At 42.9% G+C, this 217,005-nt stretch overlaps 28 protein-coding genes and 2 long non-coding RNA genes across 56 annotated transcripts; 17 read left to right on the forward strand and 13 right to left on the reverse strand.

Moving 5' to 3' along the window:
• Positions 1 to 386: 386 nt before the first annotated feature.
• On the forward strand, positions 387 to 5,971 carry prkcsh (protein kinase C substrate 80K-H). 2 transcript variants are annotated; one of them, XM_047571471.1, is made up of 18 exons: positions 387 to 498; positions 847 to 977; positions 1,108 to 1,224; positions 1,303 to 1,398; positions 1,487 to 1,544; positions 1,659 to 1,776; positions 2,103 to 2,232; positions 2,378 to 2,462; positions 2,809 to 2,887; positions 3,010 to 3,093; positions 3,181 to 3,345; positions 3,427 to 3,523; positions 3,759 to 3,828; positions 3,946 to 4,035; positions 4,126 to 4,200; positions 4,286 to 4,385; positions 4,472 to 4,625; positions 5,771 to 5,971. In XM_047571471.1, exons 2-17 carry the CDS (start codon positions 890 to 892, stop codon positions 4,610 to 4,612), a joined length of 1,593 nt encoding a protein of 530 aa, XP_047427427.1. In that variant the 5' UTR covers positions 387 to 498; positions 847 to 889; the 3' UTR covers positions 4,613 to 4,625; positions 5,771 to 5,971. The 2 variants fall into 2 exon arrangements, with proteins under 2 accessions (XP_047427427.1, XP_047427428.1); XM_047571472.1 differs by lacking the exon at positions 387 to 498 and adding an exon at positions 533 to 758.
• Positions 5,972 to 6,276: 305 nt separating this feature from the next.
• Positions 6,277 to 24,467, reverse strand: elavl3 (ELAV like neuron-specific RNA binding protein 3). 11 transcript variants are annotated; one of them, XM_047571473.1, is made up of 8 exons: positions 23,841 to 24,467; positions 17,171 to 17,390; positions 16,966 to 17,069; positions 14,790 to 14,943; positions 13,696 to 13,924; positions 13,180 to 13,233; positions 12,692 to 12,730; positions 6,277 to 11,909 (listed from the first exon to the last, which is right to left on the reverse strand). In XM_047571473.1, the coding sequence occupies exons 1-8, from the start codon at positions 23,847 to 23,849 to the stop codon at positions 11,561 to 11,563; spliced, it is 1,158 nt and encodes a 385-aa protein (XP_047427429.1). In that variant the 5' UTR covers positions 23,850 to 24,467; the 3' UTR covers positions 6,277 to 11,560. The 11 variants fall into 11 exon arrangements, with proteins under 11 accessions (XP_047427429.1, XP_047427432.1, XP_047427430.1 ...); XM_047571476.1 differs by having other exon boundaries at positions 6,277 to 11,888; positions 23,841 to 24,464; XM_047571474.1 differs by having other exon boundaries at positions 13,696 to 13,921; positions 23,841 to 24,458.
• A 7,963-nt stretch (positions 24,468 to 32,430) lies between these two features.
• On the forward strand, positions 32,431 to 58,033 carry LOC124997707 (dedicator of cytokinesis protein 7-like). Of its 3 annotated transcripts, XM_047571639.1 has the most exons (50): positions 32,431 to 32,615; positions 34,398 to 34,485; positions 35,354 to 35,532; positions 35,744 to 35,812; positions 35,961 to 36,087; positions 36,460 to 36,672; positions 37,904 to 37,989; positions 38,111 to 38,177; positions 38,449 to 38,598; positions 38,683 to 38,763; positions 38,973 to 39,129; positions 39,215 to 39,345; positions 40,264 to 40,357; positions 40,457 to 40,619; positions 43,153 to 43,270; positions 43,918 to 43,988; positions 44,092 to 44,230; positions 44,364 to 44,465; positions 44,566 to 44,652; positions 44,841 to 45,072; positions 45,308 to 45,472; positions 45,603 to 45,775; positions 46,384 to 46,485; positions 46,876 to 46,962; positions 47,791 to 47,886; positions 48,006 to 48,146; positions 48,361 to 48,474; positions 48,597 to 48,767; positions 49,065 to 49,204; positions 49,291 to 49,460; positions 49,567 to 49,715; positions 50,025 to 50,207; positions 50,806 to 50,932; positions 51,025 to 51,109; positions 51,206 to 51,302; positions 51,419 to 51,553; positions 51,855 to 52,007; positions 52,143 to 52,301; positions 52,514 to 52,614; positions 53,259 to 53,451; positions 53,554 to 53,697; positions 53,826 to 53,957; positions 54,063 to 54,077; positions 54,556 to 54,681; positions 54,770 to 54,859; positions 54,937 to 55,173; positions 55,262 to 55,405; positions 55,560 to 55,666; positions 55,760 to 55,933; positions 56,771 to 58,033. In XM_047571639.1, exons 1-50 carry the CDS (start codon positions 32,566 to 32,568, stop codon positions 56,811 to 56,813), a joined length of 6,357 nt encoding a protein of 2,118 aa, XP_047427595.1. In that variant the 5' UTR covers positions 32,431 to 32,565; the 3' UTR covers positions 56,814 to 58,033. The 3 variants fall into 3 exon arrangements, with proteins under 3 accessions (XP_047427595.1, XP_047427596.1, XP_047427597.1); XM_047571640.1 differs by lacking the exon at positions 46,876 to 46,962; XM_047571641.1 differs by lacking the exon at positions 46,384 to 46,485.
• Positions 40,783 to 42,583, reverse strand: angptl8 (angiopoietin like 8). The gene is made up of 4 exons (XM_047571642.1): positions 42,095 to 42,583; positions 41,490 to 41,639; positions 41,235 to 41,345; positions 40,783 to 41,148 (listed from the first exon to the last, which is right to left on the reverse strand). Exons 1-4 carry the CDS (start codon positions 42,398 to 42,400, stop codon positions 41,134 to 41,136), a joined length of 582 nt encoding a protein of 193 aa, XP_047427598.1. The 5' UTR covers positions 42,401 to 42,583; the 3' UTR covers positions 40,783 to 41,133.
• Positions 58,034 to 58,941: 908 nt separating the features above from the next.
• Positions 58,942 to 73,764, forward strand: kank2 (KN motif and ankyrin repeat domains 2). The gene is made up of 13 exons (XM_047571184.1): positions 58,942 to 59,069; positions 64,690 to 64,774; positions 67,384 to 67,466; positions 67,692 to 69,050; positions 69,274 to 69,459; positions 69,550 to 69,658; positions 69,827 to 70,465; positions 70,547 to 70,634; positions 70,839 to 71,058; positions 71,436 to 71,578; positions 71,712 to 71,912; positions 71,999 to 72,097; positions 72,295 to 73,764. Exons 3-13 carry the CDS (start codon positions 67,430 to 67,432, stop codon positions 72,349 to 72,351), a joined length of 3,138 nt encoding a protein of 1,045 aa, XP_047427140.1. The 5' UTR covers positions 58,942 to 59,069; positions 64,690 to 64,774; positions 67,384 to 67,429; the 3' UTR covers positions 72,352 to 73,764.
• A 2,179-nt stretch (positions 73,765 to 75,943) lies between these two features.
• On the forward strand, positions 75,944 to 76,843 carry LOC124997470 (hemoglobin embryonic subunit alpha-like). The gene is made up of 3 exons (XM_047571185.1): positions 75,944 to 76,115; positions 76,204 to 76,411; positions 76,635 to 76,843. The coding sequence occupies exons 1-3, from the start codon at positions 76,018 to 76,020 to the stop codon at positions 76,761 to 76,763; spliced, it is 435 nt and encodes a 144-aa protein (XP_047427141.1). The 5' UTR covers positions 75,944 to 76,017; the 3' UTR covers positions 76,764 to 76,843.
• A 2,117-nt stretch (positions 76,844 to 78,960) lies between these two features.
• Positions 78,961 to 79,735, forward strand: LOC124997471 (hemoglobin embryonic subunit alpha-like). The gene is made up of 3 exons (XM_047571186.1): positions 78,961 to 79,127; positions 79,207 to 79,414; positions 79,551 to 79,735. Exons 1-3 carry the CDS (start codon positions 79,030 to 79,032, stop codon positions 79,677 to 79,679), a joined length of 435 nt encoding a protein of 144 aa, XP_047427142.1. The 5' UTR covers positions 78,961 to 79,029; the 3' UTR covers positions 79,680 to 79,735.
• Positions 79,736 to 84,843: 5,108 nt separating this feature from the next.
• LOC124998088 (hemoglobin subunit alpha-B-like) lies at positions 84,844 to 85,826 on the reverse strand. Its single transcript, XM_047572279.1, has 3 exons — positions 85,557 to 85,826; positions 85,258 to 85,465; positions 84,844 to 85,069 (listed from the first exon to the last, which is right to left on the reverse strand). Exons 1-3 carry the CDS (start codon positions 85,649 to 85,651, stop codon positions 84,941 to 84,943), a joined length of 432 nt encoding a protein of 143 aa, XP_047428235.1. The 5' UTR covers positions 85,652 to 85,826; the 3' UTR covers positions 84,844 to 84,940.
• A 614-nt stretch (positions 85,827 to 86,440) lies between these two features.
• On the forward strand, positions 86,441 to 87,433 carry LOC124998086 (hemoglobin subunit beta-A-like). Its single transcript, XM_047572277.1, has 3 exons — positions 86,441 to 86,662; positions 86,816 to 87,038; positions 87,190 to 87,433. The coding sequence occupies exons 1-3, from the start codon at positions 86,571 to 86,573 to the stop codon at positions 87,319 to 87,321; spliced, it is 447 nt and encodes a 148-aa protein (XP_047428233.1). The 5' UTR covers positions 86,441 to 86,570; the 3' UTR covers positions 87,322 to 87,433.
• Positions 87,434 to 89,443: 2,010 nt separating this feature from the next.
• LOC124998087 (hemoglobin cathodic subunit beta-like) lies at positions 89,444 to 91,565 on the forward strand. Its single transcript, XM_047572278.1, has 3 exons — positions 89,444 to 89,784; positions 90,708 to 90,930; positions 91,035 to 91,565. Exons 1-3 carry the CDS (start codon positions 89,693 to 89,695, stop codon positions 91,161 to 91,163), a joined length of 444 nt encoding a protein of 147 aa, XP_047428234.1. The 5' UTR covers positions 89,444 to 89,692; the 3' UTR covers positions 91,164 to 91,565.
• Positions 91,566 to 91,626: 61 nt separating this feature from the next.
• On the reverse strand, positions 91,627 to 94,439 carry LOC124998089. The gene is made up of 3 exons (XR_007111019.1): positions 93,118 to 94,439; positions 92,772 to 92,987; positions 91,627 to 91,890 (listed from the first exon to the last, which is right to left on the reverse strand). It is a non-coding gene; the product is annotated as an uncharacterized LOC124998089 (long non-coding RNA).
• Positions 94,440 to 97,643: 3,204 nt separating this feature from the next.
• Positions 97,644 to 110,246, reverse strand: LOC124997444 (hemoglobin subunit alpha-A). 3 transcript variants are annotated; one of them, XM_047571138.1, is made up of 3 exons: positions 98,335 to 98,504; positions 98,029 to 98,236; positions 97,644 to 97,864 (listed from the first exon to the last, which is right to left on the reverse strand). In XM_047571138.1, the coding sequence occupies exons 1-3, from the start codon at positions 98,427 to 98,429 to the stop codon at positions 97,736 to 97,738; spliced, it is 432 nt and encodes a 143-aa protein (XP_047427094.1). In that variant the 5' UTR covers positions 98,430 to 98,504; the 3' UTR covers positions 97,644 to 97,735. The 3 variants fall into 3 exon arrangements, with proteins under 3 accessions (XP_047427094.1, XP_047427095.1, XP_047427093.1); XM_047571139.1 differs by lacking the exons at positions 97,644 to 97,864; positions 98,029 to 98,236; positions 98,335 to 98,504 and adding exons at positions 102,011 to 102,253; positions 102,500 to 102,707; positions 102,806 to 102,974; XM_047571137.1 differs by lacking the exons at positions 97,644 to 97,864; positions 98,029 to 98,236; positions 98,335 to 98,504 and adding exons at positions 109,299 to 109,541; positions 109,780 to 109,987; positions 110,086 to 110,246.
• LOC124997442 (hemoglobin subunit beta-A) lies at positions 99,510 to 111,443 on the forward strand. 3 transcript variants are annotated; one of them, XM_047571135.1, is made up of 3 exons: positions 99,510 to 99,681; positions 99,773 to 99,995; positions 100,107 to 100,354. In XM_047571135.1, exons 1-3 carry the CDS (start codon positions 99,590 to 99,592, stop codon positions 100,236 to 100,238), a joined length of 447 nt encoding a protein of 148 aa, XP_047427091.1. In that variant the 5' UTR covers positions 99,510 to 99,589; the 3' UTR covers positions 100,239 to 100,354. The 3 variants fall into 3 exon arrangements, with proteins under 3 accessions (XP_047427091.1, XP_047427090.1, XP_047427089.1); XM_047571134.1 differs by lacking the exons at positions 99,773 to 99,995; positions 100,107 to 100,354 and adding exons at positions 110,883 to 111,105; positions 111,196 to 111,443 and having other exon boundaries at positions 99,530 to 99,681; XM_047571133.1 differs by lacking the exons at positions 99,510 to 99,681; positions 99,773 to 99,995; positions 100,107 to 100,354 and adding exons at positions 110,627 to 110,789; positions 110,883 to 111,105; positions 111,196 to 111,443.
• On the forward strand, positions 103,517 to 104,395 carry LOC124997443 (hemoglobin subunit beta-B-like). The gene is made up of 3 exons (XM_047571136.1): positions 103,517 to 103,677; positions 103,830 to 104,052; positions 104,148 to 104,395. Exons 1-3 carry the CDS (start codon positions 103,586 to 103,588, stop codon positions 104,277 to 104,279), a joined length of 447 nt encoding a protein of 148 aa, XP_047427092.1. The 5' UTR covers positions 103,517 to 103,585; the 3' UTR covers positions 104,280 to 104,395.
• Positions 111,444 to 113,262: 1,819 nt separating the features above from the next.
• On the reverse strand, positions 113,263 to 114,226 carry LOC124998277 (hemoglobin subunit alpha-A-like). The gene is made up of 3 exons (XM_047572552.1): positions 114,057 to 114,226; positions 113,751 to 113,958; positions 113,263 to 113,513 (listed from the first exon to the last, which is right to left on the reverse strand). Exons 1-3 carry the CDS (start codon positions 114,149 to 114,151, stop codon positions 113,385 to 113,387), a joined length of 432 nt encoding a protein of 143 aa, XP_047428508.1. The 5' UTR covers positions 114,152 to 114,226; the 3' UTR covers positions 113,263 to 113,384.
• Positions 114,227 to 114,501: 275 nt separating this feature from the next.
• Positions 114,502 to 115,324, forward strand: LOC124998276 (hemoglobin subunit beta-B-like). The gene is made up of 3 exons (XM_047572551.1): positions 114,502 to 114,662; positions 114,764 to 114,986; positions 115,077 to 115,324. Exons 1-3 carry the CDS (start codon positions 114,571 to 114,573, stop codon positions 115,206 to 115,208), a joined length of 447 nt encoding a protein of 148 aa, XP_047428507.1. The 5' UTR covers positions 114,502 to 114,570; the 3' UTR covers positions 115,209 to 115,324.
• A 1,885-nt stretch (positions 115,325 to 117,209) lies between these two features.
• LOC124998315 (hemoglobin subunit alpha-A-like) lies at positions 117,210 to 118,166 on the reverse strand. Its single transcript, XM_047572599.1, has 3 exons — positions 117,997 to 118,166; positions 117,690 to 117,897; positions 117,210 to 117,452 (listed from the first exon to the last, which is right to left on the reverse strand). The coding sequence occupies exons 1-3, from the start codon at positions 118,089 to 118,091 to the stop codon at positions 117,324 to 117,326; spliced, it is 432 nt and encodes a 143-aa protein (XP_047428555.1). The 5' UTR covers positions 118,092 to 118,166; the 3' UTR covers positions 117,210 to 117,323.
• Positions 118,167 to 118,442: 276 nt separating this feature from the next.
• LOC124998314 (hemoglobin subunit beta-B) lies at positions 118,443 to 119,271 on the forward strand. The gene is made up of 3 exons (XM_047572598.1): positions 118,443 to 118,603; positions 118,711 to 118,933; positions 119,024 to 119,271. The coding sequence occupies exons 1-3, from the start codon at positions 118,512 to 118,514 to the stop codon at positions 119,153 to 119,155; spliced, it is 447 nt and encodes a 148-aa protein (XP_047428554.1). The 5' UTR covers positions 118,443 to 118,511; the 3' UTR covers positions 119,156 to 119,271.
• Positions 119,272 to 124,741: 5,470 nt separating this feature from the next.
• LOC124997683 (hemoglobin subunit alpha-A-like) lies at positions 124,742 to 125,687 on the reverse strand. The gene is made up of 3 exons (XM_047571598.1): positions 125,527 to 125,687; positions 125,221 to 125,428; positions 124,742 to 124,984 (listed from the first exon to the last, which is right to left on the reverse strand). The coding sequence occupies exons 1-3, from the start codon at positions 125,619 to 125,621 to the stop codon at positions 124,856 to 124,858; spliced, it is 432 nt and encodes a 143-aa protein (XP_047427554.1). The 5' UTR covers positions 125,622 to 125,687; the 3' UTR covers positions 124,742 to 124,855.
• Positions 125,688 to 126,077: 390 nt separating this feature from the next.
• Positions 126,078 to 126,966, forward strand: LOC124997682 (hemoglobin subunit beta-B-like). Its single transcript, XM_047571597.1, has 3 exons — positions 126,078 to 126,239; positions 126,401 to 126,623; positions 126,719 to 126,966. The coding sequence occupies exons 1-3, from the start codon at positions 126,148 to 126,150 to the stop codon at positions 126,848 to 126,850; spliced, it is 447 nt and encodes a 148-aa protein (XP_047427553.1). The 5' UTR covers positions 126,078 to 126,147; the 3' UTR covers positions 126,851 to 126,966.
• A 2,268-nt stretch (positions 126,967 to 129,234) lies between these two features.
• On the forward strand, positions 129,235 to 140,425 carry nprl3 (NPR3-like, GATOR1 complex subunit). 3 transcript variants are annotated; one of them, XM_047571593.1, is made up of 14 exons: positions 129,235 to 129,878; positions 130,344 to 130,413; positions 132,009 to 132,047; positions 132,764 to 132,896; positions 134,032 to 134,106; positions 135,124 to 135,277; positions 135,435 to 135,516; positions 135,609 to 135,746; positions 136,542 to 136,698; positions 137,436 to 137,542; positions 137,737 to 137,866; positions 138,356 to 138,545; positions 138,637 to 138,829; positions 140,037 to 140,425. In XM_047571593.1, exons 1-14 carry the CDS (start codon positions 129,683 to 129,685, stop codon positions 140,200 to 140,202), a joined length of 1,830 nt encoding a protein of 609 aa, XP_047427549.1. In that variant the 5' UTR covers positions 129,235 to 129,682; the 3' UTR covers positions 140,203 to 140,425. The 3 variants fall into 3 exon arrangements, with proteins under 3 accessions (XP_047427549.1, XP_047427550.1, XP_047427551.1); XM_047571594.1 differs by having other exon boundaries at positions 129,238 to 129,878; positions 135,438 to 135,516; XM_047571595.1 differs by lacking the exon at positions 132,009 to 132,047 and having other exon boundaries at positions 129,239 to 129,878.
• Positions 140,426 to 140,688: 263 nt separating this feature from the next.
• mpg (N-methylpurine DNA glycosylase) lies at positions 140,689 to 142,883 on the reverse strand. Its single transcript, XM_047571596.1, has 3 exons — positions 142,482 to 142,883; positions 141,670 to 141,874; positions 140,689 to 141,420 (listed from the first exon to the last, which is right to left on the reverse strand). Exons 1-3 carry the CDS (start codon positions 142,707 to 142,709, stop codon positions 140,969 to 140,971), a joined length of 885 nt encoding a protein of 294 aa, XP_047427552.1. The 5' UTR covers positions 142,710 to 142,883; the 3' UTR covers positions 140,689 to 140,968.
• Positions 142,884 to 149,836: 6,953 nt separating this feature from the next.
• Positions 149,837 to 173,637, forward strand: rhbdf1a (rhomboid 5 homolog 1a (Drosophila)). Of its 3 annotated transcripts, none has more exons than XM_047571424.1 (19): positions 149,837 to 150,504; positions 165,850 to 165,994; positions 166,108 to 166,247; positions 166,690 to 166,794; positions 168,165 to 168,378; positions 168,502 to 168,708; positions 168,814 to 168,936; positions 169,192 to 169,355; positions 169,575 to 169,826; positions 169,925 to 170,036; positions 170,134 to 170,208; positions 170,341 to 170,502; positions 170,600 to 170,700; positions 170,792 to 170,855; positions 170,968 to 171,062; positions 171,154 to 171,229; positions 171,473 to 171,573; positions 172,386 to 172,539; positions 172,669 to 173,637. In XM_047571424.1, exons 2-19 carry the CDS (start codon positions 165,878 to 165,880, stop codon positions 173,086 to 173,088), a joined length of 2,682 nt encoding a protein of 893 aa, XP_047427380.1. In that variant the 5' UTR covers positions 149,837 to 150,504; positions 165,850 to 165,877; the 3' UTR covers positions 173,089 to 173,637. The 3 variants fall into 3 exon arrangements, with proteins under 3 accessions (XP_047427380.1, XP_047427378.1, XP_047427381.1); XM_047571422.1 differs by having other exon boundaries at positions 149,838 to 150,504; positions 166,687 to 166,794; XM_047571425.1 differs by lacking the exon at positions 166,690 to 166,794 and having other exon boundaries at positions 149,844 to 150,504; positions 172,669 to 173,636.
• A 59-nt stretch (positions 173,638 to 173,696) lies between these two features.
• Positions 173,697 to 177,428, reverse strand: aanat2 (arylalkylamine N-acetyltransferase 2). Its single transcript, XM_047571428.1, has 3 exons — positions 174,908 to 177,428; positions 174,603 to 174,757; positions 173,697 to 174,501 (listed from the first exon to the last, which is right to left on the reverse strand). Exons 1-3 carry the CDS (start codon positions 175,071 to 175,073, stop codon positions 174,196 to 174,198), a joined length of 627 nt encoding a protein of 208 aa, XP_047427384.1. The 5' UTR covers positions 175,074 to 177,428; the 3' UTR covers positions 173,697 to 174,195.
• A 135-nt stretch (positions 177,429 to 177,563) lies between these two features.
• On the reverse strand, positions 177,564 to 184,889 carry mgrn1b (mahogunin, ring finger 1b). 2 transcript variants are annotated; one of them, XM_047571427.1, is made up of 17 exons: positions 184,309 to 184,889; positions 183,488 to 183,606; positions 183,292 to 183,380; positions 183,068 to 183,214; positions 182,432 to 182,549; positions 182,280 to 182,346; positions 182,140 to 182,183; positions 182,012 to 182,059; positions 181,427 to 181,495; positions 181,174 to 181,333; positions 180,949 to 181,058; positions 180,631 to 180,845; positions 180,339 to 180,450; positions 180,211 to 180,256; positions 180,005 to 180,109; positions 179,649 to 179,694; positions 177,564 to 179,439 (listed from the first exon to the last, which is right to left on the reverse strand). In XM_047571427.1, exons 1-16 carry the CDS (start codon positions 184,394 to 184,396, stop codon positions 179,654 to 179,656), a joined length of 1,578 nt encoding a protein of 525 aa, XP_047427383.1. In that variant the 5' UTR covers positions 184,397 to 184,889; the 3' UTR covers positions 177,564 to 179,439; positions 179,649 to 179,653. The 2 variants fall into 2 exon arrangements, with proteins under 2 accessions (XP_047427383.1, XP_047427382.1); XM_047571426.1 differs by lacking the exon at positions 179,649 to 179,694.
• An 827-nt stretch (positions 184,890 to 185,716) lies between these two features.
• cdip1 (cell death-inducing p53 target 1) lies at positions 185,717 to 192,563 on the forward strand. 2 transcript variants are annotated; one of them, XM_047571429.1, is made up of 6 exons: positions 185,717 to 185,847; positions 187,018 to 187,076; positions 187,788 to 187,939; positions 188,361 to 188,510; positions 188,770 to 189,049; positions 190,875 to 192,563. In XM_047571429.1, exons 3-6 carry the CDS (start codon positions 187,864 to 187,866, stop codon positions 190,984 to 190,986), a joined length of 618 nt encoding a protein of 205 aa, XP_047427385.1. In that variant the 5' UTR covers positions 185,717 to 185,847; positions 187,018 to 187,076; positions 187,788 to 187,863; the 3' UTR covers positions 190,987 to 192,563. The 2 variants fall into 2 exon arrangements, with proteins under 2 accessions (XP_047427385.1, XP_047427386.1); XM_047571430.1 differs by having other exon boundaries at positions 185,722 to 185,847; positions 188,364 to 188,510.
• Positions 192,406 to 194,592, reverse strand: polr3k (polymerase (RNA) III (DNA directed) polypeptide K). Its single transcript, XM_047571433.1, has 3 exons — positions 194,318 to 194,592; positions 194,114 to 194,201; positions 192,406 to 192,815 (listed from the first exon to the last, which is right to left on the reverse strand). The coding sequence occupies exons 1-3, from the start codon at positions 194,426 to 194,428 to the stop codon at positions 192,688 to 192,690; spliced, it is 327 nt and encodes a 108-aa protein (XP_047427389.1). The 5' UTR covers positions 194,429 to 194,592; the 3' UTR covers positions 192,406 to 192,687.
• Positions 194,593 to 194,744: 152 nt separating this feature from the next.
• On the forward strand, positions 194,745 to 197,060 carry snrnp25 (small nuclear ribonucleoprotein 25). Of its 2 annotated transcripts, none has more exons than XM_047571432.1 (5): positions 194,745 to 195,206; positions 196,219 to 196,309; positions 196,401 to 196,506; positions 196,602 to 196,684; positions 196,768 to 197,060. In XM_047571432.1, the coding sequence occupies exons 1-4, from the start codon at positions 194,985 to 194,987 to the stop codon at positions 196,678 to 196,680; spliced, it is 498 nt and encodes a 165-aa protein (XP_047427388.1). In that variant the 5' UTR covers positions 194,745 to 194,984; the 3' UTR covers positions 196,681 to 196,684; positions 196,768 to 197,060. The 2 variants fall into 2 exon arrangements, with proteins under 2 accessions (XP_047427388.1, XP_047427387.1); XM_047571431.1 differs by having other exon boundaries at positions 194,750 to 195,206; positions 196,602 to 196,676.
• Positions 197,061 to 197,946: 886 nt separating this feature from the next.
• LOC124997607 lies at positions 197,947 to 201,153 on the forward strand. The gene is made up of 4 exons (XR_007110987.1): positions 197,947 to 198,443; positions 198,530 to 198,827; positions 199,125 to 199,272; positions 199,399 to 201,153. It is a non-coding gene; the product is annotated as an uncharacterized LOC124997607 (long non-coding RNA).
• On the reverse strand, positions 200,919 to 214,541 carry mrtfbb (myocardin related transcription factor Bb). Of its 3 annotated transcripts, none has more exons than XM_047571420.1 (14): positions 212,518 to 214,541; positions 209,365 to 209,430; positions 207,666 to 207,721; positions 207,477 to 207,552; positions 207,066 to 207,227; positions 206,766 to 206,950; positions 206,502 to 206,648; positions 205,411 to 205,658; positions 205,001 to 205,136; positions 204,017 to 204,901; positions 203,302 to 203,415; positions 203,067 to 203,198; positions 202,923 to 202,983; positions 200,919 to 202,809 (listed from the first exon to the last, which is right to left on the reverse strand). In XM_047571420.1, exons 1-14 carry the CDS (start codon positions 212,618 to 212,620, stop codon positions 202,331 to 202,333), a joined length of 2,850 nt encoding a protein of 949 aa, XP_047427376.1. In that variant the 5' UTR covers positions 212,621 to 214,541; the 3' UTR covers positions 200,919 to 202,330. The 3 variants fall into 3 exon arrangements, with proteins under 3 accessions (XP_047427376.1, XP_047427375.1, XP_047427377.1); XM_047571419.1 differs by having other exon boundaries at positions 203,067 to 203,201; positions 212,518 to 214,540; XM_047571421.1 differs by having other exon boundaries at positions 203,067 to 203,201; positions 212,533 to 214,539.
• Positions 214,542 to 217,005: the final 2,464 nt, after the last annotated feature.

Here is a 217,005-nt window from a genome sequence, read left to right on the forward strand (position 1 = left end):
AGGAGCTGGTAGTGTATTGTTATTCCTAACTGCAGAAAGATTCATTATTAACTGTATATTAGAGTAGATAAGATTAAATACTTTATTTATCCCGAGGGATAAATACTGTTATGTCACATGATTTAATTAGGCTATGTTGCAAAAATTTGCAAGGATGTTTACTTAACGGTTAAACTGTTTAACTATTATTCAGATATACTTAATTTATGATTACATTTTAAGATAACTGTAATCTATTTGGGCGTCATTTATTCGTCTGTTTACCCTTACATGAAGTGCAGTGCCAAGATGAAAACGTAAACAGTGATGAATACCTTATGTGACTCTGGCATGAGATGGCTGCGTCCTCAAATATTCCCAGAATCCTCTGCTCTCCCCACTCTCCACCAATCAGAAGCGCCCGACGGGGCAGCATCCAATCAGAGTGAAACAAGGCAGAGGGGGCGTTCTCGTGCGCTTTGTCTACACGGAAGAAGGCGGAGTATTGTCGTGACACTGGTAAGGTTCACTCTTTAGCTTGCTCAGAGAAAAAAAGGCATTAAATTAAAAAAAAAGTTGCTTGTCCTTAACCAATTTGTTAAACTGTCGCCTTGATGATATTGTGACGTTACTGTAAGAATAAACGCATGTTTGGGGGTTTACTTCCTTGTTAATGTGGTTTGCTTTAAGCTAAAGCTAATTCGCTACTAGTTAGCTTGGGCCAACTCAATCAATGGTTAAGTTCTGTCGAAGGAAATAAGAGCAACCGAAATTAAACAGTGCGTATTCTGTATTGTCGCGTTTGCAGTATGATGTTCTCATCCGTCATTTTACGGTTGTGATTACTCTCTTGCTCTTGTTTAATAGAGGGTTCCGGTGTTGCTTAACGATTCGAGTGCGAGCCATCGAGATGTCCTGTCATTATCTGCTGGTGTTGCTGCTGAGTGTGGGAGTCTCAGCGGTGGAGGTCCAACGTCCTCGCGGTGTCCCCATATCAAGTAAGTATTAGTGAGTTTCTGTACAACTACTGCACATCCATCATTATGCACTGTATGCCGTGGACCAAGTTCACAACCAGTTTCCTGTAGTCTTGGTGTTTGAGTCCTCTGTCTGTTCAACCCCCGGCAGAACGGCAGTTCTACGAAGAGGGGAAACCTTTTACCTGCCTGGACGGCTCTCGCTCCATTCCTTTTGACAGAGTGAACGATGACTACTGCGACTGCCAGGACGGCTCCGATGAGCCAGGTGTGTATCCTACATATCTGACTATCTTGCCTCTTTTGTGCAGCACTTTTGTGGGTTAAATGTCACATTTGCTTTCAGGCACTGCTGCGTGTCCCAACGGCAGCTTCCACTGCACCAATGCAGGTTTTCGGGAAGCTTTCATCCCCTCCTCCCGCATCAACGACGGAATCTGTGGTATGAGTTTTAAATGTCGCTGCTGACCATTCGTTTTTAGTTGTGTCCTGCGGCGAGGTGTTGTTTAACATCTGCGTTTCCCCTGTAGACTGCTGTGACACGACAGACGAATACAACAGCGGCGCTACGTGTCAGAACACCTGCAGGTCGGGCATGTTTTAGGGTTATATTTAACACCAGAAAACTTAGGCAAGTACTTACATGCGATACTCGCTGAGTAAAGTTTATTAATCATGTGTTCCATTTCACTTGACTTGCAGGGAGTTGGGTCGCAAAGAGCAAGAGAGCTTGCGGGAGATGGCCGAAATTGCAAAGGAGGGCTTCATGCTTAAACAGCAACTTATCCAGGAGGCCAAAAGAAGTTTGGAGGAGAAGAAGGTGTGAAAGATGGCCTTTGGACTTTTTATGTGAAATAATTAAGAGTCAGTGATACGGAGCGTTGATTATTACGGTGTCTTAGCCATTACGGTGTAAAAATAGATATTTGTCATTTAAATATAGTTTATAGTAATAAGTTTTATTTTGTTTATTTTGGTGTAGCTGAATTATGCTGCAGTCGTCCTTTATGTCACCTGTATTCATAATGGCTTCTTCTAACATTTTATTTATTTTGTTGAATAGGTGTTATTGCTTGAAAGCGTTGTTTTCATGTATTGTGAGGGTTGCGTTGGGTTAAATTTACTACTCTTAATTTGTCTCAACAGGCTAAGGTTTTAGAGATACAGAACAATAAGAAGGATCTGGAAACGAAGGTGGAGGCTCTGAGAACTGTAAAAGAGACCGCAGAGCAGCCAGAGAAAGAAGCTAAAGAGCGCCATCTGAAGGCTTGGGAAGGTAACGAAGATTTTAAAAGTATATCACCATCTACTGTTTGTAAAGAGCACCACATTGCAGACTGTATTGTGTTTTTGATTAACCCCAACTCTGTATGGAATCACTGACGACTCGTCACAAATTCACATTTTATTTTTTGTTTCAGATCAAAAAGCTGTCATTCGCATGGAGAAGGACAAGGCTAGAATGGCTGAGGTGTTTCTCGAACTGGACGATGATGCAGATGGCTTGTGAGTATTGGCACCCTCCAAAACTATTAGCAGGTGCAGTGTAGTAGGAACAGCTTTAAGAATGAATTTCAATATAATGATTGTAGGAAGAAGTGCAGGATTTGTAAATATGCAACTGTATTTATTTCTTTTAGTTGGTGATGTTGGAATTTATTCATTAAAGCCCAAAATGTTGCCATAGAGACCACTACATTTTCAGAAGAAAAAAACAAACATTGCTATTGCTTTTTACAATTGTGGATGGTCATGTCTTTAACATACAGTGTGGTTTATTGTTAGTGTGACAGTAATTGTATTTTGTCACTATTACTAAAATCTCTAAATACTGTATTTTTGCATGTCTCAGCGTCTCCGTGGCTGAGCTCCTGACCCACGCCGAGCTTGACACAGATTCAGATGGTTCATTCACAGAAGAAGAGGCTAAGGTAAAATTGCTCTTTTTGTTTTCTTTATAGAATACGTCTGTTAAAGCATACTTATCATCAAATGCAAGTATCTTAAAAGCTGTAACAAATCAAAATGGGAATGCTTTATTTGGTGTCTACAGGGGCTGCTGGGAGGAGTGGAGAAGGTGGACACGTTGGCATTTGAGTCTCTTTGGGATAACATCAAAGAAAAGTATTTGTCAGAGGTAAGAACATATGATTTAATTTATGTTTTAAGTAAATTCCAAAGAGCAGCTCCTTTACTATATGTGACTTTTTTTTTTTGGCATCAGTCCAGCGCAGACACCCAAGCGCCAGTGGAAACTCCTCAGGAGGAAATGAGGGAGCCGGCGTCTGACCATGACTCTGACCAGTACCCAGAAGATGACATCCCAGAAGAAGAAGAGGAGGAGGAGGAGGATGAAGACGATGACGATGCAGATGATGGGGACTATAAGGTACGCCTACTTCACTTCACTATCAAACCCTTGTTTTCAAGTTTTGTTCTCGCAAGTCACACCAGTCACACTCATGTGCAGGCCCCTCCTGCATCACGGACTCAAGATAAGAAGGATGACGACGACGATGAGGGGATGATGCCACCCTATGACCAAGAGACTCAAAACCTCATTGATGGTAAGTGTGTCTGTTAAACTGATTCAGCAGTTTCCTAATCGATGACTAATTGAAACTGTAAAATCACCACAGATGTGACTCTCATGCCTGTTTGTCTGTGTGCACGTGTTCTAATTTGAACCCTGTCCTCAGTCTGCCCTGAAATAAATTGCTTATTTCAATAACAAATGCTGTTATGGAAAATACGTATTGCTTTTATGTGACAAAGGTCAATTTTGTGCGTCCGATTTTGCAGCCGCTCAGAAAGCCAGGGATGAGTTCGACGCGGCCGAGAAAGCTCTCCGGGAAGTGGATGATCAAATCAGGTAAGTGCTTAGCCAGAAAACGAGGGAGCTTCTTTAATGCGGTCAGCGCAGTCAGCATGATATAAGTGCTGGACTGTGACATAAAGAAGTCACTTTTGATTTATTCTTTATTTTCAGGAACCTTGAAAAGGAAATCTCCTTTGACTTTGGACCAAGTGCTGAGTTTGCCTACCTCTACAGCCAGTGTTACGAGCTGTCAACTAGCGAGTAAGTTCACACTCTGACTTGGGGAAATGTTTAGTATTATTTGATATAAGTTCTGATTTCTGAAGGACTGCTTTAATATTTTTCTTTCAGATACATCTACAGACTCTGTCCATTCAATAGAGTATCACAGAAACCCAAGTTTGGCGGCTCTGAGACCAACTTAGGGTAAGGGAATATCTGTGTGCAGTTTGTTCAGCCTAGTTTTTGACCATTCTTCTTAACCCGTGTTTGCATAATTTGCTCTCTTTAGAGTATGGGGGAAATGGGCAGGTCCTGAGGATAACATCTATTCTGTGATGAAGTATGAACATGGAACAGGGTGCTGGCAAGGCCCGAACAGATCCACCACGGTAGGCATCAGCCGCTCAGACCTCGCTTTATCTTTTCCTACCTTAAATTTGCTTTTCTTATTTTCTATCATTATTATTTCTTTTAGGTTAAGTTAACATGTGGAAAGGAGACAGTTGTGACATCTACCTCAGAGCCAAGTCGCTGTGAGTATCTGATGGAGTTCATTAGTCCTGCTGTCTGCCAGGAGCCACCGAGCCTGGATTCAACAATACGCGACGAACTTTAAATCCTCTTCATTTGTGAGTAATTTGGATTTTTCAGTTTTTGTCGGCAGACCTTTGTTATCCATTTCAAATGACACACTTTGCGTCGTTTGATTATGTCCATATGTGTCCCCTGCTGGAACTCAAGTCATTCGGTGCGGGTTTGTTTTTCACCTTAGGTAAAAGGCCTTTGAAATGAGTACGTCACAGTGTCTTCATGGTGCCTTCTGGAAAAAAAATTAAGTGTTAAACTTAAGTGTCAATATTGAACAAAACCAAAGGTTTAACATTTCATTAGTTTTGTTTTGAATGAAAAAAAATCCTGTGCGCAGTTACATAATGACAATAATAATGATAATAATAACCCCATAATGACAATTTCATTTGAGTTCATTGTTGTGGGTAAGTAAATATTGAAAACAGCGAATGGTAAGAGTTAAATGCTTTTGTTTATGGGCAGGATGAATACATGCAGCAGTATATTGTTCCACACTATACACAGTCTACAGCATTGTGATGCATTCTCTTGCTGTACACCATCCTTTGCTGCAGACAGGTCTGCATAGTTTATGATATCTAATATTAGCGCAGGTGAACAGTTGCTGTATGAGGTGACAACTCAGACATAACCTCATTAATTCTTGAATGTGTAAAGTTCAGTCGTCTTCTTCTTGTTTAAAAAAAGGTTACTCATTAAGGTTCATATTTGGAGCTTGACTCACAGATATTGTGTAGAAATCTTGTAATATGTTGGTTTATTGGACTGAATTATATGCACTGTGGCCCTGAGGAAGTGTACGGGCTAAATGGGTATTAACTATAGCTTCTCTTAAAATACAAAATAATCAGAACAGTGTAAATAGTAAGTCATGACTGCTCAGATTTATTTCCTTGACGCGGATTATTCTCCTGTATGTGTTGTGATAATGGTAGTGTGAATGAATTTAGGGTCTGTTTGGACAGGTTTTGTTTTTGTTTTTTGAACGTGTCACGGTCCTAACTCAACACTTCTTCAAACCCAAATGTAAGTGATAATTAACACTAACATAAATGCTTAGTCCTTGGAAAATAACCCTACAGGGATCAATTTCAACTAAATTGCCCTTCCCTTTAATAACAAGAAAGACATGACTTAAGCAAACGTGCTATCGAAATGAACGTGTCCTCGCTCTCTCTTGCAGGTTGCTCCCGAAGGGACCACACGCTGCAGCATGTGAAGCCATGCCGCCAACAGCATCACCTTGGTGTCGGCTAACAACAGAGAATAAATTATGGAAGTTCATTGTAGTATCCTCTACGTGTCCTGCTACCTGTTGATTTTCATGTTTTGTGTCAAGTACGGTGTCATTCCACTGATTTTGAATAAAGTTTTACTTATCATATCTCAGCCTTGTGTCTGCATTTGCTTTCCTAGTACAACCCTTTAGTTGAAACTAATCTCTAACCTAAACACAATATGTAGTAATGTAGTAAACATGCTCTTAGACCTTAGCAAATACCTTTAATAATAGAAGAAATGTGTGGGTATCAAAAGAAGTTTGTGCTTTTCTACTACTAATGGAAAGTCAAACCAACAAACCAGCCTTGGTAAATGTCAGCACATGATGGTAAAGTCATATTCTTTTATATATTTCATCATAACATTCAACATGACTGCTTTGACAGCAAATGACAATTGGGTCACTCATATTTGTAACTTTTATTTTATTTTTTTCTGGCATGTAAAGTACAAATAATTAAACAATTCCATGAAAAAGTCTTCAAGCCTCTTCAGCTGAAATCCCAGTAATAAATATCCTAGTCTAAACTGAAAGGTTTCTTTTTTTTTCTTTGTTAAATTTCGACATTGTTCATTTGGTCGTGTCTGGAAGTATGAGATTTTGTGTTTCCTTTCCGCCGACGTTGGTGCCGCCGGCGGAACTGTTTTGATCATTTTTCACCTTTTTGATTTGTTCTACCATTCCAGGAAAATGTAAGAAAAACATCACTAAGTTACTGCGTCCCCTCTTCTAAATAAATAGACACAAAATACAGTTGGTTGAGAAACAGAAGGACCACTCGCCCCTTTACTACCACAAAGACCCCCCCAAGAAAACCTTCCTGCAGCTTTTTGAGCTAATGGCACTAAACAATGCCTTCGATTCAGTAGCACAAATTGATACGGAAAATTGATACAGTTGATCTCAGTAATGCAATGCTTATTCAGAATCGTAACCCTTAATGTTTCCTCTTTTTTTTGTGTGTGTGTCTGTGTGTGTGTGTAAATCGACCCATCAGCGTAAACAGGAAAGCATCTTGCGAGCTTATCGGACCGAGGACGTCGCTTCCGTTCCCGGCTAGTTGTTGGACCCTCGAACGGGCCGAGGCCTCGCTACGGAAGCGGCTCCATGTCTCAGGGGTTCACAGAGTGGTTTGAAAAAACAAGACTGTGATTAGATTAAATAATTAAAAGATTTTCATTTAACAAGACAAACAGAACACAGGCAGTAAAGGCATAACATCTAGCACACAGCATGTATGTTTATACACTTCAATTAGTTAAATATAGCAGTGCATTCTTTGACTATGGAGAACGTTTCCAAATCGTACTTCTAAAGCTGTTTTTCTATTTGTCCCCCTTTTTAAGAAATGAAATGGTGTAACCACAATTTTGGCAAACTTAAAATCTTTTAAACTTGCAAATATAATGAAATAAACCATAAATATACACAAAACATACTTTATACGAGGCAATAATAATAATCATAATAAATAGTTTTTAAGTTAACAATAAGTTAAAACTACAAGCTTAAAGTCGCCCAAATAATACAAGTTTGTTGGCGCTATTTTGAATTTTTTCTGTTTAAATTATTTTATGTTGCAACAAAAGCTACCACAGACTTTACAAACACAATTGAACACAGTTTGATTGAAATAAAAAAAGTCTAACTAAGTCTAAAATCTGCATACACCGTAAAAACTGCAACTAATTAAATAATGGAAGAAAAAAGAACAAACTGTACCCAATCAATGCAACCGAACGTAATCTTTGACCCATGTGTGTTCTCTATGGCAACATCAACAACACAAATACGATAATTTAACAAGTGAGTCTTGATATGTAAATGAAATCAATAAATTACAGGAAGAAAAGGAAATCATATTTGAAATTGACACGGGCTAAAACTGATGATATATTAGACAGTATTCCTTTCGAGGTCAAGTCAGCCAGATATGCAGTTTGTTTGAGCTTGCATGGTCAGAGCACAAATTGGGGAGGGGGAGGGCGGGGGGGCGGAGGAAGCGATTATGGAAATTCTCAGATCAGAGCTCTCGTTTTTGATTTCTTTGTGAGTCTGTCCATGTTTGCCTGAACATTTGCTCCCTTCGCTATTTCTGCAAACCTTTTCAGTGTGACATTTAATTTCTTTTTTAAAAAATATATATCATTTGTTCTCAGTCAATATAAAAACAAAGCACATTGCACTTACTGTTCCATAGGAAAGTTTTTTTGTCTTTTTAAATGATTATTGTTGTTGCTCAAGCAGTGTAGTACTGTTTCCTGCCATGGTCCTTGGCTCTCTGCTGTACATCCGGTGTAGGTCTTTGTATAGACTGTGTGTGAATGGTTGTTTTTTTACGGATTTGGGGGTTGGTTCGTGGGTTGACTGTACTACATCAGACATGGGCGGCCTGTTATCGCGGTCGTTCCTAGCGTCCGTCACTAGTCTCGTCAAAATGCTCCTACGTTGCTGTATCGTGCGAATTGCTCAACTCCAGAGTGGCTAGATTAGTCCTTTTACGTGGTCAGCTCTGGCTCTGGACACACCAATCATCTAGAGTATTTATTTATTTACTTTTTTATTTTTTTTGTGGAGGGAGGGGGTTGACATTGTATGAGTCACGGCGAAGGACTCCGGTGTAAGTGTTTGGGAATTGTGCAACGTTAACGGTTTTAAAGGACAGATTAGTCACAAGACAAAGCGGGTAGTTCAAATGTCAGAGGGGGGGTGCACATTGCGTGGACGCATTTGCGCGCGATCTGGATCGCTCGCATCTGTTTCCTTTTGGTTTAGTGGTTCGAAGATGTACAAATGCAAAATGATATGCGCAACTCAATATATTTAAAAGTTATGAGAACTGAAATTGTAGAGGGTCCTTAATAAATAACATAGATTTGTACAGCAATTACTCAGGGAATAATATAATTAGTCTCAATTTATCCTTCTTGGTACTGGCTTGCAAAGCAATTCTTTGGCAAAAAAAAAAAAAAAAAAAAAAAAGAATCAAATCTATCTAATCATAAAGACTCATGCTCAGTGTTCGTTTTGAATCTGCGTTTTACCTGTTTCTTTGCAAGCAGCTAGTAAGTTTTTCGTTTTTTATTTATTTTTTTTTCCAAGCTGGGCAATGAGCCAGTCTCACTGCAGCTTCGTCTGGGATTCTCAAGTCAAAGAACTTCACTTCACTGCACCATCATTGAAGCAACACTGTACACAACTTCAGGACAAGATATACGAGTGTGTCTTAGCACTCGAAGATATAGATGTGTCTGTCAGGTCATGCCCCTAATTGTTAGATTGCAACATTTTTTCTTCTTCTTTTTTTTTTTTTCGTAACATCAGATTTTTATCATTTTGATATGGTTGGACAATTGCTCCTTCGCCCCTTCCCTAAGTAATCCCCACCCATACACCGCATGCTTATTCCCTCTTGTTCTGCAAAGATCAGAGGGTTTTAAAATAAAGCCATGCGATGTCCCAATTTTTTTTTTTCCACGCTTAAGAATCTGTAAAAATTCAGCACAAGGTCTTGTTTCCTTTGTATGTATAAAAATAGATTTATCTTTAATGTAATCCTTTCAAAGAGATCGTCCTCTTTGGCTAACACAGCGTCATTTAGAAAAGCAAAAGCAAAAAAAATGTCTTGAAAATAATCGACCGTATATTTAGTCTATTATCGTGTGCAGATGTCGTGATATTGAAAGACATTGGCTCTCCCCGTGATAAGTCTTAAAGTCCCGGCTGTAACAGACGTTTTCAGAGACACGTTGGCCTTAATGTTTCTTCAATGGTGCCATAAATAATCCTCATGCAGTTGGGTCGGAGGTGGTGGTGGTGGGAGGGGGGGGTGTTGTATTTTAGAAATGCTATTTTTATGGTGGTGCCAAACAGATCAGAAGCGAATAATAAAAAGAAAGGAAAAAAATACTTTTGTTTTCTAAACAGAAGTATAATTATGACACTTATCTGCGAGCTTGATGTTGTACAGTCATCTCTTTGAGGGGGCGGAAGTTTTAAAGTTTCTGGGAAGCTGCTTTTAAGAGAACAGAGGGGCTTTAAAGTAAAACTGGAGCATTTGGCAAAGTCGTCGGAGGAGTCCGTAATGTTTCTCCTCAACGGACGAGTTAGAGTTTCTACATCGCCAGATATCGTCTCTCACAGACATAAGTGTTTTAAATGTTCACTCATTGAGAACTGCGGTCCTCTACATATGTATGCTCTGTACATGTTCCTGTAGATCCCATGGATTCAGCTGAAATGTGAACTCTATCCGCACTAGACTGGAGAATAATACCGGTGCTCTTGATTTTTTTTTTTTTTTTTTTTTTTTTGCTCGTGTGTGCCCGTCTGCCTGGAGTGTTGCCTAGACCATGGGTGTGGCGTTGGACAACTTTCTCGTAGTTACAGTTCGCAGCTACTTGGCTCGTGATCAGAAATCGGACATCTTGTCTGGATCTCGCTTGACATTCCCATCAGCTGACAGCATCTCACGCCACGCTATGGCCGTGGATGATGTAAAATGCAATGAGAAAATGGTGCAAAAAGTGGTGGAAGAAAAAAAAAAAAAACACCGGTATTTTCCTGCGACTATGTTATGTGGAAACAGGTTTTCCCCTCACACTCATCACTCTCGCCCACCGGAGAATTGCTAATGAACGCTGTCACCATGGGAGCGCTGCCTCTCTGTTCTAAGTTCACAGACAGTCTGCGTGTACTAAATTCATCTTGAGGATCGATTAGAAAAAATACAGCTTCAGTGGACTAAATACGTGTAAGTCTTCTAGTCGCTGAATTGTGGTTCTGTGATACGTACGTCGTGTAGTGTTGTTCGTGGTGAGACTGTGAGGGGAGGAGTGATTTTGATGGCCTTCGGACTACTCTGTTCTGTGACCAGTATTCGTTTTTGTAACTCAAATCATATTGGGTTCTGAGCTAAAGCTCATATAGGGTAGAGAAACTGCCTTTTTACGCTAGGCACCACCTAATGCAGGTCAGGAAACAGTAGTCAAAGTTTCTAGAAAATGCTTACATACTCGGCTATTATAACCACTTTAAATATTGAATATATAGTTATATTTTAATAGACGTATATAAGAGAACACTGTTTTTTAACTTCATTTTTCTTTGATCTAAAAAAATCGCTGATTCAAAATGCCCAAGTGTAAAAAAAGTGACTACATCCTCTCCAGCAAGATAATAGGAGAGATGGTGGGGTAAGAGTTTGGGTAAATTGCACATATTCGTTCACTTGAATTTTTGATCATTTTGTTCATCAGTTGTCGTTATTTGCCTGAATTCAATCAAAGCACTCGGTACACATTCTCTGTCACATTCGTTAGACTGTCTCCTAAATAGATAGCTCTTGCCCCTACCCAACAAACCAGCTACGTGCCCCTTCTAATTCAATCCAGGCAAATACAGGGAAGGACTAGCATGTTGTGTAAAGAGAAAAGAAAAACTCCACTAGTGTGTTTGCTTGAAACTCTGACTCGTGTATGGGTATGTTTGTGTCGTTTGTCTGCGTGCATGTGTGCGTCTGCATGTCTGTGTGTTCCATTTTTTTTTTTTCCTTTTCTTTTTTATGAATTAGTGTGAGAATATGTCAGAGAGAGACTCAGTCCAGGCCCATGTAGAGTGATGGCGCAGGGAGCTCAGGTCGACTCTCCCCGCAGGTCGAAGGAGCTGGTAGCAGCAGCCTCTCTCTTCCCCTCAGGCCTTGTGCTGCTTGCTGGTCTTGAAGGAAACCTGCAGCACGCGGTCGCCCAGGCGGTAGCCGTTAAGGCTAGCGATGGCCATGGCGGCCTCGTCGTAGTTGGTCATGGTGACGAAGCCAAAGCCCTTACATTTGTTGGTGGTGAAGTCACGGATGACCTTGACGTTGGTGACGGCGCCGAAAGGCCCGAAGAGCTGCCACAGGACGCTCTCGTCCGCCTCAGGGGACAAGTTGTACACGAAGATGCACCAGCCGGCTCCGGTTGGACCGGTGAGGTTGACCCCGGCCAGGCTGGTCATGCTGTCAATGGTGATGGGCGAGAATCTGGGGAAGAGAGTGGGAGAACTACCATGGGTGTCATTCTGAAGTTCCACGTAACATTCAGTGCTCTACACTGCCTCTCATGAGCATTATCTGTGAGAAATGTTAGCTTGTAGCCGGGTATGGAGCCAGGGGACCCCATCTCCATCCCCTCTGCTGTGCAGTAAGTAGATAAATATGTGTGGGCACCACAGTGGCTCCAAACTACCTGCTTTCACACAAAATGACACCGTGCGCCCTGAGACGAGACACCCACACAATCAGCATATTTTCTCATTTTCTCTGCTGACCAAAGCCTCTGAAAGAATTCAACACATGAATCACGATGTCCAACAGAAATCACAGTATCGAACAAAAACACAGAAACCTAGAGAGGGATGAAAAGCAAATCGGAATCAAATCATACAAAAAACTGGAGCAAACAGAGGAGACGCAAACGGAATCTGGTATGTCCATGCTGGTGAAAAAAAGGGGACATTAAAGCAACTGAAACTGACAATGTTAGTTCATAAATAAATACATAGAAATTATTTCTATTAATTAAAACAAAAGAACGAAAAGGTTAAACAAAGCCATGCCAGAATACCCTGCTGTTAGAAGGCTGCATCATTGCTTGCTGCAACTACAAATGGTATTTTGTCGACTGAGCTGCTTCTGTCTCATGGGTGAATGGGCTATGGACACTTAGAATTATGCCATGTCATATCTGATTTCAAGATGGAAGTCAGCATGTGGTATTCCGGGGCACTTTGTTTGAGGTTTTATTTTGGCATGGATGCTTTTGAAAGTACACCTTTTGCATTTACCTCTTGACTCCGTAGCTGGCGTTTAGTAAATTGTCGAGTCTGCAACGCAAGAGGGAGAATGAAGGGGATGCAGAAGTTAGTTGCGAGATCTACAAGGACGTGGGGGCTTTCATGTTAACATGTAGCTCCTTCACCAGCAGGCCTCCAGAGGGCATCCTTCACTGCAACGCAGTTCCAAACCATCCAACCACAAACTGATGGCTGTCAAGCAGCCCTTTGAATACGTGTTTCAGCTGGTGCTTATTAGGAGTTCAGCTTTAGCTCCAAAATAAATTCCCCTTTCATACTTTTAAATAGACACATATTGTATGCTTACTAGGGCATTTTACATTTTACATCCTTTATTCATAATATATTCCATTTAGATAACATCTGGCATTTTCAGTCTTCACGATGCCCGTAATGCCTATGAAGTATAGGCAACACTTAAACCCAAGCTTATTTAGCTGTACTGTTTTATCGTATTTGGAAAAATCTGGTTTTCTTACATTGGTTTTGAGCTGTTATTTGGATCTGGTCCCTTTCCAACTGAAGGGATTACACTGCAGTTTAAAAGAAAGTCAGAGGAAACAGAGTGAGAAGGAGGGACAATACCATATTGTCATTTCCTTCTTTAGTATAAGTTAATAGTTTCTTAAAAGAACAGGTTAATAATAAGTGCTATACACAAAATGTATTTTTTTTTTGTTTGTTTTTGAAGGCTTTAGACCACACTACTATCAGTATTGTAAAATTCAACCACATTTGCTGTCTTGTACAAGCGCCACTTCCTCTGGTTGTCTGAAAGTAGCCACTGCTCAATATTTACTCTTAGCCTCTTAGTTAGGTGGCTAATCCTTCATAATGGTTAAAAACACTTTAGAGACTGACACAGTAACTTAACATTTGCCATTTCCAAATTTATAGCGTGACTTGATCCTGAAGCGCTGCCTTTTCACAGACTATCTGCAGGTTAGTGAGGGACTCGAGGGTGAGGTGAGGCGAAGCCGGTTAAGGTTCAGTACCTGAAGCGCTGAGTCTGGTGGTGCAGTGGTCCCGTGTAGCGCCGGGCAGCAGTCTGGTACAGCTGAGTCAGTAAGGCCTGCCCTGTCTTCTGGCTCGGGTTGTTGGCGAACTTGACAGTGATGGGCTCGGCCGCACCTAGAGGCTTCTGTCCGTTCAGTCCTTTGATGGCCTCCTCTGCTTCGTTTCGTTTGTCAAACCGGATGAATCCCACTCCTCGTGATATGCCTGCTCCGAATAAGAAAACAGACCAATTTTACTACCTTGGCATCAGTGGCAAGTTCTGCCAACATGTTCGAATGTCCTGACTTGGGATAGATAGATAGATAGATAGATAGATAGATAGATAGATAGATAGATAGATAGATAGATAGATAGATAGATAGATAGATAGATAGATAGATAGATAGATAGATAGATAGATAGATAGATAGTAGAATGTGTAGGTTGATAAGTAGGTAGATACGCAAGTAGATACATAGATAGATACACAAATAGATACGTAGATAGATACATAGGTAGATACGCAAGTAGATAAGTAGGTAGATACACAAGTAGATATGTAAGTAGATATGTAGGTAGGCACGCAAGTAGATACAGAGATAGATACATAGGTAGATACGCAAGTAGAGATGTAGATAGATACGCAAGTAGATACGTAAGTAGATAGATACGTAGGTAGATACACAAGTAGATACGTAGGTAGATACATAAGTAGATAGATACATAGGTAGATACACAAGTAGATATGTAGGTAGATACGCAAGTAGATAAGTAGGTAGATACGCAAGTAGATAAGTAGGTAGGCATGCAAGTAGATACGTATTTAGATACGCAGGTAGATACGTAAGTAGATGCGCAAGTAGATGCGTAGGTAGATACATAAGTAGATACGAAGATAAATACCCAAATAGATACGTAGGTAGATACGCAAGTACATAAGTAGGTAGATACACAAGTAGATAAGTAGGTAGGCACGCAAGCAGATATGTAGTTAGATACGCAGGTAGATACATAGGCAGATACGTAAGTAGATACGCAAGTAGATACGTAGGTAGATACGCAAGTAGATACGTAGATAGATACAAGGGTGTACCTGTAACTTGGTCCACTAGGATGCGAGATGTGATGATGCGACCGTATTGAGAGAACAGCTGCTCCATGTCCTTCTGGCTCATGGTTTTGGGGAGTCCGCTCACATAAAGGTTGGCATCACGAATGGAAGCCGAGCTCGGCCGGGCGTATGATACCTATAATACAAACAGTTAAATGAATCCCAGTGTGTTTTATTGCTGGGCTTAAACCAGATAAGGATCATCACTCTCACTGCCCATTTTGAGTTGTTTTGCTTCCTCCTTATTTGTTGTCTCTTTGTCTCTGTGGTATCTGCTGACTCAATCAGCGCCTTCAAGCTCACACTCGGCATCAATGCGCCCGGTGACCGTAACCATGGCCCAAGCTGACTCTAATAATTGGGTAACAAGCCCAAGTGTCAGCTCTGTTTTGCTGTGAAAAACACTGGCCTTCGTTTTTATATTTTCCTGAATTCACCAGTGACTTAATTAGTGAACGGCCATTTTTTTTTTTGTATTTATTATTTTTCATGCATCTATGTTTGTATCCCTCATGGTTTTACTGTTGGTCTACATTCAGAACATCTAATATTGCGCTGAAATATCTACATTATTGTTAAAGCAAGAGACATTTTCTTTCTTTTCTTTTCTTTTCTTTTTTTTTGTCTTGAATGGAGCATGTGCATGAAAGATGATCCAATGCGGTGGATTGCTAAGAGTGGTGTGTTTGTGTGTGTGTTGGAGAGACAGAGTGAGTGTTGTCTGAGATAGGCTGAGCTGCCCTCGCTGTCCTGCCTCCTTCCTTTGTCTCTATTCTCTGGGGCAGCACAGCTCCACAGGCAAACAGCAAACAATGTTAAGCGCATCACAAGACTTGTGCGATTTCTCGACAGCTTACAAACATGCTGTTCACACTTTTGGAACATTCACGTATGCGGCGCGATGAATACAAATGTTTAAGAATCTTACTTTTTTTTTTTTATGAAATCCTAGGCGTGGCATCAAAATGAATAATGTTCTGGCACAAAAGAAGCTGTGATACCAAGTACAACATATGCATATTATCTTTTAAATGAATACAGGTGTTCTGATTTCATCAATCAGCAGTAAACACCAGTGTCTATTGTGTACACAGACAGACTGTATGAGCAGGAGGGTTGTGTGGCGCAGTGATTAGGGTGTTCTGGACGAGTCAGGGGGGAGTTGCTGTGTTCGGGGAGCAGAGGCTGCCCTATAATTAACCCTCTCCCTGTCGCTCCCACAGTACAGATGGTGCCTGAAGCCCATATGGCCTCTAATCCTGTGACTGGCATTCTGCTCTCTGAGCTACCCCCTACCCTTCAACTGCTTACCCCTCCCTCACACCCTCAGCGCAGGCTTTTGAAGCTTCCTGCAAACATTTCAAGGAACGTAAAACTCTCGCATTGGAGAAAATAAGTATTATGTTTAAAACTTGAAAATAAATGATTAAGAAGTAAGTTATGGACATACAGAAAATATCAATGAATAAGTGAATGTAATAAATGTCAGAGTGGTATTATGCGTAAGAGTAACCTAATTTTTGTTTAAAATATTCTGTTCCTTTATCCAGAAAGTTACTAAATCCATCTCTTGACTTTAAGCTCATTGTTTGCTCTGTCATAAGTCAGAATTAATCTTCCTTTTCATGGGCAGCTGTTGGAAGATCACCTGCTCTGCTCTCCCAGATTTGATTTTTCAATCCTGCAGTTTGTCTCAATCTTTGATCTACTTTGATCAGGTTGCGGGGAGGGAAGGAATTAGCGTTTAATGTTGCGCCCCCGCTTTCCCTCATCTGATTCTGGGACAAAGAAGCCCCCTAATTAGCCTGGATTGGAGGCAGATGGGCTAACCTGCACTGACCCTCTTGCACCACAGTCGGGGCTTCCTAATTACATTTCCATCACAAAAACCTCTGCGTGCTGTCCGCCCCTTGCTTTCTGACCTCCACTTTCTGCTTCTCTTTTCACCCTTTCTCTCACTTCCTTTGTTCTAGCCACCGCTCCCTTCTGCTTCCTCCTCCTCCCCGTTTTCCTCCCCTCCCTCTGTCACGTCTGTTGCCACCTCTTTCAGCAACCCCCTTGACAAAATCTGTAGTTCTCTTTTTTTTGTCTCGCATGAATCTGTCGAGAATCAACAAATGAGGAGCATTTATATATATATATATAGTGGTCTGCTCACCTTGATTGTTTTAGTCTGCAGTTTGAGGCCGTTGAGCGTGTTGATGGCCTTGTCTGCATCATTTGGGTCCACGTAGTTTACAAAACCATATCCCAAACTCTGACCTGGAGACAAAGAAAAAAGCCGTTCAGAGAAAATCTCAAAAATCAGCCGTAGGGGTTGAAGTGATTGTGTGCTTTTTTCGCCGCGGGCCAGAGTGTGGTACCTGTTATCTTGTCTCTGACTAGCTTGCAGGACTCGATCTCTCCGATGCTACCGAACAAACTTTTGAATTCTTCCTGGGTCATGTTCTGAGGCAGATAGTTGACGATCAGGTTGGTTTTGCTGTCGTCCGTCGAGCCGTTTGTACTGATCACTGGGCCGTTGGGCAGACTGGTTCCGCTTGGACCGTTGGACACCTGGGTTTCCATGGTGCTGATTATCTGCTGAGGAAGAGGGTGGAGTTAGATTTATGATTCACCAAAGAGACAGTGATATATAGTGGCAATGTACAGCGGCGTAAATATTAGACATACTATATAGTACATACGCAAGTATAAACTGTATACAAAACCACGCACACAGACTGTCCACATTTTCTCTGTCAGAAAGAAAGGTCAGGAAGCTAAAATGGAGATGGATACAAGGTTTGATTTATTATCCTCCCCTCCCCCCTCTTCACCCCATCTTTGCTCCTGTCTAGCTCCCTGCCTCTGGTCCTGCAGATGTCACAGTCCCCTTCCTTCCTGCTCCCCTCCCCCCGACTCTCTTCCAGGGTCAAACACCATTACATCATTACACAGGGATGGATAATGGTGATGGCGGTATGTGAGGCTGGCAGGAGACTGGGCGAGCTAGGAGAGGCGGAGGTCGAGACGGGGGACAAAAGGGAGAGCGACAGCGTTAAGTGGATTTTATGCTTCAGCTAATCAGGAATATCACGGTTTGGTTAAAAAAAAAAAAAAAAAAAAAAGCACAGATCAGGATCGCCCGTGACTTCTGCTACCCGTGTCTTATTTTTAAGTGGAGTAAGGATGTGGGTTAGTGTACAGCGTGGTGTTTGCCTCCTGTGTTGCTCTGGGGTGCGCCATGATGCTTAATTTGTGTCACATGGGATTTCGAGGGACATCTGTGTGGTCAGTAACACAACTTCCTGCTCTGCTGTCACACACTCACCATCCACTTCTTTGTGTCTGGGTCATTGTTTAAAATGCTTGTGAATCCATAGAGAAAGAGCTCTATTTCACAGAAACAAACGATAAAAAAGAAGGAGCGTTAAATTAATTAAAGTGCTTGCTGTGAGGATAATATTATGTGACTAACCAAGAAAGTTATATCTTTGAATTAAAATAATCTGGCGTACATCAACTATTCAAATATAACTGATACAAGTTGAATGAAATGCATCTATTTACAGTTAGGCATGTGGTCTTTCAACATAAAATGAAATACGTGATTTAGTTTACAGTTCAAATTAAGTAATCGTGCAAGTTAATCGTCGCTACGCGCTGGATGAGTCGCGCAACTACAATGACCAGCTCCAATAGTCTTACCGTATGTGTGTTTTCTGCGGTATATTTGTTTCAATTTTAAATCTCTTCCCTGCCTTTTGACGGCTAACGCCAAAAATGGACTGACAATGGCAAACAGTGATGCCTGCGGATGAGTGGGGCCAAAATGGAAAGAGTTATGTCAGATTGGGACTCTGACTTGTTACGTAAGTCGGAAGGAGAAAGTCTGGGTCTTTTCTGAAGCCCTGCATGTCTAGAGCGAAAGCAAACAAAATGAATCAATCGTATGAATTGTTTCAATATCATAGTTTGTCACACTGTGTTATATAGTATTTTTCTTTACTTATTGCCAAATCACAGCAAACATAATTTTATTCTTTGTCAGGATCTGAGCTGTGTTCGTTTGCTCAATGTTTAGGAGTCACATAAATAAATAACTAATTTAATCTTCTGTAGCTTTTAATGTATGTGCCTTTTTTGGTTTCTCTTTTCTTTTCTAGAAAACGAATGCTCCCTCTAATGAAACCTACTTTCCCCTTGCTCTCGGTTGCTGGTTGTCTTGCTCTGAGCCTCACCTTGACTCAGGTTGCCCAGGTAACAGCCCCTTGAAGGCTGCATTGTTTCTAATGGCTGAAAGGCTTTCTCGCTTTAAGGCGAGTTGTGTGTTTCTCTCCGCTCATTAGGAGCAGATAAATAGGTTAGACGACTGTCTGGCATGTGTTCCTATTATGTAGCTTTGCAGAATCAGGGAGCATCAGTAAGTACAATTGATAATGGTGGCGGGGAAAAGTGGCACAGAGGCAGGTTTAAGGCGGCCTAAAAATATAATACTTCAAACGCATCCACGCACAAAGGTCGCATGACATGGAATAGCAGTGTGACATGTTAGCATTGTGATTCACAGCTGAAATGGCAGCCCCGTATCATGTTTGTGACCTTCCAAATGATTCAAAAAGTTGCACATCTTGCTAAAATCGTGTTGTAATATCAGCCCCGCGCGTTGCTGTGTGATGTGACGTATCTGGCTAACAGAAACACGAGCGACTGAGTGTCCCAAATATGACAAAAGCGTTTAGAGGAAGGGAAGGAAAAAAAACAAAAAACATATTAGGGTAAATTTGACTCGCCAACGGAAATAACCCTCAGCACGACAGAGCACACATTCCCAGCAAACAGTGTGAAGTTATATAATTCACAGACCCGCTGAGGATGGGCAGGGCACCGAGATTGGCTGACACAAGCAGCAGGATTAAGGTTTTGGTCCAGGAATAGAGAGCAACAGCGTGCTGTGAACTTATTTGAAACAAGCAGATAAGATGGAAATCGCAGATGATTGTTTCATTTTCAGACTGTCGTGTTTTTGCATCGTACCCCAGCAACAAATGCGATTCAATTTGCTGCTTGAATGACTGTAATGCTGTAGGAAGGCCTACAGTTACATGAATAATAGCAATACTCCCAGTCAGTATACATTTATTCCAGTTACTGGCTACAGAAACGAAAAAAATAATAATTTGCTGGAGTGGTATTGTTTTTATAATATGGCCTTTGTCCTTATACATTTCTTCCTCCACGTATTTCTGATTAATGCTCCAATAAAGATGTTATGGTAGCGCCATGTCCCACACTGCTTTTTTTTTTTTTTACATTTTTTTTTAAATCTATTTTGGGGGTCTGTGAGATCTCCCTAAATATTTAATGCACTGCATCGCCTACACATGGTCCCAGACTTGCACGCGAACAAGAGTCCTGCCTCCCCTGCCAAACGCATGAACCCAGACTTGCACGCAAACGAGAGCCCTGCCTCCACTGCCAAGCGCACATACCACCTACACCTACTAAATTACATGAAAACACACAGAGCCATTGCAGGACTGAACGCGAACGCAGTCCGTCTCCTCTGTCCTCTGATCCATATGCAGAGCTTCCCCCAATTCACTTCTGCTCCAAATGCGGTACAGCACTTGAGGCTGTACTATACGGAAGCATAACGTAAAATGATTAAATGTAACAGTTGAATGATGGAAATGGAACTACTCACTGACAGTATTTAGTTGGCAGGCACAGTGTTTTTTGGAATTATGGAAGTGAATTCACTTGCTTCATGTGAATCACGTCTATTTTAGATAAAAGTAAAACTACTCATGAGTCAAAGCATAAAATAAATATCTACAGATATATTTTTGAATGACACTTCACAGCAGACATTTCTCCTTCTAATGTGACAATACCTAAACATTGTAAGGTATTATTTTAAAATTTTCTTTTCTGGAAAACGTGAATCTAAAGTGAATTCTAAGCTAAAGTGTAAATGAGCCTTCTAAATAACACAGATTACAGGATTATCCCAAACAAAGGGCATTAGCCACACTCTCTGCAGCTTAAGGGATCATGGTGGCAGCTGTAACACAACAGGACGACAGGAGTCACAGCTCGTGTCAGCCACGCACTGAGGCTCCATCCTATCCTCCGCACCGCACCGCAGACTACAAATGGGAGATTTCTGAAAGATTTCGGCTCTCCGAGTATGCGCTGCTTTGATAAGATGATGGCAGACAGCGTCAAAGGCTCGGGGAGACAAATCCGTCTTGCAAGCCCCCGTTTCATGCGGGGCGCTATCCAGCGTGCTGAAAAAGGGAGTGGCTTTCGCTTCGGACTCTCTTTTAAGGCCACAGATGGCCGCGTAGCAAGCAAATACCCCCCTCTTATTCCGTATTCCGTCTTAAATAATGTCTTAATTACTCAGCTATTTAAAAAAAAAAAAAAATCAATTTACAGCCGTTTAGACGTGGCAAATTCGTATCCGAATCACCACCTTTCCCCGCTTATCTTATTATTATTTTTTTTTTTAAAGGCAGGACTTGTAAGCTCTGCAGGCATTCATGAGCCAGAGCGCCTATTTGCTGAATAAACGTATTGAAACGACCAAACAAAAGAGCCACCCGTTCCTCCTCGTCTCCCTCGCAGAGGCTATGGCAGCACTATGAATATTAATGTAAACAGTGGCGCTTTGTGTCGTGGCCAGGGGCTGCAGGACTCCTCGGGAACAATGACTGTTACAGTTGCCAGCTTCAAGTCGAAAACGCCACGATTCCTCGCATATGATAAAATCGAAAACATTTGTGCGCCTTTTATTTATTTATTTATTTTTTAATTTGGATAGTCTCCCGCTGCCACGTTTAGTAATATTTAGCTGGAGACTTTATTGCAAAGCCGGGTGCGCTGGCTGGAGGTGAATGGCCACATTTGGCAATATAAACCTAAATTGTGTTTATTTACACAACCTTCGACAATTATCCATCGATAAAAATACCGTGTTTCTGTCTTCTTTGTAACGATAATGTTTAATATTGCCTAAAAAGACAATGTTGCAGTCTCATATGAAGGCATGTCTACTTTTCAAGCTTTCAATGCTATTTGTTGATTAGAATGAAGTCAACAGGAGGCAAAAGACCGCTTATATAAGATAAATGCATGTATACTCATGCATAAACACTCGTGCCACAGTCTATAATTATTTTTACTTTAAACACGGTCAAAAACGTCTTGCACATAAAAAAGGGAGGAAAATGATTTATATGTTGCTGCATGTGTGGGTCTAGCGGTTCTAACTCCGGATCAAACGGCCGGTTTACGTGATGGCCTCTGTTGTCCTTGTCCTTGAATTGTGTAAGTGCCTTGGAAAGGTTATCTGACTCAACGCTTTTATTTGCTTGGCACTGCGGTACAGGCATGGAAGACTGCGGACCATGTGGAGGGAAGCTAGCGTGCACAGCCACCGTCGACGTGACCCTGTCCAGGCCTGCAAGGGACAATAGGTAACGCAACAAAGAGAAAATGAAACTGCGGCTGGAAATGTGTCAAGTGGACAGTTCGAGCCTGTGCTGTCCATCCCCACTGTGACCATTTCATCGAAGCGAAATTCGGCCCATTTCAGATACAAAGGAACGAGATAATAAAGTTGATTTTAATTGTCGCTCACGTCCAGTTCATGCTATTCGAATATTATATTCTGTGTACAAAGTACTACCACTAAGCAGCATGAACAGACTGTATGTATAAATATGATTCCAAATTTAATTGATAATTTTATAATTCCTGAAAGATAAACTAGTCTCTTTTTGTATCTTACTATAATAAACAGGCTTTGGACGTGCGTAAAAGCTGCACCCTTTTGCATCATGCACGCTGTTTCAATTCCATTTTTTTCTTTTAATTATTTTATTTTTTTATTATTCCCCCTAAGCAGACGTGTCTGCTCTTAATTGGTCCGCTTAGATAAACTATCTGCATTCAGACATCCGAAGAGCACGTCAAGGGGGTAAAGCGGAATAGGCCGTTTGAGGCTTCAAGGCCCTGTTTGGTGCTCAAAGCAGAGACACGCCCAATCCGGCCGTCGGCTCACAGCAAAGCTACTTTATCAGCGCTCCCATCTTCTTTTATCCGTCAAGCGCAGTGCACGCATGGCCATCTTGTACGTATGTGATACTTGGAGAAACGCGCTTAAAATGTCCGTGCGCGGCCTCACAGCCACGGCCTCGGAGATTTCCAGCTCATTTACTCGGTTGCATCGCAACGAGAACCCTGAGGAATTTGGACTTTGTCTGATTCAATGCTAACCAATGGATGCGTAATCTTCTCCCCCCCACCACCCCACCCGCTCCCGTCCCCTCCCCTCCCCCTCCCGGAGTGACTCGACCCTTTTTTTTCCTCCTCCTTCGCTTTGCTGGATGGGCCCTCAGCCTCCGAGGCATCATGTTTTGTCTCAGAAAGTCGTCTCCAGCATCCTTGTGCTGCACCAGGCAGAAGAAAGCCCGTCCTCTCCTCCCCCCCACCGAGCGCAGCGCCACTTCTCTCCATCACCGTAATCCTGCGGAATTCCTAAATCTTGACTCTTGGTCGTTCAGGATGTGCATTCAGAGCCGCTGCGTTTAGGCAGTAAATGTAGCTGCGGTGCTAAAATCTAAAACCCCCCGTGCTATCTAAAATGGCAGAATAAAGACTTTATCCAGCGATGTGAATGACTGCGGGCTGGAGCGCCGCCGGCATGGCGCATCACTCAGATTGCTAATTGCCTGTATCGATCGCGAATATCATCCTGATATTATGACATTGCATACTGAACCGATAGGAAGGACACACAGCCCACAGATCCTCTATGTTCTGGAATGTGATCATAGCCACGGAGCTCTGCTTAAAATGAACATCCACAAAAAAAAACCATCTCCGAGTAAAAAGGGTGTAAGACGAATCTGTCTACGGCTACATCACATGTGTGCATGCAGTTAACAACAAATCATTCACACAGCAAGACCGAGATACAATGTGAGCCCACCGCTACAGCATCCCCCTCACACATATAAAGAGAAATAGAGTCATACGTACAGTAACCATTCTTGACGTACAATGAAAGAAATCTAGGTCCTTCTTTGCACTGGTCTTGGAGCTGAAGTCTGAGTCACAATATGCTCTTCGGCCTTTATACTGTGTGGCCCCGGCGTTGTGTCAGGAGTCAAAATTAAAAGAAAAAAAAAGAAAAAAATGAAAAAAATACAATCTTCTCCAAGGGATCTCAGCCCTCCGAGATTGTAGGTGTCCTCTATAGGATGAAAATGAGGAGAAAGGGGTTTTCTACTGGATGATGATGTGGGAGAGTGTTCTCTCCGAGTGGCGTGGGCGACGGTTCAGAAAAAAAAGAGAAGCAGTGATCCTCAGCAGGGTGTGTCCAGGGGAGGGTGTTCTGGTTCTGCTGTTTTTGTGTGTAATTCCTTGCTCCTCGCAGTCTCCTTCTGTGCCTCTGCTGCAATGTTCTTCTTTTATGCGTCCTCCTGGCTGGCAGAGCGCGCTGCTGATTGGCTAATTGTGCAGGGAGGGTACTACATGGCAGCCATTGCAATGCGCTCCTCTCCCATTATCCCCTTCAGGAGAGATCACCAAGAGTCCTCCCCCTCTTCCCTCTTCCATCCCTGCCCTTCCATCGCTCCACTCCCTCCTTCTCGCTGCCCTTCCTTTCTTCCTGCCCCCCTCTTCACACACGCAGAGCGGAGTGAATAGGGCTCCACCTGCACTTTCAGAACAGATGGGTGCAGCAGAAGACAGTGGACTTGTCTCTCTCGTTCCGCACACTTTGCACTCACTTCTGTCTTAGCGCAGCCCCTTCCTTTCTGTCTCATTCTTCATTAAGGCCCAGTCTGAAAGCACGGCAAACAACTACAGTCCACGGGCCTTTGTCTTTGTAAATAAAAGCAATTTGGGGACTTTCGGAGTCCACATTCTTAGCTGACAATCACAGAAAAGGCAAAGGGAAGAGGACAGAAATATGCAATGATTAGGCATGAATTGCGGCCGGAGACAAAGCACCGAATCCGACTGACAACTAATGAGTGGATGATTTCTGGACGCAAGGCAGATGGTTGGCTATAGGGTCAGGTGCAGACACGAGAATAACAAATTAGTTACCCTCTCAATTGATTCATGTCTATTCAGGGGAAACTTGAGGAAGGTGCAGCCCAGCCGCAGCTCTGCCCGGGCCGCTGCGGCTCACCTTTATTCTTTGCTTTACGAACAGAAAAAAAAAAAAAAAAATGGCCAGCAGTGATTTTTGTTCTTCCTTTGCGATCTCCCTTCCTGAAGAGTTGTCGGCCCGCCTCCCGCCACTCCTTCGGATGTCCCTGGCTGTGTGGTGAGTGCTCACTGAGACATGCTGTTTGGGCTCATCTATAATGCATCCCCTGCCCCGGGACATCATGTGTGACAAATGACCTATTTCTGTGCAGACCCCCATAGGGCCTTGACCTGGGGGGGTGGGTGGGGGGTGAGGGAGGTGGGTGGGTTTGCACGAGTGTGCATAAATCAGTGTGTGTTTGTTTATTTGTCTGTGTCTACGGTTCCTGGTGATGCGAGGAAGTGGGATGCTGCAAGAAGGTTCCTTCCCTTTGCTCAGGCTTCACGCCTTCTGCGTCCTTCTAAGGTGTTAATGAGCAAACCGGTGATGCTGATGTGATGCCGGGCTCCCCCCCAACTGACCTTGTAAAATCCTCAGATGTCTTCGGACGAGGAAATTGTTTGCATTCTTGACACAAGCCACTTGCCGTCGACGGGCCCTCACATGAACGCGTAGCTCAAAAAGGCTCAAAAGTGACTCGTTTCCCTGCCTTCGACGTCTCTCGCCGTGCCTCCCGCCTCGCGGCCCCTCCCTCCTAATCACACTTCTGTACCCCCTCGTCTTTCCTGTCGTTGTCCTGCCGCTCTCTTCCAGTCAGAATCTGAACACGGGCCCTGTCTGATATTTTACATAATTGCCTTACATAAGTAGCGAGCTTGGGCTCAAAGCTTGGATGATATTAGTGGAGATGAATATTGCATGAGGAAAGCACTCGTTAAGCGTTAATAAGAGGATAGAGATGGAGCCCCACTGTCAGTCTGTCCTAACCCCGCCCCCACCGCTCTGACAAGCAGTGACTCAACTCAGCCTGGATGCGTTGGAGCCTTTGAGTCAGTTTGCTGGAGAGGGACGACGGGTGTGTGTGTGTGTGTGTGTGTCCATGTGTGCAAGCGCACATATGTGTGAGTGTTTTGTTGTTGTTGTTTTTTTTTTTTTTCCAACCGGTGTGTTTGGACGTCTGAGAAGGGACGATGAGATTCAGTCATTAGGTGCTTGTGTTTTTTCCCGCTTTGTTTGCTGTATAAAAGCGGCCCTTGTAACACAAAGGCGCCCAGGTCCGTCAACTGACTGCAGCCCCACTTACAGTTCACACTTAATGTGAATAAATGGGCTTAATTGTGGCCCCTCATTAGAGCCCCGGTTTGTAGTGCGGCAGCTGAATCCTCCCTGTGGCTGAGAGGGCATTTGAAGCGCCCATTGTACACACTGAATCAAAGGATCAAGCACAGGTTTTGCTTAAAAGCCCCTTTGTTATTCTACTGATTATTTTCTTATTGTTAAGGGTTCCTTCACTGGCACTGATTAGGAGTCTTGTTGCAGTGGCCCTTTTCTCTTGGCATATCGTGGAATGCACCTTGGTGCCAGGAGGATGAACGGAATTAGTGTTTCTGAAGTTCATCAACACACAGGGGATGTGCTGATTGATTAGCCATAAATACACAACAGAAGGAGCACAAAGTACTTACTTTGCACATCTTCAATTTTAATGGTTCTGCTTTAGTCACATGGCATAACCAGAACATTAGGGAAATACCAATAGTATTTAAGCCACAGTTCATTATATACAGCATTTGACATCTAGGGTTTAAACATGCGATCATTCTTCTTCGCTCCGAAAAGCCTTCAGCTCCGAATTTCTTCGCTTTGCCTTTCCCGCTCCTCTTATATCTTTATTATTCCCACAGTATTACGTCAAAACGAGTGCCTGTTGCCATTGCCCTGCGGTAAGGTGGCGGCCTTGCGCGTGTCTGTGTGTGTGTGCGTGTGAGAGGGAGAGACTGAGAGACTGAAAGAGGGGGAGAGTGACACTATGACAGTGTATCTGGGGGATGGGTCGGATGATTCAGCCTCAGGTCTGGTTAATTCAGTGGTCTCTCCGCTGGGCCTGGCTCCTGGCGATTCGGGGATGGGGAGGGGGGGGTTTTGTGGCAGCAGCCGTGAAGCAGTTATTGCTTTCAGGATAGCTTCCAAAAATAAATTAGCCTCCTTCTAAAAGGACATTTGTTGATAATGGCAACTGGCCTAATTCAACCCTTTATGTATTATTTGGCAATTTTCTTGTGGTCTCCCTCATGGGTTCACTCTTGCACTTTTTCTCCGTCTCTCTCCTCTCTTCCTCTCTATATCCCTCTCTCCCTCTGTCTGTCTGGATGTGTTGTCTCTGGGCTATTATTAGAGTAGACAGGCTGGTGGGAGGAAATCTCTGAAGTAGACGCTCTTGTCATTTTTTTTTTTTTTCATTTTTTTTATTTATGCATTATATCCTGCTTTCCGTGTGCCTATCTAATTCTCTGCGCCCTGCCTTTTGTTTGAACGTATCAGGTGCCAGAGGAGGACATATTCAACGTTTTTACGCTTTCTTATTATTCCATTCTAGGCAGTGCGTTGTGCCTCCAACATAACATTGTGTGCGGACGTTCACGTGGCTTCGAGGCTGTGTTAAGCAGGACCAACCTCTTTTACTGAGGCTGCGTTTTACGCGGAAACCTTTTTTAAATATAAAGCCGTGGTTATTAATCTTTCATTGTGTCCTGTCTGACGCGGCGTCAAGGGAGAAACCTTAAATACACAAAGCTCTTAGACATTCTCTTTGGGTTTTTTTTTTTTTTCACACTCTCTCCCCCCTGCAGCTCTCGTTCGATGTGACATGGGGAAAAAACCCACAAAAAACACATGTGACGAAGCAGGTACGCCTGTTTTTTTTTTAAGTTCAGCTGTTTTTTTTTTTGTATTTTTGTTTTTTAGCTCCATGAACAGTGGAAAGGATGAAACATATTTCCTGTCTGGGCATGTACTCATCTAATAATTGTTGTATAAGGATGGGGTGAAAGACTGTTAGATGACAAAAATTCAAATGGAATTTTGTAAGGTTTCCTAGAAAAGCTCGCTGGTTTAGCTATTCCACTCTGTTTTCTCCCCCCCTCCATCTTCCTCTTCCCTCCTCTCGTCTTTCAGTCCAACTCCCTGTAGTCCAGCTCTCTACCCCTCATGGCCCTTCCCCTTTTCAGTAATAGGAGACTTGAAATCAATAGCACATTAGTCTGGCCGGAAACTCTTGTGGAATTAAATATGAATGACTGAGATTGCAGCTCTACCTGCTGCTGAGAGAGATGCATGATGGCTTTTAGGGATATGGGATTTTTTTTTCTCCTTCTGTTCTTCCTTCAAGTAAACAGTCGGGCCATTTTGTGCTGTTCCCACCGCTTACCGGATCGCCGGGCAGCCAGGTTTTGCTGGCCGTCGGTGCGCGGCGCTGGCGACGTCGGTGGCTCATTGTTTGAGGGCGTAATTTTGTCCTCTGCGTCGAGCGGTGACCGGTCCGTTAGCATAATTTGATAGAGCAAATCGCATCACGGACGTCACAAAGCCGCGACTGCTCGGGGAGGCAAGAGGAAATCGACCGGCCACACCCATCCTCCAGATACAGCACCGGGCACCATTTGAATATGAAAGAGCACTCTGGTTATTAGCAGATTACATCACACTTTTTTTTATTTTCTCCATCATACAATATGTGCTTTCGCTTTCATCGTGCCTTCGGGCTTTTGCCTCTCTATACTTCCAATCTGGAACTTTTCACATGTTAATTTTTTTCCTTGGTTGTCTTCCATTTTCATTAACTAGCTCACTGCGTAAATTGGAACAATTTCTTCTAACGTGCTGTTTGGCTTAAAAGCATAATTTGCAAGGTGGCTGGAGAGTGCTGGCTGGTGGGAGGAAGGTAATGCGAGACAAAAAGCCACTGTATACGCTTCTGGGAATTGGTCGAGGCTTGGGCACCAGTAAGCTAATACACGTCGATGATGGAGAGGTAGATTTATTTGCGAGCTATATTTCACTCCATCAGAGATGAAACGGTTTGTGACAGATGGAGTGATATTGTTCCCCCTGTATGGCCCATGAGTGTGGCCCCTCCTGCTTTTCCTCCCTGACAGATGTAGGGGGAGGACCACAGTGCACTCTTCTTTCTTTCAATTGATTTGGGTGCTTGAACCCTTAGGGACTGGAGGATGGTGGTGGGATGAGGGTATGGGGGTGGTGGTGGTGGTGGTGGTGGTGGTAATGGTGATGGGGTTTAGTCATTTCCTGCAGCAGAGAAACTATAAAAAAAAAAAAAGTCTCAAGCTAGTGCGGTAAAGAACTCATAAACATATTACATGCATATATCTGCATGTATTCAAACGCGGGAGCGCGCTAATAGCAGTGTGCTCTGTGCACTGCACTGACCACGACGGCTATTTCCATAAATCTTGCTTAGTGAGTGGCGGCATAGCATGCACCCATGCATGTAATGTAGGCAGAGGAGAAAAAGTGTGGCCTCTCATACTGTCCCGACAGAATTCAGCTGATTCGCCTCCAGTTTCTTCTTGAGTGACGACAGAAACGCACGTCTTCCCCCTGATTAACTCGGAACGCTGTCCGTGTTGTGCACTGTAAATTTGCGTTTTGGAGCAACGGCGATGCCGCGTGATTCTGACTTCAGTCGGACCGCAGGATGAACATTTGGAGACTTAACAGCTGCCTGGTAGCAGATGTGTCCTGTTGCTGCTCCACGCTCTGTCCCTGGAGGGGAAAGGTCAAGACAGGGGTGGAGGGCGAGTCGGGGGTTCTCCTGGAGATGCTACGTGTTGATGCTTTGAGGGAAACAAACAAATGAGCATCTGCCCACCCTTTGTATAGGATGCCGCTGTGGCATGGAGATTAGAATTAGCATTATTGATTGAAAGGACAGTCAGGTGTAATTCCTCCGTCCTGCTTTAAGAAACAGCGCAATCCAGAATTATTAATGTTATTATTATTGTTATTAATCTCATTTTATCTTTCTTGTGTTTCTTTTATATGCAACAAAGCTACGGTGAAGTAATACAACTCGTGGATCATTAAAGTCTGTCTAACTATTACAGCCATTTTTCCATGTGCCTTTTTTCCCCTTTATTCTTTATATTTGTCTGACGTTGTACTTCATTTTAAAGTTTTAACTGCTGCCGGTAATGCTCTGGAAGCAGACCCCTTTAAAAAAAAAAAAAAGTGGTTAATGATTTTAATAGGACTCCCTGGTGGGGTGGGATAGAGAGGGGATGTGCCCTGGCCACGGGCGCGTGGCAGCGGAGCAGGTGGATGACGGGCAGCTGAGTAGTGGGCTCCGGGGGGGAGGGGAGGGGAGAGGAGGGGAGGGGGAGGGGGAGGGCATCCATTTTGGAGGACTCTTGGGGTTGAGAGAAACCCTGAAAAAAGGCAACCCCATCTGGAACTGAGGTGGGGGCTCTGGTGTGAAAGAGATCTAGTGGGTGGTGTCTGACACTCTCTCTTTTGTTCTTTGGTAACACAGCAGTGATGGTGGTGGTGGTGGTGGTGGTGGTGGTGGGGCTGGGGCTCTCGCTGCCGTGGGGGCTGGGCGCACAAACAATAGTGCCGATCTAGGAACTGAAAGCCTTCGATGAACAGTAAGGCAAGGAAGCAGGCGAGGGAAGGTGTGGACAGGGGGAGAAAGCAGGCGTGGGTTCAGCCCACTTATGGTAGGTGGGTTTTCAACTAGACAAGGGCACGGCAACGTTGCACAAAAACACTCAGCACCTTCATATTGAAACATTTAGAAAAATATCTCTTGTTGATAGTTAAATTATACATTGATACGTGGACGACGAACATGTAGGCCTGCCATGTCTGCTGCTCCTTTAAAAGAAAAAGAAGGAAAGAAAGAAAGAAGTCAATTACAGGATACAGCATTGTGCTATAAATTCGAATTTGCTCAACCTCGGAGCAGCCGGGGAAGAAAGATTACTTTCGGCATTGTGGCAGAAGCGTGCCTATATGGGGGGAGAGATGGAGAATGTGAGCTTCATTTATTTTCATTAGCGGCGTCCACGGGCCAGACTCGTGCCTGCTGCGATCTCCGACGCAGCCCTGAGTGCTGCTCCGTGCGCAAACATATATCCCGGAGACGTCCGCCCTTGCTCGGGCTGCAGCCGCGCGCAGCCAAGCCTCTGTCATGCAAGGTTAATTTTACCTCCATCCAGCCTCTCTCCATTTTTCCCCATCTCTCCCACACAATTCGTGCCATTCATCAGGCACCTCGCAGAGGGCAGTCGAGTACCTGCAGCAGCTCTCCAGGGTGCTGAATAGGACGACTGTGGGTTAGAAGGAGTGGTGGGGGGGAGTTGGCGGCGTTGGGCTGCAGCAGTGAGCATGGCTATAAAATTTCCTCGGAGTGGGCATGAGGCTGTGGTTTCATTTTTTAGGCAGGAAAGAGAGGGAAGATGTTGACCTGCCATCATCATAAACTGACAAGTCTTACATTATTAGCAGGACACTTCAGCTTTAGTGTCATTTCTTCCTCAGGGTAAACAGAAAGAAGCCCCTGTTGAACATTTCTTCCATGTTGCGTATGTTAAAACAATCGTAGTATCTCTTTGTTTGAGCTGGCGAGATTACACACATATCAGTGGACTCACCCAGTATGACTTACAGTCACTGCAGATAATGGGCTACTAAACAAAAGCTGTGGCTATTTCTTATCTCCTTGCAGAGGTCAAATCTTTGCACTGAATTTTAAACCATCCCTGATGAAGCAGAGCTTTCTTTCGTTTCCACTCATGGTGAACAGCTCCCTCTTCTGGTGAAAATTAGATATAGCACACTGCTGTCCCGTCGAGATTAATGTTGTTCTTTTGCATATTTTGAGACATTGTGATTGTGTATTGAAAGCGACCAAGAATTAGTAATATAATATATTATAATATGTATATATTTATTCTAGTTTGATCTACTGAGTGATCAGTGTTCTATTGAGCGTTAATAAAGTAGTAGAGTCTGTGAGAGTAACACGTCTTATCGTTGTCCCACTTCCTAAATTTCATACAGAAATGAAACTAGTGAAAGTCTACACTCTGGTGGATATGCGCCATTATGAGGTGGCTGCAAACCGGTCAGGTGAGATTTTTTTTTTGGCGTGAACAGATGGTGGACACAGCAAGCAAGTGCAAATTATCAAACTCACGTGTAGTAGCAGCTTCACCGGATGTAAAGAGATGTTTCCTCGCGACAACAGCAACAACAAAAAAGTATCAATGCATTCATTTGGAAGTAGTTAAAATATATAAAAATGAGGGGGCGGAAAAGATTTTGTAAAATCAGCACGGGGACGCTTAGCACAATGAAATCGATAGTTTGTAAGAAAAGATTCATGCATTTTATTTTTTATTTTTAAGTAACCGGATGTAGTTTATGTAGTATTATAATATGCTTGACGGCAAAAGACACGGTTCAGCTCCCGGCCGCTAGGAGGAACAAGGAGGGATCCCTGCCCGGTCCCAGCGTGGAGGAGGAGGAGGAGGAAGCGGTCTGAGAGTCCGCATCCCCGCACAGGACGGGGACAGAGCCAACGCGAGAGAAGGGAAAACACTTTCATTTTGACTTCGGGGACTTTCTTTTACATGGGGACAAGAAATGACATCGACGGCGAGCGAAAGGAGGGCGTTTGCTCATAAAATCAACCGGTGAGAAGTTATTGTTTTACGGCTACGCCTGTGCGCGAGAGTGACCTGCTGGACAAGGCGGCGCGTATAGCCACTATGCTAGGATTTGTGAGGTATTACAAAAACCTAAACCGGCCAGAAGAAATTCACCTGTGCCCTGCTCCCATAATGGAAGAGAGGTTTATGGAAGCAGTTCTCGCTATTCCCGGCGGTCTCGGGGACTTTACCGAGTTTAGCAACCTGTTTTTCAGACGCTGTAGTCGCTTAGTTAGAGCATTGTTGTCAACAATCATTGAGCTACTTGAGTGAACCGCTGCCATGCTGAGGGCTGCTATTGTGGTGTGTGATTTTGCACTATTTAAGACTCGGTAAACATGCGGGAAACGCTCTGCACGGATAATCTGACACCGAGGGACGCTTGGGTGTTTTTTTTTTTGTGTCGTGTGAACGCCTCGTAGCAATACAGTAGCAACCTGTTTCCACATGTTGTAAACTGGTTCTCCCTCTCTATTGAAAGCCGATAACTGAAGCAGAAGTGTGCCGTCTGCGTATCAATACGTGAAATGATTGCTCATCAGGTTACAGGAGATGAATGCGCTGGGTAACAACACTGGCGTTTGTGGGAGTATTTGCAGTCAAACTGTTTCCTAATTTACTGCAATAGAAGTTTTTAAAAGTGTGATTTTTGTCTGTACACTTTTGAACCAAATCACCGGATCACGCCTTTTGCCCAGAAATAAATTTGTGGATGAGAAGCATTTCTGGGGAAGCTCCTCCTGAGGGTTTTGTGAAGACAAACAAATGTTAGATGGTTGTCAGTGAGCTTGCAAGTGAATAGTTTCTTGCTTGGGTGGAAACTTAAAGCTCAGCCCATGCTTTTAACTGTGGATATCCTCTAGACCGTGGTCCAGGCGATGAACGCACCGTGGACGAGAACACATCCTGAAGGGATAATCTCAGTCTCCCCCTGCATTCCCCGTGTCCAGTCTCCTCAGTGGGACCCGGACCATTGTTTAGTGCCGGATGCAGGAAAGGGTGGGAAAGGGAATTCTGGCTATTGCCTTTGCAGTCTGCAGCTTTCCTTTTCCTGTTTTAATGCAGCTGCACAAGCAGTGTCTACATCGCTAAAGATGTAGCTTTATAAGCTCAAAGACGGGCCTGTAAACTTTAATATTTGGTTTACGAGAAGGCAATGTCATCTTCGGGAAAAGCATAGTTATATCTTAAAGAGGGGAGTGGCAGTCTCCTCTCTATTAACGATCCCCGTGTATTGATTGATGGAAGGAAGGCATGAACATTAGCTTTGCAATCGCGACGGAAACGTTGAAGCCTCTGCAGCTGTGTATATGTGAGAAACTGATATTTTGTGCTTCTGGAGGAGCAGCTGTTTGCTGTCTCTTTGAGAGGGTTTTTTTTTTTTTTTTTTTTTTTCCCCTGCTTTGTCTTTAAGCCCCCCATTTGCCGTTAGTCCATAAAGGCCAGGGACAGAGCTCTGGCTCCGTGCCTGCTTTCTATAGCCAGCTCGCCACCTCTTTGTGAAATCAGCTCGCGTCCCGATTCAGAACAGCTGTGGCCCTTCGTGGAAACTGTGGAAAAGGTCTACGCTTCGGATGACTGTGTCGCAATGCAGCTGGAAAAACTAAATTTAAGTTATGTCCCTTAGTATTGCAGGCCATGCAAATGTTCTAATATAACATCTAATTCGTCTCAAGCGCTCCATACATCTTGACAATTGCACCTTTTCTCCGCTAAATTGTGTGTAATCTTTAATTTCCTTCCTAACTAATTCTTTCTGTCGCTCAGGACGGTTGCTGCAGAAGTCAGAAAACAAGTGTCCAGGGACTATGGCTCGCCTCAGCTGTCCAAGAAACGAGGAGGCGCACACCACCCTGTGAGTCACCCTGCATTTAACATAACAATTTCGGACGAGCTGGTTTCAAGCTTCAGTTAGTTAAACCAGAAGTGGATGGGTGTAACTTTAGTTATTTAAGTAGCGCATAGTTTAGATAATAGGAACATGCATTAAAGGTGAGTGTTTATTAATGTTGAAAAGTCATGGTTTTGAAACATATTTTACCTCAAACATGTCTCGTTACAAGGATCTTAGTGTGATTCTTTTATTAGTCCAGCAGAAATCCACATCCGACTTATAGAGGCTTATTTATTTATTTTTTTTACTGCAGTCTAGACATGTTCTATGACGGAGACCAAAAGGCCAGCTAGGATCGGTTGTAGGCAGATTCACAACACTCATGTTTATAGCAACATTTCAATGTCACAAACTGCAATGTTTCACATGTAGCATGTGACTATAGCAGCAATGCAAGATGGCAGATCGTAGATGCACCGAAAGGAAGAAATGTTCCTTGTGAAAAACCGAGAACTGAAAGAGAAAGGGAGTCGCCGTTAAGACAAAACACTCATTCTGTTGTTAGTGGACAGGATGCACATAGCTTGTGTTTGACTTTTCTGAGTAAAGTTTGTAATCTGATGTTATTTTGACGGTGCTGCCAAAAGGCTCCTTAATAAAAAGGATTTACACGGCTGTTTCCTTGAAATGTTCCCCTTCATTCATTTGCGGAATTTTGTTCACAAATGTGCGAATGCCAGAAAACCTGTATTGGCCTACGGTTACGGTGGCCTGTCGCCTCGCTGTACTGCGCCTCGTGAGTCTTTCTGATCCAGCTGATCGGATCACAATCTGTCGCGATGATCGCGTCAAAGCTGCCGGCGCATAATCGTCTGATGTCGTCTGACAGCTGCCGCTGACGGAGGTGGTCGAGCCGGTGGACTTCGAGGAGTATGTGAGCAGCCACGCTCCCGGGGTGGAGCCCGGTCCACTCAGGCAGCTGATGGAGTTCCCCCACGACGACCTGGAGCTCCTCCATCAGGATAAAGAGTGCACTACACTGGAGCCGCCGCTCCCTGAGGAGGAGGAGTGAGTCCAGCAACTAATACCCAAAAGAAGAACTCTCACTCTAACACAAATAAATCTCCCTGTGCTCTTTACACAATCTCACACACTGAGCACTAATGGAGAACAAACATTACTACAGATGAGAACAAAGCTCTTCTTTCTGTGACGCTGAATGGTCATTAATATTAAAAGCATGCCGTCCTCAATAATTAATGTTTTTTTTTTTATGCAGCTCACTGGATCCCAGAGTGAGAGATGCCTTAGCAGTCTACACAGATAACTGGCTCGTCATTCAAAGAAAGTAAGTGACTGCGGCTGTATTAACCTACAGTGTGCGTTCCTTCTGTTGTTTAATAATGCACAACGCTTCCTCCCGCTCACTCTGCGCTCAGTGGACAGTTACATCATCGGTGGGGCACCTTTTTTTTTTTTTTTTTTTTCTTGTGTAGGTATCAGCGCTACAGCACCACGTACACCCCTCACAACTCTGAGCGGCAGAGGGAGAGGCAGCGAGGGCTGGTCAAACAGACCTTTGAACTGGACGAGGCTGCTGCCGCCGAGCGCCAGGATGACCAGGTAGCTGTTTGTGATGAACAACTCGAGTCAATTTACGTTCATTAAACACACTGCGTGGTTGCCAGGAGTGGAGATTCAAAAGCCATCACGCTTCCATCTTTTAATGATGGAGATGGAGAGCAGGGCCGTGCATTTAGGTCGGCGACTCGAGATGAAGACGGTCTGAGTTGCGCTCTGGTCAGTGAGTTAATAATCTAGAGACTGAGTAATGGATAAGTGGATACCCCACCCATTATTCCCAGCGCGTTCTCAGTATGAATCATATTAAACTGGTAATAAGGTAACAGGATCCGCAGCATACTGCCCTAGAACACATCTTTGTCTGGAAGAAAAGACAAACATGATCTCACTTCTCGGCCTTGTGTGGCTCAGGATGACGCAAAGCGGCGGTCGGTCAGCATTGATGAAACTCCGCGGGGCAGCTGGGCCTCCAGCATCTTCGACTTGAAGAACTCCTCCCCGGACGCTCTCCTGCCGTCCGTGCTGGAACGGACAGCTGCAGAGGATATGGACCGTCGCAATACGGAGGCGCGCTCGCAGGGGCGCCACAGTGACCTGCTTGGCCTGTACCCTCCCCCTGATGAGGTTTGTGTTAAACCCGTCTGTGCGTCTGTAGCGGAAGAGACCATATTTAAAATATTAAAAACATGTGATTCTGTCGTGCATACGTAATATTCACGACTTTTTCTCAGACATTTACAGTGAATAAAGTGGTTTATTAGACTAGTTCCAGTTACCAAACGGGTTTCTGTAGAGTTGTGCAGTCAGTAGACATTATTCTGTTTTTATTTGCTCTATATTAGGTCTAATAGTAAGTAAGTAGTTATGTCAAGTGTTATCACAGTATAGGAAAATAGGCAGAAGTGTTACGTCACACAGAAAATGTTTTCTTTGCTGTATTCAATGAGTGAGGTGAGATGTTACCTACTACTACTATTAAAATTGTATAGCACTTTCAAATGACTTGGTAGAAGCCTTATATAATACAGTATTCATATAAAACACCCTAATAAAATAAATAAGTGTAAACACGAGAGAAATTGGTTTCGCGGGCACTGACACATTTACATAGAAGCAACAATAACATTGCCGACTCCATTTGCAGAAATAACCACTGTGGCTTAACAGAGATTTAGTTTATCAATGAATCCAAGAACTGAAGTGAGTCATCTGTTACCGAACCAGTAACTTTTTATTGAAGTTCCTCTTACTGGTGAATCAGAGCAGCATTGTCAGCTGTGCAGTGAGTTGACCTTTTAGACAACATTACTATATGTGCTTCAGGTTTGTTTTCCCCTACTGAACCAAAAGTAAAATCTTGGTACGACTACACCCGTAATGTGTTCACTTACTTACATCACTACATATTGTAGCAAAATAGGTAAACAGACGACACAATTATTAACTTTGACCTAAAGGAGATTCATGCCTTCTAGGCTTGACTGAGTAAAAAAGTACAGGATCTGAAAAACAAAAAGTCCTCAGTGGAAATTCAAAAGAAAGATGTAGTACAGTTAACAGCTCTAGTCACACGGAGTGATTACAACTTCCTGAGAGAAATTACTCCTCCAAACTGCAACCAGAGGAACACTTAGTCTGTACATGCAGCCACCCCTTGTTCTCCTCAGAGTAACATAATGAATGTTCAGGTAAAGTGCGATTCCAGCCACTTGAAGGGAACCAGTCGCTTTTCCTTCCGTATGTTCTCGTTTTCTCGCGCCATCCTTCTTTCTTTACGCCTGTGTGCACACATCATTGTGTCTCGGGCACCTCGTTGCCATGGCACCTGTGTAAATGTTATGCTGGTGTGTGGCAGGATGAAGCAGTGGAGAGATGTTCCCTTCCTGAAGTGCCCAAGGAACATTGTGGCCAGAGGATCATGGTCAAGTGTCTGTCTCTCAAGTGAGGAACTTTTGGCATATAAACTCTAACATTTTTGGCTTCACATTATTAATATTATCATTAGATATTCTCCAGTGCACTGCATATTTGGTGACCATTTTACATTTTGTGTGTCTTTCAGGTTTGAAATAGAAATTGAGCCAATATTTGGAACGCTCGCCCTTTATGACGTCAAGGAGAAGAAAAAAGTAATCTTTTTTTTTTTTATATATATCATTGGATCATTTTTTATTTCCTCTAATGAATATTCTTCTAGTGACTTTCAGTCTGCAAAATTACTTACGTAATGCTGAGCTCATACTTGACTAATTGAATTTCCGTTGCCTCGAAAAGGCCTAAGTGGTCTTGCGGTTTAGATCACCGAGTCCAAACTGAATTAAAATCCCTCGATGTGCATTTCCATTAACGTCTTTCCTTCCCTACCCTTCTGCTGTTTCCCACTTATCCGTCCACCCACAGATCTCTGAGAATTTCTACTTTGACTTGAACTCGGATCAGATGAAAGGACTGCTTAAGGCCCACACGCCCCACGTAGCCATATCCACGTTGGCCCGTTCTGCCATTTTCTCTATCACGTACCCTTCTGCTGATATCTTCTTGGTCATTAAGGTACCCAGAAATAATTCAGTTATTATTACGTGATAAATAATTATCTTACGTGTGTTCACGGTCTTGTCCGTTTTTGTATTCCAGCTCGAAAAAGTCCTCCAGCAAGGAGACATCGGTGAATGCTGCGAACCCTACATGGTCATGAAAGAATCGGATTCCTCCAAGGTAACGGAGCCAAAACTGTCGCAACGCTCGGCGTTGCATTCGGCGCGCACGTGGGACCTTTTTTGCTGTCTAGTCACAAATGTTACACAATTCTGTCTGGACGGCTGCAATATTGACCATTCCTTTTGCCGAGCCAAATCTGTTACCTGTTGCGTGTATTTTTGGCCCCTCGGCGCTCTTTGCTCATTATTTGCCTTGTTCCGTTGCAGCACAAGGAGAAGCTGGAGAAGCTGCGCCTTCAGGCGGAGCAGTCGTGCAGTCGCCTTGGCCGCTTTCGCATGCCCTTTGCCTGGACGGCCATTCACCTCCTCAACATCGTCAGCAGTGTGGGGGGTCTGGATCGGTCCGACCCAGACTCTGACTCTGGTAGTTATGCCTCAAAACACAGAACTCCCCTTATCCCCTGCACACGTACGTGCACGTTTGTGTAATGTTGTTGTTTCCCCGATAGAACGAAAGGGCCACGGGACGTGGAATGAGAGAAAGAAGAAGGGGATTGAGCGAATGAGCGTCGGGGACGACATGTGTAACTTTGCCACTTTCCGTCCAGCGACGCTCACTGTCACCAACTTCTTCAAACAGGTCAGACTCTCTCCAGCAGCATGTCTGTGAGTCATTTAGTAGTGAATGCTGCAGCAATTTCCTGTTGTAAAGGACTTCATTTATCCGCAATTCTGAATTTAAAGTTTATTTTATTTTATTATTGCAGCAAATCCTGCGATAATAGCAAAAAAGTGGGACACAGCCAAATTTGTAACAAAATAAAGCAAAAACTTTGGTTTTTAATGAAACTACATGACACAAAAGACACTGAGAAATCAGCAATTTTTTAACAGGTTTAAAAAAAAAAATTCATGAATATATGTATAAAACTAGCTGTCCTGTTTAATAAAAGAGAAAAGTATGGGCCAATCAAAAAAAATGTTGCTTGGAAATGGATATAAATAGTTCTATTACATATAGGAGGTGGTAATTGAAAATTAAAAGGCTATATTCTAAGCCCCAGAATATTATTCTGATAGTTTCCCCTAAGTGTCAGGATTCACCATGTAAAATTTAAGACTGCACCTGCATAAATGGTCACATAACACATGCAATTACATCATTTTGCCAGAAGATTTTCCCAAATGTCCCAATGTTTTTTTTTTGCTCCTGAGGCCAAACGGCCCCGAGTTGGAGGTGTTATCATCTCGTGATGATCTAATGTATGGGATAACATGAACTAATAGGGAAATATAAGGTAGCAAAAGAGGGGTGGACCTGGCTCTTGGCCTAATAATACATGTGATAGAAATAAAAAATGTGTTTCTAAGTATATATCACTGTAGCTGCTTTGTTTGTTTTAGCAGCAACAGATCCAGTGATCGAACTTGGTTTCGTGCTAGATGCGTTTATTTATAGATGCCTTTCAGGACGCTCAAGGTCACCGTACAAAACTGTTAAACGTGTTCATCATGTTGTACGTGACACGAGCTGACTTTTCTGTTTGTGTGCACCAAGGAGGGAGACAGGCTGAGCGACGAGGACCTCTACAAGTACCTTGCAGACATGCGCAGGCCGTCCTCGGTTCTGCGACGGCTCAGGCCTGTCACAGGTAAACGTGGCAAATACTTGCGTCCAATTGTCTGGATTAATGTGTCACCGCTCATGAGGTTCACAGGGTTTATGTTTTGTTGCCTCCCCCCCCCGACAGCCCAGCTGAAGATTGACATTTCTCCAGCTCCGGACTCGCCTCATTATTGTTTGTCACCAGAGCTGCTTCACGTGAAGCCTTATCCGGACCCGCGTGTTCGCCCGACCAAAGAGGTGCTGGAGTTCCCGGCTCGCTACGTGTACACGCCGCACACCACCTACAGGTGAGCGTTCGCCTGTTTGGACAGACGCTGCATGTTGACCTGTGGACTTTTACACGCACTGGTCACTGTGTGACATGGGTTTCATTATTGATTTTTGTCAAGTTTTGTCAGTACAGTGTATCCTTTTACCCACAGAGGACAGTGAATTTCAAACAGAGACAGATTTCGCTGATCTCATCACATCATTTATAAAACCAAAAACAAGCAATAAAACGATAGAACACTTGTATAAAATATGTTGTTACATTAGGACAAGATACTCTTTGGTGAACTCACAATCTTTTCTAATCTTTTTTTTTCTTTTTTTTCTTTTTTTTTAAAAAAAAACAAGGTTACAAACACAAGAAAAACAAAAACATTTGAGCCATAACAACAAAGACTAAAACATATGACTGATAGCAAAACTAGTTCCTGGTCATACGGTGGCTCTGTAGCATACACAGCAGGGCAGGAAGGGAGTGCAGTGATGATAAGGAGTTGAGAGCTTCGTGGGCTTCTGTCGCTCTGTTCAGTGTCACAAAGCTTCACTCTGGAAGAATCAGACGAAATGGCACATTGAATCAATAAAAACATCAGAAGCTTAACGTCATCATAAGTTTGGAATTAGTAAGTTACCATTCTCTGCAGTCTGGAGAGCTTCTCATTCTCAGTCTCGATGTTCTCTTTGTGGAACTCGGTCAAATGCTGTAAGCCTCGCAAGATGTTGGAGTGCTCCTCTGCTCTTTCCTAAAAAAAAACAGGAGTAAAGTTTACTTTTTGTCATGTTAAACTGTATGAGATTTTGCCCGGTGCCTTCACATTAACCAAAAAAAGCCCAAATGCAACAAGGTGGATGCCGTGACGATGAGAAGGACCCTGTGAGCTCATTACCTGCAGCTCCTTGATGCTGGCGGGTACAGAGTTGTTGATAAACATCTCCAACCACCTCACTTTGGTCCTCAGCTCCACCTCTTCCTTCTCCATGCTGGTCAGCCAGTCTTTAGCTGTGGTGGTGTGAGTCTGTTGCTTGGCCATCTGGTTCTATCAAAAGAGCATCTGCACATATTAATTTCCTGCAACAACAACAGTCCCAGTTTGGGTGCCAGCTGTCTACCCCAGAAAGTTCATGCAGCTTTATATCACGCTTATAACCCTGCTCAGATGTAAAAATATGATTTATCCATATGCACCAAGAATGGAATAAAAATAAGGGTGATAATAGGAAGAAAAGAATGGTTTTATGTTCATGTAGCGTAGGAATTGTGTTTTGCAAATCTTAATGTCTGCTCAGCTCTCTCTGTCACGTTCACTGACTCTCTGAAGGTACAATCTGATTAGGACTCTAGATCCTCCACATACAGCATCTGTTTTCCTCTGCTCCCGCATATTTTACCGAGATCTCCATTCGATTGTAATTCTGAGTCTCCCCTGTAATTACACGGCCGTTCGCCTTCACACGGGAAATCTCTTGTTTACATACTTGCGCGCTCTCGTACCTGCAGCAACTGTAGCGCTTCTTTTATCTGCCTCTCCACCTCTGCGGCCTGCTCAGTCTCCTTCCCCAGCTTTTGCAGGGTCCCCTCGTGGCTCTTTAAAGTCAGCTTGATTTTCTCTATCTTCGCCTCAGTGGTTTGATAAACATAGTTAAGGGAGTCGCTGAACTGTATGGCGCCGAACATGAGCACGTTGACTTCTTCCTGCGCCCCGGCCTTGTCCTCCGCGCCGCCGCTCTTCCTGACGGGGCGCGCGTGGGCCGCCGCGAAAGCCCCGGCCACGCAAAGCAGACACAGGCTCCAGATCATTTTTTTTAGATAATAGCTTTTTCTCTACTTGGGTCGTTCGGAAGTTTGGGATTTTCTCTGCAAGGCTGTTAAGCCAGTTCAGTGAAAAAAGTTTTCAACTCGCGAGTTAAAAATCAAAGCTGGAGAAAGCTTTAGATTTTCTGTCAGCGCAGATGTTGGCATCATCAGCCCTCGACTGATGAATCTGGAGGGGCGGCTGGTCGGCTTATATTGGATGCGCGCATGCAATATCGTGGTGAAACATTAGCTCAGTCGTGTTTCGGTCACAGGTCTCGTCCATGGCCTTAGTCTCAGTGACCTTCCCTTGAAGTTTAACCCTTGCGATACCGGTTTTGTTATTCAGGTCACAAACGCATACGGCTTGCACAATAATGCATGTCACACACATGTTTGGTGCGGAAAATATAATGTTCAACGATGGGAAGTCGGTAATCTGTGCAGTAAATGCTATTTATAGTTGTTCTAAAAATGTGCAACCCTGGCCAGTTTGCGTAACCCAATTGGTGGATAAAATCAGCTGTTCCAAAAGATGAACAGCAGTTACCTCTGATGTTTGTCTTGGACGTGCGTTGAGGTGACTTTCACCAAGTGAATCCTCTGCGAGGTCACGCTCTCCCCGTGCGTGCACATGTCACGTACTATCTTGCCTTTTTCTGAGAAGGCTATTTTTTGCGGGTGGCACGGAGCGATGCGATATTGTTGACAATATAACGATTTAATTCTGTCGCCGTCCGTCTCTTTCTGCCTCTCAGGAACCTGCTCTACGTTTACCCGCAGAGCCTGAACTTCAGCAGCCGTCAGGGCTCCGTGAGGAACATCGCCGTTAAGGTTCAGTTCATGGCAGGAGAGGATCCCAGTCAAGCTTTGCCTGTGAGTTACGGTCGGGGACGTAATGTTCTCGGCGGAATAAAGTCCCGGCCGCACAAAGAAGAGCTCGAGGCAGTGAAACACTATATCGTATGAACATCAAAGGAGAGGTTTTTTTTTTTTGAACGGCAATGGAAGAAAAATGGAATTATTTAGCAAGTAGTACCACATCTTTCCTTTTATATCTCTGATTTATTTGAGTGTATTTAATATGACAGTACACTACATCTTCTAAAAGTAATATGGCACCAAAATCAGTTTTGAGCATGAAAAAAAAAATCTTTTTTTGTAGAAGTGGGAGGTAAAAAGCTACTTCTTCTTCTGTAGCTTGGCTTCGGTTGAACTCCATTAGCGTCGTTCCAACAGTCACAAATCATTTCAGAAAGAGTCCAAAGAAACATCTCAAACTGCTCACTCATTGTCATTCATGTGCTTCATGTTGTTGAGACCTTTATAGTTTTGCCAAAGTACGATTACAGTCACAGTGTATTTGATATTCAAAACATAGAATTTGGTGTAGTATCAGTTTATTGCTCAGACATCTAAGCTCTATTTGTAGCAGAAAGTTCCTAGAAAAGGGTCTGCTAACAATTAAATGAATGACTTTAACTCTAGCAAGTCTTCCTATTATATTCTTCCATTTTGAACAGGTCATCTTTGGAAAGTCAAGTTCGTCTGAGTTCATGAAAGACGCTTATACTCCTGTCATCTACCACAACAAGTAAGTAATAAGTAATACCTTTTTAACCACCCTGCTTCAATCTGTCCGACTTTTCTTTTCATGTTGCCTTTCTTTAAAATTGCATTTAACTCCTGCTCGTAAGGTCCCCTGAGTTCTATGAGGAGATGAAGATGAAGATTCCTGCCAACCTGACAGACAACCACCACTTGCTCTTCACCTTCTATCACATCAGCTGCCAACCCAAACAGAACACTCCTCTGGAAACCCCTGTAGGCTACACCGTGAGTAAACCTCTTCCGCTGGTTCACATTTAACACTTTCACCCACCGGATAGCTCTTTCTGTTGTCTTGCCATCTGTAAGAGATTGTGTCGTGTGTGTGTGTGTGTGTGTGTGTGTTTCTTTCCGCCTGCAGTGGATTCCTCTGATGCAGCATGGCCGACTACGCACCGGCTCCTTCAGTCTGCCCGTCTCGGTGGAAAAGCCTCCTCCCAGCTACTCCGTGCTCACCCCTGACGTGAGTGCGCTGAAAGACATCAGAGGATATCAGTTCGCCTGCCGTCACCTGTTCCTTTGTCGTGTGAGTGTTTAATGAGTTGAATGTCTCCCTGCGGCAGGTCCAGCTCCCAGGCATGAAGTGGGTGGATAATCACAAAGGAGTGTTCAACGTTGAGGTGACGGCGGCTTCCTCGGTTCACACTCAGGTACGTAGATGCTTCTTATGCTGCTTGGACTGAGGGCAAAATGATGATAATAATAATGTATATTTACAAATAGCTCGAGCTTAATATAGAACACGTATAGTAGGTAGTTTTGGAATACTTGACCTGGAAAACGTTGAAGACCCGTGACTTACGCATTACATAACTGTGCGTTGTGGTTTCCCCTCCAGGATCCCCACCTGGATAAGTTCTTCACTCTGGTGTACGTTCTGGAAGAGTACTCCTTCCCCTTCCGTCTTAAGGACGTCATAATAACGGAGGCGAACATGGAGGGGGAGCTGAAAGCCAGCATGGTTGCGCTGAGAGGGGCTCTGCTGGATACCTGTGTCAGGTTTTTGCATCAGCTGCTCAACAAACTCATTCAGCTCATCGTGTACCCTCCAGTGATCGCAGGGCAAATCGGTGAGCGGGGCCGTATGGGCTGTTAGCATTTTGGAGACATGGCTAAAAGTCTGAATGGTTAATATGATGATTAATAATTGCAGTTCATGGTGATTCGGGGGAAAGAAAATTTTATTTTAGTCCGTTTCCATTATATCATATATTTAAGGTGCCAGTTTAACAAATTGTGTTATTGGTTTGGCCGAGCATATGGACCGACATGTGCCTCATGTCACTGTCACTCTTTTATCTGCAGTGAACTTGGGTCGTGCTGCCTTTGAAGCAATGGCTTTGTTGGTCAACCAGATGCACAAAAACTTGGAGGGGAACCAAGACCAGCATGGCCGCAACAACCTGCTGGCATCCTACGTTCATTACTGCTTTCGCCTGCCCACCGCCGAACCTGCAGTGCCCCCCGCAGGTGAGCCACCAGACCGAACCCTGCAACCTGTGTGCAAAAAGCCACGCAAACAGCCACGAGTAGTTACACATATGGATGTATGTCTGCTTATGTGCCCACATTTCTGTTCCTTACATCTCTACGAGTGTAGCAGGCACCCAGGCCTATGAGATGCCTCTGCAGTATGCTACCTTGTCGAGGGCAACGGCCCGTCCCACCAGCCTGCACCTGGCCCGTTCCAAGAGCATTAGCAACTCCAACCCCGACCTGGCTAGCACGCCAATTTCTCCTGACGAAGAGGTCCAAAGAATCATAGGGAGCAAGGTGAGTTGCACCTGTCCTGCCTTTTTAGAGTTTTTAAGATCATACAATTTCTTTATCTACTTATATTTTGTTTGAAATATGTCAAAATGGCCAGTTATGTTTCAAATGTTTTTAGTAAGGCGAGTATTTGAATTGCTGTTGTTAAATAAGTGATATCCTGAATGTAGTTGTAGTCAACACATCATGATCAACTCTGTATTTTTATATTTTTATTTATAACCCTTGTGCCATGCTTTTGTTTAGCCAGTATCACGTTTTATTTTTTGTAATAACAGTGTCTTGACTCTTCTCAGCAGATTCAATAAGCTTAGAGTGACTGTCAACTCTGTGCCAATAGCTATCACATTGCTTAGTCAACAGTGGTGTTATGCTTTGTGCCTCTATCCCCTGTGTTTCATACAATGCCTCCACTGCTCCCTCCTCCCCTCCCCTGCTATTTTCTTCCTCATTTCCTCGCGTCCTTTATTTTTGTTTCTTCCTGATTTTCTCCTCCAGATAATCTTGTGTATGGTAATTACCCTCCCTTAACTCACTGTGCCCTTGCCTCCTTGCCACACTATGTTTGTGTGTGTGTTTTGTGTGTGTGTGTGTCCGGTGGCTTACGGCAGGGCATTGACCGCTCCCACTCCTGGGTAAACTCTGCTTATGCCCCCGGGGGCTCAAGATCTGTGCTACGCCGGAACCCCAACTCCAGCTGTGAGCTCAAGCAGGTGCCAAATCCTTTCACCTCCTCCTTACCTTCACCTCCTCCACCTCCCGCACCACTTCCGATCAACTCTTTGGGGTCATTTCTCTCGCCTCCATTCTCATGGTCTGTACGTGTACGTCTGCCTCTAACTCCGCTAGCCTCATCCTAGCTGTCGCACCTCTCTGTCTGCGACACCTCGTCCATCCTTCCCGATTCATTCACCGTCTGCTGCCTAACGGGCCGTACATCTGAGCGACACGAGCTCAGTCTGGGGGTTTGTTAGATTTCTAACCAGCTTTGCGCTCGTCGGAGTTCAGAGAAAGTTCTCTGGCTGCCCACCCATTTCCATTCATCCATTTTCACATCACTTTGTCCTCATGTCTGTGTTCACCTCACCGTCACTCCATGTCAGGCAAGCGACCGCAGCTGCAATCGCATGTCTGCATTTCTGGACACCGTGGCCTTGTTTTCAGTTCCCACAAGGCAGATTACTAAGAAGGTAAAGCTGTATAAGTGACATTTTTCCTGACAAACACATTTTGAGGTCTGAACATCCAGCGACTTTCAGTTTCATTAACAATCATCATCGTTCATGACATTTTAATAAATGTGTCTATATGTGAGGTGGGGGATTTGTTTAACATAACAGTTTAGTAGAGGGCTTTATTGTCTGAAGTAATTTATGGCAGACTTACTATCCAAAGTGATATTTTTTCTGCTATTTAACCCACAAAAAGTCTTTTAACCTCCTGAGACCCACTGTCCTCATATGGGGACATAATGTTTTAGGTTTGTTGTAGCTTATTCTACTTCATTTAGACCTGTTGTCTTCATAAAGAAACACTTTTGTCTGCCATGTACTGACAGCAAAGGGTCAATGTGCATGTTTATTTATGCTTATTAACTTTTATAATTTGATACCACATGCAAATTTAATAGATTGCCAAGTACTCGTTTGAGGACGTTGGGATTTCATAGTTTCCAGTTCTGTTCCAGTTCCAGTTTTGCATTCAAATAAACATTTTTTTTAAATATATTTTGGTACACTTAAATTGTAATATATATATTAAATTTAATTGTTATATATATAACAATTAAATATATAAATAAATATATATATATACATAGTTTTTATATATTATACAAATCCCAAATACCTAAAGATCTGAATCTTATCCAAAGAAATGCTTGGGTCTCAGGAGGTTAATAAAGGTTATGTTTTTGTCAGTTTGTATCTAACATTCAGAGTCTATGGCAACAGGCCATCTGGTTTCTGAAAGGTTTCACCATGGAAGCTAAAACCTGCTCTATGTTGGTTCATAATTAGCTCCTCCACGAGGAGCTGGCACTACAGTGGGTGGTCAGCACCAGTACCGTGAGGGAAGCAGCACTTCAGCAGGCTTGGTTTTTCTTCCAGCTAATGGTAAGTATGTGTTTGTAAATATATCTGATGATACACACATATTAAAGTGACTGCTGTCACAGCAGGAAGGGCAACATTTCTATTAATACTCAGTGCTCTTTATCCACCCTAACCTACAGACGAAGAGTATGGCCCATCACTTATTCCTGACCTCGAAATTGGAAGTTCCTAGGCGTCAGCGTTTCCCAGACCGCTTTGTAGATGACATCGCTGCCCTTGTGTGTGCCATCAGTGCAGACATTGCGAGCCGTTACCACAAGGTACAGAGTCCTCACATCACATTCACCCCATGAATTTATTTTGAGTAGTGTTCTAATCAATAAAGAAAAAGGACGGATGCTTCTTTTCAGTCAAATAGGACTTTGCCTTATCTCTTACCCAGTCCTTGAGCATTGGAACTAATATCATATACTGGATACAGTCTGTCTTTCTAATGCTCATCCTCTTTCTCTCATATGAATGTCTGTCTATCAGGATGTGGAGCTTGTGGAGAGGTTAAATAGCAGCCTGGCCTTCTTCCTAAATGACCTGCTGTCTCTCATGGACCGGGGCTTTGTTTTCAACCTCATCCGCTCCTACTACAAACAGGTTCCCGCTGCTCTGCTCCCATTTTACTCCCGAACCTTCCAATGTTTCCGCTCAGACAATCATGTTTTTTTTTTTTTTTTTTTTTTTTTTTTACTGTTTTCTTCAACCTTTGCATTAAACAGATTGCCAACAAGCTTCATACAACGCAGAATCCCAGCTCTCTGAATGCTCTGAGGATGGACTTTACACGCATCGTCTGCAGCCATGAGCACTATGTCATCTTGAACTTGCCCTGCTCAACTCTGAGCCCTCCAGCCTCACCCTCTCCTTCGACATCTTCCACCACCTCGCAGGTACTGGAGAGAAATACAATGCAACGGTTGAGTTCATTATGTTATGGAAAAGAGAGATGTATTGTGTATTGTGCTGAGATACAGCTAATTTCAAATCTGCTATCCCCAAGTAAGTAAAAGCTAACAGAGCTAATTTAATTAATTATTTAATTTAATTTAAATATTTTTTGGTTTCAGAGAAATTCTAAATTCACCAAACTGTACAGTGTATAAAGGTCCACTACAGTGTGTCATGATGCATCAACTGAAGCCTTTTTTGCATTTTGTTTTCTTAACTGCATCTTTTTGTATTCACAGAGTTCAGCGTTTTCCAGCATGGTGCAAGACCAGGGTGTGGCCACCATGTTTGAGCTGTCCGTCCCTTTTCGTCAGCAGCACTTCCTGTCTGGCCTGCTGCTTACTGAGCTCTCTCTCATTCTTGATCCTGACGGTGAAGGGTGAGTTCTGCAATCTATTTCTGTCTATTTCTATGTGTTCACTCAGACTTTCGCCAATGACTGATGAACCGTTTAATTACCCACAGGGTGTTCTTCCTTCATAAAAAGGCCATTTGTGCAGTGCACTCCCTGCTGTGTAGCCATGATGCAGACCCTCGCTACAGAGACCCTCAGGTCAGAGCCCACATTGCTCAGCTCTACCTGCCCCTCATCCTCATCGTCATGGAGACGTCGCATCACCTCTACGACTTCTCTGGTCAGCAGGGCACAACCCCCTAACACTGTGCCGCACCTCCTCGAGATTCCTTTGTTGTGTTCCCAGCATTATTGTGCCTCACAGCGCTTGTCTTATTTCTTTGTAGACTCCTCGCCTGCGCGGGTCCGCCATGCCTCCGCCCACACCGACGATGCTGACCCAGACGGCAGCACTATCAGTCAGTCTGTTGCCATGGCGATTGCCGGCTCCCCTTTGCCGCATGCCAAAGCCAACCCGTTCGCACTGCCCACAGTGGTAAGTGAAAGCTGCGAGGGTCAGACCGTTCCCCGGGGCCCTACAGACTGACAGGTCACAGACTGGCCTTTGTGTGGGAGTCTGCCGCCTCAGTTTGACAAATGATCACTCTGCGCAAACGCTCATTTAAAAAACCGTTTGCATTTTTCCCCACATGTTGTTCTTTTTTCAAAGTACAGCTGCTCTTCTTAGCCTGTAGGTGTCTCTCTGTCCATTTTCTTTTTTAATTTCATCTAAACAGCCATTTTGTTCTGCGCTGTGGCAGATTGTACTAGACTGTCACTGAGTTTGTGTGTTTGTCTTCAACAGGCTGGGCGCCAGTCCAGCTCCCTGTCTGCCGAGTGCAGCCGAACTCTGCTGGTGTGTTTCCTGTGGGTGCTGAAGAATGCAGATGCAGCTCTCCTGGAGCGCTGGGTGTCTGATCTGTCTGTACTTCAAATCAACCGCTTGCTGGATCTGCTGCATCTTTGTGTCTCCTGCTTTGAATACAAGGTAAGGTTACCTGACACTTTCTCTTCCGTGGAAATGTTGCACCACTGATGCACCATTACGCTTTATCAGACTGGTAACGAGTTCATTTTTTTTTAATTAGTTTGATTTTGTTTGTTTAATAAAACAAACTAGATTTGAAATCAACTATTGAGTAAAAAATTATTCACGACCCAATTAACCTTTTCGCTGAAACTGTATTGGACTTGAATTAAATTATTATTGTAAGTTTCTAATGCTAAAACATTAACGACTGTGGTAAAACAAATTGGAGCTGCAGTACGTACGTTCATTATTGCTGCATTATCTACTTTTGTGCGACTCAAAGACATGTTTAAAGCATACATCACACATAATGCAGTGCACGCTTTTGGTATTTTAAGTTAAGACATCATGTCCAGTTTATTTTGCATCTCTGTTTGCACAGAACAATCAGTCAATCAGTAGCTCTTCAAGAAACGTGACTGTCTTGATCATCAGTTAACAAGTGTGTTATAGTTGTGTGTGTCTTTCTGGGGTGTTTCTACAGTACGTTACTGTCTTACTGTACGTTATTAATGTTTTGCTTTATTTCTTCTGTGATGGCTGGCGGTTGCTACAGGGGAGGAAGACTCTGGAGAGGATCAACAGCTTGACGTTTAAAAAGTCACAGGACATGAAGGCCCGGCTGGAGGAAGCGATACTGGGAACCATCGGAGCTCGTCAGGAGATGGTGCGACGCTGTAGAGGTGAGGACTATGAGAGCACAACAGCGTTTGTCCCTCTCTCTGTGTTGCTGTTTATATGTGAGATTACCATGGAAATATGTTTACTCTTACAGAAAGGAGTCCTTATGGCAGCCAGGAGAATGTTAGGTGGAGAAAGAACGTCACTCACTGGAGACAAAATACAGACAGAGTCGACAAGTATGTCCTTTTTTTATTAATGGCGCTTTTTTTAAGAGAAGACTTTACCTCTTAAATGTTATGTATAACACTGATGACTGAATTAACACCTTCCAGGACTAAAGCTGAGATGGAGCAGGAGTCAGTGGTGGATGGAAACCTGGCTACTGAGGCTTCTCTGATAGTGCTGGACACACTTGAAATTATAGTCAAGGTAAAAGAGTGGAAAGAATTACCATATTAGACGCCATTTTCCAGCTGTCAACACACAGTGTTGTACTTCAGTGTTGAATGTCCTTGCAGTAGTTTGTTGTCTCTCTCCTCTTTCAGACTGTGGTTGCATCAGAGCTGAAAGAAAGCGTTTTAGGCGGAGTGCTGCGAGTGCTTCTCCACAGCATGGCAGGAAACCAGAGTGCCCTCTTTCTGCAGCATTGCTTCACTACACAGAGAGCTCTGGTTTTCAAGGTTGGTATAGTTTGCGTTAGTTTGCCTGGTGTCTCCAGGTCTACCCCTGGTTTATCATACCTTTTAAAAAGCACACAAGAATTCAGCTTGGAAATGTTAATAACACAACACGACTGACGTACCAATTCTCCCTCATAAGGAATGCAAATGGTTTCCCTGTGTATCTTTTGTTATTGCTCATTTTATCTGTTTTATTACTGTGCAAACACTATTTTAAAGTCAAATATGTACCACGTTTATAATCTACGTGTTATTAGGAAACAACTTTATTCAGTCAATGTGTGTTTTGTTTTGTGTTTAGTTTCCGGAGATGCTGTTTGAAGAGGACACAGAGCTTTGTGCAGACCTGTGCCTCCGTCTCCTGCGTCACTGCAGCAGCAGCGTCGGCTCTGTCAGAAGTCACGCCTCCGCCTCTCTTTACCTGCTCATGAGGCAGAACTTTGAGATTGGAAACGTAGGTTTAGACACCGCATAGCTAAAGACGGTTCAATGAAAACAGAAATGGATCTACACAATGCACGTGTTTGTGGAATAGATTCTGTAATTATGTGTTAAGTCAAAGTGTGCTTTACTTTTTGTCTTTTACCAGAACTTTGCACGAGTCAAGATGCAGGTCACGATGTCTCTGTCCTCCCTGGTTGGGACATCGCAGAACTTTAACGAGGAGCATCTTCGTCGGTCTCTGAAGACAATCTTGACATATGCTGAAGAGGACGTAGAGCTGCGTGACACACCTTTCCCAGAGCAGGTACACAACAATCATGAGTCTGCCCAGATCTGGAGCTGCTAGTCACTTGCCACTTTATTAGGTGCATCTGTTCGGTTACTTGTTAACACAAATAGCTAATCAGTCAATCATATGGCTGCGATCTAATGCATTTAACTAGCAAGTTGTACATATTAAAGTGGCCGGTGAGTGTAGACTTCACAAATTTGATGTATTCACATTTAAAACTGCAGGTCCAGGATCTGGTGTTCAACCTGCACATGATCCTTACTGACACTGTGAAGATGAAGGAGCATCAGCAGGACCCAGAAATGCTCATCGATCTAATGTACAGGTATGATGTCTAAAAAAAAGAGAATCTTTAAAAGGTTGAAGCTCAGTGTTTGAAAGCTTGAATTTTGTTTTTTAAGCGTTCATGCATCTTTCACAGTAGAAAACCAGCAAACTTTCTGTGGACAAAAAAGAAAAAACACAGACTTAGGTTTCAGTAGCACTATGTCATCGTCAGAGTGAACAAAGACATGACACTAGTTATTTTCAACCTAAACCAGGTGTGCATTTGTCACTGGATAATGTTTTGACAGGACTTAAGATCTGTTGGATAATCAAGTGGGGTGCAACCATATTCATTGTTAGTCACCCCGCTAGCACAAAAAACACAAGCCCCTTTCAAAGTAAAAGCACCTATACAAACTATCGTCAGGTATGAGAGCCCTGATTGAGGAAGGAGTTTTCCATTCTGTTGTTCAATCGTATGATGTGTGCAAATAAAAATAAACTAAAAATATATACATTTTCAGACCATCAAGACATATTGCAAGCCGTAAACCTTATTCTAGGCTTTTTATTTTTTAGATTTCAAGCTTTTGGATAGTGAGTTTTAAACAATGCAAAAGCTTGTTTTTCCGAATTTCCCGTTTCCCATTTCTGAAGCTGGGGGGGAGAAAAAATGACCTTCTGATTTGTTTTCTGTCTCAGGATTGCGAAGGGCTACCAGAACTCTCCTGACCTGCGCCTGACTTGGCTTCAGAACATGGCAGGGAAGCACTCCGAGAGAGGAAACCATGCTGAGGCAGCACATTGCCTCGTCCACAGCGCTGCACTGGTAGCAGAATATCTCAACATGCTGGAGGACTGTCGCTACCTGCCAATTGGTTGTGTCACATTCCAGGTCAGTTTCCTTTTTTTTTTCGAATTCAGTGACAAAAACACATGTAGGCTAATGTGCAAATCATCCTGACTCTTTTCCTCAACTCCTATTTTTCCCCCCCAGAATATTTCATCCAACATATTGGAGGAGTCCGCAGTATCCGATGACGTCCTGTCTCCAGAGGAGGAGGGCATTTGCGCTGGGAAGTATTTCAGCGAGTCCGGTCTGGTGGGCCTCCTGGAGCAAGCAGCTGCCTCTTTCAACATGGTACGACTCACATTCTCTGTCTACATGGTGACAGACCGCATGCTAACACAGCATTAACATGGCTGAAAGAGGGTTATGTGATCAAGTGGTATGCGTGCGACTGGTGTTCCATTGTGCTGTAACCACAGGCTGCCATGTACGAGGCCATAAATGAAGTGTACAAGATTCTGCTGCCCATCCACGAAGCCAACAGAGACTTCAAAAAGCTGGCCACTGTCCACGGGAAGCTACAAGACGCCTTCAACAAAGTCTACAACCAAGTGAGTTGACCGTTCTTAAAAAACGAGCAGCAAATGTAAGTGTAAGAGTTGATGAGAAAATGAACGTATTCTGATTTCCTGCTTTTTTTCTCTTAATGTTTCCAGAGTTCCGGGTGGGAGGTAAAACTCAAATATAACGTTTTTATTCTCATTAAATTCTAAAGGAAGTCCTATTTTGTTCTGACAATGTTGTTCTTCTCCCCCACTGCTTCTTTCCCCTTGGCTCCGGTATGACTGTCATGTTGCTGGTGAGTGATACAAGGTTTTCTTTCGCACTTTGACATAGTTGAGACAGAATACTGTTACGACAGTTTCCATTTCTTTTTGCAGCACTCCCACTGTGCTAAAAGTAAAACTGAGCCTAAAAATATATTATATTTCCTGTTTTTTTCTTTCCATTTCTATTCTACTTTCTATTCTGTCACATTTTTAAAGTAAAACAAGACCACTTATTTTTGTGGAAAACCAACAGCATCATGTTATTTGTATCCTTTTAGTCCCTCTCTTTTATTAACATGTCAGCTTTTGATTTGAATTCCCTCCACGCCTACACTTTTTAATCTTAATTGTTTTTTTCATCTCTGTCTTCAGTCATCAGAGGATGTTTGGGACCTACTTCCGAGTGGGTTTCTATGGATGTCAGTTCGGAGACCTGGATGAGCAAGAGTTCGTCTACAAGGAGCCATCAATCACCAAATTAGCTGAGATTTCCCACAGGCTTGAGGCTCGTTAACTCCCCATGAAGCTAATAAAAGTGCCATTAATGATTTATGGGGAGCATATGTCTAAAGATGAATTTCTTTTGTGCACAGGAGTTTTATTCAGTGAGGTTTGGGAATGAGGTGGTCGAAATTATCAAGGACTCCAACCCTGTGGACAAAACCAAACTGGACCCCAACAAGGTAGCATGATGAACTAATAGAAAAACACAATAGAAACACACATTAGAAAATATAACTGTACCGAATCACTGTTTCAGGCGTACCTCCAAATCACCTATGTTGAGCCCTACTTCGACACATATGAGCTGAAGGAAAGAATCACCTACTTCGATAAGAACTACAACCTGCGCACCTTCATGTACTGCACCCCTTTCACTCTGGACGGTCGAGCCCACGGGGACCTAAATGAGCAGTACAAACGCAAAACCATCCTGACAACCTCTCACGCCTTCCCTTACATCAAGACCCGCATCAATGTTCTCAACAAAGAGGAGGTAGGCGTCAGTTCTGGAGGGATCCGATGTTTTTTTTACGAACGCGGCGCGTTTCGTCATTCTGTTGTCTCCTTCTCCGGCTCTCCAGATCATTCTCGTCCCCATAGAGGTGGCGATTGAGGACATGCAGAAGAAGACGCAGGAACTCGCCTTTGCAACCACCCAAGATCCCGCAGACTCTAAGATGCTCCAAATGGTGCTGCAGGGTTGCGTGGGCACAACCGTCAACCAGGTCCCTGTTTCAGTATTTACTCATTTCTGATCTAAAAGCCAGTGTCACCCCTAGAATATTAATTCCAGTGCAATATGACTTCAAGCCCGGGTCAGTGTATTAACAAGTAACAGACATTCCTTAGAAGATATGTAACTGTTCCTCCCCCTCACAGGGCCCCCTCGAGGTGGCTCAGGTCTTTCTCTCCAACATTCCTGATGACCCAAAGCTGTTCCGCCATCACAACAAACTGCGCCTCTGCTTTAAAGACTTCACTAAGAGGTGATGACACACTCGGTGCCTCAGACCAGACTGCTGTGCAGCTAATAAAAAAGAGAAACCCATCTCAGTGTCACCTTGGCTATTTTCATGCAGGTGTGAGGATGCCTTGAGGAAGAATAAAGCCCTGATTGGACCAGATCAGAAGGAATACCACAGGGAGCTGGAGAGGAACTACAATAAACTGAAAGAGGCCCTGGGTCCTCTCATCAACCGCAAGATCCCCGAGCTATACAGAACCCTGCCAGCTCAGACTACGCAAACACAGCGGTAATTTGAGACATTAAACACACACACACACACAGCCTGCGCACAGGGACACACAAAGTGATCTCATGCTGTTTCTTGAAACCCATCAGACCGATACAAAAGCAACATAAATCCCAACTGTACAGTACTCCAGGCTATAGACTCATGCAGCATCTTTGTCACCAGCGAGTGAATGTTCAGCTGCAGTTCAGAGATTTAGAATCTGTCACGGGTTAAATTCATTAATACAGTTCGGAGCGGTTCTTAAGTTACTGTAGCCTGTTGGACTGTGGCAGTTATGGCCATATGTTTTTTGTTTTCATCTTTTGGCTGCAGGTCCGTGCTTGCACATGCGGGTCTGCTGACTAATAATTAAAAACAGAGCCAGAGTTGAGAGCACCTGCCAGAGTGATTCTACAACACTGAGGGAAATTGAGAATTAGCCCCAATCTATATACGTATTTAAAGGCTGTAAAAGGCCAAGTAACGGATGGTGTTGGGCTGTCAGTGAGCATCTGTGGTCCTAAATCCCTGTTGGAAGTAATTATTCCAAGATCACTCTGATTGTGTACATGAGAAAGCCTCTTATTGTTTTTCATTTCCATGTGGACATTCAAATACACCAATGCTCTCAACAACATGAGTGATTGAATCAACTGATCAGCATTATTTAGCTTACTTGCCTCTCAGCTAATAGTAGTTCTTCTGGTTTGCCCTTTGAAAGGAGATAAATAAATCCTCTGCGTGTCACAAAATTCAGCGTTGCAGTCACTACCATTCAACAGGTTTAGCAGATTTACAAGCATATTATGTGAAACATGTTCAGTAAACCATTTTTTTTTTTTGCCTTTCTCACAGGAACTCCTACAGCAGGTCCAGCCTTCACAGAGTCGACTGTTGAGGCGCAGAACTGTGGAACACAACCCAGACCAGCTAGCTTTAGAAATTACGACCATCTAATGCCGTCTGTTCCCCCTCCCCCCACCACCACTCTGCACGCCAACTGTCACAAGCACACACCGTCTTCCTCCTCGTCTAGCTTGTTATTTTACCCCCACCAACCTCCGGCCACCCAGTCAAGCCTTAAGCCACCATCTTCTGCCGCCACACACATGCACCGTTAGTTGTCACCTCGTGGAACCATCTCCCCCCATCACCACCACCACCACCACCACTCACACCTCTGTAGGAATAAACCTCGGCTGTTTATACTGGAACTTTATCTGCTCTGTAAACATTGTCATTTGGAGCAAGGCTCTAGGATGCCAGTGTTTAAAAGAGAGCTTTCTAAAGTAATCTTTTGACTGACAACCCAAAGTAATCTCTCTGAGCTTGATCTGGCTTTAACTTTAGTTTTTAGAGCTAGACCGACCAAACACGTTGTGGGTATTCCTTTTTGATATTGAAGAGGCTGTAGCTTGTCTGTTTTGCGTCATGGCTTATTTTATGTATATTGTTTCTCCTAAACTATCCCAGCTAGTAATCACTGCCAGACTTAGTTATTAAATAGTCCCATGGTGTTTTCTTTTGTTATCAACAGACCAAATAACTGACATTCCTTCATCCCACATGTATCTGCCTGTCTCTCATTATATAACAATTAAATATAGAGACTTGGGCTCAGGGTTTGCACATAAAACATTAATGTATGGGGAAACCATTTGGATGGGACGTTTATGTTTTGTTTTTTGTTTTTTTTAAACTGTGAAATTCTCCTGTAATATACTACAGTCACATCAAGGGTTTATCACAGAAGCACTGCCTTCACCCACACAAATACGTTCAAACTGTGACATGTACTATCACCCTGCAGTACCCTCCGATGACTGAACGCGCTTTGGCTGTGGAGGCAAATGTCTTGACTCGACGTGAACTGCTGTCAAAAAGCACTCCTAATGTTTTGAATACGTCCACTGTGGCTCTAGAAGATTTGCATTCAGTGTAGTCATTCCTTTCTACTGTATCTATTAAATTGCACTATTGTAAACAATTAACACTGTAACTACTAAAATATCTGTGTTTTTGTTATTTTACAAAGCTGGAAACTTTTTTTTACCAATTAGATAAGCATTTTTATTTATTTACACTGCCTTCTATTAAATATCTCTTCCTAAACGTTTACTCAGATTTTATTTATCCATCTATGCAATATAATGTCTCTGATTACCACTGTTGTATATATTTATCAAATAGTTTTTGTTGCTGTTGGTATCACATCCTGAAACAGTAGGAATAATTGTTGCCAAAAGATCAAATTACTTAAACACTGATTAGTATTATTTTTGTTATTTATTTTTTAATCTTTGTGTTTTCATTGGATAGATCTGTAGAGTGAAACAGGAAGTTAGGGGAAGAGAGGGGTAGTAAATGGCACAGGCTGGACTCGAACCAGCGCCTCTGCATTGGCCATCTGTTTGCATTATTATAATTATTATAATTATTATTATTATTATTATTCCACTGCAAAATAGTAAGGTTGACCACACTAAGTTTGAAAACTTACTGTCTTGTAAGTCTCTGAGTCTTTTTAAGCTGTTTCGAACTTATCATGACTTATCATCACAGTCCCTGCACATGTATGATAAACATTCACATGTTGGTGCCAAAATTTAAGATCGTATCTGTATTGTGTGGCGTTTTATGGTCGTCTCCGGTAGGTTCTTGAATGTAATTGTAAATGCTTGACGTCCTTCCACTTACAACTTATACTGATGTTATTCCATGCCCCAGAAACCTCAACTGTACTTACTAGTTCCTGTGCAAACTCAATAATCAGCTTATAAAATTCTATTCTGTTATCGTATACTCTGCCAAACTGTATGTAGTTAAGCCCAGCTTCAGTTTAATCAACAACAACAATCCTTCAGCGGCCTTTAAAGTCGTCAAAGATACACGGAGGCGTCTGAATAGCATTTAAAGCGTTTCACTTTCAAGTGTTTGGGAGTAATAGAGGCTCTTTCAGATGTCAGACCCCTGGAAGATGACGGATGTACAGTGCGCGAGCCTACTGCGTGGCCTCGCGGGCTGCTGGCCCTTTAAGAGGAGCGGGAGGAGGCGCGGACCGAGCATCCTGACCCTGGCTGCGCTGTTTTTGTCTTTCTGTCACTGAGCGCTCCAGGCTGGGCCGAGGCGGCTGAAAGGATTTCCAGAGGGGAAGGTAAGAGCAGCGAATAAGTTACCTTTTGCTCCGTTTTGAATCCTAGCCCGTGCTCTCTTTGCCAAAGTGCAATTTAAAGCGTTTCAAACGAGCACGCCTCGAGCGCGACTTCTTTTGTGAAGCGTCGGTGCTGCCCATATTCCCCCCATCCCCTTCTCCTCCGAAGTAACGGGTCCTTTATCCCGTTAAAACACCCCGGTTTCTGTCACATGTGGCTGTCGGACGTTCGGACTGGTTGGGTTTGATAATTTCACGTTTTTCTACCTATAGGGGAATGTCTCGCGGAGTCTCGTAGTGGTGCGTGCCTTTTTGTTGAGCGCATCATTGGAGCCTCACGAGGAGCGCCGTTAGCAAAAAAAAAAAAAAAAAATGTATAGCATAATAACACGTAGGTTGTACTTTTCATGTGGTCCTATTTTTTTTACAGAAATTGAACATACGCACGTTTTACTTAAGAGTTTTTGCTTGTGTGCCATTTCTTTTGAATATAATAGGCTTTTATTTCTCATCTCTGGAAAAGCAAAGCTGTGCGAAATCTATACAGCAACCTCTCGCAGTAAAAAATATAGGCTACTCGTAGGGGGCTTATAGAGGAGGAGGAGGAGGGACTTCGTCTTTGCATTAAAACAGTTCAGTGTCGTCAACAGTATGAGCTGTAGGTAGGCTACGCACTCTGAGATCCCAAACGCATTTGGGCGCAGTTGCTCTTCCCTGGGAAACTTGTCCTCGCGCCTTATGCCTGATATGTTGCAACCGGTTCTGAATTTCATTTAATTTAAAGCTGAAAAGTTCAATTAAGACTGCCGGGACTCTGGGGAGTGGGTGGGACCCGCGCATCCTGCGAAGAGTTCATCACTTCCAGATGTTTGTCGTCGCCACTTCTTGCCCTGGGACCTGCAGGTCTGGGCAGCTGTGGCGGCTCAGTGGTCACTGCGCAGAGTTTACGGGGATGACTTCTGACTGAATTGTGTGTCGGCGGGGACAGGTGGTGTGCGAGGTGACAACTCGATTCAACCGCTTTTCTTCTTTTATTGAAGTTGCTTTCATTTTTTTTAACCCGTCTGACTCCTCTTCGCTTTGGCGAGATGGGAAAATGAACCTTTGCAAAATTAACCTTTGCGCATAATCTTGCGTGACAAATGGAACCCTAGCGAGATTCATCAGCAAACGCATCAGATGTTGTTTTCATGGAGCACATACAGAGCTTGGCAGGATGTGGGGGTGTAGTCATCAGTCTGCTACACTACCTCATACAATACGCTACTGTCCCGCTGTTGTGTAATGGCTTGCTGGTTGCATTAAATCACCTACCAGCAAAAAAAAGCTTGGAGCAGCTGCATGGCACTCAGATGGTCTCCGTCTTGTAATTTGCGGTTGTTAGGATGGAGTGATTTCTAGTTAAACATACACTTCTCCCTCATGCGCATGTATAATTGCCAGAGTGACCTTAAATTTTAGTTTGCCATAGTAGTTTTAAGACAAAACAGATTCGTGTAACCTCAGTAAACACAATCGTAGTTAAGTGGACCACAAAACTGTCAACTAAACTTGTTAATCTGAGGTCTAGAGTTTGACTCTGGTGGGGACTCTGGCGGGGATCCTGCCCCATCGGGGCCCCCTACGAGTCCTCCAGACTGCACTTTGACAATATGTAATCAGGGTTGTCTGTAGCTGGAGTTTTCTTCAGCTGTTTTTTTTTTTTTTTTTTTTAATTCTCCCAGAGCAGGAATGCGATTGTCTCAGGACAGTGTTCGGACCCAGGGGTGCTGGGGTGGAATGTGAGGCTATAAACCCCATTTGCACACTGGGCGGCTTGTGGCCCAAGCCGGGCATTTAAATGGTTTAGTGAAGCTAATGAAATTACACCCTGTAACTGCACGAGACTATCTGTCACTGTCTAGGGTCCAGATTAGCTTCCCTAGATGGTTTTACTCAATAATAAATGATCTGTTCTGTTTGTTTGTTTGTTTTCTGAATTCTATGCAGCATCATTCATATGTTTTCTTACTCAGAATAAAGATGGTTTATGTTGTTAGGATCCATAATGCTGTTAAATCGGAATTTATTTAATATAAAAGCTGCAGATTTGTGTTGTTTAAGTTGGATTACTTTATAAAGTGGGGTTAACAGCCCAGCATTACAGTGATAACACAAGCCTGATTTTTTTTAAGCCAGTAAGTTAATACTGGTACTTAACTCTATTAGTTAGGAAAACCAATGTAATGATTCTCCTAGTGAGCATATGGTAATTCATTATGTTCCTGAATAATCTTACTGATCTCCTTTAATACATTAATCACCCAGGAAAGCCAGGTGGACTGTTCCTTACCATAAACAACGTACTGACATAATCGGCGTTGTGGATATCATCTTGGCCTTTTATGTGGTCTCTGTGTGTTTTGATTGACATCGCTCACAAAATAAGGAAGCAATTGATGAGATCCCTGAGAGGGGACCACTTAGCTACATTGCCCTTGCAGTAAGATTACTTCCTCTACTCTGCTGCGCCGTCCCCTTTGAACCACAACACACGCTGATCTGATCTCTTAACCTCAGCACTGCTCTGGCCAGCTCTCCACCACCAATCTTACCACTGTCTGGACTTTGTCAGTCTCCCATCCAGACCCCAGAGTTTCCTCAGAGCAGAGCAGCGCCCTGCCTCTCCGCTTGGCATCATTCCTAATCCCCACCTCCACAACTGTTGAGGAATTTTCTCCCAGATGCCTCTTTTCCTTACGTCTTTTTTCCGGTGCCGCTCCTTGTCGCTCAGCCCCACCCGTGCTCAGTTTCCTGTTGGAGGTCAGCACAATGACCAATAGCAGACCGGCGGGTGTTTACTCTGCTCCAGTTCCAGGAGTAATGTGAGCTTGGCCGGCCCCTCCTTTTGGCCGTAGTCTAGCTAGCGCCAGACTTCTCCAGCCCAGCACCGTCTGCTCCTTCTTACCACCACTCCTTAATGTAAAAAACAGGGCTTTACGCTAAAGGACAGAGTCCTGCATGTGACAGCCCATTAGGTTATGATTTCACCGTCCTGAGTTTTAAGCTCGTATTAGTCAAAAACCACATGTACCACGTCCCACCAGCAGGATGAGAACACACTGTATTACCATGTTGATATGAGATCATCTGGCTTCCTCACAGTTGGTGAAGGCCCTTTCTGTCGAGCAGTGACGTACACTGTTCAGTCAAATTATGCTCGGTGATGAATGGTTGTTTGTAGCTTCTACATTTAGAATTGAGTTCTTCAGGGGAGAGATTTGTTGTAATTTCTTTCTGATTTATTATTCATTCAGGACCAGTTAGCTGAACGAAACCATCTGTGCTTCAGAATAAGAAGGCGGACAAAGAAGTCTTAGTAGAAAAATCAGCTACTATGTCTCCCACATTTAAAACTTAAATCTCTTCCGAGGCCTTTGCAGCCTGTTACTCCAAGAAAAAAAAAAACAACTCTGAAAAACAATAAGCTTTATTTAGCAGGACAAAGTGCAGCCAGCCACAGGGATTCTCTAGTTCCCCTCTATATTTAGTAGTGGAATGCACAAATGATGGTAATCTTCTAGGCAGAACCATTTAAGAAAGGCCCTTTGAAACTTTATTTACTTAAGAGATGCACTTGGAGACCACAATGTGATATTTCTGATGTCCCTCCTCCATTAACGGCAGTAGACTCATTCTGGGGTCAGCAGCAGGGTTTGCTGTGATTCATGCTGGTGAAGTCCAAATCCGAGAACAGGCACGTTCTTCTCGTTTGAGAAGTTTCCGTCTAAAACTCTCGACTGCATTTCTTCGCCTTTCTTTCTCCACATTCCCACCCTCTCTCACATACTGTACTCTTCTCCTCTGCTTTCTCCCTCTTTTACCCCTGCTAATTTTTTTTCTCCTTTGTGCTCTCCCTCTACTCGTTACTTTTTTCTCCTGAGCTGGAGGAAGTGACTGGGTTATTTCTGTGTCCTCGGGGAATAGAAAGATGAAGCTCCCTTTCCTGTAACCCTTTTTTGTTTTCATCGTGGTCTCCGTTTCGCAACGTCAAATTACCCTGGTATGATGACAGTGGCACATGAACTGACAAATCGCTGGCAGTCTGAGAGCGTTTGTACGCTACAGTAACATTAGAAAAGGGTGAATTTTATCATAGGGCCACTGCTAAAATCTTGAAGCCAAATTAAAAAAAACAACAACAGCTACATCACTTGACTCTCGTATTCAGTGCCCTTTCCTGAATAAATCAACTTAATAGCTACAGCTGTGTTTGTTAATCTGTGGGAGTCTTCGTTCCGCAGACAGTGTTGATATGCTGGTGGTATCTGTGCCTTTTCATCTGTAGTGTGGGAGTCGATGGGAGCTCGGTTAGTCTCCTCTGTAATGTTTGGTATTTGTCCAGGACTTGAATTCTGCACCAACTAGCTGATATTTAAGAGTAGGATGTGGTCTTGATTGACATATAAATTCCTACAGTCACGTATGGATGCATTAATAACATGTATTTCTTTCGGTATCTTTTATAAATAGCGTCACAAACAGTGCGTTGTGAGGCCTTGGGCATCTCTACATCACATCAGCCTCTTAGTGCGAATCCGTCTTCTTTGTATTTCCTCATTCTGTCAGTTTGTGGCTCCATAACAGCACTTCATCAAGTGTTTGTTTTGAGGCAAATTTCCCTGCCACACATTCACACACACACCGTTTCTCTCTCTCTCTCTCTGAGATGCCCCTCCTTGCTTTCTATTAGAACCAGCTGTGGAACGAGAGGCTGAATGAATGGCTCTTTGTGATTTGTCTGTCGTTCCACTCTAAAAGACCCGATTCTCCCCGTGCCCCTCCAGCCTCCGCGGTATTGGCACGACAACACTGTGAAACAATGGACCGAACAACAGCGAGTCTTGTTATGATATTATGCAAAGGTCAACCATCAGGTTGGGAGACCTTCAGACAAAATGTCGACCTCACTCGCACAGACTCCGAACTGCCAAAGTATGAGAATCAGCAGACGTAGTCGTGCAGCTCGTCTGGTGGACACTTACGCAGCGGCTAAGGGAAAAGATTAAAATAGCAGTCTAGCCGTCTGCAAAGGTGATGGCTGTTCCCACGGATCTGGAGGGTGTGTATCTGGGTCTGCGCCTCTGGATTTGGAGTATTAGACACAGGAGCAAGAAAACAGTTCACCTCGCCCAATCATATGGCAGGGAGGTGCTTGCTCCCTGTCTTGAATTGATTAGAGCGCCTTGAACGGAGAAAGCGCTGGGGTGGGGGAAAGTGTTACTAGAAAGCTTGGAGGGGAGCACTTACGCAAGGATCAGACTTTATCCATGTTGCCCTGCAAGGACGTCAAAGAGCCGTTGGCATCTCATGGGGGTATATTGTTCACATCCGGCATGTCAGTCAAAACCACTGGAATGTTTGTGGAATGTTATTTCTGCCATTACGACCTATGTTTATAGTCTTGTCTTGTTGCTTTTGCAGTCTGTCATCAGTCAGTTTTTATCTTCGTGTCACTACTACAGTCCTTTAATGTTGTTTTGCTGATGTCTCCTGGCAATGTGCGTCCAGATATATTCTTTGTTTTCATTTTTCAAGCAACGACGGCCAAAGTTCAATTTTCCTTCACTCTCATTTCCCACAGGTGCTGACTGTAAGAGGGCAAGAAAAGGAAGGGAAAGCAAGGAGCCTGGGGAGGAGAGATCCTGTCCTTGCAGTGCAAGCAGCTGGTATGAAGCTCTTTTCCTAATTCACAAACCATTCCTAAGCTTAAGCAAAATAGTAATCACCAAAGTCAGTAAAGCAGTGGAAAAATCCATAAAGAAATTCTCTGGATGGTGGAAAGAGCGGTATTTCTGACTTAGCAATACTGAGGTTTAATCCTTTGTATTGGCAAAAATAATACGGTGGCTCAATGAATGGAAGCAATGACTTTGATGAACTTTGGAGGACTGACTTCAAATGGAGCCTGGCACTCCGCAGGGTGGTCTCAATCCTCTGATACACCAAAGACGAAAGGATGTTTATACACGCTGTAAATCAAGTCCACTTTTTAAGCCTCCAGATGTGATGCCTGATCGACTCTTGCTGACGGAACCTGACGCTCCCAATGCTTGTATTAAAACATTTCGCGCTGGAACTTACAGCATAATGCAGCTACTCTCGTGACACTGTACAGGACATACCACAGACGTGTAATTTGTGCTGGATGACCTGCATCTTACCCCCCGAGGGCTGTCCTAATCTTAATAGCAGGGAATGGAGGGAGTGGACCAGGCAATGTTACTTCCTTAGTATGGTATGCAGCTGTATAAGGAGGTAGGGGGTCTAATGGAAGCGAGGTATTTGTCCTGGATGAGCCTGGCCGGGGTGGGTTGTCTGAATAATGGTAGTATGGCGCTGGGGAAGGGAGAACACTGGTTTCTGTTCAGATGACATCTCAAAGGAACTCTGTTTGAGAGTTGAGAGAGAGAGGGAGGAAGGTCAGCCACTCCACCTCGGCCATACCCACACATTCAGGAGAATATACATGTATATAAATATGCTAGCACATGTAAAACACCTTGTGAGCTACTGCTGGGAAGGCAACCGTGGAGGTCTGGTGGGGTGAGTGTTTTGAGTCCGTGATGTGGGAGGAACGACTCCCAGAGAAGCAATAAGAGAAGAGACCTTTGATACAGGGAGTTCTGCGAGTGTATAAAAATGCTTTTTTGGAATTCCAAGGGAAACCGAATGGACAGCGTCAGCCTTCATGTCTGCTGGGTCAGGACGTCTGGTAGCAAAACTGCAGACTCTAATTATATCTCATCAACTGTCCCCTGTCGGTGCTGTCCTCCGCCCTCCTGCACACATACTCTCACACTCAGTTTCTCTCACACACACTCACTCTGACTGTCAGCCACTCCTCCCTTCCATGCGCTGCTCTCTCGTTCTCACACATGTGGTCATACCAAGGCTGTAGCATATAATCAGTCTCACACTTTCGTTGAAGATAAAGGGATGAAGGCAGGGGGACATATTTGAAAAAAAAAAAAGTTTTATTATATTATGTTTAATATTTGAGTAAGGCTGCCTCTAAATGATATATGTTACATATGATAAATTCCATTTCACACATGTGTAAGATGACGTAGACCTGGCTTAGTAAAGCTAAATTATGATTCATTAAAATGCGTCTTTACGTTACATACATTATACTGTATTTATATACCTCAGCAGTATGTGGCCATTTCGTCATAAGAGGACGATGAAAGGGTACAGAAAAGTTGATTCACACAGAAAAATTAAATTCACTACAGTACTTTAAAAATACCAGTCAGTTTAGTCAGTGTTTCCAAGTGTCCTACTTTTCACAAACGAGCGAGCACCAGCTCGGGTCACAAGATAGAGGGAGAGAGAGGGAGAGGGAGAGGAAGGGTTCAGAAATGAAATGAACTGAAGATAAGTGAGAAAAAGAAAGCGGACGTTTTCAGTGCAAACTTCTGATTTCGAGCTCCTTAAAGCAGACAGTAAAACGTTCAGCTAGATAATGCTGTGGGTGGCTTAAACATTACATCCACATTTCCCACAAACCGATGACCTAGAAAGTTAATCTTTTCCGAGCCGACAGAAGTATCGGCAGTGGGGTCTACGTTTTCGCTGGTGATATGTTGCTCTCTGTGGGTAGAAGAGACACAATCTTTTGTTTACAAAGTGGAAAATGCATGACCTTTGAATGAAAAACGCATTGTTGTAATAGCTCAGAAAATTCCATGTGTTTCTCACTGATTTTGTAAGTAGAAAGCCTATGTGGAGGGAAAAAGAGACAACGTGCCTCCTGATCATCAGCTGACGTTGAGAGGGGAAAAGGGGAGTAGATAAGCATAAAGAAAGAACAAATAGAAAACAACATGGAGGAAAAGAAAGAGAGCAAGAGAAAAGGGAGAGACTGTCTGTAAACCCTAAATTAAGAGGCAAAGTTAGTGCACACAGATGATTCCTAATAAGGTTGCAACTGGCAGCCTCAAACCTCTGTCTTGGAATTAGCTGCCAGGAAACTTTCCCCCGTAACTCCTCTTCTCCAAATACTACGAACAGAAACAAATACACAATCGTCTGTGACCCAAAGCACGTCACAAAGCGGGTGACGTCGTGAAAGAAAAAATACAGTTTAGTTTGGGTGAAGAATAACAATAGTTCATTGCTGGATGTCAAACCATATGCAACAAGGACATGGTTTTCCTTGACACTGACATTGGTTTACACATAGATAATAGTGTATTATTGCATTGTTTATTACTACAAGGAAATGAAAATATTTAATTTGCTCATGTATAATTTTTGTGTTTGTCTGATGCAGGTGAGTGTTTGTGTGTGACTGTTTGAAGAACAGCCACGGACTCATAATGGCACAGGTGCTGCACATGGACCCCGGATTCCCAGGTACAGACTTTATTATGACTGATAATAATCAGCATGAGGTTGAGATCATTTTGTCAGGCTTTAAACTGCCGTGCAACTTGCAAGTAATGCATCTGTACGTGACCATTGTTTCAGAGTACATACAAAAACACAAAGTAGCTCAGGGATGATTCTATTTTCTAAAGTCTGAGCCCAAGATTAGACGCAGATTTCCGTTTGTTTAAAGTTGATTTCCTTCCCCTTCAGGGAAACTCAACACGCCCGTTCCCCCTTCCCTGCACACCAAAGAACAGGAGGCGCCCTACTCAGTGGAGACCCCCTATGGCTACCGTCTGGACCTAGACTTCCTCAAATATGTTAACGACATAGAAAAGGGGAACACTATTAAGAAGGTGCCTATCCAGCGCCGGCCGCGTTATGGCTCCCTGCCCCGTGGTTATGGCTATGCTGGATCCTGGTGGACCTCCACAGAGTCTTTGTGCTCCAATACCAGCATGGACAGCCGGCATTCCTCCTACTCCTACTGCGCCCCAGGCTACCACACGTCACAGAGGCCCAGCTTTAGTACTGCCCGGGTGGAGAAGACCCTGTTGGATGCTCGCAGGAAGCTGGAAGAGGAGAAAGAGGGGCGGAGATTTTCCAACCTGGGCAGCATGCACAGCAGTGTAGCAGGCTCTAACACCTCCATCAGCAGCGCGCACAGCTTCAACAGGGCACAGGGTGGCAGTGGATCCTTTACACCCCTGAGTTCTGGCCTCTCCACTCCGGTGACTCCAACCCCAGCCCACTTGCAACACGTTAGGGAGCAGATGGCTGCAGCCCTGAGGAAGATAAAGGAGCTAGAAGATCAGGTGAAGACCATCCCTGTGCTCCAGGTCAAAATCTCTGTGCTACAGGAGGAGAAACGTCAGCTCAGCGTCCAGCTAAAGAGTCAGAAGTTCCTGGGCCACACTCTGGGTTTCAATCGAGGGCGTCCCAGAGGGGAGCTCTACATTGACATCCCTGAAGAAGAGGTGAGCGCCGGAGCAAAAAGCTCCAACAAGCCAGCAGGGCCGCTGTCTCCCACTACACCTGATGGATCCAAACAAGACTCGGGGTGTGAGATTGAGGACCAGGTGATCGTGGGTGGGGCGCGACCAGATGTAAAGCGGGAAGTGCGCACCATCGGAGTGGGACCGGAGGACTCACGGAGCACCTGTCATGTAGGAGTCTGGGTTCGGGAGAAGGATCTGGGGCTGCTGCCTGAGACAGAGGCTCTTAAAAATCAAGTGAGTCAACTTGAGGGCCAACTAAAGAGGACAATGCAGGATCTGCAGGCTGTGCAGCAGGTTGCATCAGTCCAGAAGGCTCCTCAGGCGGACCATCCAGTCATTGCTACCAGCATGGGCTGGCAGGAGTCGCAAGGCTGCAGGCTACACACGCTAGTCAGCTTCACACAGCAGCCACAGCAAAGGGAACAGAGAACTGTGGGAATCCAAGTGTACACGCTGGAGCAGCCGACCGTGGTGGAGGTGGGCACACTACTCCGAGCAGAGACCTGCAGCTCCCCCTCCCCTCAATCAGCTGGTAGGATCGTGGAGGGACACCACAAAGGCCCAACTGAAGGTCAGAGCTGAGCTTGTAGTTAACAACTAAACATGCTTCATTTGATTATCTTTGCACCAAAGCAGTCTAATTTAGTCCAGTGCAGAAACACTCCGTAAAACATGTAATGATCAGTATTTGTTCACTGGGTGGAGAAGAAAATTATACATCTGATGTATTGCATTAATATTGGATTGGGTTCTGTGTTTACTGTAAAATGTAATTTTTTTGTATCACTCCTCAGATGCTCCACTTGAGTTGCCGATCGCAGTCAGCTCCAAGCAGGTACGTGATGTCTTAAAGAGCGGGTTATCCACATCGGTACCTGTAGCGAATCCTGCCATCGCTGTGGTGCACTCTAAAGAAGAAGAGGCACACTTGCATACAACCAGTGATCCTCTCCAGTCAGAAGAAGGCTTGTCCAAGGCCGGTATGTGGGGTTAAGTTCAGGCCATCTTGCTTACTTAATCTAACCACATTGTGTTCCCAACATATCAATGATGAGCGATGTCTCTTCTAGCCTCGTCTCCCCAGTCCTGTCTGAGATCCATTATGAAGAGGAAAGCAGAAGGAGAACCAGGCTCTCCCTCAACTAAGAAAAACCTTCAGTTCATTGGAGTCAATGGAGGGTAATTATAAGTCACTGCAAAACAAGTATCATCCATTTTCATCCGATAAGCATTGTGGCCATTAGAGCCAAGAGTATATAGTGAGAGTAAAAAAGAAAAGCAGCGATGCAGCTGCATATGCATGGTGATAAAAATAAGTGTGGTAGTAAGAGTTGCCCTGTGTTACAGCTATGAGTCCACATCATCAGATGACAGCAGCAGCGAGAGCTCAGACGAAGGGAGCGACTCCAGTGAATATCATGAAGCCAGAGAAAAACTCCCAGAGTCTACTATCCAGCACCAGCAGCCCGCGCACAATAATGCTCCCCAGCCACAAGACAACTCCAGTGTACCTCAACAAACTCCCGTCACACTGCCAGCGGCCGCTCTGGACTCACAGAGGAGTTCCAGCCAGTCCGCAACTGTAGACACGAGACTGTCGGACAAAGCTCCCCAGTCACCAGCGACACACACTGTTGTGCAAAAATGTGCCTCGCAGCCACCAGCATCAGCCCCTACTCCAACTCCTCCATGTCCAGCAAAGGATTCTACTTCTAAAGAGACTGTCAGCCAGTCGTCAGAAAAGCACACCAGGACCCAGGAAACTGCCTCTACGTTGTCTAGCACTGAATCCACTTCTGAGCAAAATTCCATCAAGCCTTCGCTCACCTGCTCTTCATCGCCACATGTCACTATAACCACTGAGATTACCAAGCAGCAATACAGCATCCAGTCAGAAACGTCTGTCCTCTCCAGGCAGCCGGAGTCCAAGCCAGCGGATGAAAATATTACAAATGAATCAGCCGCTGTCTCTTCCAAACAATTCAGGTAAATACACACAGAGCTTATAGTCAGTCTAAGAGGATTAAACTATGTATGTGCACTAATGACTGTCCCCTTGTCTGTCAGACTGGAGCTGAGCGACAGCCTGATGTCAGCTCTGCATACCTTGCAAAAAGCACTTGGTGAACCCAATGCCTTCAGCCAACAAGGAGCGGTATGTATTGAATGTAATTCATTTTATCTAACTAGGATAATCCACTTATAACATACAATGTTCTCTTTTAAAAGCATTCAAAGTAAAGGAGCAGCTTCTGTTTAGTATGTTTTAGGTGTTTCCACATTTTAACATTTGCATCCTTAGCTATTTGTCTGTCGAGTGTTTATTTACCTTAAGTGTCCTCATTGTGTCTGATCTCAGAGGGCAGCCTACACCACTGTGCTGCAGGAGTGGCTGCGTGTGTCCTGTCACAAAGCTGCCGAAACGCCTGTTGTCAAGGCCTACATGGACACCTTCGGCTCGATCTCCCCTCAGCTGCTGGAGTTCGTGATCAACATGGCAGACGGCAACGGGAACACTGCACTTCACTACACAGTCTCCCACTCCAACTTCCCTGTGGTGAAACTTCTGCTCGACACTGGTGAGCTATAATATGTGTATGTTTTTTTGCACGTGCCTGCAGATGTGTGAGTATCTGTAAAGAATAAGATTCTAGTGTTGAAAATATGCTTATATGTTTGTGTGTTTTACTAAAATAGCTTCCTATATTCATTTTATAGGTATGATTTTACTGGTAATTTAGTAATTGTTTTTTGTAACAGTAGGGTTGAAGAATATATAAAAATCATCTTATTAGATCATTGATCAGCTTAGTGTAGTTACTTGCTGAAGCAAATAAAAAGTATGATTGATTTGTTTACTGTGTCGTATCATATCTCATATATGTCGTGCGTCCCTGTCATTGTCTGTACAGCTGTTGTTACACTTGTCACACTGATTGCCTTCTCCACCTGACAGGCCTGTGTAACGCTGACAAGCAGAACAAGGCAGGCTACACAGCCATCATGCTGACGGCTTTGGCTGCCTTCCATTCTGACAGTGACCTTCAAACTGTCCTGCAGCTGCTGCGCACAGGGGACGTCAACGCCAAGGCCAGCCAGGTGCGCCCTCTGCTGTTCATGAGATTTCTCTTCATCTCCACACACAACCAAAACGCAGGATTATTCACACTGCAGCATGAACGCAAATGAAATCAAGATGTCTGTAAAGATGCTAAATGAGGTGTGTTTGTAGGCCGGACAGACGGCGCTGATGCTGGCGGTCAGCCACGGTCGAGGGGACATGGTGCGAGCGCTGCTGTCTTGCGGGGCACAAGTCAACATCCGCGACGACGACGGCTCCACCGCCCTCATGTGCGCCTGCGAACACGGCCATGTGGACATTGTGCGTCAGCTACTGTCCGTCCCAGGCTGTGATGCCACTCTTACGGATAACGTAAGCATTTCTGGGACGTCTCATTTTGTCAAGTCCCGCCCCAACCGACCACCACCTCACCGTTAACCTCTCGTTTTATCAAACAGGATGGCAGCACGGCTCTGTCCATCGCGCTGGAGGCCAGTCAGAACGACATTGCGGTGCTTCTCTATGCCCACCTCAACTTTGCAAAGCCTCCTTCCCCTGTGAGTAAACACTACATGTAGGAAATCATTCACTCAGTGAGAGGTTCATTACACATTAGTAAAAATCATCTCTAGAAAGTACTTAGTGTCACTTGCTATGCTGTATAAAACGTTCAACCTCCCTCTAAGACTCAGTTACATGTGTGAATCAATTAAAGTTAAGTTCTCAACTACAATGTTTTTCCCTCTTTCTCTAGGTTTCACCCAAGTCTCCTCTCTTGGGTTCTTCTCCTCCTGCTGGTGAACAAAAGTAAACCACACCCCTGCCTCTTACAGCAGCTTGCTCTCCACTTCATATTCATCCATGTAATTAAGAAATACGACGAGTTTGTTTGTGTGTTTGTGTTCACCCAGCATAATTTAAGTACATTATACTGTAAAGACAATTACATGACAGCTTGCACCATTGTTATCCATTACTTTTTGTACACAATCGTCTTTTTTTTTTCTTTTCTTATATCAGCTGTGGTCGAAAAACTTTGGATTTCTAGTGTGATACAATCTGACAAACTGAACATTTAACTGCCCAGTCTAGCAATAATCCAGTTTTGTGGCACTCACCGGTCGAAACTGTTCACTAAATTTCATTATACAGTACATTATCATACACGTGTTGCTTTATCCTTATCATCCTCATATTATCTGCTTAACTGTACACTTGCTGTTACACAGTAGCATCATTATGTGTAATCATCACAGTATTTTGTAGTAACAAAAGTCCCCCCTCTCATGGATAAGTGTCCTTGCATCAAGTAGCTCATCGGTGCTACAAAACAGAACACAGAAGACAACCTTCGAACAGTATGTCAGTGTTTATACACAAGATGTATTTACTCTAGAGTATTTTTGATATTTCTTTTTATTCAGACTAAATCCGGGCCCTCTGAGGATCACCATTTTATTTTCCAGACATTTAGAACTTTTTAACCAGGACATGAACAATATGTGTTGACCGCATTTCCCTAACTCAACCCAAAGATGTATCTCTTCCACCGACCCAGTGGCACTGTATGTGGTAGTAATGCGACCACGGGCCTAGTATCAGTGTGAGGGAGGACAGAGAACACCCGGGGCCTACGGTACTATGGTCTTTGTATTTTTATACGTGAAGGTATATTGGATGGTTTGTGAGGAAAGATTGGAGTGCATCTTTGTGTCTTTTTAAGGCTTAGAAAGAGTTTGTTAAGTAACAGCTAAAAGCACTGGTGAAGCCGGCTTGGCTGCGTTGATGCAGGTAAGATTCGTCAGGGAACCAGAAAGTGATTTGGGTCTCAAAAGGATGTGTGATGTAAAATAGGATTTTTTTAAAATAATATATGTTGAAATAAACTGGTAATTATTCTACAAATCAAACTTCTTGAACGAAAGTGCATAGCCTATTGATGTCAGAATTTCTATTACTTTTTAAAGACGTTTTCACAGTTTCCAGCAATTGCTTTTGAGCAATTAAATCTTTTGTAAACTCTTTTTTTTTTTAATTTAAGTATCTATCTTTTTATACATTTAGATTTTTAAGCTCACAGCCTCCTTTATGTACTCACACAGCTCTATTGTTTATGTTTTATGAAGGTTTATGTAAAATTTTAGATTTTGTCTCCTCTTCTACTTTGTGCATTTTGGAAAACAATGGATTAATAAATGTGGACCACGTGTTTCTGCTGTATTTATTCAAGATTGTTTTATTTTTTTTTAATTTTTTTTATGTTTTGTAATCACCAGTAGTATAAAACAAGGCTAAATAGTTTTCACCAGCCTAAACACAACGCGATATTATGGGACACTAACAAAGCCATGTGTCTGTTCCAGTATTTTTCCTGTATTTACAGGCAGAGAATCTCAGAGCAGGTCCACTAGAGGGCGCCCCAACACAAGCGACGTCCTAAGATGTCCCCCACAGTCGGCGTCTCATCGCTGGACGCAAAGGTCTTTCATGAGGCTCGGGCTGTCACATGTACCGTTAATTTCATCAAGTTCAAAGTCAGCAACAATATTACTGTGACATTTAGACTGGACATATTTATGTGATGGTTTCCTCTTACACGTCTTTGATCACTACTGTGATGTCACCACTACATTAGATAATGGCAGCTGTTATTATTCATACACTACTTTAAAAAGAAACACTATATATCCTGCAGTATATAATGCATGCATAGGAATATTAAGGTGTATTTTACAATTCATTCTGACAGTTATATAGTCAAAACACACATAAGTAACGGTGGTCAGTGAAACATAAAGTTTATTGTTGTATCATAGGCTTCTGTTGTGTCTGATAAATAGATAAAATAACCAGGTCATAAACACCTGTTTCCCTTCCACTGCAGTGACACCACACTTTTTTTTTTCTTTTTTTTTTGACCTGTTCTACAGCGTAATGATCTGTAGCTAGCCCTCACAATCTTCAAGAAAAACACACAGCACATCAACATCTGGTTTCCTCAGACAGCTGCTTGTCTTTGGGAGGAGTCACTGAGATAACAGGCAGATGTGCACACGGCTCCTCTGAACTACTTTCACACACTTTAACCTAGGTGAGGATGGCTTCCTGCCAGCTGATTGCAAAGGAATCAGTTCTGATTCTCTTAAAACACTCACCGACATACCCTTTGAACCTTTCTGTCTCGTGTCTCCAACAGTTCCTTAATGTTTCTTACATTAGCTTCATTCTCAGCCCAAGATTCAAGTAGAGAAATTGTACGTGTTAAATATAATTAAAACAGCAACACAATGAAATGGTTGCTGTTTTGTTCCATTTGGCTGTTGGTTCTCACAAAAGAAACCGTGCTCACATTTTGCCGCTGGTTTGCTTTCAACATTATTTGACACTCTCTTCTGTGTGAATTAACTTTTTAACACTTAGCGATGACAGCTCACAATGTAAGACCAGATATATCAGCTGAGTTACGCACAAGAAAAAAAAAAAAAACTTATCTACTCCTTCTTATGTGTGCCTCCACCCTCCCAGCGACACTGTTGTGGATTAGATAAGCCTTTGAAACACAGCATGTGTTTCAGGACTTCATGACTTCATCATGGCATTGGAAGGCATCCAGCTGATAAACAGATCTATTAATATTTGGTTGGAGAGCCTAGATTTCTTTTTAAATCACTTTGAGTGAGGCCTGTGATGTTTGACACATTAAATTCTGAAGCGGTTATGAACAAGAAAACCTCTTTTTAGGGGAGCTTGAGGTCCAAGTCACACCCAGCCGACCTGAGTCCCAGAAGACACACACAGAAGAGAATTTGCCAAAAAAAAAAAAAAGGCCAAAATTGTGGTGGAAATTTCTGGGGGAAAATAAGGAATCAGAACACTCTGATCTGTTTATGTGTGATTGGCAAATGAGCAAAGAAAATACAGAGTAGATGTGTTTTATGCTGCTTTTCTAGTGGAGGTCACAACGTTCACTCCTGTCAGCTGTTTGTCAGGCTCCCAGACACAGGTCCTGAAAAAACGCACGAATACTACGCAACACATGACATATAGCTACCTCCGTAAGCTTACAGCTTAAAGCAGCATTTAAATCATGTGTATTGACTGTGTGAAATGTTCCACTGCAAAGCGAAAGCCCCCAGTTTGCCACATTTGACCAAAGCAGAATCAGTCAATCAAGCACTTCATTTCTTTCAGTTCTGGTTAAACGTTTTTTTTTTTTTTTTTTTTCAGAGACGAGTTCCAAGGATTAATTTTTGCCTTATTTGAATCTGGGATGTTGTGTAATACTTTGTTTTCGCGAAACCAATGCAAAGAAAGGAGTATAACGAGTTCACAAAGTCATAGGCGGGGAAGCTGTTTGATTATCTGACACAATCTGTCGCTTGGACTGCCTTTGGGGCGGTGCTGGGTTCCACCGTGCTGTTTGCGCCATAAAACCCTCGCGTGTCGACTGTTCACGGTACTCCACAACAAGGACAATATGACCACCCTTACCCCCAAGGACAAGAGCACCGTCAGGGCCTTCTGGGCCAAAGTGGCTCCGAAGTGTGAAGACATCGGCAAAGAGGTCGTGGCCAGGTAAATATACCGAAAACGCTCTCACATTTATTGATTGATTTACCAAAACCATCAAACACGCATCATTTTCGTTGTTTGTTTCTTCCAGGATGCTGATCGTGTACCCACAGACCAAGACCTACTTCGCCCACTGGAAGGACCTGAGCCCCAACTCTGCCCCGGTGAAGAAGCACGGAATGACCGTGATGGGTGGAGTCGGTGACGCTATCGGCAAAATTGACAGCCTGCCCGAGGGTCTCCTGAACCTCAGCGAGCTGCACGCCTTCACTCTGCGTATCGACCCTGCGAACTTCAAGGTGAGCGGCCAAACTCTCGCTAAACTTGTGGCCATTTCCTAACCCGTTACTCCACTGAATGCCATCGCCAAGAGCAGCCTGGTGATTAGTGTGATGTGTGATCTGGATTGGTCGCACATCTTTGAAGTAGCTGCAGGTCCACCGTGTAGGCTGCATGAAAAGAAAAGAAAAGAAAAGAAAAAACTCCATTTATAACATCTGTGTGATTATGTTGCTTTCACAGATCATCTCCCAGATCATCCAGGTGGTCCTGGCCATCACCTTCCCCACCGAATTCACCCCTGAGGTCCATGTGTGCTTCGACAAGTTCCTGTCCTTCCTGGCAAGGTCTCTGGCTGAGAAATACCGATAAACAGCGGAACGAAAATGAGGAACATGAACGTGGTTCCCCCTGTATGTGATCAATAAAAGTATCAATGCAGGAAAAAAAAAGGCGCTTTGTGGTTGTTTTTTGATGGTTCTCAAAAATAAATTGGAATCCACAGTTCTTTCAGATCCGTTACACAACACACACTTCGAAACAAAACTCTATTTCATAACCAGTTAGCCTCATAATCCTACAAACAGCGTGGCCGTTTAATGGTAACGACACAATCTGTCGAGGCATTTACTGTATCTGTTTAAATAAAAAGTTGGCAAATGTTGGTTCATCTTTGGTATTTTCCATTTAAGAGGCAATGTTGCCACATTTTACGTTCCTCTATAAACCACGCGTAATTTCACCTCAGACGAGGTACTTTTCATGTAGTATAGTGGAAAAACGAGGTCTATAATCACCATTTGATTTGCTTTAGAGGCAAAAAAGAAAGAGCCTCTAAACCAGGCTGTCAAACATAGGGTCCGCGGTTTAAAAAAATGTCCGCCACAAGGTCTAAACTGGTCCGGGGATGAATTTGCGAAATTTACATAGAAGCCTGCAAATTTTCAATAAACATACCTGCTTAACTGCTGTCCCTAATTGGTCCACTCTATTAGTAAGAGTGATGTACAGGACACAACTCTGAGACTCAGAATTAAACAGCAGTTCCTCAGATGTTTTGTTAAGTTATAGTCCATTGAATGTAAACACTTTCATAACCTCCCCGCACTTCTTTGCACAAAGTGAAGACAGTTTGGAGTTGCTGTCGTTGTTGTTGTTGTTATTTTTAAGTTATTGTTACGCTAGTGGTCAACTGGGCTGTATATGGCCCCTAAACTAAAATGAATTGGACACTTAGCTATCCAGTGATGCAGAGAAGACACCACGCTTAGGCTGCTCTCGCGTTGTGCATATGGGGGATTTGCTATAAAGCCACACATTTAATTTAAATAAATTGTAATTTAAAAATGATGCCTTCCTCTTGGGAAATATTTATGGGCTATGCAACGTTTTTTTTCTTTAAAAAAAAATCAAAATCAGAGGCTCACAAAAGACTAAATCATTCCATTAACGTGTGAAACATCATAAAGAAAAGATGATAAGTACATATAGCCTGTATTAAACGGGTGATCATACACAATGTTAGGCGGAAACATTTACTGTCGTCTAATCATCACAATAGTTGTGTGTATTTGGTGATGCAGAGTATCAGTTTTGACTGTTAATGGAGGCCTTTTTGCACACCAGCAATATGAGATGTGGGATGTTGTCACTGGAACAAGCATAGCAACGCTCATTCATCCTAAGCCTTGAAAATGCCTGGGTGAGGCAGGCATTTTCACAAGGTCCACAAGGACAGCTCCTCCACGAGCCTCAGCCTTGAGGTTTGAAATGAAACCAGACTGCTGCGCTCAATCGCTCAATGGCATCAAAATTAAGATTTAAAGCAAACCACCTCCCCCTCCCACAAGCCAGCGGTCAGATGGGTGGTGGGACAGGTAGCCAAAAGAATCTTTTAAGGCTGTTGGAAGGGTGCTCAGACTGTTTGGGCTATTTCCCCGGGGCTGTTGATTTAAATTAGTTAAAGCTATTTAAATAAAATCATTACAAAAATGAATGTATGGCCCATCCGTGCTGCTGAAGAGGCCAGAGTAAAAGCTGTTCACGCTATTGTCTTTACGGGTTAACATGAATTTTAACCAAACTCATTTTCTCCGTATTCCTGTATAATTAAATTTACTTTATCCCCGATAAATACAATATATTTTGTTTCCAGTGTGCGTAAAGCAACCTCTATAAACAGCCACGTGTAGTTCACTGTATTAAAATAGATAGTTAAAGTTATGTTTGTTTGGTAATACTGAACCTACTCATGTCTTTATCTTTTGTGCATTTTAACACATTTTATTTTGTTACAAGTATGAATTAAACTAATAAACACGGGGAAAACAAGTGTTTATCGCTATATTGGCGCACTCTCGGATTACGCAGTGCAATTGAGCAGTTAGTGGCTACATGGGAACGTGAAAATTAATCTGATTTATCGTCCAAATGCGGGACGTATTAGGCTATTTGAGGTTGAGTGGTTTAGCGCTGCAGAGCCCCCGTTGTTACCTTTCTGTCCATCTCTAAACTGGAACTGGAGCTGGAACGCCTTGCAGCCTATCTCGGTAGGTGGTCCCATCAGGGTGTGTTTCCGCCGCTGCAAGCATAAAAGGCCCATCGGCGCAGCTGACAGCACCATTCGTTGACAGGCAATATGACTTCTCTCACCCCTAAGGACAAGAGCACCGTCAGGGCCTTCTGGGCCAAAATCTCCAAAAACGCCGATGACATCGGCAAAGAAGCTCTGGGCAGGTAAATATACCGACAACGCTCTCACGCGTATTGATTAGTTGAACAAACACGCACCATTTTCGTTGTTTGTTTCTCCCAGGATGCTGATCGTGTACCCACAGACCAAGACCTACTTCGCCCACTGGCAGGACCTGAGCCCCAACTCTGCCCCAGTGAAGAAGCACGGAATGACCGTGATGGGTGGAGTTGCTGATGCTGTGAGCAAATTGGACAACCTGCCTGCGGGTCTCCTGAACCTCAGCGAGCTGCACGCCTTCACTCTGCGTATCGACCCTGCGAACTTCAAGGTGACGATCTATAAAACACTGCTTGTGTCTTGGTGTTGTTCCACTCTGAAAACCCAGATTCTGTGGTCATACTTCTGACTGGGCCTGCGTGGTTCAGAAACTCGGTACTTAGCATCGGTGTGTTTGTGTTTCACAGATCATCGCCCATGTCATCCAGGTGGTCCTGGCCATCATGTACCCCAACGATTTCACCCCTGAGGTCCATGTGTCCTTTGACAAGTTCCTGGCCTTCCTGGCTATTACTCTGGCTGAGAAATACCGATAAATGCAAGTTGTATGTCGTCTGTACACCAAATGAAATAAAGGCATTTAAAATTCAAACGCTGCGTCCGGTGTCATCGTCTTTACTAATGCCTTCCCTAAATAATCATTTTCTATGAAAAATAAACATATATATGTGTGTGAGTTCAGAGACAAGTGTCATCAATCATCTTCAGCTCTACATATATAGAGGTTTAGAAGTTGGGGCAGTCACAACAGTCAAGAGGCAGCATATGTTCCGTTTGTCTGAAAGAAAATCAATATTATCATTAACATTATCAGCATTATAATTTTGGTTGTCACACCGCTCCAACGTGTTTGTGAGAGCTTAAGATCTCGCGTTAACCTCTCGAAATGCATGTGTCATTATTATCCATCAGTCAAATTTGACATTTAAATAAAAGTCAAGAGAAAAAAAACGTGTTACAAATAAAGTAGTAGCCTAAAGGTGCTATGACAACAACAAAACAAACGTGCAAATGCTTAAATGTAAACTCTATTCATCACAAAATTCCAGATGAATCACGCAGTGCCATGGGGTATGTCCTTTCTATTTGTTTGACTTCGTATAATCCTGTGAATGAGCGAGTATCTAACGAGTATGTTTACAGTGCCCCCTCCTGGCAGATGGAGCACACTGTCTCTAAAGATTTACACCAACTTTGGAGATCTACAGTAAAACTTAAATACTTGTATCATTACATGCAGTGACAGTCAAATGTTTGGACACACCTTCTCGCCTTCTTTTTTTTTCTTATATTTCATATTGTAGATTAATACCGAAGAAATCAAAACTGTGAAGGAACACATATTAAATGTAGCGCCAGGCAGGAGGCGGCATACCATCAGCTACAGAGGAAAACACTCCAGTGTGAGCTCTACTGCTCATTCATCTCCTTAAAGTGGGGGAGGGCAGTGGTGTTCCGCTACAGAATAGTCGCTACAGAAAGGCGAAGTCTGAACCGTGTTGACGTTTCCACACTTCCACACAAATCCAATGAGTCTGCGACTTTCGACAGATCTCGTGGAGAAAACGCCATGATAAACAATCGCGTGTGACACAGCCACGGTCATTGCATTAACAAATAAACTCACATGCAATGGTTAATCTTAATTTGTCTTGACGAATAGGACAAAGTAATGTTTATATTATTTATATATATTATAGAGCTATTTTCAAATAAATATCATGACATCTTTCTGTGTAATGTAATAAGAAGACCATAAACTATCATCCGAACTAATGACACGGTTGAACCAATACCTGTTCAAAACCGTTTTGCATCACCGGTAGTCCATATTGGATTATATGTGCAAAAATAGAAGTTATAATTGAACTAATCTACCATTTGATTATGTTTTTTGTCTGGTATAGAAGAAAAAATAAGTTGTGAGCCAAGTAACGTCACGGAACTTGGCCTGCCACAGATAGTTGCCAAATTACGGACGCATAACATGAACGTCATTATCACGATCATGCCTCCTGCCCGGTCAGTTGCTGCCTGGCCCTGGGGACGGAGGATGCAGTGGGGAATAAAAACGTGAAATGCCAAACATCAGGACTCTAAAGAAAAGCTTGTCCTCGGAGAAAATAGTTTGACAGTAATCGGAGACTCGGGCTTTCCCACCGTCACCATGGTCGAGTGGACAGACGCCGAGCGCGCCGCCATCACAACCCTGTGGTCAAAACTGGACCTTAAACACTTCTAATTTCTTTTTACTTTTGTGAAGTCTTAGTCGTGGTTTCGTGTCTTTTCATGCTTCTGAGTGTGTATCACGGGATTTAGAGACTCTTTGCGTTATCTGGCAACTTGACCAGCAGTGCAGCCATTCTCAGAAACCACTGATGTCATCTCTTATTTTCATTCATTCTGACCTTTTCAGCCATTGTCTTTAAAGCCATCCTTATACATTCTCTCTCATTGTAGGCTCTTGCTGAATGCATCAGTTATTGTGATCAAGTTTGTCCGGAAGTCCAGAAGGCCTGGCAGAAGTTTCTGGCTGTGGTGGTCTCTGCTCTGGGCAGTCAGTACCACTGAGGGTCTGGAGAGGTTCTACCCTCAGCGATGTGTAACAGTCTTACAGGTAATTCTAAAATCACTCAGTGCTATGTATCTGTTGCCAAATAAAAAGTAAATTGCATCTCTCTGCGCAGTGCTTGGCGCATTCATGGTTTAATCAATTAACTCATATACAAGGAAGTGGAATCAATACTCACTATAATGCTATATTGCGAACTGGGTGTGGCTTTTTTATTTGGTTATAACAGTATAAAATGTGTGCAACCGATAAAAACACGTTTGACGTCAGGCGCTTAGTATCACAGTGGCTGGACATCTGCTTTCATTCTTATCCTGATCAGCATATGGGGAATAAACTAAATATTTAAAAAAGTTGAATAAATAATAAAGTCTTTTGAATGGAATAAACAGAATAAATGCATATGTCTTACATGGCAAAACGAGGAAATCCAGATGTACACATAATAACATAATAAAATCTAATTTTCATGTCAAGAGACAGAAAATCCCAGCCATGTAGGAGATAACATTGTTTTTTATTTTGTTGTATTCTTTCTCGCAGTCTGTTCTTCTTTTTATGCTTTGAAACAAAAAGCCCAGTTTGGATATCCACATGTTCTCAGGGTTTGTCTGATGCGGTTTCGTTCCTTCTCCTCGGCTTCTGATTGTGCTCGAGTGTCTGGGTTGGAGTGTTTGCTGGTTTCCTATTTTTCAGCTTTTAAATTAAAAACCCATCCCCTATATCCCTATACAAATATCTTTTCTGAGATAGTGCTTGTGCCATTATATAATGCTGTTTGAATACAGCTGTCCTCGTCTCTTCTGCAGGTTGGTGGTACACATATTTAAAACGACTGAACACCAGTGGTCCTGTACTGTTGAATATTTTTGAACAAGTATCAGGCTTGTACTGAGGTGACAAAAAACACTTGGCCTGTAGTTGTGCAGTCAAACATCTCACAGTGTATATAGCGAGATTTGATGAGACTTGTTATTACACATCAACTAAATAAAGTGAGTTCTTATGGTTAAATGATCATCTCCGGAACAGCCAGGGTTGAAAAAAGATGTAGAGGTAAAGAATAAGGCTTTATTTTATTAAGGAGTCTAAATAAAGTCTAATTCATTTTAAGACAACTTGCCTTTTATTTCAGTGCCATGTTTCTGCTAAATGAATGCTATCACCCGGAGAAGCATGTTTTGTTGTTTTAAACCATTTAATGCCATTACACCAAACCGTTTTCACATCAGACGGAAATGCGAAGTCAAAGCCAAGAGCAGAACAGAAAGCTCTGTCAAGTCTCCTATGTCAGCACTGTTTCTAAGGAACATAACACAATGTGATATTTTCAAGTGCAGCCCTAGTCGCCTCTTTCATCATGACGCCATAAAAAGCTTTGATCATTGATGAGTGTTGGTTACATGTTTTTGCACTTCAACCAGGGGAAATAGACATACGTGTCCTTATGATCAGTATAATCCCCAGAACAGTAAATATGTCCAACCAAACCAAACAAAACAGTCAGAACTAACATTTTTTCACACTGCCAAACCACTACCAAACGGTGGAGCTGGGTGTCACAGACCTGCTGTGGGTATTAGTTACAGCCTCCATTTCCTTCCTTCATCTGCACGAAAAAGTTGAGCCCTTTCCAGAACGCTCATGAAAACAAATGTGTTACGCAATTTGCTATTTCTCAACCAAGACTTAACGAACGGATTACCAGATGTTCTGGGAAAGCAAATGCAGAAAGTGCTGGATACTTAAGATTTAGGGTTAGGGTTGGGGTTAAATACGTTTCACTATCCTGGGCGACACATGAGGCTCGGACGCAACGCTGGAAACTACACCGGTTAGAACTGCTAATACAAACACAAGCACAATACCGTGGCAAACACAAATTATTCTTCACGAATCTAAACACACACACTAAACACCCACCAGACTTATGTCACCAATTAAACGTTGAGTTGTTGGAGTTGCCCCCCTGGCGTCACGGTTGAGACAGTAGGACTTCGGACAGCTCCCGCATGGACGCGGAAAGCTGCGTGTGCAGGAATCCAGCAGGTACCACGGCATCCACCCCATTTTCTGTTTCAGCAACTGGAGCTGATTTTTGTAGAGTCCGGATCATTTTGATCATATTACAGAGGGAGTTTGAAAGATAGTGATGGCAAATGTTAGAAGGATGTTTGCAGCTTCATTAGAAGGCGCGTCAACGTCGTCCGATCTTTTATTTCGTTTATTTAGCCCGAAACACCAAATATGTTTCTGCTAGGATTACGTTTCTGATGTGACGGTGACACGATGGAGCCGGTGAAGATTTGACTTAAAAGACTTAAAAGACCAAGAACCTTTTTTTTTAGAAACAAGACTCAGAAAAGAAACGCACAGCTTTTGTGTTTGTTTGTTTGTTTTTTAATTTAACATGCCCCTACTCGTTGAGACATTGTTGGATGGCATACGACTTGTTTTCGATGCTTCTGAGTTGCTGCAAGTTAGCGGTATCTCTCAGACAGAGCCAAGGCACATTCTGCAGGAACTTTTCCACAGAGACGTGAACCTCCGGAGTGAAGTCTGCGGGGAAGTACATGGCCAGGACCACGATGATGGAGTGGGCCAGGATCTGCGGTTGTGGCAAAAGGCAGAGATTAATATCATAAATGACCACATTGTATTACACTAAACACCCACCAGACTTATGTCACCAATTAAACGTTGAGTTGTTGGAGTTGCCCCCCTGGCGTCACGGTTGAGACAGTAGGACTTCGGACAGCTCCCGCATGGACGCGGAAAGCTGCGTGTGCAGGAATCCAGCAGGTACCACGGCATCCACCCCATTTTCTGTTTCAGCAACTGGAGCTGATTTTTGTAGAGTCCGGATCATTTTGATCATATTACAGAGGGAGTTTGAAAGATAGTGATGGCAAATGTTAGAAGGATGTTTGCAGCTTCATTAGAAGGCGCGTCAACGTCGTCCGATCTTTTATTTCGTTTATTTAGCCCGAAACACCAAATATGTTTCTGCTAGGATTACGTTTCTGAAGATGAAGATTCTTCTGAAGATTTGACTTAAAAGACTTAAAAGACCAAGAACCTTTTTTTTTTAGAAACAAGACTCAGAAAAGAAACGCACAGCTTTTGTGTTTGTTTGTTTGTTTTTTAATTTAACATGCCCCTACTCGTTGAGACATTGTTGGATGGCATACGACTTGTTTTCGATGCTTCTGAGTTGCTGCAAGTTTAGCGGTATCTCTCAGACAGAGCCAAGGCCACATTCTGCAGGAACTTTTCCACAGAGACGTGAACCTCCGGAGTGAAGTCTGCGGGGAAGTACATGGCCAGGACCACGATGATGGAGTGGGCCAGGATCTGCGGTTGTGGCAAAAGGCAGAGATTAATATCATAAATGACCACATTGTATTATTACAGTAGCTACTACGTGGAATGCAATATTACACTGTAATGATTACTAAAACAAAACCCTTGGATCGTCCTCAACAAAGACCTCTACGGTTTTTTTTTTGTTTTTTTTTTTTGTTTTTTTTTTTTTTGTTTACCTTGAAGTTGGCAGGATCCACCCGGAGCTTGAAAGCATGCAGCTCACTGAGGGAGCTCAAGCAGCCAGTAAGATCATCAATGCCTTTGACAGCTTTCCCCACCGCTGACATGATGACGGCACCATGTTTCTTGACTTGTGCGGCCTGAGGACTCAGGTCCCCCCAGTGCGAAAAGTAGGTCTTGGTCTGAGGGTAGGCAACCAGCATCCTACAGAAATAACCAGAAGAAATCATTCACAGAAATTCACAGCATTTTTCGTCTTTCACATCCAGACCATTGTGCCAAACATGGAGCTCACCTGCCCAGGGCTTCTGCGCCAATCTCGCTGGACTTCCCTTCAGCTTTGGCCCAGAAGGCCTTCACCGCGGCCTTGTCTTTCGCAGAGAGGCTCATGGTTGCTTGGAGTTTTCAGGTACCGAGAGAAAGTATTGATCAGAAATGGTGCCCAAGTGGATTTGTAACGGCGCCTTTATGTTAAACCAAACGGCACCACGCCCAAATATCAAATCCAAGCCACATGCCTGATAAAGAAACAGCAAGACGTAGTCATTGCCATTTCTTTTTTGATAAAACATACCACTCCCTATATTCACGTAGGTGCTGCGTAATTGATCGTTATTTACTTGATAGTCCGTCTTGTTACGAGCCAGCAAAATAGTTTACCCAAGTTTACCCCAAGTGATCATAAGGACTTTTAACGGATTATTAAATGAAAGTAATTACATAGAGGCAATAAATCACCGTTACAATTTTGACTTTTTCATGAAAATCACACTCATCACGATGTAAGGAAAATTATATCTACATTCTTCGCATTTTTCTTTCTCTTTTTTTTTGTTTTACATTTTTTTTTTTTCCTTATTCGAAAACAATTCTTAATGCGTCTTCACATATTCGGTCTTTAGTTTAGTGGGTATATTATACAATTTCTTAAACACCAATGACTTTGCGTTCCTGGTCCATCTATTGTTGCTGCCAATCCAATACAGTTCAGGAACAGCACACATTGTAACATAAACAGAAATATATCCTAACAAGTCCACACGTCCCACATGGCCTTATCTAAACTTTCAATTTACGAACCAAATAACGTCACAGAGTCACACCGTTGCCAAATTACGGACGCATTGCATGAACGTCATTATCATGATCGTGCCTCCTGTCCAATCGGTTGCTCCCTCGGCCGGGGGACGGAGGATGCAGTGGTGAATAAAAACGTGGGATGTCAAACATCAGAACTCAAAAAGAAAGACTTGTCTTCGGAGGAACTTGTTTGACAGTAATCTGAGACTCAGACTTTCCCATCGTCACCATGGTCGAGTGGACAGACGCCGAGCGCACCGCCATCACAACCCTGTGGTCCAAAATTGACGTGGGTGAAATCGGACCCCAGGCTCTAGCCAGGTAATTTGTCAACTAATTCGGATTCAAATACTCGTTTATGTGTGATGTCCGGGGTTAATGTAATATAGCATATCTTTCATAGTATGGTTAGACGCCGTTGTTTTACCACTTGTACTTTTGTGAAATCTTGTTTGTGGTTTCCCGTCTTTTCAGGCTTCTGATCGTGTATCCCTGGACTCAGAGACACTTTGCGTCTTTTGGCAACTTGTCCACCACCGCTGACATCTTTGGAAACCCTAAGGTGGCCCAGCACGGCAAGACAGTGATGGGTGGGCTGGAAAATGCCGTGAAGAACTTGGACAACATCAAGAGTGCCTATGCCAAGCTCAGCGTTATGCACTCTGAGAAGCTTCACGTGGATCCTGATAACTTCAGGGTAAGTCACCTCCTCTGATTGTCACCCTTCTTCTCGATGGTCTAGTGGCGCGTTTCATTCTGATCTTTTTAATCAGAGCCTTTAACGTCGCCATCATGCTGTTCAACCACTGGCTTTACTGCCATTCTTATACTTCCCTTTCTCGTTGTAGGTTCTTGCTGAAATCATCAGTGTGTGTGTTGCTGCCAAGTTTGGCCCCAGCGTCTTCACCGCTGATGTCCAGGAGGCCTGGCAGAAGTTCCTGGCTGTGGTGGTCTCTGCTCTGGGCAGACAGTACCACTAAGGGTCTGGTAAAGGCACTCCTCCCAGAGATGTGCAACAGTCCAGCAAGTAATTAATTTACTGCTTTGTAACTGTTGCCAAATACTTCAATTAAAAAAATGACATAAAAAAAATGACTGTGTGATGATTCGTTTTTAACGTTTTTATTTTGACTTATTTTATAAAAACAAAATATAAAGAACCTGCAAACCAACAGGCGTGACCTCAAAATCATTCAATAATAATTCAAATAGTCAATTAGAAATGTCCATCGTAGAACTGCTACGTAGGTATATTAACAAAATTAATGTTACTGGGATAAACAAGAGCAATACAACTGTCCGTTACAATAGTTCTGATGATTGATTAAATGTATGTAAAGAGGTATCATAAACAGGCTGAGGAATTAGACATTCAAGTAGAAATGGATAACTATGTAAGTCACAAAGACTGGCTGGGTTGGCGAGGCTATAGGACCACATGAGTGTGCAGGTCTGGAGATCAGAAACACACAACTATAGGCTGGAGACACTCACAAGAAGGTGTGGGGAGGAGAGATGGAGCGAGGGGCACACAGCTGATAACATGCTACACACAAATGCATGGATAGCAAGAGAGAGTTGAAAGTGGAGGAGTGTCAGCATATCAGTAGCCTAAAGCTAGCAACATAACTAACGGAGGCACCCTCAGCTTTATCAAAAAGGAAGGTTTTAAGCCCTGACCTTAAAATTAGAGAGGGTACCTTCCTCTCAAAATAAATCTGGGACCCAATTCCACAGGAGAGGGGCCAGGTTCAAACTCTAGGTACAACAACTAAGTCACTACTTTGAGAGTAAAGTAATCTCTTTAGGTTGATGTGGTACTATGGAGTCTTAAGATGGAGCTAGGCCTTCCTCCATTCCAGTGAAGAAAGGTAGCAACTGGGGTAAAACAACCTCTCTCGATAAACCCTTGCTAAGTTTGAATCACTTTGATGAAGCCTTTTAGAGAACTTTGTGGACAGTCTGAGAATTTATGCATCACCAATGGCATCACAGTGTTTCAACATAGTAAGAAAGACTATATTAGTGACAAGTCTGAGAAGTTTCTTGATACATGTATTAATGACTGTGTAATTTTATTCAGTGCTTTACTTTGTTTTGACAATATTGACTCGTTGACAGATGAAGTCTGTTTTTTTTGTCGATATATAACTCTAGGATTAAAGATATTAGAATAATTCAGTTAAAGTCATGTTTAAACAATAAAATCTTTATGTTGTTTCGGCTTTGTAGATCAATAGCTGGGATCATTCACATCTCCATATATTGTCTAATGTTAAAATATAACCATCAGATAATAATAAATACAAATATAGTCTTGACAGAACCTGTGGAATCTCTCCATACAATTATCTTAACCAGTCGTTGATGACATGGACAAACTGGGAATCTGTCTGAATTTCTGTACCGTCATGAACAAACCATTCTTTAATTGTCACATAACAGATTAGCAGCATTTTTTCTCCAAAATTTGAGCGATAAAAGGAAGGTTGGATGTTGGTTTATAGTTGGCTTAGACATCTGGCTATATATTTCTTTTTAGTAAAGGTTTAATTACAGGACCTTATCACGTAGCCTGTTTATAAAGGTTAATGAAATACAATGTCTTATCTTTTCATCAGAAACATCCTCTCTTATAGTGGTCATTTTTACTTTACACCTGCGTGCTATATTCAGAGTTGTTGTTCTGTAATCAGTCATTAAGTATCACACGGTTCCTGATTCATCAAAACACAGATTGCGTTTCACTTCTCACCGTGAAATTACTGGAAGTTCGCTGGAAAATCAGCTGCAACTAAAAATGGCTGACATCACCTAAACGCGACTGCACTGCCGACCTAAAAAACCTTTGTCATAAAAACGTCATCTTATTATCAGCATACAGACCGCATCCTTTCAGTTCCATCCAAAGACAATTAAGGTCCCATCAAAACTGAAGCGACGGCAATCGTTTATTTTTTTCATTTTTCTTTTGCTTTTAATAAAAGTTTAGCGCCGTCAGGTTGTTTGAGGCCACGAAATAAACGCCCATTTCTGGTACGTGGATCATTTATTTGGGCGGGGAATGTCTGAATATTCAGATAATGAAAGTATTGCTTAATCTGACTTCAACAGCTGCAAGTAGCCCGGCAACAGAACCGAAGAGAAGTATTTTGTGTCGAGTCATTTTGAGAGCATCTCTGGGCATTTCCTCTGTGTTTATACAAGTTAGATATTGACTCTCTTCCAGCTGTAGGCGACAATAGATCGAGTTTAAAGTAATTCTTTGATGAATTTATAAACCTCGTCGCTTCTGGGTTTATTTTTTTTTGGCGTGGAGGGAAACCAAGAGAAAAGCTGACCATACACGTCATGGTAAAGTGGACGGACAAGGAGCGCAGCACTATCAGGGCTGTTTGGGAAAAAGTTGATATTGATGAGATTGGACCACAAGTTTTGGCAAGGTAGAGGATTTTTAACTTTTCACTTTACAGGATCACGATAAAGCCTATTTAAGGGAAGACTGTTGAAATCTAAGAGGCCTGGTTGGCCGGTTTTATTGTTTAACCATCTGTCATCATTTAACCGTTTACTGGCTACTTTGAAAATAAAAATAAATAAAATGCGGATCAATAAATGCAAATCCTGTTCGCCCTCCACTTATAAGACATTGTATAAGTTATGACACGTTTTTTCAAAAGTTAAAAAGAATTCCATCAAAATAAAAAAAAAAAATACTTAAAAGAAAAAAATACAGTATTATATGGAGGTAATCTTTATTTTCTTCTAGCGTTTTAGACATTTATAGTGTGACAAGGTTTTTGTAAGATGCTTAAATGTTAATTTGTTGCCATAAGGCAACTTTAAGCAAATATGGCAAAAGTGAAATATGTTCATTTGGCAGAACAGTGTGTAACTGACTCACAGAATACTTTCAGACTAGAAACGTTTATAACATTAAACAAATGTATTAATTTTCTCTGTAATTTGTCATTTAAGAGGTAAAAAAATAAAAGGTGACATAGTCCATATATTACAGTAATTGATGCTACCCCATATGAGGATTTTTAAGTATTAATACATATAATTACTTATATATTAAGTATATTTGATATGTTTCGGTAATAATTAATGCAACAGAGGGGTGAAAGTGTTTTTCAGCACAATAGTTAGAAGCCGAACATCTCTGTGTTTGATATTCGACCACTTAAGCACCAGACACTGACCTTTGTAAGTCATTATAGTCGAGCATAGTTCAGGTTCTCATTTGAATTGAGAACTGTTTGAATGGTGTGGAGTAGTTCAGATTTACCGTTTGGTTCAAAGAAGTTTGAGTAACATATAATTTTAAACAAAAACTAAACCGCCACGCCTCTTACATTGACAGAGTTTTGATTGTCTACCCTTGGACCGAGAGATACTTTGGTACTTTTGGAGACATCTTCACTGTCACTGCTGTTCTGCAAAACCCTAAAGTAGCCGCCCATGGCAAAGTGGTGCTGAAAGCACTGGACCAAGCAGTAAAGGACATGGACAACATCAAGCACACCTATGCTGACCTCAGCAGGTTGCACTACGAAAGCCTCAGCGTGGATCCTGATTGCTTCAGAGTAGGTTCAGAGTAACTGACCCCTAAGGGAATAAATAAATGTTTTCATGATGTTTTATTCGGGCAGACAGACTGGACTCATGGTGTTTTTGTTTTTGTCTGCAGCTGTTAGCCGACTGCCTCACCATCACTGTCGCCTGCAAACTCAAGTCCGGCCTGAACCCTCAGATCCAAGCTACCTGGCAGAAGTTTCTGTCCGCTGTGGTCGATGCGATGAGCAGTCAGTATTACTGAAGAGTGCAACAAACCCAGATGGAGAAAAATATGTTTATGCGTGTTTGTCCTATCTTGGTATCTCTTTAATATATTTTGTAATTGACATATGAGATTGAATTTGGCTTTAACCCCCCACACCCACCCCCTTCCCCCACCTCAGGTCCGTAAGGGGGCTACAAATTAAACTAGTGTAAGATTTTTACATAATTCTCGTGGTTTATTTAGTATAAATTGCAGCAATGGCTAAATATAGGGGAGTTCAGGACATTTCACTGATGGGGTTACACGTGTATGTGTGCCTTAGGAATGCACTTTTTAAACACAAAGTACGCAGTAGTTTATTTAGTTTCTAAGATCTATTTGCTATTTTATTTGATAAGATATATATGCTGTCCTTTAATAAATATTATGTCCCATAAAGTTGTCACATTTTTTGTAAACTCTGCAAGTGCAGTTGCAGTTAAGAGGAAGAAACAAAAAGACATGTTGGAAATTAAACTTTAATAGTCTTCAGGGGGATATGGGTCACAGTTACACAGCTAAAAACAACTCATTGACAAACACTGGTAATTTGTACCGAGGCAGACATTTCATTTTCTATAAGAATCACAGCAGATCACTCAAAACATAGTACACATGCGTGTTATCTGCACCTTGCGCCCCTGATTGATGCTGCCATCTAGCGGTCACTGTTGCCGCAGACACGGGCAGGGGCGTAACAGGACCTCGGATAGTTCCCTTGTGACTGCTCGATATGAATAATAACAAAATGATAAAGAAAAATGAATGTAAGAATAATAGCGGCAGCAAAATGCATAAAACAAACAAACATGGTAATTCAGCCATTGTATGCCGATCAGACATAACATTATGACCACCTTCCTAATATTGTGTAGGTCTGCCTTGGCCCTCCAAAACAGTTATGACTCACCAGAGAATGGACATGGGCCTTCTGATGGTGTCCTGTGGCTACAGAATGTGGTTAGTGATGGACCTTTGGGTGCTATGGGTTGAGGGGAGGGACCTCTGTGTATCAGGCTTGTTCCGGTGCACCCTACAGATACTTGATCAGTTTGCGATCTAGTGAATTTGGAGGCCAGGTCAACACCTTGTTCTGTTTTTCATGTTTTTTTGAGTTGATCCTTAAGCGTTTCTGAGTGTGTGCCTGTGCCAAGTTGCAACCTGCTGGGGAAGGCTTTGTGTCATTGCTATGGGGTGGGGGTGCCTGGTCTGGTCTAGGTGGGTGCTACATGTCTAATTACATTTCCCAGCAGAACATTCAACTGTCACAAGATGGTCAGTGTTATTTACTCCTCCTGTCAGTGACCATAATGTTATGCCTGATCGGAGTAAGTTACACATATTACATTGTGAAGTTTACTACCGCCTGTCCACTAGGAGGCGCTCCAACATTGTCAAATTCTGTTTTTTTTTGTTTTTTTTTTGTTGTTTGTTTTGTTTTGTTTTTTGTTTTTTGTTTTTTAACTCTGAAAATAAAAATTCATACAGTCAGTATTAAAAAGAAAGTTTTATAAAGTACGCTTTAAAATATTATCAGGATCATAAACCAGGAACCGTCTCTGTATATGGCACCTTCTAATCTCACCTTCCAACTTCAGCTCCTACCTCATCATTTCGGGACCGGTGCCAGTATTCAAATCACTGGTGTCTGCTGGGTTGCTGCCAGGAGCACTAACGTAACTTAGCGGAGAAATCTGACCACAACGAGGAACTATATACTTGCTTGCTGTCATGTCATTCTCTGGGATGAGAGGCTCCACTGAGACAGGAGCAAGGTTAAAACTACTAAGTCAGTATATGAGCCGAATTGGTGCACTGCCCCTGGAGGAGAAAGATGAAGAAACATGCGAGATCCTATGGGTTCAAGTAGCCCGTTTTAGAACACATCGAAACTCAAACTCCAGAAAACAAACAGTTGCTCTGATCATTGGTAACACGTTTTATATTTTACCTGGTAAATATGAGGTATCCATTAGACCTCGGCAGTTTCGCTCGGTACCCGTCGATTACTCATTGGTGTTTTCTGTTTCTGATGTGACCGTGTGTCTCCTGATGTGGGGATTTTTGTATCACACCCATGTCCCTTCAGTCCCCACCCAGTTAGCTGAGCCGAGTCTGGTCGTGGGGGGCCATGGTGTAAGCATTAATCGTTCGTCGACTCAACAGTAAAGGTGAAGGTTAAAGGCTTAATATTTGATAACATAAACACTGATTTTTAAGTCCATAAATTATTAAATGTTGTTCCGAATAGTTTCTTGAAAATATTTAGAGGAAATGTTAGGTGTTCTGTTATGAGAAGAATGTGATTCTAACTCCAGTGTATCCTTGGCCATGCATGTAGATTTAAGGAATTCTTCGTTTATCTGTAGATAAATGCACATCTGTCCTCTTTCTGCATATTGTTTATATAACATAAAAACGTCAATGGATAAATTCAGCATGCAAGACTAAGACAAGAATCTCTATTATCCCTCTCTGAAACATCCACTTTAAATATATTGTGCATAAAACTATAAGACTTAAGTATAAAAATGGATGAAAAGAATGAAAAAATATAAGAAACTAAAAATAATCTAAGGTTTTTCCTCCACAGTCCAAAATAAACTCACTCTAGCTGCAAGGCAAGGATTGGTCAAATATTATTATATCATATATTATATGCAAACAATTTGAAGATGGACTACTTACTCACCTTAAGGTGACAGCACTAACTTTGTACGGTAGTAAATTACCAAATATAGTGTAGTCTAACGTCCATACACAAGTTCACTAGTCATCACAATGTTGAGTGTTTCCAAATATGTCGCCTTTGTGTAATTCGTCCGTAAATGAAACAATACTCACTTTGAAATTTACCTTCAATCAGCGTTGTTCAGGCTGTTCCCTATAGCATTACCAGCATGTACAGTGTGGTGGCACTGAGAAAACTGAAGGCATCGGGCCAGTTTTATTAAGTTAGTGCATTTAATGAAGTGGTTGTAACTCTGTAGCTTTTTTCTTTTTCTTTCTTGTGTTCTTTATTTCGTTTTTTTTTTCTTTTTTTTTCTTTTAGAATAAACAGCGTTAAATATCACTATAGCTTGTGCAGTTAGTTAGTGAGGCTGGTGCACTGTTCACAAAAATTATCTCGTCCCTCTCTGAGCTAATCCACCCGTTGAAGTCTAGATAAGCTTTGGCAACGAGCGTCACCACAGACGACCTCAGTTGCCATATTGGTATCAACTGATAACCACAAATTTTGGTCCAGTTAAATGCAGAACATAGATTTTAAATCAGTACCCTTCAACTGCACTTATTTTACATAAGTCTTTTTTTTTCTTTTCTTTGCAAAGTCTGCAAAGTCCAAATCAGATTTGAATATGTGCTGGAAAATAAAACAGTGTCTAGGCTAAATAAGATCAATGAAGTACAAAAGTGAGTTTCGTTTTATTCTTCCAACAGAAAACAAACAAAAATAGCGTGGATTTGTGGAAACGCTTTCGTTTGTCTGAAGTGTTTTTCTTTGAGCTTAGTGCGCATTTAAAACTGGTAACTGTCTCTCAGAAACGAGTCCATGATGCTCATTGGTCATCACTTCTATTTAATCAACTTTAAGTAAACACTTTCTGGCAGTCCTAACTTTTCTCGTGCAAAGTATTCACATCCACCATGACATACGCTTTGTGTTTATCTCACACGAGCTGCCACAGTACAAAAACGACCAACAGGCAAGATGAGTCTCACTGCGAAAGACAAGGGCACCGTGAAGGCTTTCTGGGGTAAAGTGAGTAACGGCGGAGGGCATCGCATCAGCACTATCTGCTCCGGTGAGTAAGCAAAGACCGTGATGTCTGGAGCTGCTGAGGCTGTGAGCAAAATAGACTTAAACTTTAGCGAGGACCTTTTGAACCTCAGTGAGCTGCATGGCTTCACACTGCGGGTCGACCCCGCTAACTTCAAGGTACTGAGGATGACTGACACAATCTTTCTCCAACACCCCAAAAACAGCAAAAGGAAAATGACTGTGGTTTTAATTCGACCACCAGCTACAGTTTCACTCAAAAATGTGTTTGAGTACAAACACCCAACAAAAGTGTCATCACGTAGCGCTGGAGGCTACACCAGTCTCCTCATTGTCTCGTTATTTGAGCATCATAACAATGATGTTATGGGTATACGCATCCCATGTCTATGTTGTAGGATTCTTCAAGTCTACTTTCCGGGGTGCTGAAAACAAAGATATACAAAAAGAACGTGATGCAACAACATTTTTTTTTCGTACAGTAACCTTGTCTCATGCTGTTTCCTCGTCCGCTGAGGGAGGGATGTGAACTCCAACTCCCAGGAGCGTGTCTCCTCCATCTGCCCGTAGAGTCGAAAAGGCAAGCACAGGCGCACCGCGGTCCGGAAAGTCCACGAGCAGCCAGGTTTCCGCAAAACCCCAAACACTGCTCAAGACACACTCCCTCCGGGTCCCAACAAGAACACAAAGTTGTTGTTGGTCCATCTTGCTCGCCAAAGACTCCTCTTTGCCCATGCGCTCAGATGGCACCGCCGGCTTGAACCTCTTTCATTTTCGCTCCTTCACGGCAACCCCGGAGCTTCTTCCGAAATTCAACGGGAAACTCAGGCCTCGTTCCGGGCATCACAGGGGACACGGGAGCAGAGCAGTTGCTCTCTGGATTACAGGAGATTAAGGACGGTCACTCCACCGACGGCCACAGTCAAACCCGAAAAGTCCAGAAAAATAAAAAATAAAAGTTGCGCGAAAAGGCAAAAACAGTCGAAAACCATGACGATTGTTTTCCGTCAAGCTGTATGTTAACAAGTGTTTCCCAGGGTCAGTGTTATAGCAATGATGTATAGGAAAACGTTGAAATACTGAAGCTGCAGCACAACAACCTCCGACATGAAACACGTCTACTAGGGTGGTGTCATTCCTGCATGTAGTATAAATAAATGCATAAATAATAAAATGAATCATTTGTGCAACTGTTCCTTTGTGGGTCAGAACATTTGTTTATTTTAAGGAACTAGTGTCCCCGTAACTCCCCAAAATAACATTGGTTGGAGTTGAACAGTGAATGAATAAAACTTCATTTTTACCTTTTTTTCCCCATCAGAGCAATTGTGGTTTATTAAAGCACACTTCAAGCCAGACATTTGGACACTAAATCACATTTTTAAATTAGGTTCACGACAGTTTCCATGATGTGGTGAGTCCCCACCCCTAGTACCTCAGTATAAATGTCAGCTCTGAACTCTGAACTACGCATGAGCTATTTTGCTCAAAGGGTAGAGCGTCCAAAATATTGTTGCTTTTAGTAAAATTACTTTTGAAACCTAACACTGTGACCATTGTGTTTTAAAGCAGCTTGACTCAAACTCAGTTCTTCATATTAATGTAAACCTATTCCGCTTAAAGCTCACTATGGCTTAAAGTCCTGCCTAATTTTGGGCATATACCGTGGCAGAACATGACTACATGACCACAGATACTTTTCATAGAGGGCCAGGGTTAAACTTAATTTCATGACAAAGTTGTTATTTATTACCCATTGCAAGTAGAGTCAGTTCTCATCTTATCCGCTAGGTCCAAGTCGTCTCAACTGGATTATGGCTGAATTCAGGATCTACGTAATATATAAAATACGTAATAAATCCAATAGAGGGCACTCTCAAGTCAGAAAGCTCAATAAAAACTGGATAATAATGCAGCAGTTTGCAAACTTTCAGAAAAAAAGCAGATTTGTTGAAGTTTGCTAAACACTGCTCTGTTGCCAAGCGAGCGGTGGCAGACCAAAAACTGTTGACCTGTGACATATAAACCGATCAGCCACAACATTAAAACTACTGACATTAAGTAAATGACCACCTTGTGAAAATTAAATGTTTTGTTGGAAAACCTTTGGATCTGCAACTCGAGTCGATGTTAGACATGTACCACACAGCTAGACCAGACCAGGCATCCCCGCCCCATAGCAATGACACTCCCTGAAGGCAGCACCCACTCCCAGTAGGATGCAGCCTGACACAGACACAAAAACACGATTTAGGGACAACTCAAAAAAACAAAAAAAACAAAAAACACGAAAGACAGCACAAGGTGTTGATCTGACCTCAAAACTAACGAGATCCCGAACGGATCAAGTATCCCCTCAACCCAAAGACCCCCATTAACAACATTCTGTTGCCAGACACCACAGGACCACAGGACCACAGGACACCCCCAGAAGCCCATTCTCTGATGAGTCACTGTTGTGCATCACAAAATTTAGAGACTCTATTTTAAGCTAAGGTGCAAAGGACCTCGGCAGGTGTAATAAATGAACAGTTATTTCAAATAAGTTCGTTTGTAAAAAAAAAAAAAAAAAAAAAAGAAAAGAAAAGAAAAGAAAAAAATGTATCGACACACGTCTGTATTATTCTTATTATTCCCATTCCACCTAGTAAAATTAGTCGGCTGCACGTGAAGACAAAGGAGACGAGACCAAGAACTAGAGGACATTTCATTTTTATTCGATCTATTCACCAAACGCTCCCAGCTTTTAAAGGGACGTTGACTTTATTGTGAACCATTCGCTGGATTTTTAGCGGTATCTCTCGGCCAGAGCCAGAGCCAGGTTCTGCAGGAACTTGTCGACGGAGACATGAACCTCTGCAGTGAAGTCTGCAGGGAATAACATGGCCAACACCAAGATGATGTTGTGGGCCAGGATCTGTTGAATGAGAAACACACGTGTAAAGTCAGGAACATACAAACTAAGATTGCCACCTTACGTTTCAACTTTTATGTAAAAAGGAAAAAAAAAAAAATCAAAAAAAAAAAACATTTAGCATATTTAAAAACAAGTTTGGTTCATTGATCGTTCCTTCAGCTTACCCTAAAGTTGGCAGGGTCCACTCTGAGCTTGAAGGCATGCAGCTCGCTGAGGCTGGACAGACCACCGGTAAGGTCATCAATCTTTCCCACGGCGTCTCCAACTGCACCCATGATGGTTGCACCATGCTTTTTCACCTGAGGAGAGCTAGGGCTCAGATCATTCCAGTGAGAAAAGTAGGTCTTGGTCTGAGGATACGAGGTCAGCATCCTGTTAAAACGAGGATGAACAAGGTGAAAATAGAACAATGTTATTAAGGAATAAAATGAAATGATATTAAGTGTATGTATTAAAGGAAGAAAACCAACCTGCCAAGAGCCTCAGCTCCAATTTCAGCGGACTTCGGGGCCGCTTTGGCCCAGAAAGCCTTCACCACGGACTTGTCTTTTCCAGAGAGACTCATGACTGCGTTTTCTTCAAGTTATTTTTGAATGCTCTGATATGAAAATGCCGGTGAGGACGATTTGTAACTGTCTTTTTTTATATAAAACCAAACTGCACCACACCCTGTACCAAATCTAAACCACGCCCATACTAAAGAAATCGCAAAAGCCGGTTGTGGAGATTAAAGCAGCCGCTCCCTGTTCTCACTTAGAATTTTTATCAAGAGGTCTACATGTTTAATTAAATTATATTTGTCATGCAAAGTTCAAAATGACGGGGTGTTTTCGCATTCTCGTAGACTACATCGCCATGTAACAAAAAAGCATTGCAAATATCTGTGGAAATCGACATTTCAGTCATTAAAAAGATGATATGATAACGGGGCTAATACATAAATAAATAAATAAATACAAACTCAAGATTTGAAATTATTAGGCAGGCCAACAGAGACTAACCTGGCATGAGGAAGCATGCAATCAAAAAGGACAAAATTACAATAGTGATTGTGATGAAAATGTTGGAAAATCATAAATAAATTAAATTAATAAATTGTTGTATTGTTGCAAATGGTTGTGCTTTGCCAGTAGTTGATGCACTGTAAATGTATTATATTCTGTATTTATGCTACATATATGTTAACTTTCTGACTTTATTTGTGTTAGAATATAAGAGAAGAACGGAGCAAAGGAGGGACTTTTTAATAGGTTGTATTTGATACAGTACATAGACGTGGATTGTTATAAAAATAAAATAAAAAAATAAAATAAAAAGTGTTGCAACTTTTAATTCTGCATTCAAAAACCATGCTCATTTAGTAATGGTGCCAAAAGCATCTTTTTTTAACGTTTTATAACAGTATAAAAGTTAAATTTCAAATGCATTTATATATTTTTAGACCGACAGTAATTTACTGAGTTGCAAAAAAAGGGTCTATTCCTGGAAATATTTTTCAGTATTTTCTTATCATTTTAATTTCAGATTTGGCAAAGATCCGATCTGACTTGTTACGTGAAACAACCCATCTTCTCGTCGACCCTGGTCCAATCAGACGCGTCCGAGGCTGAGAGGTGGGGCATTTGGCAATTATAAAAAGAGCCAACAGTCATCAACTTTTGCAAAAAGTGTTGTGATCCGAGACTTTTTCCAAAATAACCTCAAGAAATCCTTAACGTCGTCAACATGGTCGAGTGGACAGATGCAGAGCGCAGCGCCATCACAGCCCTGTGGGGAAAGCTCGATGTGGGCGAAATTGGACCCCAGGCCCTGACCAGGTGATCTATCTTTTCCCTGTGTTCATTCATTCATTCCATGAGAATATAATCATTTATTTTCTTTCTCTTTATTCTTGAATTTTCCCCCCAGGCTTCTGATTGTGTACCCCTGGACCCAGAGACACTTTGCGTCCTTCGGCAACTTGTCCACCAACGCTGCCATCCTCGGAAACCCTAAGGTGGCCCAGCACGGCAAGACAGTGATGGGTGGGCTGGAAAATGCCGTGAAGAACTTGGACAGCATCAAGGGTACCTATGCCAGCCTCAGCGTTATGCACTCTGAGAAGCTTCACGTGGATCCTGATAACTTCAGGGTAAGTCACTGCTGAGGTGTCTTTAATGTCAACACTTGTTTTATGTGAATTCTGATCTTTTCAACTTCTGTCTTTAATGCCATATTTTATTTAAAATTTTTGCCATTGTAGGCTCTTGCTGAAATCATCAGTGTGTGTGTTGCTGCCAAGTTTGGCCCCAGCGTCTTCACCCCTGGAGTCCAGGAGGCTTGGCAGAAGTTCCTGGCTGTGGTGGTCTCTGCTCTGGGCAGACAGTACCACTAAGGGTCTGGAGAGGCACTTTTTGTGTGCAGCAGATTTTTTTTGTTCCAGTTTACAAAATGTCTCATCTACTGCATTGAAACTGTTGCATGCACCAAATAAATTTCAAATTAAAATCACCTCTTTCTGTATGCCACGTTTTTATTTCAGTTTTACACAGCCATTAAATAAAGTGACGAGAGCATGATTCTCAGGAGCTAATGATCCCTTAGACTCAGACAGACTTTAATGATCCACGAGGGAAATAACTTTGTCGCCATAGCTTCGTTGCACATAAAAGTAAACATTCATAAAACCACAAGACAGATAAGTAAAATTAGATTCAATTAAAGTAAAATAAAAAGTAAGCAGTGTAAAAAAATGTACAGAATTAGCATTATGAAAATATACAAAAGTAGTTTGCAAAATAGTGTCCAAGGTAATATGGCGGATAATAAGTCTTTTTTTTCTTTGTTTTTGTTAAACACCACCAATGAGACTTAACGTCTATATGTCTCCATTCAAGGCTGCAAATCTTAGGCAGAAGTAAACATCGTCAAAGTATTAGCAATGACCTTGTATGGATGATGTGATTTTATAACCTCGGCCATGGGAGCTTGATTTGTGTTTCACTATTTGAACAGACAGGCCTCACTAAGACAGTAATACTTTATCTGCTGTTGCCGTTTATTCTGGCATCTTTTAAAAAGAAAGTACACTTTGATATCAATGGGTGGAGTCCTCTGAAATAAAAGATAACACGTCCTCAAAAATATTTAGTTATCTTGAGGGCAATGGCTGAATATCAACATATTCCTCAGCCTGCGTCGTGCATATTCCCATACACAGTTAACACATATACTTGCTATACATCTTCACTCTGGAAGCTTTTCCTGTCAAAAACAGTAAATATCTAGCAGCACAGTTTCCAGCCAGGTGCTGTAAAAAAATATCGACATGTTGCTGTACCTGAAATTTACTATTTACCATTATTTTTTTTCAATCACAAGCTGTTGTTTTCTACCGTTACAGTAATATACAGACAAAGGAGTAGCAGTTAATTAGGGTTAAACGGAACTTAAAGATTTTACTGTACCCTGCCACCCTTCCAAGTAGCATTAGCATGCATGTGCATATTTTATATTGAGACAATGATTTTCACATCTTATTTTCTAATCATTGCATTATTCCTTGATAGTCTTGTTATAAATAATCAACCTTTCAGTATGTAGCATTTGAAATAGACAAATAAGACAGATTTAATGTGACCATGCGTCTCTTCATTTTATTATTATTATTATTATTATTATTATTATTATTATTATTATTATTTAAATACAAGCTTTTAAAATGAACCTTTCTTATTTGAACTTATTAGAGCCTGAAGAGTTAAGGAAACTATGGCCAGTAAAACAAATATTGCTATGCTGACAATGCGTGGACTCAGGCGCTAAGTTTTTATTTACCACAGTGCAGTGAAAAAAAATACTGTTAAACAACTGTGTTCTATCTGCTGCGTCTGCACCTTGACTGGAGCTGATATGAGTTAAGATGCTGTACAGCTTTGTGGGTGACCTTAGAAGCTCCAACACCCTTGTTTCCTCTGTGGTTTCTTGGTCAAAGGACCATCATGTCAACTGAAAAAATCCCGATCATAAGAGAGAATTACATAATAATAATAATAATAATAATAATAATAATAATAATAATAATAATAATAATAATAATAATAGGCTTAAATCATCTTAGATCTTAAAAATAGCAAAATATGTCAAGAATAGGCAAAAGACAACATCTGCGAACATTTCGATTTTATTCAATATTCATCATGGGATGCCCAAGTTGGTCTTTGACATTTCTGTGGATGGCATGCTGCATTTTTGCACTACATGCGTTTGGATCGCTGGATTTTAGCGATATCTCTCGGCCAGAGCCAGAGCCACGTTCTGCAGGAACTTGTCGACGGAGACATGAACCTCTGGAGTGAAGTCTGCAGGGAATAACATGCCCAACACCAAGATGATGTTGTGGGCCAGGATCTGTTGAATGAGAAACACACATGTAAAGTCAGGAACAAGCACCTCTGCATATTGAACGGTAAAAAATAAAAAAAATAAAAAATAAAGAGAGAGGGAAACTGTGTAATTGACTGTGACATATCTTCACCTCTGAGCAAAATATAAACCATACAGCCTATTTGGTCGTTTACAACTCTCGCCTAATAATGATCTAAGCTGTCAGTATTTAAAAACTAGTTTGGTGCATTGATCGTTCCTTCAGCTTACCCTGAAGTTGGCAGGGTCCACTCTGAGCTTGAAGGCATGCAGCTCACTGAGGCTGGACAGACCACCAGTAAGGTCATCAATCTTTCCCACGGCGTCTCCAACTGCACCCATGATGGTTGCACCATGCTTTTTCACCTGAGGAGAGCTAGGGCTCAGATCAGTCCAGTGCGAAAAGTAGGTCTTGGTCTGAGGATACGAGGTCAGCATCCTGTTAAAACGAGGATGAACAAGGTGAAAATAGAACAATGTTATTAAGGAATAAAATGAAATGATATTAAGTGTATGTATTAAAGAAAGAAAACCAACCTGCCGAGAGCCTCAGCTCCAATTTCAGCGGACTTCGGGGCCGCTTTGGCCCAGAAAGCCTTCACCACGGACTTGTCTTTTCCAGAGAGACTCATGACTGCGTTTTCTTCAAGTAACACTGTTATGAAAATGCAGGTGAGGACGATTTCTAACTGTCCTTTTTTATATGAAACCAAACTGCACTACACCCAGTATCAAACCACACCTCCATGATGGGAATGACCAAAAGAAGGTTCTGGAGATTAACCACTCCCTGTCCTGAGATATATCTTTTATTAACCTGTTAATTTAACATAATAACTAAATAATAAATATGTAGCATATATTAAGAATGACAAAATGGGCTTCCCGGTGGACAATATACATCACATCAGAAAATAACTATTGAACGTATTCATTAGTCATGAAATTATTAAGACTTGTCTATTTCTGTTTTGATTTAGTTTCTTTTAATTTTGGGTTCAACAAATATGTAAAAGGTCCATCCAGGTGATTTCTAAGCATGTTATTAGTCTTTGCGGTCTTTCTTTGGTTAAAAAAAAGATTAAAAAAAGGAGAAAAAAGAAACAAAAAAAAACATAATAATAATAAGTGCAGTACTGACAATGTTCCGATCTGACTCACTGTGGGGAGCAACCCATTTTCTGAGCTCTGCGCCAATCAGGTGCTTCCTAGGCTGGGAGGTGTGGCAATTAGAAAGTAATAAAAACCTGCAAGAGACTGATATTTGCGAAAGGATTGCGATCAGATTTTCTGAAAGAACTCCTCAACGTCGTCAACATGGTCGAGTGGACAGATGCAGAGCGCACCGCTATCACAGCCCTGTGGGGAAATCTCGATGTGGGCGAAGTTGGACCCCAGGCTCTGTCCAGGTGACTTGTCTTTTATTGTATTCACTCTGATATTATATTAATTCACTTTTTTAAACATTATTATTATTATTATTATTGTTATTATTATTACTATTATTATTATTATTATTATTATTATTATTATTATTTAATCTTGGATCATATTGTTTCAGGCTTCTGATTGTGTATCCCTGGACTCAGAGACACTTTGCGTCCTTCGGCAACTTGTCCACCAGCGCTGACATCATCGGAAACCCTAAAGTGGCCCAGCACGGCAAGACAGTGATGGGTGGGCTGGAAAATGCCGTGAAGAACTTGGACAACATCAAGAGTGCCTATGCCAGCCTCAGCGTTATGCACTCTGAGAAGCTTCACGTGGATCCTGATAACTTCAGGGTAAGTCACTGCTGATGTCATGTCTTATTTTCATCATTCTGATCTTTTCATCCATTGTCTTTAATGACGTTCTCATACGTTCTTTCTCATCGCAGGCTCTTGCTGAAATCATCAGTGTGTGTGTTGCTGCCAAGTTTGGCCCCAGCGTCTTCACCCCTGGAGTCCAGGAGGCCTGGCAGAAGTTCCTGGGTGCGGTGGTCTCTGCTCTGGGCAGACAGTACCACTGAGGGTCTGGAGAGACTCATTTGTGTGCAGCAGTCTTTAAAGCAGTATCTAAAAATTCCTCATCTACTGCATTGAGGCTGTTGCACAAATGCACCTAATAAAACTCATATTAAACAAACCTCTGTGTGTATGATCATTTGTATATTGTGATTTATTATTCATTGCTTGATTTCAGAATCCGAATCAGAATCAGCTCTATTGGCCAGGTATGTGAACACACACAAGGAATTTGACTCCGCTCACTTTGCTCAATGGTTCAACAAAATAATAATAATAATAATAAAACAACAACAACAACAACAACAACACTTGAATAAGCATAAAAATAGAACGTACGAATTTACCTTGTGGCCTATTTTACTTCAGTGATGTAGTCTACACAAATACCCATAGACAGTTACAATGAAGGTTTAATTTAGTTAGAAGGACAACCAAACTTTTCCTTTGTTCTATCCCTATTAAATCCACACTTTCATTCAGTGAGAATCTTATTAGCCCACCAGTCCACTACAACGGTTATATAGTTACTGAGCTGTGACTAGGAATATAGTTAACCCAGGCAGTAACCAGACCGAAAAGCAACGCAAATTTCGGTGCTTAATTTCGGTGCAACTGAATATTTAGTCACATGTAGCGTCAGGTCAGCTTTTCACCTGCATGGATGGAAGTGACCCTTCAAAATGCCTGGTTGTAAGCTTGGCTGTAATTCAGCTCAAGAGATGCAGACTGCCACAAGCGATCGAAGGAGGTAGCTTATTGTACAAGGGAGGTAACACCTCGAATTTGATTAGACATCTGACGACGCATAGCATTTGTTTAAAAGCCGAGAAACGTACCGTAACTTACTGATGCTAATGCTAAATTAATACTGCTGAAACTTTAAAGCTTGGTTGCTAGGTGTTTTTGAAACACGTAAAACTTTAAAGATGATTGAAAGTACTGCAAAATCTTGTGATTTTTTTTTAAATTTATTTATTTTTTATGTTCTCTGGGTTCTGTATGTGCTTTGTATTTCTTCTGGTTTCAATACACTGCTGTTTTTATTATGGTAAACATAACAGTTGCAAAAATAAAAAGGCACCGTTTTTGGACTAAGTTTGTATGTTTTCCATTCTTCCATTTGGCACTGTTTTAAAGGTACCGGTTTGGCACATGTAGCCTATACCGCTAAAACCTAACCTTAACTATCCCCTGCCCTGTGAACTTAGATCTAAATGTGGGTATACGATAGCCAATAGGCTATAGCAGTATATAAACTGGTCTTATTATAAAGGAAGATTTGATCGTAGCCTCAGAAAATATGAAGCTGATCAACCATATTTTGCCATTTGAGATGACAGATGTCAAAAAGGAATATACAGGGGGATATTACATTGTGCCACGTGGATACAGGCATATGTGTATATAAAGATACAGTACACACATATATGTGTATGTATATGTATGTAGGTTGTATAGCATATGTAGACATCAAATAATATATTAATAATATATTATTACGCCTTTTGAACATGGGTTAAGCATGATCAGTGGCCATAATTTTGTGGTTTAAGTTGTTGATATTGTTTCTTTTTTGCAGCATTGATTACTGCTTCTTTTATATATTCTTTTTAATTCTGTTAAAAATAAAGATCTTCCAATCAAATCAAAACAAATCAAACGTATCCATGTCTACTCTAATCTAGTCTAATCAGTGAATGGGATCATCTGAAATAAATGATAACATTGCATCAAAAATCATGTACCAAAAGCTAAGAATATTTGTCAATTCACTCCAAGTGTCAGTAGATCTACTTATCTTTCATGTCCAGCCTGATCATGCCTGAAAAGTTGACCAGAACGTCACTTGGGCAAAATGTCTTTTTTCATAAATCTATGGAGCATTATTAGGCTTCTAAATTAAAATGAACTACCTAAAACTAAATCCTGTTACACAAAGTTATCATGTGTAGGCTATAACCTTTGTCGTAGACCCTTCTGCTGTTTGCACACATTTATATATCTGAACTGATGATAAATAAACAAGCCTCTCTAACCATAGACTTCATAAATATGGATGGCAGAACAGCTCCTCTTAAGTGAAGCCAAATCAAGTAGAGCTCCCCCGAATGACTGGCTGCAGTAGTCTATAGCTCACCAGCGCCACCTCCTCCCCGTTAGTGGATGGATCTTGGGCCAAAATAAAACACTAAAATACACAACAAGTACTCTGTTTTGTTTGTTTGTTTTGTTAATCATGATTCCTGTCATTTTTTGCAGTTAAAATAGTGTTGAATATTACTTGATGAATTATCAATGTGAAAAAAGTTTCGTTTCGGTTATTTATTTGACCCTATGGAAACAAATTTCGAAATAATAGTGACCACCAGTTGCCATGTCAACTGCTCAACAAGTGAAAGAGTTGTAAAAAAAATAATCTTTTAAAATAAGTATATAACCCAGTATTTTCTTATAACCGGTGGAGGTAGAGCAGAGCGTATGAAATGAAAAGCGAGTGTGGTCGGTCACGTCGTGGCTCCGTGTATGGAGCCATAACACTGACTTTAATACTTGGCCTTGAAAACAGAATTTTTGACATTGAAAAAGTAATTTGTCATTGTAAATAATATTTGTCATTGCAACAAAAGTATTGATACTAACACTAGTATTGGCATTGAAAAATGTTCAACTGATACACCTATATTATATTCATATTATTATAAATATACAACAATCTTACACTTTAAATAATCTGTTTGCACAATATGCTTATGTACAAAGTATGCACTAGTTTAGTAACATTAGGTGGCTACTGTTTATTATTTATTCACTGTTTAATGCTCACTTTGTCTGTATTTTGTAACGCCTAATTTATCATCTGCCATTTCCTCTAATGAAGATTATGTTATAGTTCCTGTTTATAGTCTACTTGCTTTTAACACACAAATCCATCTGTAGAATATGTTCATAGTACCTCAATCAATCATTTTGTTTTTTTTTTCTTACTCATCTACATATATATAGTCTCACTTGTACATAGGTTTCATCTATAAATATTTTCCATACGCCATAAAATCAACCTGTACCATACTGTTTATATACCAAACAATTTATGCTGCACGCACTTATTGCTTTTTGCAATTCTGGTTAGTTGCTAAACTGCATTTTGTAGGTCTGTACCTGTACATGTGTAATGACAATAAATAAAAACATTGAAACTGAAAAAAACCTTGAAAGTGAAAATGAGTGAGACTGAATAAAAATAAAAATAAAAAAAGTTAAAAAGGCAGACACTGATGGACATGAAGAAGAAATCTGAAGACTGACATTGAAAGACAGATAATAACATAAATATAATATATGTCATGTTGAACATTTTTATTGCCAATGCTTGTTTCAGTATGAAGTCAGCTTTTTTTACAATTGAAAATATATTATTTTTTAGTGCCAAATATTAAAGTCAGTGTTCTGACTCCATACATGCGTGGCTACACTCTCGGACTGTACTGGTCAGACTCTGCCTCCAAAGTCGCAAGAGGGCGCTGCCTCTATCCTCGGGAAAATAGGGTCAGTTTGACCAGTCATCTGAAATTAGTATCATGTGCCAAAAGCTAAGGATATTTGCCAGTTCAGCCTGGTCATGACCGAAAATTTGACGAAAACATTACTCTCTTATCTGAACTGGTGATGAATAAACAAGCATCTAAGCCTCTTTATATTGGAGAAAAGGAATAATTCTTCTTTGTTGTCAGAATAACAGCCTATAAGCAGGAGGCCAGACTCACATAGCGAGTGCAAGTGAAAGTGATAAAAGACAGACATCGAACTTTGCTATCATATCATAAAAGGTTCGTCACAACATTAAATGAAGTCATTCTGAAATATTTGTTGAAATCATCCAAAAGTAACAATGCCTCAAATCAACATATCAGTGAAACACAATGTTTACGTCAGCTACAACACAATGGAGAGTCATCCTTTGTGACACCTACCCAGCACAATTCGTTTTTCACAAGAGCAATGAGCACTGTCATACTTTTCAAGATGGCAAAGCTTCAAAACTTCACCTACTGCATTGGTGTAAACGCAACTTTAAGAAAATCTCTGTTTCAACTCAGAAACTTAAAACAACGTATTAGTTTATTCACTGAAGAAAACGGATGTTATGTTGTCATATGAACCCTTTTCTTCTCTAGATCATCGAAGCAGCTGTTATTTATATCATTTTTTATTCCAACCTGAGAGCACAACGTTTGTGTTTCTACTTAGATTTATCATTCTAGCAAGTTTTAAAGTTTGTCTTAACTTTAGACAGATTCAGTTCACATCTTGTTCGTTCAAAAATCTAATATTTATTTTAAAATATGTCGAAAAGATGTACACAGGTTGGTACTGACATTGAACTACTGCACTCACTTAATGCCGTTGAGTCCGTTTGGAGACATTAAAGTTTTATCCAGCCACTGTTACATTAATTTGCTGATTTCATTTCTTTTCTTTGATGGAGAAATTGGGTTCTAACATCCACCCATCCAAAACGCTTATTAGCCATAACGACGCTGGGGTTTAATTGCCTTTTGTAGAGTCGTATTTTAAAAGTATCACCATTTTCTTGTAATAATTCTACCTATTTTTTTTTTTTTTTTTAAAATTTTAAAAAAAAAATTTATGTCTGCAGGCAGTAGCTATATGTTTTCTTCTCCACCACCCCTAATCCTGCCCCGTCGATTACATTTATTAAGCGTAAAACTTGAATACAGAAGTTAAATTAACACTAACCACACATACAAACACCACACGAAGCCCGGTCAATTTATTATATTTTGGTTTTTGAAAACGCACTGAAGTTGCTTCTTTGAGTTAAACAGTTAAAGAAAAACCGAGATGTTTTATAGTAAGAGGTTCAGCTGGGTTATTATTTTAATGCATCATACCATCATAAGAGACAACTCCGAAAGAAAAAAAACATCGCCAGTAAGGCTCATTTCATCTTCAATTTTTAAAATATCAACATATGTCAAGAATGGGCAAAAGACAACATCTGTGAACATTTCGATTTTATTCAATATTCATCATGGGATGCCCAAGTTGGGCTTTGACATTTCTGTGGATGGCATGCTGCATTTTTGCACTACATGCGTTTGGATCGCTGGATTTTAGCGGTATCTCTCGGCCAGAGCCAGAGCCACGTTCTGCAGGAACTTGTCGACGGAGACATGAACCTCTGGAGTGAAGTCTGCAGGGAATAACATGGCACACACCAAGATGATGTTGTGGGCCAGGATCTGTTGAATGAGAAACACACATGTTAAGTCAGGAACAAACACCTTTACATATTGAACGGTAAAAAACAAAGCAAGAGAAACTGTGTAATTGATTGTTACATATCTTCACATTTGAGATTTTATGAGCAAAATAAAAACCATACAGCCTATTTGGTCGTTTATAACTCTCGCCTTATAATGATCTAAGCTGTCAATATTTAAAAACTAGTTTGGTTCATTGATCGTTCCTTCAGCTTACCCTGAAGTTGGCAGGGTCCACTCTGAGCTTGAAGGCATGCAGCTCGCTGAGGCTGGACAGACCACCAGTAAGGTCATCAATCTTTCCCACGGCGTCTCCAACTGCAGCCATGATGGTTGCACCATGCTTTTTCACCTGAGCAGAGCCAGGGCTCAGATCATTCCAGTGCGAAAAGTAGGTCTTGGTCTGAGGATACGAGGTCAGCATCCTGTCAAAACGAGGATGAACGAGGTGAAAATAGAAGAATGTTATTAAGGAATAAAATGAAATGATATTAAGTGTATGTATTAAAGGAAGAAAACCAACCTGCCAAGAGCCTCAGCTCCAATTTCAGCGGACTTTGAGGACGCTTTGGCCCAGAAAGCCTTCACCACGGACTTATCTTTTCCAGAGAGACTCATGTCTGCTTTTTCTTCAAGTAACACTGTTATGAAAATGCAGGTAAGGATGGTTTGTAACTGTCCTTTTTTATATGGAACCAAACTGCACCACACCCAGTATCAAACCACACCTCCATGATGGAAATTGCCAAAAGACAGTTTTGGAGATAACCACTCCCTATTTTGAGATAGGCTATATATTTTTTATCAGTCTGTTGCCTTAACATAATAAAAAAACAGTTTCATTAGTTATGAAAATATTATTTTGGCGTTGTAATTTTTAAAATTTACTTCTATGTTTTGACTTTGACATATAGGGTTATGCAGTGTTATTTTGTTTTTTTGAACCCGTCACCCCCAGTACTGGCAAGGTTCCGATCTGTGGGGAGCAACCCATTTTCTCTTCAGCTCTGCGCCAATCAGGTGCTTCCTAGGCTGGGAGGTGTGGCAATTAGAAATTAATAAAACCTGCAAGAGGCTAATATTTTCGAAAGGATTGCGATCAGATTTTCTGAAAGAACTCCTTAACGTCGTCAACATGGTCGAGTGGACAGATGCAGAGCGCAGCGCCATCACATCCCTGTGGGGAAAGCTCGATGTGGGCGAAATTGGACCGCAGGCTCTGTCCAGGTGACTTGTCTTTTATTGTATTTACTCTGATATTATACTAATTCACTTTTTTTAACCTTTTTTAAATTTTGATCTTGGATCATATTGTTTCAGGCTTTTGATTGTGTATCCCTGGACTCAGAGACACTTTGCGTCCTTCGGCAACTTGTCCAGCAATGCTGCCATCCTCGGAAACCCTAAGGTGGCCCAGCACGGCAAGACAGTGATGGGTGGGCTGGAAAATGCCGTGAAGAACTTGGACAACATCAAGAGTGCCTATGCCAGCCTCAGCACTATGCACTCTGAGAAGCTTCACGTGGATCCTGATAACTTCAGGGTAAGTCACTGCTGATGTCTTATTTTCATCATTCTGATCTTTTCAACCACTGTCTTTAATGCCGTTCTAATGCGTTCTTTCTCATCGTAGGCTCTTGCTGAAATCATCAGTGTGTGTGTTGCTGCCAAGTTTGGCCCCAGCGTCTTCACCCCTGGAGCCCAGGAGGCCTGGCAGAAGTTCCTGGCTGTGGTGGTCTCTGCTCTGGGCAGACAGTACCACTAAGGGTCTGGAGAGACTCTTTTGTGTGCAGCAGTCTTTTTTCCAGTATCTAAAAATGTCTCGTCTACTGCACTGAAGCTGTTGCACAAATGCACCTAATAAAAGTCAAATTAATCAAACCTCTTTGTCTGTGATAATTTGTTTATTGTGAATATAACTATATTTATTAATCATTGTGGGATTTCCTCTGTTGCTCGCTCTGCCTATGTTATTTCAATGATACACACAAATACCCATAAAGAGTCATAATGAGGGTGTTATATAGTTAGTTAGTGGTCTTGAAGTGTTTATTATTATTTTCTTCTTTTCTTTCACTTTGAAAAATTGCCAAGTGTTTTTCCCCACTGATCCTCAAATATCCGATATGTCTCATTGTGAGCAACAACCCATCTTCTCATCGACTCTGCTCCAATCAGGTGCTTCTACCAGTTCTGAGATGATGACTCTGCTGGACATTTTCCTTTCAAAGGGAAACCAGCTTGATGTATTTTCATCTGCTTCACTAAGTTTCCTTGGAAGATCACTGCGTCTCCAATCCTTAAAAAAATCCCTGACTATGTGCAAGTGTACCCTTAAGGATTGATGCTGGTTTGAAGGCATTTCCCTATAGGACTGAATAAAAGAGCCAATAGGCCATATAAACTGTTTTTCTTGTAAAGGGTGATTCGATTGTTGCCTCAGAAGGTATGAAGCTGGTTAACCATATGTGTTTCAGCACTTGAAATAACAGATGTCATAAGGAATGCTGTAATGACTAATCCTTGTAAACGCAATGTTGCCAGTTATGGTGCCTTCTTTGAAAATGTACAATTTGGTATCAACCATATTTCACCATTTTAGATAACAAATGGTATAAGGGAATGTATTAAGTTATTTACTGTTTTGTAATGACTTATCCTTGTAGACCCAAAATGAGTAGTTTTGTACAGTTTGGTATTAATGGGTGGCGTCATCTGAAGTTAATGATAACTTTGCATCAAAAATAATCATGTGCCTAAAACTGTCAAGGTTTGCCAATTCACACAAAGTGTGACCAACTTATCTTTCATGTCAGCTTGTCCAGCCTGGTCATGACTGAAAAGTTGACGAAAATATCACTTGGGTCAAAACGAACTACCTAAAACGTGTTGATTGCGTGTGATCAATTAAATGAAAAGCCAGTGTGGTCGGTCATTGATAAAGCGGCCCTGAGTATGGAGTTACAACACTGACTTTAATATTTGGCATTGAAAACAGAATTTGGCATTGAGAAAAACATTTGTCATTGTAACACAAGTTGTATTGATATGAAAACAAGTATTGCCATTGAAAAATGTTCAATGATATACCTATATCATATTTATATTATTATGTGTTTTTCAGTTTCAGTCTTCAGATTTCTTCTTCTTTTCCATCTTTTTTCAGTGTCTGTCTTTTTACAGTGTCGCCTTTTTCAGTCTTATTGAGACTAATGGCAGTGGGCTCTGCTGCCAGCAAAAAATGACAAGGGCGGAACCAGTTCGCCTGGAGCTCCCCAACCACCACAGTATTTCTGTTACTTTGTTTTGCTGTTATTCATGTAGAACCTTGCAGCATTAAGGATCGCACAAAGCACAAACATTAACTAAGCTAGCTAATTTCCTAGTAATTTTGTGGTGAGTCGGTCCTTATAAAGCATTAGAAAAGAAAGGCAACTACTGTGGAGCCATAACACTGACTTTAATATTTGGAATTTGGTAAGATGTAAGTCAATTGATTACTTTAGTTTTTGAAAAATGCATTAAATGGAGTATTATATTGAAAACTTGTCACGAATCTTGGAGTTAAACAGTTCAAGAAAGACCTTCACTGCTGTGATGTTTTATAGTCACGGGTTCAGTTGAGTTATAGTTTTCCCCAGTAAGGCTCAATTCATCTTTAATTTTAAAAATATCAACATATGTCAAGAATGGGCAAAAGTTAACATCTGTGAACATTTCGATTTTATTCAATATTCATCATGGGCTGGCCAAGTTGGGCCTTGACATTTCTATGGATGGCATGCTGCATTTTTGCACTACATGCGTTTGGATCGCTGGATTTTAGCGGTATCTCTCGGCCAGAGCCAGAGCCACGTTCTGCAGGAACTTGTCGACGGAGACATGAACCTCTGCAGTGAAGTCTGCAGGGAATAACATGGCACACACCAAGATGATGTTGTGGGCCAGGATCTGTTGAATGAGAAACACACATGTAAAGTCAGGAACAAACACCTTTGCATATTGAACGGTAAAAAACAAAGCAAGAGAAACTGTGTAATTGATTGTTACATATCTTCACATTTGAGATTTTATGAGCAAAATAAAAACCATACAGCCTATATGGTCGTTTACAACTCTCGCCTAATAATGATCTAAGCTGTCAGTATTTAAAAATAGTTTGGTGCATTGATCGTTCCTTCAGCTTACCCTGAAGTTGGCAGGGTCCACTCTGAGCTTGAAGGCATGCAGCTCACTGAGGCTGGACAGACCACCAGTAAGGTCATCAATCTTTCCCACGGCGTCTCCAACTGCAGCCATGATGGTTGCACCATGCTTTTTCACCTGAGCAGAGCCAGGGCTCAGATCAGTCCAGTGCGAAAAGTAGGTCTTGGTCTGAGGATACGAGGTCAGCATCCTGTTAAAACGAGGATGAACGAGATGAAAATAGAACAATGTTATTAAGGAATAAAATGAAATTATGTTAAGTGTATGTATTAAAGGAAGAAAACCAACCTGCCAAGAGCCTCAGCTCCAATTTCAGCGGACTTTGAGGACGCTTTGGCCCAGAAAGCCTTCACCACGGACTTGTCTTTTCCAGAGAGACTCATGTCTGCGTTTTCTTCAAGTAACACTGTTATGAAAATGCAGGTAAGGATGGTTTGTAACTGTCCTTTTTTATATGAAACCAAACTGCACCACACCCAGTATCAAACCACACCTCCATAAAGGAAATTGCCAAAAGCCAGTTTTGGAGATTAACCACTCCCTTTTTTGGGATAGGCTATATATTTTTTATCAGTTTGTACGGTGTTATTTTGTTTTTTTGAACCCGTCACCCCCAGTACTGGCAATGTTCCGATCTGACTCGCTGTGGGGAGCAACCCATTTTCTCTTCAGCTCTGCTCCAATCAGGTGCTTCCTAGGCTGGGAGGTGTGGCAATTAGAAATTAATAAAACCTGCAAGAGGCTAATATTTTCGAAAGGATTGCGATCAGATTTTCTGAAAGAACTCCTTAACGTCGTCAACATGGTCGAGTGGACAGATGCAGAGCGCAGCGCCATCACATCCCTGTGGGGAAAGCTCGATGTGGGCGAAATTGGACCCCAGGCTCTGACCAGGTGACTTGTATTTTACTGTATTCACTCCGATATTATATTAATTCACTTTTTTGACCGTTCTTCTTCTTCTTTTTTTTTGATCTCGGATCATATTGTTTCAGGCTTCTGATTGTGTATCCCTGGACTCAGAGACACTTTGCGTCCTTCGGCAACTTGTCCAGCAATGCTGCCATCCTCGGAAACCCTAAGGTGGCCCAGCACGGCAAGACAGTGATGGGTGGGCTGGAAAATGCCGTGAAGAACTTGGACAACATCAAGAGTGCCTATGCCACCCTCAGCACTATGCACTCTGAGAAGCTTCACGTGGATCCTGATAACTTCAGGGTAAGTCACTGCTGATGTCTTATTTTCATCATTCTGATCTTTTCAACCATTGTCTTTAATGGCGTTCTCATACGTCCTTTCTCATCGTAGGCTCTTGCTGAAATCATCAGTGTGTGTGTTGCTGCCAAGTTTGGCCCCAGCGTCTTCACCCCTGGAGTCCAGGAGGCCTGGCAGAAGTTCCTGGCTGTGGTGGTCTCTGCTCTGGGAAGACAGTACCACTAAGGGTCTGGAGAGACTCTTTTGTGTGCAGCAGTCTTTTTTCCAGTATCTAAAAATGTCTCATCTACTGCACTGAAGCTGTTGCACAAATGCACCTAATAAAAGTCAAATTAACCAAACCTCTTTGTCTGTGATAATTTGCATATTGTGAATATAACTATATTTATTAATCATTGTGGGATTTCCTTTGTTGCTCGCTCTGCCTATTTTATTTCAATGATACACAAATACCCATAAAGAGTCATAATGAGGGTGTTATATAGTTAGTTAGTGGTCTTGAAGTGTTTATTATTATTTTCTTCTTTTCTTTCATTTTGAAAAATTGCCAAGTGTTTTTCCCCACTGATCCTCAAATATCCGATATGTCTCATTGTGAGCAACAACCCATCTTCTCATCGACTCTGCTCCAATCAGGTGCTTCTACCAGTTCTGAGATGATGACTCTGCTGGACATTTTCCTTTCGAAGGGAAACCAGCTTGATGTATTTTCATCTGTTTCACTAAGTTTCCTTGGCCGATCACTGCGTCTCCAATCCTTAAAAAAAATCCCTGACTATGTGCAAGTGTACCCGTAAGGATTGATGCAGGTTTGATGGCTTTTCCCTATAGGACTGAATAAAAGAGCCAATAGGCCATATAAATTGTTTTTCTTGTAAAGGGTGATTCAATTGTTGCCTCAGAAGGTATGAAGCTGGTTAACCATATGTGTTTCAGCACTTGAAATAACAGATGTCATAAGGAATGCTGTAATGACTAATCCTTGTAAACGCAATGTTACCAGTTATGGTGCCTTCATTGAAAATATACAATTTGGTAGCAACCATATTTCACCATTTTAGATAACAAATGGTATAAGGGAATGTATTAAGTTATTTACTGTTTTGTAATGACTTATCCTTGTAGACCCAAAATGAGTAGTTTGTACAGTTTGGTATTAATGGGTGGCATCATCTGAAGTTAATGATAACATGGCATCAAAAATAATCATGTGCCCAAACCTGATAAGGTTTGCCAATTCACACCAAGTGTGACCAACTTATCTTTCATGTCAGCTTGTCCAGCCTGGTCATGACTGAAAAGTTGACGAAAACATCACTTGGACGAAATGTTTTTTATCACTGATCTATGGAGCATTATTAAACTTCTAAATTAAAACGAATCACCTAAAACTTGTTGATTGCGTGTGATCAATTAAATGAAAAGCCAGTTTGGTCAGTCATTGATAAAGTGGCCCTGAGTATGGAGTTACAACACTGACTTTAATATTTGGCATTGAAAACAGAATCTTTCGCACTGAAAAAAGAATTTGGCATTGACAATAATATTTGTCATTGTAACACAAGTTGTATTGATACGAAAACAAGTATTGCCATTGAAAAATGTTCAATGATATACCTATATCATATTGATATTATTATGTGTTTTTCAGTTTCAGTCTTCAGATTTGTTCTTCTTGTCCATCTTTTTTCAGTGTCTGTCTTTTTACAGTGTTGCCTTTTTCAGTCTTATTGAGACTAACAGCAGTGGGCTCTGCTGCCAGCAAAAACTGACAAGGGCAGAACCAGTTCGCCTGGAGCTCCCCAACCACCAGTATTTCTGTTACTTTGTTTTGTTGTTATTCATGTAGAACCTTGCAGCATTAAGGATCGCACAAAGCACAAACAATAACTAAGCTAGCTAATTTCCTAGTAATTTTGCAGTGAGTAGGTCCTTATAAAGCATTAGAAAAGAAAGGCTATGGAGCCACAACACTGACTTTAATATTTGGAATTTGGCAAGATTGATATCAATTGATTACTTTAGTTTTTGAAAAATGCATTAAATGGAGTATTATATTGAAAACTTGTCACAATTCTTGGAGTTAAATAGTTAAAGAAAAAGTTCACTACTGTGATGTTTTATAGTCACGGGTTCAGTTGAGTTATAGTTTTCCCCAGTAAGGCTCAATTCATCTTTAATTTAAAAAATATCAACTTATGTCAAGAATGGGCAAAAGACAACATCTGTGAACATTTCGATTTTATTCAATATTCATCATGGGCTGCCCAAGTTGGGCTTTGACATTTCTGTGGATGGCATGCTGCATTTTTGCACTACATGCGTTTGGATCGCTGGATTTTAGCGGTATCTCTCGGCCAGAGCCAGGGCCACGTTCTGCAGGAACTTGTCGACGGAGACATGAACCTCTGCAGTGAAGTCTGCAGGGAATAACATGGCACACACCAAGATGATGTTGTGGGCCAGGATCTGTTGAATGAGAAACACACATGTAAAGTCAGGAACAAACACCTTTGCATATTGAACGGTAAAAAATAAAGCAAGAGAAACTGTGTAATTGATTGTGACATATCTTCACATTTGAGATATTTTGAGCAAAATAAAAACCATACAGTCTATTTGGTCGTTTACAACTCTCGCCTAATAATGATCTAAGCTGTCAGTATTTAAAACTAGTTTGGTTCAATGATCATTCCTTCAGCTTACCCTGAAGTTGGCAGGGTCCACTCTGAGCTTGAAGGCATGCAGCTCACTGAGGCTGGACAGACCACCAGTAAGGTCATCAATCTTTCCCACGGCGTCTCCAACTGCAGCCATGATGGTTGCACCATGCTTTTTCACCTGAGCAGAGCCAGGGCTCAGATCAGTCCAGTGCGAAAAGTAGGTCTTGGTCTGAGGATACGAGGTCAGCATCCTGTCAAAACGAGGATGAACGAGATGAAAATAGAACAATGTTATTAAGGAAGAAAATAAAAATTATGTTAAGTCTTTGTATTAAAGGAAGAAAACCAACCTGCCAAGAGCCTCAGCTCCAATTTCAGCGGACTTTGAGGACGCTTTGGCCCAGAAAGCCTTCACCACGGACTTGTCTTTTCCAGAGAGACTCATGTCTGCGTTTTCTTCAAGTAACACTGTTATGAAAATGCAGGTAAGGATGGTTTGTAACTGTCCTTTTTTTATATGGAACCAAACTGCACCACACCCAGTATCAAACCACACCTCCATAAAGGAAATTGCCAAAAGCCAGTTTTGGAGATTAACCACTCCCTTTTTTTGGGATAGGCTATATATTTTTTATCAGTTTGTACGGTGTTATTTTGTTTTTTTGGATCGTCACCCCCAGTACTGGCAATGTTCCGATCTGACTCGCTGTGGGGAGCAACCCATTTTCTCTTCAGCTCTGCTCCAATCAGGTGCTTCCTAGGCTGGGAGGTGTGGCAATTAGAAATTAATAAAACCTGCAAGAGACTGACATTTGCAAAAGGATTGCGATCAGATTTTCTGAAAGAACTCCTTAACGTCGTCAACATGGTTGAGTGGACAGATGCAGAGCGCAGCGCCATCACATCCCTGTGGGGAAAGATTGATGTGGGCGAAATTGGACCCCAGGCTCTGACCAGGTGACTTGTATTTTATTGTATCACTCTGATATTATATTAATTCACTTTTTTTGACCTTTCTTCTTCTTTCTTTTTTTTTTTTTTGATCTTGGATCATATTGTTTCAGGCTTCTGATTGTGTATCCCTGGACTCAGAGACACTTTGCGTCCTTCGGCAACTTGTCCAGCAATGCTGCCATCCTCGGAAACCCTAAGGTGGCCCAGCACGGCAAGACAGTGATGGGTGGGCTGGAAAATGCCGTGAAGAACTTGGACAACATCAAGAGTGCCTATGCCAGCCTCAGCACTATGCACTCTGAGAAGCTTCACGTGGATCCTGATAACTTCAGGGTAAGTCACTGCTGATGTCTTATTTTTATCATTCTGATCTTTTCAACCACTGTCTTTAATGCTGTTCTCATACGTTCTTTCTCATCGTAGGCTCTTGCTGAAATCATCAGTGTGTGTGTTGCTGCCAAGTTTGGCCCCAGCGTCTTCACCCCTGGAGTCCAGGAGGCCTGGCAGAAGTTCCTGGGTGCGGTGGTCTCTGCTCTGGGAAGACAGTACCACTAAGGGTCTGGAGAGACTCTTTTGTGTGCAGCAGTCTTTAAAGCAGTATGTAAAAAATCCTCATCTACTGCATTGAAGCGTTTGCACAAATGCACCTAATAAAAGTAAAATTAAACAAACCTCTTTATCTGTGATCATTTGCATATTGTGAATATAGCTATATTTATCATTCATTGTGGGATTTCCTTTGTTGCTCACTCTGCCTAGTTTATTTATATGATACACAGAAATACCCATAAACAGTTATAATGAGGGTGTGATTTAGGAGTTAGGAGAAGAACAATCAGATTTTTTGGTTGTTCAGTTCCTGTCTATTAGATCTGCACTTTCATTCAGTGAAACTGAACCTTATTAGACCATCAGTCCACTACAACAGTTATTTATTGTTGAACTGTGGTTCAACAGAATAAAAAAAAAAAAAAAACTCATTAAACAGTCCTGGACAAAAATTATGCTACCCCTAGAAAAGACTGAAAATAATGTGACCAAAAGGACATGTGAAATCAAGGTGTGTCCACTAATTAGCATTGCATCTGTCCACAATCTTGTAATCAGTCAGTGGGCCTATATATAGGGCTATAGGTAGTCACTGTGCTGTTTGGTGACATGGTGTGTACCACACTCAACATGGACCAGAGGAAGCGAAGGAAAGAGTTGTCTCAGGAGATTAGAAAGAAAATTATAGACAAGCATGTTAAAGGTAACGGCTATAAGACCAACTCCAAGCAGCTTGATGTTCCTGTGACTACAATTGCACATATTATTCAGAAATTTAAGATCCATGGGACTGTAGCCAACCTCCCTGGACGTGGCTGCAGGAGGAAAATTGATGAATCAAAGAGATGGATAATACAAATGGTGATAAGAGATCCCAGAAAAACTTATAAAGAGATTATGGGTGAACTTCAAGCATCAAGAACATGAGTGTCAGATGACCATCCGTCGTTGTTCGAGCCAAAGTGGACTTTAAGGGAGATGACCAAGGAGGACACCATTGTTGAAAACAAATCGTAAAAAAAAGCCAGACTGGAATTTGCCAAACTACATGTAGACAAGCCACAAGGCTTCTGGGAGAACGTCCTATGGAAAGATGATACAAAAATGGAACTTTTTGCCAAGGCAAATCCGCTCTATGTTCACAGACGGAAAAATGAAGCATATCAAGAAAAGAAACGTGGAGGAGGCTCTGGTTTGTTCTGGGGCTGCTTTGCTGCATCTGGCACAGGGTGTCTTGAATCTGTGCGGGGTACAATTAAATCTCAAGACTATCAAGGGATTCTAGAGAGAAATGTACTGCCCAGCGTCTGAAAGCTTGGTCTCAGTCGAATGTCGTGGGTCTTGCAACAGGATAATGACCCAAAACACACAGCTACAAACACCCAAGAATTGCTAAGAGGAAAACATCGGACTATTCTGAAGTGGCCTTCTATGAGCCCTGACCTCAATCCTATGAAGCATGTTTGGAAGGAGCTGAAACATTCTGTCTGGAAAAGGCACCCTTCTAACCTGAGACAACTGGAGCTGTTTGCTCATGAGGAGTGGGCCAAAATACCGGCTGAGAGGTGCAGAAGACTCATTGACAGTTACAGGAAACGTTTCATTGCAGTGATTGCCTCAAAAGGTTGTGCAACAAAATATTATGTGTACCATAATTTTTGTCCAGACTTGTTTAATGAGAATAAATTTTTAAATAATTCTGTTGAACCACGGTTCAAAATCAATATTGGATTTTCATTTGTTCAGTTTCATAGAACTTTTACTTTTGTCAAATTCAAGTTATTTTTGTGGCAATTGTGGTTTTTTTCTTTAACTGAGAGATACCAACAATTTTGTCCACGTGTGTAGTTACGGGCTCTGACTTTAGAAAGAAATGTGGGTAAAATACAATAGCCAATAGGCTATAGCAGTACATAAACTCTTCTTCTTGTAAAAGATGATTTGATTGTACCTCAGAAAGCATGAAGCCCAGATTCTCAGAGGTGTTCAGGTCTGGACTCTGTGGTGGCCAATCCATGTGTGGAAAATTATGTCTTATGCTCCCTGAACCACTCTTTCACAATTTGAGCCCAATGAATCCTGGATTTAACATCTTCGAATTAGGGGTGGGTGATATGGCAAAAATATCATACCACGATTTATTTTTTTAAAAAATAAAATCACGATTTCGATTTTATCACGATCGTAAATTGGAAAAATGAAAAACAGACAATTTAGTCCAAAGAACCTTTCTTAACTGATTTTATTTTAAATAATCGCAGTTTTGCCTGCACGTGCAAACAAGTTTAAGAGGCATGGCATGGCAGTGTTGTACAAGTATTTTCGGCTGGGCAGGTCGTACCGTGGGTCAACTACTTTAAGCACACGTTTGAACCCCTCGTTTTCTACCGTCTTGAACGATACCACATCTTTTTCAAGATGAAAGGTAACTGCTTCTGTTACCTCTTTCCATCGCTGGCTTGACTTGTCATACGGAGGGCCTTTGTTAAATGTCTGTGTTAATGTTGACTGTTTCGGTGTTATGCTAGCTGCTGCCTCTGCCTGCGGTGCCGCCGGACCCCTCCCTGTTTGGCTCTCAGCATATTGTTTGGGATGCTCCCTCTTCAAATGATTGAGCAGGTTTGTCGTGTTGCCACCCGACGTGCGAATCTGTTTTGTGCAAACTTTGCACAGAACATTTTCCTGCGCTTCATCAGTTGAGCAAAATCCAAACCTATTCCATATAATGGAAGTGTTTTGTTTTTTTTAGTGACCAACTCCGTTTGGCTTTCAGCCATGGCTCTCCATGCGGCTACCGCTACACACATAAATAAGAAGGGATAAGAAAGCGCGTCACTGCCCCTAGTTCGCTATGATTGGTCGGTCAGGTTGACGACGTAATACGTCTGGTGCGTCGGTGCATCAGCATAGGACTGCAATTTATAGAATGTGCTCTAGACGATCCAACGATCTCTGCAGTTTGACAGATCGTCTTCACGTTGGAATCGTTCACGATTTAATATCGTCATATCGCCCACCCCTACTTCGAATATGTTCATGCCACCAGGAAAGAAAAAAGACATTGATGGAATAACCTGGTCATTCAGTATTATCAGGTAGTCAGCTGACCTTATTCTTTAAGTATAATGCTGCTGAACCTAGACCCAACCAATTACATCACTAGATCACAGCACTGCCCCCACAGGCTTGTACATTAGGCACTAAGCACGATAGGTACATCGCTTCATCTGCCTCTTTTCTTACCCTGGTGCACCCATCACGATGGTTCCCCACTATCCTTCCAGTATTTGATAATATCTTGGACAGTTCTTAACCCACTTTTGGTAGTTTCTGCCTCAATCTCATTACATCTTTTCTCTTCTTGATACATGCCAATGATTTGACCCTTCTCAAACATCGATATGGTTGTTTAAGAAATGAGAAGGTACTTTTTTTGGCCATTCTGTGTATTTCTGTTTCGAAATAGCAACTTTTTATTCTGGCTTCAGTGAACATTCATGCAAAACGTCCACCCTTAATTTGGTATTGTAACTTTACTTACTTCTACGTCTAGCTTCCGTCTCATGTGGTTTTTGTGACAGGTTACCGGTCTTGAAGTGTTTATTATTTTCTTCTTTTTGAAAAATTGTTAAGTTTTTTTTGTTTCCCCACTGATCCTAAAATATCCGATATGTCTCATTGTGGGCAACAACCCATCTTCTCATCGACTCTGCTCCAATCAGATGCTTCTACCAGTTCTAAGATGATGACTCTGCTAGACATCTTCCTTTCAAAGGGAACAAAGCTTGATGTGTTTTCATCTGCTTCACTAAGTTTCCTTGGTCGACCATTGCGTCTCCAATCCTTAAAAAAAAATCCCTGACTTTGTGCAAGTGTACCCATAAGGATTGATGCCTGTTTGAAGGCTTTTCCCTGTAGAATTGAATAAAAGAGCCAATAGGCCATATAAACTGGTTTTCGTGTAAAGGATGATTAGATTGTTGCCTCAGAAGGTATGAAGCTGGTTAACCATATGTGTTTCAGCACTTGAAATAACAGATGTCATAAGGAATGCTGTAATGACTCATCCTTGTAAACGCAATGTTGTCGGTTATGGGGCCTTCATTGAAAATGTACAATTTGGTATCAACCATATTTCACCATTTTAGATAACAAATGGTATAAGGGAATGTATTAAGTTATTTACTGTTTTGTAATGACTTATCCTTGTAGACCCAAAATGAGTAGTTTGTACAGTTTGGTATTAATGGGTGGCATCATCTGAAGTTAATGATAACATTGCATCAAAAATAATCATGTGCCTAAAACTGACAAGGTTTGCCAATTCACACCAAGTGTGACCAACTTATCTTTCATGTCAGCTTGTCCAGCCTGGTCATGACTGAAAAGTTGACGAAAATATCACAAAATGTCTTTTATCATTAATCTATGGAGCATTATTAAACTTATAAATTGAAATGAACTACCTCTTGTATGTGATCAATTAAATGAAAAGCCAGTTTGGTCAGTCATTGATAAAGTGGCCCTGAGTATGGAGTTACAACACTGACTTTAATATTTGTCATTGAAAACAAAATCTGTGGCATTGAAAAAAGAATTTGGCATTGACAATAATATTTGTAATTGTAACACAAGTTTTATTGATATGAAAACAAGTATTGCCATTGAAAAATGTTCAATGATATACCTATATCATATTTATACTATTATGTGTTTTTCAGTGTCAGTCTTCAAATTTCTTCTTCTTGTCCATCTTTTTTCAGTGCCTGTCTTGTTACAGTGTCACCTTTTTCAGTCTTATTGAGACTAATGGCAGTGGGCTCTGCTGCCAGCGAAAAATGACAAGGGCGGAACCAGTTCGCCTGGAGCTCCCCAACCACCACAGCATTTCTGTTACTTTGTTTTGCTGTTATTCATGTAGAACCTTGCAGCATTAAGGATCGCGCAAAGCACAAACATTAACTAAGCTAGTAATTTTGTGGTGAGTTGGCCCTTATAAAAAATAAGATAAACTTATGGACTTATAAACTCACCAGCAGTCAGTGAGCTCCATGCCATACTTTGCTGCCTTATCAAAGTATGCTACAGCTGTTTTTTCCTACAGCTGTGTCTATTATAGTTGTGTCTACCTATTGGTGCTGATGTTGCGCTATTAAAAAATCTTCTATTGTTTTCTTCTATGTTTTGATCAATATTGTGTGAAATCAGCCTATGCACTGCTAGACAAACACGGTCTGATCCACTGCAATCCTCTGGACACAAAATTAATCACCCATCGCAGCAGTGTGTGCAGTGTTCATCCAGTGAAGCAAAAAGGCAACTATTATGTCGCCACAACACTGAGTTTAATATTTGGAATTTGGCAAGATTGAAGTCAATTAACTACTTTAGTTGTTGAAAATCCATTAAATGGAGTTTAATATTGAAAACTTGTCATGATTCTTGGAGTTAAACAGTTAAAGAAAAACCTTCACTACTGTGATGTTTTATAGTCACAGGTTCAGTTGAGTTATAGTTTTCCCCAGTAAGGCTCATTTCATCTTTAATTTTAAAAATATCAAGATATGTCAAGAATGGGCAAAAGACAACATCTGTGAACATTTCGATTTTATTCAATATTCATCATGGGATGCCCAAGTTGGGCCTTGAAATTTCTATGGATGGCATGCTGCATTTTTGCACTACATGCATTTGGATCGCTGGATTTTAGCGGTATCTCTCGGCCAGAGCCAGAGCCACGTTCTGCAGGAACTTGTCGACGGAGACATGAACCTCTGGAGTGAAGTCTGCAGGGAATAACATGGCACACACCAAGATGATGTTGTGGGCCAGGATCTGTTGAATGAGAAACACACATGTAAAGTCAGGAACAAACACCTTTGCATATTGAACGGTAAAAAACAAAGCAAGAGAAACTGTGTAATTGATTGTGACATATCTTCACATTTGAGATATTTTGAGCAAAATAAAACAATACAGCCTATTTGGTCATTTACAACTCTCGCCTAATAATGATCTAAGCTGTCAGTATTTAAAAATAGTTCGGTTCAATGATCGTTCCTTCAGCTTACCCTGAAGTTGGCAGGGTCCACTCTGAGCTTGAAGGCATGCAGCTCGCTGAGGCTGGACAGACCGCTAGTAAGGTCATCAATCTTTCCCACGGCGTCTCCAACTGCAGCCATGATGGTTGCACCATGCTTTTTCACCTGAGCAGAGCCAGGGCTCAGATCAGTCCAGTGCGAAAAGTAGGTCTTGGTCTGAGGATACGAGGTCAGCATCCTGTCAAAACAAGGATGAACAAGGTGAAAATACAACAATGTTATTAAGGAATAAAATGAAATTATGTTAAGTGTATGTATTAAAGAAAGAAAACCAACCTGCCAAGAGCCTCAGCTCCAATTTCAGCGGACTTTGAGGACGCTTTGGCCCAGAAAGCCTTCACCACGGACTTGTCTTTTCCAGAGAGACTCATGTCTGCTTTTTCTTCAAGTAACACTGTTATGAAAATGCAGGTGATGACGATTTCTAACTGTCTTTTTTTATATGAAACCAAACTGCACCACACCCAGTATCAAACCACACCTCCATGATGGAAATTGCCAAAAAGCAGTTTTGACGATCAACCACTCCCTTTTTTGAGATATGCTATATCTTTTTATCAGTCTGTTACTTTAACATAATAAATAAATAAAAAACAATAAATAAATAATAATAAATATTACACTGTTTCATTCTTCATGAAAATATTATTTTGGTGTTGTAATTTTATAATTTACGTCTGGTTTATCTTTTTTGAACCCGTCACCCCCAGTACTGGCAAGGTTCCGATCTGACTCGCTGCGGGTAGCAACACGTTTTCTCTTCAGCTCTGCGCCAATCAGGTGCATCCTAGGCTGGGAGGTGTGGTAATTAGAAATTAATAAAAACCTGCAAGAGACTGACATTTGCGAAAGGTTTGCGATCAGATTTTTCTGAAAGAACTCCTTAACGTCGTCAACATGGTCGAGTGGACAGATGCAGAGCGCAGCGCCATCACATCCCTGTGGGGAAAGCTCGATGTGGGCGAAATTGGACCCCAGGCTCTGTCCAGGTGACTTGTCTTTTATTGTATTCACTCTGATATTATATTAATTCACTTTTTTAAACGTTATTATTATTATTATTATTATTATTATTATTATTATTATTATTATTATTATTATTATTATTATTATTATTATTATTATTTAATCTTGGATCATATTGTTTCAGGCTTCTGATTGTGTACCCCTGGACTCAGAGACACTTTGCGTCCTTCGGCAACTTGTCCAGCAATGCTGCCATCCTCGGAAACCCTAAGGTGGCCCAGCACGGCAAGACAGTGATGGGTGGGCTGGAAAATGCTGTGAAGAACTTGGACAACATCAAGAGTGCCTATGCCAGCCTCAGCACTATGCACTCTGAGAAGCTTCACGTGGATCCTGATAACTTCAGGGTAAGTCATTGCTGATGTCATGTCTTATTTTCATCATTCTGATCTTTTCAACCACTGTCTTTAATGCCGTTCTAATACGTTCTTTCTCATCGTAGGCTCTTGCTGAAATCATCAGTGTGTGCGTTGCTGCCAAGTTTGGCCCCAGCGTCTTCACCCCTGGAGCCCAGGAGGCCTGGCAGAAGTTCCTGGCTGTGGTGGTCTCTGCTCTGGGCAGACAGTACCACTAAGGGTCTGAAGAGACTCTTTTGTGTGCGGCAGTCTTTTTTCCAGTATCTAAAAATGTCTCATCTACTGCACTGAAGCTGTTGCACAAATGCACCAAATAAAAGTCAAATTAAATATGTCTGTGGTCATTTGTATATTGTGAATATAGCTATATTTATTATTCATTGTGGGATTTCCTTTGTTGCTCGCTCTGCCTAGTTTATTTCAATGATACACAAACAGATATGATGAGGGTGTGATACAGTTAGGAGAAGAACAATCAGATTTTTTGTTTGTTCTGTTCCTGTCTATTAGATCTACACTTTCAGTCAGTGAAACTGAATCTTATTAGACCACCAGTCCACTACAACCGTTATATAGTTACAGGGCTCTGACTTTAGAAAGAAATGTGGGTAATAAACAATAACCAATGGGCAAGAGGCCCTAGGTAGGTCGCCAGTCTCTCGCAGGGCTAACACTGAGAGACACAGTATACACAGTATATAGACAACCATTCGCACTTACACTCACACCTATGGCCAATTTAGAATCTGTACACCATGCAGACTCTGCCCGTATCACTGGGAAAATAGCGTCAGTTTGGCCAATGCAAGGAAGTGGCGACACGCAGTCCATATTTATACAGTCTATGCTCTAAACATCTTTATGTTTTTCTGTTTGGCTTCTTAAACTATAGGACCAAAAGTCCAGTACACATAGTAGGTCTCGGTCTGAGGAGATGCAGTCGAGATCCTGTAAAAACGAGGATGAAAGATATGCCCATCACGATGGTTCCCCACTATCCTTCCAGTATTTAATAATATCTTGGACAGTTCTTAACCCACTTTTGGTAGTTTCTGCCTCAGTCTCATTACATGTTTTCTCTTCTTGATACATGCCAATGATTTGACCCTTCTCAAACAGACTAACATCTTTTCCATGTGTCTTTTGACATGGTTGTTTAAGAAATGACAAGGTGCTTTTTTTTGGCCATTCTGTATTTCTATTTCGAAATAGTAACTTTTTATTCAGGCTTCAGTGAACAAAGTCCACCCTTAATTTGGTATTGTAATTTTATTAATTCCATATCTATCTTCCATTGCATGTGGTTTTCATAACAGGTTATTTGTCTTTCTTTCCTTATTTTTGAAAAGTTGCCAAGTGTTTTTCGCCACTGATCCTCAAATATCCGATATGACTCATTGATTCATGACCAACAACACATCTTCTCATTGACTCTGGTCCAATCAGGTTCTTCCAAGGCTGGGTGGTTAGGAAATACTTAACGTCATCAACATGGTAATAAAAGTCAAATTCAATAAACCTCTTTGCATATGATTGTTTCTATATTGTGAATATATTTATTCACAATACATATATATACACAGTATATAGAGCTGTGGGCTTAGAACTAAATGAGGGTAATATATGACTGAATAAAAGAGCCGATAGGCCATATAAACAGGTTTTCTTGTAAAGGACCGTTCAGAAGGTAATAACAGATGTCATAAGGAAATATATCCATGCTGTAATGACTAATCCTTGTAAACACATTTTTCCCAATTACAGTGCCTTCTTTGAAAAAGTACGATTTGGTATCAACCATATTTAACCATATTTCATCATTTTAGACAACAAATGGTATAAGGGAATGTATTGTATGTATATTTATTTACTGCTTTGTAATGACTTATCCTGGTAAAAGCAAAATCAACAGTTTTTACAGTTTGGGATTAATGGGTGGTGTCATCTGAAATCAATGATAACTTTGCATCAAAAATAATCATGTGCCAATAGCTGAGAATGCTTGCCAATTCCCACCAAGGGTCAGTACTTATCTTTCATGTCAGCTTGTCCAGCCTGGTCATCACTGAAAAGTTGGCCAAAGCATCAGTTGGGCGTAACGTGTTTTAACATAAATTTCAATGCAAAGCAATTCTAAAAGCATATATTTTTAGGCAAAATTAAAAACCAATCGCGTTCCTCAGTTCATTTAGCTTAGTAGGAGCTGTAAAAAATAAATAAATAAATAAAAAAATAACAAAACATAATTTTTATTGGCCGTAGTCTGCGTTAAAGCACATGTGTGCATATGTGTGCATACGAAAGGGAGGACTCAAGGAGACTCCTTGCATTATGAACATGTTGAAACTTGGATGCAGAAACTCATGGTTCAGCCGAATGCACAATGTAGACATCATATGGAGTGGACAAATATGTACTTTATTGGACTTGATGGAAGCATTTCCCCTTATGCAGGCAACACGTTTATTATTTATTTATTTATTTATTAAATACATTTTATTTATTTAGCAGTGTAACATTTGCTTAATATCGTTCTAAATATACTCTCTGGCCCTCTGACCCAGTTCACAGAAGACTGCAATTTTTCAATGAAAATAACTGCTATTCCTAATTTGTACACTGTCTCGTAAGAGAAGTTCACAGAACACAACACTGAGAGCCAGGACTAAACAACAATGTACCCAAATTGCACTTATTTTTCTGAAGAAATTTCATTTTCTTTTTAAGAAAAGATTTTAAGTGTGAACATTATCCTAATTGTTTATAGGTTATTATGACATTACTCCTGCACGGAGGGCGGGGGGACCCTTTAACAGCTCCGACCTTAGTTCCTGTCGAACATTATTCAAGGTGACACAAAACAAACGCACCAGTGTGCAGGGTGGCTGTCCTTTAGCATTCACCCAGGCCTCTGAGTAAACTCTTTTTGGACTTGTGATTTGCCTAGGCCCGGTGTATATGTAAAGACCAGCTCCTCTCAGACGAGCTCAGTTCACCGCGTGGACCATTTGCTGAGTCGCAGCTAACGCTCAGTTAGCTATGATGCTAACATGATGCTCAACCCTTCAGCCGGCTTACCGGATGACCGAAAATCAATGTACAGTCAGTCACAAAACAGCGCATACAAAAGCGGCGACAAAACCAGCCCTATTAGCGTCATCCTGGTTAGCTCCGGCAGCCGAGGGAACAAACTACTATTTCGATATCCTTTCCAAAGAGTGGCTGAATGTCCGTCATCTCTTTCAGGTAGGCGAAGCGTTAGAACCGTCGACATAAACAAACAAACACACACACGCCCAGTTGTTCCCTTCTATCCTGGCATCGCTTTCATGTAACTACGCATTTACAAGGGAGGTGTAACAAACGCATGGCCATATAATACAACACGACACACACTTTTTGTTGTAACTGTAATGATGCTACAAGTGTTAGCCATATCTGTTTGTGTCAACTGTTCCTCTTTCTTGCAAACATATTTCCTGTTTTGAGATTTTCCTGTATATGGCAAACTTTGCTTTAGTGAAACACTTCCTACAAGTTCCTACTGTCTCATACGAAGACCCAGATAAAAAGCATCACAAGATGTGTTGCACCCCTACTGAAAATCAGTGTCAAATCAGTAGCACTCTAGTTGTGTTTCTCTCCTTGGTATCTCAGCACGTAGTTATTAATGTCAAGTCATAATAACTAATTCGGATTTCTGTCCTCAAGCAAAACAGCGGAGTCCGTATGCACTGAACACAGCTGGCGATGTTCTCGATGACCAGGATGGCGATTCAAGGTATTTAATTTGCTCTTTGTGTAATGTTCCTGGACTTTCAAATTGCTCATTAAGTGACAGCACCCATTCTGAGATCCAGATGAGATCTTAAGCTCACTATGTCGTCCCCCTCCCTCTTTGCTTTGGATCTTTTTCTCCTCCGAAAACCTGTGCCAAAACTTCCCAACAAGGGTCACAGAGTCATGGTTGATTCAGACCACGTGACTGACCATTATTAGACTTCTAGAATAAAATTAGCTACCTAAAACAAAATCCTGCAACACAAAGTTATAACGTCACTGTATGTCCAGCCCTAGTCACAGGCCCAGCTGCTGTTTGCACTCACTCGCTTATCTGAACTGGTGAAAAATTAACAAGCCTCTGAAACTCCTCCTTAATGTTTTATTTCTATCGTTTTTGGGTGCATTTTCAAAATCACAACGGTCTGTCAATATTCTGAATATCTGAGCAAGAAGCTGTCCTTCACTCATAATTACAGTAGCATGTAGCAAAAGTTAGCAATACAGGGTTTTTTCATAAGCGGAGAAAATGAAAATGTGCGTTCAAAACATCATGAATTTGGATAATTAAAATGTATTAGAGCAGCTTTCATTTGTTGTCGATGGCGATTACACATATAACAATCTTACCCTCCAGTCTTAACAGTTTTAAGTAACATCATGCTGCCACTTCACAGACAGTGATGCTGGTGGGTTGTTAGTTGTCTGAAGATCCTCACTGGTCCATCAGAAGCAGCTACAAGGCAGAATTAAATACTCTTCTATCGATTCAAATTTACAAGCATAACTAGACTGTAACTGGGAAGAGATCATAGAGCCCCCGACCCCCAAGAGAAACTGAAGTTACAGTTGCAAGTTAAACATGGCCTTAAGGTCAGCGACCTTAAACTCCAAACTCTCAGCTGTAGTGTGAGGGTATTCACATGCAACCTGGACTAATGGTGTTTGAATTACAACCATTTTGATACAGAGTTCCCAATTTTGTAACTGTACAAATTCACCACAGAGTGAATGGTGTGCAAACCTATAGAATGAACCCTGTGGTGAACCCTTTAGTTTAGTCCTCTGGTTGCAGTAGACTTGGATGAGGACATGCATACCTGCTAGAGAGTGTTCTTTGCATGTGAAGGAGTTTGTTTAACCCCTTTTTTTTTTTTTTTTTTTTTTTGCTGAGCTCACCAGTATGTTCCTTCCTTTCTAGGAATGAATCAGACAGTTTGTTTGGTCGCTCATATTGTTCCTGCTATGAATTTGTTTTGTTTTTGTAGGCAAGTCATGGCCAGTTTCACTTACACTGACAGGCCCCCATTGAACACATGTTGCAGGTCAACAGAAAAACACCATCATTTAATAATGAAAGAAAGACGTTATATCCCTCATATGTCCATTAAGCAGAGATTTGGATCTATCAACCCTAAACTAGAAATTTGCTTGACTCAACATGCAGACCAGCATTTTCACCTCACAGTATCACATGTTTGTTCGGGTTGTTTTTGATGTCCATTTTATGCATTTAGCCCAACTGTGTGTTGCATTTTTCCTTTTGTTTGCTTTTTTTCTTCTTTTTTTTTTTTTGTGGCCCAACTCCCATTTCAGAGAACAAACTCCACTAACTGACGAACAGTTGGTAGCAGGGTAAGATGAAATCATTCTAAACCACCTTTCCTTCGCTTAGATCACCCCTGTCTTTTTTATCCCCTTCTTTCCTTTTTTTGTGTCCTATATGGATCTCCAACCCTAATCTCAGTGAAACGTCTCGTAAATGATCAATAGAGGATTAATCTGTGCTTGGGTTAAAAAAATAAAAAATAAAAAAAATAAATAAAGATCTATAATTTAACTGTTAATTCGTCTTGATTACATTAGTGTATAGACTCGGCTTTACAGAACAAAATTCAAATCAAATGCAAACTACAATAAAAATAACGACACATTCCTTTCAAATTGTGGTGATGGAGTAACTCCATAGTGTGTTTCATTTTTTTTTTCCTGGATATTCACACCTTATTTTTTATCCCTTTGATTGCAGCATGAGTTACTTAAGTCAAACCGGCATGAGTCTTTCACATTCTTCATTCATATGGCAATTTCACTTTTTCTGCAAGGAGAACTCTTCCTCCTTTCTCTTCTCCAGTAGACACACACGCTTTTGTTTTTTTTTAATACTTATACTCTGATTGTTGAATTACATCACAGACAGATGCATCTGATTAATGCCGTCCCTCTTATAGACAGGGACGTGTAAGAAAACCGAGCTAATTTGAACCTCCTACACTAGTCTCAGCTGCTTCTCTGATCCAGCCTCTCGTGCCGCCGCGCACACTTTCTCACTGCGTCCGTGCTGCGTTCAGGTTCTCGGACATCATCCTGGCCACCATCCTGGCCACAAAGTCGGACATGTGCGGGAAGAAGTTCGAGCTGAAGATAGACAATGTTCGATTTGTGGGGCACCCTACGCTCCTTCAGCATCCTCCCATCATTCAGGTAGGAGGAAAGGAACCCCGGTAAAAAGACTTAGCAGTTCCTTCTGGTTTGTGCCACAAACCAAATGTTTTGTCAATTCACACAGCTAGATAAGAATACAAGCATGACTTGCCCTCTTCCTCCCCCATCTGGTGAAAAATAATACATATTCTGTATATACAATAAAATATTATAGTGAACTCAGACTAGTTCTGCACAGAATAAACAAATAGTAGGTCAGGTGGTATATATCATATAGAGTGGTATATATCGCTGCAGAGTTTAAAGTTGTAGATATATATATTTGTGATGTGTGTTTTACAGTAGCTTCATAAGACACTGTATTGTATGTTTTTTTCTCCTCAATTCTTTACATTCAATGTATGTATTAACATCAGTGGTGCCCCCTACTGACTTTTTTTTTGTTTTTAGCCCAATTTACACACTGTTTACAGCTTATTTAACTAAGAGGGTGGTAATTCATACTGGGGTGGAGTGTGTGACAAGATGTGAGAAAACATAAAGCACTTCATTATTTCCTTATGAAAGCCACAAGTGACAATTACAGGAGCAGTTTAATTATTCTGTGGTTGGTGCAATACAACCAGACTCACTGCAAACATTCAGTGTCGGATAAGCTCAGTGTATATGTAGTTATTGTACAGAGCTGCATGACATTGTGTGTGCCCATCTTTTATTTCCCCCCTTAAACGTTTTAACAAGTTCATTGTATCAGTCCCTTTATGTTACAAACATTATCCTGTTAAATGAAAAACTTAGCCATCTTTGAAAATTAAATATGTTTTGCCAAATTACGTAATTTACAAAAAAAAGGAGAATAAAAAGAATAAAAATAATTCTTCACAAAATAACACATTTGAATCATTATTATTTTTTTTTGTTGTTGTTCTTAAACTGGGGAGCTGAGTGGTTTGTTTTTTGACATTACATTTACTAAACTATGCCATTAATTCAAAAGTAGCAGAATAATTAACTAACCCTAACCCCATGTATAAGTAAGAATAATGTTCCTGTGCTATATTTGAGAGTTGAAGCATTGACTGTACCGTATAGAAAACAACTGCAGATTAGCATTTTGTTGTAAAGACTTTTTTATTTTTGCATCTTGTGAAAAGTATGTCTTCTCTCTGTGCAGGTTTCTAAAACAGATCCTTCGCCTAAGAGGGAAATGCCAACAATGATCTTATTTAATGTTGTGTTTGCACTAAGGGTATGTACAAAAAAACAAAACAAAAAAAGTTTTTATCGTCAAAATGTTTAAAAGACACTGCTACTTAAAATGTATATTAATATTTACATTTTAATGATGGTTAGCTGACTGTGGGTGGGACCCGTTGATTTTGTGTTAATCTGTTAATCTGTGTGTGCGGTGAATGGGAGGCCTGTGTGTGTGTGTGGGTGCGCGTGACTGATAATATTCCAGCCCACTCTATCTGTGAGAGCATGGGAGGACAGAGGGAGGAGGGGCCAGCTTATTATGCTTAATCATGGCGCCCCAACAAGGCAGAGCCCGTTCCTGCCCATGCTGAGTCACTGTACCCAGTAATACCAGTATGGCCTGAGGAGGGCGAAAAGTGCTGAGTCATGTTTTATCTGCCCAGCAACTGCTTTACTTGCCTTGTGGAAATTTCCAACTGTTATTCATTTTTATTAGCCAGTTAACTTGCAGGGGGTTTAAATGAATTGCATTTAATTGACAATATTATTTCTATTAAATATATATAGTACATTATTGGATTAGATTGTCATTGTGCTGAGTACAGAACTAGTGAATAAATACAATTAGCTTCTAAGCAGAAGTGCAAAGAAAGTATTACTTAAAGTTAAGAAATGCACAGGGGGTAACAGTATTCAGGCTAAGTGGTTCTTTGTCCCACAGTCCCACAGTATCAACACAGTTAGAGATATATATACATTTGTGTTATGTACAGAATGCACATGGTGTCATATTATATACAGAATATTTACAGAATATGTGCACAGTTGATGGGAGTAGTGGAAATTAAGGAGCATATATGTTTGATAGTTTAAAAAAAAAAACCAATAGCCTGAACATTTACAGAGCTACAAATGAGGTACAAAGCTGCCAAGGCCCAGTGTTTCAAACTAAGAGTCTAAGAGATAATCAGTTAGTTGTATACATGATGCTAACTTGTTTCTTTGTTAGTCACCCTTTATTTAAAAAAAATTTAAAAAAGTGTCTGCCTCTCCATGTTGGCCTCCGCAGGCAAATGCCGACCCGTCCGTCATCAGCTGCATGCACAACCTGTCGCGGCGCATCGCCATCGCCCTGCAGCACGAGGAGCGCCGCTGCCAGTACCTGACCCGCGAGGCCAAGCTGATGCTGGCCGTCCAGGACGAGATCACCACCATGACAGAGAGTGAGAGCGCCTGTCACGTTCTGTCTCTGTCTGTCTGTCGGACAGCTTCATAGAGTTGTTTGCATTTTCTGACATATTTAATGTATTTAATGCACGCGTGCTTACATCATACGTCCCTCACATTTAAGTTTTAAGCGTCTGTTTCTCCTGATGTCAGCAGATGGAAGCCCCCAGTCCCCGTTTAGACAGATTCTTCCAAAATGTAAGCTAGCCCGGGACCTGAAGGAGGCTTACGACAGGTGAACACGAATATATTTGTTTCATTTGTTGTTTATTTTCTGTGCGCTATATATTGAATGTAAAGCTTATGTTGCTATTGATGCGTTTTCAGCCTTTGTACAACCGGTGTGGTGCGGCTACATATAAACAACTGGCTAGAGGTCAGCTTCTGTTTGCCACACAAGATCCACAGGATTGGCGGTAACCACATTCCCCCAGAGGCTTTAGAGCGCAGCCTTAAAGCCATAAGGTACACTTGAACCCTTTATACACCGTTGTTTTTCATTTTCACACATGTTTTACCAGACATGTTTACGAGAAGTCTCTCAGATTAGGCCCATGTTTGTTTTTTTTAGTGTGCAAAATAATAAGTGTGTAAAATAAAATTACACTTCTGGCAATACCCTAATCAGCATTAGTAGGCTGATACTAAAAATGTCCTATCGCAGCCAACCACAGGTACCCCACCCTACGGCCCCCTCTCTGCACAAACTCATGTTTTAACCTCTGATGTCTTGAAAAAAATAACTTGATGACCAATAATTTCTTTATTTGCCTTATGTTCATAATGTTGGCTTGTTGGTTGAATGTCATGCAAAACACAAGAAAAACATTAAAAAGACTTGTTGAAGCGAAGACACACACACATCGCCTGTGTGCCATATTTACATAGCGACCAATAAGCATTGCAGAAATACCTCTTGATCTCTGCAGACATTCTAAATTTAACATCTAATCATCCACCTGTTGTGTGTTCAGATGTTTACTTGCGTCTGTAGCCTCAGAGTTTTCTGTGAGCCATACTGCCACCTATTGTCATGTCAGCGTACTGTGCTGTAGTTTGGCAAAACATACATGTGTGTTGTATTTCTGTATCTTGAACAGAACACGCGAATGACAAATTAGCATGAGTGCAGTTTAAAATATATTTTTTTTAATTATCAAGGCTTGTACAGATTGGTACTACAAATAATTCCTCCTGGTTTCTCTCTAATGAGGAGACTTGTGTTGATTCAGAGGCTGTATTATGCGTTTGACCCTGCAGACCCTATCATGCCCTGCTGCTGCTGGAAAGTGAGAAGGCTCTTCTCAGCCAGCTCCCACTGGATTGCTCCCCGGCGATGGTGCGCCTCATCAAAACGTGCTCGGCAGTGAAAAACCTGCAGCAGCTCGCCCAGGATGCTGACCTGGCCTTACTTCAGGTGCAGAATAGTCAAACTACTGTAACACACACATCTCCTCTGGTGTTAAAAGGAATTTGAATTAAAAAAAAAGAAGAAATAAAAAGGAAATTTAGATTTAGGTTCAATTAGGTGTGCATTTCAAAATAATTTTCTTTTACGTTTTATGGAAAAAATAAAATGCATTTAATTCATACATGTATAATATAGACAAATATAAATTCCTGCTCCTTTAGGTATATGTGGCAAAATACAACAAAATACTATTAAAATGAGAAAATGTGAAAAGGAAACAATATATAAAACAAGTTATCTGTTATCTTATTGTGTGTGTGACATCTGCTGTAATGAACCATTGATAGGGTCTTACTGCCACCTAGTGGATAATATATATAATGCAAGTTTGAATGGATATAGTTTATCAGTCCTCCACTCATCCTTAGATTCATGAATGTTATAGTTTGCAGCATTTGTTGAATTGGTTGAACTCTTTTGCGTCGTACCAAAATATGTTTCTATTATTTTGACAACCCCATTCGCAGTGGGCTAGGCCACATAACAGAAACCATTTTCAGTTTACCCACATCCTCCACAACAGTCATCAAGTTGCTTTCGTGCTGTTACATTAAATGCATTTGTTTTCATTGAGCTAGCAAGTGTGTTTTCCGTCAGCAGCAGCACTCTTTCACTTGTAATATATATCTAGATCGTGTTACTTCCTGCTATACAAATGATTAAAAAAATATTTCCTCACTCAGATATTTCAAATCGCTGCCCACTTGGTTTATTGGGGTAAGGCGATCATCATCTACCCACTGTGTGAGAATAACGTCTACATGCTGTCTCCTCATGCCAACATCTGCCTGTGAGTAGTAAAGGCTTAATCATCCAATCAATATTAAACGATTTCTAAATCTGTTAAGTTACCATACACTGTGTTTTTAAAACTGGGTCATTGAGGGAATGTTTTTTTCTGACCAAACTTACAGCACATTGTGTTATGAATTCAAACAAAACGCTCAGTGTTGTGGACTATTTGTGCCATTTCTCCTGGGATAGTTACTCCCCTCTGGCCGAGCAGTTTGCCAAGCAGTTTCCCGGTCATGATCTGCCCTCCATGTTGGCCAAGTTCTCCCTTCCTGTCTCACTGGCGGAGTTCAGAAACCCGCTGGAAGCTCCTGCACAGGAGGTAGGATTATACTAACAGTCACACTTCCCCTGGTTTTACATTTTTAATGGTTTCCCCCCATGTTAGCCAAATAATAGAATGACAGAGAGAAAAAACAATGGGATAGTGTTATGGAAAATAGTTGTTAGCAGTCTGGAAAGTAAATAAAATTTAATTTTTTTAGTTTCTTGGTTGTTGCCCAGTATTTACAGGGATGTTACTGTATTTTGAGAGCGGGACCATTTGGTGTTTTCCACTGACCCGTCTTGTTTGGGCAGAGCCTCCATGGATGAATTATACATGACAAAGGGACATCAACTCCGGCGTCTGCATCCTCCATTTTTCATGAGGACGAGATCAGAGCCGAGGCTCTCTCTGGTGGCTCTATTTTGAGTTTATAAGGCGCCCGTGGCAGATTTGGAACACTTTTGACCTCGTTACACGAGCATGTTCAGTTTTTCGCTTGCTCCCCGTTTGTAAAGCCGTGTTTGCTGCCCCGCTCCTGACCAGGCGCAGCTGATCCAAATGGTGGTGTGGATGCTGCAGCGCCGCCTGCTGATCCAGCTGCACACTTACGTTTGTCTGCTGGTGCCGCCCAGCGAGGACGAGCCCGGGCTGAGGGACGAAGACCCCCCGCTAGCCGCCCGAGTGGGAGGCCGCAGCCTCAGCACCCCGAGCGCTCTCAGCTTTGGTTCACCAAGTACGTCCTCCTCTCTTCTCTGCTTCCCCGCTTACAGTTGCGCCAGCTCTAACATGATCTCTGGCCGTGTCTGTCTTCCACTTGTACGCAGCGAGCAGTGATGACATGACCTTAACCAGCCCCAGCATGGACAACTCCAGCGCGGAGCTGCTGCCCGGTGGAGATTCTCCGCTCAACAAGAGGATGACAGAAACGTTGCTTGCCAGCCTGTCGGAGCATGAGAGGCAGGTTATTCTTAACATCCCCGCCGCACAAAATCCAGAGGATCTGCGGATGTTTGCCAGGTAACTAAGCGGACTTCTAACAGGCAACCAGAGTTTATTCTGCGCTTTCTTGTTCTTAATCGCCCTGATGTTCCTGGGAGCAGATAGATGTATATCCCTGTGACTTTTTCTATACTCGAAGAAGATCCTCGATAATCTCCAGAGTCATTAGACATTAACACATGTCAAAACTGAAACATTTTACAGTAGCACAGAGACTGTTTGTTATAAGGAGGGGATAGAATCTATGGCAGAGTGGAACAATCAGTCTGACAGGATGTTTCCCACAGAATTTTATTTATTTATTTATTTGCTCATAAATCTAATTCACAGTAAACTGTTGACTTTCAATCCAACTTTGCTGGCTAGTGCTTATAAAGTTTAGCTAGTTAACGGAGTCATTTTCTCTTTAAATGATTGTAAATGTCCATGGTTTACAATAGAGAGCACAAACATCTGGTTTTAAAAAGTGGTGGTAAACCAGATTTTTTTATTTTTATTTTTTTCTTGTAGTGAACAACACAAATGGCTTCTCATGCTGTGTTAGTTGACTGTGACTTTTTCTCCGTCAGGTTAAATTCAGGACAGCGACGTGTGTGTGTGTGTGTGTGTGTGTGTGTGTGTGGAGGCGCTCGGGGCAGGAAAGTTAGGGAGAGATGCTTTCAGGAGCAATAGGAAAAACAACGCAAGCTCGACGTTGTTTGAAACGTACAATAATATTTCCGCTATGAGACCATAGCGGAGTAAATTAGACCCTGGCTGGGTGCCACAGCACTGACATTGTTTGGGAAACCCTACATTTGTAGATGAAGCGCCTCTGCTCGCCATACATTCACTGCATAGTCTGACTTTACTCAGGATATCATGATCTGACAGATGGATTTAGATCTATCTTGCATAGTGACATGCAGTAATTTGAACACATTCCCTGCTTTCATTTGGTCCATGAACGCCCCTCAACATATGGGATTTATTGATATCCTATAAGTCACCGTTAATTTATTATTTGTCTCTTTATAATATAACAGTGTTGTTGCGAGGATTTTGAATATAATCGTACTTTACCTGCATTCATTGAATATCACCTGGAATGTAACCAGTGTTCTGTCCTGTTGAATTGTAACATAAAATGTCATCAGTGCTTCAGATGTGAGACGTCCTACCTCACGGTTGATCTACATTAATGATAAAAAAAATAAATAAATAATCCATTTTCTCTTTTTTTTAGGCTGCTGCACTATTTCCGAGGACATCACCACCTGGAAGAGATCATGTACAACGAAAACATGAGGCGCTCGCAGCTCAAGACGCTGTTTGACAAATTCCGCAGCGTGCTCGTGGTGACCAACCACGAGGATCCCATTATTTCAATCTTTCAGTCACCCATGGAGTAGTGGCACCGAGACGGTGTCGGCCCCCCCCCAACCCGCCCCCAACTGGAAAATGTACCACTTTGAGAGCAGGTAAAAGCCTGCCGTGCTCACGGCTAAGTGCTGCCGCTCAAAGATGTTGTTTTAAAAACCAACAGACAGTGACAGTGCGTTATTGTGTGCAGATTTACAAAAAAATAGAGAGCCAAATGTTTGTTTACAATATTAAATTATTTTGTACATACCAGACATGCCTTAAAGGTTCACTGTAAATATTGAGAGGATCGTGGTTTCCACTTCATCTTCCCCCCTGTCCCAGATGTGTTAGATCATCTGTGCCGGCCTCAGAGGGGCACAGTGAGTAATGACCATTCCAGACCTCCAGCTACCTCTCCGTAGGAATCCCAGAGGTGGAGCGAGAAAGACGGCAAGAAAGGGAAGAGTCTAAACATTAGACGGGCTGTTTTTGCTCAGAGGGAAATGGAGCGGTCCAAACATCTGTGAATTCACAGTTTGAAGGTTTATTAAAAGAAAAAAATGCAGATGAAACAAAACACTAACAAGTGTGTGATGTATAATGCAAAACCATTTTTCAGTGTAGCTCTAACCCTAGAGCTGGAAGTTATTCTACCACCTTTCTCAAAACTACGAACCCATAAATAACAGGGTATAACTTCAGTTTTAATTAATTTCATATGTGTAATTAGTCACACGCTGCCGCAGTGCAGGCAGACGTTCTTTTCTGCTTAAGTGGAGAACAGATGGCAGAGTAGTTTCAGAAGTATTCCTGTTAAGTCCTTTCCCCATTGTGCTGTCCCGTGGCAGACTGCACATCTGAGGGACCCAAACCGCTCATTACATTTCCAGACAGAGACTGTCTCTCTGCCTCTTTATTCACGACGCTAACACAGAGGTGCCCGCGTAGATAAAACCGCCACGGCTTCTTGGCCCACTCCCCGTGGGACTCGATTCCGATGCGCGGCGCTGACACTATGTCGAGGGGTCTCACCGGACTCGAGTCCGGATCCGTCTCCAGCCACACCTCCGGGTCCGAGGCTAAGTCTCGACAGTCAAAACAGCGGGGTATATTTAGGGCCTGGCACAGCTTTGAAGGGCCGTTGCACAGTTCTTTGTCCTTCAACTGACGGGCTCCCTCTTTGCGTCTGGCCGCCCTCAGCTGCCTCATGACGGGCTGACCCTGCAGGGGCTCAAGTGAGCGCAGCAGCACGGCGGCCCCCTCCCCTGAGCAACACAGCACACAATATGCATCAGTCAGCAAGGCTCCACTCTGTCTCCTTCCTTTATGCCCTTTACTCAATGATGGAAGAAAACACAAACTGCCCTTGGTTTAACATTGTATTAGAGGAGGGTATATTAAACCAGAACATGTTTGCATTTACTTTCATCCGCAGGCATAATCGGTGTGTTTACGCATACATAAATATAGCACAATACTGTATGATAGGTACATCTTTGACGGAGGATGTTTACCTTCACTGGACACGTTCATGCAGAGGTAGATGCCGTAGATTGGATACACATAGATCGTGCCAGGCTTCATAAACATGGCTTTGTTCCTCTCGGTGCGTTTGCCTCCAGCTGAGTGTGAGGCCTTGTCCTCCCCTCCAAGGTAAGCCTCAGTTTCCACTATTCTCCCACGCAGCTCGGCGCCATCTGCACACCTGCGGACCAGCACCTGCAGGGACATGGGGACAATCGATGGGACAGAAGTTATCAGAATGCTGCCTGAAACACAGAATGAATAAAGCAGATTTGCCAAAAGTGAACGTCTGCAAGTGTGCTTTGATCCTTCTTTCGTGAATAAAAAAAAAAGATAATGGTTTTAGATTGTTGATCCAGCAAAGCCAACGTCTGAAGCTGTGATCATGTGGAATTACCATCTTTCACGCAGTTTTGCAAGACCACAAAAGAAGTAACGCAGAGACAACATTATTAGCTACACACGTGAAAACGAATGCATTCTGAAACCGGTCTGGCGTTAAGTGTCGTGTCTCGCGTTAATGTGGTAATTCAGATGGATGATCGTGTTGGAGGATGTAGTTTGTGGTGCTGTTCAACTGGATTGAATCAAGTGTTATTTAGAAACACGTGTCAGTGCAACACCATAAGATTCAATAGTAGCACAAACCACAGTCTTCACAATGAAAACAGTTAAATCCACGGCTCTGTCATTTTTAAATAAATGCTAATTGACACAACCTTCATGAAGAGCTACTGCGAAACTGTTTTAAAATGCCACTGGTGCAACCTGTGGACCGACTGAAGTGAAATAACATTGTTACCTTCCCGAGGAAGGCTTTAGCCAAACTGATGCAAGGCTGCTTGAAAAACTCTTCACCCAGTCTCGGCTGCAGCTCACTATTGGCGAAATAATGGCTTCGCTCCGTCTCAACACTTGGAGCATGTTCACGCTGACAGGTAGGTGCAACTTTGAGTTTTGATTTCGCCCGACTGTTGTGTTCAGTTGCTGCTGCTGTCAACGCTAGCACCTTTCGTTTTCTCCCTGCCATTAACCTTGTCGCAGATCACGCCGGACTGAAGATTAAAATGATTTTTTTTTTTTTTAAATATCCTACGAAACCATAATGGTATTTTCATAAACCCTTTAATACTTCTATATATTTGAAACTATTTGCTTTTTTATTTACGTCTTTCCATCAGTAGCTGTTCATGCGGTAGCAAACAGGAAGTAAATCAATGTTGTGTTTCTCTTAAAGGGGCCGCGCACATTTTCCAGCAGTTGGATAATTGTCTTGCAAGTTATTATTCGCTGTCGGGCTTTCTCTGAAATCCAACGCGTGCTTTTCTTGTAAAATTCTCAAAATAAGAAGAGATCAATAAGAATAACTTTCACTGTGCTGATAGGAAACGTGCAACTGGTGCCCTTTTCCTGCTGCTGTCATATCTTTTCAACCTCATTTAGATAATAAGAGGTTATAAATAGAGCCCGGCGTGCTCTGCCTGCCTGTGCCCAGGAAGTGAATGGCGCCAGTTTGGCCCCAGGCACTGTGGGTCCATGTGGCTTTTCTGGAAGACTAACAGTGTGTGACATGATCGTGCCACTGTAGCTTCACGGGGGAAGTACAAGCTCCCCAGAGCCTATAGCTGTTCAGGAGGCTTAAAGAAAAAAAAAAGTACATAGTTGCATTAATTTGTGATGGTGATATTAAGTATCACCCAACTACACGTGGACAAATATTGAAATACTCATCTACAATTTTCTTTGTTTTTCTAACCCATCATTAAAATCAATGAAAGTCTGAATTTTGACTGTGGTTCTATGGGTTACATCTTCTTCAGGTGGCTCATTTTGCAGTGTCGTGGGAGTTTCCCACCACTCCCACACATAAGCGACTCCTCTCCAGCCGAAAAAGGCCTTCTTGGTCTTAGCGAAATGCATGTTGGTGTCTTTTTAGGCTTTACGCTTGTAGCTTCGCACACCACTGCACCAGAACATGCCGCTTAATTTCGGTGATGTTCTGGTGCAGATCTTACCGCGCTTTCTCCTGCTCCGCGTGTATTTCTGTGCATCCCTTCAGTAGTTTTTGCCAGTCAGACTTTTTTAACATGAATCTGAAAGTTCAAATATTTACAAGGCTAGTTTAAGTTATGCGTTATCCCTTATCATAGCCTTTTGTATTATAAAATTGGCAACTGCGATTGAAATCCTAAACCACTCTGAATTCTGGGCTCAGATTCTTTTTCCAAAGTTAATATTTACTCAGAAAAAGTAGATAATCCTGTCCTACAACTGTGGAACCAGAACAGCAGAGTCAACAAGTCCTGTGCCAGGGCAAGTCCCAGACAGAAATCTGCTGAGCATGTTCAGCAGAAGTCTCATGGCCTGGGTTGTTGACTCTGTCCTGGCTGGTGAACCAGTGAAGGCCATTGTTTGCCGTGAGTGTGTTTCCACTGCCTTTCAGCGGGAGCTCTGTGGTCTGGGGCTAAGCCACGTTCATTGTTGCTGCCACTGATAATCTTAGCAGCCACCGTTAAGCATTGCGTTCTGGATCGCTTTCAACTCCAGCGGCCGCCTCGCCGATGGTGACGCTGCGCAGGAACACGAGAGACTCATCTGTGCGTGCAGATGGACGAGCAGAATGTTGCCCGACTAAAAATATCTTACTACACTGTGAGTCAGAGAACCCCATAAAGAATGGGGATTGATCTGCTGCGGTGAATATTCTCTTGTTATGCAGCTAAAGAAGTGGCTGTTTGGTGATTATTATCTACAATAAAGTCTATGCAATAATTAAGGATTTCACTTAGTTCTGTAGTTTATGTTTGTATTGTGTATGTATGGTTCTCTGCAGTAGCAGATTGTCACGTGTGCGTGTTATAACACGCACTTTAAAAATATCACATTGGAACGCAAGGCTAAAAATGAACTAACTAAAATATTGCCCCTATTTTTTGATAGTTCTATTTCTGTCTTCTTTCTTAATGACAGCAGCAGCCTTGGCAAAGTCAACATGTCACACCGGTTTTCAAATATTACTTGACAAGTAATACTACTTGACAAAGGTGGCAAGGTCATTCAGGTAATACTGGTTTATGTTAACCCTAAATGTAGTTTTGTACTTATATCCTTTCATAAAATGGCCGCATTGGTCCTTTCCATTATTTGGTGAGCAACTAATATATGATTTTATGATGCACAGAGCAACATGAGTTCACCAGGACACAGTTAATAAGGGAGTTGGTTAACCTACTGAGAGATCCCCCTACTTCTAACAGCTCACATGCAAGTGGGCTGCTCCTTTTTCTTTAATTACTTCCCGCAAAACTCATTTGACGTCAAAAATGCACAAAAAGTCTCATTTTATACGTGCATTTTTGACAGGCGACACATTACATTTGCTGTGATTACTTAGCAACAAATGCCAACTTGTCTTTTGCCAGTTAAACCGTAGCAGCTCTTGGCAAATTTCTCAGTCATGGCTGTGCTGGCAATATTACTATGATGACTAAGGTGACCTGTTCAATGGGTAAATTAACAGTGCGATAATGACTAGGCTGTCACATTGCATTGAACGATTTATTATTTTTTTTCCATTTTCCCATCAGTAATAATAATATGATTGCCGTTTATCACTTCAGCAGCTTCGGTTGTAAGGGCTGGTGTTTTAGTATTAATGGAAAATAGAGTACTAATGATCACTGTGTTCAATCTGCTTATGATTTAACATTTTTTATTCACATCCAGTCAAAGCAGAATTTTTTACCGCAATGTTGCCATGGATGTAAAGTTATTATTTGTAGTAATACAGATATAGAAACATGCCTTCATCTGTCAAAAGACAAATATAATAATCGTTTAATCCAAAATACAAAATTGGATTGATTTGATTGATGCTTTTACTTGTTTTTCCCTCTTGTTTTCCTGCATCCGTCTGAAAGGAATATGAGTAAACAGACAAACGCAACACGAGTAGCACAATGGCAGCACTTCAGCTGCGCTGCTATTAACTACCGGACACTTCTATTACGAGGGTCACGGTTTAAAAACGGACCCCCGTGATTGATGCTTGCTGGTGTAAATAAACACAACTATTAGTGGCCATGTGTCACAGCGTTTGAGGAGCTGGGATAACCTCATGTCTCAGTCTGTGTTTAAATGTGTATCGCTTACATGATATCATCATAAACGAGATATAAAAAAAACAAGCGGTTATTTTGGAGAAGATTTAAGTCCCGGCAATCAGCGTTTGATTACGAGGCATGTTTAGTGAGTTATGACCTTTCAACTAGCACATACCCTAAAACCATGTATTATTTATTTGTTCCTGTGCTCTTGGTGAGCTACTGTAGTTACACATACAATAAATCAGGTGGAGAATTACATTTCCATTCATTTTTTGGTGAAAAATAACATTACTCCATACACAAATTGTAACCCTATGCAGTATTCTCACTGATATTAATTGTTAAGCCTGGTATGTGCATCCTCAGTGCATGATGAGATTAATTATTAATTGATGGTAATTAATGATTCATGGGCCTCTTTTCTTGTTTGCTGCAGAGGTGTGGTGTGTGCTGCACAGGTGGCTGGTCTCTCACTGGGAGATGGAAACAAGAGGATTACTTCTCACACACCTGCGCAACAGAGACAGGGCTTTATTTTTATTTGATTTTATTTTTTTATTTTTTTGCACATCTGGCGCTTTATTCCTACAGTTTCTTACACAACCACCGGTTATGGATGGCTGTAAATGTGCGTGTGTGTGCCACTGGGGATTTCCTTTTGTTTGCCCAGACCAAATATATGAGTTTGTTCTGCATTGTAGAAAATTAGTGGTGCGTTTTTTTACGTCGCGAGTCAGTTCATTTCGCACCCGCTCAGCAGAAACACACCATAGGGACAATCCTGTTTCACAACAAAGCAGTGAATTAAATCATCACATTAACAGTTTTTATTCCTCGCAGAGGATTCCTAGCTTAAATATGTGAGCCAGTCACAGGCGACTGCTGTGGTAGGTTATTAAATGTCCCTAAAAATTCCAGCAGTTTGTTTTATTGATTGAACGTGCACTAAAACTGCCAGCCGCCTGACCTTTCTCGGCCCGCTCTGATAGCAGCTTCCTTGTCTCAGCTCACACCTGTAGCTCTCCGGGGAAATGACTGTTGAGTCAGGCAGCGAGGGAGGGAGGGCTTTCTTCCGGATCTTGTTGGTCACATCGCGAAAACAATTCGGTAGGAGCTGCTCGACAACACGACCGCACATCGAAAGACTTTCTTCCTTCTTTCAGCCTCCTGCTGTTGTGGTATTTTGTGGCAGTAGGCGGCCTTTTTTACTAGAAATGCATGTGATCTTCAGTTGAATGAACGCATGCACTGTGGCTTCAGATATACTTGTCATGCTTGGTCCTGTGATCAGTGCTGGCAGAAAATAGTTTCATGGTGGGCTAAACCGATCGAACGTTTCTTGTGTGCACAATGTTCTGAGATAGCGCTGATGCTAACTCAGTTGACAAGAAAGAATCAATACATCCAGAGAAGAATCCTTTAAAAAGGATGCAGCAGATGGCCTCTTTCGAGGATATAGTAAATGTCACGTAAATGTCTCCCATGTTCTGAAACGATGGTCTCCCGTCTGCTTCAGTGCTTAGCTGAGAAGAGAGGAAGCCATTTATGGACCGCCTGACAACGTCCTTTTGGTTAAACATTATCCTTACACTCAACCCTTTTATCTGTGTCTGACTGATGGGCCTTCAGGGAGACGTGAGTGCTCCTGCAGGTTCTGCGTTGCTTCCTAATTGGCGCTTTTGACCCAGCTTTAACTCTCCTCCGTCCCAGGGGAACCCCCACCATTAATTACTGTGACTTCATGGTATATCAATCAGGGACTCCTGGTGAGCCACCGAACCGTCCTGACGCAGATGAGCGCACGCAAAAGAGTTGACAAAGTCTAATGAGCGCATGCATGAGGTAGGAATGCCACCATTTGCCTAATTTAAGAGCATGTCTTGGATTGGGCCCGATTCGGAATGTGGCCCATCACTCACACTGGCATGGACGACACCCACGGGTGTAAGACGGGGAGGAGGGCTGAGCCGAGAGGAAGCGCTTACTCTTCTTACTGTGGATAACGGTTGTGAAACCTGTCTCCTTTGTGTTGCTTGTATATTAAGTTTTAATTTTGCATTTGAACTGATTATATCCAGACGATCTTTGGTTATAAAATCTAAAAATCCGGTTACTTTCTTTGTCTGAAACATGGTCAAATGAATTATTTACAGCGTCGCTACTTTTACTTGACCGAATGGTTTCAGTGCTTTTCCCTCCGCTTCAAAGATAAATAAATCTCCAGAAGTCTGCTTCCTGTAGGTTTGACCAGAATCTCATTGAATGTACAAGTAGTGAGCCACTCTCATGATCCCTTGCACTAGTAATACAAACAAATCATCTGGCATGTCAGTGCAAAAAGGAATTATATTGTGTCTTGCAGCATTCCACTGCCACAAAGGTGCTGCGTTTGGTGCTTTTCATAAAGAAGTGGATCAAAGCAACCCACAAAGGAGACCTTTGCAGAAACCTGAGATGCTCCAGCCCCACAGACCTCATCTGAGGAAAACTCTGTGCTTGGTGCCCCTTGTCAGCACCTCAGAAACCTTCTGCTTCCTAGCATCCATCACTCTCCTTGAGAATAATATTCCAAGCTGGACCTGAGCTCTCACTGAAGCTAGGGTGGAATGCACTGAAATGGTCTTTTCATCAGATGGAGCAGCCGGATGGATTACAAGCCGCCGCCGGAGAAGAGCCGCATTAAGTCAAGTTAAGTTTCCAGTTTAAAAGAAAGAGGAACTTGCTTTCGAGCCAACCACATAGAGCAGCCATGCCAGATGTGTACACATGCCCCACATGCTCACTGAACTGAGGAAAATGTATAGGACTTAGTCAGCAACCGTTTTCTCGGTCATGTGGCAGGACTGTATAATTTTTAGTTTGTGTAATGCATTTGTCACACTCTTTCAGTTTGTAATATGATGAATGCTTAACAAAGGCATGGTTGCCGCGTTAGAGAGAGGCACACAGAACAGAAATAAAGAAACACTTTCATTTCATGTACTCCTGAAATATCACTTTGAGGCATGCCATATTATAATTTAGGTAGTTATCAGTGAGGTATGAACGCGTTCAGATTTGGTGCGACAGCTTCCTGGAATGCATCCAAAAACACTTATTTGAGGATTGCATTTTCTAGGTACTAATTTATGTTAAAAAAACTAAACTAAACTAAACGTTAAACTAAACCTTTCTTTCAGTAGAGTATTTAATGTTGTCTGTAACAAATACACCATGTGCAGTGAAATGAAGAGAAAAGAAAGTTCAGATAGCACCAATTTAACATCATTCAAGACTGAATCACAGGAAGTGCGGTTGTTGTACAATCTATTTTATTATTATGATTATGCACCAACGTTGTAAATCATTGAGCCTTTCGTTTTGAAATCCGCCTTTATATTGGTGTGACTACTTGGTTTGTTCATAGGTCATAAAACACACGCAGAGAAGATATAGTGGCCTGGGCCAGATAACAGGTAGCAGGGATTTCAGCCGTGCTGTGTTACACGTGGCTGGATATTTGTGTGTTTTAAAAGTGAACGTCAATGGAAACAATCCAATTACTTATGTGTTTGAATTCATTTTTGGGGATTTCTATAAGTCGCTCAGCTATGATCCCATTTATCACCCGGATATTATCCCATGGAATGAGATTAGATAAGATTCAACTTTATTGTCAGGAATCCCATGAATTTTTATTGTCATTACACATGTACAGGAACGAAGCAATAAGCAGTAAGTGAATAAATAGTATGGTACACAAGCAGTGTGGTACAGTTTACAGTACATTAGTTTTTATAGCATATGGATAATATTTACAGATGGAAAACAATGTACAGGTGAGACCATACAGGTGAGTGAGCAAAATGTACACATGAGTGTTTGAGGTAATTGTACGGATGGATTTGTGCGTCAAATCTAAATAGACTGTAAACAGGAACTATGACGTAATTAACAATACAGCTACAATACAAATACAGATAAAGTGATACAGATAATAAGCAGCTACCTAATGTTACTAAACTAGTACAATATTCAATGGTACTGTGCAAAGAGATTGTGTAAAGTGTCCAGTAGTCCAGTGGTGATGGTGTAACAGTGAGGTAATTACGGTTATTGTTGGATAGGCTACAGTCATTTCATTTAAAGGGTCCCACTGAGGGTGTAATGTTTAAGTGAATCTGTGTAGATGGTGGGCATTAAACGCTCCGGCCCCCCGGACCCCCGCACTGTCTGAGGATATCGCTTAGTCACCGCCGCTCGCCGAGAGAAGCAGCGCCTCCCTGCGTACGCACGGATTGGTTGGCGGTCTCGACGGGCTTGCCTTCTCCACAGACCGTCTTCAGTCCAGGGCGGGGCTGACTCTCCACCAAACTGAATTAGGCTACAACCGGAGGAAGAAAACTTACCCCGGCCGGGTCGATCCATGGAGCAGTGTGGGAACGCTGTGTCCGTAGGTGGGAAGCAGAGAAGCGGACGGCAGCCACGTTTCGGCTACATCTCCCTGGGCTGTCTCGGCTGCAGTTGTGCTCAAGAGTAACCAGGATCTAATACTACGGCGCCGGGATTGGCTTAAAAAAAAAGAAAAAAGAAAAAAAAACATCTGCGGGGTGGGAAAAAAAGACGCACGTTTGTTGCCGCTGTCAGGATGATGTGACACTCGTTTGACGTCGGGGAAAACATCTGTGAAACCGGATTTTTATTCGCAGCTGGAGATCAACTGAGCTGGTGGTTATAAGGGTAAGTTGTGTCATTAATATCGTGACTGTCTCCCGTGGTCGCCCATACGGAAGGCAGCGGTCGGAGGAAGCGCTCACGCGTCGTGATCGAGCACGAAACGGGCTTATTTAGTCGATGGAATTACCGGCTAATTGGTCGACGTGGGAATGCCTCCACATCCAGGCTTTACATAATAAAGCCAGCATCATTAAGCTGGCGGGGTGCTGTGCCGTTTGCGCTGCTTGCAGTGGAGTTTTGCTGGTGGACGCGGGCTATTTAAAGTGCTCGTGTAGTGTAATTGTTCACCTTTAGGCCCCATCACCTGTTTTAAAAGTGTAGCCTGAGACACACATTCAGGGGGACGCTGAAGTGGAGCTAATGGGGCGTGAAATGAGCTTCATGTCCAAAAGGAGACGCAGTGCTTGAGAAGCTAATTTACTCGCAATTTACTTTACAGTTTCTTTCATCTCAACTTGGCCAAATTCAGGTCACTCTCATTAGAGCCATATGAGCCACAGGCATTTTATTTTTAAGATCAGGCAACCTGCTCTAATGTGATTTCAAGAAAGGTCCAGCCTTAGGCCAGCTGTAATTTTCTGGACAAAGGAGTGAACCTGGGTGACTAATAGGTTGAACAATCGAGCCACACATCCACAGCAAAGTCCCACCGAAACTCCTCATTCTCCTCCCACTCCTTCCCCCCCTCCAGCCATCATCAGCATCACCATCATCTCCCGTGTTAGGATTTAATAACAGCACCACACACTTCCTTTGCTGTGACATTGGAGTCGGCTGGCAGGTTTTACAAAATTCATGGGAAATGTTGCGTAAAAAGACCAAAATGTGGCCTGGTCTCGTCATGCCTCCACATTCACACCCTCTTTGAACCTCGAATGTATGCTATCCTTAGATCTTTGTCTTCTCATGAACTGCGGCTTTCGTGAGGCACCAACGCGTTGTGACTCAAAGTGACTCATGGTTGAATGAGGCGCAGATTCCACAAAATCACGCACGCGGAGGGGCTAGATTTGACTCATGGGGAGTCGAAAGCTGTGGGACGCAGTAACAAACCACAATGTTGTTGACATCAGAAAGGTTACGCGCGCTACTCTTCTACAATACTTGGGCCGACTGACGTGAAACCGTAGACACACTGTATTAAAAACTGCTGAGTTATTTTGGCAGACGGGACATAGGAGCACATGGCCTGGTTTGTGTGCCCAGTGTTCCTGAAACCTTATCACATGGAGCTGGGAGGGGGGGGCACTCATAGCTTGGGGTGATGTAATCACACCAATAAAGCAAGCCCCCCATGTTTGATAGTGGCAGTCATGCTCGTCCTCTGTATCTTCTCCAACTGGACTCTGGAGAGAATATTCCCAACGTGTGTTCATGTTTATGTGGGTATTTGATACTCGGAGGCGGCTCTGCCAAAGCAGGTCGACAGTCCAGACCGGCCTTTGTTGAGTGGCTGGTATGCGAGTTTTCAGAGGGCTGCTGATGGGGGCCACACTCTAGTCATGCCTGCATGACTCATGGTGTGCTATCTGTCGGCCGGCCTGGCCAAGTGCACAGCCACTGCTTCATTGTGCTGCCTTCAAAAGGACTACAGACCAGGATTTCATGCTCGGTGGCCGCGATGTCAGCCTACGTTCGTTGCCGTTTTCTGCACAGTGCAGCTTTTCAGAAGCATGCCGCGCTATGCGATCGCACCTCAGGGATGTTTTTCATATCCGGTCTATAATCACTTCAATATGACATATTTACATTCAGGACGCAGTTATTAAGCTCACAGTTGGCTCCTTTTTTGTTGATTCGATGCTCCACTGATGAGATTACGCAGTTCTCAGTAGAACTGCAAAACCTTGGGTGTATTCTCTGAACCTATTGGTCATCCTCTTCAGTCCGCCTGGTCAGAGTTCCCTTGAGTTCATATGAAATCAGCGTCACCGGGCTGAGCAGTTCCATGTGTGCGGAGCACATGCTTCTCTAAATAACCCCAGGCTGCCTCACCAAAAGACACATCTGTATCACAATTCAAAAGGCTTGGTCTCATGAGAACCCTGTGTATCCTGAAATCATGAATTCACATTTATCCCTAACTATGTAGAACTTCGCTCGGACCGTTATGCCCCCGGATCATCAGGACTGTAGCAATCACATTAAATCAGTCAATAAGTATGTCTCTATCTGTAATTACAATGATCAAAATGGATGTGTATACCTAAAGGAGTTCACCATTGTTGCCCAATATGTTTAGTTGATACCTAATTATTATTTTAGTGTTAAACAAACACACGCTTCAGATTCTACACTCAACTCACCAATTTTAAAGTGAAACAAAATATTTTCTAATCTTGCACATCTTGCATTGTTGCTACGCCTGACTCTTCTCTGAACCTAATTCGTAGTCTGAGAGAAAAATATTGAAATATTTATGACTGCCTGGCTGCACCAGTGCACTACAGGGGCATAATTACAGAAGTTTTGCGCCCTATTTTATAATCCCTTTGACAAAATTCAACATATGTAATGATTGAATGTTTTCCCCGTGACTGTGTAGTGTTGCAGACACGGTGTTTGTAAAAGATTAATGACGAGCTATTGTTGAGCCGAATTACACAAGTCTCTCAGACTGTCTGTCGTCTCGCGCCGGCATCTGCTTTGTGTGACAACTGCAGCAGTTTAGATTCGTCTGCCGGGCTGATTTGTGAATGTGGGGCACGGCAGAAGCACCTGGAGAGGTTAGACATGCTAACCAACCCGTTCTGCCGCTTCACAAACAATACGCGCGCATTCCTGCTAAATATATTCGTTACAACTGTTCCCACAACTGAACGCCTCCACCGGACATTAACTTAAAAGCACGTCAGGTATGTTTGATGGCGAGGGAGCCCGCGGGCATTGTTTGATCTAGTTCTCACTTGTACTCGCTCGGCTCGGATCCTCCTGACTTTGATGTGGTTGTACGGTTTTGACTGAGTTGTCAAGGAACAGCGATTCCTCTTGCATGCCAAGCAATGTGGGATTTGTGGCAAAACAGAAACTGTGCCATGTCCCTAGCATCTCCTATGCATATGTAACGTGGAATGTAATCAGACACCGACTAGTTAGCGGAGTGGCACACATTTTGCGCCGGGTTGCGGTTCGCTAATTTCAGTTGTACAGGAAGTGTGGCGTTTGGCTGGAAACGCAGGGCATACACAATGTCAGAGTGCTTCCCCTGTCGACGGCTTGACTGTGTGACTCACAGCTGATGCATCCAATTCTCCCCATCCCATGACACCTTGGTGGCTGCATGATGCGGCGGCAGCCATGACGATGAAATCAGATGTGATGTAATGCTGTAATGCAGCAGCAGGGCTATTTCAGGTCTACCTCTAAGCCTCCAAGGCCTCCATCTGCCAGCATGCCACCCTGCCCTTCTCTCAGTCAGCACCTCATCTGTCATGGGCCAGACAGTCATACGTGAACCGGCATACTCTGAGTTTACTAGAAACCTTTCGCGCACAGGTTTTGGGGGGAAACGGCGTGTGCGTTACAAATTCGAAAATGCGCGTCGCTGCGAATTGTTTTCACAGCCATTTGCCCGAAGCCGTCATTAGTCTGCAGCCAAGATGAAAACATCTAATTTAGGATTGGTAGTTAGAGGGTGTTCTCGGTCTCGTGGCCTCGAGTTCTCTCTGACACGGTGTCTGAGGCTGGTTAACCTCAGGGCAAAGCTCGTTTTCAGGGCTGTGGGAATGTTGTGTGTTTTTTTTCCCGGAAGGCCAACGCCGCAGACGAGCGGCGGTGAATGACTCCTTGAACTTTGATCTTCCTGTTTGAGTGTGAAGAGCTCTTGGAAGGCGTGTTTGCGTATAACACCGTGGAGATTTTTGTTACCCCGAGCGTCGAGACGGAAAGAAACATGCACACCGGGTGTGTTGCAATTGCCGAGTTTTACCGAGGTAAAATTACTTAACAGTTGAGAGGATCACACGGGCTTGGATTACGGCACTGGAACGTGATTGGCAACCTATGAAAAAAAAACCTTGTGAATGCTATATGGATGATAAAATAAATGCATTTTAAAAGTTTGACTTATCACAGATGTAAAGTTACACATTTTCATGATTTGTTTGTTTGTTACTAGTCCTCACTGCTGTACCTGCAGCGCCGTATACTGTCTGTTTACTTTCCCGGGGCTCATTGTCAGGCGCGAGGGCCAGCTCAAGGAACACCCCGACTGATACAGTATCGCAGCGCTGTTACAGCGGCAACGAGAGCGCTGTTTTAAATAGTATAGCCTTCCCCCAGGCCCACTCCACAACAGCCTCCCAGCCTCCCCCCTCCACCCCACCCCACCCCCCGGTCCACTCCACTCCCGCCCCTCTATCTTTGGCACAGCGAGTCGTCATACCCGGAGGCTGTGAATCCTCATTGTGTGCCAGACTGCTGCTAAACTCAAGTTGACTGTTCCCTGAATGGAAGTGCACACACACAGTTATATCAGGACAGTTTCAGCAGTCCCACCAAAATTGCATACCACGCACCAAACTCACTCCAGCCGCTTTCCCAGAAACGAGGGTGTGTTTTGGGCTCCTGTGACTTGTCTTTTTACTGGCTTTTTTTTTTTTTTTTTTTTTTTCCCCAAAGAAGTGGCTCTTAGTCAGTGCGAACGCTCATTCTTTGGGCTGACACAGAACCGTTTATTTGTTGAAATACCAGCGGTGAGGAGTCACCGGTGGTGCATCTTTTCAAAATATGACCCTGGAAAAGTGTTTTGTACAAAAAGCTTGTATTTGACATCTGAGAGATTTTAATCAGTGTGTCAGTCAGAGCGAGTGACGTGTCATCAAACCCCACACTATTTGCGTGTTTGAAACGATCTGATCTTGTAACTCTCAACTTGCCCTTTCTACTTCCTCTATTTCTCACCGCCGACCTCTTTCTTTCCATCTGGCAGCTGACAGAGCTTGTAACGCGGTGTGCCAGGGAAAATGATGTAAAGCCTCTAATTTCTGGTGCCCGGCTGATCACGCCCAGTTATAGTCAAGGCATCACGCGGAAAGCCAAATGTGTGGTGCAGCATGTTCACTCAGAAAGTGGCAAAGGCACATATGGACAGTAATACAAACGAGAAGTAATTTATTCCTGGGGCATTTCTGAGTTTGCACGCCCAACGAGAAGTTATTTTTAGTTTAAATTCTCTCATGTTGTCTAACCCAGACATTCGGTCTCCTCACCAGAATTACATTTCCTAATGAGTTGTCACTCCTGCGTGACAGGTTGCCAAACCCTAAAAAGAGTGTGGAAGCACCCTTATGTGTGCGCCCTGTGACCAGGGGGGAAAATCTGAGTTAAGTTGTTCAGACAAAGGGTCCGTGTGTTTTCTTCAGTTACATCAGGGCTGGGGAGGCCTTCCCCTCACTGGGCCTTGCGACGGTCCCGGAGGACCTGCCCCAGTCGTCCCAGTTTTCCTGCGCTTTGTGGGAGTTTTCCACTGATCTGTCGGTCCAGCTGCAAGGCTTCATTTGTCCTCCTACGCCCCCCCCCCTTTATCCTCCCTTCACGTCTCTGATTCCTGCTTAAAGATCGTGGCTTCACCACCTCCATAGCGAAAGCCTGCATCAGAGTTAGGTAATGAGCTAATGGGGCTGAGTTGTATATCTTGTAAATTAAGTTTTATTTGCTACTAAAAAAAAAAAATCCTCCTTTAAATGACTTCTAATTATAAAGCATGAGAATAAATGTAATGGAAAAACCTGTGTGCTTCCCCGAATGTATGTATGTAATGCAAAGGTTGGGAATTCAGTGAATATTCTGTGCCCTCTGAAGGCGTGTTTTTTTTTCTCAGCTATCCGAAGAGGTGACACCACTAATCACAAATAACACAGAGAAACATATACCACTCACCACAGAACCTTCTGAGTCATCGCTCCCCGGCCTTGCCCACATCCTCTGATAAAAATGCCTTGTGACCTGATTCCCATCACACTGACCAACTAACCGTCAGACCCACAGATTTCTCTTTTGGGTTGGAAATCTGGGTTGCTTTCGTTGTATTTTGTTTTGTTTTATTTTACTTAGGAATGTGTCAGTGATTTGTGTGCTCTTTTCACCACATGCAGCAGTGGGGACTAGTACACATACTGTAGGTTGTGGATAAGGACTTATTACTACTTCATATCAATTCACATTCCGTGCATCAGGCCCGGCCAGACAAACTCCGCAAAGATTCCCTTTAACGGCAGCTCCATCTGTTCCTTCACATACGTGTTTTTCTCAGAGAGATCCAAACAAGGGAGCTTTATGCTATCCTGCGTGCATGTGCGCATATGTGTCCATATCCACAGCCTGCGGTGAGTAAGTGATAATCAATGGAGCCAATCAATCAGCAAGCAGTACGGTGTGCTCTGCTCAAGGAGACATGTGTGAAGGTTACATCCATTGGGGGCTTTTTAGTAATCGTAGCATGGGCATGGAGGGAAACGCTTAAAAGACTTAAAAGGTAAAAACATTAATTAGACCCTGCTATGAAGGTTGAGTCAATCTGTGCTGAAAACTGTCGAGGCGTTGAATGGCATTAAAGACAGAGCAGGAGGTGCTTCATGTTGCAGAGAATACATTTGTGAAGTATTTAAATGTTCTAATGTTAGATGGGATGATAAACAGAATGTGTGCGGGACTAGTAAGTGGAAGCTGCTTTCGGTGCTTCTGTTTTTTTCTGCCCAGATGTACGGTACATTTATGAATTATCTCACTTACAGTACACATCTATACATATTTTAATCTCTAAAAAAGGAAATGACTGAATGGTTTCCTGCAGATGTGTTGAGCAATGTGTTTTTGATTTTGACCTAAGTGATTTAAAAAATGACACTCTTTCGTCAGGATTTTTGAAATAACAGAATTCAGTTTTATCTCATCCTCTTTTGAAACTCCTTTTAAAAACTGGCCCGTGTCATCGAAAACCACACGACAGCTATTCTCTGCTAGGGTCCGTGGTAACGCGGCTAATTCGCATTGTCCCGCTGCGACAGGCCGCACTTCATGCGCTCACTTCAATAGACATGTCAGTTTCAATATCGCACTACGCTGAGATCTCACGCTCTGGCCGCTCTCTGCGGGGCTGGAGTAGGCGGCAGGCCCTGACTCAAATGAAGCCTATTATTTTTGGCGTGCGGTGACGCGCTCTTCATCGTGACCAGGAATGGGATGTGTATGTTTACGTGCGCGCCGGTGGATGTGTTCCTGTGCATGTGAGCAAAAATTTATGTTGTTTCCGTGGTCGTGTGGAGCGGACACGGAGAATACGCCCCGGTCTGCAGCGTGTTTCCTGCCTTCATTTGCACGCTGCCCCCCCTCCTTAGCTCTTCATTTCCTTCCTTCCATTGCTCCTCAGTATAACAAGCAGTAACCTGACCTCTCCATGCTGCTAGTGTCCCACAGAGGATGTAAGAGGACATGGTTGATGGCTGTCCTTTGTGAAGTATTTTTAACCCTGTTGATTGATTAGGTCATGAACAGTTAATAGTCGTTGACAAACCTTTTTTTTTTTTAAACAAGTTGTATGACCTAATATGCATACCGATACAGTTTCTATAGCATGCACACCGCATGCAATGTCTCTGCTAATGGTGTTAACACGTCTTGTGCCTCACCCTGAGTAATTATCTGAGCTGAGAATTTGCTTACTGCACTATTTCCACCGTTTTTTTTTTTTTTTTTTTTGGTACTACGATCAAGCTGTACAATGACCCTTGTTCAGCCCGGTCTACATCAGCCCATACAATGAGGCCTTTTGTAGTCTTGATTCAGGCTGATATCATGCTGGAAACTTTTTAGACGGCGATCACATGTTGTCAGGGCACGCTGTTGCTGAGATTCTCCTCTTACTCACTTAACGGGAGAATGTCAAACCTCCAACGCACAATGAGATGCCTGTACGGAGCCTTAGGGAAACCTCCGAGGGAGCTGGGAGTTTTGAGGCACAATGCTTACTTCCCTTTATTGTGTGAAACGTCTTCTCTTTTTAAGCTATACTTTGGGTAGGTTTAAACCTACACTCTTGTCGGAAGGTGTCCTGTTAATGCTGATGTCGTTCTCCTCATTTTGTCCAGCAAATAACGATCTTTGACATTGGTAATGATTTGGGTCATCTGGCTTGACGACCTCTGTTTTATTGGAAATTTAATTTGGAAACAAATTAAATTTCTGTGGTTTGGGAAAGAGATTTGAAATACAATGTTCATCTTATCACTTAGTTATGCTGACAGTTTTATGTCTGCTCTACCTCACCAAATTGCATAACATCCATTTTAACCCTGTGAGCAAATTATACTGCATTAAATTGGATTTTCTGGTTTGTTTTCGACATCCCCCTCCAGTCAGGTCAGTTCCTTCGCTGAATTTCATTCCCAACATGCAGTTTGTCCGTGCTGGCAGATACTCTCCACGGTAGGTCAGGAACTCCAGTGAGCTTCTACAAGTGGGCTACATCTGCAGATCCGGGAAGACGATGATAAGCATCCGCGCCAAACGAATGCTGCGATTAAGGCCTGGCAGCTGGAGCTGAAACACAAAACTAGCTGCTTATCAACAGCAGTCGAACCAGGCCGTTTTCCTTCGAACTGATGCGACGTCAGGGCTACCGAATCTAAGGGCGGGCCACACACAGCCAACTCTTTTGTTGCTGTGTAAAAGCCTGTCTTTTTTTTCTTGACCTGTGCAGCATATATAGCGCACGGCGAGGGAGTTTTTGCTGTCAGCTGCTTCCTGAAGATTAGAGACACAAAACACGGCTCTGGGCTAAGACATTATACAGATTTTCTAAGTGAGACTTCTTTTTCCACCAAAGTGAGGACAGGCCTTCGGTCTCTGCCGCTGTGAGCTGAGGCAGGCGTGTGAACTTCACATGAGCTAAGTGGCCCCGCATATGCACACCAGATACAGTAGGACGTATGTTGTAAATAATTTACCTGTTCAGAATGACTAAATAATTCAAGTGCTGAATTGGCCACTAATGCATTAATGTTTCTTATTTATTGCAACGAGGGAAGAAAACTTGTACTCGAGCAGGGTTAATATCAGTTGATTGATACTGTGCTTGTAAACACCAAGTCATTCTATATCTTGGTTTTCTTTGTGGGATAACACGTCTCGCTGGCCCTTCCTCTTGATTTCCTGTGCAGGATATTGCTGCACAGTGAAAGGCTTGGCCCTGTGCTGATAAAATAGCGGCAACAATTCTCCAGCTCCTGTATTTGCCTCGAAATATATAAGGCTTTGTAGAGGTAGGGAAGGAGTGCGGACTGCGCGACGGCAAATACAGATATAACTTCAGCTGGTGTTCATTTAACTAACTTGATGTGAGCAGCTCTTGAGAGGTGCATTCATGTTTGCCTTTGTCAGAGATGGTAGATGGCAGCTCGTCTGCCGTTTCATCCAGGCGCACATTTGCAATTGGGTTCCATAAATAGCCCACATGAACGCAGTCTGCTGGTAGGAGGCCATTTATACTTTTATAAGCTATTCATATCTTTGGCTCACGAGCCTGTCATTTAGTAAACACTGTTATGACAGAGAGGGAGCCTGGCATTAGACTCAATACAAACCTGTCACTCGGCGCTAAAATCGCCACAACTGAAAGGTTACGTCCGCGTTGTTAAGAAGCCCCGACCACGTTACGAGAGCCCGAGCTAAAAGGCTGCGGAAAGGAAAGGAAAGAACAAAAAAAAAAAAAAAAACACCGGAAAAGCTGCTCCACCCTGAGTCTGTCATTAAGGCCTGCCATCTACCTTGCCAGTCGGCGCGGCCTCGCCCGCCCACCATGCCTTCCCCTCAGCTAGCTGTGACACTTGATCACAGGGTCAGCTGCAACAGATATTTCTGCTGTCTCCGTGTGTATTTTTTAATGCCGTAAGGGCCGCTTTGGTGTGACAGCCTGTCACATGTCACTAGGGTCAATTCGTATGACTGCAGCTTTCACTGGAGCTCAGATGCATTCACTCTTCGGCTTGTGTTGCACTGTGATTTCTTCTCTGTGAAAAGAGCAGAAAGAGATATTGAGAGGGGCTTTAGTTCTGATTTGTAGCGCAAAAACGTGGTGCGGGAAAACTAGTGACACGGGAAATGCTCCAGTTGGTTTCTTAGCTACATAATCCTTGCAACTACATCTAAATCACAACTTCCACAACTGGTGAAGTCACCTGGCATTAATGTCTGCTCAGCAGTATAACACATTTATTTTTAGCGCTTGTTCCTGTTCTCCGTTTCTCTTCTCCTCACTCACATTAAAAATCAGTAGCTTTGTAGTCAGCTTGTCAGTTCATCAAAGTTGGAGGCACACAATGTGCTATATAAAGATCAAAAGCCTTGTTCTCTTGTTCAGATGGGCCTCAGATGTATGTACGAGGCGCATGCCTACGGCGTTAATAGGTGCAAATGATTTATGTTTAGATTGTTCACTGTCGCTATGGATTGCCAGACTTGCTTCCACCCATTTACTGGAATGACGGTATAGTCATGAGGCTGTGCTCCGCATTACAAAATAACATTTAAGGGAACTGGTGTGTCCAATCTGCAGAACATTTCGTGTGAGAAGACGTGTGATTTGCTTTGTACGCCTTTTCATATTACGAATAAAATTAAGAAAAAATGTTTCTAGTAAAACTACAGTGAGTGCTTGAATATCATAATTTCCCTCTATTGCCTCCGGCATGGAGAGAGGCATGGGTACAATCCATAGCAGGACCATCAACAGTGATGACTGATGACTAACTGTTCGAGTATGGGGAAAAGCTGTAAAAAAACAAAACATAACTTGTTTTTGTCTCAGTACATCTGTGGATCCTGTACGGATTACACAGAACTGTGACACATCCTTCAGGACTGAAAAGGCTGCTAATACACACAAGAATGTGAAGCGACACTACATGACGTGTTTTAAATTGTTGTCCTGTAGCGGAAAGAAAAACAGCGTGCAGGAAGGGAGAGGGGATGAAAGGAGGAACAAAGGCCCGAGGCCAGGAAGCACTGTAGCTATCAAGAATGAGGTATCCTGACTCCTCGCTACCCACATTAACAAGGTCGCCTATCCTACATGTGCACGCCGGACAGTGTTTCCGCCTTCCTACTGTCCACCCCTGCCTACACAAACCCTGCTGCAAGCGAAACGAGCCCCGCTCGGGCCAGGCACCTTAGGCTCTGCCAGTCTGAATGACACAGCTCTCTCAGGCGCCCCGAGTGTGGCTGCAGTTGGTCTGCCTCCTGTGGAGTAATGCGCAGCAGCAGAGTACACACAGTACCCGCAAACCAGCCAACTCCTGTCCATAATGGTTAGACTTCATGTGGTTTTCCGGGCTCTATCGTTTTTTTTTGCTCGGTTCAGTTTCAACCGAAGATCTTGTGGAATGTGGGTATGGCATGGGCTGAGATTATAAATGTCCATGGATAGAGAAGATTTCAAGAATGTGCAAGACTAACTACCCCAGGAATGCTTGATCCATGGAGCGTTTGTCAAGAGCGCTTGATATGGTACAGTCAAATGCAGTTTGTATTTAATAGAAAAAATGCGGCCAGCAATTTATGTTTTTCTGCGGGAGTGACCGTGGACTGGAGAATTTGAAAAGACATCTGCAGAAAAGATGACAGACCCGATATAAAAGAGGTCCACAGGCAGGTTACTGTTTTATTTATGACGAATGTGAAACAGGAGAGCGGTGCTTTCTTTTAAGGCTTCTGCGAATATTTGTAGCCTAAGAGGCGAAGGCTGGCTATGTTGTACGCAATGAACAACTCAAAAAATGAAGTCATGGTACGGCCCCCCGGTAGCTGCATAACCCCCTAAGCCGTTAACTCTGGTTCTTGGGGTGTTTTGAGGGTGTCACTTTGAGCTCCTCGCACTCAGCTTGTCTTGCCTCACATGTAAAAACCTTGCCACTGTGTCTTTCTCCGTATGACAGGATACCATTTACCAAGTCATTTTATTAATGATAGCTCAGGATACCTAAATTGGTATGCATAATTTAATGCAACAGATTGCAGCTTCCTAGACAGAGAAAGGGAGTGCAGTTATGCCTGTCAGCCACAGTCATTATTGCCCATTCGGTGGTCCCACACCTGGAGAGATGTCAGCTTGTCTTCTGTGCTTTGCTGACCTGTCTGTCTTCTGCAACCTAATATATCCTGAACAGGCAGGCCCAGAATGAAAAAACACAAAACAAAACAAAAAAAAACAATCCAATCCAATCCATCCATGTTGTCATGAGTCTCATGATTAAGTAGGAAGTTGGGTTTTGTTTCCACATGGCGGCATCAAGCCAGCCTTGTAACTTGCAATGTCCTGTAATGGATGTGGGTGTTTTCCCTTTTTAGATGTGAATCTTGAAGTCAAAACAAATCTCTTTGAGATACTTGATCAAATCGCAGTGGTCTAAAGAATGTGAGCCTCGGAAGGGCACTGGGAATGTAAATACCATGGGAAACTATTACACGCTTCAAATTGTTGCCATACGCTATCTCGGGCAGAAAAAACAAGCCCAATAATACCGAGGGTGGGATAAGACGTTACGGTGCGTTGGCTTAACAATGGGAGATTGAATAGTTTGAATACAGCTGTGTCTTATCCAGTCATTCCGTAAAGACTTATTTTCTTTTGTAACTAAACGCTGACCATGACCAGATCAGCTCAAGGAAGAGCTAATGCTCAAGTCTGGATAATTGCCAAAGACTGGATTCAACTCTTCTTCCCCCCCAAGGATATCTGTTTTTGGAGGACTTCCTGCCTGAGTCCCTTTCTTTCTCAGACAGGGACCAGCCCTGAGGGCAACCTTTTCAGTGCGCTGATTTTTAATTTTCAGAGGAAAAATGCGTTGGTGCCTGTCTGAGCAATTACTTTGCCAGCTCTTCCAGCTAAACTCCTCCTCAGACACGAGTCACAATCCCATGCCAGTTCAGCTGCTATGTTGACTTTGGAGGGGAGCAAGGGAGAAGGTGGATGACAGATTTCTAGGGCTCTTGGCTGCCAGTCGAACGCTGGAGGTTCACCTTGATCTGTAACCCACTGATCACGAGACCAATGGAAACCTTAGCGATAGAATAGATGCATGGCTGTGTTTATCATGTTTTTGTGTATTTTACGTGATTAGAATCGCTCCATCTGTGATGTAGAGGTAACGACTCTTGTCTCACTATCAGACTTTCAGCTGCCGTCCCACCTCATTTACATAGTTTCAAAAGTTTTCAAGTCTGCATGTGTGGGTTTAATTTGGCTAGCGGGTGAGATAGCAGAACTATGAAGCCCTTGTACACATCACATGCAAATAAGAAGGATTTAAGTGGGAGATGGTGTGCAGGAAATAAAGAAGGAGAAGAAGCAAAAACAAAAAGAGCCGGTTTTATTATTTTAGACACTCAACCCTCCTCAATTCTGTAAAGGCCGCCGACGCAGCATTCAGGACAAACGCAGTTACGGCAGGAGGAGCCAAAGCCTAAGCAATCAAACAACGTTGGAAGATGAAGGAAAATTAGCTTCCCTCGCTGGCTGCTTTCAGTCCGGCTCTAATCTGTTGCAATCTGCGACCCTGAAGCGGATGCTCCCTCCCTCCCGTCGCTGATTCGCTCTATATCAGGAGCCCTGCTGTTTCAACGAATGGCAAAAGTAATTAAATGTTGGGCATTGTAGCCCGTGGCAAGAGGGAGAACTGTTGTAGCAGCAGCGGGTCCTGCACAGGCTCAGATACTGGTGTCGCATTTGCATTTCCGTGTCATTTGCGCCCGATGTGTGATCGAGATAGAGGCCGTGATGCTTCCTTTGTGATTTAACATGCACGTAATTCTGCTGTATTATTTGTGAAAACAGAAATGAATCGTGAAGTCGCGTTGACACCGTAGATTGAGCAAACCTAAAAATGACGGCTTGCATTCAGCCTGTCCATCGTCGTCACTTTCTTTTTCTTTCCCCTCTGAATTTCTGACTCCGCACCAGCCGGCTTTATTTGGCTCTGCTAATCTGGTATCACAGTCCAGACAATGTCACTGGAGGTCGAACCACATCCGGATGAATACCAAACAGGTACACGTGACCCAAACCTTCCAGGTAGATGGTCAATGACAGATTTACAAGTAAGCAAGTAGTCCGACAGTGCACACAGTATATTACATACTCTTTCTAGTTTGTCTGTCTTCGTAGAAATGTCAGCATATGACACAGTGACCCTGCCGCCGCCCTTTAATTAACGTGGCTAACATTAAATTGAGAGAGATCTGTCGGTGAGACCTTGTTTAAACGTTAACACGTGGTGGTGACCCCTGCTGCCGTCAGCGTGAGGCTTTCCTTTCATCTCCTCTGAGATCCACTGACAACACTTCCCATCATCACTTGGGCTAAAACAGAAGCCTGCGGTCCATTCAAATGTGAAGCAGATGCGGTCACAAGAAGCCATGGACTGTAACAAGAGGAGTGACGATGCAAACGAGCGTGACCGCTGAAAACCCAGAACCTCCGAAGGCTTGGGTCCGTGTCAGTAACCTGCGGAGGCATCCGAACTTGGTGAGGCGCAAGCATCCAGACAGAAAGGGGATTTTTTAAAATTTATTTGGGTTTCGCAACAGCCCCACAGCCGAGGAGACACCCTGTTTCGTAAGCTCGCGCGTTTGCACTTTGCAGAAATGCATTCGTTATTTTTCTCGTTGTTTTTCTCCAGTGCAGAGTGAGAGGCTGGCGAATGCGTATGAATTGTTTTTTTCTGGGATGCCGGTTTTAGTTCGAAGTGCGAACGCACGCTGTCGTGGGGTAATAGCGTTTTGGCTCTCTGTGAAGGAAAATGGGAATTAAGAAAAGACGGGAAACAAACCCCGGAGCGGTGAGGTTGGATGGTGGGACAATAAAAATGAAGGGCTGGAGATAACAAGGCTGCCGCTACAGTCAGCCTGTCTGACGCTGAGGTTTACTGTGCGCCTCCTGTGGTCCAGCCTTTTGTCTCTAATAGCCGTCTGCTGCATGTAGAGCTACTTCTGAACACCAGAAGAAGAATTAAGTTTGACTTTAACTGTAGAATTATGGGATTAAGTTTAAGACTGCAAACTTCCCCAATCTCAGCACAATTTTTTTTTCTGTGCTCTTTTTAAATGACTGAGATCTTTGTGATGTTGTTCTCAGTGGTTTCCCCTTTACTGTCTAATAAACACAAATATGTGAACGCCCTTGTTTGAATCAAATAAGGGGCCTTAGCACCCTCTTGTGAAACAGTTTTGCAGCACAAAGCCGACGTGTTTATTACACAAACCCTTAAATTCTGATTGAAATTGTATAATACTTCTTAAGATGGCATTGGATTCATACAGGCTCATATAAATAACGCTCTTTCTCTTTCCGTGTAGCTGGCAGGCCTGGGGTGGGGCAGAGAACATGGCTGAAACACGGCGGGAAAGCACCAGCAGCCTGCAAAGGAAGAAACCTCCTTGGCTCCGGCTGGACATTCCCACGGCTCAGATGTCGCTAGACGAGCCTCCCACGTTCGTCCAGGTGCTCCTTCTCACCCAATGCCCCCTCTCAGTATTTGGCACCTGTGTGATTTTTATGTCGTGCCTCGTGCCTTGTGTTGACGCGTTTCCATCGCATCCTTTTCCTCTGTGTAGCCGGTGAAGAGGCAGGGGTTCTTGCGTAGCATCAGCATGCCAGTGGAGACATCTCACCTCCAGTCTCCACCCCGTGACCTGTTTGACACCCGGCGGCCCGTCTTACAACGCCAGTCGTCCATCACTCAGACCATTAAGAGGTAAAGTTATGCTTTGGCATATATGTGGCTTATTGTATTAACACCTACAACCACCCAGCAAATAGTGTTCTTTTCTTCTACAAGGTGTGTTTTGTTTTTGGAAATTATAACATCCAGTGTAATATAAGTCGCTCATAAATTACTACAGTGAACAAAAAAAAAACATTCCTTAGTATCTAGTTTCTTTACTTTCCTTATTTTCTTTTTAAATTTCAACACTGTTTCTGATTAATATCTTGCCATCTGCCTGCTAATGACTTTCCCAGTTTTGCCAATCTAAACGAGAAACGTCAGCCACCTGTCTGCTTTCCTTTCCCCTCCGCATGACGACCACAGCACCGTCCTGCTGCACTTTTCACTTGCCCTTTTTCTCTTTTCTCCTCCTTCTCTCCGTCCCTATCCTGTCCCCCTCCCGCGGCCCTGCCCTGCTCGGTCGCAGCAGCAGGAGGGTTCACTTTGAGCGGATTAACACGGTGCCCATTAAAGGGCAGAGGGCTGCGCGCCGCAGCATCAGGAAACACCACTCGCTCTCCAGAACTCTGCTCAGGTACGGCAAGAGGTGCCTCACCGGACTGTGTCAGTCAGGGGTTAGGGTGGCGGTCGTGTGTGTGCCTGTATTACTTACTGTAAGGAAATGAGCGAAGTGAGTAGGCTGCATGTACGTGTGTCATGCTTAGCTTCCTTTCTTGTATCAGTTTATTTTCGCTGTGAGCGTAGCAACAACAACTGAGCTTTACATTCAAGAGCTACATCACGAGATTCACAAGAACAGTTTCTGTGAACCCGGTCAATGCCACAAAGCTTTCCTTTTAAATGAGTCAAAAGCAGATCTGAAACCAAAACCATTTTTTTTTCTGTTACAAATTCTTCAGTAATTTACATATTTCAGTAATGACCCGACCTGGCAGTGGGAGCACTAATTTCCCTACACATCTGTCAGACAGGTTCAAACTATTTGCTTCTGAGTTGTGCTTGTTAGTTTTTTTTTTGTTTGTTTTTTGTTTTTTAAAAAAAGCTTGCATTCTGGATCAGATGGCCCCTTTAGTGGATGATTACATAAGGCTGGGCAATGATCATGTTTAACTGAAACTAGGGATAGTGAGGACACATTTTAAGAGCTGAGGATTTCTTTCAAATGAAGAAAGAAAGTAAAGAAAGAAAGTAAAGAAAGAAAGTAAAGAAAGAAAGTTAAGAAAGAAAGAAAGAAAGAAAGAAAGAAAGAAAGAAAGAAAGAAAGAAAGAAAGAAGTGAGCCGAGCAAGTGAGAAAAAAAATAACCAAACTTCACTCAACACTAACTCTGCAGCTGCTAATTAGTGAAGAAACAGCCAGCGCTTCTGAACTCTCCTTTGAAGAATGTTTCTACTTCCTCTTCCTGGCCTCGGGGGGCAGTAACATTGTTTGTTCTGGTACTTATTAGGCCTCGGCTACGCCGTGATTGCATGTGTACGCTACCAGTAAAAAATTTGGACACACCTTCTCATTCAACTCAGTGAGAAAATGTGTCCAAACTTTTGACTGGTAGCACGCACATTAAGATTCTGGTGGAAATTGCCTGTGTGTGGAGTGGAGAAGGCCACAAATAGAATAAAAAAAAAAAAAAAAAAAAGAATAAATAAATACACCAAAGCTCCGCAAATCTCTTTGAACAAAGTACACTCTCTCAGTGTGTGTGTGTGTGTCTCTCCTTGTGTGTCTGGACATAAACATGCCCGGGCTTGTTTCCTCTACCATTCCCATTACTCGAACTATCTAGGGCACCTTTTCCTATCCTGTGAAGTGTAGTCTTATCAGTGCTTTGCATGTTTGCCGACCCGCTCCTCCGTACACGGGGCTCTTAAGGCGGCCCTCGGTGCGTGGCTCTGTATCTCCTTGGCAAGTTAAATGGATTCAGCCCTCACTCTGTTTGTGGCATTAGGGGGACAGCGGACTGGTTTGGGGTCAGCAAGGACGGCGACGCCACGCAGAAATGGCAGAGGAAAAGTCTGCGCCACTGCAGCCTGCGCTACGGAAAGCTGAAACCGCAGGTGATCCGGGAGATGGATCTGCCCAGCCAGGACAACATCTCCTTAACCAGCACTGAGACGCCCCCTCCTCTCTATGTCCCCTCCTCTCAGCATGGCATGCAAAAGGTAAAAGGATATATAGGTTGCTAAATGATATGTCATGTGAATATGGATACCGGAAAAGAAATAAATAAGAAGTTTTTTATCAGCTAGCTAAAAAAAATCTCTATCTGCCTCATTGGTCTCCAGATTGTGGACCCTCTGGCGCGAGGACGAGCCTTCCGAATGGTGGAGGAGGTGGACGGCTACAGCGTGCCTCAGACCCCCATCACCCCCGGAGCTGCCTCACTATGTTCCTTCACCAGCTCCCGCTCAGGTCTCAACCGAATGCCTCGCCGACGCAAAAGGGAGTCTGTGGCAAAGATGAGCTTCAGGGCCGCGGCGGCACTGGTCAAGGTCCGTGCACCAGAAATAAACAGGGAAAAACACATGTTCGCACCCTGTGCGCGCTACAGGACTTTATTAGCACTGTGTCACTTTGTTTGTGTGTGTGTTTCTCAGGGCCGCTCAATACGGGAGAGCACTCTAAGACGTGCCCAAAGAAGAAGCTTCACCCCTGCCAGCTTCATGGAGGAGGACGTGGTTGACTTTCCTGATGAACTGGACACATCCTTTTTTGCCAGAGTAAGTCAGGACAAATAACTTATCGCTGTTAGTACTGGGTTTGATCCCCCCATGGCACACATTCGAAAACATGCTGGAAATATTCCTTAAAGCGCAGGTCTTCAGTAGGATCTGCCATGTAATTGGCTGCGTCAACAAGCAGCACGACTGGTGCGCCTTAAAATCCGGCCCGTGGGTGTAATTTCAATTTTAAAAACCACTCCAATGGTTCAGTTCTTATTCAGTACTTTTTGTTTTCTGCAATGTTCTTTTCAGGATATTCTGATGCACGAGGAGTTGTCCACGTACGCAGACGAGGTGTTCGAGTCGCCGTCTGAGGCAGCCATCAAAGAGGCAGAGCCCAGCAGCAAGAAGGATGAGACCGAGTTGACAGGCAGCGCCCTAGATAAGACGGAGCTGGAGAGAAGTCATCTCATGCTGTGAGTCGCTGTGGCCAGAGTGTTAGTGGTTGAAAATAAATACACGCCGACAAACACTGGCCCTTGTTACTGGAAAGCACTTTTCCTACGTGAATGCATATAATGTTAGACCAACGGTAATCATAGTCATACACCAGGCAGTGTGGATGAAGAAAAAGAGAAATAAACATCCTAATTCTTCCTCATCACGCTTACTCGCCTTCCTCTCTTGCATTCCAGACCTCTGGAGCGAGGGTGGCGTAAAGCCAAAGAAGGAACTCCAGGACCACCGAAGGTCCCCTTGCGGCAGGAGGTGGTGAGCGTTAACGGACAGCGGCGTGGGCAGCGCATCGTTGTGCCTGTCAAGAAGCTTTTCGCTCGAGAGAAGAGGCCGTACGGGCTGGGCATAGTGGGGAAGCTCACAAACCGCACCTACCGCAAGCGCATTGACAGCTACGTCAAGAGGCAGATAGAGGATATGGACGACCACAGGTACTAAACGCCGGCTCCCTCAGCGGATGACACTGATGGACGACTGGTGCTGTGGTTCTTCTGTTTTTTAATTCCCGTTCTTTGTTTCTTTGTCCTAGACCTTTTTTTACGTACTGGATCACCTTTGTCCATTTGCTCATCACCATCCTGGCTGTATGCATTTACGGTATCGCTCCGGTGGGCTTCTCCCAGCACGAGACGGTTGATTCTGTGAGTACGGTTTCAAACGTGACTCTGTCCACAGTGTCTTTGTCCGCCCCTTTGATATTGACGGTGCTCTTTCTGGTTTGGGTGTCGTCTGATTTAGGTTTTAAGAAACAAAGGTGTGTATGAAAATGTCAAGTTTGTACAGCAGGAGAACTTTTGGATCGGGCCTAGTTCGGTAAGAACCTTTTTTTTTTTAATTAATAATTATTAATGCATTTTATTTTTGACAGTGTCTTGCAGATTTGTGCGTTAGCGCCTTTAAATAAATGCTCAACTTTCAGTTTGCGCCTCTATCTATTTTTTCCAGGAAGCCCTGATCCACTTGGGGGCCAAATATTCTCCATGCATGCGGCAAGACAAGCAGGTGCATGATCTTATCAGGGAAAAGAGAGCCATCGAACGCAACTCTGCCTGCTGCGTGCGGAACGATCGCTCTGGCTGTGTCCAAACCTCAGAGGAGGAATGCTCGGTATGTAAATAACCCAAGTTTTGTGCTTCCTGACCTTCATAATTGCAGGTCAAAGAGAAGCCGTGGGTAATTCTGGTCCATTCCTGTTTGTGCCTAGAGTACTTTAGCTGTGTGGGTGAAGTGGCCGAGTCATTCCAGCACTCCCCAGCTAAATGGCAAAGACAGACAGCACGGCTCGGTGTGTCATCAGGATCCCAGGTACGACCGGCAGATGGTTCCACTTACAGCTTTTGGTATTTAGAAACTGATGTGAGTTCTAATAGGGCTTTTTTATTTCCCGTGCTTGCAGGATATGTTTAGAGCCTGCCTCAGTGTCGCCTCACGAATGGCCTGACGACATCACCAAGTGGCCAGTGAGTATACTAAATCTTGTAAAAGAGGGGCAAGTGAAGTGATCGCGTTTATTGCCCTGTGTGGAATAAGCTCTAAGAGAGTTCACGGTTCTTTTTCCGCTCCTGCTTTTAGATTTGTACCAGGTACAACACAGGGAACCATACCAACCTGCCTCACATAGACTGTACCATCACCGGCCGACCCTGCTGCATCGGAACCAAAGGGAGGTGAGGAGCAGCTTCTGAACTTCTGAGAGAGACATTTATTCTTGGCTAATTGCCGTTTTTCTTCACTAAATGCTGGTTTCTTTTGTTCCAGGTGTGAAATTACATCCCGCGAATACTGCGACTTCATGAAGGGCTACTTTCACGAGGAGGCTACTCTCTGCTCTCAAGTAAGCAGCTCAAGACTTCCTGCACACATAAGGGAAAAAAGGAAGAAAATGTCTCTTCCATCTGTTCTTTCTGCGGGGACAGATTGGTAAAACGAGCGCATCGTTTTGCCAAGAAAGAGTCTGTGTTATTTGCGATCTTTGTCATTTTTTTACTGCACATGTATGCGTTCGCGGTTGGTTTCGTGAATTTCAGTGCGGCCGTCGGCCGTTACTCAATGTGCCACGTTGTGTGTTCTTCCTCAGGTGCACTGCATGGATGATGTATGCGGACTGCTGCCTTTCCTCAACCCTGAGATCCCAGATCAGTTTTACAGGCTCTGGCTCTCGCTTTTCCTGCACGCTGGGTGAGTCGGCAGAAAATATGAGTAACGAACCCGAGAGTGCAAACGAGAGCGGGTCATTCCAACCAGGGGCATGAGTTAAACTTTCCCAACAAAACCAGAAATTCTTAGTCAGCCCGCATCAGTGATTAGCCCCACAGGGAAATGATTAGAAGATCAGTATCGGAGGAAAGCTCATTGGTCGAATATATTTAGCGCAAGGAAACTGACGCCGGTGTTCAGGATGTACTCGCGTCACAACAAAAGCACACAAAGATAAAAAGACACGCCCGGTGATACGGGACAGGAGAAAAAGACTGATAACAGCGGAGGACAATGGACAGCTAGAGGAGGAAATGGAAGGGGGACAGTTATGGTTCAGAAGTGAACAAAACAATGCAAGACAATATATAATGACAGCGCATCTATAAATACTTTTTAATAAGTGAAAAGGAGGACATTTCATTATCAGGTGAACTATACTTCCAGTCATTCAATCATCGCTAAGACCAGTGGCTCTCCTTTGGTGCGGTTTAAACCCGTCAGTCAGTCAGTCAGCACAAACAAGAGCTGACCTCCCAGCTAAGAGGCGCAGTGCTTCATCTTCATATAGTCTGTTATCTGTCTCCAGGGTAATTAAACGAAGTGCCCCGCCACAAGCTCATTAATCTTCAGTGCGAGAGAGAGGGACTTGATTTTGTTGTTGCACGGTGGCATCCCTCCTCATCTGTTGAGGGCCTTGCCTTCCGTGTCTAAACACGGGGATTATCTCCCCGACACGTGCCGCCACTCACTCACTCACGCGTGCACGCCCTGTCCACGTCTTTGTCCCCCAGGATCCTTCACTGCCTGGTGTCGGTGGCTTTCCAGATGACCATCCTGAGGGACCTGGAGAAGCTGGCGGGCTGGCTGCGCATCTCAATCATTTACATCCTCAGCGGCATCACCGGCAACTTAGCCTCGGCCATCTTCCTGCCCTACAGAGCGGAGGTGACCCGCCGGTTAAATGCTTTGCTAAATAAGACATTCACGAATGGTGTCATGTGTCCAAAGAAATCACACTGGGAGACAGGGAATGTTTTCCTGAACATTTTGTTGTGTTTTTCTGCTTCTGTTCAGGTGGGTCCAGCGGGCTCTCAGTTCGGCATCCTGGCCTGCCTGTTCGTGGAGCTGTTTCAGAGCTGGCAGATCCTGGCCCAGCCCTGGAGGGCTTTCACCAAGCTCCTGTGCGTGGTGCTCTTCCTCTTTGCCTTCGGGCTGCTGCCCTGGATCGACAACTTCGCCCACATATGCGGCTTCATCTCCGGCTTCTTCCTGTCCTTCGCCTTCCTCCCCTACATCAGCTTCGGCCGCATGGACCTCTACCGCAAGCGCTGTCAGATTATCGTCTTCCTGCTGGTGTTTGTCGGGCTCTTTTCAGGCCTCGTGGTGCTCTTCTACGTCTACCCGATCAAGTGTGAATGGTGCGAGTTGCTCACGTGCATCCCCTTCACAGACAAGTTCTGCGAGAAGTACGACCTCAACGCTCACCTTCACTGAAGTGCGGACACAGCAGGGAGGAATCAGGTCAAGGGATGTAGACTGGCCCTTCTCTGTGAACTAAGATGATGTGCTTGTGTTGTTTTTACTCTGTCAATACGAATACCTATACCACTCATGAAAAGGACTCCCTTCAGTCACCTCCCTGTTCATCGGCCACTGTCCTTCACTGTCCAGTAAGACAAAAGTATGGCACCTCCGAAACCCGTCGCCCGCCCCAGCTGCCCGTTACATGTGAGGCAGGAATAAGTGAAGCCAACACTGGTACAGAGAGAAGGGTTCTTGTTTCTTTTTAATGTTCACACTCCAGACATAGAGTTTATTATCCAGGCAACCTCATACAGAAGCAGGGACAATAATCCAATATTGATACCTTTGGTGCCTTGTTGATAAATGTACCAACTACTGCCATATTTTTGTTACATTAAGCTGAGCACTCGAATGTTTCCTTTTATTTGTTTATTGCTTCTCGAGAAGTGATTATTGTTCTGAATTGCGGTAGTGTTTTAGCTACCTGTCTACTCACGTGTAACTGAAAAAAAAAAAAAAAAATCTACAAAACGAAACGTCTGTAACTTTTTTTTAATACTCAGGAAATGCCTGGTGAAGATTGTGTCACACTTTATTCTCAGTAAGCAACATGGGAACAGAAAGATTTCTACTAAAAAGTCCAAAAAAAAACAAACAATACATGTGTTTTGGTGGCCGAATGATCAGCATGTAGCTCTGACGACTAATACTTCATTCAGCGTTTCTCTTTTCTACAGTTTACAAAAATAGAATTGTATTTACACGAGAAGATTTAATCAGTTTCCTCATTAGAAATTATAAATACATGAGAGGAGATAAAACACAGGGCTCGCAAAACTGATGTCCTACGGGAGACAGAAGACATATGAAATTAAGAAATTATTAAATGCAGAAGAAAAAAAAGAAAAACTCTTTTATTTTGCCACAAAATTCCTTCACAAAAACCTCGCTTCTTGTTCAGTGTGTTCAAGGGAGACGGATGCTGAACCCAGTCCCTTTTATCTGTCCATCTGCTGTTTTGTTTGCCCGCTCCGAGTCCGTGTCAGAGGTGACCGAGTGGAGGGAGGTTTCGAGGGGCTAGCAGCCGCTGTTCCGCCGCGCGTACGCCTGTCCGTCCAGCGTGTGCTCCATCTCCAGGAAGCGCATGTTGGACACGGAGATGGCCGACGGCCCTTTCTCCTTGAAGCCGGCCTTGAGGTAGAACGGCACCAGGAAGTCTTCGCAAATCAGCAGGGCCCTGCGGAGGCCCGGCACGCAGCGCAGGTACTGCAGGTAGCGCCACAGGAGGATGGAGCCCTTGCCCTGCTGGCGGCAGTGGCGGTGCACCGACAGCACGTGGATGTGCACGGTGGAGGAGTCCGGGACATGCTGAGTCATGGCCTCCTGGGAGAGATTAATATGCGCGCGTTATGAGCCACAAATGTTAACACCCAGTTTTAAGAAAATCTCACCAGAGTTTGGTCATATTCCCTTCGTGTCAATACCTGCGAAAGCCTCTCTTTGTCCCAGCCGGAGCCGATGATGAAAGCCACCAGTTGTCCTTCTTCAAACCAGCCCAGGGACAGCTCGGGGCACTGACCCAGGAAATTAAGCACTTCGTCCAGCGTGAGCGGACACTCTCCGGACACGGAGACGAATGCTGGAGGGGTGAAAAGACACGTTGAGATCTGTCATTTTTTGTGAAAGTAATGGTGAAAGAAATCAGAAATACGAAACACGAATCAAATCTTGCGCCCGTGACGGACGCCGAGCAGACACCTCGGATCGGTTTGTCAGAAGCTGGACGTACCTTCTCTCTCGATCTCAAACACACTGATGGCGTCTTGGGGTGTGAGGTTCCTGAACTCGCTGGCAGGGAGCGTGTGCCGTCTCTGCTGCTGGGATCTGACCATCCGGAGAGGCGCCTTTTGAAAGAAAGGCTTGAGGAACGGTGAGCCGCTGACCTGTTGTGTCATGGTGCCCCGATACGGCGACGCTAGGAGGTTCTGGATGCTTCACGGGGCTCCTCTTCTTGCTCCTTCTTCACCGCTGTGTGTTATCTTGTTCTGTGAAAGTCTCACTCTGACACACATCAATGCCGAAGCCGAAAGCCTGCAAGCGAGCGAAACTTCTCCGGTGCTCCGTTTTGTCCCGCGGGTCCGGCTGATCTAACTGTCCTCTGCTGGCGAGGCGCTGATCTTCCCGCCTCTCCGGCTTTCTCCGCCTCCTCTTCTCTCTATCTGATCTCATACCGCAAAGTGGTTGTCTCAAAGCAGGATTGCTGTCTGTGCACATGTCTCCAAAGTCTCTAAATCCCCCCCCGCCCCCGATTTGTCCCGAGAGTCATTTTGTTCTTGGCGTGTTTCCTACTGGATTAAACCATCCTTCGCAGACATACAAAGTTGTAGTCGCAGCAATTCCTCGCGCAAACACAAACTTGAAAAAAGGGCCCGTCCTCTCAGCCCCGGCTGGGTTTTTTACCGGGGTGCTACGAGCGAGACGTGGTTGTGACTGGACCGTGCACGTTTTGGGAGATCAAGGGCGTGTGGCCTGATTTAACTTTTTCTAAATGAGGAGGGGGGATTTGTGTGGATTGCTGTCGGGATGATTTCATCCCTCATAGAGATTTAGCGCGGGCTAATTAAATGAGGGAGCGCTTGCTTCGACCTGGCCTGTGGTAAACCCGTTTGCACAGACTCGTCTGGCACATTTTAATTGCTATGGGCAATTTTTTAATTCGTTATAAATACAATTTCTTCATCTATTGAAAGATAATCCCATGGTGCGGTGCTCTATATCATACATCTTATTCTTTTTTTTTTAATACAATGTGTGTGTGGATTTTAACCTTTTCAACCTCTTTTAGTTTTTTTACGTAGTGTCAAACCAAAACAGAGTTGTTTGAAGGATTAGTGTTTCACCCTACTTGTTGCTTCAACTCACAAATACGACAACGTCTCTGCTGATAGATCCTTGTGTGCTGTAAGGGGCAATCACATAGGTGGCTGCCCAATGAAATTATCCTTTGTGACTTTGAATTCAATCACTCCGTGTGGCCTAAGAGCCGTTCTCTTCAGTAATACCCTGTGGCCTCTTTAAACAAACTCTTGCAGCCAATGAAATGACGGAGCTAAGACTTGAGGTTCCTAGAAATCTTGTTTATGCTAATTCATATACAGTTCAGGAATGGGGACAGAGCAGGTTCGTGAGTCCGTGACCACATGCGGCCTGATTAGACTCTGACTTTGTGTGTGTGTGTACAGTAGTTTAACGTCACCCGCTGACCTTTTCCGGCTCAAGGTGTCACAGGCTCTAATCTCAGTGCGTGTGAGCGTATGCCGGCGCGCGCATTTTTTGCACTGTATTATGTTTTTACGGGCAAGCCCGCAGCCGCGGTGTAAGCGAACCCTCATTAAACTTTACACTGGTTTACACCTGTCGCTTCAAGTGGGCAACAGTTAATCATAAGCGCTGCGGTATGCCTTCGCTGTCAACAGCTTTTTGTGATGTGTAGAAAGTGAAATACACCCCGATGGGGACTGTCGCCCGCAAGCGTCGCTCGTGGATTGGCCCTTCCTTCCGCCACGTATTACATGTGTTTGATTTAATATGAAATCCAGGTTTATGCAGTAGACCGTACACGAGGAATAAGGCACTTCCAGTCGTGTGTATATCTGATCTACCTGCAACACGCAATCTCTTGCAACCCAGCAAAAAAATAAACCTCAATATGAGAATTTTGTCACATCTTAAAGGTCTGAACTATAAAATTAATAAAAAATAAATTACAGTTTAATTATACATATTCTATGCAGCCGCTAATATTTCTGATATAAACAAGCAAAATAACAAAAGTGAGCATAAACTCAAATTGCCTAGAATTCCTCCATGCGTTAGAAACAGAGGTCGCACATGTGTGAAAGCAGGTTCACGTTTGGAACACGGATTGTGCCTTTAAAATTAAAATAGGCACACAGGTGTGTGTGTGTTCGTCATTTCCTTTCTTCTCTCAGATTAAATAAATAAACTTCTCACATTTTTCCTTTAAACTAATATTTACAATTTACAATCTATCCACAGTTTAAAGCCCAATTTGGACACATATTTTTGGGGGATATTTTAAACACATAAAACAGAGCTCAAATATTAATCTCAATGTCAAGTGTTTTCAGGTAGAAGATTAACTTGAGCTCAGGTTTCACTGCAGTCCATGGTCCGTTTATTGCATGCAATCAAAACTGCAGCGGGACCCAGACGTACAGTTGCGTTGCCTGCTTGGCCAGGAGAGGGCAGCGTTTACCCAGACGGACGCATCATTATCAGGAATCTACACTGACTGAAAATATCTGTAATGGTAGTCTTTGATCATTTTTGTGTACTCTTCACTTTGAAATGAATCAGTGTAGTTGAGCTGTCCGTCCTAAGATATATATAAATATTGGCGCGGATCAGAGAACAGTTCGTAGTTGAAGTACTGGATCTTTGTTCTTTATTGTTATACACATGCTGCTGTACACACGAGGAGAGACAAGTATTGATTCTACAGAGAGCCACAAACCACCTACTGTGGAGTTATCCTGGATACCAGGTCAATAGTGGTCAGAACAGGAAGGCACAGTGTCAAGTTGAAATGGCACAGAAGGGGAGGGGAGGGGAGGGGAGGGGAGGGGAGGGGGGGACAAAATAAGCACATTACTTAAAAGCATTGAGAGGTTCGGGGCCTCCACGAATTCACATGCAAAATGCGAGCCCAGTTATTAAAATGCAAAGTTTGCACCTATTGCATTGGATGTGTTCCTTCCAATAACACGTACGTTACAAGAGTCCACTTAAACCTAAGTACTAATATTAAATGCATAAACTGACGCGTGGCCGTGACATAGTGAATGAACCGTTCCAATCGAATATTGCTCGATAACAATAACGAGATCATTTTTTTTTCCAGTAGCATGAAGTTTGCGATAGAAAAAAAGGCTCTGTACATCGGCATCAAAAAAAATAAAAATAAAAAAATCAAACAATGGGGCTGAAACTGCTGTGTATATCGTAGAATTGTTTAAGACCACTAATGTCCATTGCGACAAGCAGGCAGCCATATTACTTCAAGGCACATATAGATCTATATGCATGGCGCTACTCATACAGGACCAAGGTAAGTAAAAGGCGCAGCAGCCACACGAACTCGTGGCCCCCTTTTTTTTGCAGCCACATCACATAAGCGGACACAGGCGTCGCCACAAAAAAAAAAAAAAAAAAAAAGAAGGACAACTGTACAGAGACCTGCCACATCTACGCCAAGCACGCTTACTGTGTCACACTAAGTCAGCACACACGTAGATGGAGGATCTATGCTTGTTGCAGGCTTTAGCCATCTTTGAGTTCAGCTGTGATTTATTTGAAATAATGTGCATGTTAACTGAACCTAGTTACGTCACTTCAGTTGCAGGGTTTGTTTTCTATATAATATGCAAGTGGACAATTTTAGGAGGAACTATGTAGAATCCTGGTAGTTATTACACACAGATATCACATCATCATTTGAAGTAAGAAAACAGACGTAGCGTTGTTTAAGACAGCAGACAGCTTAAACTAATCTCATTATATACTTTTGTTATAAGGAATGGATTTTGTCAGGCGCAAAATCACTTCACTTTTTACACAAAGATACACAAGTAACACAAATATATAAAGCAAATCAAGCGGACAGGGAAACAGTCCTCGAGTTACTATGCCTAACGTCGCAGCTGATATCTGAGAACAAACTACATTTTATAAATTCTTCGCGATTTAGTGTCAAGAAATGGATACAGAGTTAAGTGAAAGTAAGTGTGCTTAAAGGCACCACCACGAAAGGCAGTGAGAAATCTCTGGAACCGACGTTATTAAGACTTTAACTCTGGTCGAGAGCCACACAACACGCAGGTACTAATGAAATGTTTTCAGAGCCGGGGAAACAATATATCTTTTTAAAGATGAGTCATAAGAGTAAGGTAGCAAAAACCTCCGCGTTGCCGCGGTCGAATTTGTTTTGTAATGTCGAGAAGAGACAGTGATGGAATAAACAGAGTCCTCCCTCGTCCTTCCTTACTTGGCCGTTGTCGGCTGTAATCACACGAGCAGAAGACTGGGTAGACTGGCTGGCTGGCTGGCCGGCTGGGTGGGTGGGTGGGTGGGGGGTGGAAGGAAGGAATGGAGTGAATGATCTTTGTGAAGAAAAGCTGGATCAGAGTCACGGGTTGAGGTGTTCATCTTCCATGTGAAGGCTGCTCGTAGGACACAGGAGAGGCTGGCTGGAGCAGTTTGTGCTCTGACTTTTCAGGCTTTCTGTCGACTCCGAAGAACCTGGAGAGAAACGATCAACCTATAAACAGCACGGCCCGAAGGGGAGTCTCCTGGTCTAACGGGAGACGGGCATTTAAAACTTGCTTAAGGCCTCACATTCTTTTTTTTTTCTAGCTGCGATAGATATCCGTGAATAAGGAGGACAAGATTCAGAGAGAGCAGTAGCGCTCGTACACAGAGAAGCAGAGCAGACAGGAAAGCCTACATACCACAGTTACTCCTCCAAACCAATAGAGCAGGAATCGGGACCTAGAGCTGCCCAAAGTGAGGAGGTACAGAGAGACATGGTGACAGGGGACACAACGGGAGCGTTAAGAAACACACAGGAGCACGGGTTAGAGGCAAAGCACGGGAAATCACGGCTTTAAAGTCTTTAAAGTCAGAAGAAAGACTGAGTATCAGAGTGGGGACTTAACATCTAGTCCCGAACCAGGAGATGCAGTCAAAGCCCACGAATAAAAAGATGACACATATAATACATATCCCATTTCTTTCATCCCTTTCCTGTTTAGAGAAGTTCAGAGATGATGATATCTGTTCATCGCTCCTGGCGCAGCATTCTCACCTGGCAGAGACAGGTCACCCGGCGGGTCGCTCTCCGTTTTGGTCAAGCTGCTGTGTTCACTGCTGCAGTCCTGCAGGATGTCTCCTCCAGAGTGCATCCTGTCCTCTAACCAATCAGGAAGAGAAAGACACCGTCAAACACCGTCAAACCTCGTCAAACGCATTACGGGCATCGTGGTTCACCGAGCGCAAAATCACGAGCCTCACCGTCATCTGGAGAAAGGGATTCTGCCACATCCTCGGTCGCTGTGGCCTGGAAGAGAAAGGAGGAAGTGTTGTTTTTTTGTCCACAAGAGAGGAAGTTTAAAGGGCCAGACAGGAGAGTGGCGGCTTACGTCTGTGGGGGCGGGGCTGCTGGACAGCATCGTGTGCGGCTGAGCATCTGACATCTCCGACAGCTTCTCCTCATCCTCCTCCTGGATGGGAGACGATGGAGATCTGAGGGTGCTGGAGGAGAGACAGGGAAGACAGAATGAATACCTAATGAAATGTGTTAAGGTATACAGCTGATTACTGATAAAGCTCCAGGGAATATGAATCTTAACATTTAGTCCAACTTTCTGTCCCAACCAGACGTCGTGCAGTTGTGGTTTTACGTATATGTAAATATTTTCTCTGTGTGGTTACCTGTCGGGTGACTTGCTGACTTTGCCTTTCTGCAGGCTTCCATCGCTCAAATGCTCTGGGGAGCTCAGCTGTCTGTTGTCACCCCCCAGACCCCCCGAGAAGTTGATTTCATCATAGAGGGGGACAGACGGGATGGGGGGGGAAACCGACCGCAGACCGTTCAGAGCCTCCAACAGCGAGATAGGTTCAAAGCCAGGAGGAACCGAGTCAGAGCTCTGCAAACAGAGCAATAAAAAAAAAAAAGATAAGATGTAATGCTGCCCCACTTACTTTAAACTTCCAAGTGTGTGGAGTGAATTTGAACTTTTGGGAACTTACCGAGTGCTCGTCGTGGTCCATAGTCTGAGCCAGAACGGGACTGAAGGACACGGGAGAAAGAGCACCAGGCTTTTTCCTCACAGCTCTGATCTGCAGCAAAGCTCTGAAGGCTGCGTAGAGGAAACAAAGGTCACACTAAACAACAACAATAACACATTTATGAGTGAAGCCGCATTAAACTTCCCACAGAGCACTGTGTAACACATATAATGTCGTGCTCCTTACGCAGCCTGCAGATGGGACAGTTGTTGGCCTGGTAACGCAGCGTGTCTGCACAGGAGTTGCAGAGACACAAATGTCTGCAGGGCAGGATGAGTGTGTCTCGCAGGTCCGACAAACACACAACACACTCGTTGCTGTTGTCACTGTTTTCGTCATCGGATGGCTACGGAAAAAAATAAAAAATAAATTAAGGCCATCCATACAAACCAACACATGGCTACTGCATAACGATGTACGGGAATATTTTCACTGAAACCTTGGTTTCTTGGTTGTTTTTGTTCTCAATCCCATAGATCTCTTGTAAGAGGTAGCTCACACGATCCACCTACGAAAGTTAAAGAAGCAGACATTTAATGTTCATGTTCCACTAACCCACAATAACAAGTTCAATTCAGTACAGCATAATGCTGCAATGATTTCCATGAGAAAACATCACAATTCAGATAAACAGTGTGCAACTATTCTGCTGAGGTTTGAATGATTCCAATGAGATGGTGCTTTTGTTTCACAGCACCCACGTTTAAATCACATCTTAGACCTTGACAAAGTTCTCCCTTCACAATACTTGTAATATGACAAAAGGTTTAAAATCACAATATCATATTGTGGCTTAAAACTGATACTGTGTCATGTGGACAAAAAGTACTGTTATTCTAAACAGGCTTGTTTTGTCTTATTTTTGCATGCACTCCTAGCCCTGCTTAATATAATCACTGCATCAAGATGAACAAGACGTCAGATGTCCAACCCCAACACGTTACAGAGCACACTGCATTATTCACGTCAATAACAGGGCAAACAGCAAAGGTCAATGCTGAAATAGAAACATTCATAAACCTACAATTTGCTTCTGCTTCAGGGGCTTCACAGAGAAACTGCCATCAACGTGCTGGAGACAAAAAGAGACGGATCATATACAAACTGCTTTGTTTTAACAGACTACACTCGCTCGTTGTGATGTATACGTACTCTTTCAAAGGCTGCCAGTAGTACATGGGCATGTCCAAGGCAATCTTAAAAAAAAAAAAAGTTAAAACAAACTTTGTATGAAGTTCTAGTACTTAGCATCAGTGCAGTTCATTTGGACTGTTACAAGCAGTGACGCTTACCGTCCCCTTCATCAACCACAGCTTGGATCACCATAGGAAACACTCCTCGGTCGAGGTCAAAGTTCAGCTACAAAGAGAGAATATAGATGTATTTAATTATGTACAAGTGTGAATGAATAAATAAGCTTTGAACGTCAGCAGCAGATACTCACATCCTCCTCTTTCCACTCGCTGAAGTCAATTTTAAAAGACGGCATGGAGAACTGTTGGCTCACCCCCCGCTTGTAATGCACAGTTTCAGAGGCCAATAATGGATCCTTTGGACTGTACCTGGAAATGAACAGTTGCAGAGAAGAACCCTCAGTGTATGCGAAGATGAAAGATTGTAGCGCAGAAATAAAAATAAAAAATGTGTTTATCAGAGACATGAGGAGGGGAGCCATTATTCCAGCTGGTTTTGACAATTGGACATTAACAGATCTTTAAGTAATAGTGAGTTCATTAGTGCCGCCAACACAATCTGTCTGATTTTGGAAAAACACATCATCTTTTTAGTCTCATCATAAGGTGGCTCTTATTTTCATCTTTCTCCATCTTATCTACAGTATCCATGGTGACTGATGGTTGCTAAGGACCCAAAGTATCTATTCTAGACTTTGAGCACTGAGGCTCGATCTCGCCCCTCATAAAAATGTGGTATAAACATCTCTGGCAGCAAAATGAAGCACTAAGGTGTGTCAGACAGAATAAAATAACCAATTAAGGGCCAGATTATTTTCTGGTTGGCTTATAAATATGTAAAGCTTCATCATCATTCTTTAAAAAGAGAAAAAACTGAGATGTCATACACAGCCATCCCGTTGGAGAACTCCTCAAAGGCCTGGCAGTAGAGGGTGATGGCCACCCGAGCATCAGCGTCAAAGGTGAACTCCACACCATACTGGACTTTTGGTTTGCCACCGTCCTCCACTGGTGTGTCAGAGTCATCTTTATACCTGCAATCAAGAGGTTTGACAAACGTTACAAGCGTGTACCTTGAGTGCAATTTGTATTCCTGCCTCACTTCGTTTACCTGACCAAACGCAGAGAGTCCTTTCTGATGTTGACCAGACTCCTCAGGGTTTTCACAGGCTCATGGGGCGCAGGCGTCACATACGGAAACTAGAGAAAGACAAAACCAAATGAGTGAAAACATTTGACACGGATCAGTCTCATCACTGAGAGGACATGTGGAACTGCATCACAGTAGTTGTGCTTAGGTTTCTAACCTGCACTGGCCTATTTCCGAGAAAATTCAAGTCCATGTTTTCCCCGAAAAGGTATCCTTCTGGATGTGGTGTGTCGAATTTCTCTCCTCCCATGAAGAAGTGGCTGGCAAAGTAATTCCCTGTAAATGAGGGGGAAATAAGTTAATTAATAGCCGGGACTATTTTTAGCAGAAAGAGCAGGCTAATGTTGAATAATTCAGTCATTTCAGAGACAGGAGCGATGCAGCCTCAATGAACTTTCAACCCCTTAGAAGAACTTTGAAAACATAATATTATCACTTGTCTAAATAGGTCTAGATTTCCGCCAAGGGAAAATGTATGTTAAATAAACATTTTTTAAATAGGTTTTCGAAAGTTTCCTGATCATTTATTGAGCAGTTCCTTTGCTGTCTCTCTTAAAGGTGTTAAACATTATTGTGAGCAGCCTTAAAAGAGTAAACAGCACAGAAAAGTGTGATTTATTCGCTTTTAAATTAAAGGCTGGATGATCTTTAGTATCTCAGTTCGTACACAAGAGAATAAAGAAGATCACGGCGCCATAATTACTTCACAATGTGTCAACCTGATCTATTTTGACAGACCTCAACGTTAGGTGCGACCTAGTCATAACAAGACTGTGACAAATATGACCTCTGGCCAGGACACTGGCAAATTTATATGCCATCACGGATGTTTACAATCAGTATTGATCTCAATTGCTGACGATCGTAGATAGAAAATACGCAGAAACCACAACTAGCTAAGTAGCGCTCGGTGTTTTGCTGTTTGTTATGGTTAAGCGAACCTTTATTAGGACTCTGATTGCACTGTCGATCTCTTACCAGATTTAGGTGGGAATCGATAGGCCGAGTTGGCCTGGATATCGATGTCCTCAACCCCAGCGATTCTGCGACTCAGGATGGAGCCCATCTTTCTCCGTTGGATCGCCGATGTTAGCTACGTTCAGCTAAAAGCTAACGACGCGTCAGCAGCCGCTATTACCACTAACCTGGGCCGACGCCGACGTCCTAATAAATACAGCACCTACCAAAAAAAGAAAAGCTAGCTTCGGCTAGTTTGACATTTTAAACGCCGTGTTTGTCGTCTGTTGTGCTGCGAAGAAGCAGGAAGCAGTCCGAGGGAGGGGAGCTGTTGTTGTGCCAGAGCTGTGTGCTAACCAGGGAGTCAACCTGATAGGCTGTCCTCGCGCAAGGGCGTTCGCTTTGTGTGAAGGGACCGTCCGGAGAGAAGCACGGAGCCACTTAAGTCAGGTCAGCAGGGGAAGAGGTCAGCGGCTCGGTCATTTTAACGTGGCAACAGTTAAAAATAAATGGGAAGCAGAAGTAAAAACGCTAAACCACACATAGCAAATTTAGGTACAAAGTAACAATGTGGAAAGTAATTTTATGTTGGTTTCCAAGCTAGCCAAGTGCTCCTTTTCATACTATGCTCAACTGTGATCAATAAAACATTCAATTATAAAATTCATTTAATTTAGGTAGATGATTTTTGATTTTTTTTTTACCGAGAGTGTTGCATTGTTTCACAGATGCTTTGTTGCTAAGTTGAATTTGACCAGTTTAATATTGCAGTTTCTGGTCGTGACCACTAGCGGGCAGTAACACACTCATGATCCTCTGTGCTCCTCGAATCTTCTGGTGGTGACTGGAGATCAGTCTGCTCTGTCACTATTCAATACCGACATGCACAGATAAACATTATAATCCTGGTGGCATTAATGTCTCACACTGTGAGGAAATGCAATATGCCACATCCGGCATTAATACAAATTATTCACGATGATAATTATAATGCATAATTCTATTTAATGACAAAAAATAAACACATAATAAATAAGAGTCAACAAATAGAAGTAGCTTTAACAGCTCCAACAAGCATTGTTTTAACAGTTGTTTTAATAATGTTTGGACACCTACTTGACATAGCACTTTTTATATTCTTTTGGTTATTTTACTCTGGTTTTCCTCATACAATTGTAAATGCATTTTAATAATAATAATAATAATAATAATAATAATAATAATAATAATAACAATACACCGTCTTACTGCATTGACACTGACGTGGAAGGTGTGTTCGTGCAGTCTTGATAATAATTTAATATTGGACCCCAGGAAGAATAGCCCTTGCCCCTATAATAGAGTGATGACTAATGGGGATTCTATTAATAAATATGAAAAAAAAGTGAAACGTGAAATACGTAATAAACACTTTCGCATGATTACGTCCTGATTACTGACGCCAGGCGTAAATCCGTCTCGGCGGATGTTGACTCTCCTCGGTCGGGAGGTCGGAGGCTGCTAACGTCAAACAACTTCAGACTCAGCAAGAGAGCTGCTGGGATTTTCTCCCACAACCAGGTAAGTTAGCGTTTCTTTCCACCCCACACTGACAGCTGCATCACTACATTCATAAACAGGGAAACTTTCCCCTCACTCGTTGACTTGTTTACTCCTTTAACTGCTGCATGGTCGGTCTGTTGTTTCTCTGTCAAGAATGGCGACGCTAGTTAGCCGTTTAACGGCAGCTAGCTGGCTAGCCGGCGAGCTAACGTGATGTTTTTTTTTGCTGTTTTCTGTTGCTGAACAAACACATTACTTGTCTTAAACGCGACCCTAGACATGAGCACACACAAGCATCCACTTTACATCGTCCCTGGGATGATTAAAAACGGTGTGAAACAGGAACCAGTGTGACCTGACAGTTAGCTAATAACGGTAACATCTGTCCGTGTTGTCTCTCGCGTTAGCTCCGTTTATTGTTAAAGGGAATAATTGTTTGACACTACAATCACCAGGTTGTGTTAACATCAGAGCTTTATTTCACTGGCCCGCATTACGTAACTAAGTTATTCATGATTAGTTGTGCAAGTGGCTTTCAGCAGGATTAACGGCGACGGGATTTAAAAGAAATTACACCAGCTAGCTTCTGTAGCTCGTAGGTTGGCTAAGAAATTAGATACATGTTCTCATTGAACTAACATTAATATTTATTTACTGTGTCATTTTTGTTTTTCCATATTTAAACTGTCACACAAGCGACCTTGTCGCTACTAGTAGTACTACTATTGAGGATACCACGTTAAGGGGTGTGTGTTTTTTTACTTCATCCCACAGCATTTTATTATCAGGGCTCTCGATTTTTATGCTTAGGTTGGAGATTTTTGTTTGTTTGTTTGTTTGTTTTTTGAGTCGGACAAGGGTGAAGTGTTTGAGGATAATCCCTTTAAACCAAATATGTTTTATTTGCGACTTTCTGGCAACAAGAAAAAGTGTTTTCTGACTGACTGATCAGTCGCTGATTCAAGCAGAACAGTCTGCCTTCCCCTCATCCATCCATAGATAACTCATCTCTTTTGTACATGTCCATGTTACTAATGTGCAGCAAGTTTTATCACTTCTCATTATGAGAAATGTCATGTGTCCTGCGTGGACGTATTGAAATGCCAGTGTCTCACACTCAGTGCATGAGACTTGAGAGCTCTCCTGTTTATTCTGATCCTGCCCATTTCTATTGATCCTTTCCTCCAGGTTGTGGCACATCTGCCGGCTCCCTCTAGTGGACTCCTTCCTTTTCCCGTCTGCTTCAGGTAAACACCCACAACAGATTACACATGTGCAGTGTAATCCAGTGTGTGTCATGCTTTCACCTGTCTGAACTCCCGGAAAGCAAGCACCTCAGGACCTCAACTGTTTGACAAAACAAACACTTGGTCCATGGGTCATACAGCTACATAACACTTCATTTCCAGATTTCCTTTTTCGCAATTTACAGTCATGTCATCAGAGATCAAACTTACACATGCTCCTAAGACTTTTGGTGAACACTGCATTTACCCACAGCGTGCATTATTTAGCCAAGGAGAGAATGAAATTTTAGCAGGGGGTCTGGAAGGAGGAGGAGTTCTCATTTGCCCACTTGTTTTTTTCTGTTTCTAATCACTCTCATGACCAGGTGTTATGAGAATTACTATGTAAAGTTGGGTTATGTTTTACTCAGAAGATGCAATGAAAACCAATTCCTAAATTGTACTGTCACTTGGTGTCACTCAATCTTCTAAACTGACACATTTCTTACAGCACATTTTGTTGTTCAGGTAATCTTCCAATAAATCAGGCCATCAAAATATGTTGTCAGACGATGTTCTCTGTCTCCAAGTAGCCTTAAACAACTTCCCCTTCATTTCGCTACATCAAGTTCTTCATTAGCCTCTGTGACTGTTGTTGGAACATTTAAAATCTGTGTCAGAGAGTAATGAGCGAAGGGACTCAAACTGTGCTTTTTTTTTTTTTTCTTGCAGAGCAAAAAGCGACCTATTGGAACTGTGAGCGGACCTCACGTTTGGACCCATCTGCTCGTTCAGACATCCGGCCATTATGTCCAATGATCCTCCCCCTCCGTACCCTGGAGGCCCCAGCGCTCCTCTCATCGAGGAGAAGAACGGACAGCCTGGTAATGTAGCCGAACACGCAGGATCGTAGTTAAATGTTAGCAGGCAGCCACAGCGCTGGTGCTGATTTAAGATCTGAGTGAAACGATTGGCTGAGGTTAGCTCCTCATAGACCATAATAGACCAAGCTTCAACCACTGAGGTTTTTAAAAAAAAAAAAAAAAAAAAGTGATCGGTGAGTGCATCAGTCATGATGACTTTATTGAAACACTTGTGCTACCATAAAGTGTCTTGTATATAAACCACAGAAAGTCACCAGGAGAAGATGTCCCAGTGCAGTGACTCTGAATGTGTGCTTTATTGATTCAGTGGTGTATTTCCTGTATGTCAGATGTCATTTTGATCATTTATTTCAGTGTTGACTCACAGCAGTGTAGAGCTCTCCTCCTCAGTGCCAATATTCTCATGTGCACTGTCTTTCAGCAGTAAGAACTGGTCCTCCACAGGGACAGCCCTTGCCTCCAGACTATGGTCCTCCACCCTATGAGGGGCCACACCCAGGCTTCCTGCCCCCACATGTCCCCGGGGAAGGCCCCATGCCGATGCCGATGCCGATGCCTCCACCGCTACAAGGTGCTGCAGACTGTCTGCAAACATAAATCAACACAAATAGTATCATCATGGGTTTGGTTGGTAGAAGCTAGAAAATAAAAGTTAAGGATGCTACATGAGCGATATTATGTCTGGCAGTAAAAAGAACACTTAGTTCTCAGTTCAAACCAGTTAATTGCTTTGGTGTTTAATTTTTTAAGTAATCTGTGCAACACATTGAGGCTAGATTAGTTCCCCCTGCAGTTCTGCCTATGCTAAGATCCACGTTCATTCTCTGCAGGTGGCGCCTGCCCGCCGCTGCCACCCGGTCACTTTCATCACCCCATGCCGGGACACATGGGGCCTGGGCCCGGTCAGTTTGTCCACATGGGAGGTCACACGGCGACCGTCCTCGCTCCTCCAGGAGCAGCCACGACCGTGACCGTACTGCAGGGGGAAATGTTCCAGACCTCGCCGGTGCAGACTGTGTGTCCACACTGTCAGCAGGCAATCATCACCCGCATCTCCCACGATGTCGGCCTCATGAACACACTCTTCTGCCTCTTCTGCTTCTTCGTAGGGTAAGTAGGGCCAGGGTTCAGAAGCTGGGCATAAGAGAGGTCTGATACCGTTGTGACCGTAGTCACGGAGCTCGTGTTTCAAATGTGTTATATTACATCCTAATGTGAGTGAGAGTAAGAAAGTTTGTCACCTTTACAAATGCAGAGATAATTTTGTGATATCTGAAAGATATAAGACATTTTTATGCTCCAGTGTATCGCGGTGACGTCTTTGTTGGTACATGATAAATGCCTGCACTGCGTGGATGCATTGTGGTAAAAGTTTTGCAGAAGTCTATTAGCTTTGCTGTTAAAGTCATTATGAAATGGATTTGCAGAGTGATTGCAACAGATCCATTTTCCCAAGAAGGCACCACACGCATTACATGTTCAGCTTGAGCCAGAAGCACTTCTGGTGAAGGAGAAGCACACAAGGAGGGATAGATTCAAGAAAGCATTTTATTAGATAACAAACAAACTCTAAAATATCTCACTCCGACTCCAACAAAATGACCTTTGTGCAATTGTTGGGTCAGATGATGTTTTTTAGTTGACATATAGTGAAAGACATATGCTCCCTTTGAAGTTCACTAGGAACACGAATGAAAGTGAATTCATTCTAATAGAATAGTCCTACATCTTCTCTTCATGAAGTCTGTGGTATCCACATGTTGTGTCATATAAGTGAGAGAGCTGTTGATTCAACTGCGTTTTCATTGTGCAGGCTGTGATTAGCATTGCTGTTGAACTGTGGTGTATCTGTTATTTTGACCACATTGTAGTCAGCAGGCGAGGCTAAATAACAAACACTTCTCTTTCGTTTAATTTAATCCAGTTTAACAGCACCACAAACTACACCCTCCAAAAATGAGCATGTAGTTGAATCAACACCTTTTGGACGCTGCATCAACATAAGCTGAACATATAACCTCCATGACACAAAGATTTAGTGCAGGACTGTTATGTTACTGCATTCAGAGGTGTACCTAATGAACTGGCAAATGTGTATATGATGACATTGTTAAAGGGATTCATTTAACACAAGGGGATCTGACCACAGTCTGATTGATTTGATTTCTGCACAATGACTCAAAACATCTGTCCTGAAAGTGAACTAAAAGTATTCAGAAAAAGGGGCCAAAAAGTCATGTTTGTGATACTTTTTTAAGTCCATCTGTTCACAACTGTTGTTCAGTGCCTTGTTTTGCTGCTGATCTTCCCAACACGTTTGTGGAAGTGTACATGGGGTGTTCAACATGGTGGTAGCATCCTTGTTAGTGCCTGTTTTGATGCATCTGGGCCAGAACAAGGTGCCTTCACTGATGGCCCAGTCAAGTCTGACGGGATCTTTCATTGAGCTGAATCTTAAGAGAAACTGGGTTGTGTAGCACGACAACGACTGCAAACACGCAAGTTGTTCTACAAGACAATGATTAAAGAAGAGCAAACACTAGATATGTTTTGAGAAGACCTGAAGCAAGCAGTTTGTGTGAGGAAACTCACCAACATCTCACAACTGAAGCGTTTCTCTAATGAGGAACGAGCTAAAATCTGACCTAGACACTGTAGACGACTGTTCAGCTGCTGCAGGAATAATTCAGTTGTGCTTATAGCTGAGGTCGCACCAAAAACTGAAAGCGATGGTTTACTTACTTTTGAAACTCGCTGTTGTCTCCAATAGATTAATGTACAAGTACAATGTATCAATATCATTCGTTGGATGGGTTCTCCTTGTCTACTTTCAGGACTTGTGTTGTTGTATCCACTAACGATTTGAGTGGTTTTTAGACAGAAATGAAAACTTTTATGTAAGCTTTCTTCTCATTTTGTTTGTTCTCATTCACAGGTGTGATCTGGGCTGCTGCTTGATTCCCTGTCTGATCGATGACCTGAAGGATGTGACACACACCTGCCCCTACTGTAAGGGCTACATCTACACATACAAGCGTGTATGCTAACCACCGACAGCCGTATGGTAAAGAGACATGTACATGCACACACATAAAGTCACAGCTCCTCCTGCTGGTAGTGACAGGCTTCTCCCTTCTTTTTTTTTTTGCAAAGTGTTGTGTAGCCCTCTTAAATTGTGCGTTTTTCTCATTAGTGCACAAAATATTTACTGTATATATCTCTCTCAGCAAACTTCTTTCATGTAGAAATCTCTGGCTTAACTGCACAGGATGTAGGGTACCTATCCACAGAGATGGGTAGGCAGCGGGCACAGAGGTGCATCTAATCCTGGAAGAACCCTGGGGAAAAAAAGGCTTGTGGTGTAATGCATGTGAATGAAGAAAAAAAAAAAAATACTGTTAGAGAAAGCTGTGAAAATAGTCACTTTACTTAATTTCATCTGTGAATTTTGCCCTGACGCAAGTGTATTCAAACATGCTGGTTCTTGTTTTTAACGTTTATTTCAGATATCTGATCCTCGATTTTAACAATATTGAGAACTGTGAACATTTTTGTCCGTGTCTGATAGTTTTCTTCTAATGGACCTTTCCCCCACATTTCCCTTTTATCACCATCACTTTTTAGAATTGATCATTTTCACGCCAGCAAACGAATATACGCTTTTCGGGGGCTATTCCCGAGGTGGATGTTACTTGCTATATTTAATCTTCAGGTCAGCAGTCACAGGACGTTTGGTGACTTACTGCTAATCTGTTACACATCAGCGCCATCTGTCCATGATCGTCTTTGATAATGAAGTCAACGTTTGCACTTTAAGTTGAAGATTTTCCTCTGACACTTTCATAAAAAATATTGATTAATCATTTGTCTGGGGAAAAAAATAACTTATTAGTAAAAGCAGAGCATATTTAGGAGTTAACATAAGTTACTTACCATATTTGCACTTATTCAGAGTAGACTCAAAGTGGAGCTTTACTACTGTTACTGATAGAGAAATAATGCATGCCATCTCAGAGTGAGTCTGATGCACCATTACAAGCTAGGTTATCCTCTCACTGATGCCATTAGACATATAGTTGAATTAATAATAAAATTAAAAAAAAAGGTTGACAAATTACAATGAAGTTACTATAATAATGTAATGATCAGCCTCTAACTTGAAGATTGCTTTCATTTCTCAGCTGCGTATTAGATGAATACAAATGTCCTTTAGCTGATGCTGAGCTCTGTTAGGAACAAGCTTTAAAAAATGATGAATGCATCTGACAAAACAACACGGTGATTCCACTGAATTTAATACTAACGGTAAACTGACCTTGTTCCGCGACAGCATGCCCAGTCCATCAGACACCGTCTCTCAACTAAGTACAGTCTGTCTGCATGAGGCACTAACTGTACATCTGTTTTTGTTTTTCCCTTTTGAGGCTAACCGAGTTGTGCAAGAAAATCAATTTTGAGCTGAAGGATTGCATTGAAATTTTAATATGAAATACTGTATGCCATTGTTGTGGATACTGCTGGTTTACATTGCTCTAAATGTCTGTGTTATGTATAACTATGTAAATCAACATCTGTTTGTTGTATACAGGTACTATTTTATCAATAAAAAACACAAAGGAAACTACTTTTGCTGTCGTGTTGACAATCAAATCATGGCCAGACGTTGAGTATCCAGAAGAAAGAATAAAGTTTTTCAGCTGAAACTGGAAATCATCAAAATACTCCTCTTCAGTTCAAGTGCAAAGTTGTCAGTCTCTCCATCTATGTCCACACTGGGCATTGCAGCATTTGTAGAACGTCGTCATCGGTTCGTCTGCTGATCGGGTTTGAATCTGCATGAAGTATGCCCGTGGATGTTCACACTTAGGACACTTTTCTGTTAAAAAAAAAAAAAAAGACAGAAGAAAAGTGTCAATCTGGAAAGACGACCACTTGCACGTTAGATTTGTTTTGGAAAAATATGCAAAACATTTCCAATGTGTTCTTTGACACATTATTTGAATTAGCAGAAGCAGAAATTAGTTCCGGTACTGTGCAAGTATGGAGTAAAGAGACCTAATTCAGTAAGAGATAATGTAATTTTTTTAATCACCCTCTCACTATACATTATCCCACTTAGAACACGGCCTACAACTAAATGATTAAATAATGTGACACACAATAATGAAGTGTGTTCATGTTGGGTGCTGTTTGCCTGGAACAGTTGAGCAGTGAACACCCATGAATATTGGTGACCCGACCAATCAGAATCAGGTATTCAGGAGAGTCATGTTATAAGGTGGGATGGACATCACAAAAAGAATCCAAGTCACTCAACATACCGATCAGTTCTGTTAAATCCATCATTAAGAAATTAAACACGGAAGATGTGTAAAACTATCCAGACCAGGCAGTCACATTATGAGATAGTGGTAAAGCTCATATTGGGCTGGAGCACTTTTTTTTTTTTTTTTTTTTTTGCCTAAGAAGAGCAAAAGTGACCTTTTGCCACCAAGCTGAATGCTTTGGTGGACAACAAACACTGCACATCAGCAGAAACAAAGCAACCCCCACTGTGCAGCATGGTGGTGGTGGCATCATGCTGTGTGGGTGCAGCAGGCCGTGGGTGGCTAATAGAGAGTAGAATGAATGCAGCAAAATATAAGGAAGATTTATTTGCCAAAATGACAATGAGCTGAAACGTTAGGGTTGGGCTTAAAAAACATATGTTGAGTTAATCATTATTCATTTGAAATATCCAATATATTTGGGAAAAAAATCTAATTTCTTGCATTCCTGTAAGAATTGTCTCTTTGGCCAACAACGTTTGGCAACGTTGCCAAACGGCAGTGTCCTGGTGTGAAAGCCTGACTGACGCCTGTCCACAAAGACTCGGTGCCATAGGTGCATCGCATTCACAAGGGACTGAATACTTTTCAAAGCCACTGTAATCCCTCAGCAGAAGTCTTTAAAATATCTGCAGACTGGTTATTAAATGAACTAGAAGTCAAATCCTGTGTTAGCAGCTTTGAACAATTACACTTTTAACTCATATGTCTGACTTTTCAACAATGACAACAGATCCACTCTGTGGATTTTTGCGTCCTGAATACAGATGCTGTTGGCTTTGATTATCTTTTTATTGAATTAAAAGATACAGATGAATACTAATATCAATATGAATGAGTGTCTTACCAGCAGTTGAGTCCACGTTTTCCCACGCTGCAGCCCCACCTAGGACATCATCCACCTCTTTTAACTTAGGATACTTCCTGTTATTTACCTGTGGAAAAACACAAACATACAAATTTCAGCCACATGTGAAAAAGAAGCGACACATTTCAATTGAAACCCACGTGTAGTATGTAAAACTCGTAGGTATATTTCATGGTGACTCACCTTCCTTGTGATGTTATGTACGTATGGACATGTATTGCAAGCAAATCTCATGCACTTCTGTCCTTCCTCGACAATTAAAACGTTCCCACAGGTTGGACAGAAAAGCAGCATGTTGCCGGTAAATTAATGTGCTACTTGCCTAGTACCAGACTCGGTTAAATTACATAATTTAACGATTAATTCAGAGCGTTTGCTGTAAACAACTCGACGCATGGGGACTAGCGGAAGTGCAGCAGCCGGTGAAATGGGGTACCCTCCTTTTTGCAGCTCGGTGGGAAACAATGCGATAGGATGATTTTAAAACAACAGAATCACACACAAATATTAACACTGTCAAAAGTAGCAAATCACTCGACTATTCGGTTGTTTAAATCAATTATAAAAGAGGGTCACTTTCCTGAGGGGGAACTATATATAACGAAGTCCGTGTTCCTCCCGGTACACAATTTGTAGTGCACGTACTTTGTTTACTTCCGCTGCATCTCGCTGAGAAGTAGTTTCCAATTAAAACGTTTGTCGGGGGTGATGTTTGAAAACTTTGAGTCCGACATTAAAATTAGTTCAAAGTTTTAATAGTTTTTTTTTTTTAAATAATAGATTATTTATTTATTTATTTGTCGTCACCCATTGGATAGACGAGACTGCCGGTTGTTGAGTGGTTATAGAGATGGAGGTGGAGGTGGAGCAGAGTCCGGGCACTGCCGCTGTTTCTGGAGGAGGACAGGATCAGGATGAGGACGAGGACAAGGAGAAGCCGACGGACATGGCTGCTGTAGATGCAGAAGAGGAGGACGTGGATGCTCTCCCTCATTCAGAGATCCTGGATATTTTTGAGGAGGGACTTGCTCAGCTCGTGCAGGACCCTTTGCTCTGCGATCTGCCAATCCAGGTGTTGTCTCCAACAGTGTATATGTTAACCTTATACAGTGAGACACAGAATGAAACTGAGGTTTCCACAACTAAACTGTAATAGCAAAAAACAGCATTAATCTCAGGATCCTTTCCAGGCTAATTTCACTTAAATGCATTAGAATTATGGATTAAATATGATTTATTCCTAAACTTAATATTTTATCTCAGTAGTGTTCATCGTGTCTTTTTGGTTAATAATATGTTACCGTTTTGCCTTTTTTCAGACACTGATTTCTTTGACTAATAGGAAGATGTTATTCCTGCCTAGACATGTTTTTGGCAGAAACTTTCCCCTTCCTCATCTTTAATGCCCTGTTCCTCAAATCTTTTGAGTAATAGATCAGTAGTGTTAATTTTGTCTTTCTGGTTAACATTATGTCACCGTTTTTTCCTCAGAAGGAAGGCGGAAATTTCTGCCCAAACATGTCAAAGTAGGAGCAACGTCTTCCTATTAGTCAAAGAAATCAGTGTCTGAAAAAAGACAAAACGTTGACATGTTTGGGCAGAAATTTCCGCCTTCCTTCTGAGGAAAAAACGGTGACATAATATTAACCAGAAAGACAAAATGAACACTACTGATCTATTTCTCAAAAGATTTGAGGAACATGGCATTAAAGATGAGGAAGGGGAAAGTTTCTGCCAAAAACATGTCTAGGTAGGAGTGACATCTTCCTACACAAAATGCATCAGTGTGCAAAATGTTTCAAAAATTTTGTAAAGAATTTAAAAATCCTGCCTTTGTTCAACCAAACTCCACCATCACATCAGTTGGTATCGACCACATTCCACTGTGTGAATTTGTGTGCGCTTGTGTCATTGTGACAATGATCTACTGAGCGCTAGTAGGTTGAAAAGGATACATACTGATTTACATCACTTGTCACGGTACATGGGAATGTTTATGTAATATGAAGACAAGAAGAGTTAATGAGTAGGTCAAGTCATCAGAGTGAAAAGTTTTTCTAAACCGGGGTCGTCTTAATGTCCAGGTGACTCTGGAGGAGGTCAACTCTCAGATTGCTCTGGAGTACGGCCAGGCCATGACCGTGAGAGTTTTAAAGGCAGACGGGGAAGTAATGCGTAAGTGTTTTTACATTTACTCTAATTTGTGAACCGCACTGCGCAGCTTTTACGCTTTCAATAACTGATCATCACAATTTTTGTCTTTAAGCCATAGTGGTGGTGCAGAACGCTACAGTCATTGATCTGAAGAAGGCCATCGCCAGGTTCACGGAGCTGAAACAACAGCGTGAAGGCGGAGTGAAACATATCAGCTGGTGAACACGATCACAGACTCTACAGCATAAACCAGAAGTAAAAGAAATAGCTGTTTATCAGGCGTGACATTTCTGTTTCTGTTTTTCGTTGACAGGCGGTATGTTTGGAGAACGTATCATTTAGTGTTTCAGGGCGAGAAGCTTGAAGATGACAAGATGAGGCTCAAAGAGTAAGACTGTAAATCTGGCACAAACAACAATTTGCCAACAAAAACAAAATGACTCTTTGTCTCTGACTCATGTTTATTATTATTTCTTCAGCTATGGCATCAGGAACAGGGACGAAGTGACGTTCATGAAGAGACTCCGAAAAAAGTGACGTGTCACAGCCGACATTTGCTACCTCGGGATGACATTTTCTGCAGTGCCAAACTCTCTGGGAACCTGACCCCAGACACGGTCCACATAAACCACCCCCAGACGCCAACTGCAAATCAATTATCTGTAAATTATCTGTAAATTAACGGATCTTGACTTTTGTTTTGCCTTTTCTTCTTTTTTGTGTGTGTACAGTTACAGTACAGTTGTGTCATGAATAAAAATGGATAAAAACACCTTTGTTTAATGTGCACTTGCCTTTTCTGTGTTTAACTGAAGCTTTCATCTAAACAAGTGGCTTCTGTTGTAAAAATTGCATGCATAAACAGAACCTGCCAATTTGAATATTTCCTCATAAAAGTGAACACTGTGCCCTTGTTGAGCCAGTGTGGACGTTACCTGGACAGGACGTGGGAGTGGGAGCAGCTGAAGATATTCGGTAGTACCGCCGTTCTCTCTTTGAAATATGTCATTATGATACTATTATTAATATATTATTAACGCTTAAGCTGCACTTTCTGAAACTGTTAGATTCAATTTTGCACTAATAGCTCAGCAGTGGGAACTTTGGGACTAGTTGCCTTCGATTTTTGTTGTATAACATAAATGATGGTCCTGGCGATTCAGCGCAAAGAGGTCAAAGCGTAATATTTCAGCAGGTTTGGTGTCTGCTTTAAGCTGTCCTGGTTGAGGATAAATCATCGTGAACACTTTTTTTTTTTTTTTTTTTTTCTTGTGTGAACCGCTGGCCGCTGTTACCAATTTGTCTATTGTAAATTCGTTTTTAATGTCACTGGGGAGATAAACAACATATTTCACCACCCACTCCCCGTTGAGGCCAGATTCCTGTCTGTGTATTTTTGCAATAAATGATTTATAGATCTGAATTTGTTTTTCATGAGACGTGCTCCGTCTGGCTGTAAACAGTTTGACTGAAATCCAACGTGGTTCGAGCACATCGAATGCACTGGTCAAGCGTTACATTACGACCGCTCTCCTAATGTTGCGTAGGTCTCCCTTGTGTCTCCGAAACAGTTGGGATTCATCAGAGAACGGACATGGGCCTTCTGAGGGTGTCCTGTGGGGCCTGGAAACACGATGTTGTTAGTGGGGGGGCTTCTGTGGATCAGTGGATCCCACAGATATTTTTGAGAATTTGGAGGCCAGGTCAACACCTTGTGCTGTTCTTTATATTTTTTTTTAGTTTTTTTTTAGTGTACGCCTGAGCAGCCTGTTCGGTGATGGCTGCTGCCATCAGGGAGTGTCATTGCTATAGGGCGTGGTGGAGGGCTGCATGTCCACATGAATGCCAGGTCCAAACGTTTCCCAACAGAACACTGAATCGTCACAAATTGACCAGTGTTCTTTACTTGTTCTGTCAGTGGTTTTGTTCCTTTATTGTTCTGTAAAATGTGAGGGCAAACTGAGGGCAAAAAAAAAAGGCGACGCTTTGTTTTCCCGTCCCCCAGCAGCCACCATGACTTCTTCGGACACACAGCTAAAGAAGATATCTGCAGAAATGAGAAACGTTTCCATGCGAAGGCAACAACTTCTGGAGAGGAAGAAGATTCTGTGCATAACCCAGGAGTTGAGGAAACGGGCCGACTTCGCACAAACAGGTGACAGAAGAGACATCAGTGAGATAGCCTTTTTGTATTTCTCTCCTTCTATGTAACTTTTCCCCCATTTTTCTTTTTTCTTCCAGAGGAAGCAGCCTCTAATCAACAGGAAATTGATAACATTGACAACCAGCTGAAACAGCTCGTTGAAAAGAAGGTGGAACTCCAGAACACCTACGACGCCCTCAGCTCCGAAGGCGCGAGTGGCAAGAAAGGCAAGTCAAACATTTTGCTGCAGCGCCCGTCGTGAGATTTTGGACAGCTAAACACATTTCCTCTCTCCTTTGTTAGAGGTTAGTTTTGCATCCAGCATCAAGAAGGAGCCTGACGAGCCTGTTGCTTACGGCAACATTTTCATTGTTGAGGCTCCGCCCGCCATCCCCGGTGAGCTGGCAAACACTGATGCTAACAGATCAGCTTGAGTTTTATATCCTCAAACAGCAATAAACGAATAAATGATACGTGTTGCTGTGATATAATGACATTTGCATCTGCATCAGGGCATTTTCTTAGAATTCCCCATCCCATCAGAAGACAAAAACACAAAAAAAGGTTAAATTTATGCTAAACCATTTATGTATCTGTGGCCGTGTTGGGTTTGGACTAAAATTTAGTTTTTATTCTGGGGAAAGAAAAAACAACAGGTGAAAATTTGTTTCAGCCCATGTCTCCTCTTCACAGCCCCCACGGTGATTTTGGACGTGCAAAATCTTCCGAAGTGTCCGTGCCGGACGCAGTGTCCGGAGTGTAGGCAGTACGTCATGACGGAGACCCAAAGCTCCGTCAGCAGCGTGACCTGGCTGGTGTGCCTCATGACAGCACTGTTCGGGTAGACAACTCTAATCTTTGTTGTCCGCGCCAAAAACATTTGCATGGTCCCTGTCCGCGGGCCTCTGCTCGTGCAGTTTGTGTTACAACTGTCGCTCTGTCCTCTTTCCTCTTCCGTCTCTTGCAGCTGCGTGGCGGGGTGTTGCCTCATCCCCTTCTGCGTCAAGAGGTTCAAGTCCATCACGCACAAGTGCCCCAAGTGTCGAGCATCGATCCAAACTATTAAACAGCTCTGAGAGGAAACCAAGTGGCGAAAAGAGACTCACGCTCGGGCTAACAGGATGTTGGACGTTGGAGCAACGTGGAGTTTATGGCGGGTATAAAAAGGCCTAAAACGCCCCTGAGTCAAACATAGATAAATCATCATAACAGCATTTGTATTTTATGTAAAAGAGTAACTAAATAATGTGGCCAGAAGAGTCCACACATGTCTTCACTTGAAGGTGGAGAAAATATGGCATCGACGAAGATGGGAGTCGCTCCAGAACCGATGAGAGGACAAACAAGGACGCTGACGTCAGTAAAAGAGCCGCGGCTCTTTCTCTTAACAGCCAGTTTCCGCACTATGTGACGACTTTCTTTCTGTTCCTCATCTGTCCGGGCCATGAGGCAACATGACGCAGGCTTGTCCTAAAGGATCTAAATTTTTTTTACAAAAGTACTCTTCTAGTTCCCCAGAAACATGTGGAAAAGATCTGTTGTGTTCTTGATGAGAGACGGAGATTCGACTCTCTGCCCAAAACCTTCGCAAGGTATGCTTGGCGCAAACGCAAACGCATGCACACCAGCGGCGGAGCGCCATAAATCACGACGGGCTGTTTTGCGGTGCCATTTTCCTCAGCACAAACTGGGGGGGTTTGTTTGGTTTTAAGGTGGAAGGAACTGTGAGAAACGTCTGGCGCGCGCGCTAGAAGGTTGGCTGAAGGCGCTGAAAACGCTCGGTGATCCAAAGTGTTAAAGATAAATGTTTTGGAGCAAGCCAGACCTGAATCTTACAGAAAATCCATCAAGGAACCGGGAGAGGGCCAGGAACGTGCATGTCCTCGCAAACCTGAGAGGTCTTGGAAAATGTTACCGAGTCAAAATGCGCCAAGCTTGCGGACTCTCATCCAAACTAGACTGCTGTAATCAAATCAAAATGTGCTTCAAGTAAAGTGTTAGTCCAGGGGCGCATGCAATAACGCAATTACGTCTTTTGTTTTGTATCTGTTCCACTGTTTCTCTTTTTCACTTGTTGCAAGTTTGTGAGTGACATCTGAATATTCAGCAGGGGTTATTTGATCTTTTATAGGACCCTTCAATGTGCAGGGTGCATCTGATCCCAATGTCTGAGGGGTGCAAACATTTAGTGTAGAGTTTTAAAGAAACACATGTCAGAAGAAAAGGGTGGCGTCTGCCTTTATGAATCATAATAGATTTTAGGTGTAAATAGATATTTATAATATAGTTAACCTACTGCTGCATCATTTAATTGTCTTATATGGATTTAGAAACGTGGTGAGCTCTCATTGTTCATTAAACAAAACTACATGTGTACAGACTTTTCTGTTTTTCAATTGTTTTTAATGACAAGCAGTAAAGGGCGTGTGGCAAAGCTCCCGACAGTGGAATCCACCCCCCCACCTCCACAAAAAAAAACAAAAAAAACACAAAAAAAATCTCTGTATTTACAAAATAGAGAATGTGTGAAACGTACGGCATACAAACTATGCATTACAATGTTTTTTGGTGTTGAGTTATACTAGTATAGTAAAGACAAAAACATTTTTCATTCCAGCACTTAGCCCCTTCCAACGGAGGGAGGGGGGGGACATTTGGTTTGTCAAATGAGGCACAAAAGAGATGAAAAATAAAAAAAAATAAAAACATAATAAAAAAAAAATCACACAAGTCTTTTTCACAACAATTCATTCAGGAACCGGACTCTACGGCGGTATAGTGCATCATGTTCTCAGTTATAATGTCTTTCTGATTTTGGAATTTGCTAGAAAAAAAAAAAAAACTGTCATAACAGAGGCTGCCGAATCATACGTGGCCAGCAGGTGTCATTAAAGTACAGTTTAAGTGTAATGCAGTCGGGATGAAATGGAATGAGCAGCGGTTCGTACCACCGGGTATTGAGATAACTGTTGTGTGTGCCTGTTGCTTGCTAGGCTGTCCGCACAGACCGCGCCATGTGAAAATGAATAAACGGACTAGTTTGAACTTTCTGCCCGTTAAGTGTCTGTCGTGCCTGAATTTGAAGCAGTGAACGAATGCTGCTCCTGCGAGCGGTCGCCCCTAAACTGTAAGCGACTGGATTCTCTGTTCAAAAATTGATCTGCACAGGGCAAGACATGACAGAAATTATAAAGAGATGAATAAATGGCAGCAGAACATTCTTAATAAATACTGAGATGGGTTTAGTCAATGCTACTTTGGCACCGTGGCAGTTTCTGGGCCACTCTGCTGCTGTTACATTCAGCTCCCGCTCCCAATTCCGTTAAACATCTGATTTATGTGCAGCAAAACAAGGGACATGTAGCGGTTGTGTGTTTACAATCTGTTTTGATAGTGATAATCATTCCAGGACAGGGTGGAGTAAACTGCATAACAGCCCTCGGCTACATGCAGTTTTTGTCCATTAGTAATCAGGATTTGGACATTTCCCTGCCCTGTCTGCGTCGACACTACGCTAAGTGCATTGTTCCACCTTCACCGAGGCTGGAGGGCGTACGGACGTCAATAATACGAGAAGAGGCCGAGAACAGAACAGTGGCACGACTTCAGAGAGAAATCTCTACTTCCACTTTTAGCCCCGACTGCCAGTACCAGTCCTGCTTTATCTGTCTCCCCGTGCAATCAGAAGATTTAAAGACCTCAAAGGAAGTAATTCAGCAGCTTCTAAACTGACACTGCATGACTAGATTATTACAGAGCTGATTTATCCGTCCAGAAAGCAGAGCAGGGCTACTCAAAGCTCTCATTGTCTCATGGAAACAAAAGCAATACTCCCGTGGGTTAAAAATGTGTTTGTGTAAAACTGCCTGACGGATGGAAGGGGGTCACCTTGACAGCGCTCAGTCCCAGTCCAAGTGGAGTTCATGAGAGTCCAGGAAGTCGGAGGAAAAGACGCCCACTGGCATTGACATGTCCAAAGGGTTTACTCCCTCCGTTGGCACGGACAGCGTGAGGTCCAGCCAGTCCATACCGTCTATGCCGCCGCTGCTGTGCAGGTTTAGAGCGCAGGGCGGCGCGCTCTCGTTAAAGTCTACATCCATCGCCACCTCAGGTGAGTGTAACTCCGTCATGAGCTTCAGTTTTTGCGGCTCCGCGCCAGCGGCCAGCGTGCCGTCCAGGAGGGTTTCCAGCTGGGCGTTGGAGGTCAGGGCCGCCAAGGCGACCGAGGGGGTGAGTGGCGCAGCGGGCAGCTGGGCCACCTGGATTAAGGGTGGAGGGCGAGACAGGACCGTGTTTATGGGAAGGGTGGTTACGCTGGCTGTCACAGGGAGAGGCTTGTCCAGACTGGGGGGATCCTGTCTGATGAAAGGTGAGATCTCTGGAGAGAAAAAATAAAAAAAATACAGAACATAATGAGGATCAACGCATCGCCAGCGGCAGGGTTGTGTCTTCCAGATCATCGGTGCTAAAATGAGCGCAGTTATTTCTCACCTCCGCTCTCAATCAACACATCAAACAAGTCGTCCATCTGCTGGCTCGCCACAGTGGGACCCTGCCACGCAAGATAAAACCGTGAACGTTTGCCTCGCTGGGAGCAAATAGAATTTAGCGCCTGGTATCGTATTTCATGTTCACCTGTACAGCTGTCAGCATGCCGCGCGTCTGTTTGACGGCGTCCTCGTAACGCGGCGGGTCTTTACACTTTGACACGTGGCTCGGGAACTTCGGCTGCTGCAGGATGGAAGGGGACTGGCCGGAATGGGGAGACTGCTGAACGGAGGAGGGGGGGAGAAAAAGGAACGGGACACAAACATGTCATTTAAATGCAGCTGGGAATTAAACGGGCACCGGCGCTTCTCGTGTGCTCTACCTTTTTTGTTGGTCCTTCGGGGACAGCTTGCCTAGAGGGGCCTCCGGCGGCGCATCCGCTTGCTGGGAATGTGTTGATTAAGCTTGGCGCTGCTGTCGTGTCCATGTCCCATGCCTGGGGAGAAAATTGAGACGGGTCAGCGCCGAGGCATCGGTGTAAAAATGCTGCAGATCGCTGAACGCGCACACTCTGTTCAAGTCAGTTCTGTGGAAGCCATCAAGTGAAGCTGGTTTAAGGATATAGCTCTGGACCGCCTCTATGCAAAGAAAGCTTCAATTAAACTTGCTTTGGGGTTGTCCTCTGCTCCACTAGGACGTTTGCAGTGCTGTGCAGTGTGTGACTTGTGCAGCGCTGCGGCTTCTGTTACTAAGTCTGGTTGCATGTTGGGCTCAAAGCAGGGGAGCGACAGAGGTTACCGAGGGCGCCCGTGGGCAGGCCTCACTCAGCTCCTGCTCTGGCTCACCATGTTTCCACCGGCTTCACTTTGATGTGAGCACGGAAAGATTTCACCACTCGGCCGAGGCCTGTTATTACCGCGGCAGCGAGGAAGACGTATTACCCGTGGCGGCGTGTAACTCATTGTTAGATGTGAAACGCGATACATCGGGCGCAATTTTACGCTCTCGGGGTCGAGCGGCGGCGGTGCAAAATCACAGCTGATGGTGACGACTGATAAGGAGGTGGACTGAGGCGGCGTGCGCGAGTGTTTCATTACCTTTGTCGGGGGCTGAATTTGACTGCTGCACTGCTGTTGTAATCCGGCGGAGTCCTCTATTTTCTGTGGCACCTGTCCAGGAGTCTGGATGAGGCTCGGGGCTGCGCCGCTAACAGTAGTGTGTAATTTGATAACTTTGGCAGGGAGCTGGACAGTGATTGCAGAGGCAGGAAGGGATGCGGGCAGGAGGACCGGAGCGCCGGCCTGGACGGGCTGCATGCTCTCAGGCTCTGTGATGGTCTGGTGACCGGTGATGAATGGATATGGGCTGCTCGCATGGCTCCGGTCAGCAGGTTCCTCCTGTTTGACCAACACTGGCAGACCAGGGGAGCTGCAGGACACCGAGCAGTTCGACTGCGTCCTGTACTCCTCTTTGACTTGGACTGGAACCAGAGGACTGAGCTGTGCTGGAGAGTCTCCCTGCTGACTCCTTTTCTCCACCTCCAGCTGCATCTTGAGCTCCTCGACCAGCTTCTGCTCCTGCTCCAGCTTCCTCATCAGCTCCTCGATCTGACGCTCCTTCTCGTGCAGACGTTTGTCCTTTTCAGAGTCCTTCGCCTCCGCGGGACACTCCTCGTTTGGCGTCCTCTGCGGGGGGCTATCTGAAAGCGCCTTAGCTGGGCTGTCAGTCGTGCTGCTGTCCTCTATGCCTAGACTGGACACCTTCAAAGCTATGGGCGACACGGGTGGGGTTAGCTTCGCGTTTTCGGACTGCGCGGCCGCAGCGATGGCCGTCGTCTCCGTGGCAGCGGCAGCGGCGGCAGCAGCAGCAGCAGTCTGGATGTTCGAGTTCTCCTGGTACAACCTTAGCCTCTCTATCAGATCTGTTTTCGTCCCAGAGACTGGCAAAGATCTGAGTTTCAGTTCCATTTTCAGCTCAGCAACCTGTGAAGATAAGGGATTATAAAACACCTTTTGTTGTTCACATCTGGAGCGTTCATACGTTGATTCCAGTAAGGCCGCGTGCAGGCTGCAACGTGTCACCTTCATCTCATCCAGATTAGCTGGTAAATGATCCGGCTTGCGGTTCGTCAGAATGTGGGGGAGCTGCGCAGGGGCAGACGCAGCGTTTCCGCTCAGGACAACACTGGAACAGCTGGTTTGTACCTCAGTTGTTGCTCTGTTGTAATAAGACGGGAAGAGAAGGGGAGTTCAGAGGAGAGTAAATCTGTTGCACATTATTCACAATAAGTGGCGTCTGAGTAGGAAGCTGTGGGCAGGAAACTAACTGGGGCAAAAAGCAGCTGTTATGACAACTACGCGTTCTATAAAATTCACATCTAAATACGGTGATTATTTTTTGACGGGAGCTGCATTAACGCCACGGTGGTAACAACATGGGTGAAATTCTGTGTGTGATTGTGGAAGGCTCGCGTTGCTGAACGGAGTCGTACTTGAGTGTGGCAGGCAGGACGGCCTGGTAGCTGAACTGCTGATGCTGCTGGCTTATGATCTGGAGCTGCAGGAACTGCTGCTGCTGCTGCAAGAGGCGAGTGTAGGCCGAGTCCATCGGCGCTTCGCTCAGCTCCTGCTTCTGATCCGGGGGAATGTACTGGTGGTACTTCAGCTTTCTCACCCGTGGCTTGGGCTCTTTGCTCTTTTTGCTGCGGCTTTTATCGGTGGTTAGCTTGACCAAGCTTTGCTGCAGAGCACAACACAGAAAAAAAAAAAAAAAAAAAAGAGCATGAGCAAGGCACCTGGAGAGGACCATGTGGTGTGAGTACTCATTCCCTGTGTCTGATCCAGCAGTACAGTTTGCACTATATCTATAAACACTGAAGTGGAACATTGTTCTGACGCCCAATGAGAACTGGGAACGGCAGGATGAGGAAACAGGTAGTGGAAATGTGACCCTCATTGTTCTACCACCTGCAATTGCAGGATATAGTACAAATGGCTTGGCGTATGAGCAGCAGGCTGCTTTGAAACCAGAAACGCAGGCTGGGTTAAACAAGCACACACGCTCCAATTTGTCAAATTCATTCTGATATCATATTCCAAGGGAGGAACAGTTCACATTGTGCTCAGAGGATAAGTGGATTATGATAAATGCACAAGGACTCGCTTCACTCTCGTCCTTTGATTTTTGTCTTTAAATCTAAAAAGGCCGAATGAGGGAGGCCAGCCTGTCTTTTGACCCTAATTGAAGACAAACTGTGGCTGGCACAGATTTAAGCCCCTGGATGTGTGAAACATCTTTAAAACCCTGCTGTTCTCTGACCTGCCTTTGACTCCTTGACCGCTTTTCATCCACCCCTAAACCAACGTGACTTTTAGTATGACAAACCACAGACTCTCTCTCATCACATTTCCAAAGAAAACGGAACAGAACTAAAAGCAAAACACACGCAGTCAATAAATTATGGTCTCAGTATACTGTCATCATAAACAATATGAAGATATCTAACCAAAAAAACCTACTACTCCCTTCCGCTTGAAGAACACTTGAACGAAAACCACTGAGCTTTTACAAAACTCAACATACTTTCACGAGGACTGGCCCTGGTGTAGTAGCCGGGGCAGCAGTGGTGATAGGCTGAGGAACGGTTCCCTTTTGGTTGCTCTGTTGCTCGCTGGTGGAGACGAGGTTGACCAGATCTGATGGGGACCTTGAGCTGGGCGGTGGGGAGCGCTAAGGAAGGAAGGAAGATAGATCACAGCACGCTTGCTTTAGTTAGCTTATTTGTCAAGAAGGTGAGTCTGGGAGTGTAAGTTTTTACTGATTGCTAACGTTCTGGTGTTGGAGTACCTGTGCGGGAGTTCTGGAGTTTGAGGACGTGGCCTCCGTCGCTCCTGACTCTCGTGGAGACGCCGAGGTGGAGCTCGGAGATCGCTGGCTGGCGGGATGTTGTGGCGATGATGCATCGCTGCTGTCCTCGTCAAAGTTATACACATCTGAGCCATCTGGTTTCTTAGAGTTGTCTGCCTCATCCCCTGTAGGACCAGTATCAATACAGACATCTGATAAAGAGCTGAAGAGTGAAAAAAAAAAAAGTGTAATAATGTTAATAATGAAGCTTTAAGTTAGCTAAAGCTAATGAGCACCTACCACTAGCAACCTCTTTGACACCAGAGTCCACAGGCAGGATGTTCTTCTCCACCAGCTCCATGGGCCCAGGCCGCTGGGAGATTTTCTCATTGAGGTCATCAGTCAGTCTGGCCCGCTTCAGCTTCATCTGTGTGGCCTGCAGGGAGGGTTCCGCCTGCGTCTCTGATAAACACAAAGCGGATCTTCATCTATGATATGTCCTGCACCAGACAGTCTCTCCCCTGCTTTGTCAGCATGAGTCACAGCAGGCTCAGCCAGACCTCACGAAGGTTCATCAGCCTTCGGAAAAGACATTCACGTGGTTTTCTCAAAGCATACAGTTAATTGAGGGCAGGTAGATGAATGAACACCCCATTGGTTTCTCAGATCCAGACACATTTACCAAGGAGGACCCCCCAGGAAGATGATTACCTTGTAGGATGTGCATACGGACCAGCTCAGAGCGTTCAGGTCTACTGCACAGTTTGTGCTTTAAGAAGTTCCCAGTCTGTTAAAGAACAAAAGAAAGGATTTGTCTATATCTTTTATATGTCGGTTTGTATATATGTATATATATACATATATGAGGTGAAGAGCTGAGGGCATAAGTAGCTGTCTTACCCTGGCTCTCTCCAGGCTGCGGATCTGCTCATGAAAGGCAGCAGGTGTTTTCAGAGCTGCGAGAAGATACAGCAAATCCGTTAACATGCATGAACAAACTGTTCCTTCTCATTTCAAAATAGATGATCACACATTTTCTCCCTCTGCCTATTTCCAAAGCGCATTAAAAGTGATGCGCCTCATTTCGGAATGCGATTCTACTTTCCACACGGCCTGATTTTCCGTCTTTATGTTCATATTTCTCTGTTGGGCTGCATGAATGTGACAGCTCGTGAGAGTCACACAGGAAGCGTCAGACTCAAAGAGATCGTTCCACGCAGAGTGTTACTCTTTGATCTCTAGGAATAAACTCATTCTGCTTTGGGCGACGGCTGGCTCACCGTCTAATCACCTCGGCTGAGGCGAGTGTCCAGGGGGTGCGCTCGCTGAGGGGAGTGTGTCAGGGGAGCAAAGTAAAACATTCCCACTCATCACCTAATCCCACTGCATGCCATCATAAGCATATAAGTGTGGGAGGAGCGGAGCACAGGAGTGGTGAATGGCCGGGGGAGGTTTGCGCGCAGGCCACGCTCGGTCAGGCCGCAGACTGACCTCCACTGACTGAGGGCCGAGTCACTGACTCACGTGGCTGTGAGGAGCCAGAGTGGAGCCGAAAAACCTGATTGCAAAAGGCCTCTCGGGACAGAACTGTGCACAGAGGGTGCCTGTTTCTTTTAGTACCTATACAGCTATGAGTAGGTTATAGTTTCAGTTTTTCTTCCACTAGCTGTATTCTTAAACGCAATGCTCGCACAGGGCAGGTGACTGAGTCTGCTCCTCTACTGTCAAATCACATGAAGGTTGTGGGCGGCAGTAGTTTCAGGTGCGGTCGATGTAGGTTCAACGTGTGTTCAATGAGGCAACGATCGGCTCGACGGTTATATTTAACATTAGCTTCCACAGTGAAGCAGTTTCACATGCAAATGATTGGAAATCTGAGCCTTATTTTTAGAGGAAAAAACCCCTATAAGTGGAGGAAGACGTAGTCAAATAAATAAATACCGAAACAGTGCTAGCAATACAGCGCAATAAAGATACACATTCTGCAGCAAGTGTACGCTCTGCATCAAGAGTTCAATGAAATAAGCGTTAAAGGTGCAAGAACTGCATTAGATGCTGTCTAGGGACATGAATACATAAATAAGGAATAAATTGGCATTATGTACTTCAGTTTGAACTATTAAAAGCTTAAATGCTGATATTTATATACTTATATAGTAACTTCAAATAAGTTAATTAAATAAAGTGAAAGAAAAGGTACATGCCACACTTTACTTTTCATTGTCCTCGAGGAAACACACTGTCATGTACTGGCCAGTATTAGCTCCTCCTCTCGCAGATAAAGTATGATTAACTTTAATACATGATAAAAAAAAAAGAAAAAAAGAGGCACTGCACATGCTGCTATGCTTTGTGAGCACACTTTAAAAAAAGTCTCGGCAAGAAAAAAAGAGAAAAGAAAACATTTAAAAAAAAATAACGGTTGAGTGAGATATTAGCAGAGTCTAAGTAGTTGTGCTATTCTCATGGGAAAAACACTGCTAACAATAATAGTAGGGAACCACTCACTGGTTCCTGCGCATCTTGTTTATGTTTATTTCCACTGGTGTACGCTGCATTTGCAGCGAGGAAGAGCTGCCACTGTGATGTGGATACTCACGTGGCATGATGCCTTGCTCCACAAGCTGCTCCCGAGTCCTCCTCTGCTGCAGACAGAGCTGGAGGACTATGAGAGAGCACACGCACACGGGTCAGAGTTAAACTTCTTGCCACCGAGAGCCAGCTCAGCTGAGTCACCTACCAGCCATCCGTGGCCTCAAACAGCGAAGCTCTCGGGACGTCAAATGAAGCACTTAATATTTCTGTGTAAACCCCCGTTCGCCGCCTCCGATATTCTGTTCACTTCCTGTTTGGTTTTAACCGGGGGTTGTAAAAAGTACCACGCATTTTACTACAGTTACACTCAGAACAGCGTGATTGGCTGAGAGCCTGCCCAATGTGGGGCAATATCTGTGTGTGAGTTGCAAATGCACCGCAGAAACAAAGTAGCTACAGAACAGGATACAAACAGATAAAAGAGGGATTAATGTGAGGCCGGCAGTCGTGATAATGAGCGAAGCCCGAGCTGGAGAGCCTCCGTGGGGAGCCAAGGAGAGCTGTGTCTATTTACTAAATACTTTTTAGAATGTAATCTTGCTTGGGATGGATAAGCAGTGATCAGTTATGTTTCTGTGGAACATCAAAGTCATGACTATCCTCCAGAAGAAACTGTTGAGTCTTGCATGCGAAGCCCGCATACAGTACTTGGATGGTCCTCGGTGTTATTTCCCCAACAATGTAAACTGTAGTAAGATCCTGGTTTAAACATTTATAAACAAATGAGCGTGGACATTATTTCGGTGGAATAACAGTGCTCAGTGCAGAAACAAAAGAGCTGGAAGCGGGCGCTGACGGGGGTGATGTTGAGGGATGGGACGTCGGCGAGAGCAGCGTCACCGTCGCCGCAGTGAAAAGAGAAGCCGGCTTAGATGGATCTGCTCAGAGGCTCGGAGGAAACGGCTCCTCTCTTCTCGCTCACGCGCAAACATGCAGCACGCGCAGACCTGCTCAACTCTCCTGGGAAAGGCGCTGCGTCTGAACAGGCCTCTGTGACTCACTGTAGCAAAAATAAACCGGGCAGCTGTGAGAACAAGGCCTGGGAACCATGAAATTTGGGGGGGTGGTGGGGGTGGATGGGGGGGGTTGGTAGTTAAGGGGGTGGGATCTCCAAGTTGTACGCGGAGCCGAGGGGACGTCCACGGGGCCTCTACTGGTGGGCACGGGAACGCAGAGTGACACAGGGGCTGAGGCGAAAGGGTGGGAGTGCACACAGCAGAACATCAACTCCAGGACAGAGAACACAGTGTGCCTGCTCCGCCTGCTGTGTTTCCTATTACAAGCCCTTGGGGGGGTACGGCCAGCCTGAGACAGATCATACCACTAGATTGTTAAAAAAAAAAAAAAAAAAAAAAAAAAAAAAGGTTTGTCTCAATATTTATATCCACTGTGAGAGCGAAAGAATGCCACAAGCAAGACAATTTATGAGAGCATACATCAATAACATGAAAAGCTGCCTTCCAGGGCCAGGAGAGACGGCGAGGTTTTAGCTGAGCATCACAATGGGGGTACAGCTCACGCCCGGGGTCCTCCTCATCAGTTCATGCCATCTTGCACTCAACCTGAACCCTGGCTAACCTCCCTGTGATGCGAACTGGCTCCGCACTCCTGCTCACCAGCAAAGCGTAAACAGAGGTTTTTTTTTTTTTTTTGGAGGAGAAGCACAGAGAGGGGGCTCTGCCTGAAATCCTTGCCTGCTGATGTAATCTCTAATCCCGGACCCATGTTCTTCTCACTAAATCACCCTTGGAGGTCGCCCATCAGATGTGTTTTTTTTTTTTTTTTTTTTTTTTTTTTTTTAGTTGTTTGTTTTGTTTTGTTTTTTTTTTGTTCTAGTGTGGAAATGGTAGAAATATAAAGCGGTGCTGCCAGACAAAGCAGAATTCGGGTTCACGCTGACACTGTTGACTTTGCAGTTATAAATATCAAAGACTCCAAACTGAATCCCACCAGAGAGAGACTAAACTATGGCCGTGGAGATAACAGTCATTCGTCAAAAAGGTCATTTGTGAGTGAACCGTTCAGCTTTATCGCTTCCAAGTGACAGTAAATATCTAGCTGACAAAACGCTCCAGTGCTAAGCTCTAAGTTACTGAAGTGGTTTGTAAACCCACTGCCTGCTGACTTTGACAGAGCGACTGCACAGACGGGCGGTTAACGTACATGCGGGTTCCTGACTAAATTATGTAACTGGTAATTTTATCCTACAGTTCAGCAAAGCTGGCAATTCATCAGCATTCATTAGGCGTTTATATTAAATAAAGCACTGTGTAATGAATGGCTTCTGGCTGTGTGGATGCGTCTGGCTTGCTGGATTTGTAACATTTTTCCCAAAGCAAAAAACATAAAGCCACTTTTAAAGTGATGAGATAACACATTCACTTCCTCTAAATCTGTGTGCCTAGAGTCATCTGGCTCTGCTTAGAGTTAGTCAGGTTATGAATAATCATTTATTTATAGCAGAACTTAACGTTTCACACACAAGTATTGCAAGATGACCCTAAAGGGAATATTTTGCTCATGAACTAACTAGTGTCAGAGTTAGTGAATAGTGTGCGAAAGAACCGCTTGTCATGAAACGAGGTGATTGACAGCCAATTTGCTCGAATGCGACTCCGGGAACGGTGGAAGTATGTCCATAACGTAGTAAGACCGGTAACGAGACGGCACAGCTATGTTGCATTTTATAGCCCGAGGGCCCGGTCTAATGAAAGAACGTTTCTGCTGATGAATGCAAACGGGGAAGATTAAGATATGCAAATGGTGATGAGAATCTTGATCAGCAGCATGTCTGACTGCTGCACTTTGAATGGGGCTCATTGTGTACACATGCTGTGCATTACTGGAGCGAAGTCATGCTTGTGTTTCCCATAGAAAGCCAAAATAAACATGCACATGAAAAAGTCTACGATCTCTTTTCCACAGAAACAGGCTCTGGAAAGAAGGATGCTTGTCATGAATCACTGTGATGAGCTTTACTGTCATTTCCTGTTAGGGCTATGTCTGCATCACTACAGCCTGCCACCCCCCCCCCAAACAGTGCTGCTAGCGTCAGGGGAAAAAAACAAAAGAGTGCAATACTAGAGTTTATGTTAGGCCTTTATCAATATGATAGAAATACATGCAGGTTAGAGAAGGAGAAAGAAAGAAAAAGCACCTGATTTGAATTTACCCCTGCAGATGGAAGGGGTCTCCACATCAAGGCAGGCCATAGAGGACAGTGGTGGTGGTTTCCTTGGTGGCCAGGTCTGCAGTCCCATGGAGTGATGAGGCCGGTGGAGAACGCAGCCAGGGAGTCAGGGAGACGGAAAAAAAAGGCCCCGGCTCTGAGTGAACGACAGCTGGCTCGCTCTCTCTCTCTCTCTCTGGCCTCGGCGGAGAAAGTGTGTGTGTAACTATGCGTGAGTGCTCCGTCAACGTCAGGAGGAGGGAACACGGCGCTGCTCGCGTTAACCCTTGCTAGGTCACTCTGGCCTGCCTACAGTGGAATCACGCTGAAACACAAAACCACAGTGTACTTTTCATTTCTTTTTTTTTTTTTGTTTGTTTTCTTCTGTTGATGTGATTTAAATCTGTTCTTCTGAAGAGCAGATTTTTACACTCGGCTGGGGACCATATTACCAATACAAAGTCAATCAAAGCAAGCTGTTGGAGTGAGCACGTCTCCATAAGGAACAATGTTTTCTTGTGTAAATTCTTTTGGCTGCACAAAACTGACAACAACACACTGGGTCTCCACGGACATGGGCTTATTTCTTAATGATTAGCTCCAGGTTTCTATACTTTTAGTTCCTCTGCTGTTTTTCCACTGCAACGCCACCGTCGGCTTCACCTTAGCTCTTCCACCGTTTCCCAGCGCATCTGCTTGTTAGCGCTTGTTAACACAACAGTTGTGGCGAGAGGAGCAGGATATGCAGCGGCTCGTTGAAAAACAAGCCGAGTCATGGCCTTCAGTTCTGGTTAGACGCCATCCATGACTGTAAAACACACCAACAGGAAATGAGATACAGGAAATGCGTTAATTGTGATGGGTTTCTTGCGTATCAATTTTCCCGGAAAGGCCGGTTGGAGGTTGGCGAGGATGTCATCCCACGCGGGATCTGATGAGACGCCGGCCGTTTCTATTGTGTGGAGGACTGGTCCGCTGTGTTCTGGATTAATAATGTTCTCTTGAGGGATCAAGAAATATGCCTGTCATTAACAGAGTTGGACGGGGTGGAAACACAGAGTGGATAAATTAAACGGGAACGGCAAAGGAACGACATGTTATGACAGCTCACCGCTGGGGCTGAATGATGGTGGACAACTAGGTGATAAAAAACATGCGAGAGAAGTAGTGAGCTTTAGGAATGTGGAAAAACATCTTACCATCTTACCTCATGTCACATCATCCGTAAATAATCCTGTCTGCTGGCCACTGAAGCAAAACCTTATGAATATATTTTACACTTGTGTTGTCCCACAGTGAGAACTGCTGCATAAATGGTCATGAATCGTGCTGTTTCTGATCACCAGTGGTAATAAATATGAGGGTCTTGTGTTATCTCGACATGTCTTCACTTAACATCAAACTGATCTTGACTGCATTCAGATAATCACTTTCATTGATGATCTACTGTTTGGATTCCGTCCAGCGCTGCAGAAATTTCTCGATTGGCTGCTTTAACCTGATGGTTATCGCGCTCATTATATTATTACATCCATCTGGTTCCCATTCTGGCCCCTATCGCAGCGTCTGCAATTAGTCAGTTAGAGTACAGGGAATGAGTTTCAGTCACTGAGTAGAGTTTGGTGCTAGTTTGTGTTGTAAAGTAACAACCTGTACACTGTTGTTTTGTGTTAAGTTTACACTGGTTCCATTACAGCCAAGAGGAGAAAACAAAGTGACGTGGACCACTGTGGGGAAATCAAATTCCAATCCTTGACGAGCAAGTCATGCTGCACATTTAGTGGGTTTCACATTTATTTACTGCCTCTCAGGATTCAGATGCAGCCTGATCATGTTTTGTTTAACCAGGAAGCAAGAGAGACGCCGTTGCAGCACTTTCTCTCTGAGCGCACCAGTCTCTGTTGTGCGCACGCCAGGATTTAACCGCTATCTTGTTGGATTGGGTTAAATGCTGGTTTACTTCCTGATGTGAAATGACATACTTTCTAAAACTGGTTCATTTAGCTTCCACATAAACGGGCAATCTTGACTGTTTACTATCCTCCAGCGATCGCTGTCGGATTTTTCCTCGGTTTTATTCTGCCGTAAAACAACATACACGAATCACACAGCACGTTTAACGCAGTTGGGACAAACCAAACTAAGTACCCTGGAATAATTTCATCATTTACACCACGTAAAGCTCTAAATTATAGCCGTTTAAATCACGCTCCAGCTCCTGTACATAAAATTAAAAAGAATATTTCGTGTTAAAGGCAGGCAGAGAGGGGTTTACTAGGGTTTTCTATGAAACATGCCATGTGAAATAAATTCCGTTGCCCTCTGTTTATTTATAGCGCTTTCTACGGTAAACTGTAGTTTTGAGAAGGAAAAAAAGCAGCCAGTAAGCGCTATCTTGTGTTTAGTCACACAAGATACACACACAAGGAAGTCCCCCAAATTGCTCACTGAAGAAATGAAGTGGACAGCTAATTTTCCGGTGTTAGTCAGTCACATTTGTCGAGGGCTAAGTGATACAGAACTTTGGGATAGTTTGAGGATAAACCAGTGGTTCACAGATAATGCAGCTCATGTTCTGCACTCCTAATTTTAAATTAAGTTATGACGTTAGACTCGGTTTATTCGTTTCTTGAAGTTTATTTTTACATCCCTCTGATGTATGAAATTAAATTTTTATTCTATGACTTTCGTCGCCTTCCTGCATACCTTCATATTCGCATCAGTACGCACATAGTGAGCATTTACGTTGTGCATCATGTGAGTAAACATTAAACCTCAGTGAGAACCAGACGCAAATTAATTTAATAAATTTACCTTTTAAGGCATTTCTGTGTGGGAATTCTTGACGCGGGATGCATGTTCTGAGAGGGTCTTGACCTTGAACCACCAGTGATGACCGAATTTAAAGAAACTCCTTCAAGACAGTCCTGGGATAATGCATTGAAACAAAAAATAAATAAATGGGACAAACAACCGAGAAATTTAATGCCTCCAGCCCTGGCTGTCCTTGGCATAGACACATAATTACAGATAAACATTCGTAACGCTGTATCGAAGTGTTTCAATCATGCAGCACTAGTTGCTGTATACACACAACAAATCTGCGTTCCCAACAAGACTCTTGATTTTAGACGCAAGTTAAGCTGTGATTATGTTTTGGCTCCCAAAGCCAATCCTGGTCTAATTCCTTATTTCTTTCCAAAAACAAATGACTGGAAATAGTTTGTTATTCAAGAGTGGCCTTACTCATAAAGGGTCACAGTACAATAAGGGTAACCAAACTCTGATGTCTGGCGCTGTCGAGGTCCAAGTGTGGCTCTAATGTTTGACTTTATACCCAATCAAATATTGTTGAGCTATAATCATGCGATGGTGTATTCTGAAGAAAGTATGCAGATATTGATTATCCATGCACACGTATTATTGTTGTATGATTACACTGCACATCTTGCTGATTTTCTATTTTCTAAACTTGTGGTGGAAAATGATTGAGATTCGTAATTTCTGTGACACGGAGCCAAACTCTGCGCAGTTTCATTTGGGAACCTCCCCTTCTGGCTGAGAAGCTCTGTAATTACGAGCTGCTGATTCCCCAAGGGTGGACAATACAATACTAATCTCTTCCATTACTAAGTGTAATGGTTTTTCAATGACGGACCAGTTGTGTTGCACAAATGCTAAAGATGATGATCCCACAACAAAACAGAACTTACATTAACAGACGCGACGATTAATGATAATTTGACGAGCAGAATATGTATAATGGGTAGCAAAACAACACTTAAGTGCCATGCTGTGATGTGAGAGGGCAATTTGTAACATGAGTCTGATGAGATTAAGAGCAGCCTTCAGTCTGCTGGTAATGTTAAACCCATATACTCTGATTCCCAATTCCTCTTGTTAACATTGATTATGTCAGACCCAGCGCATACTCTCATCAGAGGCTGTAGGAATTCTGATTATGACTTCATAGTACCACAGAGGACGTACTATACACTCACTGGACAATTTATTAGGTACACCCGTTCAATTGCTTGTTAACACAAATAGCTAATCAGCCAAATTGCATGGATGCAGTTCAGAGCATTTAGTCATGTAGAGGTTATCAAAACAAACCGAGCATCAGAAATGGGAAGAAAGGCGATTTAAGTGACTTGGAACGTGGTGTGGTTGTTGGTGGAGAAATTATCCAGTGAGAGACAGTTGTCTGGACGAAAAAGTCTTGTTGATTTGAGAGGTCAGAGGAGAATGGGCAGACTGGTTGGAGATGACAGAAAAGAAACAGTAACTCAAATGACCACTGGTTACAACCAAGGAATGCAGAATACCATCTCTGAAGGCACAACACATGGAACCTTGAAGAAGATGGGCTACAACAGCAGAAGACCACACCAGGTGCCACTCCTGTCAACTAAAAACAGGAAACTGAGACTACAGTTCACACAGACTCACCAACACTGGACAATAGAAGATTGG

This window comes from Mugil cephalus, chromosome 20 (assembly GCF_022458985.1).
Source record: "Mugil cephalus isolate CIBA_MC_2020 chromosome 20, CIBA_Mcephalus_1.1, whole genome shotgun sequence".
NCBI classification, from domain to species: Eukaryota; Metazoa; Chordata; class Actinopteri; order Mugiliformes; family Mugilidae; genus Mugil; species Mugil cephalus.

Excerpts from the sequence above, each read along its gene's own strand:
- LOC124997707 (XM_047571639.1), top strand. The coding sequence starts at position 32,566 with ATGACATCGACGGCGAGCGAAAGGAGGGCGTTTGCTCATAAAATCAAC. Across the intron at positions 38,599-38,682 it reads ATATCTTCTTGGTCATTAAG|CTCGAAAAAGTCCTCCAGCA; the intron begins GTACCCAGAAAT and ends TTTGTATTCCAG. Across the intron at positions 55,667-55,759 it reads TTTAAAGACTTCACTAAGAG|GTGTGAGGATGCCTTGAGGA; the intron begins GTGATGACACAC and ends ATTTTCATGCAG.
- LOC124998315 (XM_047572599.1), bottom strand. The coding sequence starts at position 118,091 with ATGAGTCTCTCTGGAAAAGACAAGTCCGTGGTGAAGGCTTTCTGGGCC. Across the intron at positions 117,898-117,996 it reads GGAGCTGAGGCTCTTGGCAG|GATGCTGACCTCGTATCCTC; the intron begins GTTGGTTTTCTT and ends TCGTTTTGACAG. Across the intron at positions 117,453-117,689 it reads TGGACCCTGCCAACTTCAGG|ATCCTGGCCCACAACATCAT; the intron begins GTAAGCTGAAGG and ends CTCATTCAACAG.
- LOC124997443 (XM_047571136.1), top strand. The coding sequence starts at position 103,586 with ATGGTCGAGTGGACAGATGCAGAGCGCACCGCTATCACAGCCCTGTGG. Across the intron at positions 103,678-103,829 it reads GGACCCCAGGCTCTGTCCAG|GCTTCTGATTGTGTATCCCT; the intron begins GTGACTTGTCTT and ends ATATTGTTTCAG. Across the intron at positions 104,053-104,147 it reads TGGATCCTGATAACTTCAGG|GCTCTTGCTGAAATCATCAG; the intron begins GTAAGTCACTGC and ends TTCTCATCGCAG.
- LOC124997444 (XM_047571138.1), bottom strand. The coding sequence starts at position 98,429 with ATGAGTCTCTCTGGAAAAGACAAGTCCGTGGTGAAGGCTTTCTGGGCC. Across the intron at positions 98,237-98,334 it reads GGAGCTGAGGCTCTTGGCAG|GATGCTGACCTCGTATCCTC; the intron begins GTTGGTTTTCTT and ends TCGTTTTAACAG. Across the intron at positions 97,865-98,028 it reads TGGACCCTGCCAACTTTAGG|ATCCTGGCCCACAACATCAT; the intron begins GTAAGCTGAAGG and ends CTCATTCAACAG.
- LOC124998088 (XM_047572279.1), bottom strand. The coding sequence starts at position 85,651 with ATGAGCCTCTCTGCGAAAGACAAGGCCGCGGTGAAGGCCTTCTGGGCC. Across the intron at positions 85,466-85,556 it reads GGCGCAGAAGCCCTGGGCAG|GATGCTGGTTGCCTACCCTC; the intron begins GTGAGCTCCATG and ends TTATTTCTGTAG. Across the intron at positions 85,070-85,257 it reads TGGATCCTGCCAACTTCAAG|ATCCTGGCCCACTCCATCAT; the intron begins GTAAACAAAAAA and ends CCACAACCGCAG.
- LOC124998277 (XM_047572552.1), bottom strand. The coding sequence starts at position 114,151 with ATGAGTCTCTCTGGAAAAGACAAGTCCGTGGTGAAGGCTTTCTGGGCC. Across the intron at positions 113,959-114,056 it reads GGAGCTGAGGCTCTTGGCAG|GATGCTGACCTCGTATCCTC; the intron begins GTTGGTTTTCTT and ends TCGTTTTAACAG. Across the intron at positions 113,514-113,750 it reads TGGACCCTGCCAACTTCAGG|ATCCTGGCCCACAACATCAT; the intron begins GTAAGCTGAAGG and ends CTCATTCAACAG.
- nprl3 (XM_047571593.1), top strand. The coding sequence starts at position 129,683 with ATGATGCTCAACCCTTCAGCCGGCTTACCGGATGACCGAAAATCAATG. Across the intron at positions 129,879-130,343 it reads ATGTCCGTCATCTCTTTCAG|CAAAACAGCGGAGTCCGTAT; the intron begins GTAGGCGAAGCG and ends TCTGTCCTCAAG. Across the intron at positions 135,747-136,541 it reads CGCAGCCTTAAAGCCATAAG|ACCCTATCATGCCCTGCTGC; the intron begins GTACACTTGAAC and ends TTGACCCTGCAG.
- LOC124998314 (XM_047572598.1), top strand. The coding sequence starts at position 118,512 with ATGGTTGAGTGGACAGATGCAGAGCGCAGCGCCATCACATCCCTGTGG. Across the intron at positions 118,604-118,710 it reads GGACCCCAGGCTCTGACCAG|GCTTCTGATTGTGTATCCCT; the intron begins GTGACTTGTATT and ends ATATTGTTTCAG. Across the intron at positions 118,934-119,023 it reads TGGATCCTGATAACTTCAGG|GCTCTTGCTGAAATCATCAG; the intron begins GTAAGTCACTGC and ends TTCTCATCGTAG.
- polr3k (XM_047571433.1), bottom strand. The coding sequence starts at position 194,428 with ATGCTGCTTTTCTGTCCAACCTGTGGGAACGTTTTAATTGTCGAGGAA. Across the intron at positions 194,202-194,317 it reads TACATAACATCACAAGGAAG|GTAAATAACAGGAAGTATCC; the intron begins GTGAGTCACCAT and ends GTTTTTCCACAG. Across the intron at positions 192,816-194,113 it reads AAACGTGGACTCAACTGCTG|AAAAGTGTCCTAAGTGTGAA; the intron begins GTAAGACACTCA and ends TTTTTTTAACAG.
- kank2 (XM_047571184.1), top strand. The coding sequence starts at position 67,430 with ATGGCACAGGTGCTGCACATGGACCCCGGATTCCCAG. Across the intron at positions 67,467-67,691 it reads CATGGACCCCGGATTCCCAG|GGAAACTCAACACGCCCGTT; the intron begins GTACAGACTTTA and ends CTTCCCCTTCAG. Across the intron at positions 69,051-69,273 it reads CCACAAAGGCCCAACTGAAG|ATGCTCCACTTGAGTTGCCG; the intron begins GTCAGAGCTGAG and ends ATCACTCCTCAG.
- rhbdf1a (XM_047571422.1), top strand. The coding sequence starts at position 165,878 with ATGGCTGAAACACGGCGGGAAAGCACCAGCAGCCTGCAAAGGAAGAAA. Across the intron at positions 166,248-166,686 it reads ATCACTCAGACCATTAAGAG|CAGCAGGAGGGTTCACTTTG; the intron begins GTAAAGTTATGC and ends GCTCGGTCGCAG. Across the intron at positions 171,230-171,472 it reads AGGCTACTCTCTGCTCTCAA|GTGCACTGCATGGATGATGT; the intron begins GTAAGCAGCTCA and ends GTTCTTCCTCAG.
- snrnp25 (XM_047571431.1), top strand. The coding sequence starts at position 194,985 with ATGGAGGTGGAGGTGGAGCAGAGTCCGGGCACTGCCGCTGTTTCTGGA. Across the intron at positions 195,207-196,218 it reads TCTGCGATCTGCCAATCCAG|GTGACTCTGGAGGAGGTCAA; the intron begins GTGTTGTCTCCA and ends CTTAATGTCCAG. Across the intron at positions 196,507-196,601 it reads GGAGTGAAACATATCAGCTG|GCGGTATGTTTGGAGAACGT; the intron begins GTGAACACGATC and ends TTTCGTTGACAG.
- elavl3 (XM_047571473.1), bottom strand. Across the intron at positions 14,944-16,965 it reads TGCAGACTAAAACAATCAAG|GTATCATACGCCCGGCCGAG; the intron begins GTGAGCAGACCA and ends TTTGTATTATAG. Across the intron at positions 12,731-13,179 it reads AATAACAGCTCAAAACCAAT|ACTCGACAATTTACTAAACG; the intron begins GTAAGAAAACCA and ends CTTGCGTTGCAG.
- mpg (XM_047571596.1), bottom strand. The coding sequence starts at position 142,709 with ATGGCAGGGAGAAAACGAAAGGTGCTAGCGTTGACAGCAGCAGCAACT. Across the intron at positions 141,875-142,481 it reads CTAAAGCCTTCCTCGGGAAG|GTGCTGGTCCGCAGGTGTGC; the intron begins GTAACAATGTTA and ends ATGTCCCTGCAG. Across the intron at positions 141,421-141,669 it reads CATGAACGTGTCCAGTGAAG|GGGAGGGGGCCGCCGTGCTG; the intron begins GTAAACATCCTC and ends TGTGTTGCTCAG.
- mrtfbb (XM_047571419.1), bottom strand. The coding sequence starts at position 212,620 with ATGGGACTGCAGACCTGGCCACCAAGGAAACCACCACCACTGTCCTCT. Across the intron at positions 207,553-207,665 it reads GCAGCCTGGAGAGAGCCAGG|ACTGGGAACTTCTTAAAGCA; the intron begins GTAAGACAGCTA and ends GTTCTTTAACAG. Across the intron at positions 206,649-206,765 it reads ACTCCAGAACTCCCGCACAG|CGCTCCCCACCGCCCAGCTC; the intron begins GTACTCCAACAC and ends TTCCTTCCTTAG.
- aanat2 (XM_047571428.1), bottom strand. The coding sequence starts at position 175,073 with ATGACACAACAGGTCAGCGGCTCACCGTTCCTCAAGCCTTTCTTTCAA. Across the intron at positions 174,758-174,907 it reads GTTTGAGATCGAGAGAGAAG|CATTCGTCTCCGTGTCCGGA; the intron begins GTACGTCCAGCT and ends TCACCCCTCCAG. Across the intron at positions 174,502-174,602 it reads ACAAAGAGAGGCTTTCGCAG|GAGGCCATGACTCAGCATGT; the intron begins GTATTGACACGA and ends AATCTCTCCCAG.
- LOC124998087 (XM_047572278.1), top strand. The coding sequence starts at position 89,693 with ATGGTAAAGTGGACGGACAAGGAGCGCAGCACTATCAGGGCTGTTTGG. Across the intron at positions 89,785-90,707 it reads GGACCACAAGTTTTGGCAAG|AGTTTTGATTGTCTACCCTT; the intron begins GTAGAGGATTTT and ends TTACATTGACAG. Across the intron at positions 90,931-91,034 it reads TGGATCCTGATTGCTTCAGA|CTGTTAGCCGACTGCCTCAC; the intron begins GTAGGTTCAGAG and ends TTTTGTCTGCAG.
- LOC124998086 (XM_047572277.1), top strand. The coding sequence starts at position 86,571 with ATGGTCGAGTGGACAGACGCCGAGCGCACCGCCATCACAACCCTGTGG. Across the intron at positions 86,663-86,815 it reads GGACCCCAGGCTCTAGCCAG|GCTTCTGATCGTGTATCCCT; the intron begins GTAATTTGTCAA and ends CCGTCTTTTCAG. Across the intron at positions 87,039-87,189 it reads TGGATCCTGATAACTTCAGG|GTTCTTGCTGAAATCATCAG; the intron begins GTAAGTCACCTC and ends TTCTCGTTGTAG.
- LOC124997683 (XM_047571598.1), bottom strand. The coding sequence starts at position 125,621 with ATGAGTCTCTCTGGAAAAGACAAGTCCGTGGTGAAGGCTTTCTGGGCC. Across the intron at positions 125,429-125,526 it reads GGAGCTGAGGCTCTTGGCAG|GATGCTGACCTCGTATCCTC; the intron begins GTTGGTTTTCTT and ends TTGTTTTGACAG. Across the intron at positions 124,985-125,220 it reads TGGACCCTGCCAACTTCAGG|ATCCTGGCCCACAACATCAT; the intron begins GTAAGCTGAAGG and ends CTCATTCAACAG.
- LOC124997682 (XM_047571597.1), top strand. The coding sequence starts at position 126,148 with ATGGTCGAGTGGACAGATGCAGAGCGCAGCGCCATCACATCCCTGTGG. Across the intron at positions 126,240-126,400 it reads GGACCCCAGGCTCTGTCCAG|GCTTCTGATTGTGTACCCCT; the intron begins GTGACTTGTCTT and ends ATATTGTTTCAG. Across the intron at positions 126,624-126,718 it reads TGGATCCTGATAACTTCAGG|GCTCTTGCTGAAATCATCAG; the intron begins GTAAGTCATTGC and ends TTCTCATCGTAG.
- LOC124997470 (XM_047571185.1), top strand. The coding sequence starts at position 76,018 with ATGACCACCCTTACCCCCAAGGACAAGAGCACCGTCAGGGCCTTCTGG. Across the intron at positions 76,116-76,203 it reads GGCAAAGAGGTCGTGGCCAG|GATGCTGATCGTGTACCCAC; the intron begins GTAAATATACCG and ends TGTTTCTTCCAG. Across the intron at positions 76,412-76,634 it reads TCGACCCTGCGAACTTCAAG|ATCATCTCCCAGATCATCCA; the intron begins GTGAGCGGCCAA and ends TTGCTTTCACAG.
- LOC124997471 (XM_047571186.1), top strand. The coding sequence starts at position 79,030 with ATGACTTCTCTCACCCCTAAGGACAAGAGCACCGTCAGGGCCTTCTGG. Across the intron at positions 79,128-79,206 it reads GGCAAAGAAGCTCTGGGCAG|GATGCTGATCGTGTACCCAC; the intron begins GTAAATATACCG and ends TGTTTCTCCCAG. Across the intron at positions 79,415-79,550 it reads TCGACCCTGCGAACTTCAAG|ATCATCGCCCATGTCATCCA; the intron begins GTGACGATCTAT and ends TGTGTTTCACAG.
- prkcsh (XM_047571471.1), top strand. The coding sequence starts at position 890 with ATGTCCTGTCATTATCTGCTGGTGTTGCTGCTGAGTGTGGGAGTCTCA. Across the intron at positions 3,346-3,426 it reads CAGATGATGGGGACTATAAG|GCCCCTCCTGCATCACGGAC; the intron begins GTACGCCTACTT and ends ACTCATGTGCAG. Across the intron at positions 4,201-4,285 it reads GGCTCTGAGACCAACTTAGG|AGTATGGGGGAAATGGGCAG; the intron begins GTAAGGGAATAT and ends TGCTCTCTTTAG.
- LOC124997442 (XM_047571135.1), top strand. The coding sequence starts at position 99,590 with ATGGTCGAGTGGACAGATGCAGAGCGCAGCGCCATCACAGCCCTGTGG. Across the intron at positions 99,682-99,772 it reads GGACCCCAGGCCCTGACCAG|GCTTCTGATTGTGTACCCCT; the intron begins GTGATCTATCTT and ends TTTTCCCCCCAG. Across the intron at positions 99,996-100,106 it reads TGGATCCTGATAACTTCAGG|GCTCTTGCTGAAATCATCAG; the intron begins GTAAGTCACTGC and ends TTGCCATTGTAG.
- cdip1 (XM_047571429.1), top strand. The coding sequence starts at position 187,864 with ATGTCCAATGATCCTCCCCCTCCGTACCCTGGAGGCCCCAGCGCTCCT. Across the intron at positions 187,940-188,360 it reads GGAGAAGAACGGACAGCCTG|CAGTAAGAACTGGTCCTCCA; the intron begins GTAATGTAGCCG and ends ACTGTCTTTCAG. Across the intron at positions 189,050-190,874 it reads CTCTTCTGCTTCTTCGTAGG|GTGTGATCTGGGCTGCTGCT; the intron begins GTAAGTAGGGCC and ends TCTCATTCACAG.
- angptl8 (XM_047571642.1), bottom strand. The coding sequence starts at position 42,400 with ATGATCTGGAGCCTGTGTCTGCTTTGCGTGGCCGGGGCTTTCGCGGCG. Across the intron at positions 41,640-42,094 it reads AAGCGCTACAGTTGCTGCAG|AACCAGATGGCCAAGCAACA; the intron begins GTACGAGAGCGC and ends CTCTTTTGATAG. Across the intron at positions 41,346-41,489 it reads CCAGCATCAAGGAGCTGCAG|GAAAGAGCAGAGGAGCACTC; the intron begins GTAATGAGCTCA and ends GTTTTTTTTTAG.
- mgrn1b (XM_047571426.1), bottom strand. The coding sequence starts at position 184,396 with ATGGGCTCCATCCTGAGTCGCAGAATCGCTGGGGTTGAGGACATCGAT. Across the intron at positions 182,060-182,139 it reads TACTGGCAGCCTTTGAAAGA|CACGTTGATGGCAGTTTCTC; the intron begins GTACGTATACAT and ends TTTTGTCTCCAG. Across the intron at positions 180,451-180,630 it reads GTCAGCAAGTCACCCGACAG|CACCCTCAGATCTCCATCGT; the intron begins GTAACCACACAG and ends TCTCTCCTCCAG.
- LOC124998276 (XM_047572551.1), top strand. The coding sequence starts at position 114,571 with ATGGTCGAGTGGACAGATGCAGAGCGCAGCGCCATCACATCCCTGTGG. Across the intron at positions 114,663-114,763 it reads GGACCCCAGGCTCTGACCAG|GCTTCTGATTGTGTATCCCT; the intron begins GTGACTTGTATT and ends ATATTGTTTCAG. Across the intron at positions 114,987-115,076 it reads TGGATCCTGATAACTTCAGG|GCTCTTGCTGAAATCATCAG; the intron begins GTAAGTCACTGC and ends TTCTCATCGTAG.